This window comes from Osmerus mordax, chromosome 26 (genome assembly GCF_038355195.1).
Source record: "Osmerus mordax isolate fOsmMor3 chromosome 26, fOsmMor3.pri, whole genome shotgun sequence".
In the NCBI taxonomy this organism is placed as follows: Eukaryota; Metazoa; Chordata; class Actinopteri; order Osmeriformes; family Osmeridae; genus Osmerus; species Osmerus mordax.
Genome location: NC_090075.1, coordinates 615,381 through 859,968, shown reverse-complemented (window position 1 = coordinate 859,968; position 244,588 = coordinate 615,381). Strand labels below are relative to the sequence as shown.

Genomic DNA, 244,588 nt, shown 5'->3' with positions numbered 1-244,588 from the left:
GCTGAGAAGAATATTCTGACGCGTGGAACGCGAAACTGTTTGTCAGTGGCCATGTTGAAGCATTCCTCTCTTTAGATAGAAACACAACACCTGACAGCATCAGCATACATGTTTATCTCAGTTTTCAGATGGAAGTAAATATAATTTCTTGCGTAATAACAACCAATAATAGCCAGATCTAATCTGGAGAGCCCAGGAGCTTTGGGGCCTGGTTGGTTGTGAGGCAGGGTTCAGGGGTCACGCTGGGTTCAGGGGTCACGTGCGGTCAGGGTGAAGCAGCAGGCAGGGACATAACTCCTGAAACGACTCGGCTGAAAAGGGCTGGTTTGTACGGCTGAGCGGCGCCCACATCAGTCAGACGTGTCTGGATGAGCTGCCTGTCATGGTCCGGACCGCGGCCGGCGGGGGTCGCAGGGATATCAGGATCCACTGAGGCCAAAACAAGACCACTCCACGAGTGATCTGGCCACAGACCAGCAGAGCTCCAGGGAATCCGATCACTGTTTACCACCGCAGCACAAAGGGACAACGCAAGAGGAAATCTCCCAGAGATGAGCTTCACTGAGACGAATTATAGAGAAAGGCACCGCTGACACATCGGAACCTTCTAGAAAAACACACTGGCTCCTGTACTTCAGGACCCCGACAGACAAATAACTATTCAGATAAAGTATCTTATAGTTGTTTTATTTGTATTTTTATTTTTTTGCCGGTTTTAAACACACATTTGCTTGTTGCTTCCTAGCAACGCAGTCCTACAGTAAACACAGCCCTTGTCTCTGAAGGCAACACGATCCAGGCGATAAGTGTTATTTGTGTGGAGTCAGGAGACACTCTCATGGCAAAGGCCAAGCCGTCACAAGCCATATGTCTGCATGATAACATGACAGGTTAGTTGGCCCTGAGGTGACTTACTGCCCTCTGATCTGTGTTTAAGGCCTCCAGTAACCCTGCACTAGACAGGAATGCCCTCTGGATGAGTGAAGCCGGGGTTACTGACGCTACAACTGGGTCAAGCAGCTCCTTGGGATCCCTGACTCAGGCTGGGAGCGGAGGTCACACGAGGTGCGTCAGGCGAAGATGAGACGATCCAGTTTTCCCTTCGGACGAAAGAGAAAACGGGGCATGCGCAATGCATGCTGGGAAGCACGCAGGCTACATGTTAACACGCTCGCTGTAAACAGGTTATAACTGGCGATACTTTCAGTCTGCAGCGCTCCAGTTCTGCGTGTGTCTGGTTCCCCATGTTGATGTGTGTGTTTGTTGCCCAGAGCAACACTAAGCTTTCAAGGTTCTGTGAAGAAACTGCCTTACTGTGCCAGCGCTGACCCCCTCAGTCTGAAGTCTCAGGCGTTGGAGAAATGCTGTGCAGAGTTTGCCACAACGAGGCCAGGTCTAAAAAGCAACCACGCAAACGGGACTATTTCAGGCGAGTGCTGACACGGACGTATGTATATGTGCTCGCGTCGGTCAAAAAGCAAAATGGCTGCAGCTTCAGGGGGCGTCGAGGGGCCCCAGACATCTGAACTGGAGTGTTTGACAGCTGAAACCATCGCTGACCTTCTCAGGGGCTTTATCTGCCAGCAGGGATTGAGCAGTTCAAAATAATCCCCCCTGTCAAATGTCACTCAAGCTCAGGAATAACAGAAGGCTTCATCCAGCTTAGCCTTCTTCCAATTTCGGGAGAGATGGAAGAGACTCGTGGAAATTGTTACATTAACCGGCAGCCATGAAATCTGTTAATTTTTTTTCTACAATGGAGATCAAACGCGAGCTGGCGGATTTGGGTAATTAAGTGTCCTTGAGCCTTGTTGATGTGAAAAGCAGTACTTATACCTTCGCTCCACATCGCCAAGAACCGGCCAATGGTGGGAGGGTGCTGGGCAGCCCCAACCAATCAGAGAACAGTTTGCATCTTTGGCATTTGGGCCCAAGAGTCGATTTCAGACTTCTAATGACATAACCCTTCGATGAATGCTCTCAATTATGGGAAATTAACTTGTTAATAAAGTATTCAATCCAAATCATAGACCCCCAACTGAGCATTACATAAATTTATGATTAACTGGAGCAACTGGACATCATTTTGGACATGATTATAAGAAAATATCTGAACTGAACTATAAATTGCCCAGTATTTACACAACAGATTAACGAAAGCACCACCCACTTTCATAAGTAGATTTAGCACTGTTTGTGTGTAAGGTTACCAAAATGTCATGACATCAGGTCAACCAGATTGCCGGATTTCCCTTTCACTCTAATCTGGCTTTCATATTGTATTTCTGCCCCATTCTGGCATTATGGCGTGAAAGCATTGCAATATATAGGGTTCAAATAAACAGAAAAACAGATTAGTGCTAAAATATGGAGGGTGTAGAACCATCAGTAGGAGGTCATTCAGGGCACCAAGGCTTGTCGGGTCTCTCTGGTTTCCATCTGGATGCAGAGCATGAGACTACAGTGGAAACCACAGGGGGGGGGGGGGGGCAGCGGATCCCACTTGGCACACATGGATATATTCTTAGGAATGAAACTAAAATACATATATAGCACATAATATAGCATAATGAAAGATTTGCTTTTATCTGAAATCAAAGAGATGTTCACAAATCTATTAAACGCCACCTTTTGTATTCGTAAAAATACACCACACTGGGACTGACGCACTCTTTTCAAGCAATATGTACACTTTTGTTTTGAACAAAATTAATTAGTTTTCTTTAATACATAAAGATGCTTGCCGCAATGTTCAATCTAATTTGTATTTAGTAAAATACAGTCCTTGATGAGCTATTCCCAAAGGCCGAGCAGCACTGTTTGTGTTTTGAGGGAGCATAAAATCCTTGAATTATAACAAACTCAAGGGCTTGGTACTTTCCAGAGATCTTCAGCTGCTGAGTGTGTTGAGAGCACAACAGAGGCCTCAGAGACACTGCCTCAGCGCTCCAGAGACACTGCCTCCTGCTCTCCAGAGACACTGCCTCCTGCGCTCCAGAGACACTGCCTCAGCGCTCCAGAGGCACGGCCTCAGTGCTCCAGAGACACAGCCTCAGCGCTCCAGAGACACGGCCTCAGTGCTCCAGAGACACTGCCTCAGCGCTCCAGAGACACTGCCTCCTGCGCTCCAGAGACACTGCCTCAGTGCTCCAGAGGCACGGCCTCAGCGCTCCAGAGACACGGCTTCAGCGCTCCAGAGACACGGCCTCAGTGCTCCAGAGACACAGCCTCAGTGCTCCAGAGGCACGGCCTCAGTGCTCCAGAGACACGGCCTCAGTGCTCCAGAGACACTGCCTCAGCGCTCCAGAGACACGGCCTCAGCGCTCCAGAGGCACGGCCTCAGTGCTCCAGAGGCACGGCCTCAGCGCTCCTCCCTCATGCTCGACACCCAGGTCCGACCAGGTGAGGTCCTTCCACCATCCTGACCTCAGAGCTGGTTTAAAGCCCACAGGACCAAATAAAACGGACATCAAACATTGTTTTCCAGAACTCGCAGGCTTGTTCCAGACTCTGTGTTCGGTGTCTCCTGCCTGCTGTGTTCAGGCTGTTGCAGAGAGAAGCTTTGATCCGCAGGAAACGTCAGCCGCCGAGGAAACAAAACCTGCCAGACTGTGACTTAGGAGAAAACACTATAAGCAGCCTGTCACTTGAAATCACATCACCTCCGCCATATCAATAGAGTTTTGCCTTCCTGTGATGTGACTCGATGTTTTGCACCCTGAGGGGAATTGCGAAAGACCAGATATTCTTGGAGAGATTAAAAAGGATAACTGTTTTTCTGAAGCCTCAAGGTAAGAGAATGTGTTCCTTTTGTAGAATTCAGAGCGCCAGATGAAGTGACCTAGAAGTTGTGCTGAAGGCAGGAAGTCAGACAGGAGACATCCTGTTCCTGGTTCACCCTCACATCCACAGTTAGCTCCTTCTTCTTCTGTGGTGACACTACATTACGAGAAGGGATGGATCCTTTTCCACAAGACATCTGACGCCCCTCAAACGGGCCTCAGGGAACTCCTGGGGGTTTTCTGCCGTTCTCTGAACCGTTTCATCCTTATTTCATGGACGTCAGACCACAGTCCAATCCCAGACTAACTTCTCTTTTCCCCACTGACAAAGTTATCTGAAGGCTCATAGTAAACGCCTGGAGTGTGGCTCTACTGAGCATCGTGGAACACATTTCAGATACAAACTGCACAGCTCTGATTTGTGGAGCAAAAATAAGAATCTACTCCAACTGAATGATCAGGTATGACGTTTCAGCGTTAGATAACTTAGAAATGAGCACAGATGCCCAGTGCTTGAAGGTGAAGTTAAACTCCGCCTTACATGAGACAGATGTAGTCAGATGGTGTAAACCCCTACAGGAAAGACCTGTTAATAATTCATAAAGGTTAAAACAACTGTTTATTCTAAGCATTTCAACGAAGGACGGTAAGAAGAAGAATCTCCCTGTTGCATTGCCATCGAAAGCAATTAAAGCACAAACAAACTGCATGTACACACACATTAAATTACCCAAACACACACACTCAGACATACAAACAACACACACACACACACACACACAGCCTCAATGCTCTGCAATGTATTCTCCTTCATGCATAAATGCATGAGCAGAGATGGCTATGAACCAAGAAGAAAAATCCTGTTTCATAAAGATGGTCGGGTGCATTTTCATCATCGCTTATAATAAAACATCACTTGTTGTGTCATAATTGGTATTCAACAACAACAACCAGAACACCACCTTATTTATGATTCATAAAAGCTCACAATATGTGAGCTACTGACATCACCTGGGATGTTTATATCAAGCTGTTTATAACCCTTCTGTGATGTTTCTATCAAGCTGTTTATAACCCTTCTGTGATGTTTCTATCAAGCTGTTTATAACCCTTCTGACCTTGTGTGGAGGCAGTGGCCCGGAGCTGTAGGGGGCCAGGCTGGCCGGGGGGTCGGTGATGTAGGTCTTCTTGGGGCCCGATGGTGGGTAGGCCTGGCTGAGGGGGCCCGATGGTGGGTAGGCCTGGCTGGGGGGACCATCAGGCCTCCAGGCGGCCGGGGGTCCTCCATGGGCGGGCTGGTCCTGGTAGATGCTCTGGGGCACGGGGGCAAAGCCTGGCTGGGGGGGCCCGAAGGCGAAGTCAGGGCCCCGGGGCTGGGCCGGACCACGGGCGGGCTGCGGCGCGAAGGGGTGGTTCCCTGGGGCCTGGTGCTGGGGCCCGGGCTGGGAGGAGCGCACCTGGACGTTGAAGGTGGGCTGGCTGGGGGTGGAGGCGGTGGCGTAGGAGGCTGGGACCGGCTGGGGCTGGGGCTTGGGCACGGGGCTGGCAGAGGAGGGGGGGGTGGAGGAGGCTGGGACCGGCTGGGGCTGGGGCTTGGGCACGGGGCTGGCAGAGGAGGGGGGGGTGGAGGAGGCAGGGGCGGGGGTCTTGGGGGTAGACTTCAGGGTGGCTGTCAGGGGGGGCTGGGTGGGGATGACCATGCGCTTGTAACCCGTCACAGCAGCGTTGGGACTGGTGACGGCCGGGACTCCAGAGTTCTGCAAACAAGAGGGCACAGTGGTAACCTTTACGTCCAAACTACCTTCATTCTGAACTTTGTAACCCGTTTATTACTGCAAATAAAATCTGTCTCAAAGTCACAAACCGGCAGATGAAAACAGGAGGGATGACTCAGAGTCTGACTCAGAACAGCATTCTCTAAACAAATTCGGTCCAAAGTCAAGTTTTGGACTACAGGTCACGCAACCTGAAAAGCAGAATTCCACAAGCCTCCTCCCTCCCCTGAGCCCATCCAGGATTCCATGCTGTTTATTGACAGCGTGGCTTACACCCCAGTAATTATCCAGCCTGCCTCTTTGGAATCGATGGCGGGGCTACCTCGACAGCAGAGCTCTGCCACAGCCCGGCCGGACCCAGGCAGAGCGGAGATAATAAAGCAGGCTGCGAGAGGATAAATTGTTTGGCGGAGGCCACCCTGACGTGTAGCTGGCGAGGTGAGGGGCTGCTGTGCTGACTCAGCCCTGGAGACGAGACGCACAGCTAAATCACCCTGATTTGTGGTGCCGGTGTTCCTGGGAAGAGGACCCTGAAGAGACACACACAGAGCTCTCCTCACTCCTCACACACACACACACACACTCTCTGGGACTCTGTCTGGGTGGAGTCCAGCATGTCCTGTAGCAGTATGTAACATCTTCTCTTTGCAGCTGAATACACACACACACTCACACACACACACACACACACACACACACACTCACACACACACACACACACACACACACACTCACACACAGCCTTCTGTAGCTGCAAGCCCAGACTGCGTAACACAAGGGACCTGCCTCAACTGTCTGCCTCTACTCTGCCTCTCTGCTCTGTGATGAACCACATCTGCCTCTACTCTGCCTCTCTGCTCTGTGTTGCTCAACCAGTTCCTATTAGTGTCAGACTCTCAGACGGCCTAAAAAGGGTCTGTCATTAACCTTGCTGGGTCTTATTAGGTTACTGCCTGAAGGAGAAAAAATCAGACTCAAGACTCAATTACTAGTTTTGCTGTACTAGTAGAGCACAGAAAATCCCTTGTTTCTGATTGTTTCTTAAGAGCATTTTACAACTGGGCCTGTTGAGAAGTCTGTTGTATACAGTTATAGCCTGGTTGTCTGTGTCATGGTTGTTTGTTTACCAGGGGCAGGTAAGGGCAGGTAAGGGCAGGTAGGGGCAGGTAAGGGCAGGTAAGGGCAAGTAGGGGCGTGTAAGGGCAGGTAGGGGCGTGTAGGGGCAGGTAGGGGCGTGTAGGAGCAGGTAGGGGCGTGTAGGGGCAGGTAAGGGCAGGTAGGGGCGTGTAGGGGCAGGTAAGGGCAGGTAGGGGCAGGTAGGGGCGTGTAGGGGCAGGTAGGGGCAGGTAAGGGCGTGTAGGAGCAGGTAGGGGCGTGTAGGGGCAGGTAGGGGCGTGTAGGGGCAGGTAGGGGCGTGTAGGGGCAGGTAAGGGCAGGTAGGGGCAGGTAGGGGCAGGTAACACAGGTCTTCCTTGGCACTCGGACCACAAATCATTTCATGAGTTCAATAGATGAACTGATCTGACAACCTCAGAGCACCACAGCCAGGATCTGCCCGGTGGCTCACAGCATGAGTGTGTGTACCATGCAGGCTGAGGTTCAGATCCAGCCTGGGCCATTCCCTGCATGTCCCCTCCCCCTCCCCCCCCTCCCTCTCTCTCTCTCTCTCTCTCTCCCTCTCTCCCTCTCTCCCTCCCTCCCTCTCTCTCTCTCCCTCCCTCTCTCCCTCTCTCTCTCTCTCATCTCCCTGTCCATCTTCAATGATCTGTCCCATGCAGAAATGCTGTAAAATACATGTAAAAAAAAAAAATGTAAAAAAAAGTGAAACCACGCCCCTTGCGTTCTCCATGATCAGACCCAGACAAGGCCCAGAGGAGCGGGAAACAACACACCCCGAAAGATTTCACGCTTTAACCCCAATCCCTGTCTCAGTGATTAGAGCTGATGTTTATTAACAAGTGTGTCTGTCTGCATATGTATGGAAAAAAAATCAAATATGCCCTTCAGGAAGTGAAATTACTCAATTTAAATGTTTCATGGTCTTTAAATACTCTAGATTATTAATTTATCTATAAAGGCCTTAAAACCTAACATTTACTTAGCAAAGCACTGAAAATGCAAATCGGCCCCTCAAAATAATTACATCGTCATGGCGCGTTTTCCACCAATTAGATGAAGAGAACAAATTCAAATCAGTTCTGAGGTGAAGGAGCTTCAGAGTCTCACAAAGTCCAGTTGAAGAGGGAAGATTTTCCTTTTTTCTTCAGGTTATTCAAATGAATACGTTTTCAACAAGATCACAAGTTTCTCATCTTCACAGCTCCAGAACAGCCGTCATTCAGAGGACGAGTGTTTGGCCAGATTAGAACAGAGATTACCTGAAGGGTTTATGAGTCCAGTACAGGTCCCTAATTATGTCACTGGTCTTAATCAAATAACAGGAAAAAACACGACACAGCCACACCATGCACACACCAAGCACACGCCAGGCACACGCCAGACACACGCCAAGCACACGCCAGGCACACGCCAAGCACACGCCAAGCACACACCAAGCACACACCAGGCACACGCCAAGCACACGCCAAGCACACACCAAGCACACGCCAGGCACACGCCAAGCACACGCCAGGCACACACCAAGCACACGCCAAGCACACATCAAACACACGCCGAGCACATGCCAAGCACACGCCAGGCACACACACAGCGGGACAAGACAATGTTTCTCAGTCCTGGGTCGAGGGTTCACGAGGCCTCCACAGAGAGCCTGTTCAGTCTCAGATATGTTCTCACCCTGTTCTATGGGTAAGACAACACCAAGCGAGACCACGAGAAACTCTTAATCACGTCGGAGTGTGTGAGTGTGGTCGTTCAGGGACCAGGGTTGAGCTGGGCCCGGGGTCCAGGGACGGAGCCCTCAGGTCGTCAACAGCTCTGCCAGGATCAAGCACTGATGTTTCCCAGAAGCTCTGCTACTGTGGGTAAACTTGGCAACTGTCACCTTCTCCCAAGGGAGGAGGACAGATGGTTGTTTGTTATTTCTCAATTGTGTTTTAGCTTTTATTTTGTATTCCTTTTTTCTTGAAGCCCTCTGAGACTGGAACATGTTGTGCTGACCGGGCCTGGGGGCATGATGACCCCATGAGCCCTGTTCTAACATTAGAACTCTTCACTGACACACACACACAAACACACTTACAGTGAAAAAGAAGGAATTAACCTTGTACAGTATATTGCATATTTACCCCCTCTCTCTCTCTCTCTCTCTCTCTCTCTCTCTCCTTAGTCTCTCACTTGAACGGTACACACACACACACACACACAGAAATACCCTTTAAAAGTTTTCTCCTCCACTGTAATTCAGACTGACTTTGCAAACAACTTAAGTGTGAAAATTCTCAGAGATTCCCAAGAAAGGCTTTTTGACACATTAAAATAGATTAACAGAGACTATGCAAACCTTGGGGGCCTTTTAAATCTGTTAACTCTGCATTCCAAACCACAGAGTGGAAGAAGTAGCAAGGGAGGGGGAGGGAGGTGTGGGGGGACGAGGGGGGGGAGGGAGGGCAGGGGGGATGGGGGGGAGTGGAGGAGGGGGGGAGTGGAGGAGGGGGGGGGGAGTGGAGGAGGGGGGGGGGGGGAGTGGAGGAGGGGGGGAGTGGAGGAGGGGGGGGGAGTGGAGGAGGGGGGGGGGGAGTGGAGGAGGGGGGGGGGGAGTGGAGGAGGGGGGGCGGAGTGGAGGAGGGGGGGGTGGAGGAGGGTTCACAGCAAGTTTGGGGAAAACCCCTCTGCCAGGAGAAGTTCTGAAGTTGCCTCTTTTCTTAATAGTGCTCGGAGACTGCAAACTCAGAGGGCCAGTCTCCAGGCTCTCAGAGGGCCAGTCTCCAGGCTCTCAGAGGGCCAGTCTCCAGGCTCTCAGAGGGCCAGTCTCCAGGCTCTCAGAGGGCCAGTCTCCAGGCTCTCAGAGGGCCAGTCTCCAGGCTCTCAGAGGGCCAGTCTCCAGGCTCTCAGAGGGCGAGTCTCCACTCTCCACCCGGCCAGGCGCGCTGACTGTAGCCCAATCAGAGAAGCTGTGGTCATGAACAAATGGCCCGATTAACGCTCAGACTCTAATCTGTGAGCGTCTCCTTGGCGGAGAGCACAAGCAGGCCGGCAGCAGAGACGTGACTATCTCCTTCCATCCACATTAAAAACAATCCCTTCTCCTCGGTGCTGTCATGCATTTGAGGGTATCAGCCCTCGACTTAAAATAGCTTCAGATAAAGCCCATTAAATATGATTAAAGATGTCTGCCCGACATGTGCAGAGACCTCCAGCTGTTTTGAACTATCTCACATTTGCAGATAAAGTGCACCCGACATCTCCAGCACACAGGAAGCACAGCTCGGTCTATGGAAGCGAGATCTTGTTCCCTTTCCCTAAATTTAGGCTGCTGGATCGACCCAGTCAGGCTGTGTTGATGGCAAAATAACTAAAAATACAAGTAAGTCAAACAAACGAGGAATGTACAGTATTATTTACTGTTCACAAACACAGAGATATATTCCTAAGAGTGTAGCGTAGACACGCTACAGTACCATGACTTCCCATTTCCCCCACACACACCAACAACATGTTTATAAAAACATTCTTCAATTGCCAGATTGATTATCCTGAGAAGTCAGACTGATGACAAAAACTCTAACACATGAAGCTGCTACAGGATCAGTCACAGGCAGCAGGGATGACCACCTCTGTGTTCAAACCCACATCCACACTGTGTTCAGACCCACCTCCACACTGTGTTCAGATCCACCTCCACCTCTGTGTTCAGACCCACATCCACACTGTGTTCAGACCCACATCCACACTGTGTTCAGACCCACCTCCACCTCTGTGTTCAGACCCACATCCACACTGTGTTCAGACCCACCTCCACACTGTGTTCAGACCCACCTCCACACTGTGTTTAGACCCACCTCCACCTCTGTGTTCAGACCCACATCCACACTGTGTTCAGACCCACATCCACACTGTGTTCAGACCCACCTCCACCTCTGTGTTCAGACCCACCTCCACACTGTGTTCAGACCCACCTCCACACTGTGTTCAGATCCACCTCCACCTCTGTGTTCAGACCCACATCCACACTGTGTTCAGACCCACCTCCACCTCTGTGTTCAGACCCACCTCCACACTGTGTTCAGACCCACCTCCACACTGTGTTCAGACCCACCTCCACCTCTGTGTTCAGACCCACCTCCACACTGTGTTCAGACCCACCTCCACACTGTGTTCAGACCCACCTCCTCAGATTACCTAGATATCCTGAGAAACAGGTGCTTCTGAAGCTGCAATCGTGTCAACTGCAGTTCCTATGGCTACAATCCTGACAACATCCAAATCAAAAGCATGTAGATGTTCTGTCTCTGAGGGAAACGCACCTCACTAAGTTCAGTCTTTCCGTTTTTTCCGCAATCTATATTCAAAGGAGGAAATGCAACAGGTCACGTGACCCTTTTACTCGCAGTTAAACGTGACTCAGTTTGCACGTATACAGTACGCAACCTAAACATGAGTCTGCCTTGGAACAGCTGCTGGGATTTTCTGAAGATAAAATATTCAAAGGACATTTATGTCTTGAAATAATTTTTGTCGAACATCCGGTCTCATTTCACTTTGAACTTATGTAACTCGCACAAAACTTTGCTTCAGAGGACAAATATGTAATGTTGCAAGTATGATGTAACACGGCGGTATGTTTTAAAGCAGCTTCTGAAACAGCCCACTAAAACTCCCATCATCAGATGAGAAAGAAAGGCCTCTCTCTGTCTCTCTCTCTCTCTGTGTCTCTCTCTGTCTCTGTGTCTCTCTGTGTCTCTCTCTGTCTCTCTGTGTCTCTCTGTCTCTCTGTCTCTCTGTGTCTCTGTGTCTCTCTGTCTCTCTGTGTCTCTCTGTGTCTCTGTGTCTCTCTGTGTCTCTCTGTCTCTCTCTGTCTCTCTCTGTGTCTCTCTGTGTCTCTCTGTGTCTCTCTGTCTCTCTCTGTGTCTCTCTGTGTCTCTCTGTCTCTCTGTGTCTCTCTGTGTCTCTGTGTCTCTCTGTGTCTCTCTGTGTCTCTCCTGCCTAGGAGATAGAGGAGGTAACCAGCCCAGGAGTGATACAGCCAGTCTGGCTGTAACACTCCCCTCCTGTGGTAACAGGCCCCCTCACCCGGCCCTCCGCTAGGATACATGTGACCTCCTGACCCTCCTACAACTCAGAGGTCACATCCAGTTGAAACACAACCCTCCCTAACGTCAAAGTCATCAGACACACGGACAGCAAATCACAGTTGGTCTCTCGGTGTGTGTGTGTGTGTGTGTGTGAGGGTACTGAATGTGTGTGTTGCCGGGAGATGAGGGATAATGTGCAATGACAGCAGTTGAGGGTGAGCCTTTTAGCGTTTAGGCTGGGAGGAGGGTAGGGGGGAGGAGGGGGGAGGAGGAGGGCGGAGAGGGGGGGAGGTCTGGGGTGTAAAGAGGCAGGTTCCCATGACAGTCACAGCTCTCCGGCTCCAACACAGTTTGTCATTGGTTCACCCTGTTAGTCCACAACACCGGGGTGATCCAATGCCGTTTATTAGACTAACCAGCGCTGACGGGACACATGGCCAGCCGGCGGGAAGATCCTCTCAGCACAGTTCGCTGCTCCTGTCAGAACTGAGGGCCTGCTGCCAGAGCGACCTTAAGGTCAGCGGGCGCCACGGCCAGAGCGAGCAGCGCGGGGCTAGTGACCGGAGACGCAGGCCGATACGGAGCGAGCAGATACGCAGACACAAGCATCTACTGGAGCAGGACGTCACAGCTGACGTATGATCAGAAACTGTGTACACACACTCATATACACACTCTTACACACACACTCATACACACACACACAGTTCAAGAGCTGGTCTAAAAAAAGAAACAACCAAAAAAAGGTCCAGTGAGAAACATGGCCGCCCGTGGCCCTGACCTTTTAGGAAGAATTAACGAGGCGAGGCTGCCTGGAGGCTGCCTCTCCTGCCGAGGCGAGGCAGCCTCCTGCCTCTCCTGCCGAGGCGAGGCTGCCTGGAGGCTGCCTCTCCTGCCGAGGCGAGGCAGCCTCCTGCCTCTCCTGCCGAGGCGAGGCAGCCTCCTGCCTCTCCTGCCGAGGCGAGACAGCCTCCTGCCTCTCCTGCCGAGGCGAGGCAGCCTCCTGCCTCTCCTGCCGAGGCGAGGCACGGGTCAAGGCTGGCAGTGGTCGGTGCCAACCCCTCTCATGTTGACGTTGGCGGGGGCAGGATATAAACTGACATCTGCCAGGGGAGTTGAAGTGAGGGGAGGGGGGAGGGGGGGGGAGGTAGGGGGAGGGGGGGGGGAGGTAGGGGGAGGGGGGGGGGAGGTAGGGGGCGGAAGGGGGGGGTAGGGGGAGGGGGGGGGGAGGGGTCAGAAGGGGGAGGGGGGGTAGGGGGAGGGGTAGGGGTCAGAAGGAGGAGGAGGGGTAGGGGGGGGGGTAGGGGTCAGAAGGGGGAAGAGGGGGAGGTAGGTGGGTGACTGACAGCAGCAGCACAGTAGTAATCACAGAATCCTAATAAATATTTATCCTGGCCAGATCCCTTCTCTCTGCCAAACGTAGAAATTCTGTCACTCGCAGCCCGCAGCTGTGCCCTGATGGGTGAGATTCATGCGTCTGGACCGGGAAGGAGAGGAGAGGATTAAGCCTCCTGAGGCTCACGAGGCCCTGACAGGCTGGGGGAAGCTGACAGCGCACCCAAACTAGAGAGAGGAGTCGCCGCTTCAAAAACACAACCTGCTCATACAGGACACCTTCAACTCCCACACACACAAACACCACTTGAGCCAGGTCATTTCCATCCCCTGTAGTGGACCTGAGTGAGTACATTTGCAACCATCCTACCCTTTGTGTTTATTTCTTTAATCCCACTGAGAGGACGGCCTGAGCCGTGGGGAACGGCAGTGTGATTCTGCTCAGTTAACTAGGTTATTTTGAAAGGTTTTCTGTGTGTGCATCTCTGCAGGTCAGGTGACCATCTGCAGCTGGTGGAGCTGAGAGGATGGTTGTGTCATGTTGTGGATACTGGTCTGATAACTGGTTTTTAAGCTCTTAATATGTTCATGTGTAACAGCATGTAGGCAACCAGACGTGTGGCTGACTGGAGCGATGTTTATGAGAGGGGGCAACACGCCCAGGTACACACAACCCCTGGGCGACCCCCGGGCGACCCCCGGGCGACCCCCGGGCGACCCCTGGGCGACCCCCGGGGACTGAAGAAGCCACTGACACAGCTGAGGGTGTCTGGGCTGTGGAGGCTGTGTGGAGGCTGTGTGGGGGCTGTGTGGAGGCTGTGTGGATGCTGTGTGGGGGCTGTGTGGGGGCTGTTTGGAGGCTGTGTGGAGGCTGTGTGGGGGCTGTTTGGAGGCTGTGTGGAGGCTGTGTGGGGGCTGTTTGGAGGCTGTGTGGAGGCTATGTGGGGGCTGTTTGGAGGCTGTGTGGAGGCTGTGTGGGGGCTGTTTGGAGGCTGTGTGGGGGCTGTGTGGAGGCTGTGTGGGGGCTGTGTGGAGGCTGTGTGGGGGCTGTGTGGAGGCTGTGTGGGGGCTGTGTGGAGGCTGTGTGGGGGCTGTGTGGAGGCTGTGTGGGGGCCCTCCCTGCCGTCTCTTACAGCTGTGACATGTATGATCACTCAGAAGAGAGCGTGCTACGACTACTAACATGAACAATCGAAAACATATATAAATAAATACAAATCCAACATTTAGTCTTAGCGGTATGTAGGCTTCAGGGAGAAAATGAGGAAGCTTTAAAACAACTGACACTGAAAGCTATTTTATCAAAGTAACAGGTAACTAAACCAATCTGTATCAAAATGATTACGCTAAATTAATGGGTTATTAATAAAAAGTCTTAATGAAAGTGTTAATAAATAGTGTTAATTTCAACCTGCATATTCTCTTAACATGATTCCTGCCGCAGAGTACATAGATTACAGCTCTGTCTCCTAATATAGCCAGCCAGCCAGATAGACAGGTAGACAGGTAGACAGCCAGCCAGATAGACAGGTAGACAGGTAGACAGCCAGCCAGATAGACAGGTAGACAGTTAGACAGCCAGCCAGATAGACAGGTAGACAGGTAGACAGCCAGCCAGATAGACAGGTAGACAGTTAGACAGCCAGCCAGTTAGACATGTAGACAGCCAGCCAGTTAGACAGGTAGACAGTTAGACAGCCAGACAGTTAGACAGTTAAACAGACAGAGTTTGGTAGAGACAAGAAATAGACAGACAGAGACAGACAGAAACAGAGAGAGGCAGAGAGGCAGAGAGGCAGAGAGGAGAGAGAGAGAGAGAGAGAGAGAGAGAGAGAGAGAGAGAGAGAGAGAGAGAGAGAGAGAGAGAGAGAGCGCCTGTTCCCTGGTCTCACCAGTGTCTCTGCCTCTCTGTAGGAGACGTGTCTCACCGCAGAACCTTCTTATTCTGGTTGAGCCAAGAGCTTCATCTGGAGCAATTACCTGAAGACAGACAGTCCTCCCCCTCACACACACACACACACCCACAGACACATACCGCACACACACACCCCACACACACCCACAGACACATACCGCACACACACACCCCACACACACACACCTGTTGCCGTGCTAGCCTCCTGTCAACAGCTTGGAGACAACATGCAGCCTCTGTGAGCTCTCCCCCAGGACCCTGCAGACTCCAGCTTAGGGTGCAGGACCCTGCAGACTCCAGCTTAGGGTGCAGGACCCTGCAGACTCCAGCTTAGGGTGCAGGACCCTGCAGACTCCAGCTTAGGGTGCAGGACCCTGCAGACTCCAGCTTAGGGTGCAGGACCCTGCAGACTCCAGCTTAGGGTGCAGGACCCTGCAGACTCCAGCTTAGGGTGCAGGACTCCCCACGAGGCATCCAACCAGAGGGGGAGACCTCCTGTGTGTGTGTCTGTGAGGATGTGTGTGTGTGTGCGTGTGAGGATGTGTCTGTGTGTGCGTGTGAGGATGTGTCTGTGTGTGCGTGTGAGGATGTGTCTGTGTGTGTCTGTGAGGATGTGTCTGTGTGTGTCTGTGAGGATGTGTCTGTGTGTGCGTGTGAGGATGTGTGTGTGTGTGTCTGTGAGGATGTGTCTGTGCGTGCGTGCCCGTGCGTGTGTGTGTGAGAATGTGTGTGTGTGTGTCTGTGAGGATGTGTCTGTGCGTGCGTGCGTGTGCGTGCGTGTGTGTGTGAGAATGTGTGTGTGTGTGTCTGTGAGGATGTGTCTGTGCGTGCGTGCGTGCGCGTGCGTGTGTGAGAATGTGTGTGTGTGTGTGTGTGTGTGAGAATGTGTGTGTGTGTGTGCGTGTGTGTGTGAGAATGTGTGCGTGTGTGTGTGAGAATGTGTGTGTGTGTGTAGGCCTGGAAAGGTCACCATCTCTATCATTCTTCAAGTCGTCTGTGACTGGAGGTGCTGAAGCTGCATCTCTGCAGGAGCACAGGAAGATCAAGGTGCTGTGTTGTGACAGCAGGTGCCAGCCTCCATGCTCTGCCTGTGGAGGAGGGGGAAGGGGGGATGGGGAGGATGAGGGGGCAGAGGGGGTGGGGGGGATGGGGAGGATGAGGGGGCAGGGGGGGGAGGATGAGGGGGCAGAGGGGGGGGGGGGGATGGGGAGGATGAGGGGGCAGAGGGGGGGGGGGATGAGGGGGCAGAGTGGGGGGGGGGAGGAGGATGAGGGGGCAGAGGGGGGGGGGGAGGAGGATGAGGGGGCAGAGGGGGGGGGGATGGGGAGGATGAGGGGGCAGAGGGGAAGGGGGGATGGGGAGGATGAGGGGGCAGGGGGGGGGGGAGGAGGATGAGGGGGCAGGGGGGGGGGGGATGGAGGGGATGAGGGGGCAGAGGGGGGGGGGGGGGGGGAGGATGAGGGGGCAGGGGATGGGGAGGATGAGGGGCCCCCCAGGCGATCAGAGGAGTGATCCAGACTAGCAGGGTCTCCACAGAAACTGTGATGATCTCATGACGCGCTATAAAGTCATTTGGTATTGATCACGCCACTGACATAAACACCCCTCACACACACACACGCAGACACACCCAGACACACACAGACCCAGACTTAGAGTTTCTGTAAACAGCAGTGACGAGTGACAGCTAACTGCACTGGCAGCATTCTATTCAACGCTGGAATCTAATCCCCATGGTTCCCAGGCGGAAGGTTCCGTACATCATGTACAGTACAGACAGGGAACTGTTCACAGCAGACCTATTAGGAACTGAAAAGAATCCATTAAAATGATTCCTACATCAGAGAAGGTGTTTGAAAGCCAGCCGACACTTCTGCTCTGCGGGCTACCTAACAACCGAGCAACATGGAGCTGGGTCTATAGGCTGGCCTAGCCAGGGGTAGGGCTGGCCTAACCGGTGTGTGTGTGTGTGTGTGTATGTGTTGGTAAACTGCATAGTCTGGGGAGGTGGTCCTATCAATATTTAACCCTCGATGGCATGCTGTTCATTATTAAAAGGGTCTGGCTCGCACTGTAAAAGCTTTTCATATTCAGCCTAATTTTAAACGTTCACATTCGATTAATTCATATTATAACAGCGTTGTTTCTGCAGATGTGTGGATATGAGGTTATTATTATCAGTATGCCTGTGTGAAATGTTAACATCTAACTAAGAACAGAAAAAATCTAACTAAGAAGAGAAAAAATATATAAATTAATACAAATACAACATTTAGCCTTAGCGGTATGTAGGCTACAGGGGGAAAAATAGGAAAAATGAGACACTTAATTAAGGCTGTCACGGGTCAGGAGTTCGTCCTGCTGCACCTCACAGCAGCGCTAATGCAGAGGTCAACTACCCGCTACAGCAACACGCTCAAACGGGCAGGAGAAAAAAAATATACGTAAGTGTTTTGATTAAACAAATCTAGGATGACAGCGCTTGGTTAGAGTTAGAAGAACTACAGCGCATTAGTGTTTTGCAGGGCTGAAGTCTTGAGTTACAGCGCTGTAGTCCAACTCATCTTAAAGTAACCGCTTATAAATATTTAAATATATGTCAGTATATATTTAAACGGTGCACCGGGGACGGTATCTACTTGTTCGATGAGCGGATACGTCTCGACGGGATCTATAGACCTACGTAGGTTAATATGAGGTCGCGGCAGTCGGCTCTCCTTTAGCCGGCGCGAGGAGAGGCGCTAGGAGAGGCGCTCCTCAGCTGTTTGACGCGTGCTCTGTTTTGACAGTCATAGGAGCCCGCTTGTTACCCCCCGCCCTCAACAAGCCTGATGCGCTTGGACAGGCCTGCGCTGCACATTAGCGCTGATCCTAACGCTGCGGATTGATTGCTTTGCAGCACACTCACGGGTCCTTAGCATAAACGTGGGCTGGCTCGTCTCCGACCGTCACCGTGGACTTGATCTGTCGGCCGCGCGTGGTAACAGACCCCGTCATCAGACTCTGCCTGTACCGTAACATGTTGGTCGTAGCTGTTATTAACTCTGGGAGTCGGTACGCACTACGCAAGCAACAAGTTACCGCGTCATGTACTACACTTGATGGCGATAATGTGATTGAAAATGTTCAACCGTTTCTATAAAAGTCTCCTGTGATAATAGCTTTTATATTTTAGTAGCCTAGAAAGTAAGTGGTTCAGGAAGCGGCATGACAACGGTGGAGAAACTGCTTTAACCTAATTACCATGAATTAGGTCTTTTAACACATCTTTCTTACTGTAATCAAAAGAAGAAACATTCATGGAAAATAGTCGTTTCTGCCACAGGGATGGTATATGACAAACAGAAAATCTGAAAACAGGTAGGCCTATGAATGTTATTTGAAGCATAATAAAAAGCCAGAGTCTATCAAGAGTTCCAGGTGGGAATTGTTTTCCTTATAAGTAGCATAACAGTCCTCTTGTGAGTTTCCAGGTTATGGATGTGATTAGTTTGTATCAGGGTTTAAAGGCCAGAGTGCTGAACCAAATTATAAAGCAGAACAGGTGTTGTGAAGGACAGGAGGTCTGTGGATCCAGTCAGCTGGTCTGACTAAAGGTCACCTACTGAAGTCCCACCAAACTACCACTACTGGAGGATAACATTCCTCTGCAACACAAACTATGTCACACCAAATGCGTTTCCTCAAATGGATTTAGGAAGCAGGCGACTGGGACTTATATAACGATCACATTACCCCCCTTTATGCCATGGAGAAAACCAACTAAAGCAAACAAAATTGTTTTGATGTCTCTGAACCGTTTGCGCCGGCTGAAAGTTTGTGCCGCGCTGTTCAGACTTTTATGATGGAGAAACACAACACAAACTCAGGCTGGATTTCATCTGGGAGCCATCCAGCACGTCACCTGGGGAGGGAGTCCTCTCCCCCTTCCCTCCACTCCCCTTCCTCTCCTCCTACTCCCAATCCCTCTGAAGTGAGCGATGAGAGTGTCCTATTGATTTGGAGTGCAGGCTCGGTAATCGAGTGCACACAGAAAGCTGTAAATTGAGGGCGCTTGTTACTCTCTGCTTATACAAGTGGAAGATTACAGTCAGCAGCTGTGGCAGTGCCGTATGAAACCTGGCCAGTTACACAAGCCCAGCGTCACACTGTGGAAGAATGCAACAAAAAACCCAGCACGTCCTGACTGAAGCAGCTGGATGGAAAAAAGGTCAAACAGAGTTAATCAGCTAGAATCAGCATCAGCTGTGGAGAGTACGGTGTCTGTGTGTGTGTGTGTCTGTGTGTGTGTGTGTGTGTGTGTGTATATGGTGCTGGTAACTGTGTAAGATAAACAAACAAATATAAAATCTACAGTAACTCTCTGGCCAGCTGGGACAGAGCAAAGACAGATTTGTCACAACGCATCAGGCTATTTCTGTTCCACATTAGAGTTCCTCCTTCTTCTAGGGAACACATCCCAGTGAGGAAATGTAACTTAGCAGATCAGCTACAAACTCAACTACCAACAAGCCCTGACTGCTACACGATACACATGCTGCAGACCAGAGGGCACATGGTGGGCAGACCTGTGTCACACTCATATCAGACCCAGAGGGATGGTCATTCTAACCCTCATTCTAAAGGCCCTCTTTTTACGGCCTGCACAGGTGCGTATGAATTTTTCAAATCTTACTGACAAAAGCTTTCAGACTCGTTTCTCTGTGGCTTGTTTGGTTCCTCTCACAAGGTTTTTTTTTCTTTTTTTCTACAAAGGTCTGCACTTATGCTATATTTTATTTAGGAAAATTTACCAGGCACTTCCACAGCCTATGGGTGCAGAGCCTCAAACATGTGGTTGTTTTCCTCTGTGTGCATGTCCTGTATGTATCCCTTTGTTAGAGTGTGTGTGTGTGTGTGTGTGTGTGTGACGGGGACAGAGTAAAACAGTGTGACAGACAGAGAGAGAGAGAAAGAGAGATGTCTTTATACAACACAACAAAACTGAGATGTTCAGCATTTCAGACTGTGTACAACATGCTCATGTGGCCGCGCCGCTAAGTACTGTAAGCAACAGCAAAACACTTCAGGTCAGAGAACCTGAAGTGCACCTGACCCCCCCTCTCCTCAGGTGAGGGCAGCTCCTCTCCTCAGGTGAGGGCAGCTCCTCTCCTCAGGTGAGGGCAGCTCCTCTCCTCAGGTGAGGGCAGCTCCTCTCCTCAGGTTACCCCAGGTGAGGGCAGCTCCTCTCCTCAGGTTACCCCAGGTGAGGGTAACCTGAGGAGAGGGTAACCCCAGGTGAGGGTTACCCCAGGGGAGGGTAACCCCAGGTGAGGGTTACCCCAGGTGAGGGTAACCCCAGGTGAGGGCAGCTCCTCTCCTCAGGTTACCCCAGGTGACGCAAGCGAAGAGGAGACGGTCAGCGTTCTACGACCAGCATGTGCAGCGACGGTGACAAGCTGCAACAGCTGTTTTCTAATAAGAACGTGTGTGGCCTGGGTAAGCTGGTTAGCATGGTGACGGGCCCAGGGGGGACTGGGGGCGGGGGTCTGTCATCTCGCCCGCTGGAAGGCCCTCTGCCCTGCATCCACGGCCCACGTAATCAGGCCACCAGGACCCACATCCAGCTCCTACTCTCTGGACTCTTCCTTGTCTACCTTGAGGGTTTAGGTTGGTTTAGGTGCAGTTCTATATGTGAAGCCCTTTGTAGCATTGCTTGTAAAAAGGGCTATACTAATAAAGTTTGATTTAAAGGAGGGATGTGTGTAGTTCAAGTTGTGTAGCTGCACACTCAGTGGTCAGTGCCAGAAGTAGAGTTCAGCATCGTGTGAAATCTGAGCCCTGGTATTGTACTGTAGCACTCTCAGCCTGATTTAAACACAAATGGTTCGCTTTTTTTATATGCCCTGTCCTACATTAATTGTGTGTCAAATTATTTAGTTGAATGCCCAAGGCTTAGATTTTTTTTCTTCTAAATTGCTCTTAATAAATCGTTTCCTATCGATTAATGATATAGGTCGAGACTCATTTTATCATAACTGCCTCACACTTAACAGAATGTGCTTGTGTGTAATATGTGCAATTTGATAGAATTTTCCTTTTTTTATAACAATATTGTCTCCTTTGCAGTGCTGAGAATGTGCCCGGTCTCGGGCACACTACACCACAACACAGAACTCCTGAATCTCTGTCAGCTACTGGAGTTTTCAGTTCATCCCATTTATTTTGTAGTTCCTTTCGTCTCTCGGTGTGATGAAAACTACAGTTCCCACATAGGCACACGTGCTACATGAATGCAGGGGAGGGGTAGTACCTGTATGTTACGGGGTGGAGGAGGTGGAGTTATACCTGTGTGTTGCTGGTGGAGGGGGTGGAGTTATACCTGTGTGTTGCGGGTGGAGGGGGTGGAGTTATACCTGTGTGTTGCGGGTGGAGGGGGTGGAGTTATACCTGTGTGTTGCGGGTGGAGGGGGTGGAGTTATACCTGTGTGTTGCGGGTGGAGGGGGTGGAGTTATACCTGTGTGTTGCGGGTGGAGGAGGTGGAGTTATACCTGTGTGTTGCGGGTGGAGGAGGTGGAGTCATACCTGTGTGTTTCGGGGCTTGTAAGGAGAGCTGCTCTCCAGGTCGGCCAAGATGCTGGTGAGAGAATCAATCTCAGCGTCCAGACTGGAACGTCTCTGCTCCAGGGTCTTCTCCTGACCCTTGATCTGTCACACACACACACACAACCGTGATTACATTCCCTTCGTCGGATTTTCCCAGTAGTCTCCGGTTAGTATTAAGATTCCTGTGAGCACATTTCACCTTGACCTTAAACAACCCTCCTGAGGCTTCACATCACAGGAGAGTCCCTCCAGGCAGAGGGGCTACACACTCAGCCTGGTGAAGCCCACAGCTCAGCCCTCCAGGCAGAGGGGCTACACACTCAGCCTGGTGAAGCCCACAGCTCAGCCCTCCAGGCAGAGGGGCTACACACTCAGCCTGGTGAAGCCCACAGCTCAGCCCTCCAGGCAGAGGGGCTACACACTCAGCCTGGTGAAGCCCACAGCTCAGCCCTCCAGGCAGAGGGGCTACACACTCAGCCTGGTGAAGCCCACAGCTCAGCCCTCCAGGCAGAGGGGCTACACACTCAGCCTGGTGAAGCCCACAGCTCAGCCCTCCAGGCAGAGGGGCTACACACTCAGCCTGGTGAAGCCCACAGCTCAGCCCTCCAGGCAGAGGGGCTACACACTCAGCCTGGTGAAGCCCACAGCTCAGCCCTCCAGGCAGAGGGGCTACACACTCAGCCTGGTGAAGCCCACAGCTCAGCCCTCCAGGCAGAGGGGCTACACACTCAGCCTGGTGAAGCCCACAGCTCAGCCCTCCAGGCAGAGGGGCTACACACTCAGCCTGGTGAAGCCCACAGCTCAGCCCTCCAGGCAGAGGGGCTACACACTCAGCCTGGTGAAGCCCACAGCTCAGCCCTCCAGGCAGAGGGGCTACACACTCAGCCTGGTGAAGCCCACAGCTCAGCCCTCCAGGCAGAGGGGCTACACACTCAGCCTGGTGAAGCCCACAGCTCAGCCCTCCAGGCAGAGGGGCTACACACTCAGCCTGGTGAAGCCCACAGCTCAGCCCTCCAGGCAGAGGGGCTACACACTCAGCCTGGTGAAGCCCACAGCTCAGCCCTCCAGGCAGAGGGGCTACACACTCAGCCTGGTGAAGCCCACAGCTCAGCCCTCCAGGCAGAGGGGCTACACACTCAGCCTGGTGAAGCCCACAGCTCAGCCCTCCAGGCAGAGGGGCTACACACTCAGCCTGGTGAAGCCCACAGCTCAGCCCTCCAGGCAGAGGGGCTACACACTCAGCCTGGTGAAGCCCACAGCTCAGCCCTCCAGGCAGAGGGGCTACACACTCAGCCTGGTGAAGCCCACAGCTCAGCCCTCCAGGCAGACTCCCCCTTAGGACGGCTCTTTCAGACACACTAACAAATGGTTTCTCACATGGTTCCTCACCACCTCTTTCCACCCCTAACCCCATCCAGGTAAATACAGCCCCACCTCTCAAACATGGATGTGTCACTGAACATATAGAGCGATGTAGAGATGTTGAAGGTTCACAAGGTTAAAGGAACACCAAGGCCCTGAACACAAACGCTGTCTGTCCATCAGGACAGGATCTGTCTGTCTGTCCATCAGGACAGGATCTGTCTGTGTGTCTACCAGGTTAGTATCTGTCTGACTGCTCTGAGCTCCTTCGTCTCAATAACTCATCCCCGGTTTGGCAGGAGAGATGGTGCAACAACGTCAGTGCTGCAGTTTATTGTCGTCGTCGTCCCCCCCCCTCGCCCCCCAACAATGTTAACAATGTTAACTCTAGTCTTCACTGAGGGAAGCTGTGCACAATATCTTCATCACTGGACAGTTGAATGAACCAATGAAGCGCAAAGCCATGCAGGAGAAGGTAAGAGGATAAGAGCGTCTGCTAAATGATGTAATGTAAGAGGAGCCTGGTGTGTTTGAGAGGAGAGAGGAAGGCCTGTTTCATCTGGGAGGGTCAGTTAAGCAACGCTTCATCTCCGGGGGGGAAACGCCAATGGGCATTCCAAAATAAAAGGAGACGCCTCACCCCTTCCTCAAACAACATATTTTGTAGTTGGTTTTTTGGTATTTTGAGCGATAGTAATAATGAATTGGCCATTAGTGATAAAGTCTTCCTCTTCCTAAAAGTTCCAGGGAATTTCTCTAAAGCGGTGATGAATACTGTATTATTTCTGCTGTGCTCCCACAGCAAGAGCACCGCCTCTGATTGCCTGTGGGCCCTTTCTGAGCTGGCTGGATCGTTCACTGCCTCCCATTCTAATGTTATGTGTTTGGATTACCTGTCACAACCCATTACAGGCAAGACTACTCCTATCTGGAGCCGTGCTGCTGTTCCAAACATCTAAGGCAGCCATGAAGGCGGTAAACAAAGAACAGCACTAATGGCACGTCTCAAATCAACAAAAGACAACAAGGCAAAGAGTTTTAGCGGCGATAACGAGGGGATGCATGCAGACGTGTCTCAGCCGGAGCCCAGATTATCGCCACGTGGGGAAAGGGTCATGTGGACAGCAACCGTACAGTAACAGGAAGAGTAGAGGGATGAAATCACCTCTGTGCGAACCACTAACTACATCTGCACTGTCCGTGGATGGAGTGTGTGTGGTGTGTGTAGTGAGCTGTGTGTGTGTGTGGTGTGTGTAGTGAGCTGTGTGTGTAGTGAGCTGTGTGTGTGTGGTGTGTAGTGAGCTGTGTGTGTGTGTGGTGTGAGTGAGTCACTGTTGCAGGGTCTTGGATCAGGGTCTCTGGGGTCAAAGAGGCAGGCTGAATGTATACTTAACTTTCCCCCCTTCAATGTTCTGTACTCATAACAAGTTACCCACGTCCACTCTTCCACCACCACATTAAAAGATCTTTAACATGCGCAGAGTTTGCTCTCGCTGTAGGGGACATCATTAAGATCTTAAGGGCATATCATGAAATTAATTTAATCACCAAGGGGTATTTCAAAGCCAGCACAATAGTGGAGAGAAAAAAAAATATATTATTGGAACCGATTCTTTCAAAGGAGGCAGGCGGTTAATGGTATTATGTGTGACGTGTCTGTTTCACCCTTGATCTAAAACTCCTCTGTGGTGTTCCTCTGTAACACCACAGAACACCACAGAACACAGCAGAACACAGCAGAGTACAGCAGAACACAGCAGAACACCACAGAACACAGCAGAATACAGCAGAACACAGCAGAACATGCCACATGGCTCTGGAAGGAAATAGCTGATGATAGCCTAATATAGAATCTTAATATTTGAATTTCCATTTCCATTTCCATATTCAATTACAGTAACCGTACAAATATAGGTTAGGTTTTCTTTGATTATTCATGTTTTCTTGAACACAGAGACCCTTCCTGTTGTTAGTTCTGCTTAAGAGCAGAAATTATTTAACATCCTGTTCATGAAAGATGAAGTGATTTGGAATAGGGACATATTTAACTCAGTGGTCTGAAACTCAATTATTACAATCCCCACAGAAAAAAACACCCAGATCTTTTAGTATCTGGATACAAATAGACATTGTATAATTCAGGGAACAGGATGCCTCTTGAACTCAAAAGTATGAGTTTAACTCCAGCAAGAGATCTCCTTCTGGGCTGTGTGTTTAAACAGTTCAAACAGTTTCACCTCCACTGATAAGACACCCATTAAACAGGTTTACTAGTGAACAGGGACAGTGTTCTTTTTATTTCTCCAAACAACAAGGGTTCCAGAGAGCAACTCTATAAAGCCAAGTCAACAAACATCCAGTCCTGGTGCTCAGGGCACACTGCCCTCCAGCTCTGCTCAGTCCGTGGGAACCGGCAGCAGACTGAGCGGGTTCCTTTAGAGAACATCCAGTCAGCCCTGTTACATAACGAGCACTACTTCACCGTGTAGTGAGGACCTCATAAAACTCTCAGGTTCACCACCCTGCTGACGGGGGAGAGGAAGGGGGAGAGAAGGAGAGGAGAGAGGAGGGGGGAGAGTACAGTACACCCTGCTGAAAGGCGAGAGGAGGCGGGAGGAGAGAGGAGAGAGGAGTGCAGGGGAGAGTAGAGTAGAGTAGAGAGGAACTGCTTCCACGTCACATGTGATAGCTGTGTGAGGATCAGTTTTGAGGTCAGGTTCTGGATGAGTCAGAGAGAGCAGATCTCCCAGCAGGGAGAGGGGCAGAGAGAGCAGATCTCCCAGCAGGGAGAGGGGCAGAGAGAGCAGATCTCCCAGCAGGGAGAGGGGCAGAGAGAGCAGATCTCCCAGCAGGGAGAGGGGCAGAGAGAGCAGATCTCCCAGCAGGGAGAGGGGCAGAAAGAGCAGATATCCCCGCAGGGAGAGGGGCAGAGAGAGCAGATCTCTCAGCAGGGAGAGGGGCAGAGAGAGCAGATCTCTCAGCAGGGAGAGGGACAGAGAGAGCAGATCTCTCAGCAGGGAGAGGGGGAGAAGTGACCAGTCTGCACCAGCAGGGGTCAGTCCTCCCTGTCCCCAGACAGCAGAGGAGGGGAGGGGCCTAGGGGGTTTGGGGAGGCTGGATGGGGGAGGCTGGATGGGGGAGGCTGGATGGGGGAGGCTGGATGGGGGGAGGCTGGATGGGGGGAGGCTGGATGGGGGAGGCTGGATGGGGGCGATGCTTGAGGGATTCAGTGGTACGACAACTCTGGATGTAGCCTGATACTCAGATGGCTCTGACACTCGCTCTCATAGCTGCCTCACCTCCTGCCTCACCTCCTGCCTCACCTCCTGCCTCACCTCCTGCCTCACCTCCTGCCTCACTTCCTGCCTCCCAGAGAGGCAGAATTGAAAGAGGCCAGCCGAAATACCACAGAGAAAAGGTGTATTTGTTTCTGTAAACAAATAAAAGTGTCACAGAATTATCTAACCCTGTTTCCGTGCTAGCTTTCTGATGTAGAGGAGGGATCTGGGAGGGAAGGTTCCTGTGTTCTGTGATGCACAGGGGGGGGGGGGGGGTCTCACCTGGTACCCGTCCAGGACTGGGGGGAGAGGGAAGGAGGTGGGCGATGGGAGATCACTGGGCTCGTCCATCGGAGGAGGCGGCGGGGGATACTCCTCTGTCACATAAAACACACAACATGTTTTAGAATATGTCCAAATACCCCTGCTGCTATCTGACTTCAATAAGTGACTACAATACGGAACATTTCTCAGTTAGGGTGATGGTTACATTCTGTTCCGTGAGTATTATTACATAATACAGACACATAGAATATTCTATACAAGATAAACCTCAATCAGACTACTCCAATAGCCATTAGACATAACAGCAGTTGCATCATCAAAGGTTTTAAGAGAGAGAGAGAGAGAAAGAGAGAGAGACCAGATCGCTCAACACAAACAGATTGACAACCATAATTGCTACAATTGGGTTAACTAAGAGGTTCTAATCTGGAGTTAGCATGGGTATTTTCTTGAGATTGGAATTGTAAACTCTTGAGTTACAAATAGGTTAGAAGTGTTTGTGCTGCCACGGGCACAGAAACAAGCCACGTTAGGAGTTCTAAAGTCCCAGGCTAATCCAGGGATTGTGTCAAACCACATGTTTCAGACAGGATGAAGAGTTATGTGCCAAATTAGATTTTGATTTGGTTTCTCTCAGCACAGGACTTGAGATTGAATCATTTGACCGCATACTTCTAAGTACCAAACCAGACATGAGCTTTGCAAATTAAAAGCTTTTATCAGACGTAATGGGAATTTGTTGCAATGCTAAGACTTTGATGAATCCTGTTCAAATATTCCATTAGCTTTTTGGGGCTTTTATCTGTTTTCACTAGAATCTAATTGATGTCATCAATGTAGTTTATCCAAGTCTGTTGACCAAATTAATTAAGCGTGGTACTCAGTTGGTACACGCGCGCACGCACGCACACACACACACACGCACACGCATGAACGCACGCACACACACACACATCAACAGTTCCTATTAAATGGGACACACGTCAGGGTCTTGCGCAATACATTTCCGGAATTTGTTAGCTTGACATTAAACATTTACCCTCAGGGTAAATGAAGGCTCTATGTGAATTGTTTATATAATAACCTTGTGACCTCCGCTAAAACTCCAGAGTAACAGCTTCACTATCCGTGGTGACAGAATAAACCCTGCCTCTACAAGACACTAACCTCCTCCTCCACCTCCTCTCCTCCTCCTCTCCTCCTCCACCTCCTCTCCTCCACCTCCTCCTCCTCCTCTCCTCCACCTCCTCCTCTCCTCCACCTCCTCTCCTCCACCTCCTCTCCACCCTCTCCAGAGATATTCCCATCACATAATAAGTAACTTGTAAGTTGCATCTTGACACACAATTGATACATTAAGTTCCATGTTCATCTCTCCCCAACATCAGAGTTGTTTTGGATTTATTATTTCAGGAAACATGAAAGCCATGAATGTTTCAGAGAGGCATGTTTTATTGAAAAGGTCTTCTGAGGAGCGGAGAAACGTGAGAGGTGGGGAGAGGGGGCGTGGGGGAGGTCATTAACCATCCATGTTTAACAAATGTAGCTTGTTCCTTAGCTGGAAGTCCATGCTGTGGTGTGTCCAGATTGAGAGAACTTCCTTCTACATAAAGACAGCGTTACTGACTATAGATCCAAGGAGACCTGTTAGGTTTGTACCCATGCCTGTTGTGGATGTGTCTACTCTCAGTCATGTCGACATCGTTAACTCCCTCTGTCTCATCCAAAACATACATTTTTTCTGAGAAAAAAATCCTTATTTTTGGACCTTTCGAAACTTAAAAATAAATATTTTGTCTTGCAGCCTGCTGTGTTGCTCCATGGTAGCCATCTTATGTTTGTTGTGCGTGATCACCAATAAATTAAAATAGGTGCACAATGACAAAAACTAATATTGATCATGCCACCAAATACAGATTAAAAGTAAAGTAACGAGCCTGGCTTTAAAATAGAAGGAGAAAGTAAAGATATTTGTGTAAAACAATTATGTTAAAAAGCACAGAAAAAGTACTGATACCAGATAAATCTATTTAAGTACAGTAACAAAGTATTTGTACTTGGTTACTTCCCACCTCTGGATCTCGAAGAGCTTTCGGTGATCCTTCCTTGCTTTAGGGAATACAGTTCATCTGCAAAATCAGGCAGCCTCCTTTCAAAGGTTGTCTCCACATTCAGGACATCTGTCAGATGCTGTATGTCGAGATCATTCTGTGAGCATGTTTGTAAAATGTGCAACTTGCAATCTCTTTAGCAAATTCTGCAGATGTACAGATTTGTACATACAGTGCACTGTTGTTAATGACACTGTACAAAACCCTCAAACAAATGTTCCTAATGTTCCTTTACAAAATACGTCCAAAAAGCTGCTCTTGTACAACAAAAGTTTGTTGTGTTTGAGCTGGACTGAACCGGTCTGAGCTGTGAGGGCTTCTGTGCCGTGAATGAAGTCACTTCCATTTGTGCCGACAGGGAGACGAAAGCTCCCAGCAAGCACTAATGAGACAAGCAGCAGGAACACCTACTTAATACACCAACTTCCCCTCTCTTTATTGAGCAATTACTCTCAAGTAGCTGCTTTGCGAACAAGGAATCCTAATCAGTAATTAAAGTTATTTGAGAGGCCATAAGAGGTATAATTGGTTATCAGGAACATGAATGTTGTTCAGCAGATGATAAAGGACTGGAGACTGATCCAGCTGTGTAACAGTGGGAACATTAAACATATTTGCAGAGTAACTAAGACACTTATGTACACATTCAAACAACAAAATCTGATGAGATTTTGAGCTGATGGTGACTTATTTGATAACTTAGGAATGACCTCTGAAAAAGTCTTAATAAAACACAGTATTTAACAAAGGCGAGGGCTAGGGGTTGTACAGGAAAGGTAGGCGATTTCTATATTGTTTTCTACAGTTTTTCCCGGGAAATAACTTGATGTCAGAAGGTTGAAACAGGCCTCTCAAAATTCAAGCTGAAATGTGTTCTTTACGAGGTCCGTAACGCAGCGTTACGTATTGAGGTTGGATGGGTACACTCTAAGGGTACAGTGATGGGGAAAGGATAACAAAGGTTCAATATATGTTCACACAGATTCATATCTGCTCAGGACTATCTGCATTTGAACTCACTGAGAGCACAGTCCATCTGGACATCCAAGGCCAGACTGGCCTAACTTGTCCTCTCCACTATCCAGGGGATTTAACAAACAACCTGAACCCGACTCGAGTCACGAATGCGGAAGGTGTTGGCGACGCAGGTCCTGTTTTTATCTCTGAGAACTTGAGTAGCTGGACTTCATAGGCACTGAGGTAAATAAAGAGGTGGGGGGGGGGGGGGTTTAGTATTTCAAGGTCTGTTATAGTGCTGTAAACTGAAAACCTATAAATAAATTGCCTAAAAAAAGAAAGATAACCAGTAGGGTCATGTGACTCTGAGGGTGGAGGTTTGTTTTTAAATGTGGGTGTGAACTCTTTTTTAAATGACTGAGGATGCGGACATTAAATAGGATTTTCTTCGTTAAAACAGTGTGTGTGTGTGGGGGCAGATTGGACATTTTATGACACAAGGCATCTGTGTGACACTGTGGGCATGGTTACAGGCCACCAGGCCTTCTGAAGCACCTGGGTCAGACTTCTCAGAGCTGAGTCACTGGGAGCGTTCATTCCTTCCTCGTCTTTACAGTAAATCTGTAATCTGAAAAGCAAATTCGTAGTAGCAACTAATCCATGGCTTAAAATAAAATTGCTCTATTTGGAAAATAAGAAATGAATATACTATAGTGGCATAAAAAAAAAAACGGGACAAATGATAATCCTTCCCAGACAGGATGGAGTTTTGAGACCAGGGTGTCATTTAGCATGTTTTATCTCTTTGCAGTCCATTCCAAGTACGCTGTGGCAGAGAGGTTGAGAGCACAGCGCTTTGACTTAATTACGGAGCAATTCTGTTCTACCTTCCGCTACAGTTGAGCAACTGAGCTCTGGTCCTAATTAGCAGTGATACATACAAGAGAGATTTATGACTTCATTTGGTGGGGAATGCAGGGGCTGGGGTTTGAGGTCTTTAGGGATGCACTTCTGTAAGTGTAACGGAGCAGACCAAATTGGCTTCCGACGGTTTAAGCAGTTTAGGATTTAACGGCATAAAAGAAGGATTAAACTATTGTCTACAGTGAAAGAAACCCACATCGTGGAGAGGTGATGGCTTTAAACACAATCCCAACAAGCCTTTACATATAAACACGGTATCTGGAACACTGGACTCTACACGCGTGTGCTAGAGACCGTAGTCCAGTCAGGTCAAGAGGTGATTCTTCAAAGCTGCTGGGGAGCTCTCCAAGGAGGAAGAGGCTTGTCAGTCAGAACGGTTTAGGTAGAAGCTAACAGATAGTTTGGTTCTAGTTCCTTTCACATCAAAATTGGCTCTGATGCTGTGTCGACAAGTGGGGAAGTGTGAGGGCTGTCTGTAGATGTAGGAGATCTCTACAGGCAGAACAGGAAGTGTGAGGGATGTTTGTAGATGTAGGAGATCTCTACAGGCAGAACAGGAAGTGTGAGGGATGTTTGTAGATGTAGGAGATCTCTACAGGCAGAACAGGAAGTGTGAGGGATGTTTGTAGATGTAGGAGATCTCTACAGGCAGAACAGGAAGTGTGAGGGATGTTTGTAGATGTAGGAGATCTCTACAGGCAGAACAGGAAGTGTGAGGGATGTTTGTAGATGTAGGACTACACATAATCCTGAAGATTTTCAGCAGCTGGAAATAAAACTTTGGAATCTAGCAGCATGGGCATGAGGGGCCTCTGGACGTATAGTATGAGTGTGTGTGTGTATGAGTGTGTGTGTGTATGAGTGTGTGTGTGTATGAGTGTGTGTGTGCATGAGTTTGTGTGTGTATGAGTGTGTGTGTGCAGTGCTGCTGACTGTAAACCAGAGAAGGCGTGAGCAGGTGAGGGAGGAGGTTTATGTGAGGACACGAGAGGCCACACAAGGAAACTTCTGGCATGAATATCCAACTGAACTTCTCTTACATCTGCAAAGTATGGTAATAAATACCTACCCCATCCCAACCCCCCGTCCCAAACCCCCACCCCCGTCCCAAACCCCCACCCCTGTCTCAAACCCCCACCCCCACTCAACTGAGGGGAAAAAAAGACCAAAAAGACGACCAAAAAAAACCTTAGAATACTAGCTTCAATATTCTGATGAGGATCAAGATGAACAGAGATAATTCAGGCACTGCCACACTTCACCCACATGTATTCCGCACGTTTCAGCAGATAGCTACAGTGGAGGCCTGTGCTCCAGTTAGATTAAGTGATCTTCGTACAGTTCCAGCTAGCAGCTGGAGCCGCAGGTTTCTATAGGGACACACAGACTCTCACTGGTGGGTTTCCTGTCAACTCTCCTGGTAACAGTCGTGAAGGGACTCTGACATAACAACCGGTAGTCAGTTTGCCTCTGGGCAGCCAAGCAGGGAGGGAGAAAACAGCTTATGCAGATGTTTGACACTTTTTCAATCGCTCTGAGCACACAATTAGTGGGTTCATGGGAAGACTGGGAGTACAGAGTTTCTGTCTAGAATCGTTTCTGACACGTCTTCAACTTTAACTGAGATTATCCTGCTTCATAAAACCGCTAAAACACGATAATCTGAGGCCAGACATCGTAAGAAAACACTGCAATAATGGCACGCAGTATATCGTCAGATGGCGGTGTGCTGAACAGTTTATGTCCATCTGTAGTTGTTGCAGAAGTTGTGTTGTTTGTAGGTGTTGGGGAGACCCTGATTGGAGAACTTGGGTGGATCGTGTTCTAGAATTTAACATTCCTCATAATCCCTGATACAGTAGGAGACATTCCACAATGTTATACCATCTTAGCTTAAATTAATGTCTTAAATCTGACCCTGTTTTTGAGATTTACATTTTACCGCGACACATATTGACGACAAGTCATGTCGTCGCAGTGTCTGCCATACCATATGGCCACATTTTGTCATTTTCACATTAAACAGGAGATTTCCCGCAACAAAATCTTTTTGATGATTCTAAAACTTCCTAACGAACATCAAGATTACATGCTTTTCTTAAACCGCTGAAACTCAAACAACATTTAATTATTTCCGGTTTGACATGCTGGAAGACACCGCTTTAATGCTCCCATGAACAGACAAGTATGTCATGTTTACATCCAGGGAACTTGCTGAGATGAAGTGTTTTAGAGTTAATCCTGAACTATTCAGTGAGACGACATGCTCATATATGGGTCTCCTCAAAGCCGTGTTCCAGTGTGACATCACACACCGTGGTGATCAGCAGCTCGATCACCTGACACACATCATCCCTCCCCTGACCAGTGCAGACAGCTGCCTAGAAACAGAATCCTTCAGTAAAGGTCGTAAGTGAGAATCAACTACTTTAATTTCAGATAGTTATAAATAAATATTAATATGGTTGGGATCTCATAGAGGGATCTGGCTTCATGCTACTTAATTTATATTTTTAAAATAATCTGAATGCTTATTTCTGATGCTAAATGAATGGATACAGACTGGAATCGGGCTAGTAATGAGAAGGTTGCTGGTTCGATTCCCGGACGTTCAAAATGAGGTTGTGTCCTTGGGCAAGGCACTTCACCCTACTTGCCTCAGGGAGAATGTCCCTGTACTTACTGTAAGTCGCTCTGGATAAGAGCGTCTGCTAAATGACTTAATGTAAATGTGGATACACTGGCGCTGATGAACATGTGCTTCTCCCCAGGACGTCTCCTCACTTCATCAAGCCTTCTTGTCTGACCTTCTTCCAGGCTGTATCCGATCTCCTTACAAGCTATGTAAACCTGATAGGGTCAAAGAGATGTCTGAGATGTGTGTTTCCTGCTGAGGGCTTAAAACCAGGGCAGGTTAGACCAGTGACGCTGCCAGGAGACCTCAAACCAGCCCCACTGACCCTTCCCTACCCTGGCCCAGTTTATGACCCCCACCACCCCTACAACCCTGCCCTACCCCGGCCCAGCTGCAGGGCCGGTAAACAGGGCCCCCGACCGCCCAGTCGCCCCCCAAGAGATGCCCAGGACAAAGGACCCCCGGGCCCTGCTCTGACAAAATGAATTGTCCCTAATTTGCATTTGTGCTAATCCGCCGTTTTATATCAGATGGCCCGAAAATTTGATATAAAACAAAACAAAAGGCCTCGATAATCTGTTCATAAAGACTCCTTATCCTCTGATGAGCAGCGAGACGTCTGCAGTAGGCTTGGCTTGTTTGGATGTTTAGAGGGCAAAATGATAACAAGAATATAGTATGAATAATTAAAATAATAATAATGATATATCTTAAGAATATTATTGTCATATTCATATTATTATCATTATTATTCTTACAAATAGCATCTTGAAAGGCCCTCACATCTTGTATCTTAAAGACAATCTATTGATTTACTAAGCACACCTTCACCTTGAAAACACTAGTATTTTGCATAACTTTGACCCAATCAATGTTATTCCCTATAATATTTATAAACTAGCAAAAATCTTATTTCAAAAGCTTCTAGAAATATTAATCAAATTACACCTTTGACATATATAAATATAACAACTGTTCTACAGATTAAAAGTAGACATGAATTGTCAACAAAAGTTGCAGACCATAATGAACTACAATTTATTCTATGTACGGCAGTAATCAATTTACTTAACCACAAAGTTTTGAAGTGGCCACCCAAATATTTTGCCATTTAATCCTCTTAATTCACAGACAGTTGAGAGTAAAAAAAATGTTTTTAAAAGCTGCTGTAATCATGAAGTAAACCCTGGAGGACCTGGAAAATACCAAACAAAATCATGCAGCCGGGAACACTTGTAGCGTGTAGCGTGTAGCGTGTAGAGTGTAGCGTGTAGCGTGTAGCGTGTAGAGTGTAGCGTGTAGCGTGTAGAGTGTAGCGTGTAGAGTGTAGCGTGTAGCGTGTAGCGTGTAGAGTGTAGCGTGTAGCGTGTAGCTCGAGGACACAGAGGCAGGCGATGCTTGCTGTCTCTGTCTGAGAGAACTAGCAGGAATGCTGACAGGCTGTTGCTAGGGTTTACTTTCTAGGCACAAATACTCAGATCTAATAAAGACCTACTGGCTCCAGCACCTTTTTGTACTTGTAATAAACAAGCAAGGACTCTACATTGTAAACGCCTTGCTCCCTCGCTTTACACCCCCAAAATAGGCCTGTTAATGATTTTATCATGTAAGAAATTAAACTGCACAAACTTTTGTATTTATTTATATAGCCTACTTTATGGTTCATGTAAGTATATTACATCTTATATAACTCATGACCTACAAACCATGTATGTAAAAAATAACGTTATGTAATTTGATGTGCTCCGTGAATGCTTCTTGACATGGCTGAACTTGACACACACGTTGCATGTAAACCAAAACTATGTCAGGCGTCTCAGTTTCTACCTGTTCCTATCAACAGATGACACAGCAGAATGATGGTCTTTAACATGTAAAAGGCTGCTAATAGAAAACAATCTAGCTTTTAAAGGTGTTTTTTTTCAGGAACAGAAAAACCTACTGGACCCTGAGCACAGCGTATTTGAAGACAGACATGTTTCACAAAGGAAGCTGGCCGAGGGCAGTAAGGCTGCAGTTCAGACCGCAGGTCCCTCAGGAGAAAGGTACCATTTCTCAAAAATAGGCCCCTTACTTTCGCCCAATTTCATAACTGTTTCCTGTGTTTTGCAACTTGACAGAGGGATTCCCTGGGGACGAGTCCCACATCAGATATCATCTGCAGCCTAGGAGAAGTCTGCTTGAGTATCAGACAAATATAAGCAATTAAATACGTTTTGTTTGAATTAAACTAGCTTTGTTTTAGCTTTCCCTTCAGACAGATGTTCTTGTAGGTAACAGAGTCCTCTGTGTCTCAGTGTCGGTCATCCGACCAGCGACGGTCTAACAGCTGTTTTGTGTGGAAACTATGGAAAGCAGGTGCTTTTATGCTTTTCATTATATTTTCTGTCATCAACTAAATGTTGTACTTCCTGTTTTTTTTTTTCCTTTTCAGTTTCAACTGACTTTCCTGACTATTTCAGTTTGTTAGCAACATACTGTAACAAAAGAAAAACCCTTGGTTTGCATATTCATTTGATGATTATGATAGACTGTCAAACCTTTAAAGCAGCACTTTACAGTTACTGGTAACCAACCCTGTGTCCTCTTTATAGAACAAAGACCAGAGTCAGAAACAGGTTTATTGACAATTAAGTTTTCACACAACCTAACAAATAAACCTGTTTTGGATTCTCATCTTGTTCTATAAAAAAAAGATAAATTTGACAATTTCACAGCTCTGACTGATTAATATTAACCAAAATACTGACACTTCCCTCTAAAGTACTGTATCAAGTGATACTTTACAAACCTCATTAGCTTCACGTTAACACAGAACATATTATCCAGAGGCCCTCTGAGAGACTTGTCGTTTAAGTTTTATCTCACATTTTGTGATTCTTCCTCTGGAAATACCCCTGGTCTGGGACTCATTTGTAATCTCTCTGAATGCAAAGTCAATTATCCCGCTGTAGAGCTGTGTGTCTTCACTCTAATGTACGTGTAATTAGCTTGACACTCGAAATAATATTCTACAGTGGACTCGAGAAAAGGTGGCAAACCACAAGTTACCTAAGGTATATTTGTCTCTGTAGCTGTGCCTGGCCTTGAACATAATAGCTGGGGTCAGAAACATTAATATCAAACCTGTCATCCCAGATGAGTGGCTTGCTGTGAGGGGCAGGTTAGTATTCTACAGTGTGAAAAATACATAGAGGAAAAAAAAAGACTATTTTCTTTTCTGTTCAAGTCCAAATGAAGACTGGGCCAACTGGTGAAAGATCAAGTCGGTGGTTGGAACACACAGTAGCGTAAACAGTGCGTCTTTTCAGTGGAAACATCTTGCTCACTCCCGGCCGAGTCTGCAGTGATTAGCTTTACTCCCTTTATGCAAGACTTTATTTAAATCTACCCCCACTTTCATGACTTTACTCCACGAACAAAGCCTTCGTTTCGTCTCCCACTCTCTCCCCATCAAAGAGATCCAAGGGCTGGGCAAAAAAAAAAAACAGACCTTGAATTCATCTTTTAACTTTGTGAAATATACCAAAATAGAGAGCCTTAATTAATACCATTTTAATGCAAAGATAAGTTAAAGTCATATTCCTTATCAGTGGGCTTTTTAGGACGAAAAAAAATTCACACAGTAACTATGGAAACCCGTGTACAATAGAACTGCTATCAGCCAATTAGGCGGGTGAGAGAACACTTATTACTTTAACAAATACCTCCTAATACCCTCTAAAAGAAAATTAGCAAATGACCATACTGCAAACGAGTTGTTGAGGACACCATACACCATTCAGGTATTTCTGAATCTAAAACTGGCGGTGTTTGGATGTATATGGATAATTTAACAACAGCTAAATGAATTAGTTATTATTGCACCATAACAGTAGAGGGTGAATCCCTTCCTTTGAGAGGGAGGGGCCTGTCCTTGTTGGTAGTAAATAAATAATTACCAGTTACATTATTCTTGTGGTTTTTACTATGACTTTCAAGCGTTTTAAAAGAAGTTTCGGGGAATCTTTATCTAGAGAATTCATCGTTGCAAACAACTCACAGACCCTCCCTACCCTGGCTGAGCCGTGGGAACGTGCTACAGGACGAGCACGTGGGCAGTCTCACCTATGTTCAGATGAAATGCATGTATGTGGAGACTGGCATTGTGATGTGGCATGAGACACGAGCTCGTCCTACCTCCAGCATCAGCGTGGGCAGGGTCTCCGGGATGCTTGTACGGGTTGAACTTGGGCTTGGGTGCAACCACAGGGGCGAACTTCTTGGGGGCCTGTTGCTGGGAGACAGAGATGCTGGGGGTCCCCAGGGCGGGCGTGGTCTCCACCCTGGCCGTCACCTGCCCCGGTTGGTCTCCATCACTGCTGGAGGGGGTCCACATGGTTCTGCACAGACAAGAAGACCACTGTTAAGGTTTTCACTGCTCCAACAACGTCCACCAAACACCAAACATGTTATTGTTGGGTTTTATAAGAGCAGCTGTTGGTGTTAGTTTGAGGAGTCTGAACAGGTCTTTTTTTTACTGCTTCTCACAGATACGTCGCTGCAGTTCTGTATATGATACAAGTGAAAGCAGGACTGGTATACTTTAATTACGCATCTAAACAAAAACATGACACAAATTAAAACGATTCTGCAGACTGGAACTGAGCCTTACAACATGGGTATTTCAAAACATCCCAAAGAGACACAATGCTTTATGTTTCATGTCCGATGTTAACAAAGGTTTCTGCAACCCCACCATCTGTCTACTGAACTGCTGGGGTGTCACAGACTTTGAGAGCAGGTATGGAAAATGATTCTGACTGAAATTTTAGATTTTCCTTGAATTGGTGCAATGTTTTGAAATTAAATTTATTTAATCAGAGGAACAGTTCGCCCTACCAAGTTCATTACAGACACAGAATCGTTTGTGCTGTGTGGAAGTCACACTCACTTCAGTAACCACACAAAATAACACTCTTCAGATTTGTACTTCTAGTGTAATGAAGAAGGAAGTTAGGAACCAGCAACACAAAAACACAATCCAACACCTGACATCGTAAAGGTTCACAGGAAAGAGGAGATCTCATCACAATGTGAATGTTTCCTTGAATCTCTTGGCAGCGCCAGAAAATACATAAAGAGGTATTTGTGAACTTGTGATTTGATATCTGAGCCAGTGGGCAGGGTCAGGAGCATGGAGAAGGGCCAAAGGCTGGCACAAGCTGGCGGCACAGCATGTGTTCCTTCAACACTCACACACACACACACTCACACACACACACACACACACACACACACACACTCACACACACACTCACACACACACACTCACACTCACAACAGCATTCAACAGGAACAGCGAACTGTGCCCAATCAGAGGTCTGTTGGGACACATTAAGTTAGCTACTTGGAGCGGTCATTAAAGACTCTAAGTGAGTGTGTGGCCTGCTTGTGAAAGGTGAGATGCTGGGAGATATTCCACTCTGCTGTTTGATGGATGAGAAGGCTGAGGGTTAGCTATGTGGGCTGACACACTAATCCTCGTGACCACAGACACCAGCCTTGTGAGCTGAGAAGCATTCAGGTTGACTCAAGGATAGAATGTCAATATCCAACCCGACAATCAGCCTTCTGTCCGGTCTATCCATAGGTCCATGAGATCCTATTTTTATAATAGTACCTATTAGGTCAACATTTTTGTGTTGTTGATTCTGAATATTACATAAGTGTCACAACTGGAAATTGTCCAATTCTTTATTGAATTTTCTCTTAGTGGATATTTTGGAAGTGGTGTTGCAGATTATTTCTGTGAACGCTGTAGCCTAACAAAAGCCTGTCTTAGTAAATCAATGCATGAAAAGTAAAGGGCGATCTTAGGAAGCTGATGCAACCAAGAGGGACTTGAGACTTGTTCAATAACTCTGAGAGAAGCCAGAAGGAAAACTCACTGCAAAACAAGATATAAAAACAATAAAAGAAATCCTAGGCTCATAAGCCGAGCTTCTCTTGAAGGAACACAAACATGTCCAACGCCGTAACAGATCCTACACATCCCATCTTCATCAAGGTTCAACCTGACGTGCGTTTGATGAATTCTAAACAAGCCTGGAAGTTAACAGCTTATTGTGAGGTCATCTATCTGCAAGCTTGTTATTATGGTGCAAAACTCACTGGCAGCAGTAAGACAAACTTGCACAAGCTGAAGCCACAAACAGCCTGTATTTCACCATCATCTCAAGCTGAAATTGGTTGAAATGTGAACTATTTTTATGTCATTCTTCCTTCCTTCTTTTAGTTGTTTATTTGTTGCTCTGTGTTCTGGTGTTTGGCTGTTTATTATCTTGCCTCTGACGGATCCTGAGTTTACGTTCTCCCTCTGGAGCAGAGCAGAAAAGCCCACGCACAGTCTTTTTAATATCTGCTCAAATCCCTGCTCCTCACGCGTCGCCAGACGCTTCTTTACCTTCTCTCCAGCTCTCATAAACACCGTGTTTCTCACACCCACCTGTACCCTCACTGAAAACACTCTCATTCATCTCCGCTCAAACTCTTCGTCTAACGCATTCAAGAGAAGGGTTTTCATGTGTGAAGAAAACACGCCACTTCTTTGTTGAACACAACCTATCTCAGCTGCAGTTTACACCGTATGGATTCTATTGTCCAGATGTTCAGTGCGAGGCACTTAAGGCTGTCCTAAACAGGGCTTACCCACATCGAGCCTGTTAAGTAGTGGCAACACGCCGCGCCAGGTTTGACAGAGAGATAATCGCTCACCTAGATGAGGCTTACCGTGTCTCTAACTGTAGCACCTCTCAGACTAGCAGACACCTGTGAGCAGGATCACAGGCACCGCTTCTCCCAGGGGATCAATACAATCTGGAGAAAGACAGACTACGTTTATTTTCTATTGATCGTTTGATGATTAGACGAGCAGGACGTGGTCTTTATAGGTGTGGTAACCTAGACAAGGACACTGACCACGAAGAAGGATATATCAAGCGGTAGATTTATATGAAAGAGCCGAGGTGCCATACAGGGTATACTCAGGTACTTTCCTCGTGCATACGAGAATCAGAGGAAGTGCTAAACTGGTGTTAATTTATACTAGAGCTCCCCCCTGGTGGTATAACCAAAAGAACCATTACAACAATATGTGCTTCTTGGAAAAAGACCATCTAAAACTCATTGCTGTATTACCTTTACACCCCTTCTACCCCACCAAGAGAACCATCGAAATCCAGCCCGCCCTGCCCTCTGACCTTCGGGGGCTGTAATTGGAAGACAGGATTAGAGGGGACCAGGATGTTCCGGATCATGTGAGCGCTGTCTGACCACACAGCCAACCACAGCGTTCTGAAGTGTCCACCTTAGGTCATTTACTAAAGAAGGAACTCGAGCTCTAAACATCGACGGTTGTTGCAGGTTGCCTACAAATAGAGCGATGAAGGGTTGCAGGCCATTTCAAATATTTTCCTCAATAGAGGACATTAACACAATACAACACAATTAAAACGATTACTGGTGCGTGCTGGGTAAAGGAGTGACTGGTGCATGCTGGGAAAATGAGTGACTGGTGCATGCTGGGTAAAGGAATGACTGGTGCGTGCTGGGTAAAAGGGTGACCCAGCAGAATCCTGGAAACACAGGGGCACATGCTGAGACCGGGCAGCAGGGCCTTTCGTCTGACTGAAGCAGAATGAAAACGGTCTTACATAACAGCGCTCTTTATTAAAAGCTATATTCTCCTTCTGACACGTGCAATTACTCACAAAACAACTTCCTCAGCCCTGATAGTCTGACATTAACACAGAATAAATCCTATTAACCGATATTCATTTCACTTTAAATGTCATCGCTCTGCTTTCACAGTATGTGCCTTAAACAATTGCGACTTAGAACATTGTGGAGCATAAGATGTAAAGAGCATGTTTGAACAGCTCATCGCACACACATCTTTGATACAACGTTGGGTTTCACATGAGCGCGATCTGTCTGTTAGACTACATCCAGTGTGTTTACTTCACCACATCACGAATGCCAACTGTTCAGGAGTCAGATGTTCTGACACAGAGGTAATCAGAAAAGTGGATTAATTCACGTTGGTGGACTGTTACGCCCATTTGATGGATGGCCGATTATGCTTCTGTAAAAGTTGAAGCATTGAGACTGAACCGAAGAAGGAATCCCTGGATGATCCCAGTCTTGAGATAATGTACTATCAACAGCAGAGAGCACAGAGCAGAATCTAGGCTAAGCAACAACAAAAATATACTTGTGTGTGATTGACACAGGGGTTAATGCCAGAGCGAGATGTCTGAACAGTAAGCACTGACGGACAGCTTGTATTTCTCAGTTTTGATGAAAGTCTCCAAGAACATAGGCTTACGTTATACATCATGCATTCATTTATACTCTCCCCCTCTTCTGCTTTGATCCGAATTCTGCAGAGGACACTTCCCACACACCGCACCCGGAAAACACAGAGACCCCCCACACACACACACACACACACACATACACGAGCAAGCAGGCTGGCAGGAGCGGAGGCCGTGGCAACAACACAGCTGAAAGGGGCGTGTCCCTCCGTACCCTGTGTCTCCCTGTGTGGACGCGCCCCACGTGTTGACGTACCCCGTGTCTCCCTGTGTGGACGCGCCCCACGTGTTGACGTACCCTGTGTCTCCCTGTGTGGACGCGCCCCACGTGTTGACGTACCCCGTGTCTCCCTGTGTGGACGTGCCCCGCGGGTTGACGTACCCTGCGTGTGTACTGCACGGTTCCACTGCACGGTCAGGAGCCGTCACAGTGGAAGTGCTGCAGGTGATGCTGACTCATCCTTCAAAGCAGACGGACTAAATGGGCCGCAGAGAGAATTGGATTGTGGCAGAAAAATGAGAACGTTCAAAGCTTTTTGAAAGCTTTTACGCTTTCGAGAAAATGTTCCTGAAATATAGGGGTTACTTCAGTAGAGGGGTTGAGTGGATTTGCTTGAGAAACAAGCAGACTGGCAAGAACCAAAACAAGGAGATCAGCAATACACAGTTACTGAAATAAAATTTAAAAAACAATTCTATCATTAGCAAAACAACCAGGGATCCGTAAACCGTGAACCATGATTCCGTCCAGGATCAAACACAGAGTTATGGTCACCGTCTTCCTGTCAGCTGGACTGTGTAATCGATCAAAAACATTCCAGTAACCTTAAAGGGGCACGATCTGGAATGGATTTAATCTCACCTATCTGTTCTGTTTAGCTGTAATGTTGTTGAATTTCTTGTTTGCCTGACTGATTGTACTGACAGACGGGGTCCACACCAGCTTAGTCATGGTGCTCTGCTAGTCTACTGCTAGCATATGTGACCTAATCCAAGCGTCTGTGTAAAACCTTGACCTCTGACCCCTCCATGCTGGTGGAACCCAGAGACTAAACATAGCCAAGTCAAAACAAACATGCAAAGTCCTTCGGTTCGTAGCTGTCTGATGGAATCCATGGTTTGCGGAGCGCGGTGAGATGTTTCCCGTCCTGTACGCTACACGTGTTGAAGAACACCTAGAACCAGGGAGAGGGGGGGAAACCTAGGAGGCCATCTAGAGAGAGGTGGGCACTAGAACCAGGGAGAGGGGGGGAAACCTAGGAGGCCATCTAGAGAGAGGTGGGCACTAGAACCAGGGAGAGGGGGGGAAACCTAGGAGGCCATCTAGAGAGAGGTGGGCACTAGAACCAGGGAGAGGGGGGGAAACCTAGGAGGCCATCTAGAGAGAGGTGGGCACTAGAACCAGGGAGAGGGGGGGAAACCTAGGAGGCCATCTAGAGAGAGGTGGGCACTAGAACCAGGGAGAGGGGGGGAAACCTAGGAGGCCATCTAGAGAGAGGTGGGCACTAGAACCAGGGAGAGGGGGGGAAACCTAGGAGGCCATCTAGAGAGAGGTGGGCACTAGAACCAGGGAGAGGGGGGGAAACCTAGGAGGCCATCTAGAGAGAGGTGGGCACTAGAACCAGGGAGAGGGGGGGAAACCTAGGAGGCCATCTAGAGAGAGGTGGGCACTAGAACCCCCCCACACATCCCCGCTTCACCAGGCAGCAATCACAACAACACTTAACAGACACAGAGGGGGAACTGGAAGTTTAGCATTCTGTAGCTGGTAGGGCGGGGGGGGGGGGGGGGGGGGGGTCATGGGGAACTGAGAGAGAGAGAGAGAGAGAGAGAGAGAGAGAGAGAGAGAGAGAGAGAATAGAGAGAGAGAGAAATAGAGAGAGATAGAGAGAGGGGTTGCTAGGTGGTTCTGGGAGGAGAGTTGAATTAGCACTCATATGCTATGTGACGCAACGTGCGGGTGTTCAGCCATGCGAATAAAACAGCTTTAAAAATTAAAGATTCCCATCTGTGAGCCCGGCAGAGCGCCCTCGCCGCCCGGCCGCGCGGCTGCAGACAGCTGGTTGAATGACTGAGCAGGCTAACACGGCATCACACAGACGCCAGGCCTCTCCCGGCCCGGCGCTGTTTGGAAACAGCGCTGAGTGAAGAGTTCAAGTGGTCATTATGGATCCCGAAATGTTTTGTGCGCGGGGGTAAATATTTGAAAGTGCCGGAAGGTTGACACCATGCCACATGTTGACGTATTAGTAAAAGCAAACGGCTGCTTTGGAAGCTTTCCAAGTGCTGAATGTTTAATATTGGAAGTGGAATACCCGTGTCAGAGCATGAGAAGACTAGAGAGAAGTCAGGGTCTGAAATCCAGCAAGGGGGAACATGGCAGCATGGTAGCACTGTTACAGCTAGCTGAGGAGGTTGGGATTAGTTTGAGAGCTTCATCCTGAGGTCTTTATCACCAAGACCAGTGGTTCTTAACCCTCTTCTCAGGGAACCCGAGGAGGGCTGAACGAGCCACTTCCTGAGAGAGCCCAGTTTTTGGAGACGCGAGGAGGGCCGATCTGCCACACAGGAAATAGATTGAATGATTAAAACACCCTTTTGAGAAGTGACATCCTTACTATAGTATTCCAAACCTCATTCCAATCCAACAAGCTTGATTCATCCACACACTGGCCTCTTCACACAGCTTCAAACATCGGGTCAGCACCGGCCAATCACAGCGAAGCAGACTCTAGTTATCCATCTGTACGAGGACGTTATCCACTACCCACCTCCTCACACGGATCTGGACGTGACAACAACAGCAAGGCCCGCCGGGCAGAAGCAGCCTGTTTGTTGTGTCGACGCAGCGGGGATCAGAGCTCAGCGGAGGAGAGGGTGTCAGTCAGTCATAACCGATCGTGTCTGCTGCCCCGGCGCTCTCTACGAGCTGACAAGAGGAGTGGAGTCAGACAGGGCCAGACAGGCAGACAGCTCTCCCAGGAGACCAGACCAGACTTGTTGAGTCAGTTGGAGAGACCAATACCAACGTCTCCTTGCCTGTTTCTCGGTCGGCCTCGTGACGAGGCTCTCAGTGATTTCTATCGAACAATAGACACCTATACAGCGGCATGCCATTTGCCTAATATCCCATTCTGCAATTATCAAGAGACGGGAGATAACCATTTAAACTGTCACTTTGTACAAATTTTACATTGCAAATTACACTGTTGCTCTCAGAGACACGGACAATGTAAATCTTGTTGAAAAGATGTAACTGAGAAATGCAAACATTTGCTTCTACAGCCGTCCACTCTGTGGACTGGTAAGCTCCCTTAATGAGGCTTGATATAATGAGGCTACGAAGATATGAAGGATAATCAAGTGGTGAACGTGAGCTGTTGTGTGGATGTTACAAATGAGATATACCACTGTGACAACCGCAAACGATACCCTCCACCTTCCATCCACACACAGGGGGAAAAATATGGTTAAAAGATTGATAAATAATATGCTATTTCTCCCGATATTTTATTCATGTGGTGTCTTAAATATATGTGTTTTTGTGTACACTCAAAAAAGGTCATATTGTTCCGACCAATTTAATAATTCCTACTTAAAATTAAATTATTTCAAATGCACACAAACCAGAATTGTAGCAATTTTTCTGTGAAGAAATCCATTCATTTGAGGACGAATGTTGTTAAGTGTACAGAATCCAGACCTCTTATGACCTATTTGTTAAAATATCAGATGTCGCGACTGCTGTAAACATTTCAAAACTTATTTTTGCTGTTTTTAATGATTTAATGGATTGAAAGGATTTTAGTTTCGGTTTTAATGCATTTAATACTGTAGCAGTTTACTGGAGATGTTGCCCTTTGCTCCCCAAAGACAGATGCATGTATAAACATACCCTGTGTGACTCTAATGCTGAGCGACAGCTTGTATTGGCATGGGGTGTATCAAACAGAATCGGGTGGCTTGCATAACTGGAGTATTTGCTCCTTGAACTGAAAGAGTTGAGAAGAACGTCTCTTGAGTGTGTTACTGGAGTCTCTGGAGGGCCCTGAGTGACAGGGGGAAACAGGCTGCAGCATAACATAACCCTGTGTTTCTCCCACACAAATGAGAGGTGCCAATCCAGACATACTCAAAGATTTGCATGAAGAATAAAAGAAAGTCTGGTTCCACATTTTGCAATCTTTCAGGAAAGCATTCATGCTTCAAAAGTGTATCTCTCCTTGCTTGTAACTACGGGAGTTTAGAGCCAGTGTTTTGACTGGATTTTTAAAAAGTGGGACATCATTTTGCTCGCTAGGCAGACGGTTCAAACAAACTATCTTTCCAGGAAGCATTGTCCATTTCAGTGAGCAGAAACATTAACAGCACTAATGAAGCTTCTCAGCAGGATATATAAAGTCCCAGCAGCTGAAGAACAGATTCTAGATTAGATTGGAGTTTCCAAAACAAAGCCCAAAAGACTAAAATGCTCCAATTAGTTATTTGGTCAAATAAACATACACACACTTCTTAAGACATGTTGCATTTACATTTACATTTTACATTTAGTCATTTAGCAGACGCTCTTATCCAGAGCGACTTACAGTAAGTACAGGGACATTCCCCTGAGGCAAGTAGGGTGAAGTGCCTTGCCCAAGGACACAACGTCATTTGGCACGGCTGGGAATCGAACTGGCAACCTTCTGATTACCAGCCCGATTCCCTCACCGCTCAGCCACCTGACTCCTGATGTTGCTTCTCTAAACTCTAACAGCAGGTGCTGACCCTCATTCCTGCATCCCTCCCGACACTAACCCCAGCAGGCTGTGCCAGGGAGGGTTCCCCTAAACCTTACAGTACGTGTTACTTTCGGGGGGTGCAATTATAATCACCCCATATCTGGTCACCTGGGCCGTGTTGACAGGAGGACAGAACGGAGTGTGAGGGGCGTGGCAGCTGTGTCGGGATGGTTTAGAGGATGGCCGTGGGCCTGTGTGTTCTGGAGAGCTCTAGCAGAGAGCTAGTCTCATTAGCATCATGTCGGCACCAACCTGGACTGCTTATCTTTCCTGAGGCACTCATTTTTTATTTAATTAACACCGCAAGTCCTCGTGGCGAGAGTAGAAAAAAAACTAAAAAGTAAGATAAAAAAAACTCATAAGAAAACATATAACATGTCTGAGGGAAACCTTGGAGTCCTCAGCTGATGCATCATCAAAGCGATTCATCAGAACATAATTGGCCTTTTCCTAGAGCCTCTTATCACACAAACGAAAGGAAATCCTTATCTTCAAGCAGGGTGGTTTCTACGCTAACCGGCACAGGTTGAAATAAAAAGATCTGAATAGTACCTTCTTCATCCTTGCTTTTATAATCTCCAGTATTCATTTCTGAAATTAATAACAAAACAGTGAAGGTTAAAACCCTGCTTGAGATGTAACTGTGTCTTTCTTCCTGATGTGAGCTCACAACAGGGGCTGCTATGAATGTTGAAACAGATGCTCCTGTCTACTTTCAGTAGTTAGAGAAGGTCTCAGATCCCAACTTTTTGGAGAAGTGAGAAGAGGCGAGATAAGGAAGGTGAGGGTAAATGTGTTTACACTGACAGTCGCACATGCCTGAATACACTGTTTGCCCATCAAAAATTTACTGTCAACAGACAACCATCCTGTTGCTTGTGAAGGAACAATCTCCAAGACTACTACAGCCATCACTGGAAATCATTTATAGATGAACAGCTGGCTACCTGTATCTTTCATACAGCTTGATAATAAGTAGCTCAAGCACTCCTCTTTCCATTGACGAACAGTAGCTAGACAAAAATAACTTCACACAGGGTGGGTTACAGCTTAGTGGTTAGAGGTTTTGGCTGCTGCTGGCCCCGGGTTCAAATCCTGTCTGTTTGCTTTGGATAGAACTGTCTTTATATTTGATGCCTTTATAATTTTGTATTTGAGATGCTGCAATTCAAACGCGCAGACACTGACAAAGGAGTTGTATTGTGCGGTAAAGATTATCCGTTCAGCAGAAAGACTGAAGGTGAACCACACGCTCAAACTGAGACGGATGTGAGGAGGACTGTGGCCCTGAACGCTGCCACACGTCCAGTGTCTCGCCGGCCGGGGTGGTGATCCCTGGCGGCGGTTCTGGTGTTCCCTGGCGGCTGTTGTGAGCAGAGGGGAGGAAAGTCTGGTCATTTCAAGTCCCATCTCTATGACACGGTGCGCTGTAAATCACTTCAGTAAATATGCAGTGTCGGCTTCAAGATAATGTTTGTCTGTGTTGGTTTCATCACATTAAACTGACTGCACCAAACCTTTAGGTGACATTTATGTGTAATTCTATACAATTGTATAGAACAATAATCTCCTCTGATTAGAACCCTGTTTGCCATTTCCTGAAAGGCAGACTCCACTTGCACCATAGTTTATTCTTTATTCCTGAGCGACTGGAACTGTGAAAAACACTTCAATGTTATCACAGAATAAGAATAAGGGTAGTTTCCAAATGTGTAACAACTTCTACTAATTCATCATCTTCATGTATCAATCAAAGGAATTTCAGAAAATGTTTTCCATGCAGTTATTAATAACGTAAATATTGAGTATCTCCATTAAACTGCCTCTTGTGTGCATTTCACCTGACCCATATTGTTTGTTCCTTTATCATTTGGTGGATTTTTGAGGCATTAAAAGAGAAAGCATTGACAATACAATCCAAGCATTTGAAGAGGATCTCACCAAGGTGACGGTCTACGCAACGACGCTCCCGTCTAAGCAGAAGCTCAAAGCACCAACACCTTGGAATCCCAGACGTGTCATTACAGCACAGTTTTCATTGATGTTGTCCAGGCCTACATTCAAGTGGAGGAACTGTCACACATACGGTGGCAATGTCAAGAATATAATGATGTGACACACCATGTTAAGATCAATAGGCCTGCCTAGGCCACATAGCACAGATGGCATGTGTTAAGCACAAACATATTCAGGGGGAAGAGGAGCCTGTATTCTATGTATTAGAAATAACAGAATTTAGATTTGATCCATATCATTACTTAGCGGAATCTTTTCTTTTTTTTTGTTTACTTTATTCGAAATGAGGTCGGATTTTGGAAACACGACGGTGGTTTGTCAACTGTTGACGAAGTCATGGGAGAAACCCCCCAGATCTGTAAACAAGATGTTTACTCTCCTATGTTTAACTCACAGTTTGTTGCTTAAATGAAGGTTTAAGCCGTAAGCAGACTCACTAGTGATGGTGACCAGATTGTGGACATGGCCAGCGTTAAGGAGAAAAACAAACAAAAGTTAGAGAAGGCATTATCCCTCTGGAAGGATTGGCTAAGAGGATTTCTTAGCTCTCACACCCTGTGCTACTTGCTAAACACCTTCCCTGTCTCACAGCCAGAAACAGCAGGCTAACACTCCCTATGTAAATGAAACCTCATTTAAGAACTCTGGGATGTTTCAACTAGACGCCTGTGACAAGTTGTTATCAAACACAAACATCAAGAGAAACTTGTTCAAAAACAGTGAGGGTATCAAGTTCAGGGATTACTGCAAGTCTGGCATCTCTAATCTGCACTGTCAAAATATTTTCGGCAGAAAAGTACTAATCTTTGAGCGAATGAAGAGAGAGATCAATTAACACTGAAGAAGGTATGGTGTTCTGAAGCCTTTTCAGATCCCATCACGGGTATAAGGCACTTCTCTCTCTGCAGCTACACAGCTTATCCCTCCACAATGTACGCGCCACATCCAGCCTCTTCTCCAAACTGCTTCTGCAGGGCTTTGCCTGCACAGTGTAATCCCTCCCCCAGCCCCTCACCTGGCTCTGCCAAAAGGAATCACTCCATCAGTAACACCTTGTTTATTGAATAACACCGACTTTTCTCAAGAATCCCTTCAGTACAGCACAGGATGAAAGAAAAGATTGAATATAAACTAAGCTTGTGACAAATTTGACCAAGCTTTCAAAATGCATGAGCTACAATTTAAGATATTACAGCCAGAAGATTTTGCACTTCAATTGTGTCCAATTTGCATCCTTTTTTGGGGATGGCCCTGTGAATGGAGGCCCTGGCAGCCAGCACTGGGGCCTTGTCTTAACTCCCAGACTGCAGGCCCCTCTGGAGGGTTCCCCGGCCTGGCCAGACTGCAGGCCCCTCTGGAGGGTTCCCCGGCCTGGCCAGACTGCAGGCCCCTCTGGAGGGTTCCCCGGCCTGGCCAGACTGCAGGCCCCTCTGGAGGGTTCCCCGGCCTGGCCAGACTGCAGGCCCCTCTGGAGGGTTCCCCGGCCTGGCCAGACTGCAGGCCCCTCTGGAGGGCGCCCCGGCCTGGCCAGACTGCAGGCCCCTCTGGAGGGTTCCCCGGCCTGGCCAGACTGCAGGCCCCTCTGGAGGGTTCCCCGGCCTGGCCAGACTGCAGGCCCCTCTGGAGGGTTCCCCGGCCTGGCCAGACTGCAGGCCCCTCTGGAGGGTTCCCCGGCCTGGCCAGACTGCAGGCCCCTCTGGAGGGCCCCCCGGCCTGGCCAGACTGCAGGCCCCTCTGGAGGGCCCCCCGGCCTGGCCAGACTGCAGGCCCCTCTGGAGGGCGCCCCGGCCTGGCCAGACTGCAGGCCCCTCTGGAGGGTTCCCCGGCCTGGCCAGACTGCAGGCCCCTCCGGAGGGCGCCCCGGCCTGGCCAGACTGCAGGCCCCTCTGGAGGGCCCCCCGGCCTGGCCAGACTGCAGGCCCCTCTGGAGGGCCCCCCGGCCTGGCCAGACTGCAGGCCCCTCTGGAGGGCGCCCCGGCCTGGCCAGACTGCAGGCCCCTCTGGAGGGTTCCCCGGCCTGGCCAGACTGCAGGCCCCTCCGGAGGGCGCCCCGGCCTGGCCAGACTGCAGGCCCCTCCGGAGGGTTCCCCGGCCTGGCCAGACTGCAGGCCCCTCTGGAGGGCCCCCCGGCCTGGCCAGACTGCAGGCCCCTCTGGAGGGCCCCCCGGCCTGGCCAGACTGCAGGCCCCTCTGGAGGGTTCCCCGGCCTGGCCAGACTGCAGGCCCCTCTGGAGGGTTCCCCGGCCTGGCCAGACTGCAGGCCCCTCCGGAGGGCCCCCCGGCCTGGCCAGACTGCAGGCCCCTCCGGAGGGCGCCCCGGCCTGGCCAGACTGCAGGCCCCTCTGGAGGGTTCCCCGGCCTGGCCAGACTGCAGGCCCCTCTGGAGGGTTCCCCGGCCTGGCCAGACTGCAGGCCCCTCCGGAGGGTTCCCCGGCCTGGCCAGACTGCAGGCCCCTCCGGAGGGTTCCCCGGCCTGGCCAGACTGCAGGCCCCTCCGGAGGGTTCCCCGGCCTGGCCAGACTGCAGGCCCCTCTGGAGGGTTCCCCGGCCTGGCCAGACTGCAGGCCCCTCCGGAGGGTTCCCCGGCCTGGCCAGACTGCAGGCCCCTCTGGAGGGTTCCCCGGCCTGGCCAGCACCTCCTCCGCTGGGCCTGCAATCTTCAGGCCCGGGAGAGCAGGACCATGGACGCATAACAATGACAAGCTATATAACTTCATGTCTCAAAGAAACACAAAAAGGTTGAGCTTTTAAATCAGATCTCCTTGGCACCGGTGGAGGTAGGCGTCGTAATGTATTAGACGTTTGCTAAGAAGAGGATTCCGACTTTCAGATTTTCATTCAGTTCTGTAAGTGTAAAATTAAGTCAGAAGCAGCCGCATCTATTTTCCCTCCAAACGGAAAAGACAGAATTACAACGTAAATCATTGAGAGTTTTCCCCCACAACAAATAAAGTTGTTTTGCTTTAGCTCTGGCATTTCTTACAGATTGTTTTGACAAACATTTTGCAGTGCAGCCATTCTGGGTGCTTTATTAAATGTTTAAAAGCTCCTGAAAGGCCTCCATAGAAGGGATAAATGTAGACGATCGTGTAAATCCGAAAATTGGACACATTTGGGCATCAATGATTCATCCATGGATCACTTATTTAGGATGTATCAAGCTTCTATCTAAGTTATAAAGACAAACAAAGTGCTGAAATCCTGTTGGGTGAAAAGCATCTGTGGCAACAGATTTGGGGTTAAATGCTCCGGGCAGGCCAGTGGAAAGAGGGTAAAGCTGTAATCTTTAACTCCTTCAGTGCTCTCGCCACTGTTCTCCTGCCAATGGAGACTCCCAAAGAGGATTAATAGAAAAAGCAAAGTTCAAAACCCTTAGTTGTTTTTGTTGCGCTGTATTCTTAATTGACTGATGGCTGTTTATCTGTTGCCAAGGGCTGAAGCAAACCCATGCCAACTGAAGGATTGGTAATCCATCCATCTATTAATCTACTCAGAATAACTCGTAATCACTCCAGGTTTGTCTTAAACTAATATCAGTAATTTATTAAACATTAATGTTTATTTCCTTGTTTGTTGTTCTTTGACTTTCTTGGTCAAGGATGATCAGGCTGTCTGTGCCGGCATGATCAGGCTGTCTGGGCCGGCATGATCAGGCTGTCTGGGCCGGCATGATCAGGCTGGCTGGGCCGGCATGATCAGGCTGTCTGGGCCGGCATGATCAGGCTGGCTGGGCCGGCATGATCAGGCTGGCTGGGCCGGCATGATCAGGCTGGCTGGGCCGGCATGATCAGGCTGTCTGGGCCGGCATGATCAGGCTGGCTGGGCCGGCATGATCAGGCTGGCTGGGCCGGCATGATCAGGCTGGCTGGGCCGGCATGATCAGGCTGTCTGGGCCGGCATGATCAGGCTGCCTGGGCCGGCATGATCAGGCTGGCTGGGCCGGCATGATCAGGCTGGCTGGGCCGGCATGATCAGGCTGGCTGGGCCGGCATGATCAGGCTGGCTGGGCCGGCATGATCAGGCTGGCTGGGCCGGCATGATCAGGCTGGCTGGGCCGGCATGATCAGGCTGTCTGGGCCGGCATGATCAGGCTGTCTGGGCCGGCATGATCAGGCTGTCTGGGCCGGCATGATCAGGCTGTCTGGGCCGGCATGATCAGGCTGTCTGGGCCGGCATGATCAGGCTGGCTGGGCCGGCATGATCAGGCTGGCTGGGCCGGCATGATCAGGCTGGCTGGGCCGGCATGATCAGGCAGGCTGGGCTGGCATGATCAGGCTGGGCCTGCAGTTCAGAGAAGCCAACACCAAACAACGCTTGTGATGTGACACAGAAGATTCACTTGATGGGTCGCTTGCCTGTTTTGCATACTGTCTCTAAAGCCACAATTTGTTGTTGGGCGATAGAACTGCCTGCAGAACCAGCTAACCCGCGCCGCTAGCTCTGTAAGCTAACACAGGTCTGAGAATGAGCATTGTTGTCACAGGAACGTGTTCTGGCTGCACGAACAACCGTCTGGCCAGGCACTCCATGAGCAGATGATGTGGTTAAGATTGATATCACACGCAGGACGTGACTGTGAGAGGATGTGGGATGCAGACCTGTGAACCCCAACCATCATGTCATCCACCATTATCTTAAGGAACAACGGGGGGGAACCAGGCTCATTGAACAAAGATTACTTATTCATCTTTATGACACAGAGCAAAGAAAAAAGGGGTCTTTTACTCGGAGAGCATGAATAACTCTTCAGCTTCACTCCTCCAGCAAAGTCAAATGTGATGGTAATGATGAGAGCAACCCCATGGTAACATACGCCACAATACATTAATCACAGCTCCTTGCTAGAGCACTGCTTCCACGTGGAAAACAGCAGACAGCATGTGAGGTTCAACTTGGAAACAGTTCTCTTGTATTCATGCGTTTCATAACTGCATGGCGGAAAGCTTTGCATTGTGGATTTGTCCAAATGGAAGGACAACGCTTGCTTCCTCTACGATAGGAATTCCTCAAAGCTTTTTGTGTTATCAAGTAACTTAAGTAAAGAATCGCTTGTGTGCGATCTGCACATACTACATGGGTTTAAAGTCCCAACAACGGGAACTCCCTTCCTCACTATGCATACATAACCCTTTCTGCATTCTGCAGAAATAAGTCAGTACCAAGGGAAGCGCCAAGATAAAGTTCAGAGCCTGGGTAAGGATTAGGATTTGTTCCTAGAAGTTGCTGAGGTATTACTGGATTGGTCACACAGGCATTAAGATTTAGATGGTTTTCGAATGAATGTGAAAAGGAATACTTTGAGAGATGGTAAAAACTCTCATAAAGAGGACATCCAGTACAATCAGGAATCCCTCGGTACGTTCTCCTCAGAGTCCTCAACATTCAAAGTAGAACATTTCCACCACTGACGCAAAGTAGGGATTAAAAAGACCTCAATCATAAACACATTCCCCGTCCTTCTTCATGTCCCCATGGGGATGAATTACCTCTCCATCTATCTATCTCTTCACAACGCCCCCTTCAGAAGCAGAGTCAGTCGCGATCAAGACCAAGGAACAGTTAGAAGTTCTGGAAGCAGCTGTAAAACCAGGCTGTACTTCACATTCTGTTTGCAGCCAGCACCACTACTCATTCTTCGACTTGATATGTGCTTCAAGAATTTGGCCCAAACACGCTAACTCAGAGCCAGGATTCCACGGGAGCAACAAGAATGAGGCAGAAAGTAAACGACTGCTTAGCTCTAGAAGTTTCCAGTGCTGCCGGGCTCTATCCTTCCCCCTACACGCCTCCGTCAAGACTGTAAATAATGTCTTTTGTTTTTGGCTGCCTTGGATCAGGAGGATGGTTTTATGCAAAGCTACCAATTTAACAAAACACTGTAGTCTTCAAAGCCTAGGTTACATTTCATGACATTTTTTCTGTTTCGTGATCTGAACTGACTCCAGCCTTTATCACCGACAGGCCCTTTGAATGTCTGTGACAAAGCTCGTGCACGTGTGTTTGTGTACGTGCACATTCAGGACAAGATTGCTTTCAAGCTGTGTCAAGGTTTTACTGGTGAATGGGTGGTTCTGCTCTCACCTCAGAGCGGCTCGTGTCTGTGGGTGCCTAATCTAGCGTGGGGCTGCAAAGCCACAGACGTGCCTTAAAAGCTCTGGTTTAACTGAATGAACCAGCGAATGAATGAACCTGAATACATAACAGCTTTTTCTTCATAGGCACTTAAAGGAAGCACTCCTGTGAATTATCTTGAAAAACCCTGAAACATTTCATGGTGGATGATTTCTTTTTTGAAGACGAGGCAGAAAAGAAAGAGAGAAGGGTCATGTTGAGTCAACAGACAGAATTCTCTGTGTTACAGTAGATTGAGTCATCTCTAGTCTTTGTTGACAAAGCTCAGTGACTTCATGAATAAAATATTGCAATTATCTATCTGTATAATATGGTGATGCTGCATGGTGTCTAGGTTGCTACATATCCGAGGTACCATTAACAGTTATACAATATCATACAGCTGTTTTATTTAAGGTTAGGGTTAATTAGTGGTGTAAAGATTAATTTATCCAATTCACAAGGTAACAATTTATCTGAATTAATTATGTGTTAGTCAACTGATTCATATAATTTGTTAAAAAGCTGAGTCAGGTGGTTGAGCGGTTAGGGAATCGGGCTAGTAATCTGAAGGTTGCCAGTTCGATTCCTGGCCGTGTCAAATGATGTTGTGTCCTTGGGCAAGGCACTTCACCCTACTTGCCTCAGGGGAATGTCCCTGTACTTACTCTAAGTTGCCCTGGATAAGAGCGTCTGCTAAAATGACTAAATGTAAAAAAAAAAAAAAGGTTGGTGAAGACTGAGTGAAAGATGGAAGTAGATTCAGCGATTTATCACCCCATTGAGGTAGTGTTTTTTTGTTTTGTTTTTTAATGCTACGACTATAGCTGCAACACAGTGACTGGAGAACTTTTTTTTGTTGCCTTGTAACACAGCAAATAGTGTCATGGCAAAATTTGGGATAAAGTCCAGTGAATCATTGCCACGTGTACATACAATTGATTTTCAGTCCCAGTTGAAGTTTCCACATTTAGCATTTCTGATGCAGACACAGGTGTGTCTGTAGTTAACTATGTAAACTGTGTGGTAAATAACAGCCAGTGGTTTATAATAGAACGGTCACCAAGGTGAAATTACCAGTCCCTTAAGACCATGGCCCCTCACTGCAACACCAATCAAACGGTCAAATTACTGTAGCTTCGAAGGCATTATGGAACATATTGAATCAATGCCAGCTAAAACAAGCATTGAGGAAGGAAAAGGAACTACAGCTGTACAGTGAAGTAGGACAACAACAAGAAGGTCCAGTTCAGTGAACAGCAACAAAATACTTTTCACCATCAAGCTTAGGAGAACAAGAGATGGTAAAATGATTCATTTTTACAATCCGTCTCAGGAGGAGAAAGTGACTAAGGCCTGATGCAGGCAGGTCCACTGCCTCCATAAACAAGGCTATGAGTGCTGATGCACGATTACCAAATATAACACACAGACAAACAACAGAATACCAAGGGAAAAAAGTAAGGGAGGGCAGAAAGGCAGATAGGAGAAAGGGAGAGAGGAGAAAGGGAGAGAGGAGAAAGGGAGAGGGGAGAAAGGGAGAGAGGAGAAAGGGAGAGGAGACAGGGAGATAGGAGAAAGAGAGAGGGGAGAGAGGGAGAGGGGAGAGAGGAGACAGGGAGAGGGGAGAGAGGGAGAGGGGAGATAGGAGAAAGAGAGAGGGGAGAGAGGGAGAGGGGAGAGAGGAGACAGGGAGAGGGGAGAGAGGGAGAGGGGAGAAAGGAGAGAGGGAGAGGGGAGAAAGGGAGAGGGGAGAGGGAGAGGGGAGAAAGGGAGAGGGGAGAAAGGGAGAGAGGAGAAAGGGAGAGGGGAGAAAGGGAGAGAGGAGAAAGGGAGAGGGGAGACAGGGAGATGGGAGAGAGGGAGAGGGGAGAAAGGGAGAAGGGAGAAAGGGAGAGAGGATAAAGGGAGAGGGGAGAAAGGGAGAGATGAGAAAGGGAGAGGAGAGAAAGGGAGAGGGGAGAAAGGGAGAGAGGAGACAGGGAGATAGGAGAAAGAGAGAGGGGAGAGAGGGAGAGGGGAGAAAGGGAGAGAGAGAGAGGGAGAGAGAGAGAGAGAGAGGGAGAGAGGGAGGGGAGAAAGGGAGAGAGAGAGATACAGAGGGAGAGAGGGAGAGCATCACACGTCTTCCAGAGACGACAGAGCCCTTGGGCGTCTGTTACAGATGACCAGTGAGACGGAATTTAACCCGACCGCCTCGCGATGCCCTAAAAAACAAATAGTTTTGGGCATCTGTCAGCTCGTGCGCCGTGCGCTGATCTACTTAGCGGAGAGCTGCCGGAGAAGCCCACACAGGCAGCAACGGTTTGTGACACTAAAAGAGGAAGTGACACCAAAGGTGGGTCTTATCTGAGTGAAATTCACATTCTGAGAGTCTTTCCACAACACTGCTGAACCGAGTTCCTCCATCACAGGGAGCTTCCAGACACATTCAATACTACGCATACAGCAAATAACAACTCATGTTCTCTGAACCATCTGTGTCTGAATAATAAGAACCGCTTCCATCCAGCTACTGCACACACGGTAAGCATCTGTAAATCAGTAAATCCTCTTGGATTCAAACAGGCTAGTAACAAGCTGCACCTGCTCTTAAAGAGATGCTGTGTTTTCTTATAAAGGTGGACCTCAAACAATACTTCAGATTATTTATTCCTTTAAGCAACAGGGATAGGTAAACAAGATACCAGAGGAATTTATTCTCCTTTAATTAGCAGTAATGCCGATCGTTCAAAGAGGCATGCAGAAATTAACTGTTAATGTGAGGGCATGGTCTTGGTTCCAGGGCGTACTTATACAGATTGAAGCTGTCTGTGTTGCTGCTTCATAAACATACGCTGGCCTCAAAGCCAGGCATGACTAAAGCACCCCTCAAACAATCTCTGCAATCAATTAGAGCGGGAGGCGTTTAGCGCTATCAGAACATGCAAACACTGTTTTGATGTGGATGTTTTAAGGATCTATCATCACCTCTTATCAGAGATGCAAATCAAAACCGAAGAGTTAATGCACGTAAAGATAGATAGACTATAGAACATCTGTCTCATTTAAACATCTGCTGTTGTTATTCTACAATGTTGCTTCCTTCTGTAAATACCCAGCCTATTTACTTCACTGTTCATGAGACTAGGTCTCAGAATTTCATCACACGGTAGTGAGCCTATTGAGACACGTGACACCAATAATGGATTATACTTCTGTCTCAAAAGAGTCTTATTCAGTTTTTATTTTCACTTGATTAGACTTGGCATGTCGTCCCCATCACTGGTCATGTCCTCCTGTCTGAGATCCATGACCCCCCCCCCCCCCAAGAGTGCTTGCTTCACCTTACTAGCATCTGAAAAAAACGCATTTTATCAGACGTAGCCTGGTGGAACTGTAGGGTCGTTTTGGAATGTTACATAACCTGAAGCACCAAGCCTTGCATTTCTTGAGGCTAATTGACTGAATTGAAGATGCATTATGGGAAAGGAGGGCAGGGGGGTGGAGGGAGGAGGGGTTGTGTGTGTGTGTGGGGGGGGGGGGGCAGATAACTCCAGAGTCCTTATGTCACAAAGACAAACTCCTGCCCTGCTCCTGGCCTCTGTGACCACAGCGTTTTGACTCAGGTCAACTTACATAATCCCCCTCCGCCCCCCCTCCCCGCTCTCTCAGCGTATGGAATGTGCAGACGGGAGCGTTACGTAAAAGAATTAAACAAACTGGTGATTTCTAGTTCATCTCAGACATGAAATAGGGTGAAGGAGAAAACACATGAGATGAAAATCACCCGGTCAGAGTGGACAGTGTCTTAGAGACCCCAGGGAGAGAGAGCACCCTGGTCCTAGTCTCTCGACCCCAGGGAGAGAGAGCACCCTGGTCCTAGTCTCTCGACCCCAGGGAGAGAGAGCACCCTGGTCCTAGTCTCTCGACCCCAGGGAGAGAGAGCACCCTGGTCCTAGTCTCTCGACCCCAGGGAGAGAGAGCGCTCGGATATCCCAGCGTGGGCCCAGTCGCAGGGCGCTGCTGGCCGCGGGGGAAGGAGGGGTCAGAGGGACTTACCAAAATCTTCCAAACAGACAGTGGGACCAGGCAGTCACTGCAGGATCAGGCTCCTGAAAAGAAAAAGAAAAAAGATGGACTGAGTTGTTTGGATTCAATTGGCGGCAACATATTCGGAGACATCCTCAGTTTATGGGAATTTGTATTAATTCATATTTATTTCACAAATATAGTCATATGTAGAGTATTGTATGAGAATGACAATAAGGAGACACATGCTTGTTAGTTTGTAGTTATTTCATATATATTTATTCATTATCCAAACTAAATCCAAAGTAGAGGATTCAAGGTCATCTCACTCCATGTTTATTAAAAAAGTTTCAACAATTCAAACTGAAGACTTAAGACGTGAAAACTTTAAGCTTCAGGGAGGAAATTCAAATATAATTCAAAGCCTAATTGTGATATATTTTCTATTTTCTGCTGTGGTGTCGTCCCACATCCTGTGTGGATGCAGGTAGGGGTGGGGGAGGACGTCTCCGCGGTCTCACGGGCCCTGGGATGAGGCGCTCCTCATCCACCAAGGCTTTGTTCTGGGATAAATTGACGTTGTCAGTTTCCCACGTAGGGAAGTGGTGGCGTATACATCAGGGAGTGGGAGCGGGAATTCTGCTGCTGGAAGCGATCGGCATCAGTCATCATGACAGTATTTGTTATTTCTTTGTTTTGTTTTTGGTTTCTTATTGTGTGCAGTAGCTCTGACTCCAAAGTCTCCAACCGTACACGCTTTCCAATCCAAAATGAGAACCGTATCTTTGTGTTGAGATTATCAGGACGGGGAGAAAAGCGATTCAAATAATTTGGCGAGAGAGAAATTTGTACTTGATTTAGAATATGTGAAGATATGATCTGGAAATGTCAGACGAGCTGGCGTCCTCATTTGCATACTTTATCTACAGATAAACTGTGTCCATTTGGGAACTATCAGAGGTTGCTAAATAATGTCAATGCCTATAGACAAATGATACTTCCTCCCACAAAAAACGATTAAACTGTAAAAAACGGTAGTAACAAAAATGTAATAATATTGATAGTAAATAATGTTTGAAACCCACTCATTTAATGAACATTTGAGAAACAATGGAACACTGAAATGGAATCCATCCATGTCACCTTTCCTCAAAATGATATTTTCTCATGAACACATCAGACAAAATAAGCAGGTTTTAAAACGCAGTAGTAATTTGGCTGTGGGGTGGATCACAGCTTATACAAATCTAGCCAGAGGAGACAGAAAAGCCACGGCCAAGTTTGCAAATCAGAAATATGACTGGCCTAATAAATTATACTGGCTCAAAAGAAATACTCATGGCCTAAGGCCATGGCTGGAATCCATAGCTAAGGATTAATTCATAGCAATGACTTCAGCTGGTTTCTTATGCAATCGTTCCAATAATCATTACCATTGTAGTAAAATTATTTCAGGGTGGTTTCCTTCCAGTGTGAAGTAGGATCTTACTTCTCTTATCACTGGTATCTACCACAACCCTCCCTGTATAGATCCAGTTCTCATAAGAGGCAAGGTAATCTTACATACGTGAAATTTCAACATTTACACTCACACTGGAGGTTGATATTCATTCTGTTCAAATAAGTGGAAGGAATTCTAATTAAACTGCAAATCCATTAAGATAATTTAGGTTGAACAATTACCAGGCCAGACGCCGATTGAAAATAAGGCAAAAAGACAAAAATCGAAAATTATCTAAACCGTTTAACGTGCATCTCCTAAGCCATTCCAAATCCAAGATAAGTCATTGGCCATTCCGGTCACATCAAGGCCATTAACATGTTTCCAAATACTCGACCTGTCAGAGAAAAGTAATTTAGTCTTTGAAAGGGTCTTTATTTCAAAAACAATGATGCACTAGTCCGTCACTGAGGAATTTGATTTCTCTCCTGTAGACCAGAGAGAGACAACACAGTGCCACAGCAGAACCAGATAACTGAAAAGCCATTCTGAAGACATTTAGTCATTTAGCAGATGCTCTTATCCAGAGCGACTTACAGTAAGTACAGGGACATTCTCCCCGAGGCAAGTAGGGTGAAGTGCCTTGCCCAAAGACACAACGTCATTTGACACGGCCAGGAATCAAACTGGCAACCTTCAGACAGGGCCGGGGTGGGTAATCGGGAGAATCGGGAGAGTTCCCGGTGGGCCGCTTCACTTTTGGGCCGGTCGAGGATTTTTTTGTTGTTGACATTTGTCACGTTAGTCTATCTTCTCTTAAAGTAGGCTACACACGTTACGCATTCTGACACCTCAGCCTCATCATGGGTTGTACCATGTGAGGGAGTTCTCCCCTCCCAAATATAGTTGGTTGGGTCCATAGACCGTCTTTTCCAAAAGGTTTTCCCAGATCGGCTACCGATAGATGGGCGGCACTACCGTAACGATACGCATCAGGGAGGATGGATGGGAGCAGGTCCGGAGTGATGGCATCGCTAGACAAGGTTTTACCAATTGAAAAACGTCGCTGTGCGCTGTGCGGGCTCGCATTAACTGTAGAAGTCCCTATCTTGCATCACATCAAACCCATACTCCCTAGGTTGGGGCAAAGCTCCTAATGTTTACAACGTCTGGCTCCGTGCCTAATTAACACTCTGATCGTTAAGCAGTCTCAAAAATGGTATCGATATAAAAAAAGAATACGATCCCTTTCTGTAATCATGATACCCCCCAGAAATGTTCACTGCACCCCCAGTCAAAGCAGGCTGCATCCGGCCCTGTTTGGTATACAAAAAAAAAACTCCCGGGCTGAAAAGTGGCCCCACTCTGGCCCTGCCTTCAGATTACTAGCCCGATTCCTTAACCGCTCAGCCACCTGACTCCCTCAGGTGACTCAAGTCTCCTGAAGATCCCACCTCACCTCAACCTGAGATGTTCTGCTTTCACCTCAACCTGAGATGTTCTGGTTTTCCCTCAACCTGAGATGTTCTGGTTTTCCCTCAACCTGAGATGTTCTGCTTTCACCTCAACCTGAGATGTTCTGCTTTCACCTCAACCTGAGATGTTCTGCTTTCACCTCAACCTGAGATGTTCTGGTTTCACCTCAACCTGAGATGTTGTGGTTTTCCCTCAACCTGATATGTTCTGCTTTCACCTCAACCTGAGATGTTCTGCTTTCACCTCAACCTGAGATGTTCTGCTTTCACCTCAACCTGAGATGTTCTGCTTTCACCTCAACCTGAGATGTTCTGCTTTCACCTCAACCTGAGATGTTCTGGTTTCACCTCAACCTGAGATGTTGTGGTTTTCCCTCAACCTGAGATGTTCTGCTTTCACCTCAACCTGAGATGTTCTGCTTTCACCTCAATCTGAGATGGTCTGCTTTCACCTCAACCTGAGATGTTCTGGTTTCACCTCCATTAATTTACCACAAAGGTGTATGAAGATTATTTTTGAACCTCTCATGCCTCCATTCTCAATCTTTCCACACTCTCCCACTGTTTATCCTTCTAAGAGGAGTCGCGGGGCCATTTTCGCTATGGACAGGCCTTCCTAAGTGCCCTTCAGCAGACAGGTTGATGGGACCTGAGTGTTTATGGCCTGAAAAGGTAGATCCGAGCCAATGAAAAATACATATCCCTGAGATCACCTTAGCCTTTTCTTTGGGCTTTATGGTGTATTTATAACCACCTTTCTTGAAGCCAGAGGAGGGCAAAGTAAAATGCATGTTTCAGGTTAAATAAATGCATTATGCTTCTCTTCTGTATGGCCGTCCGTCTCAGCTGTGCTGATGGGGCCCTGCCTGAGGGCAGGATCCTGAATGCAAGGATAACCCCAGGTCAGGAGAACTACATCTCACCTGACAGGGAAACGGACAACCGGACCACTGCCGAGAAAGACAAGAAATAGTCGTGTTGGATTTACTTAGGAAGTGGTTAGGGTGCAAGGGAATCTGGGTAATGGTTTAAACAGCCAGCTGAGGCCTACAGCTAGCTCTGGTAAGAGAGCTTCAGTACCTTGCTGTACAATCGCAGCTACTGTAAGTCATGATGCGCGCATTGTTTCCAAGAATGCTTGTAAGTGGGTTAGACAGATGCCGTTGCTGGTTGTGAAAGATTGATGTGCAATTGACTTTTCCTGTCTCTCTTCATGCAGAAGATGCTTAAATCATTCATTGACAATTTTGTGACCTTTTTTTTTCCTGAGAGACGAACATTGAGCAAGACAAGGCAGAGCACTTTCTGAACTGTATTCATAATGCATTGACAAATATTTGGGGTCGTAAGCAAGCAGGAATCGTTCCCATGTTAACACGTTTTTGTGAGACACTATACACTTGGGAATCTTAGGGTTAAGTGGTCAACATAATATTACACCACAGGACCAGTATATTGTATCTTACCATGAACTACAGCATCTACTTTTTAGTTAGATTTTACCCCATAACATGTATTTATTAGACTATGCATGTATCTACTTAGCAGGGAAACTTGACACCAAAAAGAGGGTTGGTGTTGATATGCAATTTGGGTTATTTAGAGTCACTTGGAAAATTCAGGGAGAAAAAACAAGTTAAATCGGAGAGACAATTCAAAATGAGCCGTCACTAATTCCGTACTCGACTTATCGTGTCCCCTTCCAACATTCTCAGTCTGGAATGCTCACCGCATCTATCACAAAACATCAACAGTCCTTGAGGGCATCTCGGAGACAGTGAATCTATTTCATGCCAACAAATAAAAACTTTCTATCAGCAACAGCAATCAGAATAAAAGAACAGCTACACACAAATGAGATTAGAAGTCGCATGTGTTTGTTTTGCGTATGAAAAGGGTGAGACGGAACAGGCCGTTCTTATTCCTCCCCTCCAGAGGATCATGCTCCCCCTTCCCCTCCTCGCTTTAAGGAATGCCCACTATGTGCGGAATTTGAGCTGAAATGGCTTTCCCTCGCCTCCTTCCCGTATAAGGGCAGCAATCACAGCCCCAGGCTTCAGACCCAGTCTCTTCCTGTTTATCAATCCCCTCTCTGCTACCTCCTCCCTCCTCTGATGAAAACAGATGTACAGTATCATGGACGGCAGCGTACGGGAGTCGGCTACCAGATCACACAGAGCACATCGACTCATATCCAAGCAGGCCTGTGTTCATCTTTTTCATATCAGGTTATAACTTGAATTATAACCTATGATGTAATTTACATACATCCAATCAAAATATCAAGTCAAGTCACTTTGTAAAAATGGGACACTCAAATTATTATAAAGACTCCAGGCAATCCTGGAACATGAAAAAAGATGTGATGCTCAGGGCAGACTGTTCGTACAAACAAGCTTCAGACTACATAAAGCCCTGCTTGCCCTCGCTCTGACGGTGGATCAAGCTGGGGTTATGTTTACATGTTTATTAAACTACAGTTCATACTGCATCTCAGATGTGCCAAAAGCAAACCTACAGCACCTGAAAAGAACAACCTTGCTCCACGATTGTCAGCAAAGAGATTTCTAGAAGAGTAAAAAAATAAACAAGGAACAATAAACTCACACTGAGTGAAGCAGACTTTGTTGCTGACTAATAATTGCAGGTGTGACATTTGAACTCGTAGCTGCTTCAAACTCTCTGACTCTCCAGACCGCCCTGAGCCCTCTCTGTGGGAGACAGGACAGATGTACAGCTCTGTCTGGGCTGTCTCTGGTGGCTCTTCATGATTGAAGAACAAATGAAAGTCGGACCAGGGGAGGGACTTAAAGGATTATGCTACGCTCTCACAAATGTGCGCATTTTACATTGATCTGTTTGGTGTCAACATAAATGACCTCTGACCTGCAGCACATGGTCCCTCGATTGACCCCAGATTAACTTGACCTGCAGTCCCACAAGGAAAAGCGGCTCGCAGAGTGTGAACCAGCAGCCCGCTGCAGGTGAGCCGCTGCAGGTGAGCCGCTGCAGGTGAGCCGCTGTGGTTGGTTATATCCTGCTCTGATTCACTCCAACACAAGTAATACCTGTTCCACAGAATACAGGACCTCTACAGCCTCCCCTACAACACACTCAGCTCTCCCCTAGTAACAAGGCACATACATGCACATGTGGAGTGAAAAAGAAGCTTCACTTCTATTAGGCTTTGACAGACTGTCAGAATGACTCTCCTCCACCCCTCCCTCCACTCTCATTTGCTTTTAATAGCATTGACATTGCTTTCTAACCTAAATCTTACTGTATTAATACCCATGACGACCCTGTAAACCTTTACTTTCCCATTTGGCTTAGCTTGGGCTTTTTGTTCTGTCTGTTTGTTTGTTTTGTATAAGTTACGAACCAAATCCAATTCAGTTTAATTCCAAACGGGCAACTGATTGAGAGTGTCCCTGAGTCCCAGCATGCAGTGCTTTCCTATTTGATTTGCATTTTGGTCTTAAAGAGTGCACATATGTTGTCTTTGGTTATACATTCACAAGAACTGAACATTTCCTGTTTGATTCTTAGGGTGCAGCTAAAAAGACTTGTGAAACATTTGAGCTTTTTATCCAGCGATTATTCCAGTATTCCAGCATCCCTGAACTTTGAGGAAGGAAGAAACATGCTTTTCAGGTACATCGTCTGCTGCATTCAAGTGAAAACTCGTAATCTGAATGGCGCTGAGTATTTTAGCAGGCAAACACTAGCTGTGATGGTGATTCCCAAGGTTCGCTCTCGAGAGAAGTGGTGGAACACAGTGTCATGCTGTCAGCATTAAATAACGAGTTATAATTGTCATGCATTCATCGCTGTCATCCAGGAAACAGATGCAGATCCTTCTAGTCCAGTGCTTTCGCTGATAGGCTTGAGACAAAAAAAGATGGATTAACACTGACCACATACTTCCCAACAACACAGCACTCTGAACCAGCGCCTGACAGTCAAGAACAGTTTCTTGTTCACGTTTGGTTGGTGGTTCTGCTGGTGTTCAAGAGTGGCGGTTCTGGCATTGCGAGGCCTTGAGAGCAAGCTGTTCTTCAGGAGGGAGGTGTAGGCAGGGAGTAGCGTCCAGGAGGAGAGAGAGAGCTTTAGCGTAACACTGCCGAAGGGGAGATAAGAGCTGTGAGGCCAGGTGGATGATTTGGGTCAGATGGTAATTGTAATCCTGGATCACAGGTATTTAATGACGGTATTTAATCCCAATAGGAGACCTAGTGACAAATGGGCTATGTGAGCAGGGGCACTGGTGGAACCTTCTCTCTAGACTTCTCAGCGCAATCAAGGAATGAGATGAGCGAGAAAGTCTAGATTAATCGGTTTATCCACCCACAAAGCAACATATTTTTATCACACCTACACTGTAAATGTGGTCCAGATTGTTGCTGTTCAGGCCTTCCCATGGGTTTAGCTGACACTCCTCTAAGACAGCACATTTACTCGATGCTCTGGTAGTAAGCGAACAGCCTGCGGCTATCTGTACTAAAACTGCACCCAGGAGTTTAACATTCTAATGTTTTACATAAAATGAGATACTGACAACTTATTCAACAGGCACATAGCATAATGTGTTCCAAGTACAGTATTCCTATTCTAACCTTTTCTTTCCATAGGCTAATTAAGTTCAGAAAGCAGACCCATGCCAAGTTAAAAGTCAAACTAACAATAGCTGCAGAATTACTCTGCAATGTCAGTGATTCCAGCTATAAAGGGCCATTTACATTCTCTTTTGAACCTGTAACACTTCAGTTATGTATTTAATATCCCATTATAGCTCACCCCAGTCCTTCTCTATCCCCCTTTCCTCTCCATTGTGCTTGGTAATGAGAACCCTTCCTAGTGGTATTGCACTTTTAAGAGGCTTTTAAATCAATTCATAGATGATAGACTTTTGAAAACCACCAGCCAACTTTTAATCTCTTTGAATACCAGTAAGAAAAAAAAACTGAGTTTAAAAGCACATTAGATTGTTCGATTTTGCAATTGTGACAAATGTACCACTAATGCTACCTGTTGCTTGAGTTCTAGGACAGTTTTTGCTTGAATATGTACGGATGTTTTTCCTGCCATTATGCAATCAAATCTATCAAGCATCTAGCAAACTGTGGTGATGCAGAACAGCTTGGGAATACGGTTTAAATATAAAACTAGGAAGAGCCTTTTAGACTAATCTCAGAAACATTGTAAATGCACGTGCAGCTAAATCCACATAATGCTGTTCGTGGAAACAATCAGTCACTGATAATTGTGTTCTAATCGCGTACACACAAACATCTCTAAACTAAAATACTGAGAAATTAACTGTTCCATTTTCCTAGCAGAAATATCTAACATTCTTGCAGCTGTATCGTGGAACATACAGTTCACATAGTCAAGTTGTAACATTCTGTGATAATAGTCCATTAACTATTCCTTTTATGTTAAGTAGGATTGTGCAGACTGACCACATAGCAGTTGTGAAAGGCATTACTGAAGTATACTGGCATGGCGTAGGACGTATTAGAGCGGTAAGCTATATCAAAAGATTTCAGCTTTCTAAAACCTGTTAACCCCCGCTGTGAGTCTTCCACACACATATTTTAGATTTGAGATATTTTACATATTATTGAATTTATGCGTAATCTGTATTTTTTTCCTCATGAAAAAGATTCAAAGCCAACAGTGATCGGATTTGGCTCCCAAATCATGGCTTAAACGCACCAGAATATAGCACATATATCTTTCTCTCTCTAGTGTTGACACAAGGATGAGACTCTGACCTGGTTGAGTGTTATGAAAAATAAAATAAATTTCTTCAGCTTGCACGTAGCATTTCTCAGACTTTTTCTAATTCTAATGAATTAAAAAAAATATATAACTGCAAAGTAACCAATCACACCGATCAATACAAATGTAATCCAGCATTCTTCCCCTCCCTGCTGGTTTTTGCTCCAGGCATGTTTTGGTAGGTCAATATTGGCTTTGTGTTTTGCCAACAACACACATGACTATATGAACAGGCCTTAGTGGACAGGCAGCTGGCAGGCAATGATGGGCATGTGCATGCATCCATTTCTTTTTGCGTTCCATTAGCAGCAAGATGTTGCCTAATCTGAGATTAATCAGTTTGTGAACTCTGATCCCCAACCACTGAGAGGTATGGCATGGTTAATTCTACTTCTTGATATAATGCCATAAAGCTGTCTTGAACGACTAAAATCATCCAGTATTTCAAGAGAACAAAAATATACTTCAAGAGATATAATCATTAATGTGAAAGCTATTAAATCTCTGACATATTTGACGCTTGGCATGTTATGTTCCCTTTAAAAGCCTCAGCACCTGAACTACCCTTCCTACCCTGGGGGGTCAGTCTTGCTGTTCCAGCCTCACCTGAGCTAACCTCGCAGACATATAGGAACGCACGGTGCATTAGGTCAGATTAACTCCTCCAGTTGGAGGGATCCTGAGAGCCTACGATTACTAATGAATATAGGGTCTGGATGTCTAAGAGGGGAATATCTACTGATTCGATACAGAGCATGGACCAATAGAGACGGCTCGTCACGCAGCCTGCCCATGCTTGGCTTCTCCCTGGCCCACTAAAGAGGCAGCTAGAAAAGGTTCTGTCTGCATGTTGGTTATAGGGTTAGGAGTAATCTCTCAATGCTAATGAGTCCACAACAGAGAACATTATTTATAATGAATAAGTCAGAAGAGGACTGCATATCCTCTATGACACTAACATCCCCTCGTAGCACAGTATGGACCAGCCTGTCCTGCCTCAACACAGATACATATATCATCCTTTGGAGCTTTATCTATTTTGGTAACAATTAACCCTGGGTGTTTGTTTCCGAAGACCACAGTGAATGAAACTTGCAGCTGCTTGTGTTTACACTTCAGAGCAGGGAAAGGTTACCCTGTTTCCCATCTCTTTACTCTGAATAACCCTCTGATACTCTGCTCAGAGTGAAGGTGCTTAGACGCTTGGCTGTACACCAATCAACAACCAGACACCAACAGAAACCAATCAAACCTTTAAAGGGATTCTCTTATTAAGGAAGTTAATCGGCGAGTATTACACACTCAGATTTGGCTTCTAATTGCTCCGGTTAATCATGAGTTTAGGTTCCGATGTTGACAAGCAATTCATTTGGAAGTCAGTAAAAACATCTAATGTCACCCAATATGGCACTGCTAAAAACATTTTACAATTACGGACAGTGGAAAGTGAGACCAGATTAAACCTCCCATTTTAAGACACTACAAGAGACCAATCTGGTAACCATGACAGTCGACCATGGGTTGACAGGAATATTCGTATTCTTATAAATTCCATTCTGCGCCATTTTATGATGTTTGTGATGTAAACACAAGAGAGTGCGTCCCCAAAACAGGGATTCAAGTTGATGGTAGAAAAAGGTTTGAAAAAAAGATAGATAGAAGTTTATAAACAATGACCCAGCTGTGGAAAGTGTTAGGGTTTAGAAATAGGTCGTAGTAGAGCCATGTGATAACATTTGCACTGAACTAATTACAATTCTGTTACACATAAAAATGTTGGCAATATTTCAGCAACTGATAAAACCAGCGAAAAAAGGAAGAAGCGAAGGCTGCTGGGGGTGCAAACAGGATGGCTCGCCTCCAGGGACCAAACACTGTCTGTGGGTCTTGTGTAACATCAAGCTAAAGGTAATTAGATTATAACACCATACTATCATTAAAGTCGGCAACATCTTCCCTTGAAGCTGTGTTAAATCCTATTACATTTACCTATCCCCTCTACTTTCTCTGTGGGATGGAAATGTGTGTCAGGAAATGTTTGAAGTGTCAAACTTATAGCAAAGAGAAGGTCAGAGGTGTTGCAGATTAGGCCTTTTCGCTAGGCTGTGTCCACAACACACTCCACACAAACATCCTGCGCTGGGAACAGGGAGACAGAAAGTACATCAGGTGCCAAAGAAACATCACGTAAAACACACTAAAGGAAGCAGATACGGTTAGAGGCCCTGGATGCAATGGAGGATGGCATTGATAGTCTCTTAGAAGGCTCTATCCACTAACTATTAACCAGCCAAAAATAGAGAAGTGTTCCTTCACATGAAGATGGATTATGGACAGACAGTCTCACCACCCACACAGTCACAACAACAGGAGTAAACAGACCAAATGTTTTTAATCTATTCATGTTTTTAACACTATATGGTTGTACTATTATTACAATATGATCTTTCAGCACGTTTTTCTCCTTGATGTGATGTTCAAGAGAGCAGCTAACTTAACCCTCGTGCTGCCTTCGGGTCACATGACTCAAAGGTTCATAACGAACCATCGTTGTGTTTACTCAATTTTACCCAATACAAAAAAAAATACAAAATAAATTCTTTTAACCTTCGCAATGTGGGGGGTCTGAGACAGCCCAACGGTTAAAAGAAAATGCTTCACTTTGTTTTTGTATGCGGTAAAGTTGTCGCAATACGACGGTGGGTCACAATGACTGATGGGTCAGAATGACCCGAAGATAACACAAGGGTTAAAAGTGCTCTGCTTAAGGTATAGAGCAAAAGAAAATGACAAGTGATGCCAAAAACCTTTTCAAGAAGAAACGTATATTAAATGAGACAAGAGTTCAAATCTCCACTCTGAATAGGATGTTGAATACCAGAAAAGACAGATAGTAGGTAAGATATCAACCAACAGCATCTCTAATGCTACGGTTTGAATGTCTAGAAATCTACAGGAACTGACAGGATCATATTGACAGCATAGAATCTTATCAAGCAGTCATTCAAACACTCCGATCATCCGAGAGATCTGTTCTCTGTCCTAAACATATGTTGTGTCCCCAGCTCTTGGGCAGTCCTTTCCCATATCACCACTTCTAAAAGGCATCAAATGAGATATATCCTTAAATATATAACCCCCCATGTCAGCAACCCACAAATTAAGAATCACAAGATTAATACCCTTCTCTTTTTTGTTAAAGACATATTTGAGCCATAACTATCGAGGCCTTAAAGCATAAAAGGGTGTGCTCTTTAACGTCTAACATATCTACAAATGAAATGATAGCACCAAAAAGCACAGAACATGTTCTGCCCAGAGCCAAGCTCCACACCCATCCTCACCGTGCTGAATCGCCACCCCTGCTGAACACTCTAAAGACCTAACCAGACATTACAGTGGCACAGCACGATACTCACAGCATCTTGATTCTCTTTAGAAAACAGGAGCAAGTCTCACTGAATGTCAGTTTACGGTTAGGGTTCCTTTTATTCACAGTCAGCCTTGTGCCGCTAAAATGACTCACATCACCTCCTCCACCCTCGTTCAGTCACCATGAGGAGATAAACATTTCCAAATATGGAGAAGAAATTGAGAAAGATTTCAGGGCTATATCAATTCGGCTTGCTTTTAGGGACTGGAATGCCACATTTTTGAACACAGTCTCATACAACGCTGTGGTGCATGCCTCCTAATAATAACCATGATTGAAGAGAACTTTTAATGATGGAGTTGAGTTCGATCTGACCTAAGATGGATAATACTGTACGCTTGGCTGAAACTCCAAGGATTATAGAGGGAAGGCAGAATGGGCAGGGCATGTTATGGAGGGAAGGCAGAATGGGCAGGGCATGTTATGGAGGGAAGGCAGAATGGGCAGGGCATGTTATGGAGGGAAGGCAGAATGGGCAGGGCATGTTTCAACACCAGACACAGATGCTGTTATTTGTTTCTTCAGATTAAGCAGCGTTGTATAACACAGCCTGTCTCCAGAGACTAGTAAAGTATGGAAGCTGCAAATCATCAGTCATTAATCAAGTCAGAAGCGTCAATTAACAGCTCCTCCTCGACAGGTAGCCATGACACCGAACTCAGTCCTCAGTCTCCGCTGCAGTCAGACACTGTGCGTATGTTATGCTAGTCTGTAACATACAGCTAGGTTATTTTCAACTACAAACTCAGATCCAGTATAGGAAACGTGTGTTATTGGCACTAAGGTGTGGACCGATTCAATCATCCAAGCATTATAGAGTCTCAATTGATCATGGAAATCGATACCAGGGGTCTGGTTCTTACAGTATGAGGCTGTGTTACAAGCCTACCTTCTCTCCCTACGGGTGCACTGGCCTGGCAGCGGATGAGTCCTCAGGTTGCTGCCTACCCCAGGCGGATGAGTCCTCAGGTCGATGAGAAAGCACCTCGCCGTCCACTATCTGAAGAAAGAGGAAAATACAACATATGTTTTGTAATAATGAGTGCTGCTTCCATACCGAGGGTCCTAGTTAACCAGGACTGAAGGCATCCAGGATAGTAATCCTAGTGGTTTATGTGTACGCCTTTCAATTCTGCTACACTACAAACTGAATGATATAATGAGCCTTCACCCGATCCCTGTGTTGGACAGCGGAGAACAGGTGCAGCTCAACATCTTGAACTCCGCGTAGGAGCTAGCGGGAAGAAGAAATTACCTCAGAATACACCTGCGTTGCATCAGCAGTAGTAAAGGCGCACTGTTATTCACATATCAGACCATTAAGTGTGATCATATATTGAATCATAAACATCTCGGCCTTTTCAACATTTACCATGATGTGTTTTTAGTGTTTTTCTGTCTTATATTATATACACTGTCTATACACACATGCCTGTACATACTTATCTAAACAGTACTAGATTATCTGTAGTTCAGTTCACTACAGAGGGAGCTATGAGGGCTGCTGTATCTGAACTGAGTCGAGGTAGCCTGGCAAGGTCCTTTTCCTGCCAGCAACACACTCATTAAAACATCCCATTAAACACTTACAGTAGAACAGCTTGAGTCGACCTACCAGGGGGGCAACCTAGATGCAGCTCTGGGACTCAACTTTAAACTTGAACATCGTCAAGGCTGTCAAATGTGTCCTTTTTTAGCTGGAAATTTTTTAAGACAGTTCCGTTTAATGTTGCCTGAGTCAAAATATGTGTGGATGACACAGATATATTCAGTTTGATGATTGAGCTCCCGGGGGAGTTTGAAGTTATGGATTTGAAATTCATATCAAAGTTGATGTGAATCTTTTCAGCACGAAAGACTCCCTGCATGTTAGCAAACTATATTGACTTTGGAGTTGAACAATAGGCCTCTATACTGTCTAGACTGGTTGCCTTGCCTTTCTAAAGCTTGAATAATGTAGTGTGACATTAGTGAACAATAAAGTACTTTATTTATCAATCTCAGGATATCTACCTGCATACTTTCAAATTCTGTATGTCTAAAATAGATGGTCGAATATGGAGTTATTGTCTAGTTCACTTATTATAAACTATTCAGGCCCACTGTACAGTGAACATACTTTATCTATGCTGGTTAATCATAACCCAAAGCTGAACACGATGGCCGCTTTGATAAGCAGATTGGCTAGAATGTGTTGCGGGTAAGGTCTGACGACATTTGAGTCACTTTTGAAACGCCGTTTACATTAAACGTGTATACATGTGTATGTAGCTCTTGCTAACAAGAAAGCTAGGCGGCTACGTTGCTCCTCAAGCGCTCAGAGCATCTCTTCCGCATACCAAAGTCAGAGAAGCAGTCTCTGCCCCTCCTGGGTGTTGTGGGCTAAAAACACAAACCGCATTTAGGCTTCGTTAGCGAGCAGGCTATGTAACTCAGAGTAGAGAGCTCTCAAGTTCATACAAATCTCGTTAAACAAACACAACTGTCTTTAGTGTAATGTAAGATCTAGGTGTCAGTTAGGCTAATAATGCCGGTTTGTGTAGCTAGCGAACGAGATGACAACCCCCTTTTAGAGAGCCCACGCCCTCCAACTGAACTACGGATAGCTAGGGCTAGCTACAGTACACTCTGAGCTAACTAGCCAGCTAGCTAATCATCTCAAAGAGAACAAGAAGCAACAAACAAGTGTCAAAACAACTCTAACTGTACATACAGACGAAGCTACAAACACTGCCGTCTTTACACTAAGACCATATGGTTCTGCAACAAAGGAATAGTTTCAAAGTCCCTTACCTCGCTCTCTCTAGGAATATAGCTAGCTAGAGTTTCAATTCCCACACAAAAGTCTAGCAAACTTCTTTTTCACAATTCTAGACCAGACTGGGACAGCAGCAGCCGCTGACGTCACAGCTCCAAATTCCAGCCGACTCGCTGAGAACAGATATTTGCCCATGTAAGGCAAGGGTATAGGGCTATTACACTCTCTTCCTCCTCTCCTGTGTGTCTGTTGTCGTGCAAACACTGTTTTGTCTCGAGGTAATCATGAGAATGATTAGGAAAGACATTTACAGCCTGGAACAGGCCAATAATGTATGCAAACTGAAAGTAGCCTATATATTGATAGCCATGGCCATAACTTTGCTGAATGAAATGCCATCATTACTTATTTCAATTTTTTTCAACGTCTCCATAGGATAACACAGTGAAAGAGGAAAGGGGTATTGATACCGGGCTTCTTCAGATAGGCTGCGCTGTCTAGACTGAACAACAATCAGATAAGTGATGTTTGCCCATGATAGGCTCTGTCAGGCCTATTCTAACCCCGCCAACTACCAACAATGATAGTTCCTTCCACATCCACAATGATTTTTACAATGCAAAGCAGACTGTTTGCATGTTCCTGATTGAATGCAAATGATGCTAACTCTATGCCACATTTTCACTGCTTGCTTTTAACAGATCCTTTCTTATCTTCTTGTTTGTGTTTCATCAAATTCGTTTTGATAAAAGACTTTCTGTAGACGTACCCTAACCTCCACGGTTGTGTTTTCATATAAACAGAAAGAGATTTGGATGGAAGCGTGGTGCAAGTTTAACTGGTTTCTGGCCGTGACACAGTGGTGAATTTCTCATCTTTGTCACAAATGTTCTTGTCTGTTTGACGATCAGTGTGGTGAAACAGGAACTGAGGAATGGCTCTTAAACAACCAGCAACTAAAAGCTGTGAAGGAACAGAAAGGATAAGAACGTCAAAAGGTTACACATCCCTGACCTGTATCCCCACACCAGAACTATGCCCTCCAACCAGGTCACTTCAGCAACAGTCACAACGATTCAGGAGCTGAACATTGTACCCCTTTGAATATCGTTCACTAATTCCTTTCCTCGGCCTGATAGGTGACTGAAGCACACCTTGTTCTTCAAGCAATGTTTGTGCATGAAAACCCTTCGGAGACCTGATTATACTTTTGTGCTTCCAGCAGTTTGTAAACTAGGCCTACTTTACCACGCACGAAGAAGTCATGAAAACACACCATTCACAGATCTAACGTGCTGATAGACCAAACGATTGCTGCTATTTATTATATTTTCTTCTGTCTCCAGCCCTGGATCCCTCATATCTGGGTCTCAGGGCAACAGTGAAAAGGTAATCTCATTTGTAATGTGTGACAGCTTATTTGCAGGTCTGCCTGCCTGCAATTTTCTAATGAGCCCGCAAGTGCCTCTTCTCCGTCTCTCAAAGCTGATTTCAAAAAGACACCCCGAAACAATTCACAAAACAATTACCACTGCGCATGCATTAAACCCCTATTCCTGTTATAAATCAAGTTCCAATTATCATGCTCAGATTAGAGGGAATCAGACTGTGATCAGGATGAACTGGGGCTGAAATTGACTGATGTTTAGAACCCTCCTGTATGTTTGGTAAGAAGAATCAGACAAGTCTCTCACCACAGTGCAAACCCCTGAAAAGACTGACAGGTTCCTGTTCTGTCAGGTATATTAGCTACATTTCACAACCCTGAACCACCCTGTCGTCCACTGAATTATGTGGAACTAAAGAACGGTAAAAACTGAAAGGGGTCACAAAAATAAACGTTTTATGACTTTGGTCTGTGTGACAGCGGCTTTTGCCATGAAGCATCTGATTTCCTGTTTTCTACAGTGGGTGTGATGCATGTTGCCCTTCCCGTACCGCTTCCTCTGAAACATCAACCTCATGCAGCATGCCAGAGAGAGAACGAGCAGCTGCAGATTGATAAAAGAATGAAATAACATGTCAGACTTCTAGATGCAAAGCCGTATCCAGCGAGCACGTTATACCTATATATAGCAGAGAGCAGTCAAATCAACCAGATAAATCAGTTTGGCATAGCATTTTTTTTCTCCATCAATTAGAATTCATGTCTAAACAGGAATTTCAGGTTTCTCATGTATATTTTATGATGTCAAAGAGCCGGGATGTTTCAGGTAACCTCAACTGATAGACATGCTTGCCTATAACATATTTAACTTTAAATTATGCAGCCAGTCCAATGATCTTCCACCTTTCTGCAGTCATTCTTTTATATTTGGAATCTGAATGACTAGAACCATGACATTTTGATGAAAATAAGAACTGTCACTGAACGTAGTCTACTTACAGTAGCTACAGTTTAACGTAGCGACCCAGAGTGTGGCAATCACTGGTGCAGTTCCGATTGTTTCTATTCCGGTGACTTAGCGCATCTATGGAAGTGTGTGCCAGTCAGAGAAAGGACAGGTGATCCAGAAACACAAACCACAGAGGAACAACAAAAGTAGAAGACAAGCTGAGGCACACTACAAAAACCATGTCTTGGAGCAACTAATCAAACAACTCCCGATCTAGATCTAGACCTCTGATTAGACTAATGAATTCTAATTCTAATGTTTCACAATGTAAATATTCATTAATATGGCGGAAGGAGACAATCCGCGCCTGCAGCAGTGGTTATGCGTTCTCTACAGGAATCAGAGATGATCTGTACTAATGCGCTTCATCAACCTGTGAGGAGTTGATCTACTTTTGCTTTTGTGTCGCGAAATCAATTTTAGGGGATGATAATGTCCCTTAGTTCTCGTTCAGACGTTGATATGCGGTGGGGGTTTCTGTTTTTTCACTGCACAACAAAATGCAGAAAGCAAACTACAAAATGTCTCAAACACATGTGATTTCCTAGGAACAGGCCGCAGTGTAGGCCTACCGAGAGATAACACAGGCTGGCACGTGCCCCATGCAAACGTGGTGTGTGAGGAATCAAATCCAAGGATCCCTAGAGTGATATTGATTGTGTAGTGGTTTACTTGGCTAATAGTTAAAGGTAGCTGAGCTGTTTTTGGCTCGAAGCATGCTGATGTTAGCAGCACTCAGGGTGAGAAATGGAAATTGACCATTACAAGCTTTCAGAGCTTCCAGTCTTAAGCTATGGTTGCGCCGCACTGTACAGGATTTTCTCTATGGCCCGTTGCCAGTCACAAAGTGTGTTTTTCTATGGTGGAATCCCACCACACGGTGGCATGCAGTGAGAAAACATCCAGTTATTTCGCAATCCAGCATTCCAAGAATTCCGTCCTTAAAAGGGAGGATGATTCAAATTCCGACAACCGTTAAGTAAACCTTCAACCAAGGTCATTGACGTTGCTGACCAGTAAGTGTGAAGAGCGGCGCTCAGAAGGTTACAGGTGACAGGGTGAGAAAGACGGCCAGGGAATAGCATACACAGCTCTGACTACACATCTGGGTCATGCAAGGAAACCCACATAGACTCTGTAAACCTGATCTCTGATACAATGTGTTCACAGTTCCTCTAATCCAGTCACTGTGTTGCTCTTTCTCTTGGAGACACCCGCAGCCCTCCAGGGGAGCGGTCCACCGAGAACAACATGATACACGGCAGCGAAAGTCACAAAGGTTTTGAGTGGCCAAAAGCTTTCTCACAGTGAAATGATTTGGCTCACTCCTACCACGTTTCTGTGGAGCCGTTTGTCTCTCAAAGAAAATCCTTGACAGGTAGTCAATTGCAAAATGTGTCAGCAAATTTCCGAGTTGTAGACAAATAAGGAATTGTGTTTTTAACATAATTCATCCACAGGGGTTTCGGGCATTACGTGGGCAATTATCAATTAATCATACGATTGGCTAAGCCAGTAGCCATGCATTACTTCTTTAAAGTAGCTCACAAAATGAGTAGGCCTATTACAGAAACACTGACCCACATTTAGAGAATATAGGGCCATCTTCATTTGGTAATAATCTACACATGGCCCTTTTAAAAACATGTGTCTGTAGAAAAAAAGGAAGTTCAGATGACTGAATCTATTGTCCTCCTGTTTTGCATATCGACTTTCATTTTATCATCATCAGTGAAGATTTTGCATAAAAAATATTGTCCCGTTCTGAACGTGAGCAGTTCACAGCATTATTTCCCACACCCTCATCAGGCTTCATAAGTAATATGATTCTGTTATTCGGGCACATGCTCACATTATCATTGAGTCGTTATCACTAGGAATATCCATGCCAGGACAGTCGGTGTCGTGATTCTAACACAATACAAAAATACAACGAATCCTTGAATGTGCGCAGACAGAGCTATCACTTGGAATTATCTCTCCCTCGTGCCCTCTTTCTCACAGGACCATTATTTTTCCCTCCACTGTAAATGCCAGCCAATGCAAAACGGCGAGATTAAGCCCCTCCCTGACCTTTATTACTACAGATAGCTGCCTCCACGGTGTCAGCCGGCTCAGAGCTGACACGAAACAAGGTTAGTTCACAGCAGTGAGTTAGATTACAGATCCACGCGATAAACAGGTAAAAAATGACAAAGAAACATTATCATGAACTGACAGAATTACCGGCTACCCCCAAAACGGAAATCGAACTCTCTAAACAATAAATAAATTGTTGTAGCTCCAGAAAAAAAACTGCTTCGCAACAATTTTGATTTCTATTTAAAAGATAAATGTTCCTCTAAAACACCCTTGACCACAGTACTGGACGTATCACTACCCTTTCGCCCAAAGAGATGTCATGGCTGCCAGCTGTTTCAACCCAGTGGAGATGACAGTATGAGCGTATGTTCCAGTTGGGGATAGCCTGAAACCTAAATATCCTTCCGATGATTAAGGTCACTCACTCACTCACTCTCGGCACAAGCCATCCTGACACAGGGAGAGAAGGATTTAATAAACAAACTGAACTACAGATCACATATCACTCTGTGTCTGCATCCTGAATATTTACCTAAAAGAAAAACTGTATATAGTCAGAACTTTCATAAAACCTCACAAACGAATCTTAAAGGTTCACTATGCACGAGGATTACGTGTGTTATGAGTGAGACGATGTACACCTACGGAGCCAGGAAACAGCCAGGCATCCAATAACCAAGATGTCCTCTGATAATACTGGTCATCTCAGCCAGTTAAACATCCACCAGAAGTCAGAGACAGGCTGAACAATTGGTAGCTACTGTGGCAGCAGTGTATATCTTACACAGGAAGTGACCCCATGTTGGCTTTTGATTATGTCAATTCAGAGATTAAGTTGATCCATGTTACGGTTGATCCCTGACCCCGGATGATAGGATCAACAAGCAGCTCACCGGTCATTTGCCATCGGTATATAAAAGCATATATGTTGAATGAGGATTTTTATGTATGATTGGATGTATAACCATTGGGACAACTACTGTCCAGCATAACACTGCTCAGTTAAATGCGCCTTAATGTTAGATGACGTGAGAACTTTGAAAACTCTGGGTGTTTTGAATACTTAAAAATGTACCCTTTCTCGTCTGATTCGTGTTGGTGCACTGTGTGACTTCTCAGAAGTCTATGTTAACCTAGATATTAATTTATAAAAAGTAAAGAAATCACAATATGGTGTAGTGTTCACAGTCTTGCCTACTTTGCCTTATAAGCACCCCCCCATCCCCCAAAATACTAGTTACCAGAAATGTATGAGTTTATAAGATTATAAAATGTGCTTCCACCAAAGGTTAAGGATAAACATGAAAAACTACAAACTTGAATCTTTGTTTATTTTTTTCTCTTCCCCCTTTTCAGGATTTGCTCCCCAAATTCTGCCCAAACTGGCCCCATTGGTTGTACCAGGCTGTGGGGACATCTGGAGTGATGTAGTGCCACCCTCTCCATACCCTCCACCCCCTAACTAGACAAGTTATAAAGAGCAATATCTAGTTCCATGGATTGAGACCAGCTTACGTAGATTAATGCTCTAGGACACTGAAATGTTTGTTGTATAAAAGCTCTGTTTATAAAACAATGTGTCATTGCCGTATATGAAAGGCTGTAATCTGACAGATGGCTCCAGGGTCCCTAGGCTGCGGCATATTAAAGGCGCTGGTAGTCCAAGGTTTAGAGTTTATGTGACTCAATGGGATTTTAGATTCCTCCTTATTCAAACGTATTATAAAAAAAAAAACTGGGATTATTTCACTGGCTGTTTAATCTCCCCTCTTTTTTGTTGCAAAACTGAGCTGCCCCCATGGTTTTAGCATTCATGGAAAGTGGAGCGACCAAACGCTACAATCAATGAACGCTAGAGTGCAGTCGGCCTATCAGCTTAGAGCGCCAGCGATGCCCTGTGGACCGTTTCACTAGCGTGGAGCGCGCTCAGTCGACTTGACTCACTTCAACCCTCTGCTGCCGTTGCCCAGCTTTTCTAGAAGCGTTGCCATCACTGCCAGGAAGAAGGTTCCTCCAAGCCCTCTCCACCAGCGACACGACACACTTCAGCCTCGAGGACAGCTGCCTTTGCCAAGCTTACTCTGAATGCCTCTCCGCAAGGTTTGAGCCCCCAATCTGACATCCAGTTCTGCATGATCCAGCTCTGCCACGTCTCCGTCTCTCTTCGCTGAACCCAGGATATCTTCTCTTCCTCAGGGTGATAACTGATCACTGCTGATAACTGACCCCCCAACAAAGGCATTTTGGACTCGGACCAGACCTCCTCTTCCAGAACTCTGAAGTCCAGATTCTGCTCTGCTACCTGGGGATGACTACAAATCCCATGATGCCCAACTCCTTCCAGCAGAAACAAGGTGAGAATTCTACTGCACACCTCTCAGACTAACTCTAAGTGAAAGAATGGGTTCTCTTCTTGTGAGTTTCAGTCACGCATTTCATGTGAAATAAATATATTCAAAAGAAAATTAAATATAGATCTTTATCCTTCGCTATGTTTGAAGATAAGCTTTGGTGTGTGGAGAATGACCTCTGATAAAGATTGCATCACACATGTAGATGTTGAAGTCTGTGTTTCTATAAGGAGATAATGAGTGACATTATCATGACAGGAACACCAGACATCTGCAGTGATCCGAGGAAAAAAATGGTGTGTGTTAAACTGCTCAAAGATATGTTGTGAAACTACAGAACCACTGGGTAATTCTAACAGATCTACTAAAGATTAAAATATATTTTTATTAAATATAATTTCTCTGCTCATTCAAGTGTGTGAACAGAGGGAATCTTTGTTATTAAAAAGGAATGATTGTTTCTTGCAACGTGTAGCTAGATACATTCTCTTGACATGTGGAGGCTGTGTAAGTGTTACAGCATTATTTGACTAAGAAAAGATTGCTGAATTGTTAAATTAACTTAACATTATCATATCATTAATGTTAATGTAGTAAATTAATTGTGAAAAACATTAAGTGTTGGAGGCTCCTCTGAGACAAGAACAAGAATTTGTCAGGGTCAATTCTTTGATAACGATGTTAAAAGTTGTGGAAGTTGGTGTGAAAATCCATTCAGTCCTAGTTGATACTGCTGTCTGTGACTATAAACATGCCATGTTCTCACAGGGATGTGTTAAAATATATAGTTTTCTCTGCAGAAAAGAAATATAATATATTGTTCTCTTTTCACTTTATATAATTTTTCCACGAGTGTGTTCATGATTTGATGAAATACAATATTGATTTTTCATCGCTTAATCAAAATAAATAAACACCATATCTTTCAGAAATATGCAAGCAGATGGCGATGCATGATGGCCCATATTTTATATGGCCAATCTTTTTGGAATCCTCCCCCAAAATATACAAATGAAAATTCTTCTTAACTCCAACTACTCATGTCAATTGATATTTTATAAAACATGCTTTTTTCTATCTCATAGTTGAGTCCATGGAAACAGAACTGGATTACTTCCAAATGAAATCAGGTTTTTTCTCAGGGAGAGAGAGGGTGAAAGAGAGAGAAAGAGTGAGATAGAAAAAGAAAGAGTGAGAGAGAATGAGAGAGAGTGAGTGAGATAAATTGAGAGCGAGAGTGAGTGAGAGAGAGAGGTTGCTTTCTGGGGCTTTGAGGGAGTGCTTTCATCCTGGCCAAACTCCCTGCATCCATGTCACCCTGGATTATCCTGCATCCACTGCCTGAGATGGAGCACAGCAACACACTAGCTTCAAATCGCACCAACAAATATACTAATGGCTGCTGGAAAGGCATGTGATACAGAATTCCTTCTTTCCCGAAGTTTATTTGGTGTTGCACATGTGGCCTTTTGACATGTTAGAGGATCGATCCCTCAGATGACGGGACCTGGCCACTAAACCAGTGTGTGTTGTGGTGGCATCAGACACTAATGCAGCTCTGTAACAGTGTTGCTGAACAGCTGTTTCAGGTACAACAGGTGGATAAAGCAGGAAAGATGAACTAGCAAGTGGAAGGAGAGACAGAGAGAGAGAGAGAGAGAGAGAGAGAGAGAGAGAGAGAGAAGAAAGAAAGAAAGAAAAGAAAGATTAATCTCAGATTGTGTCCCAATCATGTATAAAATTTGTTATTACTATCAATCCATTCAAAACTTGTGACCTTTTGTACATCCATCGTAACTATCCATTTGATCCCTATTTCACAATGTTTATCTAGTGCAGATTATTGGAAAAGTACAAGACCACAGAGGTATGGGAGAGGGTGTGGAAGGTCATACCTGAAGCTGTTTCATTGTTTGGACAGGAATGTTGGGTTGGAACACAAGTCATAGGGGTCAGTGGTTAGAGCGCGTACGATACGGGCTAAGGCCCTGATGCTGAGGTTCAAGTCCGCCCAATGCCATTGTCTCTCTCTCTCCTGATTCTATGCATCTGTCTCTGGCCAAAAATATACATTTACAAACAAATACAGAGTAGTGGAATATGAAATGCAAACATTTCAGGAAAGTGGTATTACAGAAGAGTGTGTTTGCAATTTCAGATTTATCACTCCGTACTGTATCTATGCCAATACAACAACTAAAAGTTTGTGTATTCTGTGTATATAATATATATATGTGATGATATACATCTATCACATTAGATTATACAGGTTGACCTCCCCTCTGATGAATGAGGTAGAATGAAGTGATTTAAAATAGATTTGAGTATGAAAGCTATGCCGTATGAGTTTTTTTTTAACAACTCATGCGACACGATTAATAAAAGTGAAGTGCATCCAATCTGCTGTTGCCAAGCTAGAGCTTTTTCCTCCCTAAGTCGAAATAAAATCAACGTTACCCTGGAACTGTGATCGTCAAGCGTTCACAGCTCTGAGAGCAGCTCTGAGAGCAACATGATTCTGTTGGCCAGGCAGTACTACAGAAAGGGGGACTAACTATGGAGAGCGCTCTGATTGGTCGAGAGAGAGGATAGCAGGAGGGTAACTGGAGCTGTTTGTTTACACTGTTTCTGACTCACACCTCAGAAGAACATTTAGCCCGAAACCCCGGTCAAGTGTTTGAAAAAAACAAAAACAACATTGAGTACAATGTCTTGTTTGTTTAAAACACTTATCTAGGCATTTGTTCGGGGTATTAATTATGTGCTTATCTGTAGCTGATCCTCTGCCAGTCCAGCTGATTATCTTTGAGCACGTGAGCAGCACAAGAGCAGCTTAGCTCTCGAGACTTTGAACAGCTCGTTTTTTCACCCTGCGTAAAATGCTGTTTCAATGGCCTTTGGCCCGCGAAGGCTTCAGAGAGAGCACAGCATGAACGTTTCACCGTCACGTGCACCTTTTGTAACTGAATAATCATCCACCAGATGGCACACTGACAAGGGAACTCTGGTGAGAAGCGTGGAAAATTCCATGTAGTTTTGACTGTGCTTGCCTGCATTCCACCTCGCAGCGCCTCACCAGTGTGAGTGAATACGCACAGCTCGATTCGACTGAACTGGTTTTCATTCCTTTGCTCTCTTTGCTAAGGTCGCGACGGAGCGCGAACACTGGAATTCGGGAGCGTCAAGCTAGCAGTGTGCCAGGAACATTATGAACAGGCCTCACCAGGGAATTTAAACATCAACGTACTTTTCTGAATCACTTGAAGGCTTATGACAGCACCCGTGTCCCACATAAAAAAAAATCTATAAATACTAATGAAAAAAAAAAAAAAAGATCTGTTAAATCTGATTTTGTGTGTCAAACTTCTTTCTCTGTTTTGAAAAACATTGGCAGTTGTTTCATAACTCACATGCCTCACAAATGCCTCCCCCGGGTCTGTCCCTGTCAGGGGCAAGTCGTCCTCTCCCCCTCGACAACGCCAGGTTCCCCAGAGGCAACAGTAGTACAGGAGGGCTGCTGGAGATCCCCCAGACACCTTCCCTGTGCGTGCTGTACTCTGCCACAGCACTAACAGACAGCCCTGATGGAAAATTCCTCAAGTTAAAAAGTTCACCAGGTCAAAGGGCTCATGTTTCGTCTGTCCATGCTGGAGTACAACACCAGTCAGTTCTGAAAGGAGATACTTGTTGACCCGACAGTCACAGTGATGGGTAAAGTGAGAAAAGAAATGATGAAACTAGATGTTTCTAAATGGAGACCAGCGCTCGGCGTGTCTTCACAGAGGTGAAGAACGTCAGCACTCAGGGCTGCAGGGCTGCAGGGCTGCAGGGCTGCAGGGCTGCAGGGCTGCAGGGCTGCAGGGCTGGCTGCATGCACAGCCTTCTGGCAGTGTGAGGTCTGAGAGTCTGAGACAGAGAGAGGGGGGAGAGAGAGAGGGGGAGACAGGGGGAGAAAGACGGAATGAGAGAGACAGAGAGAAATAGATACAGAAAGAGAGAGACAGAAAGAGAGAGACAGAAAGAGAGATAGACAGAGAGAGGTTGTTTTCTCAAGGAGAGTTGTGATGGTAGAATACACGTCTAATTAATGATGTGTGATCTTAAACAAAACCCGACAAACCACACCAATGATATGCACTAAAGTCCCCCTCGAGCACAGAGACAGTGACTACACATGCTAGGTGACTCCTCTTTTATCCCAGTTAAAACATCATCTTAACATGTTGTTAGATGATATTTGTTCATGGCTGAATCTAACTCTAAACTGTCTCTGTTTTACTCCTAAAAATAACTTAATGACTATGAAATTTCTAAGCAATTACTACTGCTTAGCAACAAAAGTAATGGCATCTGTAGTAAACAGGTTCAAAGATGATCTCAAAACTGCATCCGCTAAGCCTATAGGTGATCAAATTCCCCTTAACCAGAGAGTGTGGTGTGCATGTGACTATTCTGCCGGGACAGAATGAGTTTAGAAGAGAGAGAGAGAGAGAGAGAGAGGTGATAAGAAAAAAAAAACTTGTTAACAACAAAAGCCTTTCTTTTAAAGTAAGGAACTGAGAAGTCCTGGCTGTGTTGTAGCTAACAGCATATCTGTTTGGGTTACAGCCTGGTTGCATCATGCCCAACAGAGCAGAGCTGCTTCGCGTTCACTTCTTTGCTGACAATGAACACTGAAGTTGGCAGAAATTTGCTGTGAAACGGGCAGAAACGAGAGAAAAGTGTACAGATTATGAAAAAGGTGGTGAGGCAACCTCCGGCCCTCAGGCTTTTGTCAGTGGGCATTTCTATCCAGTGACCCACACTGGGTCTGGGATGAGATCCTGTGGTAGTTTTTCACTCTGTCAGATCTTACCACAGTATGTGAAAAATGTATGGTGTTTTTTCCCCTCTCCGTTTTCCCACCTGAATCCGTGTTGCTGATACTTGTCGGTTTTGATCACAACCCCAACTTTGACTGGTGGAGGCTGGTGACTCCAGCACCTTAAAGAGGGAAAAGCTAAACTCTGTCAAACAAAGAGGAGGAATGCTTCATGTTTCTGGTTCTACGTTATACGTTGATAAAACAGCCATGGGCGGCCAGGGTTTTAGGGAGATGTTAATCCCTCCTCGCAGGATGGGAGACTGGGGCTGGGGCTGGAGATGGGGCTGGAGATGGGGCTGGAGATGGGGCTGGAGATGGGGGTGGAGAAGGGGCTGGAGATGGGGCTGGAGATGGGGGTGGAGAAGGGGCTGGAGATGGGGGTGGAGATGGGGCTGGAGATGGGGGTGAAAAAGGGGCTGGAGATGGGGCTGGAGAAGGGGCTGGAGATGGGGGTGAAGATGGGGCTGGAGATGGGGGTAGAGATGGGGGTGAAGATGGGGCTGGAGATGGGGCTGGAGATGGGGCTGGAGATGGAGATGGGGCTGGGGCTGGAGATGGGGCTGGACATGGGACTGGAGAAGGGGCTGGAGATGGGTATTGATCAGCTGGTCTCCATTGGATCCACACTCTCCAGCCTCCATAAGTGGGTCATTTATTTTTGTTGGGAATTGGTTGAGTAAAAGTTTGCCAAGGTTTTGCAGTAATTATCTCATCCTTGTGTACCCGGGCACAGCATGGGGCCTGAGTAAACTACACATCTCTCTCCAAACTCCTGGATGGGTTTATGGCTGTGCATTATGCATAACAGTTCTGGAGCGCCTTAAACATCCCCCAAGTGGATTGAAATAAAGTTGACGTTGCTCTTTGTTTGGAGCCCAACATAGTCTTTCTTTGGCTGAATTGAAGATTGTTGTAAAAGCCTGCGCCTTAATTATTTCAGAGACGTTCTTCCCCCTTGGTTTGTGAACACCTGGGGTGCGGTGTTGGGACATTGTTGCAGATAAGAGGAAGCGCACAGCTTCCGGAGGGAGAAATCGTTTACATTATATTATAACATAATCACATGCCTCCTCAACAGAGGTGGGGAAGGTAAACAGTAACTCCTTCTGAAAGGATGGCTAACATTGATTAAAGCAAACTATTCAAACTTTGAAACTTTACAAACTTACTTCGCAAACAACCTTCTTTCTTTCAACATAACGTATTTAAATATCATCCTGCATCAGTTGGGGTTGCAAGTTAAAGGGTCAAAGGTGAATAATTATCCTAAATGAATAAGATTAGGAATATGTCCACAGTTCAAAATGGTAATCTAAGTCAAGGCCCAGGTTAAATTCTGACCATAAAATGTGCATAAATTGTAATTGAATCAATAATTGAAGCCAATGATTTTCCACAAGAAACATCTATCAAAACTGATTGACCTTACGTGAAAGTATTTCAAAAGTTAAAATGTTTCTACAAAACAAATTTTAACCAAAGTTACTCTCTTACACACATCTGAGTTAATGCTTCTCAGATGTGTGTACCTAAAATATTCCTTTCCTGGTGTCTATTGTTAACCCACATTCACTTTCTATGATAATTTAAATAATGGGAACAGTAAAAACTTGTCAGTCAGAGCAGGGGTTGATACGATCTTCCCCAAAGGCTTTCAAAGTATGTAGGTCATTCACTTGTGAGCGCAGTAGAATCAGACCTCTACTGCCTCAATGCTCTGGTAATGAAACACACTTGACAGGAGACTAAAGACAATGCAAAGCGATATTCCCACAGGTACTGGTAGATCTTGCCTGTACACGTTTTTCAGAGATGGAAAAAAGCAGACACTCTTAATCACCTGACATCCTGTGTAACCTCTGCTCTCAAAGATGAGCCCACACATTGTGAGTGAGGCAGAGCACGGGCGGACTATTTATAGAACAGGCCTTCCTGTCTTCACTGGTGTTCACCTCTGTGTTCACCTCAGAATTGGGTATAGCTGTTTCAAACAGCAAGAACACAAAAGAATCTTTGTTTTGGGTACAGAAGTTCACAAAGACTTGAGTGACATCAGTACCTTTGGGAGTTGTGCTTGTGTGTCTGACAGGAGAAGGTACAAACTTGTTATTCACCTGTAGTGTTTCAGAACAAGCCTGTTACACAGTTTAATGCACACCACTGTAATTAACACACAACACGTTACTGAGTTTGCTAGATTACCCTTTATGTCCCAAAAAATACATACTGTAAAGAAAATTAACAACAACTTATTTAAATTCTGAGGTCCGTTTTATTGATATTTTGAAACACTTGAATCCAGAATAAATTTAATCAATAGATAGTGCAGTCTTAAATAAAAAATTAGTTCATGCATACTGCAGACATCAAAACTAATTAAGGACTAATAAGTGTCACACCAGATCAATGTTAATCAATAGGCATGCACTTTGCTTTGGGTGAACTCTCAACCAATATTCATGTCTCCACATTTGTCTCCTCAGCCCAGCACATGCTCCTCCTGTACCAGGGAGCGAACAGGATGCGTGAGGACAGCCAGGCCCTGGTCTGGAACCAGCACAAACAACCCCTGGGTTAGTATGACGGGCCTCGTGGCAGCATAACTGTTAGGAGGAACACCAACATTACATTCATCTCCTCCTGCTCTTAATCTCTTAATTCAATGAGAACTGTGCCAAGCAGCCAGTGAAGAAAAGAAAAAAAAGAAGAAAAAAAACATTGTGAAATTTCAATTTACAACTGACATCAAGAAACTCTGAGGTGAAGTTATAATTAAAAGAGCTCAGTTTTTTTTTACTACTCAAGCCAGTTAGTCTGGAAAGGCAACATTTAAACTGTTGGCATCAACAAGTAGCACAATGTACTCCTTCACCTCTACAGCTTCAAGTCATGATCAGAATAATTGAACACTCACTTAAAGAAGCTTGTGTTTATTACTGAAGTATCCAAAATAAACCATCGACCATTTAAAACCGTATTAATCTATTGTTGGAATTTGCAAACTGGAAATGTGAGCAATGAGTTAGTGTCAATGTAAATATTTATACAAATATTCAGTCATGTGTAGTAGGCCTACACATATTTAAGTAAGCCTTTATCTTTCACTTTTAATAAGTGTTCGTTCAGAAATAACACCTCCGTTTCAAAGACTGAGAAGCACAGGCTACCCCAAACACAATTTGTCTAAAGGAGGATGTTTATAACTAAATAAACTGACCAAAGTAGCCCAACTTGCAAGGGTATTGTGTTTGTGGAAAGATCGTGCGCTTAGCATTGCTCAGAAATTAGGACGGTGGCGTGTGTGCTTTAAACCTTTTTAAGATCGACTGTTTATTGCCCGTGTAGGGTTTGTTTATAACGCAAAAAAGTAATTAGCCACAAAGACAAGCCCTTTACAATGTAATAGGCCAAACCGCACTGTATCTTAAATACGCTGGCTGTTTAAAGTCAGTTAATTGGCTCAAATTGTTAAAAGAAATTAAGATAATAGCCTACTGGAAATTACGTTCATGTTGAGTAGCCTACCCATCTGGTTAGACAGAGTGTAGCCTAGGCTACCGATGTTGAGGAGCGGTTATAATATAATCGTAATCAGTGCCGGAAATGAAAATAGACATGTTAACTTTCATTTCTCGTTCTCTCATAGGGACAGTCCGATTATGTGCGACGTTGTGCGAGGGCCTCGGGTCGGACCAGTGACAAACAGCTGCTCTGGGACTTGGCCTTGACACCTGACATATGAAACAGCTACATAAAACATGTCAGAATTCCAAACAGTACTTTGGGCTATAGAACGGCACAGGCCTCTGCTTGTTGTCCCAAAACTGAACTAACCTATAGAACGGGAAATACAAGACGAAGTTAGCCTAAAGGTTAAGTTCACATTTATTTAGTTAAGCAGCCTTGTCTAGGCAGTACGTTTTGGCCCACGACAATTCGCTTTAAATCGGTTACTTTATAGGTTACTTTATAGCCTACTACAATAACTGTATTTTGTAACCTCATAGGTTGCAATATTCCGATTTTGATCAAGATTGAACACCAAAAACACAGAGGTTTAAGACGAGTTAATTAGTTTAGTAAAGTTGCCTCGAGGAATGCAATACTGCGAATGGCATCATGTTCTTGAACTGCATTCAAATAGATGCTACACGCGGCGGGCGTCCAGCCTGCCAAAAGCATATTTTATCACATAAAACTGACAACTTTTCAAAAGGCACTATAGCCGAATTACTGCGTTTCCAATCGAGTCTCAGATGAGAGAGCCTTTCCAAAAACAAACCCATGACGGTTTACCAGCATCCACAGAAATGAAGATAGAAAACTGGAATAGCATATTTGAGCCCTTCTCTGCAGGAGAAATAAAAATCATAATTTCACATAGGTCTAGGATAACCGTGTCCGAGTCTGCTCCGTTAATGTGTTGCGAGCAGGCTTTGCCAGTGAGTTTATTACAGGGGAAACACAACGAATGGATACTTTGCTTGTCATTGAATAGTAAATTAGTTCTGAGAATCTCGGATCCTCGGCTCAGGGTATTGGTTGTTAAACCAGCTCGTCTGCCCACGTGATTGTCTAGAATGGACGGTTCCAAAGAGAGGGTGAATCTATTCCCACCACAGTATATTTCTCCCATAATCTTGGAAAATAACGTACTTTTTAAGAATTATTAAACATTTTACTTTCTCCACAAGGGTTTATAAACGTGTAATGTATACTATCGATTGAAAAATAAATTCGAGAGAGATGGAATGTTAACTTTTTTTAAAACCCTGCTCAACCCAGCCCTCGGAAAATGGTATGGTCGCAGGCTCAAATTCCGAGAATTGAGCTCGTCTGATTCTTAGAACTGGGGTTCTTAGAAGTGGTGACGCAAGAAGTTTCTAGGAAAGCGCTACCAGGTGATTTTTTAAATTCCTTTTTTCCCTCTGTAAATATGGCGCGAAGCTGTAGTCTCCGCTGCTATCCCGGTGCTGGTGTGGTTGGAGTGACAGTCTGTGAATTTATTTAAAAATGTTTATCTAGGTGTTTGGTGGAAAGTGAGATCCGTTAATACTGAGTGTCTCTGGGTTTGTGACAGTGCTCTTGACAGATCCTCTACCTAATGTTAGGCTTTCTCAGCGGCGGTTCGCTGTTACAGGTCTGGGTGAGCGCGCTTGAAACCGGGTGTTTTAAGCGGTGTTCCGCTCGCAGTTGGGAGAGAAATTAGATTACGTTGAGCAGAGCTAGCAATAGCGGAGGGGTGAGCTGGACTACTAATAATAAACAAGACGCTCCGGGTTTCACTGCGGCGCTTTCTATGCTCCAAAAATTACTTGTTCTGAAGTTGAACATTGATATGGGCAGATTATTTCTCCGCATCCACAAGTGTCATTGCCATGTGAAGGAGTAAAATGTGGCAGTTCTGTTAATCAGTGGGTAGTCTTGTTTTGATAACAGGTTGTCGTTTTATTGGCAGCTATAAGAATGTTAGCATAGTCTGTTGAGATAGTTATGGTTTTGGCATACAATGACGAGCAGGTTAGGTTATCATGCAACGCGCTGTCTATATAATATTTGTATTGTGTTATCACGCACTTGTAAGGAAAGTGACGAAAACATTGTTGCCTGCCCTGGTTGTGAAGCGTTTAAGTGCTCACATTTGTATCCGCACACAGACCGCTGTTGGGAAAGGGAAGATCTTGGGACACAAACTTGATGAATTAAACTTGGCGACCGCATCTCCGGTTGTCCTTGCCAATAGTTTATTGATCGAATTAAAGGTTAGGCAACTTTAAGTGTAGTTTGAGATCGTGTTTTTAGTTAGGCTAAAGGGTTGTTGTTATTTTCACAGACAAGTTTGGCTGATAAGAAGTAGACTAAAATGGCAACATTTGGGAACATGACAAAAAGTAATAAATTGCCTAATTAAAGGTGGAACAATATGGTAAGATCGCGTAGGAAAATTTAGCACAGTTGTAAAACATTGGTCTACCTTATATAGTCTATCAATACATGTTCTTTTCTTAGAAATTAGTACGGACGTTTCCAGTTGCAACTTCAGAAGTCTGAATCCTAAGTTAAGGATACAATCATAAATCATTGTCCTGTAATGCAATACTACTGTTCTTTCTGGACTACAGACAATTTCGTATCCTAAATGTAATAACATATGTATAAGGTTTAATTAGCCTAGTTAATAATTGTGGTAAAAGGCTGCAGCCATGTAAAATATTTCAAAAGGTATTAAACCTGTATGCCCTGGTTGTGCCACGGCGAAGATGGTGCTGGTGGTGAAGTTATATTCATAAGCTTCAACATGTGCCGAACACGCGTGGCAAAGTAAACCATGACATCTCGCGGTTGGAGAAGAGTGGGCTTTATTGTCATGGCAGACCTTGCGGTATTAAGGAAAAAATACCTTCGCTTTAAGTTTATTAGGCCTGTTTAAATCATGGCAAGAAAGAATGTCAGTTATTGCTTTGGAACTGTCGTTATAGGCTATAGGCACTAAGTCATAATTGAAAACAAAAAAGGGCTATAGCCTACCTCAACTTCTGACTAACTTGTAACAGTATGAACAATTAAGATGCATGTATACATGCAAGATACATATGTTCGAGCATATGTTTGGATCTAAAATTAATCAAATTTGGGTTGGTTCAATATCACACTAATGTAATGAACAAACGATGTGATGACGCTGGGAAACACTTGATCTTGGCCGGAATGCTCGTCATACAATATGTTGCAGGTAAAAAGGGATTATGCGCTAATTAAGGCATATTTAGGCACAGATTAGTATTTTTCAATTCCTTGATATGTTTAATTTACTCTTGCAAAGTTAGGCTATCTTCGGGGGGAAATCTGTTAATTATGTTTCTTCTTGGCAATTTCATGTTTTACAACTTTGTTAACCCAGGAGTGCATGTTGCCATTAGAATGGAAAGCGCCAAGTTTCATATTTCTTAATAAACAGCGCCGCCCGTTGGAGAGCTTTGATAAATAATAGGTTACTGGGCTACACTGAAATCTAGTCTTAATGTTATGAGATATTCACGCCAATACTGTACTTTTAAACAACTTGTCATTCCTCTGAAGTGTTTTGACACTGGACTTTTGCCACGTGTTTTACAAAAAAAAAAAAAAAAAAAAACATTATATTTTTGCCCGCCTTGCAGACCTTGACAAAATGGCTAGCGCGGCAGACAGCTGCATACAGTTCACGCGCCATGCCAGTGACGTTCTGCTCAATCTGAACCGGCTGCGCAGCAGAGACATCCTGACGGACGTCACCATCCTGGTCAGCAGGCAGCAGTTCAGGGCACACAAGACTGTCCTCATGGCTTGCAGGTTTGTGCCTGTGGTCCCAGAAGTCTGTGGTCTCAAATGTAGAATTCCTCAATGTCCTTTCTAGTGAAAGTGATTCATATTCCTTCCTTCCAACCCCCCCCCCCCCCTCTCTTTCAACTCCCTCTTTTAGTGGGCTGTTTTACACAATCTTCACCGATTCCCTAAAATGCAACCTAAACGCCATTAGCTTGGACCCCAAGGTGGACCCAGAGGGCTTTGCCATCCTGTTGGAGTTCATGTACACGTCTCGGCTGACCCTTAAGGAGAGCCTGATCATGGCCATCATGAACACCGCCATCTACCTGCAGATGGACCATGTTGTGGACACATGTCACAGATTCATGAAGTCAAGGTAGGCAAGATCAGGACTTCAGTTTAAAAGCTGTGTTAAAACAGCGTGTTGGGGGGGGGGGGTTGGCAGCTGGTTACTAACCCTTTCACCATTTCCACAGCGATCCGACCACTAAACTACCCAGAGATGAGTTCCTGGTCAGCCCCTTGCTGTTGCCCCAGGACGTGCATGCATACCGTCCCCACGACATGGTTGACAGCCTGCCTGGCCGCATGGCCCCCTTCCGGGATGGAAGATCTTACGGCTCCAGCATGTTCAACAGTGTCAACACTCCCAGTAACTACCATCTCTACGGCCAGTTCCCTATGCAAGGGTTCCCCTTCCCACTCTGCAAGCTGACCGATGCCAAAAACGCTTTCACCGATCTCTCCAAAAGCAGCATCCACCACAAGCACTGTTCCCCCCCGGACGCCGGGGGAAGCATGAGGGTGGAGTACAGCCGACCCTGCCACGCCTCCGCCTACTCCTCCTCCTCCTCCAGGGAGCCGGCCAGGGAGGAGGAGGTGCGGAGGGAAAGCCACGAGGCAGTCGGCCAGCTGGCGGCGTCCAGGAAGCGAGGCTTCCCGGGTCTGGCCCACGAGGCGCTGAAGGAGGCAGGGAAGGAGCACCAGACGGAGGAGGACATGACCCACCAGCACTACCCCCTGGGGATCTCCTCCGTGGGACGCAAGGGCCTGATGAGCAGCCCACAGAGCCCGCTCAAGTCCGACTGCCAGCCCAACTCCCCCACGGAGTCCAGTAGCAGCAAGAACGCAGGCCTCTCCCAGGCCACCCGCACCCAGGCCCCGCCCAGCACGCAGGACCCCAAGGCCCGCAACTGGAAGAAGTACAAGTTCATTGTGCTCAACCAGAGCGCCAAGGAGAAGGAGGAGGAGGGGGGGCCTGGGCTCCAAGAGCAAGGCCTGCTCTCACCCCAGCGCCTCGGCCTGTCTCCCTACCTCCACCCCAGGGACGCTGAGCACCTGGACCCCCAGACTTCCTCCAAGATCAGCGAGCACGGAGAGGACCTGCCTGCTCCTCAGGCCAGCCGGCTCAACAATATCATCAACAGGTGAGCTTCTGGGGAACACCTGTTCATCCTGTGGTTGTCTTTGAAACCGTGCCAAACATTCTTTTTATTACACAACTTGCAGAACTGTTCAAACTTTGATTTTCGGTATTACAAAACGGAATATTGAATGTGTGTGTGTGTGTGCGCAATGACCTGTTTCACTAGAAACCTCTCCACTGTTTTAATTGTTTTTCCATAGTAGCATCCTTTTTTAGTGTTAAAACTAACCTAGGGGCTATGTTTTATTCAAATCCGCTGGCCTACATATGTTGTCTGTCCCTGCTGCATTTAAGACCGTCCTGTGGAACGGCGTCTGACACAAAGCGCTTGTTGTGTCTCTCTATAGAGCACTTGAGGGATCGCAGCGCAATGCCGACAGCCACTCCTCTCTCTACATCAGCCACTTAAAGTGCTCCTCCTGCGGCTCCCAGTCCCCCCAGCACTCAGAAGAGTGCCCCAACACCGCTGCGTCCCGATTGGCCGAGGAGATGGCAGAGCTTCATTCAGAATACTCCGACTCCAGCTGTGGTTGGTTGATTTAAATTTACGGGGGGGGGGGGAGGGGGGGGGGCGTCGTCTCCTGTGGCGAGCACATACCACAGACCCCTCTGACTTATTTGACTTATTCTTTTCCCTCTTCCTTCCCCTCCTCACCTTCATACAGAAAACGGGACTTTCTTCTGTAACGAATGCGACTCGAAGTACGCAGAGGAGGAAGCTCTGAAGCGCCACATGCTGCAGATGCACAGTGACAAGCCATACAAGTGTGACCGCTGCCAGGCTGCCTTCCGCTACAAGGGAAACCTCGCCAGCCACAAGACCGTTCACACAGGTACTGGAGGAACATCCAGGCAACGGCTAGCTCATTTGCCTTTAAAGACTCTCTCTCTCTCTCTCTCTCTCTCGTTTCACTACTTGAAGTTTGTGTATATTTCTTGTGTTCCAGGAGAAAAGCCGTATCGTTGTAACATCTGTGGTGCTCAGTTCAACAGACCAGCCAACCTCAAGACCCATACACGTATTCACTCAGGAGAAAAGCCATACAAATGCGAAACATGCGGAGCGCGTTTTGTACAGGTGAGTTTCCTTAAAGCAAACAGGAAGAGAGGGAGGAACTGTCTTGAACTTACTAGACCTACTGTTGGTGTGCTGTAGCACCTTGATTAGGTTGCAGGGTTCAAATCCCCCTTTTACTGTACGAAGCTTAGATAGTTGCCTACTAAATGAAAACATTGTGGTCATCAGGTCGCTCACCTCCGGGCTCATGTGTTGATCCACACGGGGGAGAAGCCGTACCCCTGTGAGATCTGTGGGACGCGCTTCCGTCACCTGCAGACGCTGAAGAGCCACCTGCGCATCCACACGGGAGAGAAGCCCTACCATGTGAGCACTCACCTCCACACCTTAACCTGACCTTCCTCGTTACACACACACAAACCTTTTTTACTTCCAATCAAAGATTCAACTCCAATATACTTATAGATACAAATTAATGTTGTGATTTTATCTTTTTCAGTGTGAGAAATGCAATTTGCACTTTCGCCACAAGAGTCAGCTACGATTGCATCTTCGACAGAAGCACGGCGCGATAACCAACACAAAGATCCAGTACCGCATGTCCACCTCGGACCTGCCCACAGACCTGACTAAGGCCTGCTGAGTGGCACAGGAGGGCGGCCATATTGACCACGGCATTCAAAGACCCCACTGTGTACAATCATCCAAAACTGTAGTGCCACACTGTGTTGATTTGATGGGAAGGATATATGGGCAGTATGTGCCAAGTACACGGGTTTCCTCAACATGTGAACATAGAACCACATCTGGTATCTTAGTCACTTTATTGTTTCTATATAGATATAAATATATAATTATGCCGGCAGTGTTTTGAAGCTTTGAAGGTACGTAATATAAAGCTTTATTTTGTTGACTAAAGGATGGAATGTAAAGAGTAAAAATCCAGTTTTTGAGGATGAAGTATTTTATATAAAAGAACTTACTTTTTCTGAAAGTATTTGAAATTTTGATTGAAGGGTGGTACTATATTTTAAGGTAACGGAAGATTTGGCTGTATATAGAATTTAAGACATTTTCTGTCTACATATGATACCATGTCAAGTTGCACAAATTTGACATCTTAATTGGTAAATTAAGCGGCTGAAATGAAGAGAATGACTGCTGCTCTTTGAAGTGGAAGAAATGCATGATTCATTACTACTGTTGCCAACAGTTAACGTTCATGAACCGGGCAACTGCATAAATATCGTGACAATGTGTAATATCTATTAGGTTGCTCTCTGCTGGCAGAGCCAATCTATGATTAAATGTTGAAATATGCATTTCTGCTTTGGTATGACCAAGAAGATATTTGACTTCAAACGTGTTTGTATAGATGTGGTTTTGTTTTAGTTTCCTTTTTTGGTAAGTGAAGGTTTACAGTTTGTCGTTCTAGAAGCTAAAGTGAAGTTGTATAAATGTCCAAAATTGTGTTTGTACATACACGGTGTACTTAATGTGCCTTTCTATCAGGTGGCTGGATACCTTTATGTTCAGGCGTCCTGTTAAGGTACAGCTTCATGACGTCACGTGTCCAAGGTTTCTTTGGGGTGTGTGTGTGTGTGTTTGGGTGTATATTTTCTAAAATGCTCGTCACCAACCTTAAACCGTGCAAATCATAATCGCTCAATCTCTTGAGTCTTCTGGACTTAGTTTGAGTTTTTTTTTTTTACAGCATTAAACTGTACAATCTTAGATGTATGAATGTAAAATAAAAGGTAATGGATTTCTATGTATTCATTTGAGTGTTTCTTGGGTAAAGAAGTTCAGATCCAGGAAATGCAACTGTAGTACAACTCTCTGGACAAACTGAAGAGGTTAGGATTAATAAACACAACATGGATTTAACTGGCACGGTACTATCAGTCAAGCTAAAGCTGTACCTCTTTCTTGTAAAAAGGGATATTTTCAACGTGGACATGTTGGTTTAACTTAGCTTAAGCCTACCTCTTCTGCTCACCTCTGTAATGTCACCCCGTTTTGTTTTTTTACTCGTGAAAATAAAGTAATTCATGAAAAACAAGGCCGCTTGTCATTTCTATGAAACATTTATTTGCAACCCATCCATGTTTTCTGACAGTTTTAATCTCCCAAAACTGAGAAAATAATTTCTCTTCTCTATCGTGGATATTGGCTCAGGCTAGTAACTTGCATCCTTATTGCCTTTTGTAAATATATTTCACCAATATGAACGCCCTCAGGAAGAGACTAATCCTAGTTAAAGTATAACTTTAACCCCCAAAACTTGTTTTCTCAAGGTGTCATGATGTTACCGCAAGGTCCAGAGGAAATAATAAAATTTTATTCATAAAAATTCTTTAAACATTCTTAAAAACATCTTATTAACCGACAGACGGTCTGTCAACATCAAAATACTTGAGCACGAGAGATTCTGGGTGAAAGACCTCGAGAGAGTCCTCTACCTCCCGCTGGGTGCGGTGTGAGTCTAGGGGGTCGAATGGCAACGTGTCATCGAGGTTTGCTGGTCCTAGTCTCAAATGCTGCTCTCTCTTGGTCGATATCTGCAGAAAAGCAACGATGTCAAAGACTTAACCTCTATCATTATATGATATAGAGACGACCTAATACCTCTTCATCTGAAAACTCTCCTGATGTGGATCTAGGTGGAGAATCCCCACGAGTCTCACCCATCTAAGAAACGGCGGTAGTTTATTAGTTGTAGTAATGTATAGGTTTAATTTAAAACTTATGAAACTCAAATTGAGAATTTCTCAATAAACGGGACAATTCGTGTCCAGTTAAAGAATAAAAAACCGGGACAGTCGTTCGAAAAAAAGAGAACAATCACGGGAAAACGGGGACGGGTGGCAACACTAGTTCACAGCTTGCTCGAGTAGAAGGTCCTCACCTCATCACCTACAGCTGCCGTGTCGGTGCCGTGTCTACGCTTCTCTCTCCGTTCACCTCCGGTGGCGCGAGGCTCCTGTGGACCACAACACACAACCAATTAAGCTTAACCCTTACAGTGTGGCCGCATCAATAATATAGACATTTGTTATGTCACTGATGGGTCAATATCTTCCTCTATATGCTAATTACTCAATATCGGACAAACATATTTGCAGGTAGTCTTACCATGGTGTCAGTGCTGGACTTGTCTTTTCTGAGAAAACAGGCGGGAAGCGGGAGCATAGCGCCGAAAGATGGTTGTTGCATGCAAGCAATTACCATCCACTTAAATAACGTACACGTGTGCACTAGTGACCTCATATCCTGTGAGTTTCACTAGCCTATCTGATAGCTTCTCAGATACTCCATAAGTAAGGTGTAAAAAGACAAGTACCCGTAAATTAGCCCCCACAACACGCATCATACTACATCAACTGTCAAACACAGGTAGCAAGGATCAAACCAAGGTTTATTTTCACACAATAACAAAATTAATCACAAATGTTTTTCCTTGGAGGTTAGAAACAGAAAATCATTAAACTGAAGAACAAAAACATAATTCATGACTGGCAGATTCAGAAGAGCGTGTATAAACCTTGGCGTAGAACAGAAGTTATTCTATCAAAAAAAACACAAAACATCAACATATTTAATTTGTACAATGTAAAGAAAGACAATTCTTTTCTTCAATTACCTTCGTTGGTCACATCTAAACATAAACGTACGTTATTTAAAACCAAGGCTATCGCCTCACTTTGGAGTGTGTAACCTAGACAGTGACCTCAGTCAAAGAACAAATTCAAAGTTAAGCGGAACCCAAAAAGGTTCCAATAGAGAGAAGAGAAATAATTTCCCAGAGGAATTAATATCTCTACTAACCTAAAAGACCTTCACTAAGGGACCAACGGCAATAACATGATTCTAAATAACAGACATTAGATGTGTCAAAAGACCTCCACCCCCCCCCCGCCCCAGTCAAGCCAGTTGTGATGACATCACTGATGACATCACTGCTTCTGCTGCATGGCCTCCTTGCGGGCGGCGTCCTGAAGCAGCTGTGTGTCCACCTCATCCGCCGGCAGCTGCACGTAGCGCACCACGGAGCCCCGGATGAAACAGTTCTTCACAGACAGCTGGAGGACACAAGGGTTCGATTATCTACTGCAGGTTTGGACAGGCGTCTAGGAGACTGTCAGGAGGAGCAGGACCAAAGAGTTCTGCCTGCACCTTGTTACAAATGGAGATAAACCTGACAACGTGACACTTGAACCTGAGGTTCCACCAAAAAGCTTCAGCTGCTTTGATGCATCAAGAAACAGGTGACGCCATCTTGTTCTGAGGAGTCCTGTCTCCCCCAACCCCTCCTCCCTATGATGTACTCTAATACGGCATCAGACAGGCAAATGCTGTTCCTTGTCTGACATGTGACATATGCTGTGTGCAGCAATGCATGAACACTCACCATGTGTGGGTATTTCTCTGGATCTGTCACGCTGATGTCTGTGAGTTTGATGTTCAAATACTGAAAAAACAAAATTACACAAAACAGTGAGCGTGGAAATTGGTTAGATAAAGCGTCACTGAAGGTGTGGTGTTTGTAAGGTTGTTAAATTGAAAGAGCCAGAAGCTGCCTGGTTACCTGATCAACTGAGTGAAGAGTTCCGCAGATGCTGAAAAGGAACGCAGAAGTCATACAAACGTACGTTGTTGTATCGTTTACTAGTAATTCCATCAATGAAAATTTCGTATAACAGGTGTTTACGACGTATCAGTAACTATTTATGGGAATACTAATACTACCACGGCGGTAGTGATGCGCAAACAGTCTAATTGAAAAGTAGCAGGAACAGTGGCGAGTAGTAGGACTGTAGTACAGTACACTTGATATAACACCCTGTTTGGGTTGTGATGGCCTTAAAAAGGATCTGATTTGAGACTTTTCACAAATCCTAGGTCATCGCAAACAAGGTAGTTTTTTGTTATTCGTATTAGGCTACTCGTTGACAGCTCTGCAATATAGCAATAAATCAACACTTACCTCAAGTCATTTTTGAGCTCCACTACCACGTCCTTACCCACCAAAGATTTGAAAAACGAGTAGAAAAGCTGTAATGCAAAATATATGATTCCATAAGAAGCAAGCAGTGAATGTATCCATGATGATAAATGTTTCTACGTATAATAAACGTCTGATAGATTGCGCCAGGAAATGCAGGTGATGCTCATCAGGCTAGCCAGCTAGCTAACGATGCGAGCTAATTGTATGGGCATTTGGCAATAAAATGATTGATTCATTGATCAACTAATGTATTAGCTTAATTGTTATCCCATTGCGCGATGCTTACAAAATTGCGTCGGTTAAATACATGTACGGTACACAAAAATTTGTAAACTTTTTAAAGGAACGAAATATTCTCACCATTGTCGGCGCTGTATTTTCTGTCTCGGGTTGATGACGTATACAATTATCGTTGTAGAAAACCCATTGGGGGAAAGTTTGATACGTCATATAACAGCGACAATTATGTCCAGATTCGTGAACGTTGAAAGAAACACCCGCAGTACTGCAGAGTTACAGCAGATGTCAGCATTTACTAAGGACAATCGTGCGTCAAGTCAGATATCAACTTATTATGCAAATATTTTGTATTCCCTTTAGTTTATTGTAACCAAAGTCACATAACACACATAAGCAAGGCAGACAAATTCGGATGTAACAATTTAAATGATTCGTAGTAGACGATATTTGTGAAGTGTGTGCAAAATAGCATCCACCAAGGCCGGAAGACAAAAAAGATCAATTCTGAACACACATATGGCTTCTGTGTTACCAATACCATAGGTGGAATTCTGTAATGACTATCAAAAGTAAAGATCTGTTTGATTTAAACAACATGGAGGATCAGGAAGACCAACAGTGGCACGCTTTGAGTTCATTTTGGGCAATTCTCTCCACTGTAGCCCCTATTCATTAGCCAATCACAGTTATAACTCGCAGAGCAGGAAGTGATACCCAGGGGCCCAAACAGGAAATCATCTCACAGAACGACCCATTTTCGGGGGCTGAGCTGCGTCAGGATGCACTGGGGAGGAAAAATAAGAAAGATATGTCTCACATTAAGAAGAAGGGGGGGGAAAATGTAGCAAAGTTTATGAAGCAAAGAAAATGTAAGAGGGACAGTTTGGTGTTACCATCTTTGGGCAGCGGCTGCCCCGACCGGGGTGCGTGGCGCTGCTTGGTGTGGATCTCCGAGCTCTCTCTGTAGTCTCTGGGCCGGGACGGCTGCAGCTCTGGAGCCGGGCCTTGCCGAGACTTCAGCGGCAGGGGGGGCCGGCTGGCTGCCGTTCCCCCGTCAGAACGAGACGACATCACCGGTTTCTTGGTCAGGTGGAGCTGCGAGACGCCGGGGGCCGCGGCCGAGGGCTTGGTCTCTGAGCAGGTGAAGGAGCGGTTCCGAGGGGTGGGCACCGGGGGTCGGTCAGGCTCCACGGAGTCGGGGGGCTTGGGGAAGGAGAAGATGGCGTCTGGTGGCGCCAGCTGGTCCTTGCGTTGAGGCTCCGGGTCTTTGCTTCGTGTCCCTGCCTTCCCCATGGAGCCGTAGAGGGGGTTGTCGAACATCTCAGCCGGGTACTCATCCTCAGCTCTGAGGGAACACAGGTGGGGCGTGCAGAGTTTGATTTCACACAACACCACAACACCAAACTCAGCAGTGAGAACATGGCCGTAGCATTGGACAGTGTCCTTTTTGTTGTTGAATACACAAAGAAACAAGTCTACAACATACCGTTGTGAAAAAAAAAGAGTTCTCAGCTAAGGCGGACTCACGCTGGCTTTCCTGGGGGGCTTCGTGTGGAGTCGTACGATTTTTTGGGAGAGAGGTTGCCATGGTTCCCATCCTTGCCCATGGGCCCGCCTCCTGGACTTGCTTTGTGAGGTTTGCTGTAGCTCCAGCCCTTCCCTGCAGAACCACACTTCAGACCCACTCCCATGTAGTTGGGGTTTGTGATGTCAATTGGAGCGGGAAAGGCTGATGACGATCTGATGAAGATTAAGAGAGAGAAAGTGACATCATTATCTAGATCACCTGCAGGATGATGCTTGGTTCAGGAGAGACTTCTCACTTGCTGGTGTGATCGCCTCCTCTGCCTTTGTTGCCGCTAGAATCATCTCCCACCTTGATGAAATCTAAAACAAAAAAAAAGGTCAAAACAAGTTTAGTGAAATCCCAGTTGAATCATTCAGCATTCATGTACGGATTTGAACCTGTGTCCTCTTGGTCGGCAGCCAGGTACTTTAACCACTAAGCTGTCTCTTAGGACGGCCGTGATGCGGACTCACCGTACAGCTTTTCGGTCTGTTTGCCCTCGGAGGTTCGCAGCTGGATCCCCCCCGTCAGGTATCCCGTCTTCTCTCCGTGGTGAGTCAGTGTTATCTGGAACTCCGTGTAGGAGGACTCTGCAGCCCGCAGCGCCACGCAGCCCTCGCCTGTAGTCACGACGACACAGAGACGTCAGGCTCTGTGAGGCTGTGCATAGCTGTACCACTTTAAAATCCTGTTTAAAAAAATCCTGTTTACCGTAGGATTCGTCACAGTCTGTGGACTTGATGCAGATGAGGATGTGTTGGTCTAGAAGATACTCCGGGTCGGAGATGATGGGGGTGAGCTTCAAACACAACAGATCGTCGGATTTGAAAAACCATACTGCTTCAACACAACATCATCAACCTACTCAAAGAACAAACCGAGACTCTCTCAGATTACATTTGCATTTAGTCATTTAGCAGACACTCTTATCCAGAGCGACTTACAGTAAGTACAGGGACATTCCCCCGAGGCAAGTAGGGTGAAGTGCCTTGCCCAAGGACACATCATTTTTCTAACGGCCAGGAATCAAACCGGCAACCTTCTGATTAATAGCCCGATTCCCTAACTGCTAAACCATCTGACCCCTTAAATTAGATTAGATTACCTCAACTTGGTTTCCAAAACGAACTTTGATGGATCCATTTGAGCATTCTTGGTTCTCTCCCTCTGGGCTCTTGACAAACTCTGTGGATGTTTAAGGTGTTAGACTGATATTCTGGGTTTGGTACATGAAATCCATTAGGCCCCTTTCGTGATGAAATACGATTTTAAATAAATGTAAATATTATAGAAATGTAACAGAATGAGGCCTTACTCTCCAGGCAGCTGGAGTGGTACTCGATGAAGAACTTGGTCTTGGACTTTGTTGTGAGTTTGGCAACGCAGTTCATGAACTTTATAGCACCCTCAGATGTGGTATTAGGATCTAAAAATTTAAAATAAAATGTCGACCACAATACTGGATCATCCTGGAAAATGTTTCTCACAAAGTCTTAAGTTTAGTTTGATACATCTCATAAGGTAGTGCAACACATCCTTGTCCATTGTAAAATATAAATTAATTGTGTCATTATAATAATTACCATTTTTAGACACAAACTGTGACGCCACTCCAACCTCAAACGTTGCAAACACAGGCGAGTGGTCGCTTGTCATGATGTCATTGGTGCACCCTGAAAAAAATATTTTTCATAATTTGAATTAAATTGAAAAATCCCAGTTTCCTACGGGTGTTGGCATGGCTTCACGTGCTCCCAGTCTCACCGTATGTCTGGCAGACCACGTGTACCAGGGGGTAAGATTTGCGCAGGACACGATCACACCACGAAGGTAGGTTGTACTTTGTCTGCAAAGGGAGAACAGCAAAGACGCTTCGACTGTTTCACAGGAGATTCCATGTTCACAAGTGGAAGGATTCAGGCCTTGCCCAAAGATCGCTTACAACTCATCCTGTGGCAGTGAACCCAGCCTACATTTTTCCCGTGAACCAGAGTTCACCAAAGAGCAGGTTCTCCTGCCTGGACGACCCCCAGATCAATAAACAGTGTTGCTGACTTCCTCACCCTGGTGTTTGTGTGTTGCTATGTCGTGGAAGGGTTCGGTTTTTCCAGAAGAGGAAAACACATCTGAATAAACAGTGTCCTACCCCCGTGGCTTTGGCCTTAGTGTAGGCATACTTCTCCCTTGTGTCTCTCTCGAAGCGATAGGTGGGCGCGAACGTGAGCTCCTCCTCGTCTGTGAAGGAATGAGAAGAAGAACAACGTTCCAGAACGTCTCACAGGAGCTGTTTCACGTCTCTCGTCCTTCGCGTTAGAACACGTGAAGAACAAGAGTTTTTGTGTTGTATCTCTGTTACTCATTGCGCCCTGCTAATGTCCCCGTGGGAGGTCGTTGAGCTTGTGCTGCACTCTGAGTCTTACAAAACGTCCCAGTCTCTTCACATTTTGCTCAGAAGGTGACTACTGTTTTACTTCAGTAATACCTCATTCGTATGTTAGTTTTTGTAATTGTCATTTGCATTTGTGGTGTACAGTGAGATACCATGGAGGAAATACCATAGTGTAGGAAGACTTTCCCCTCAGTCCTCTCCATGCTGAGCTGGTCTTTGGCGAGCAGTTCTTGATACTGTTGCTGTTTGATCTTTGTCACAATGCTCTCTGCTTCCTGTGAACGCAGACAATGCAAAGTAGTGGTTCTTCCTGTTAGATGATGTCAGCAGTGGCAGTACAGCAGCGCTAGCATACAGGACTGCTGCTGTTTAGAGGCTCACCCAAACCCTGTCCTCCACACTGCCCACGCTTCTCACAAGAAACTCTCGAGAAGAAACAAGACGTGCAGGGAACAAACAAAACAGCAATCTCTCCATAATGTAGAAGAAAAAAAAGTTTTGGACTATTTTAAACACAAAGTTCCCCTTAGCCTTATTATAAACACTGTTTTCATGGAGAGATAAGACTGTATCAATGTGATTTATACTTGGGCTTGATATTGTTACCTTCTACAGATTTGTAGAAGTTAGATTTTGCAGTTTTTTGTAATATTTGTATTTTTGTATTTTTATATTGTAATTTACGGCAACTTATATTTATCCCACTTAGTACTGCTAGTTTATGTACCCTTAGTATAGTTAGTCCACATATTTAAATTTTAGGTATATGTTTATTGTATGCACCTTCCTGCCAAAGCAAATTCCTTGTCTGTGCAAACTTTCATGGCGAATAAATCCCTTTCTGATTCTGATTCTGATTCTGATTGCTGATACTTACCGAGGACTGCATCTCAAGTCTGTAATTCAGATCCCCCAGCCAGAACAGGTGGGTGAAGCGATGGGTGATGTCAAACGGGTTCAGCTTCTTGTCTCCGAGGTTCAAGAACCGTAGGATGCTGACGTAATTCTGGTTGCGTCTGACAACAACCCCCACCACCAAAACACATACCTTTACTAACTTTATAAGCCGAACTGTGTTATTGAAAGCGTTAAAACTGACCACGCAGTTCTCCTTTCGCTTCATATCTCACTGTCGTTGCATCATTCAGTTTAATCATGTTTCAGAAGGAACAAGAATAGACACTCAGGAAACCAACCAGACAGTCTACAAAACCAGTTTTTAACGCTAGCACGGGAGAGAGTGGCCTCGGGAGGGTTAGCGTTAGCCTGAGTTAGCTAACCCTCAATCAGATGTTAGACTTGATTTATCTCATATTAGACCAGTAAACTTTTCATACTGTCACCTGTCTGTTGATAAGATAATATAGTATGATGTCAGTGAGGGCGCTTGGTCATTACATTGATCCTGACACTATTAATTAATGTTAATTATAATGAGATATTATTTCAGTTGAATAATGTTAGCCTACATATGTTGTTGACGAGAAGGTTAGGCTAGCTCACAGGATCAGGACTTATTTATCCTAGACCGGTTGCTAAGAAACTGTCAAGAGGAGCAGGACTAAATAATTCCTATGACTGAAAACCTGAACTTCTTAAAAGGGAATATTCTTTCTTACTTATAACAAATGCCCTGATGACAAAATAGTATGTTATGTAAAACCTAATAGACAAAGTTTGTAAGAACTGTCCCTCACCGATGCTTCTTCTCGCTGCCTGACGTCAGGTGACTGTTGACGAACCCGAGCGCCGTCCCGTTAAACATGAACGACACACCCACCGCTCCTTTATTTCCTGCGTAAGAAAAACACAAACGTGGTGTGATGTGTGTTAACCCTAACGACCTTACCTTAACCCTATCCACCAACCCCACCCCCTAAATCTCACCCTACAGTAATCCACCGAACCCGGGAGGAGAGGATTGGACTCACCCAGCGTGTTGGCGATGCCTGTCTTGACACTGTCACAGGAGATGTGGGAGATCCTGTTCTCATGCTCAGGCTTGGCCAGCACTACAATCCTGATGTTCCACAGGGTCTGGCTGGCCATCTGAGAAACACACAAAATCACATTATGGGGGGGGGGGGGGTAAACCTTGCCCCTTGCCCGGGGCGCCAAACGTGCTAGGACCGCCACTGGCTGCGACTGACTTGTTTGAAGCTGATGTTGGTGATGCTTCTCAAGGTGTTCTTCACAGTGTCGACCCAGTCTTTCTCCCCAAGCGTGTCTTCCTGGGTGCCGATCACGTAGATGTCATGGGGGATGTGGTCAGCCGTGTCGTCGCGCGTCTTGCCCTGACCCTTACACTGGAACCACGACGAGATGTCCTGGGGAGGGCCGGCGTTGCCTGGGACCAGAGGTTAGAGGTCATAGGTCGCATCCTTGAGAGAGAAATTCTGACCCCGCCTGCTAATACAGCTCAGCTAGATCTGATTTATTAAGATGATAGATTTAAAAAGAAAAAACGTAGTTTACAAATGTATCGTTTGTTTACAAAACAATTAGTTGGTTTTGAAAGAAAAGCCAAATGTGTATTTTGATGAGAAGATTGAGGAGAGTATTACTATTTGTTTACCCATGTTCCAGGTGCCAACGAAAACAGTGATCATGTCAGGTTCAGGTTTGTCAGAATGTTTGTTCTTCATCTGCTGCAGCAGCTGACAGAAACCTTCCCTCTTCTGACGGAAACACAAACAGACCAGCAGGTCAACACGCAGGTGACATCACAACGAGGTCATCACTCAGTATCTAAGCGGGCTAGTAATCCGAAGGTTGCCAGTTCAATTCCCGGTCATGCCAACTGACGTTGTGTCCTTGGGCAAGGCACTTCACCCTACTTGCCTCGGGGGAATGTCCCTGTACTTACTGTAAGTCGCTCTGGATAAGAGCGTCTGCTAAATGACTAAATGTAAATGTAAGCACGATGATGTTTATGTCGTCACCTTGGAGTCGTCAAACACAAACTCTTTGCGTTGCACTTTCTCCTTCTCTGTCTCCACGACGATAACCAGTTTCGGATGCACGTTCTGGGATTTCACCAACTGCAGGACTAAACAACATCACCTACAATCACACACTGCGCACACCTGCACACACTGCACACCTGCACACCTGCACACACTGCACACCTGCACACCTGCACACCTGCACACCTGCACACACTGCACACCTGCACACCTGCACACCTGCACACACTGCACACCTGCACACACTGCACACCTGCACACCTGCACACACTGCACACCTGCACATCTGCACACCTGCACACACTGCACACCTGCACACACTGCACACACTGCACACCTGCACACCTGCACACCTGAACCAACAAACACGTCTTGGTGTCAACCAACAACACTCACTTTTGTTGTGAACAAAGAATTTGTCTTCGGGGCCGTCTTTTGACTTCTTGAAGTAGACTTTTCCACTCTCGATGTCCACCTTGAGGAACATCTTGGTTGAAATGCCAAGAGACTCCGACTTCACCTGTGGAAACCAAGAGGTCACAGGAACCTACCCCTTCCACACCAAAACATCCCAGAATTCAACATGTTTAGCTAATTGCTCCCCGCTACATGTGAACATCACTGGGTATGGCTCAATGACAGAGCGTTTAATTTCAGATTTCGAGGTAACAGGTCAGAGGTCACAGGTTCAAATCCGTGGATAAAAGCTTCATGGATAAAAGCTTCTTCTAAGGAAATGTTGAGATTTTTACCTCAAACGTCACAGGTGGTATGAGAGACTTCCTGTGACCTCCTTCGTAACCGACAGATTCAAACACAGCATTTTTGGCCTGAAATTGTAACAAGCACACAGGCATGTCAGTGACCATGCACAGCACTGCTCCTTATCAATGCGTGTTTGGTGAAAATGTAAGAGGATATCCACAGAGATTTCCTTCACTGATGACAATTATTAATAGCTGGGTGAAAAACGCTCCTCAATTTCAGGTGAATAAGTCAGTGATAAAGGTAAACTCTGAGTACAAGATGATTCAATATTACCTTGTCTTCTATGGAGTACAGCAGTTGTGTCAATTGTTCAAGTCTGAAGGATACTGATTGACTTGAGTCAGCAGAAAGCTAGCAGAAAGCAGAAGATAATAACAAAAACTTTCAGTCACACGTCTCAAAAACGCATGATTGTGAAGAACACCCTTTCACTCTCTCGTTGGGTAACGTTTTAAAAGCTTCTTAGATCACCAAGCTTGCACTTTGTTATTAAGCAGAGTTCATCAAAAATGTAATCCTTCAAAGGTTACAGGGTTATACTATGCCGAACATCTACACACCAGCTAAAAACTAGCATTGAGGCTCTGGACAGGAGCTTGGCAAAATAGCCACCTACCTGACTCCTGAGACGAGCAGGTCCTGGGGAGAGCTGCTGGTCCCAGACCTGCTGAAAGGTCTCCAGGGTTGGCAGGGTGCGAGAGATCTCGCTGTCACCAGGGGGGAAGGTTTCATTATACATATGAGGGACATGTCACACCCACCACCACTTTTACAAAAACGGCAGCTACCCCTCCCCCCCTTCCCAACCCGACACTTTGAACACAACCCTCCCTGGCTGTCACACACACGCTGCTGTGGCAGCTGTGTCTCCCAGCCTCTCTTGGACAGCTCCAGGAACAGTTAGTGAGAACACGGGGAGAGCGTACCTGTTCAGCTGAGAGCGTACCTGTTCAGCTGAGAGCGTACCTGTTCAGGTGCTTACAGATGTTCATGGTGAGATTCTTCAGGTGGGGGAGGCTGGGGTTCCCCCCGTGCACTAGCTCCGCGTCGAGGCTCAGGGAGCTCCTGAAGTAGTCCTGGATGGCCTTCTGGTGGTCGTCTGGAATGCTGCAACACAGGAACACTACTGGGGCTCTGCACTTCTCTACAAAGATGGTGCCACACATTCCCTAAATACCTTAATAAAATGTGTGTGTTTCATGAAGAAGGTGACCTTACTGGCTCATGTCCATGTGCTGCAGTTTCTGCAGGTAGGTGTCTGTCAGGGACAGGGAGGTCACATCTGCCCCCCTGGCATCCCCAGCCGAGCCTCCCTCTTTCCCCTCGATGGCCGACAGACCAAAGTTTCTCCTCGGCAGCTGAGGAGGCAAGCTGACTTGCTCTGAAACCACAAACCACAGTGGGGATCACCTCTGGGCTGTTCAGCTCACGTGTGCAACCTACTGTTGCTGACGGATATGCAAACGACTTCCTGTGTGACGCAGAGTGCTGGCAGCAGTGAGGAAGGGGGTGGGGCGGCGTCTAACCTGGCTCCTCCTCCGGCTCCTCCTCCTTGGGGACAGGGTACTGCAGGTGTGTCACCAGGCCCATGTTGGGGCTGTAGTAAGCCTCAACAAGCTCCGGGAGCATGGAGAAGAACCGGATGGGGACTCCTTCAGAAGCCTGGAGGGACCAACGACACACGGCTGCAGGTTAGGCTCCCTGGTGCTCTGGGAGAGACCGTCTGGGTGTGTTACTCTTCCTCACCCATAACACCACCCATAACACCACCCATAACACCACCCATAACACAACCCATAAGCTGTTCTCAGACATTCCACCGGGGTTAAGCTCCTTCAAGAACATGTCAGCTGGTTTCCTTATCCCACCCAGCTGAAATGTTTCATTTTTTGTGGGGATTTTTTGTGGGGGATTAACTGAAGAAAATGATTGTTTAAACTTAAAACATTTTCTATCCAAATAACCTAAATGAATGGCAACAATTCCAACAAGGAAGTATCACTATGATAATGAGTTCACTACCAACACACAGAAACAGATTGTTTACAGTCTAACAATGAAGGACTTGTTACCGGACACATTAGTGCTCCCACTGTCCCCTTAAAAACAGAATAAACAGTTGGTGTCACACTTTACCAGTAATATGCCTCAATCCCCCATGTACCTTCACAGCTGACAGTATGGGCTGTGCTATAGCCTTCTTATTTTTGATGAAATGAAAAATAAAAGCAGAAGTTTGGTGCTTGAGGCATAACATGCAGCTTTAAGCAGCTTCCTGAACGCCTGCTGATAGATTCCTTCCCAGAGTGGAGATGGTTGAGACCAGAGCTGCAGGGCTAGGGCTAGGGCTAGGGTTAGGGCTAGGGCCAATACCTGACTGACCAGAGCTGCAGTATTCTCAAACCCACCTGAACAGAGAGCTTCTTCTCCTCATTGGGTAAGATCCTGTACGTGTACACACAGTTCTGGTACCTGGGAACAGAAGAGACATCAGCCGTGCTGGATCAGTGTTCAGCGCTGGAGTGAGGTGACGAGAACAATAGCAACATATCTGTCAGGCTATAGAGGTGATCAAGATTAAAACAAACCCCTTAATTCCCTCCAGTTTACCCAAACGCAAACAGCCTCAATACAAAAGCGAGGCTCACACAGCTGAAACGTGTTTTGGTGTGTGTGGGTTATTCAAATGAAGCTATCTAGCTACACAGTCATGGGTTTAGCTGTGTAGGAAGCAGCTCTGACAAATTGAAACTCAGAGTCGTGAAACTCACAGTTTGCAATTTGGTTACAGAACACTTTCCAAAATGTTTACAATCTCTTTTCAGAGTAAACCATAAGCTTGAATCGTTTGCAAACTCAAAAAACTACTAATCTCATTTGGTCTAAAAGAGATCAGACTAAACAACCCCCTTGTCTTCTACAAACCCTTAATTGGACTTAACTGGAGATAACTGGAGCTGCATGTAAATGTAAAAAGAAAAGCCATCCTTCCTGGATGTGAAGGATCAGAGGTGGGCCGAGGCGTCCACACCGCTATGAGCTCCGAACACGGAACGAGGATCCTAACCAAACTGGACTCTTCCTGCTCAGCGTACACCGGGGTGGTCCCTGACCCCCTGTGGTGCTCAGAGGCGTGTGTCCCCCCCCCCCCAGAAGAGGACAGCCTGTAGGGTTACTCACAGCACACAGAGAGCGTAGGCCCCCACTATGGATTCACTGTCTCTAAGGAGGAAGCTGCCGTCCCTCGCTGCCTTGGAGAGGAGGTCCTCGGCATTGGAGCGAGTGATGTTGCTGTGGTGCCACGGCTGATAAGAACACATCCTGTTTCTCTCAGGAGAAGCCGTGAGGTCCACGCTGGTGCATCTGCCCTCGAAAACGGACTCCTCTCTCCTTGGTGGAACACTGTGTCTTCAGCTGACCGTTGTCATCTTTCTGTGCGGCCGTGTGCTTTTCCTTCTCTCTCTCTCCCTCTCTCTTCCTGTTTGCAGGGCAAGAGCTGTAAAAAGGAAGCTACTACTAAAGTGACAGAACTTCCTCATTTGAGCGAGAGGAGGGCCTAACAGCTGCACTTTGAATTCAGCAGCACTCAGAAGCTCACAGCTACCTCTCCCCTTTTCTTCTCTCTTTCAATAATTAACTAAAACAGACTAAACAGAATAATCTTTCAGCCATTGTCAGTCTGAGAAGCCCGGTTGAGAAAAAACACTTGAGGACCTCTGTGATAGTTTTGATAGTTTGAAGGTGTGGAGAATGGCAAGGACGAGAAAAGAGGAAGTTAGATGCAGAGTAAGATTTATGTCACTGCATCAGCTCTGTTGAATGACCAGGGAGACACTCGACTCCTGAAACAACATCCTGAGATCTTCTCTTAGTGGAACATTCATGTGAATGTTATCATAAACACAATATTTGAGTTGTGTGTGATGCTGCTAAAGTTTGTTTTAATAGTTAGCCTGAACAATTCAAGGACATATCTACAGTATATTACGAGATTTTGTGATATACTGTGTATGAGTCCTTGAATCTATCAGGCCAAATATGTATATATACATACAGATAACCACATTTTTGGTATAGATGTCCACAGATGATTAGAGAAGCCTGGTATAGTGAGAAAATGCATAGACACTGTTAACATATGCACTCATAAGAGGGGGTGGGGAAAGAAGTCTTGCAATGCTGATACAGTGGTCAGGAAATGTTGCAAAGAAATGTGAGCAGAAAAAGTTCTTCTGGCACACCACAGTCAGAAGTCACATGACGAGAAAAGAGAAGTGTTGTAGCGGTGAGGACAGCACTGAGGCAACCCAGGTTAGCAGAACCTGCTGCTATATCCGAGAGCTCTGAGGGCTGCTATATGGGCCTTGTACAGAGAGCTCTGAGGGCTGCTATATGGGCCTTGTACAGAGAGCTCTGAGGGGAAAAGAAAGGTGTTCAGTAAACCGTAACAGAGCTGGTGTTTTTGCATCCACGTTTATTTACAGCACAGCCGCCCATAAATATACATCATTTCAATAAACACAGAAGGTTTCACAGCTACACCACAAACCAGTCCAGCCAGCCTGTCTGTGCAGCAGGTGGGATGTTCGTGGATGGAGCTGTTTAGTGACTCCCAGTCAGACACCAAACAATACAGTAGGATAAATGAGGGTTTAACACAGTATAAAAAATCTGATTAGAAGGCAATGCTTCTGGCTATACCATAGCCTTCTCAAACAGTATGAGACGTGTCTAAAGCATGAAAAGGGTGTTTATTCTACAAGCTGGTTCAGGGCTGTAGCAGTGGTGGAATAACCCTCAGGCAGGTTGAGGAACACACCAAATACAAACTCATTCTGAAAGTGAGACAGACTGACAAATGTACAGTACAACACTGAAACACTGGACTCCTGAACATCAGCTTGTTCTAGTAAGAAATGGTCTCCACATTATTATTTGGAATCTGTGGCAAATATGTTAGTTACTTTGATAATTCATATGAAAGATAAACATATACATGACATTTCTGAAAATGATTATTTTCATTATAAAATCCTGTAAATATTCCTAGAGGATATTAAGAGCTACTATTTGTTGGTTTGGAAATTAAATTTGCATAGAAAACATGACCACATTGTGCACCATTATCGTTACACCAGCAACATGTCTGGTTTTCACAATATAAGAAATACAGCATTAGAGATAGACACAGCAATATAATAAAAAACCTCTCTGTAATTCTGCTCAAAACCTCAGAAGATCAGAATCTCAGACCATCAGAACCTAATGCTGTGTTAACACTAAACGCAAAGAAAATTTTTCGTGCAAATGAATCGAATTTTCGCTTTGCGTTAATTTGTGTTTATTTGCGCAAATTGCTAGGAGCCAACCGTTTTTTTGAAGTCGTCAACCATGTCTGAAATGATTACCGGTACTATAAACAAACACTATGTAGTGTCCTATAGCAGAGGACGCCCACAGACAGCTGCAATACTCTTGCCCTCCATTTCTTCTAAGACGTCAGTGACATCTCAACATTGATAAACCTTCGCAAATACAGCGTCACGCGAATATTTCTCTTGAGTTGAAAATGTGTCAATGCGTTTGCATTGACTTGACATGTAATCTCGCCGTGCGAAAAATGTACTTTGAGTTCGGTGTGAACACAGCATAAGAACCTCAGAACCTGAGAACCTCAGAACTCTGACTTGGCGCTGAGAGAGCTCTCATGCGTTCCCTTCAGGTCTCCGCTGGTCGCTCCGGATGCCGCCGCTGCCTCTCTACACAGCAGCCGTGTCAGCGTGCCGCGGAACTTCTCTGCCCCAAACAGGTAGACCAGGGGGTCCAGCGCCCCGTTCAGGCAGGTGAGGGAGGAGGTCAGGCGGTTGGCCAGCGCCAGACCTCGCCGGGCGCTGCAGGAGACGTCGGGGTGTGCGTAGCCCAGGATGAAGGTGGCCCTGCTAGCGTGGTAGGGCAGGAAACAGACCACATAGATGAGCATGACCAGGCCGATGGTGCGCAGGGCACGGGAGCGCAGGGCCGGCTCCAGGCGGGACCCCCGGCGGAGGCTGTGGACCAGCATCAGGTAGCAGGACAGCGTGGCGAGGAAGGGCGGGGTGAACGCCACGGCCAGGGACACCAGGGCGCGGCGCGACGCCTTCTCCCGGTACAGCTGCAGACACACCGTGACCCCGGCAACCTCCACCGTCTGCCGGGTGACCAGCAGGGGCGCCATGGAGACGGTCACCAGAACCCAGAGGGAGAAGCTGATGATGTGGGCGGTGCGGGCGCGGCGCATCTTGAGAGAGCGCACGGCGTGCACCACGGCGAGGTAGCGGTCTCCCGCCACGCACGCCAGGAAGAAAAGGCTGGCGTACATGTTGACGTAGAACAGGAAGCCAGCCAGGCGACAGGGAACCTCTCCGAAGGGCCAGTGTCCCCCGGCCAGGTGGTACGTGGCCCTCAGGGGAAGCACAATGACATAGGACAGGTCAGCTACCGCCAGGTGCAGCAGGAACACGTTGGCCGGAGAGGAAGTAGCCCTCTGCCGGGAGAAGACCCAGAGAGCCAGGCTGTTCCCGCTCAGGGCCAGGAGGAACACCAGGATGTAATAGCCTCCGAACAGCAAGTCCTCCACAGAGCTCTCCGTGGGGGGGCAGTCTGGGGACGACAGGTTGGAGGGCAGGAGGGGGGAGGTGGGGACCCCCAGAGTGCTGGACTCCACGGTCATCACTGGGAAGAGAAGAAATTTACATTTAGTCATTTAGCAGAGGCTCTTATCCAGAGCGACTTACACTAAGTACAGGGACATTCCCCCCGAGGCAAGTAGGGTGAAGTGCCTTGCCCAAAGACACAACGTCATTTTGCACGACCGGGAATCGAACCAACAACTTTCTTATTAATGGCCCAACTCCCTAACCGCTCAGCCATCTGACCCCCCAGACGAGAAGATGAGAGGCATTTAGAGGAGAGTACAGGACAGTAGAGAAGTGAAGCTGAGTAGTCGAGAGAGCACAGTAGAGGAGGAGATGGAGTAAAGATTCTATTGATTGGAATTCTCTGGGTGCTTCTAAAGGAAATAGAGAATGTGACATCTGACAGATGTTACACTTACACCACGACCTCACACTCTTTAAGCTGAAGTACTTCTTTAAATAATATAAGACTTCCTGTGTATGAAAGGTCACATTTGAAGATGATTCACCAAACTTAACACTAAACACTAACACCTAAAACCCCAGTAGACCTGGAGCAGAGGAACGTTCACAGCAGTCGTATCAGATGCGGAACCCTGGAAGGAAGTACATGTGTTGTCTGAAGATCCATCAGATTCTGACTGAGTAGCAGAGTTCTGAGGCCAGTGCAGCCTGTCACAAGACAGGGAGGAGGAGGAGGGGGGGGGGGAGGAGGAGTTGTGTTTTGGCGTTCTGTCAGGCACAGTAGGTGACGGAGATGACAGCATCTCTGGGGAATGTTGAGATGCCCTTAAGAGTAGTTGATTGTTCTCCACCCCCCCCAAAACACTTCCATCATCTCCTCACCCGCCCCCCTCTGTTCATACAAGCCCCGCCCCCCTCTGTTCATACAAGCCCCGCCCCCCTCTGTTCATACAAGCCCCGCCCCACTGACCCACGCCATCTGCAACACTCCAGCAGCATCACACTCAACCTTGCTGTTAGCAGCAAGCTCTCCATTTCATTAGGATGTTTACTATGTTGGTTTGCTCTCAAAGTATAACTACAAACGCCCAAGCCCTGCTGCATTCGTGACTAGCAGCGTTAAATCAAAGCAGACTTCTGGACCCACAGGACAGATGAGGAAGGCTAGCTCAACTTTGAGACCAAACATCTTCATGTGCAGAGTGTCCAAGATAAACACAGGGAAGGGCGTGGCAGAGGAGGGCGTGTCACAGCACAGATGTCTGAGCGGAGGAGTGTTTCTCTGAGGAGTTTAATAAAGAAAAGCTAAATCATACACAGGAACAACATCACGTGTGATCAGGCAATGTGGTCAGGAGACACTTTCCCAACGAGAACATGGGCTCGTCAGCAACCTCTGACCTCTGGGAGAATTCCTGACGAGAGCACGCTCAGAACTCTCTTTGTCCTTCTGAGAAGCAGCTTCCTGGTCAGTCAGATAGAGGGGCAGATAGAGGGGCAGATAGAGCAGCTAGCCCAGAGAGGCAGATGAGCAGGGTATTTTTTGGTAATTTACACAAAGGTGATGCAGACTGATAAGATTGATACGGTTTCTCCATGGTGACACAGCAGGTTCACCCATATTTCAGCTGAGATGTTGGGCAACAGGCTGGAAGGAACATGTTTCTGTGTCCTGAGCACGGAGCTTCCAGGGCTCCTGATCACAGCTGCCATCCCTCCTGGAGGACACAGAAGCTGCACGCCGGGCAGACCGCTAATCCCCCCCCCCCCCCCCCCCCCCCCGAGGTTTAATCCTCAAAAGAATCAAATGCCCTCTTCTTGCCCCCCCCCACAACCCACAAACAGCCTCCCTTCTGAAAATCTGCAGGTGCAAATCTGTCAAGAGCTCCGTCCAACACAAAGAGCAGAAAGTTGTTATTTTCTTGGGGGGTGAGGCAGTGTTTTCAGAGATCAGATCTACCACCCAGAGCCAGAGCAGATCTACCCCCCCAGAGCAGATCTACCCCCCCAGAGCAGATCTACCCCCCCAGAGCAGATCTACCCCCCCAGAGCAGATCTACCCCCCCAGAGCAGACCTACCCCTCAACCACCCGGTCCTGCCCAGACCAACCCTGCTCTTACACACATTGGGTCAGAGGTGAACATGAGGAAATGTGTGCATGCACACATTATAAAAAGTATAAAAGTATATTAATCCACTCAACTCCAAAGACACAGACACCCGTCCTGACAATCTTTATAGACTAAGAATATTTCAGATGAGCTATGGGTGAACCCAGGGGGACTCCCGTGAGAAATCTTATCAACAAGTTTTCAGTTCTACAGCCCGCATCACCCAGATGAACAGCAGAAACGACCCCACCATGAGAACACCTACCTGCTGCTCTGCAGAGACGTCTACCCCTCCACACCAGACACACTCACCTGCTGGTCCAGATCTCTTCACAGAGTGCTTGTCCAAGGTTTGTCCAGAGGAAGAGAGAGAGTAGTCTGACTGTCTGGCTGGTTTTCTAGTTGGCTGTGTGTCTGACTCTTACAACAGCTGGTGTTGCAGTGGAAAGAGAGTGGAGAGCGCAGGAGAGAGGGTGAGGACAGCAGAGAGAGGGTGAGGATAGCTTCTCGCCACGTCTGTTCCTGGAGCAGAGTAGAGACGGGAGGCTGGGAGGAGCTGCAAGAATGCTGCGACTCTCCTCCCTCCTTCCCCCCCGTCTCCCCCCTCACACCCCTCTCTCACCCCCCTCTTCTCAACCTCTCTCACCCCCCTCTCTCACACCCCTCTTCTCAACCTCTCTCACCCCCCTCTCTCACACCCCTCTTCCCAACCTCTCTCACCCCCCTCTCTCCTCAACCCCCCATGTTCTTGAGAAGGAGACTGTGGCTCCTTTTGTGTCTCAACAAATTTGATAACAGAAACCGCGTCCCATCAGGGAGGCTCTGGTCTGACCCCTGACCTCTCTCTCTCTCCCGCTCTGAGGGCCACTTGTTGCTTAACAACAGCCTGAATGACGAGCAGCGGCAGGGAGAAGACATGGCGTGCCTCAGTAGCAACGAGTCGTCAGGCACGGCGCCATGGAAACCAGACCTAGTGGTTCACCACATGACTTTTTTTGTGTGTAGCCTTCCATCCCTCCATCCCCCGTCCACTCCTCCATCCATCCATGTATCCCTCCACCCCTCCGTCCCTCCACCCCACCCTCCACCCCTCCCTCCCTCCCTCCCTGTGATCACTAGATAGAAGATGAACTGTGTGGTTGATAGAGGGCTTTATGACTGTCTGAAAGTCTGAGAGATGAGCCTTTGTGGATGGTCTGAAGTTTCTAGACAGGGCCCCCCATCACCCCTTTCCCCCCTATCCCCCTATCCCCCTATCCCCCCCCCCCCCGCCAGGGAGAGCCAGTGGAAAACAAGCGAGGGTGACAGGGAGGGGGGAGAGAGGGGAGACAAGGGGGAGAGAGGGGCCCTTGTCGGTTTTCATCCCACAGTGGCGCATCACAGACTGAGCCACCCAACATAATGATCCCCGTGTCCCCAGATGTGGAGGAGGCGCCTGCTGGTGTGTGTGTGTGTGTGTGTGTGTGTGTGTGTGTGTGTGTGTGTGTGTGTGTGTGTGTGTGTGTGGAGGGGTAATATATCTTTCATACATGCAGATCCCAGCTGTGTGTCAGACACACAGCAGTCTCTCTCCTCCCTGGAGCAGTGCATGCTAATGAGCCCGTCAGCCTGAATCAGAGCCTTATCTGGAGGACTGTGGGGAACTCTCCACGTCCCTCCCCGGGTCCTCTGCTGCCGGGAAGAGCTTTATTTTTCGACTCTTTATCCCATGTTTGTGTTCTGTGTCGCTCTGCTCAGTGAAAACACAGGGTGGTGAAGCCTAACTGTGGAGGAAGGCCTCTCTTGTGTGAACCCAGACAGAGACTGTTTATGAGGGATGGTGAGGGTGAGGGCTGTGTTGAGGGAGGGTGAGGGCTGTGTTGAGGGAGGGTGAGGGCTGTGTTGAGGGAGGGTGAGGGCTGTGTTGAGGGAGGGTGAGGGCTGTGTTGAGGGAGGGTGAGGGCTGTGTTGAGGGAGGGTGAGGGCTGTGTTGAGGGAGGGTGAGGGCTGTGTTGAGGGAGGGTGAGGGCTGTGTTGAGGGAGGGTGAGGGCTGTGTTGAGGGAGGGTGAGGGCTGTGTTGAGGGAGGGTGAGGGCTGTGTTGATGGAGGGTGAGGGCTGTGTTGAGGGAGGGTGAGGGCTGTGTTGAGGGAGGGTGAGGGCTGTGTTGATGGAGGGTGAGGGCTGTGTTGAGGGAGGGTGAGGGCTGTGTTGAGGGAGGGTGAGGGCTGTGTTGAGGGAGGGTGAGGGCTGTGTTGGGGGGGGTGAGGGCTGTGTTGGGGGCGGGGGTGACGGGCTGTGTTGGGGGGGGTGATGGCTGTGTTGGGGGGGGTGACGGGCTGTGTTGAGGGAGGGTGAGAGTGAGGGCTGTGTTGAGGGGTTGATGTAGAGATGACAGCAGGCCCTCTGGTCTGGTTATGGCTGTCTTGAGCAGAGGTCTGCACATCAACTATGCTTTTAAACAATGGAAAGGTTTCAGGTGGGAAAACGTTTTTAATGGTCTATCTGGCTTGCAAATCGTAGCGTTACTCAAACATAGATCACCTCTTCAACGAAGGCCTTAGACCATAAATAACTCTCGTTTGATAAGACACGTCAGTAGTATAGTACATACAACTAGTTATTTCAGATTGATTTTATGCCAAATATGTTTGATTACAATCACCTAACATTTTTGTGGATTTAACATTTAACATTCTTCATTGGATTAAGTTAGAAATGGTATGGATCCAGGTTCATCATAAACTTGAGAATAATTTTGTTCCCATCTTTTTGTATCTGTTTCTATGTGTGTGTGTGTGTGTGTGTGTGTGTGTGTGTATGTATGTGAGTGCATGTGTGTGTGTGTGAGTGTGTGTATGAGTGTGTGTATGAGTGTGTGTGTATGAGTGTGTGTGTGTATGAGTGTGTGTGTGAGTGTGTGTATGAGTGTGTGTGTGAGTGTGTGTGTGAGTGTGTGTATGAGTGTGTGTGTGAGGGTGTGTGTGAGTGTGTGTGTGAGGGTGTGTGTGAGTGTGTGTGTGAGTGTGTGTGTGAGTGTGTGTATGAGTGTGTGTATGAGTGTGTGTATGAGTGTGTGTGTTCAGTTGTAGCGCCGGTTCCTAGTCTTCATCGCCCTGGTCTCATTCACATACATGTTGACGTAGGACGTCAGCAGGTCATCAATCTTATAACCCTGGAGACAATCCAAACAAGACGAGGACTAAGAACTTTTAGGGTATAAATCATGAATACTGGTGCATGAATGAATACATACACAGATATATCATGATAAAAAATTACATAAATACCATACGTGAATAATCTGTATGATTCTATTAATAATATCTGAACAATAAAGAGCAGGTGGTTCATGCAGTCAGGTGTTGAAGTGAAACCAGTGGCTGGTTCCTTACCAGAGACGTTTCACACAGGATCTTGTTCCCCTGGACCAGGTTCCCCACGGTCATGTGGAAGTAGGTGCTTCCACTGCACCAGTTAGCAATGCGGTTGAAGGGGTAAGAAGCCAGAACGTCCTAGGACAGGATGAGAGTGTTGGCGACCAGCAGCGCTCCACACCTGACCCACATCTCTGGAGCATCGACACCTCACAGGCTGATACTGTCAGTCTTCACATTCACAAGTTTCACTTGTTTGTTGGAGGTTTGTTTACCTTGGTTTTGGGGTGGATGAGAGTGACTCCTTGCTTGCTGATGGCGATTCTCACGATGTCGGGGAAGTTAGGATCTGATGTTTGCTGGACCGTGAAAAGGAGAGTCAGGATGTTGAATGTTTGGATGGAGAAGCAGTTTCCCTCCTTTGCTGGTTTTCCTCAAGACTGGCGGAACTCTCATATAAAGCTCTCTGTTTAGTAAAACGTAACATCTGGATATGACGGTACCTTGACTTCGAAGAAGGCACATCCAAACGTTGGCCAGCGACACACTGCCTTCAGGAAGGCCACCATGGTCTCCTCCTCTGTCATGCCTGCCTGCTTGTTGAAGGCAGCTACAATGTTCTAGAAGTGGAGATGAAAAACATTGATTCTCCTTTATTAATAAAACTTTCCTGTGAGTCAGACCCTGTCCCCTACCCTAACATCTTGTCCCCTACCCTAACACCTTGTCTCCTACCCTAACACCCTGTCCCCTACCCTAACACCTTGTCTCCTACCCTAGCACCTTGTCTCCTACCCTAACACCTCATCCCCTACCCTAACACATTGTCCCCTACCCTAACACCTTGTCTCCTACCCTAACACCTCATCCCCTACCCTAACACATTGTCCCCTACCCTAACACCTTGTCTCCTACCCTAACACCTTGTCTCCTACCCTAGCACCTTGTCTCCTACCCTAGCACCTCATCTCCTACCCCAACACCTCATCTCCTACCCTGGCACCTTGTCCCCTACTCTACCACCTCGTCTCCTACCCTAACACCTTGTCTCCTACCCTAGCACCTCGTCTCCTACCCTAACACCTTGTCTCCTACACTAAAACTTTGTCTCCTACCCTAGCACCTTGTCTCCTACCCTAGCACCTCGTCTCCTACCTTCTTCCACTCGTCTGCAGACATGGTCTTCAGCTGGTCGTTGGGCACCAGCTCCTTCAGCATCTTGGGAATCATGAGGAGCTGGGAAGTGTCGTTGTTGGCCTTCACCCTGAAGAGCAGGGCACCGATGCTCACCATGTCTGCCCTGGACACCTGGTGGTAGCCCCGCAGGTACTTAGGAAGCTCCTGGAGGAGAGAGGGCAGGGAGGCAGGAGAGAGGGCAGGGAGGCAGGAGAGAGGGCAGGGAGGCAGGAGAGAGGGCAGGGAGGCAGGAGAGAGGGCAGGGAGGCAGGAGAGGGGGCAGGGAGGCAGGAGAGAGGGCAGGGAGGCAGGAGAGAGGGCAGGGAGGCAGGAGAGAGGGCAGGGAGGCAGGAGAGGGGGCAGGGAGGCAGGAGAGAAGTCATATCTGATTTAAATGACCCTTTTTCTGTTCTCTTTTTGCAGATCGTGGAGAGAAGAGAAGTTCTACTCATGTCAGATCTTAGTCCCCCTAAACAGCCATTCGGATGAATGACGGACTGCTAACAGATGTGTGACTTGGAGCCAAGTTATGCTTGGAGAAACAAACCCTGCATGACACGTCTCAACTGTTGGAGCAGCGCATGGGGAACCACACATCTACCGCTAGACCAAAGAGCTTGTTCCCCAACAACCTGCGTGCATGAGGGAGGCAGCTGGGCTGCAGGGCTGCAGGGCTGCAGGGCTGCAGGGCAGTACCTGAGGGTAGTGGAAGATCAGGTCAGCCTGTAGATCTCTCCCTGGGATCACATTGAACCACAGCTTCCTCATGAAGAACACCAAGTAGGAGATGTTGGTGGGCCCTCCTGCAGAACACACACACACATTAGCACACACACACACTAGTACACACACACATTAGCACACACACACACAGAGAGGATTGTCTGCAGGTCAGTTCCCAGGGTCGTTAGCATCAGTGGCGTTCCATAGGCATGAGGCACACTGACCTTCCCTGGTGGTCTTGACCTTCTTGGACCAGTCAGTGATCTGCCTCAGGCTGTCAAAGAAGTAGTCTGCTTCGTTCAGACTGAGAACCTGGATGAGCAAGACGCCAAAAGAAACTATGACAGGATGTTGTCACACAACAGACGATGTTCAAAGCCATTCAAATTAAGAACCTGACAGGAATTGATAAAAGGCAAGAAACCAGGACGTTTTGTCCTATGGCAGTCCAACCTTGTCGGGTGTTTTTACGAAGATGCTGAAGCCGTCTGCGGAGGCCAGCATGAGTTTGGAGGAGATGGTCTCAACCAGGTCTCTGATCCTGGTGCTGGTTGCCACTTCGAAGACCTGCCCAGCACAGCAGAGACACATCGTTACTGAGGAGCTGCTGAATACTGCCTCGCTCCTGTGTGATGAGGAGTGTGGTTCAAGGCTGGTGTAGGTGTAGCTGTATGTGCATCTGCTAAGCCCTTTGTGGAGGGCTATACAAAGGTAGCAAGTGTCAAAAGGGATATGCAAATAACGCTAGATTTGCTGAGCTCCTGAACGTTGAGCTGTTCCTCCAGGTGTGCAGCTCACCTCCTCGGTGTCGTTGGGGAAGTGGACCTTGTGGAAGATCTGGGCGCTGTTCTGCTCGATGGCATCCACCTCCACCTGGTGGGGGGGCAGCTTTCTGGGGTCCGTCCTGAAGCGCCACGGCAACGCGACACCACGGCAACGCGACACAATACAACATGACAACACCCCGTTAGTCAACACACCACTAGACACATCAGAACAAGGCTGAGAGTGTGAGCGATTCCGTCTTTTCTAATGACAAACCCCCTCTATCAGAGCTGGGAAGGATTCACCTTCCACTGGGAACAGATCCTCACTATTCAGCACCGCTTCATCAGACTAGAACAACAAGGCCTTGATGCGGGGCAGCCTCTCCAGAGAGCAGGGCCCACAAGGCCCTCTTACAGACAAGGTCTTACACCCGCAGAGGGGATGTTTTCCCAAACCGTTAATGATGTGTGTGTGTACCAGCTGTCTCACTGTTTAACTGATTTCAGAGAAGATCACAGAGCTGTTATTGTCCCCCAGAGTAATGGTTCATTATCTGTTCCTCTGCATGCCACTACACTCTCTCTCTCTCTCTCTCTCTCTCACATACACGCGCACACATTCTCTCTCTCACACACATTCTCTCTCACACACACACACCTGAGCGAGCCCTGAAGTCTCTTCAGACAGTCGGAGGCCAAGGGCTCGCGGCGGCGTGACTCCAGGAAGCGCTGGGCGTGTTTGAGCAGTGATTGGCTGGGAGGGAACAGGCCGCAGCACAGCCACAACAGCTGCCATCCTTGATCCAGACTGAACCTAGAGAGACGGGAGAGAGACGGGAGAGACGGGAGAGAGACAGGAGAGAGACGGGAAAGAGACAGGAGAGAGACAGGGGAGAGACAGGAGAGAGAGACAGGAGAGAGAGACAGTGGAGAGACAGGGGAGAGACAGGAGAGAGACAGGGGAGAGAGACAGGAGAGAGACAGGAGAGACAGGGGAGAGACAGGGGAGAGATGGGAGAGAGACGGGAGAGAGACGGGAGAGAGACGGGAGAGAGACAGGGGAGAGACAGGGGAGAGACAGGAGAGAGACAGGAGAGAGACAGGGGGGTATGAGTACAGGAGAGAGAGGAGAGAGACAGGAGAGAGACAGGGGGGTATGAGTACAGGAGAGAGACAGGGTTAAGACAGGACACAGTCATAGCTTTAGGCTGCTCATCACTCTCTGATTCACAGCTGCTCAGCAGCTTGCCACGCTGTCTCTGCTCTCCTCTCACAGCATCACCAACGCTCTTATTACCACATGGACACCTTGTGTAGTCAATGATTGTCATTAGACGCTGATATGATGAAGGGGTTTGATTTAGTGTCAAGTCGTATTTAGGGTATTTAGTTTGTGTTCCAGTTTTGGGGCTGAGTGTCTTAGCTGTTGAGTGTTATAATTAAAAAAAGTGAACTCTTTGAAAAATAAAATGTGCTCAAGCAATGGAGACAAACTGACCCGGGTCGTCAGTTTCCTGTGCTGACGGTACCTGTTGTTGTTGCTGGTCATCTGCTTCATGATCTGGCAGTAGATCTCATCTCTCAGGGCCTCGTTCTTGGTGGCAGGGCCGAAGATCTGGTCGGTCAGGTCCAGGCGGCTCTGCATCTGCTTGGTGGGGTAGTCCCCCATGTACTTCAGGATAGGTGAGGTCAAAGGTCAAAGGAAACAACTGGCATGCTGTCTGTGTCGGGCCACCGTCACATCAACACAAACACGTCAAAATACACCGTGGACAAGTGAACACAGATTACAAAAGGTCTAGCAGACAAACAGCTTTCAGACATAAGGAGAAATGCTGGCTGAGGCCTGAGTGTGTGTGTGTGTGTGTGTGTGTGTGAGTGTGTGTGTGAGTGTGTGTGTGAGTGTGTGTGTGTGTGAGTGTGTGTGTGAGTGTGTGAGTGTGTGTGAGTGTGTGTGAGTGTGTGTGAGTGTGTGAGTGTGTGTGTGTGAGTGTGTGAGTGTGTGAGTGTGTGTGAGTGTGGAGGATATCGGTGAAGGCCAGGCAGGCCTGGTGGCTGAGCTCTGTGTTCCCCAGCAGCTTCCTGAGTAGCGGCTGGCGGAGGGGCTCTTTGGCGCACGCCCACAGCCTCTCTGGAGCCTGGCCCTTCAACATCACCTGGCTGTTCACATCCCTGGTGGGCTGCCTGGATACACACACACCAGACACACACACACACACACACACAGTACAACACATCTAGTGTTGACACAGCTTCACTCTCTTGATTGTCTAGAAGTTCGAACCCCCCCCCCCCCCCCCCCCCCCCCCCCCGGTATGCCTCAGGTGTACCTGAAGTACTCGAGGGAGAAGTCCTTGAGGCTGGCGGGGGCCATCCTCTCCATGGTGCCTGTCCCTCTCAGCGTGGCCTGCGTGGCGCTGCGCCTCTGGTCAGGAGACAGGCTGAACAGGTTCTGGAGACACACACACATCGTTGTATTAAAGGGAGTCAGATGGCTGAGCGGTGAGAGAGTCGGGCTAGTAATCTGAAGGTTGCCAGTTCGATTCCGCGCCGTGCCGTCCTTGGGCAAGGCACTTCACCCTACTTGCTTCGGGGGGAATGTCCCTGTACTTACTGTAAGTCGCTCTGGATAAGAGCGTCTGCTAAATGACTAAATGTAAATGTAATGTAAATAAAAACACATGCTAAGTGAGTGAAAATATACTTAATATGAATATTCGTAAGTGTATTACTGTACCATGACTTCATTGGAGGGTTTGGTGAGGGTGGGCAGGATCAGGACAGAGTCAGCAGGCACCGCCCCTGACTTGGAGGTGCGCTCATTTCGACCCTTCATCCAGCCCCGCGCGAGAGGGAACTCCTCGTCCTGGATGATGACAATCAACTCACCCTTCTTGAAGTTCAGGAACGTAGGGTCATCTGCACGGGACAAAACATCACAGAAAAACGAAAATTTAAAAAATAAAATAATAAATTCATGTCCAGATCTCCCTCATATGCCGGGTTCCCAATCCTCTGGAATTGTCCCGATCCCGGATGTGGAGATGAGTGTTAGCTGGATGTCTGACCTTGGCTGCTGGCGTCCTGCAGGGCGACGGCGTAGCAGGAGCGATCTCTCAGGCCCTCCAGGAACATTTGCACCAGCTCAGCGATGCCCCCCGCCAGTGGGCTGCTCAGGGTGAAGTCTCCCTTCAGGGTTAGCAGGGACACGGACTGACCGAAGACCTTGGCTTCCCTGAGGAGGAACACAGAGCACAACCACACAATCACAAACACAACAGCTAGCATCGAAGCTAACTCAAAAGCACATTAACTATACTGCAGTGTCCCATCTCATAATGCTAAATGCTAACTAACAGCCATCTTGTCATGACTCATCAGGCACCAGGCGGCCGTTACCTCACGGTGACCCCGGTGACCTCTGGGTAGGACAGCTGCAGCAGTCTCCTCTCCTTCTCGTCCAGGAAGGTGATGCCCGTCCAGTTAACGGCCACGATGAACTTGTTCTTGGGCAGAGGAGGGCCTGTGGGGAACCCCGGGGAGAGCAGAGCGTGAGGGTGGAGCGCGAGGGCAGAGCGCGAGGGCGGAGCGCGAGGGCGGAGCGCGAGGGCGGGAGTCATGGGGATGTGTGCAAGAACATTCTAATTCAGAGATAAGCGTCATTCACACTTCCTGTGTGAGTCTTGTTAAGGTTGCTAACAAGAGCTCTCTCTCTCTCTCTCTCTCTCTCTCTCTCTCTCTCTCTCTCTCGACACACAACTGAGAACTCTTAACGGCACCTCAAACATGAAATCCAATAAATATGACTCATGTTTCTATGTAATTAGTAGAGTTTGGTGTGTGTGTGGTAGGGGAGGGCGTGCAGGTCACACAAACACAGTCCAGGTCTGACCCTGCAGAACTTCCTGTGTGAGGCTGAACTTCCTGTGTGAGAGATGATGGTGCGCCCCCTGCAGTGCGAGACCAGTTACTGCAGGAACACAAAGCCCAACAGGAGGGTTACCTGAGGTCTTGGCAACCTCGAAGAACCTGGAGAAGAACATGGGCCACTTCTGGCGGGCGTGGTCCACCACCTCGGCCTTCACGCTGGCTGCAGTCTTTTTGGAGCTGATGTACGGACCCTGGAGACACAAGCAGCTGGAGCTCACTGGAACAGAACTCCTCAAAAAAAACCCCGTTACCACTTTTATATTTATATATTTTATATAAATCTAGTTTATAGTACGTAAATACTGTACATTGTTTGCATGCTATAGGTTAAACACATGACGGCACTGTGACTGACCTGGGCGTGGGCGGTGGTGACCATCTGAACCCACTTGGCCTCAGACTTGGCCTCCAGCACAGAGCTGTTGACACAGTCCTGGATTACGGCCTTGGCATTCTCTGGGCTGGTGTCTGAGCCGTACGAGACATAGAAGTGCTTAGAAGCCAGCTGGATGAAGTCATCCTCCTGGGGGGTGGGGAGAGAGAGGAGAGAGAGATAGGGAGAGATAAGAAGAAAGAGAGATGAAGAGAGACAGTCAGACAGGAAGCTATTATTGAGCCACTGTGTTGATCAATAACAAGTCATTCGAATAATTTATGCAGTCATGGGTAGTCAACAGAACTTCCCAAATCCTGCCTGCCAGAAGCCTGGTGGTGCGCAGAGACGACCCTCACCTTCTCACAGCGGTACTCCCCGAAGCGCAGACCCCTGATCACCTGCCGGTAGACCAGGTTGGTGCTCACGGCGTCCTGGCTGCAGTCATGCCACGGCGTGAAGATCTCCTTCCTGAAGTAGAGTCTCCACGGTGCATGCTGCTCCTGCCCACCCTTCCTCTTCACTTCCTGCTCACACTGAGAGATGGCATCCATCACATGCTCACGCCCACGGCCCAGCGACCACACCTGCAGACGGGACACACACAAGTTTTTATTTTATTTAGTCATTTCACCTTACATGGAACAATACAGATATCACATACAGATATACACAACCCTGAAAATCAAGCGTTTAACAACAAACATCTAACCTGACAATGAAGGTGACAGAGTGACCTACTTTCTCGTACAGGGCCACGTAGAGAGAGAAGCCGAAGCCGTCCTTGAGCTTGACCTTCTGGGAGAGGACCTGGCACATCTCCTGGGAGCTGGAGGCGGAGTCTACAGGGAGGCTGAGGGTCTGGCCGTCCATCAGGGTCACCGACACGGCCATGGGCTTCTTAGACTTGGTCGCCTGGAGTCACACAGCAGGACGAGACAGTCAAGGGATTCGATACGGTCATATTATTGTTTATTTAAGTCCAGTTTGGTGGATGGAGAAACTGCAAACTTCTTCTGTTGGGTGGTTCTACTAGGATGTTCTACTTGAAGGTTGTACTGTGGGTGTGGAGAGTGTACCTGTAGTTCCAGCCAGCTGGGTGGTTCTGCTCGTACTCCGTTCAGCACGGTGCGCTTCAGCCTGTCAGCACAGTAGGGGGCGTAGCCCGCAGGCCCCAAACGGATGAAGCTCTGGAGGAACTGAGGAAGCAAGTTTTTCAACATTTCAAAACTTTATTTGAGAAACTTTTTTGGGGGAAAAACAAAAACAAAAAACCTTTAGAACCTTTTTATTTATACTTTTTCAACCTCTCAAAACTTTTTTTCCTAACCTGTTTTTTTCAACCTTTTGAAACAGACCCACCTTGATGAACCGCTCTGTGGGTGGGAAGATCCCCAGACACAGCGACAGCAGGATCCAGCCCCTGAAGAAGCTGTTACGGTTCGAGTTCTCCTGCAGCTGCTTGCAGATCTGGCAGTAAATCTCATCTCTGCAACACAAGCACAAGCTCTCACTACGATGTAACACGTCGTAGAAAACAATGCATCTTGGGCTGGACGTAGGATTGTGTGTTGTTGTCTTGGTAACAGATGGTCACCTGAGGTCACGCCTCACGATAGCGTAACCAACAATGATGTGCAGTTTTTCGAGAGACGTCATTGGACGATCCAGGGTGGGTCCCTCGCCAATCAGGATCTCGTCTTCCTCACTCAGCGTCTGCATGGTGGGGGGTCTGGGAGCTTCAGCCTGGTCCTCCGCCTGAGACAGGGAGAGAGGAGAGGGAAACATTAAGGACTGATGTGTGGTTAGAGGGCACTTTCTGCTCCTTGAGGAAGAGAATGAGGGTTTTGATCAATGACGTCGAATCGATAAAGTTCGAAGAACCTCCAATGGGTCTTTCCCTAAACCAGAAATGACCTCACCTCTTCCTGTATCACAGAGGGTTTCCTCTTTCCAGAAGGGGGTTCTGGAATAGCGGAGGCCTTCTTGTTCCGGGTCAGAAGGTCTGTGAAGGTGGAAGACTTCCTGGTTCTGGGGGCCTCTGGTGTTGAGGAGGACTTCCTGTTGAGGATGACCTCGTCGGGCATGGCTGAGGCCTTCCTGTTCCGGGTCAGGAGGTCTGTGAAGGTGGAAGACTTCCTGGTTTGAGGAGTCGTCTCCTCTGGGACAGTGGAAACTTTTCTGTTTTTCTGGCCCCTCAGAACTCTCTACAGAGAAGACAGACCGCATTTACTCATTGATTAGTGTTCATTCAACTGTAAAACTGATGCCCGACAACATTATGTTGAACATTCAACACAGGGTAGATTCCAGAACCTTCCAGAGGAATCCCAGCATGCAGAGCAACCCACCTGGTCGAGGCCCACCATGTGACTGAGCCTGCGGTCCTGCCTGGAGACCAGGTCCTGCGGCAGGGAGCGGTCGACCTGGCTCAGGCCCCGGGATGGGCCCTGCTTCTGGGGCTTGGGTTCCGGGAGGTCTCCCATGAACCTTAGGATGATCCACCACACCGTTACAGAGGCCTGGAGGGAGGGGGGAGGGAGGATGGGAGGAGGGAGAGAGAGTCAGAGAAACAAAACTGAGAGACACAGAAAGATAGACAGAGAGACACAGAGAGAGACACAGAGAGAGAGAGCGACAGAGAGAGACGCAAAAAGAGAGAGAGACGCAGAGAGAGAGAGACGCAAAGAGAGAGACATACAGAAAGAGAGAGAGAGAGAGACAGAGTGACACAGAGAGAGAGAGACACAGAGAGAGAGAGAGAGAGAGAGAGAGACAGAGAGGAGAGACACAGAGAGAGACACAGAGAGAGAGAGACGCAGAGAGAGGCACACAGAAATAGAGCGAGAGAGACAGAGTGACACAGAGAGAGAGAGAGACACAGAGACTGAGGGTGCAGCTACCAGGACGTCCCCCTCGTCCTCGTGGTACAGCAGGGGCTGCCGCAGCCTCTGGCGGATGTGTGCGGGCGTGGCCGCGCCCTGGAAGTACATGGAGGCAAACTTGGAGAAGGAGTACTCGTCCAGGTCATCATAGTCCTCCTCTGGAAGCTCCTCCACCAGGGGCAGGTCGTCCAGATCCACCTCCTCCACCACCACCTTCTTCTTCTGACTCTCCAGATCCTGAGGGGTTTACACACGCTCTGTTAACCACGCCTATTACTGTTACAAACAAAACAGTTTTATGTTGTAAGTTGTGGTTTGTGAAAAGCCTCAAAAGAGAGGAAGTGAAGCAGAGGTTTGTGATGTATGCTGTCTGAAGTACAGCTACAGTGCAGTAACACCTCACCTCACCTCACCTCACCTCACCTCACCTCACCTCACCTCACCTCACCTCACCTCACCTCACCTCACCTCACCTCACCTCACCTCACCTCACCTCACCTCACCTCACCTCACCTCACCTCACCTCACCTCACCTCACCTCACCTCACCTCACCTCACCTCACCTCACCTCACCTCTACTCTACTCTACTCTACTCTACTCTACTCTACTCTATTCTACTCTCCCCTCCCCTCCCCTCCCCTCCCCTCCCCTCCCCTCCCCTCCCCTCCCCTCCCCTCCCCTCCCTCCTCCCCTCTCTCCTCCCCTCCCCTCCCTCCTGTCCTCCCTCCTGTCCTCCCTCCTCTCCTCCTCTCCTCCCTCCTCTCCTCCTCTCCTCCCTCCTCTCCTCCCTCCTCTCCTCCTCTCCTCCCTCCTCTCCTCCCTCCTCTCCACCTCCCTGATCACGTCAGGACACCTTGTCTGCTCTCTGACCTCAAAGCCCACGGGCGCCTGGCCCTCCTGCCCTCCGACCATTTCGGGCAGGAAGCCAAAGACGTCGTCCACCATTTCCTGGTCCGTGATGGATTCTGATTGGCTGGAGGCTTTGTCTTTCTGCCTCAGTACTTCCTCCAGGCGTCTCTGCCGCTCCATCTTGGCCAGCTCCTCGTCTCTCCGCTCCTTGGCAGACAGGAAGGCCTGGCGGGAGGAGGGGGGGGAGGAGGAGGAGGAGGAGGAGGAGGGGGGAGGGGGGGGGGAGGGAGAGTCACACAGCAGGATATCAGGAGAGGAACTGTTAAACAAACCTGAGGAACAGGGTTTGACAGAGGATTTATACATAATTGTATACTGAATATAGCATGTACACCTACACACACTGACATATACACACAGACACACACAGTCATTAAGCTATCACAAAGAGCAGCCCGTACGTCTCTCTTCATCCTCTCTGCGGTCTTGCGGGCCAGCATGCCTCTGGTGTGAGCCTGCAGCAGCACCACCGCCTGCCTCTGCCGCCTCCACGCCCTCCTGGCCAGGCAGCCCCGCGCCCGCGCCTGCAGCACCACCACCGCAACCCTCTGCTGCTCGTACCTGTGCCGCAGCTGCCGTGCTCGCACCCGCGCCTGCAGGCGGGAGAAGCCCAGCTGCACCTGCACAGCAACACAGACAGGACATCAACACAGCAGAGAGACCAAGAGATGAGGTGATGAAATTATTGCACTGTTTAAGCATGGAAACCAGTGACACAAACTCATATACATTGTCTGTAGTGTAGATATAGAGTTAGATAGAGTGGGTATGTGTGTCACGGCCGGCGTGCTGTATGTCTGTTTGCAGACTCAGTCAGGGTTTGTGGACGCACCACTCTGTACAGCTTCCTGCCCTGGTGTCCTCTCCAGTGTTTCTGAATAACCAGAGCAGACGCCTTCTTCCTCAGGAAGTTCTTCCTGATGGAGTCAAGCAGTTAAATAAAAACATATACTATACAGTGAGAAATGGGCTATATAGTAAAGTAAAAAAGCAGTTCAAAGCTATACAGAACAGACGATATAGTAATGAATCATCCACAGCTGGGACAACCAGACCAGACCTGAACTTGTATCCACGAAGAACCTTCTGGATCAGGAGAGCTTTCTTGTTCAACTCCTTCATTCTCTCCACCTCCAGCATGGTGTCATGGAAGTCCTGGGAGGACACGAGTCATGACATGAGTCACACACACACACACACATGGTGTGTGTGTGCGTGTTCAGGGGTGCGTGTGTGTTCAGGGGTGTGTGTGTGTTCAGGGTTGTGAACAGAGAACCCCACCTTGAGGAAGATCTTGGTCTTGCCAGTCTTCCAGTCTCCCTGCATCAGGATATTCTCACAGATACTCTCACAGCACCTCTGTGTGGTTTGCTGTGTGGGAAACAGAACTCTCTCTCAACAGGGGAACACACAGAGCACATGGTGTTCAGACAGAGACGTGTTCAGACAGGTGTGTGAGGTGTGGAGGGTTCTCCAGGGGGACGGGAGAGGGTCAGAACCCGCTCACCGTTCTGGGCTCGCAGACGGAGGTTTGGAGCAGGACGCGGTAGCGCTCCATGAACTCGTCGAAGGTGTAGCGGATGGGGTAACCCGCCTTCCTGATCCTGATGGTCTCCATCATACCAGAGTAGCGGAGCTGCCGGATACACAGCTCCCGGTCGAACAGCTGACACACACACACACACACACAAAAGCACTGTTTGACAAAATGTGTGGGCCCAAAGAGTAACAATACAGTAAAGAAGTTTCTCAACATTTGCGGTCAATCCCCACTGGTGTGTGAGTATGTGCTGACTGACCATGGGTTTCTTGAAGTCGTTGGGTTTGATGCAGCGGACGAAGTACGGCTGGCAGGATGTCAGGGTCTTCATCAGAGCGTCCAGAGACTGACGGAACTGACCACTCAACGTAAGAACACGCTTCTTATCTGCTGCTTGCTGGAGGGAGAGAAGAGAGAGAGAGGGAAGGGGAGAGGGAGAAGGAGAGAGAGATAGAAAAGAGGGAATCAGAGAGAAAGAGATGGTGAGGGAGGAAGAGAGAGAGTAGAGGAAGAGAGAGAGACGGTTTGGAATGAGATGCAGAGAAAACCAAGAGGGAAGTAAGTTAGATGAATATTCCTGTTACTAATTCCCCCGAACACCCCAAGACAGGAGCGAGGATGATGTTCTGTCTGACCCTGAGAGAGTTCTTGGGTGTGATCATCATCTTGGGATTGGTGGTGTTGATGGTGCTGGAGGTCAGCTCGTTCTTGAAGGCCTGTTTCAGGAGCTTGTTAGAGGACGTATCCACCAGTTGGATGAGGTCGGCGCTGAGGGCATCCCTGTTCTTCTCCAGGAACCCTGGAGACAGGAAGCAGGAACAGGAAGCAGCAAGCAGGAACAGACGTCCACAGACAGGGAGGTGGGGAGAAGAAATGTTGGTGGGAGGTGAGAGTTAAAATAGTATTGGTATTGTGGAAAAACTAAGTATATTTAACACCATTTTAATAAAAAATCTATACATGAATCCAGCTGTTTGATGTTCTGAAATGCACATAACATTTGATCAATTGAAAAAAAAAGAGTGAAAAACCTCCCGCCATGTTAGTCATCTTCATAACATACCTTTGGATTCGTAATGCACCACGCCGGCAAAATGCTGGATCCCAAACGTCGTGTCGTGGTCGTTCTTCGGAGGTAAGTACACGTCCCCCTTGTCGTGGTTGCTGCCGATCTTAACCAACATGGTGGCATCTGTACCCTAATGAACCGAAGAAGAAGAAGATTAAAACACACAACTTTCAACTCAGTTAATCAGTCAGATGGACGCATGAGAAGGGGCAGGATGGAGGTTGCCTGGCGACCTTGGGGAAGTGGCTCTCCTCGTCGATGAGACACAGGATGTTGAGGGGCTTGTTGGCCAGCACGTCCAGGGTGTGCTGGTTGTCCTTGAACTGGATGAGCTCCCAGACGATGTTCTCTCGAGCGTACTCCTCCTGCTCCAGCTTGAAGATGTGCTTCACAAAGAACTGCTGCAGCTGCTCGTTAGCGAAGTTGATGCAGAGCTGCTCGAAGCTGGGCAGGGAGAGAGAGAAGGGGAGAGGTCAGCGCTTTGAGAAACTCCGGGATATATAACCGTGGTATACAAAAAGTGGGTATAAAGAAACCTATGACCCCGACAGCAACGCTGACCTGTTGTGTTTGAAGTTCTCAAAGCCAAAGATGTCGAGCAGGCCGATGGACTGACGGATGTAGTTGGCGTCATCGGGTTGGGGCTTGTAAATTGCGCTGTTGATCTTGTCAACAACCCAGATGAACAGCCTCCCGTAGATGGCCTGGACGAGGAGGAACGTGTAAAAGAATAACAATGATATATAATCCCTTTTATTTTTTATTTCAACACAACATTACTACTAGTCCTTCCAGTGTAACATCGTGCTGTGTGTTACTTTGACGAAGGCGTCCCTGCCGTCGAGGGCCTGGGCGGAGGTGAGGGGCTTGGTGACACTCTCCTTGGTGGTCATGAAGGAGCGCTTGATGAGGCTCGTCTCCAGGGCCCTGGGGTCCACCTGCACACACACACACCACACACACACACCACACACACCACACACCACACACACGACCACCTGTCAGGCCAGTGGCTGTTTATATGATGCAGCTCTATAACACCCCACTGTCTGTACGCACAAGTCTGAGGGAAGGCTTAAAGGCCGAAATATACTACTCCGACTCCGTTACGGACAGACAGACAAACGGAGTCGGACGGATTCGTTGAATTTATAGTACTCCGAAGGCTGTGGTGCTGAAAACAATTCACCGCCAGAAAAGTAGGTGGAGCAATGTTTTTGAAGCCTCATGACGTCTTTGTGTGTGGAACCCATTGCGGACCAATCACAGCCAAGGGGTATCCGTAAAATGACGGACTAGCGGACGGATAGTCAGGAAAATCAGGAGGTGCACATAGAGCTCTCCGAGGGGCTCGGAGAGGGCAACATTGGAGAGGGTGTTCCCTGTGTCCGTCTCTGTGAAAACGGAGTAGTATAATTCAGACTTTAGTGTTCTGACAGGACCGAGTCAGGTGCGTTTACCTCCAGTAGACTGCTGGCCACAGTGAAATGAGAAGAGGAGAGGATTTCACAGCTTTCCATGTTATTGGAGATGGTGGCTGGAAGGATGAAAGAAAGGTTGGAGGTTAGCTGAGTAGAGTAGAGTGCAAAAGAGTGCAGTAGAGTGCAGTAGAGTTCAGCAGAGACAAGCTGCTGTTTTCCCACAGTAACGGGTAAGGATCTCCAGACCTTCGAAGGCCACGTTGCCGAGGTGAAGGATGGCGGCCAGCAGCTTGGAGATCTCCCACCAGTCGTTCTCAGAGAACATGAGGATCTTCATGGCAGAGCGGAAGTGGGCGTACTCCTTTACGTCATCCCGCCCCTCACAGCTGGTGCAGTTACCCTGGCAACACATTCACAACTGTTTAACAGAAGTTTTGTCGAAGCTGACGCAAAATCACAATGATCGGTAAATTGACTTTTTTTGGGGGGGGGGGGGGGGTGAGTCAGTCGAATACATCTTATCAGTATTGTGATGGTACCATGTTCAGGTAAAGATATAACAGGTGTGTTGTGATGGTACCATGGTCAGGTAAAGATATAACAGGTGTGTTGTGATGGTACCATGGTCAGGTAAAGATATAACAGGTGTGTTGTGATGGTACCATGGTCAGGTAAAGATATAACAGGTGTGTTGTGATGGTACCATGGTCAGGTAAAGATATAACAGGTGTGTTGTGATGGTACCATGGTCAGGTAAATACATAACAGGTGTGTTGTGATGGTACCATGGTCAGGTAAAGATATTGAGAAGCGTTCCCTAGTGACAGGATCTTCTTCTGCTCGGCTGTCATCCCCATCAGCATGCAGTAGAAGATGTGGTAGTTCCTCTCCTCTGCAGCCTGCCCAGAGACACACAACAAGAGAAACTTACTTCTCATCTCCACACTCCTGTTTGTATCCAGTACATTAAGTCAAACACGTTCACATACATGTGCTCATTTAGCAGATGATTTAGTCCCACGTAACGTACGGGGGGATTTGAATCTGGGACTGGTCGCTGGTGGTTACTTTACCACTGAGCTAGCCCTATCCTCATCCCCCAGATAGATCCTGTTGTTACTCCCTCGCTCTAACAGCCTCCACATCAACACACACAACACTCCTACTCTTCATCTCCTGTAGTTCTGGAACAGGAAGTTAAACTCCTACTCTTCATCTCCTGTAGTTCTGGAACAGGAAGTTAAACTCCTACTCTTCATCTCCTGTAGTTCTGGAACAGGAAGTTAAACTCCTACTCTTCATCTCCAGTAGTTCTGGAACAGGAAGTTAAACTCCTACTCTTCATCTCCTGTAGTTCTGGAACAGGAAGTTAAACGTCTCCCTCTGAAGGTGTTTCCGCTCACCTGACGACAGACGCGAGACTTCTCCAGCAGGTACTGCTCGAAGCGAGCGCCCTCGATGGCTCCCGATTTGGTGAAGCTGATGTCGATGTACTTGCCGAATCGGCTGGAGTTGTCGTTGCGGACGGTCTTGGCGTTACCAAAGGCTGTTGGATTAAATCCAGTTTAGCCACCAGGGAAAGGGGTTGTACTTAAACAAGGCGGGAGATGTCAACCTCGATCGAAAGGGAACCAATGAAGTACCCCACTGATGTGTGTCCGTGTGTGCGGGTCGACAACCACAGTCTAAGTCTTACTGGGATCCAGACACAGACATGAATTACAACTCTGGGACATATTAATCTGTAGAGCGGCAGTATCTAAGTATGTAAATAAGTGATTGGCTGCTCACCCTCCAGGATGGGGTTGGCCTCCAGGATCTGCTGCTCAATCCAGGAGTGCTGTCCACTCACGGCCGCCAGGAACTGCAGCAGCAGCTTGGTGCTCTCAGTCTTCCCAGCCCCCGACTCACCGCTGGGGGAGAGGACACACACACCTGCTGAGCCCCACCTCCACCTGCACCACAGAACCACCTGCACCACTCCTCCTCAAACACATCTCAACCCTAACACACGTACAGTAGAGCTTTTTGTGGCCAGAAAGGGTATCAGGAACAGAGAATGTGTGTGTGTCTGACCTGATGACGCAGCACTGGTCCTTGCGGTTGCGGCGCATGTTGAAGAAGCAGCTGTCTGCGATGGCGAACACGTGAGGGGGCAGCTCTCCCATGCGCCGGTCGGTGTACAGTTGCACCTGCTCCATGGTGTAGATGGGGAGCACCTGGTAAGGGTTCACTGCCACCAGGATGGAGCCTGTGAAGGTCTGAGCACACAGCAGCCATCAGGTGTGTGTGTGTGTGTGAGGGTGTGTGTGTGTGTGTGAGGAAGGAGTGTGTGACTGGAGTGTGTGTGGGTGTATGTTAGATCAAGAGATCACGTTCTCTAGCAGAGCATGAACCCTGTGACCTACCCCAACACACTGTGGTAACACTTCTGCTTTGGAGGTGTCAAATCTTCCGACTCTCTAAACTATTTCTTTATTATTTTACTTTATATAAAATAAAATACAAGTAAAATCTGTAATAGAGCATGGTTATGGTGTTAATGTATGAGACATATTAGTTGCGTTCTTGAATGTTTGTGTTGTAGAACCTTGGCATGACAGAGTATGACCTCCTACCCTCAGGGAGGCGATATAGAGTCTCTTACTGCAAACTCAACCGTTTTAAGAACTCATTTGTTCCAACTTCCATAAAATTTCTCAATGCTGCTTGAGGATGAAATCTATGTAATAATTTTTATAGTGCCTTTATTACGGTGATCTTTTAGCATGTATTATTATGAGGTGTATGTATGTGTTATGTTATGGGATATGTGCAATACTGTTATGTAACTATTGATAATGTTTGGCTGAGGATGTATTGTTTGTTGTTATTGTGACTGTCAAGGCATTTATGATGCACCACAGAGACCCAGACAAATTTCCCTGAGCGGGACAATAAAGTTCATTGTATGGAAACAGTGGGATGTTATTTCCAAACAGCGGCTCATTCGTCTCCATGGAGACAAACCACACTGATCAAACCACAGGGCAAAGTCTGACAGTGAACTCATTTACTGAATCGAAAGGAATATAGTTTTCGAACCACCAAGCCCACACTAAGAATGCCTGAAAACTAGTAGTATAAACATTTAGCTGTTTTACCCACATATCATGTTTAAAAACAGATGGTCCATTTTCCAGACTAGTTTGCTACACCTCAACTAAACCCCCCCAGCCCTCCCTTTGGATCACCAGACTTCAAATCTCTCCCCCGCAGCAGGGACCTACGTAGATGATTCCGTCCTTATGGCGGATGAACAGGTTTCGGAGCAACCCCTCCTCGTTGAGGTCCCCCAGCCGGATCATGTCATCCACACCTTTCACCGAGGTGGGGTGCATCAGTCGCAGGCTGGCCTCCTTCTTCTTGTTGATCTTGTGCTCCTGGTGGGAGAGAAGATAACCGTCACTGAGTACAGCACAGGACTGCAGGCTTCCGTCTGGTCAAACCCATGCTGACCCCTGGCCTATTGTTGTACAGAATCCACATGAAGTGTAACTGAGGACCATGGGGAACAGCAGGAATGTTTCGACAAGCAGAACCAGACAGAATCCTATGGTTCCACACAGAACTCTTTTCAGCTCTGTGAGGTCCCTCTCGGAACCTCACAAGGGTTCTTAATGGAACTCCATAGAGGGTTCTATTCCGAAATCCTTTCAGATTGTACCTTTCCTTCATCATCAATCAGCTGCAACTGTCCCTTGTCTGTGAGCTTGACCTCAGCCCCTATAGGCACTCCTATTCCAGAGTCCACCCACACAAAGTCCCCCTGGAGAAGGGAAGCAGAGGTGGACAGTAAGACACCAACACTCAGGTCTGTACGTTACACTTTCACCTTTCTACATTACCGACGGATCACAACTCACAAGGCACGATAATAATCTCTGATTATCTTACCTCCCTCAAAACCACCATGGCTGAAGTCTTCTTGCGTCCAGCCTGCGGGTCAGGGACAAGGGCGTCAGCGTATGCTGGGTGAGGAATGGCTACCATGCCACTCCCTGTTATGATAAACCTGATTCTGACACCTGACTGCCAGGGCCACATTATAATCACTAAGGATAAGACACAGCAGTACTCCGGTGTCATAACCACCCCTGTTACAGTAAGATCATTCATCAGATCATTAACCCCATTAAACATGTTCGCCTTGGAATTTTCCTTGGAGATGAATTAATGCATAAAAGCACATAGACTTCAAAACGTATAAATACAACTTCAAACGCATATCTAAGCTCTCACAGGATAGGGAGCACAAACAAATAATGAATGACGTTTCATAACAGTTTTAAGATAATCTCATCTGCTTCACTGAAAGTTCAGGCTACCCACATGGTATTGAAGCATCATACAAAACCACAGGCACCTTCTGGTGTTTAGTCGAATCAGAATCTGGTTCATTCGCCATGTAGGTTTACACAAACACTGAATTTACTGTGGCAGGAAAGTGCAAACAATAAACATATACGGATCTTAAGATAAAAATTTCCTGTGGTGTTTCTTGCTGTGGTGTTTACCTGTTGTGTTTACCTGTGGTGTTTCTTGCTGTGGAGATCCTGTGGTGTTTCTTGCTGTGGTGTTTCTTGCTGTGGCGATCCTGTGCTCCTGTCCCAGCGAGCGCCTGGCCTCGTAATCCACCAAAGCTGCTCTGAAAAAGGAAGCAGATGGCCAGTCCAACATGCCACACGTTTATGGCTGTTTGACTTTGCTCTCGTTCTGTCGAGAGCAGAATCACCCAGGTGTACCCTTCAGGGGTCACGCCCAGGTGGAGGGGGGGAGGAGGGACAGGGACCGAGCAGGCTGGGAGGGTTGGGTCGACCTGTTGAACAAAACATAACATCGAAATAGAAAAAAATCTAGTTTCTAATTTATTTTATTTGATCATTCCTTTCCCCCCAATTTTTTACATTTCCGTTACGTGAACAATGTTTTAGTAAACTATCGGCCTAAACTTTGGACTCTGACATCACTGGGAGGTATAAACTCAGGCTTGACACACTGACAGGAAGGGCAATTATGCTGTAAATATCTGAGGCTAGAAGAGGATAAGAATGTCCTGGTTGTACCATGAGACCATGCTAACTCAGGTAGCAGATAGATGTTTACAGAAACACTACAGTGATACAACAGCCACCACCCAGCTCCAGAGTCCAGCAGGAGCCAGGGTGGAACCTGGTGGTCCTGGGAGTCAGGGTGCAGAGCTGTGGTCCTGGGAGTCAGGGTGCAGAGCTGTGGTCCTGGGAGTCAGGGTGCAGAGCTGTGGTCCTGGGAGTCAGGGTGCGGTCCTGTTCTGGTGTTATCAGATGTTTGTTTACCTCCAGGTTTCCCTGGCGCTGAGGTAACATCCATCTCTCACCTGTGCTCACCTTCAGATGAGTCTTCCTGGCCAGAGCAGTCACTGATGCAGCTAAAACGGTCGAGTTATCACAGTGCTATAGCATCTCCATCTACCTGTTACCGCTCGCACACACAGGGAAGAGAATCATTTCAGTAATTACATTGACCGCAAGGTATTTTCAAGGTGTTGTAGTCATGAATTGGCTTTATTGAATATACACAGACAAACAATGCACAACAGCTAGATGTCTCCCAGCACATTCATCTTGTGCAACATCTTCTCTTAACAGTCCTGGAGATGAAGTGCCACATCACACACAAAGTACAAAACTTTAAAAAGGCCTGTACTGTTGCCTATGGCAACAACAAAAACAAGAAACACATGTACAGCCTTTTACATTGAAACACAGTCTTGCGTTCTAATTACACTCGCTCCCACACCGTCAGCCTTCTTTAAACCAAATCAAATATGTTTTGTGATCAATCACTCCATGATACCCATTTACAAAGGCTGGACAATTCAAAGCAGGTTTTCTTTATGTTGCAAGTGAACCCCTGCTCACCATTCTGCACACATCCACACACCCTGTCACTGTCCACACACCCTGTCACTGTCCAGACACCCTGTCACTGTCCAGACACCCTGTCACTGTCCACACACCCTGTCACTGTCCAGACACCCTGTCACTGTCCAGACACCCTGTCACTGTCCAGACACAACACTACCAGACCCTCCAGATGATCACGTCACCTCAGGCCCTTTCAGAGTCCTGCGGAGGCTGTCGAGACCTCTCCCAGCAGGCTGAGAGAGGCTGTCCCCCCAGCAGGCTGAGAGGCTGTCCCCCCAGCAGACAGAGAGGCTGTCCCCCCAGCAGACAGAGAGGCTGTCCCCCCAGCAGGCTGAGAGAGGCTGTCCCCCCAGCAGACAGAGAGGCTGTCCCCCCAGCAGGCTGAGAGGCTGTCCCCCCAGCAGACAGAGAGGCTGTCCCTCCAGCAGACAGGGAGGCTGTCCCCCCAGCAGACAGAGAGGCTGTCCCCCCAGCAGACAGAGAGGCTGTCCCCCCAGCAGGCTGAGAGGCTGTCCCCCCAGCAGACAGAGAGGCTGTCCCCCCAGCAGACAGAGAGGCTGTCCCCCCAGCAGGCTGAGAGGCTGTCCCCCCAGCAGACAGAGAGGCTGTCCCCCCAGCAGACAGAGAGGCTGTCCCCCCAGCAGGCTGAGAGGCTGTCCCCCCAGCAGACAGAGAGGCTGTCCCCCCAGCAGACAGAGAGGCTGTCCCCCCAGCAGACAGAGAGGCTGTCCCCCCAGCAGACAGAGAGGCTGTCCCCCCAGCAGACAGAGAGGCTGTCCCCCCAGCAGGCTGAGAGGCTGTCCCCCCAGCAGACAGAGAGGCTGTCCCCCCAGCAGACAGAGAGGCTGTCCCTCCAGCAGACAGGGAGGCTGTCCCCCCCAGCAGACAGAGAGGCTGTCCCCCCAGCAGACAGAGAGGCTGTCCCCCCAGCAGACAGAGAGGCTGTCCCCCCAGCAGACAGAGAGGCTGTCCCCCCAGCAGACAGAGAGAGGCTGTCCCCCCAGCAGACAGAGAGAGGCTGTCCCCCCAGCAGACAGAGAGAGGCTGTCCCCCCAGCAGACAGAGAGGCTGTCCCCCCAGCAGACAGAGAGGCTGTCCCCCCAGCAGACAGAGAGGCTGTCCCCCCAGCAGACAGAGAGGCTGTCCCCCCAGCAGACAGAGAGAGGCTGTCCCCCCAGCAGACAGAGAGAGGCTGTCCCCCCAGCAGACAGAGAGGCTGTCCCCCCAGCAGACAGAGAGAGGCTGTCCCCCCAGCAGACAGAGAGGCTGTCCCCCCAGCAGACAGAGAGGCTGTCCCCCCAGCAGACAGAGAGGCTGTCCCCCCAGCAGACAGAGAGAGGCTGTCCCCCCAGCAGACAGAGAGGCTGTCCCCCCAGCAGACAGAGAGAGGCTGTCCCCCCAGCAGACAGAGAGGCTGTCCCCCCAGCAGACAGAGAGGCTGTCCCCCCAGCAGACAGAGAGAGGCTGTCCCCCCAGCAGACAGAGAGAGGCTGTCCCCCCAGCAGACAGAGAGGCTGTCCCCCCAGCAGACAGAGAGAGGCTGTCCCCCCAGCAGACAGAGAGGCTGTCCCCCCAGCAGACAGAGAGGCTGTCCCCCCAGCAGACAGAGAGGCTGTCCCCCCAGCAGACAGAGAGGCTGTCCCCCCAGCAGACAGAGAGGCTGTCCCCCCAGCAGACAGAGAGAGGCTGTCCCCCCAGCAGACAGAGAGGCTGTCCCCCCAGCAGACAGAGAGGCTGTCCCCCCAGCAGACAGAGAGGCCGTCCCCCCAGCAGACAGAGAGGCTGTCCCCCCAGCAGACAGAGAGGCCGTCCCCCCAGCAGACAGAGAGGCTGTACCCCCAGCAGACAGAGAGGCTGTACCCCCAGCAGGCTGAGAGAGGCTGTCCCCCCAGCAGGCTGAGAGAGGCTGTCCCCCCAGCAGGCTGAGAGAGGCTGTCCCCCCAGCAGGCTGAGAGAGGCTGTCCCCCCAGCAGGCTGAGAGAGGCCGTCACCCCAGCCTTCCCTGACAAGAACACCGTGCACTGCTTACTGGTGCATCATTTTGTCTACGATGGGCATGTCAATTGAAAAGAATAACAAGGTTTAAAATAAATACCAGGTAAATAAGCAGAGGTTGCGTGTTTGACATGTGTATGAGTGTGTGGCATGTGTGTGTCCGTTTGTGTGTGTGTGTGTGAGTGTGTGCGGTGAGTGTGAGGGTCAGATCTTGTGTCTAGGATGGTCAGGTCGTTGTGTCACCGAGGCAACAGAGCAGCCAAACCTTTACATGTTGAACGGTAGCCATGGTAGCCATGGTTGAACGGGGATGTCCTACACCACTACCAAAGCATGCCTGGGTCTTTTCACTGACACACAAACATCCCTCTCACAGAAGCTTGATCAGAGACACACAGCCCACTGCCACTAACCCTCCCCTCCCCATCCCCCGTCCCTCCACAGAAAGAAAAAAAGGCAACATTAACAAACTTATTTTCAAAACTACAAAACAAGTGTCTTTATGGAACATACCCCACCCCCCAAAAAAACTACAAAATAAACAAAACTGTCGGGGTTCATCAGCCAATCAGCCAGTCCGGACTCAGCGGAGGCTCTCTGCTGGTCGCCGTCTCCCCAGCGAGGCCCTCCCTTCCTGGGGAGACGCCGGCCAGCGAGCCCCTGCCTCCCCTCCTCCCAGCCTCAGCCAGGGACATGCGGAAGGCGATTGTGCGCAGCAAATCTTAGCACCAAGTTCAGAGCAGCTCTCTCCTTCCTCCCAAGGTGGGGTGGGGGGGGTGTGGGGTGGAGGGGGGGGTGAGGAGGGCCTCGCAGACATCCTTGTCTATGCCCGCTCCTTGCGCTTCAGCTTGGAGGACTTCTTGACGGCCGTGGTCTTATTCAGCAGCTTCAGAACCTTCTCCTTGTGGTCTAGCACCTTCATCATGGTGTCTCTGGCCTCCGTCACCTGATCCATCACCAGCTTGCAGCGCTGCATGTTACCCTGGCCACACACACACACAACCACTTCAGAAGCACATCTTACAGTGTACAGATGATGGTGAGGCCGGCAGGACATTTAGAGGAAGTGATACAGGAGAAGTAATGCAGGAAGTGATAAAGGAAGTGATGCAGGAAGTAATGCAGGAAGTGACACAGGAAGTGACACAGGAAGTGATACAGAAAGTGATACAGGAAGTGATCTGATGAACAGGAAGGAGTCACCTGTATGAGCTCATTGATGCGGTGCAGGTCGTCGTCCGCCCCGGCCCTCTTCTTTGGGATGAGGCCCTCCTGCAGGGTGGTCAGTCTGGTGTACACGTCATGCTCCAGACTGGACTGGGGGGGGTCACAGAGGGCAGGGGTCACAGCTCAGAGACACTACAGGTCGAACCAAGTCTTTCACCTGGGAATACTAGGCTGCACCTCTGACCCTAACCTGTGAAACATGCCCCCACAAATCCCTCCCCGATCCCTCCCAGAACTCACCAGCTGTCTGAGCTGAGCGGCACACAGGTGGATCTTCCAGCCCTGCGCCCGACACACCACGCCCCTCTGGTTCGCCATGTCCTGCAGGGAGCCCTTCTTCTCCTCTGAAACAGCACATCATCATCATCATCATCAGCATCAGGACACAGCTCGCTCTCCACCCTCTGCCCTCTCCCCTCCGCCCTCTCCCCTCCGCCCTCTCCCCTCAAGTTCACTGTGCTGAGGGAGAGGACAGCAGAAGCATTAAAAGATGATGGTAGTCGCATTAGATAAAAGGATCTGCAGAATGAATAAAATGCTCCAACTTTAAGACAGGTGCAGATGCGCTGACCTTTGACCCGGATGTCGCTGTATCTCTGGAAGTGGTGATAGGCTGCCTTCCAGGGGTTGCGGTAGTGGCGGAGCAGGGTGATGGGGGGGCGCGGGCGTACCGGCACGTAACGCACCCCCTCCTCATCTGGGAGGGGCACAGACAACATTACGCCATGTCAGCAACACGGCCACTTCAACACGCCCGCTGACCTCTGGCTACCTCCGCGAGACACGTACCCACATACTCCCTGGGGGGAGACACGGGGGGAGACACGTACCCACATACTCCCTGGGGGGAGACTCCCTGCGGTCCGGCCGGCCCAGCACCCTCCCCGAGGCGCGGTCCTCGTCCGTGCTGGTGGCCTCCACCATCTCCGTCTCCTCCGTGGAGATAACGTGCTGCTGCTTGCGGGGCTTCTTCCTGGGCGACGCCCCGGGGATCAGCTCCCCCGAGAGAGGGCCGCCCAGGGAGGAGGGCGGGCCGCCCAGGCCGGGGGGCGACAACAAGGACCCGCTGGACACTGGGGAGAGGGGAAAAAACTACAATCATGACTTCTGTCTCGCTAACAAACTACAATCGTGGCTTCTGTTTCGCATCTGTACATCTACAACGGCTGTGATATATGACCAAGGTATTCTGGGAGGTGTAGTCCGTACCTGGTTGAGCCGTGTCCATGGGCTCCATCTCCTGCTTGATCTTGATGTCCGCCAGGACGGCACTGGAGGCGCAGGCGGCCGTGCTGCTGGCCGCGGGCTGGGTGGGGGAGGCCACCGTGTTGGCCATGGAGGCGGGGGCGGGGGGGGTGACGGCCAGGGAGGCGGGCAGGGCAGAGAGCACGGAGCTGGGCTGGGAGGGCGGTGCGGGGCCCTGGGGGGCCAGCAGGGTGGGGATGGCCTGGGACAGGTGCTGGGCGGGGGAGGAGGCTGCTTGCTGCTCCACACCCTGGGAGGGCAGGGCCTCCACCGTCGCCATGACGGGAGGGGCCATGGTCATGTGGACCTCCGCTTTGGGTTTGACACTGAGGGAGGAGGAAGGGTGAGGGGGTTAGACAGGACAGTTTACTATGCTCTCTGTAAAAGGTTCCCTCCAAACTGTATAAATCTTGTTTCACTTTGTGATTTGTTAACGTGTTATAATAGCTGTCTAAAATCGTTAAAAAAATATCCCCAGGACAGTAAAGTGGTCAGTGCTGGAGCCTCACCCTGAAGGCCGAGGGGACCCGGCCCCTCTGAGGCCAGCCTCCACCCTGCCCCCGCCGACCTCGCCCGGCTGCACTGCTATCAGGCTCTTACGCACACAGCTGCAACACAACCAGCAGCAGAACCAGCATCAGAACCACACAACATCCAAACCAGGAACCACACAACATCAGAACATATAGAATGTCACATTTCACCCAGGAGATCTCCACAATGCTCTCATGACCTCACCTCTCATTGGCTGGTTTCTTGCGGAGGATGCTAGGCCGAGGGGAGGAGACTAGTGTGGGGGCCCCACCCACCCCGGCCTGGGGGTGTGTCTGCACCATGGTTGCCACGGCCTGCGAGCTGCTGAACGTGTTGCCGATGGTGCCCGCCACGAAGGTGGAGCCGTCTGCCAGCACCACGCCTGCAGGAGAGGACACACAGCGTTTAGTAGCTTTTATCCAAAGTAGTACAGTAATGTCTGGGGGGATTCGAACCTGTGACCTCTTGATCAATGCTCAACCACTGAGATATACCCAATGACGGGGTAGCTGTTAAACCAATAATACAGTCGTGGCCATAAGTTTTGGCAATGACAAATGTTATGTTTTGCAAAGTTTGCTGGTTCAGTATTTGAGGAAAATGTTTTCACGTTTCTATAGAATACTTGAATCACAATAAGGCACATTTCATATTTTTTTAAGCTTTTTTGGAGCTAACATTTTCAATATATGCAAATAGTCCCCTCTTTTACAGCAGTCAATCTGCTCTTAAAATCCAATCAGAATGACAGTGATTTCAGGTGGCTAGAACTAGTTCACACTTTCCCCTGTGCTGATGATATGACTTACTGAAATTATGTTAGCAGTCATTTTATGCCAAGGCCCAGCAAGCTTTGCAAACACAAAATGTATGTTGCTCCCAAAACTTTTGGCCACGGCTCTACATGTATATTTTTCTGAATGATTACCTGGAGGTTTGGCATCAGACTGAGGCTGCTGCTGCTGTGCTGTGATTGGTGCCTGCTGAATCCCCTGCGTGCTGATAGGTGCAGAGGTGTGCAGGCCCTGCACTCCGATTGATGCAGGCTGAATGCCCTGGGCTGCCATTGGTGCAGGCTGAATGCCCTGGGCTGCCATTGGTGCAGGCTGAATGCCCTGGGTGCTGATCTGGGCAGACTGCAGACCCATCAGCTGCATGGGGTTGAGGTGGACTGTGGTCGCCATGCCAACCCCCCCGGAGGTGGGGAGGGCAGAGCTGGGAGCCTGGGGGGTCACTGGGGGGAGGGGGAGGGGGGGTTATTAGACAGGAGCAAACACAAACTGTGTGTGTGTGTGTGTGTGTATCTTGGTACTGGGTGTGTGTGCGCATCTGGGTACCGTGTGTGTGTGTGTGTACCTGGGTACTGGGTGTGTGTACCTGGGTATTGGCGGATGGTGGACACAGAGCTGGTGATGGGGGTGTAGGTGTGGGTCAGAGGGTACGGGGACGGGGAGTAGGTTGGCAGGAAGTACTGGAACTGGACTGGAACCGACGGCCTGGAGGAGGGAAGCACCATCTCTCGGATCAAACGCACCCTCAACATCTCATGTCATCAACACAGTATGACAGTGTCCTCAGAATAGATCAAGCCCTGATATCTTCCCAAAAACATGAGGCTTGAAAATGGTCCATCTGACAGGAAGTGAGGTGGCCACATCAGAGGTCCATCTGACAGGAAGTGAGGTGGCCACATCAGAGGCTCCTAGGGACGTACCTGTTGTCGCTCCTGGCCTCCATGGTAACGGGGTTGGGGGAGGAGTGATGTCCAGAGATGGAGATGAGGTTGGTTCGCTCCCCAGGATAGTCCGGCTGGATGCGAGGGGAGGTGTGGGCTATGGGCTGGGGCACCACCTTGGCTGTGGGTGCAAACACACAGGACGTCAGCTACATGCTAATACTGCTGTCCAAAATGTGTCCTGTTGCGTTTGTGTGTGTGTGTGTGTGTCCTGGACGTGCTTACCAACGGGGATGGCAGACGTGGTCACTGCGGTGGCGTGGGAGGAGTGAGAGGGCATCGTCATGGTGACGATGGTGCTACTGTTCATTTGGGTGTGTGGCACAGATCCTGAGAGAGACGACACGGGGGTTAGTTAGAGGGAGGAGGCTGGCTGTACTCCTCTGCCCTGCCTCCAGGCCTCTGCCCTGCCTCCAGGCCTCTGCCCTGCCTCCAGGCCTCTGCCCTGCCTCCAGGCCTCTGCCCTGCCTCCAGGCCTCTGCCCTGCCTCCAGGCCTCTGCCCTGCCTCCAGGCCTCTGCCCTGCCTCCAGGCCTCTGCCCTGCCTCCAGGCCTCTGCCCTGCCTCCAGGCCTCTGCCCTGCCTCACCTGTGGTGGTTGTGGCGGGGACGGTGTTTGTGGCGACGATGGGAGCCACAGTGGCTGCAGCGACGGGCGTCACAGAACTGAAGATGGACTTCTGAGGACGGAAGCAGAACGGAGGGAGGAGGGTCAGCATCCACACACACGGACGCCTGTGACGTCAAACATTTCAGAAATGTGTGGAGGGCGTCTAACCTGGGTCATGGCATGGGGCGGTTGGGGCTTCTGGGCCACGATGGGGGGGTGGGAGGGTAGGGTGATGCGTGTGGCCGTGTCCCTGCTGGCCTGGGGCCGCTGGATGCTGATGGTGGCCGGGGGAGGGTGGATGGTCAGCCCTGGACGGCTGCAACACAGCATAGGACACATGACCAGCTGGCAGCCTCACGGCCTCCGATCAGACATGGAGGAAAAGCAGCTGGTGCCCCTCTCAGACCAGACAGGACGTCTGAGTCAGAAGTGTTGATGCTGCTGGACGATCCACTAACACAGTGTCCTTCAGTCAGGCTTTGTAAAAAAAAGGTCAGGCCCCACCTTTCTCATTCTGAGCCAAAATCACCCCCATATCCACTTGAGTCCCCCCTCCAAGATAACCCTGATATCCACCCTGGAGCCTCCCCTCCCACCCTGGAGGCCCCCCTCCCACCCTGGAGCCTCCCCTCCCACCCTGGAGCCCCCCCTCCCAGTCCGGGCCCCTGTACTCACGCGTGCACCATCTCAGTGGAGTGTGTGACGGCAGGACTGCTGATGGGGCCCTGCGTCCTGCTGACAGAGATGGGGGTCACCACGGTGGGCAGCACCGCTGAGGAGGTGGTGACAGGGGGACGGGTCTGGGGGGCACAGCAAGGGAGGAGAGGGTTAGGAGCCATGGGTCACATGTAGAGTCAAATTATAGAAACTGTCAAGTAGACATTCCCTGAATAAGAAGACAAAATATGTTTATAGGTGGGGGGGGGGGGGGGGGGGGGGTTGAACCTGGGACCTCTAGATCTGCAGATATGCTGTAACTACTGAGCTCCACCCCTCCCCCTGCGCTCCACCCCTCCCCCTGCGCTCCACCCCTCCCCCTGCGCTCCACTCCTCCCCCTGCGCTCCACCCCTCCACCTGCGCTCCACCCCTCCCCCTGCGCTCCACCCCTCCCTGCATGACCAGGAGCAGAGCTGAGGCACCTGGGTGGGCTGGTGGAGGATGTGCTGAACGGTGGGCTGGCCCGGCCCCGCCCCGGCTCCAGATGCTGGACGCAGAACCGTGGCACCTTTAGAGCTGGACATGACGGCTGCAGCAGCCGCCCCTGGACACACACACACACAACTTTACTGATCAGTCAACAGAAAAGACTGCATAAAAGGCAGTGATGGTTAAAAAATCAAGCCAGACTTTCCTGACACCCTTCCTCCTAATGCTGTCATACCTCTGGGTAGATGGGAGGTGAATGTCTGTGAAGGGCCGGCGGTGGCCCCAATCTGCAGGGCCGGGGCACTACTCCTGATAATCTGGATGTTAGCAGGCATCAGATGGTGCAGGTTACTTGAGTGACCCTGGAACACAAAAAAAAAAGCCTAGATCGTTAGCGACCAATAGAACTCTGGAACTCTTCACGTACAGAGCCAATGAGCAGGGCAGTCACCTGCTGGCTACTGATGGTTGCCACGGGGATGGAAGGAGTCGGAGCGATGCTGCTCTCCAAAGTGACCGTGATGTGTCCGGGCACCTTGGAGGGGACGGGGAGGTGGCCCTGGTTCAAAGCCGGCGCCGGGGCAATGAGACGACTGGGGATCGGTGACTTCAGGACAGCCTTGAACCCCCCCAAAAAATTCACTTTATTTTCTCCCCCCTTCACTTTGGTTACATACATGTGCTGCAGAAGAGGGGCTCTGTTTACCTTCATCTGGCCCTCTGTGAGGGCAGTGGGCTGACCTGTCACCTGGGGCAGGTGGATGGGACCTGCTGACACTGTGACTGGAGGGCCGGGCTGAATGGGGAGCTGCTGGGGAAGACCTTGGGGGGGGCCGTGGGCTTGGACCTGCGGGTAGGGCCGCACCATCACCGTCTCCTGCTTGTCCTCCCTGAACGAGAGCGCTGCTCCTCCGCCGCCGCCGCTGGGCGGCCGATCTTGCGGCCCATGATCAGCATCACGGCTGCCCTCCGCATCTCCTCCTGCTGAGAACCAGAAAAACCCGTTGGACTACAGACGCACGGATACGGTTCTGACAAGCTAGCTAAGAAGCTAATGTTGTTATTGCTGAGTAGCTTGACAGCAGGCGGGTTATTCAGCACCTGGCTGGTTTGGTGACGGGTTTAAAGGCACCAAGTTTCCGCCCGGGATCTGGGGAGGCCCTCCTCCAGAAGCGGGCATTCCGTGTCTCGGGAACTGCTGAGAACTCATCTTCCGTTATTCCACAACCTAAACGTAAAAGAGGAGAGTGCGGATTAGCCGACTAGCAAGATGCCAGCCTATTATACAAGTATAGAATGAACGAGTACACTGATTCGATTCAATGCAACCAAGACGTGCAACTTAAACGTTTCAGCGAAATTATCATTCCAATTCGCCTGTTTGCATTTGGAACCGGTCCGAATGTACCTCACATGTAACATTACATTATGTGATAACCTTGTGTTAAATATCGATGTGTGGGTGTTGGTAGCTAAATTGCTAACAGTACACATTGACTAGCTGAAAAGCTGCTACCATTAAAAAGAGCGAGCCACCTAGCCAATTAATTTTATTCGAGTCAAATGAACTTGCTATGTAACTACGTAGAAAACCTTTTGAGCGTTTTGACGCTATTATCAGAATATCGACAGCGAGCTGTACACGCTGTGACCAGTAACGGAGATTTCTAGATATCTAGCTAATGTGTTAGCTACCAGATAGCTAAGCTAGCTGGTGAGATAAACAGTTATAGCCTAGGTATCTAGGCTACTAGCTAACAAAATGCCTTGCAATTTTTCTAAAACACAGCACAACACTATTTGAACCCTGGCCACCAATTTGCTAAGGGCGAGAAATTGATTATACATTCAAACCAAAACTTTGTCAAAATAGACTACCGTATTTGCAGAGTTACAATTTTTCCATTCGTCTTTTCTTTTCAACAACACACAGCTAAGCCGGAAGAATGCAGACCTCACAAACGGACCTCCCTGTTTTTCGGCCAATGACAAGAAGGAATCGAAAACCTTCGTCCAACCACTGACGGGGGTTGAACAATTGCTAAAACGGCGACGTGATTGGACTTCAGACTCTTTTTTTCGGCGCGGGGAGGATCCGCAAGGCCGTGGCGGGCTTGTCCGAAATAGATTCAGAAACTGCAGTTCGTTCATGTGGCCAGCAGGGAGCAGTAGTTCCCTGCTGCTGTTGGTCCACCACAACCATAATAGGCGTGAACACAGCGTTCCTTATGCATCTTAATTTAGGCCTACTGTTTGCTATACTTAACATGATAGGAAAGGTGAAAGTATGTATTGAAAACAATCACATGCCTTGTTAACGATCCCGTGCGTTTATAGCGTTTCTGTTTTTAGGTTTAGCAAGTAGGGAGGAGGAAAGGTTTGCATATTCTGAGAATTCCCAATCCCATATTCTGCACCGCTATATACCTACTTCAACTGGATAGTTGAAATTCCACAAATGTTCATATCAACCGTGTAAATACTTTCCAAGAAACGATTGATACGCGTTTCTTTTCACTCCCACGAGAACATTCACAACGTGACCCCTCAATTGAGATCTCACTAAAAGCACTCTTTCTGTGGCAAGGTTAGAAATCATTCAGACATATTATTCCATCCCGGGAGTAGACTAGAATAATCAACAACAACAAGAACAGTTTGCGGGGCCTGACAACAGGGGTCATATCAAATATGAACATATAAAGGGAACCATTGGGCCTCCGGGAAAGTAGAACCGACAGTTTTGGACTTGAAAAGCCTGCTAACAGAGAGACAATCCCAGGCGTTTGGCATCGAGTTACTGCCACATTCTCCAGCCCATGACATCACCCAGATACCTACGATGCTTGGCCCGGCTCCCTGTGAGATCCTGCGGGCCTAGGCTATTTTTCCAAGGTGGTAAGTGTTATTTCTGTCACTCACCCGTACGGAAGGCCTCTGTTGCACACGTGATGGGATTGCTAGGAGCTACGGGCGAAGAAGCTGTTTGGCGACGGTGCCCTTCATCGCCATGCAGGCCTTCTACCTATCGGGGACAGACAACGCGTCGTGTTTTCCTCAAGTAGGCCTACAAACAACACACTTAACCTCTCTAACATTGTTTCCCCTCCTGTGGTAACATTTCAACAAGCCAGCAACTGTATCACAGTATTAAAAATAGTTCAATTTACGTGTTAGGGCAATATACAGCTTACTGATGGCAGAATAGACATACAGTCTCATCGACACAATAGTTGGTCCTCAGAAACAGTAAAACACATTCCCAGAGAGCCATGCCTTTTGAGGGAATTTAACCTTTAAACCTTGCCTGCTCCATCCTCCAAAATAGTACAAATTCTATGGAAGGCTTAGCGGCCCAAGCTTGCGTGGCCAGTACGATGAAAAACACACGGCGCTAACAGTCTCAGTGCTGTCTGCAACCGAACACAAATAACAGTCACCCTTCAGAGTGAACCGGAGCGCTGCATGCCGCCCTTCTGAGCACATGCCGGTCATTCCTGACTCCCACAGAGGCACGGCCGTGACGACCAGAGATGTGTTCACCGTGATACAAACAAGGAGGGATTGCAGCAGTTTATATTAAAAGGTTTTTCAGGTTCTTGCATGCTGAGGTGTGAACATTCAATTCTCCAACTGATTCCTCCCACCTATTTAACTCTTACTGTAGGTGTGTTTCTCATCTACGAGCTTGTCTGACCAACATAGCGAGCATTCTTTGATACCACAAACTGGCAGGGTTGAGAAATGAATCTGTGTATCATCAGGGAGTGGAGTTTGAAAATAATTGTAATTCACGCATGGGCAGAGATGTGGCACTTAAATAAGCCAGACACAGTCTGTAAATATAAACAGCTTCGGACGACGCCTGTGTCAGATTTAGTTAACGACATCACAGTCGCGCATATAGTAAGTATTTTAAGTGACAGTTATACTAAACGACATCACTGTAGCACATTTAGCATACTACATCAGAGTTCCAGCCACGGGGAAGCTTAATGCAGCTGTAAATGGTAACTGTAAATCAGGACATGTCAGATATAACATTACAGAGGAGTGTGCTGTATGTGGCCTATGCACTGATTTCCCTGACGTCTTGTGTCTAACCTGACATTACTTAGTTTAGTAAGCTACACATACTTTACATTAAAAAACTAGGTACTGTAATTGAAATGTAATTTTTTAAGTGTAATAAATGTAGATGTTATTGTTGCTGTGTAATTAATTACCTCCTAGACATTAATGCTCCAGAGGTAGGACTCCCAACGTCATTCCAGACACCTTGCATGGTTTGACTAATCACCTCGCCACTTCCTGTCATCATCTCACCACTTCCTGTCATCATCTCACCACTTCCTGTGTCTACTGCCCCAGTGGGGGATGGGATTATAGTCTTGGAAAGAGAGGCTGCCTCAGTCAGAGGTTCCTCCTCTGAAAGAGAGGCTGCCTCAGTCAGAGGTTCCTCCTCTGAAAGAGAGGCTGCCTCAGTCAGAGGTTCCTCCTCTGAAAGAGAGGCTGCCTCAGTCAGAGGTTCCTCCTCTGAAAGAGAGGCTGCCTCAGTCAGAGGTTCCTCCTCTGAAAGAGAGGCTGCCTCAGTCAGAGGTTCCTCCTCTGAAAGAGAGGCTGCCTCAGTCAGAGGTTCCTCCTCTGAATCACACAGAGCCCAGTCCACCACGATGAGTCCATGTCTACCTCTTAGACATCCCACACTGACATGACACTAAAAGCTTTCCTGGACTGATGTTAACTGAGCGAGGTATCGTCTTGGTTTTTACTGGGGTAAAGGTAAGAACCCCCCCCCCGGCCCCCCGGCCCCCTGGGCCCCCGGCCTTACCCCCTGGCCCCCCCTTCACTGTCAAAACTGAGAGGAAGAGGAGAGTCGTTCCACCACAATGGCAGACCTAAATTTAGAGGACATTGACCTGATTTATGTGGAAAAGTGAAGAGGAGGGAGAATGCATTCCGACACAGACCCAAGCAGAAAGTTTCGGAATCTCCATGGATATTAAGGCAAAACACAGCGCAGTGCCCAGTTATTTGTCCAAGTTTTTCTCACAGAGTTTCAGGAGGGAAAACGCAGCTAAAAGGCAGCAGGGAGAGGCTTTACTTGTGTTGCTCAGACGTTGTCTCAAGAACTGACATACAGTAAATAAATACAACAGAAACAGATGTTAGTCCAGCAGGGGGTGAAATGATTGTGTGTAACCAGAAACGGACATTTTTCATGTGTTTTTACATGTCAAAAGCACAATGAGCCTTCAGTTACCCTTTAACTCCACAGTTAGAAATGGAATGTAGAAAAAAAAGTTGTTGATCTACTTCTCGGGCTGTGGGCCAGTTGCAGATCAGTACCGGGTGGTTTGAACTCACTCTGATGGGATCAGAGATGTCTGATGCAGGCACCTCGCGACAGCCGTGCTTCCATGACGGTTCAAGGAGAAACTGGATGGCTCCTCTGGAATGCTCCCCCGGCCCCCCCAGCCCCCCCAGCCCTCCCCCGGCCCCCCAGCCCTCCCCCGGCCCCCCAGCCCTCCCCCGGCCCCCCCAGCCCTCCCCCGGCCCCCCCAGCCCTCCCCCGGCCCCCCAGCCCTCCCCGGGCAGGAGGGGCTCTGCTGTCTGGAGCAAGGCCAGGAAGGAACCTCCCTTAGACGGCCACACAGCTCAGCGAATACAGCTGTTTGTGTCGGCCATCGTCCACAAGACCTCGACCCTTCACCCAGACAGCCCCCGGGATCACCCCCGGGATCCCCCCCCGATCATGTCGCTTCACCTCACAGGCGAGTGTTCAGGGAGGGGGAGATAAACAGCCCTCAACTCACACAACGTATGATTTCAATAAATCAATTCACATAACTGTAGCCTGACAGGAGAGAGATCCGTGACCCCTGAGGCAGTCATGCGATAAACCTCCTCATATCAGTACCTGAATCAAACCACAAACATTCTGACAAGGTGAGACGAGTTTTCCCTGGAACTGAGTGTACAACATCTGTCAACGTTGTGGAATCTTTCAGATTCCGTGAATTATTCAGGTGAGGAAGGCGACCGTGAAGCATTCTGGGTAACACTTGTTACCGTGTGACAGGGACAAGGTGAGATATTTGGCAGATGGCACTCTTACACACTGAGAAAAGTTGCACTGATCTGTCACAAGTAAACCCAGGAGGAGGGAGACTGGCTCGACATCCCTGGAATGCTCTTTCACTTCTACTAAGGGACGCAAACAAGGCCAAATATTTATGCTGAGAGCCAAAGCGCACTGAAAAAGATTAATTGCAACAATCGCAGGCATATTTCTCAAGAGAGTCCACTTGGTTGTGGAGGACATCCAACAGATATAACTGTCTATTTCTTTCAGCTAATGGTAAATGATTGACTGGATGGAATGGTAGAAATCCAGTCAATCATTTCGATATATCTTCTTGCATTTTGAAGATACTGAGTTTGTTTTAACAAAGAAACAGGAAGCCAGTGTTCCAGTGACTCTGCGGTCAGTGGGAGGAAATGACCCGGAGGATTCATTCCAAGAATGTGGTCTTCAAATTGAAGACTTTACATAAACAAAAATATGTTTACACACTTTTATAGCATTCACACAATGTTGTAGCATTTTCATTTAGCCATGCTTGTCCTGAACAATCGTCGAGATACTTCCACATTTAAAGCCAAATTCACCACCACCAGGATATATTTTGTTAAAAAAAGTTTGGGATCTTTAGGGTTAAATGCCCCCCAAACAGATGCTACCATAGCAGGGGGTGGTGTTATATAACGTAACTTGAAGCTGACAGTTATATACAGAATATGTTATATACCCCCCAAACAGATGCTACCATAGCAGGGGGTGGTGTTATATAACGTAACTTGAAGCTGACAGTTATATACAGAATATGTTATATACAGAATATGTTATATACGTTTAAGTGTGTGAACAGCGGTGGGGGGCAGAATGGTTTCTGTCGTGTTGAGAAACAACACGGAGTTACGCCTGAATGGGTTAACTAAAGTTCGGAAGGAAGGTGGCACACCAAGACTCCTCCTTCTCCAATCAAACTAATACGCATCAGCCCAGTAAAGCACGGAAGAATGCGACCAAACTCCCTTTGGTCAATTAAGAGTTCTGTATAAAGTATCTTCCATTCCTCTGGTCCCTGTGCTAGCATGTTGTTGTCACCCCTCCCACCCTTCCCTTTCTTCTCTGCTTCTCCCTGTCATCTATCCAGGCTTCCCAGGGGATCTGCTTGAGCTGCTGCTCGGCCGTGACCCATTAGGACTCTCCGCCACACCCCGAGTCCATGCCCGGACACCAGGCCCAGCTCTGCTACCGGCCTCCACCAACCGCTCCAGGCCCGGCTCTGCTACCGGCCTCCACCAACCGCTCCAGGCCCGGCTCTGCTACCGGCCTCCTCCACCATCGGGCTTGGCTCTGCTACCAGCTCTGCTTCAATAAAAGCTATCTATTCAATCTATGGTGTGATTACTGAACTCGTGAAATTCCAGATATTCTTCCATATCTGGTCCGCTCTCCCGTGAGAAACGTCAGCTGTGCAGACCGATTCCCTCGTTCCACAGCGGTGAAAGGTGTGTTACGAGAACTGAAGAAAGCAAAACAATAAGAAATGTCACACAAGATTGATTGTAGAAACCTGTGTGTAAGTGGAATGAGAAACACGAGGGCTCGTCCAGATTCTGGATCACACCGAGGGACACGACGGTCCTCCATGATCCTGGAGGAAGGAGCAGCCTGAGCCTGAGCCGTCCTCTGAGGGACCGCAGCCTGAGCCGTCCTCTGAGGGACCGCAGCCTGAGCCGTCCTCTGAGGGACCGCAGCCTGAGCCGTCCTCTGAGGGACCGCAGCCTGAGCCGTCCTCTGAGGGACTGCAGCCTGAGCCGTCCTCTGAGGGGGAGCAGCCTGAGCCGTCCTCTGAGGGACCGCAGCCTGAGCCGTCCTCTGAGGGACCGCAGCCTGAGCCGTCCTGTGAGGGACCACAGCCTGAGCCGTCCTGTGAGGGACTACAGCCTGAGCCGTCCTCTGAGGGACTACAGCCTGAGCCGTCCTCTGAGGGACTGCAGCCTGAGGCGTCCTCTGAGGGACTGCAGCCTGAGCCGTCCTCTGAGGGACTGCAGCCTGAGCCGTCCTCTGAGGGGGAGCAGCCTGAGCCGTCCTCTGAGGGACCACAGCCTGAGCCGTCCTCTGAGGGACCGCAGCCTGAGCCGTCCTCTGAGGGACCGCAGCCTGAGCCGTCCTCTGAGGGACCGCAGCCTGAGCCGTCCTCTGAGGGGGAGCAGCCTGAGCCGTCCTCTGAGGGACTGCAGCCTGAGGCGTCCTCTGAGGGACTGCAGCCTGAGCCGTCCTCTGAGGGACCGCAGCCTGAGCCGTCCTCTGAGGGACCGCAGCCTGAGCCGTCCTGTGAGGGACCGCAGCCTGAGCCGTCCTCTGAGGGGGAGCAGCCTGAGCCGTCCTCTGAGGGGGAGCAGCCTGAGCCGTCCTCTGAGGGACCGCAGCCTGAGCCGTCCTCTGAGGGACCGCAGCCTGAGCCGTCCTCTGAGGGACCGCAGCCTGAGCCGTCCTCTGAGGGACTGCAGCCTGAGCCGTCCTCTGAGGGAGAGCAGCCTGAGCCGTCCTGTGAGGGACCGCAGCCTGAGCCGTCCTCTGAGGGACCGCAGCCTGAGCCGTCCTCTGAGGGACCGCAGCCTGAGCCGTCCTGTGAGGGACCGCAGCCTGAGCCGTCCTCTGAGGGACCGCAGCCTGAGCCGTCCTCTGAGGGACCGCAGCCTGAGCCGTCCTGTGAGGGACCGCAGCCTGAGCCGTCCTCTGAGGGACCGCAGCCTGAGCCGTCCTCTGAGGGACCGCAGGCTGAGCCGTCCTCTGAGGGGGAGCAGCCTGAGCCGTCCTCTGAGGGGGAGCAGCCTGAGCCGTCCTCTGAGGGGGAGCAGCCTGAGCCGTCCTCTGAGGGGGAGCAGCCTGAGCCGTCCTCTGAGGGGGAGCAGCCTGAGCCGTCCTCTGAGGGGGAGCAGCCTGAGCCGTCCTCTGAGGGACTTGTGTCTGAAGTGCGTCCATGGAGAATGCAACAACACTGCTCGTCTTTAAAAGCAGAATAATTCAAGCGCGCCCCTCACTCGCAGCCGTGTCTTTAGAAAGCCCAACGTGTCGAGAGAGACGACCCAGCTGAAAGAACATAAAGCATCTTTGTTTCACCGTTTGTGGTGAAGAACATACTTAGCATTCAGGCCAGGCTGGTGGATAAACAGGGGCTCTGGGAGGAATGTGCCGCTGCGGTTTTGTGATGCAGGTTGCTTGCCAACAGTCAAGCAGGTGGTAGATCTGTGTTTCTACGCTTAATAAAGTACCTTTCTGTCCTAGTGAATGGGAACTGTGAGTCGAGCCTGTCTATGGGCTCTGATGAGGGCTGTTAGTACAAGCGTGTACTTGTACGTCAGTAGAATGCCTCCCCCTCCTCCCACCCCAGTCCTTAGACAGTCCCTTGGGGATGTGAATTGTTGATACGTCACAAACGACTGGTGGCTCGTCTATCTGTCTGCTCGGCAGATTTCCTTGATAAAAAAATGACAACAATCAGCATTTCAAGATATATATTAAAGTCTTTATTCTATTAATGAAATGTTAATGGAATTAAAAAATCCCCATTTTAGAAGTTCACAGCAACTTTACAATGGGTCACCCACATAAAGCAAGGCCTTCTTCACATGAAACCTTGCGTACATATATAGTTATATTTCAGTTATAACTTAAAAGTAATGCAAATCTTTGGCGTTATGTTCACACCACTGAATACTAAAAAGAAAAAATATATACAAAATATATTAACCTCTCTTAGTTCGATACAACCCTTTTATGTAAACAAAGTACAAAAAGTGAAAAGGCATTTTAAAATAGCAAACAGTTTTCAAACACAGATCATTGACCAGCAACCACACTGTGAGAGGAAAACATTTAAAACAACATTTAAAAAGCAGTTGAAAAAGGTGACAGACTGAAGAGTTTGTACAGAACCACACTAACTCACCCCCACCCACACATTCCAGTTTCCACATCGCAGTCATACATACTTCTGCATTTAACACACAAAAAGGAACTAAATCAAAGCGTTTCCTGTTACTGCCTCATGCGGGTCGTTCCGAGTCAAGAATGTCTGAACTCAGACATGCTTGATACTCGAGCAGAGAAGAAAATAGCACTCCATCCCAACACTTGTTTAGCGTCAACAAATAGAAGATGGAAAACGAGGGCTAAATACTGTCCTGTCTCCTCAGTAGTGCATATAACCTCCTGGATATTTAGACCCCAGCAGAACCTGCTACCGAGGCATAGACAAGTGACAAGATGAGCGCTCAGAGAAGACAGACGGTTTAACGGGGGTGTGAGGTCAGCCTGAAGATAGGCTCTTCCTCCGGGCCGAGGCATGGCGCTGGGGAGGAATGCGTAGAGATTATGAGACGGGGGAGAGCCGTCCTGGGTGAGGCCGTCTGGGGGTCCAGAGCACCAGAACCAGGCCTCTTCAAAACGAGGCTTCTGTGAACCCCAGCCTCTCTCCCCTCCGCAGCTCTCTCAGACGGGTCTAGGAGAGCCTGTGATCTCCGCACCCCGGGCCTGAAAAGGGGGATTTCAGACCCCCCGGTTAAGCTGTGAGCAGGGCCCCCACAGCCCCCCAGAGAGCACCAACTGCATAGTTCCCTAAGGAGGGGGGGTGCAGGGGCAGGGAGGCATAGTCTGTCTTCACAGAGGAACACAGAGGAAAGGAGGAATGCAAGGGTACAATGTGTAAACACATTCTACAACTGACTTCCATAAGCCAAGCATTTAGCTTCACATAGACCTTGTAGGAAGCCTGACTGTAACATGGACTGAGTATGTATTGTATATCCAGGAACGTGAGTTGTCTTGATGCACGACATTGGCAGACACAGAACACAGAGAAGTACTGCAGAGGTGAGAGGAGACAGGAACAAGACAAACCTTCATCAGGGTCACTTCCTTTTCCTCTTAAAAATAACAAAAGTCCATGCAAAAATGTCACAGCACATTACCAGCAGCACTTATAAATATAAACACAGAGCTAAATAACAAAGAAAATATATAAAATAACACCAAATCACATAAACAATGTGTGCAAGTACCTTGCAGGATTCGGACTTGCGTCTGACAACACCACAGACAAAAGTTCAGTTCAATTTTTTTTTTAGATGAGCAGAATCAGTAAAGGAAAGCACAGCTCTCCTCTCCTTCTCCTCCTCCTCTCTCTCCTCCCTCTCCCCTCCTCTCTCCTCCAGACACGTGCATGGGTCTGTCTCTCTCTCTCTCTGGAGACTTTGGAGGGGTCTGGGTCAGGAGAGAGAGAGAGGCAGTCTCCTGGCAGAGGGCTCCTGTCGTCCTGAAGGACTGACATCATCAAGGACATCGCTCCTGTTCAGCTTCATCAGCTGTGGTCGGGGTTCTTCCTTCTTAAATAAGGATTTCTACCACATCTGCATCGGAGGTGGTCCGGTTCTTGTACGTGTTGAGGGCTGCGTTCACGTGCTCAGAAGCATCTGTGGTGAATGAAGGAGAAAAAGTACTTAGTCCTATTCCAGAGAAGTTTCAGTTTAACAGTACTGACCTTAAGACAAGTTAAGTAAGCTGCCAGGTAGAGGCTGAAGGGACGATGTCATGTTGAAATGTTTACTACGTGGGAAGGTACTGACAACCTTGGGTCCCTCCACACACACACACACACAGGTTGTCGGAATGGCTCCACAACCACTTGATGCCGTGACCCTGAGTGTGGTTACTGTTTAACTAGCTGAGGTCAAAAGAACAGCCAGGCTGCTGCATTGATCCACCGCCACATAAATGAGCAGGTCTGATCTCTGTCCTCATGTCCGATGACAGGGTATGATAGCAGTCCAGATAGGCAGAGGGGAGGGAGACCGGGGTAACACACACCTGAGTCTGGTGCCAAGGGAGGCTGGAGGTCATCCTCCATGGGCGGGGCGTCACACTGTGTGCTGGAGTCCCGGCTGAGGGGCCTGAGGGGGGCAGGGGGATGGGGGGGCAGCGAGGACGTCTGGTCATCCGAGAGACTCTTCCCTACGAGCGCAGAAACAAAAGGAAGCTGGTTAATGACCGGATCACTCACACACACACACTCACACCCCACACACTCATCTGTGAGAAAGCTATTCAGTAGTTATTCTGGAGCGGGGAGACGACACACATTCCATGTTGGAAAAAGACGTCGTCTATTTGAGGCCCGCCAGCCGCCCCCCTCCTGCCCCCCCACCCCCCCTCCTGGGCTCCCCTGCCTGGAGACCAGAGGAGCTCAGCTGTCTCAAGCAGGACGCCTCTCTGAACCACACATTCCTCCAGCTCACCTTTCCCCCTGGGGCTGTCTCCGGGGCTGGTGCTGTCTCTGGGGCTGGTGCTGTCCCCGGGGCCTGGGATGGAGGGGGCAGAGAGGGCCTGCCTCAGGCCCTGCTGTTCTCTCCTGGATCTCTGCTGCAGAACTCTGATCACAGCATCCTTCTCCAAGAGCTCACCATGCAGGGCCCGGATCCTACACACACACACACACACACAGTTAGCACATGCTGACTCCCAGGTGAGAGAAGGTGGACTACAGATGTCTCTCTCAGGATGTGGTTAAGGAGAGTGTGTACCTGTTCTCCATCTCCTGGTGTCTGTGATTGGTCAGAGGCATGTCGTCATTGAAGCTGTCGTTGGGGGAGTGTCGGGGGGAGTGGTTGATGATGGTTGTATCTCTGGACGGGGGAAGAAGAAGATAAGTTTATTCAGACAGTGTGCTTTGACGACAACCACGGAAAACGACCTAAGTTTAAGTGTTGTCTGGTGCCTCTGAGGTGACAAACCAGGTGACAAATCAGGGAACCAGCCAGGTTACCCATCATGTGATCAGTCAGGTGACCCACCTCTGCGCGGCGGCGGTGGCAGCAGCGTCCAGGGCAAACTGCATGATGGTGCTCTGCTCCAGGTACTTCTGCTCCCACCTGGTGATGTCAGCCTCCAGAGCCAGCACCCGCTCCTCCCGCTCCCTGAGCTGCAACCGCAGGGCCCAGGGGCTCTGTGGTGACTCCTGGGGGCCCTGAGCCTGGCGCTGGGGGCAGAGGGGACAGGTTAGCTGGGGCAGGACAGAGGACAGGACCGGGGGGGGTCAGACTGTAGGGGGACAGGGTGTGGTGGAGGGCTGGTGTGAGGGGGACAGGGTGTGAGGGGGACAGGGTGTTGGGCTTCACCTGCTGGGCTCTCAGGGTCTTCAGTTCGTGCTCCAGCCTGTTGCGTAGCCTGAGCTCCAGAGCCTCTCTCTTCTGGCAGGCGACCTGCAGCTGGGCGAGCGAGCCCTGCAGCCCTTCCACCTTCTCCACGTACGCCCTCTTCCTGCTCAGCTCCTCCTCCAGCCGTCGCACACGCACACGCTCACTGCACAGCGCCGCCTCCAGGGCCTCACGCCTCCGCGCCCACTCCTCCCCTGAGGAGCGCTGGGCTCGCAGCTCCCTCTCCCTCTGAAGCTCCTCGTCTGGGGGGGGAGGAAGGAGGGGAGGAGGAGGGCAGGGGAGGAGGAGGGCAGGGGAGGAGGAGGGGAGGAGGAGGAGAGAAGAGAGTGGAACGTTAAAAAGGGCCACCCTCTAATAGATGCTACGGCCAGCCTGTTCAGACGCTGTCCCACGAGGGTCAAGCTGCCAGCAACACACACCACCCTGGAGATCACCAGCGGAACTTCCTGTCTGGTGACCTCACAGGGGTCACCGCGGAGGTCACCAAAACAACGGTTCGTGATCGAATGTGACAAGAACGCAGACTCATTTACAAACGTCATTAAGTGTGTGGAAACAGAGCAGAGGTGGTGCTGGGTAGACCCACAGCAGAGCAGTGGAGGGGAGGAACGCGTGCATGGAACAGCCCAGGAATCCAGGCCACATTCCTGCAGCTGTGAGTACAGACGGGCGCCCCCCCCCTCTAGTAACACAACACACCCCTTCAAGCTGGCTCCAAGACCGGGTCAGGAAGGGGGGCGTGTGTTCTGTACAGAAGTCACAACCAGGACCGAAACTTCTCCCTGCCAGCCTCCTCCATCTCTGATCTGAACAGGGAACTGACAGCCGACAACCACAACACTGTTGTCTGCTTAACTCTGGTGGTACAAGCCTGGAGGGAACATGTCTGTGGTGTTGTGATCAAACCAGAGAATACTTACTTTGCTCAAGGAGTTTGGCGAAGATGTGATGCTTGTGGTCTGCTGATTCAACTTCCTTAGCAACATGCTGTCTGGTAACCGTGTCTAGACGATCTGGATTCAATCAAAACAGAAATAAATCGTTTCCGACTTGCAACATCACCACATTTTTACCACCATATACCACTTTACAATTCTACAGCGTTTCAAGGCAAAACAGTTGAATAAATATATATACACAGCATATATAAAAGTTCTATAAACGAGAGTGTCCAAGAAGTTCTGAAAGCCAGCCTCACCCCTCAGGTCCCGGTTGAAGTCGTGCAGCCTCTTGATCTCCTCCTCCAGCTTGGTCCTCATGGCCTTCTCCAGGGCTTCCCTCTTGACCGAGCTGCTCATCAGCATCTCGTACGCCTCCGAAAGCCTCTGGCTTTCCTGCTCCAGCTGCAGGAACACAAGCAGGCCGTCAGAACATGACTCAGCCTTCCTCACACCCCAGGACGCCTCCAGCAGAGACGCCTCAGGAACTGTGAAGGCCTGTGTCTGGCTGCAGTGTGACGTCTGAGAGGACAGGCAGATCTAAAATGCCTGGCTAGCCTGTTTACTGCGTAAGCTCCCGCGGGTTGATGACTACCCTGGGAACCAGGGATACACATTCCTGGAGGCTGATTAGACCCAGGTGTCTTCACACCTCCTGGCTGTCTGCCAGGGCTGAGAGCGGAACACACACTGCAGACATGTCCATCCCTACTTCCTCCAAACAACACCTTCACGCGTGTATAGACACAAACTGTGTGTCTGAGAAGTTGCCCGTGTTACAAGGCTCTCTGTGGGGCTTTATCTGCATGTGAATGTTGCTCAGTATGATGGGCTGAAACCCCTCCGCTGAGCTAACAACAAAGTATCTGAAACTGTCAGCACTAGTCGGCCAGACCCCCTCTTCCTCCCTCACCCCTCCCTGCCTCACCTTCTGCAGCCTCGCAGCCTTCTCCCCGCTGCCCTCCAGCTCCCTCTTCAGCCTCTCGTTCTCCCTCAGCAGCACCTCCATCTGGACAGAGCTGTTGCTAGGCATGCTGGGAGTTGTAGTGAACTGCTCTGGGCCTGCAGAGCTCACGGTGGGGTAGATGTTGTTCCGGACCACCTGGGCCTCGACGGGTACGAACCTGGAGGAGAGAAGAGAGACAGAGGGAGAGGAGGAGAGGAAGAGGAGAGAGAGACAGGGAGAGGAGAGAGAGAGACAAGGAAAGTCATTCATCATGCATGAGCATTTCATGAGACAGATTTACAACCCTATAAACCAACATGTTGATACTGTAAAGAACGACAAAGGTCAACGAGGTACATTCCACTCGCGAGTGTCAGCTGCGACCTCTGACCCCTGTCGCCCTGGCAACCCTGCAGGTGGTTACCTGTGGTGCTGGGAATGGAAGGGGGGCGGAGGCTCGCTGTAGTAGTGTCCATGTCGGTGCTCCTGGGAGTGACTGACCATGTACCCCGGGGCCCTGACTAGGAAGGGGTAGTCTGGAGGGGGGCCTCTCTGGTCCGGGTGCTGCAGGGGCCCGGTGCCCTGGGGGGCGTGGGGGCCAGGGTGGAGGCCGGACAGCTGGGGGTAGCTGTGTGAGGCGCTGAGGGCCAGGGGGTCGGAGGAGCTGGTCCTCTCCAGAGACAGCAGCAGCAGGCGCTCACTGAGGGAGCGGGCGTGCTCTCTCCTCACGTCCCACTGGCCCTCGCTCTGGGGTGCCCCGCTCTGGGGGCCCCCGCCCCTCTGGGAGGCCAGGTACTGGGAGTGGGCCTTGGCCTCTTCGTAGGAGGGCAGCTCCTCCCCGTGGAGCTGGTAGAGGCGGCAGTCTGTGCTCTCTAAGTGCTTGTAGTCCCCCTGGTGTTCCTGGCCCTGGGGCTCCTGCCGGGTGCACATGTGGGTGCCGTGGGAATCATCCTGCGTCAGGCTCTCCAGGGAGGACCGGGGAGTCCCAGCCCCCCCGCCCCCGCTGCCCCCCCGCAGGGCCTGCTGCTGGATGGCCAGGAGGGTGGGGGTGTGGTTGGGGTTCCCGTAGCGAAGCTGCTCCTGGATGAGCCGGTGGAGCACTGTGCTGGATGAGTCCTCCGCGGTCCGCATCTCTGTGGACTTCGGGAGAAGGCTGGGGTGCGGGTGATGACTGGGTGAAGTACAGGGGTCTGGAGAAGAATGAGCAGGTGGAAAGGTTAGAATCATAATAACAACATCAGGCTGTTTCAGAATCTTGTGTTACTAACTCAGTAAATGTGTTTGTTTTTTCATTTAAAGTTAGGAACCTGCTGCTCCGTGGGAATTCTGTTAACTATACAGAGAATTCGTGGGAAGATATTTATATGGAGAGAAAAGATTTAAATACCACGGATGTGCTTTCCATTTCTGCTATTAGAGCACACTCCCATAGCAACGGAGCAATGGCTTGTAAATTCCTCTCAAAGCGCCTCTATAACTCTCTCCCAGCCAAAAATATACAATAAACATCAACTCTACTGCCTCCCACAAAACATTACTGGTCATTTAATACATATTTTCAAACACTAGTGGGTTCCAAGTGCTCCATAAAAATGTTTTAAGGGGAAGGCATTCCAGACATCCGATATCAATTGCATCTGCAGTTTCCTTTAGGCTGCTTTCCATTGGTTAATCGTGGTATAAAGATTGTCCGTTGGTCATCATGGCCGAGGTATTTCATAAGAAATATATATATTAAGCTCTAAGCAATAGAAATACTTCAGCCGAGTCAAATGAAAGCATTTCTGAATAAATTTGAAAATCAAAATGTATCCCATACGAACAAAATAATATTAGTATTGGTAAATAATAACAAATAATTAGAGCTGGCCATATCATTTTCAAATAAAACGAAAAAAAGTTCAAACGTCCTAAACGCTGATTAACAACCATGGTCCAACGACCATGTGTAAACCAAGCACAAACACACAGACAATGTACCCTCTTCTAAAAACACTCACCGATTATAATTTCATCACTGTACAAAACTCAGGTCGTATTTAGTTGATGTTGACCGACTAGACCGAGGTAATCCGTAAAAATTTTAATCAGTAAAGTGTATCAGCTGTCCTCGTTCCTTCCTCTTCACGCGCTGTGTACTTGTGCGCTTGTGAAGCTCTTTCAGCAGACTGAGGAGCGCGAGCGAGCCCCGCTCTAATAAATAACTGAGGACCGATTGTTCGCGAGCGGCTGGAATGTGAGGAATGCTCGAGCTGCGAGTCCCCGGGGATGAAGAGCAGCACCGCGAGCGCCCAGAGAAGGGGGCAGGGCGCGAGAGACGAGGTCGGAACTGCACCACTACTGTGCTAAACCAGCAGGTTGTCTCTTATTGTCTGAGGAATATCAGATTGTCATTGTTAAGAGTTAGATTATTCTGTAGTGCCGCATACTAGGTTTGGGAGAGATAAACAGCTATGTAGAATAGTGAGCGGTGGATTTTCTTCAATCCTAACGTTAGAGAACTTAATTTAAAAAAAGCATCTTAAACATTCATGCTGTTTGTAGCGCTTCTCAGCCTGATTCAAACACTTGACACAAAGATTCACACAGTCAGACACTGACTGAGGTTTGCCACAGGCTGTCCAGAATAGACAAGTCTCGTCACATTAAAGCATTGCTCACCATTATGTTCTCCAAGGGTTCCTTTGTTTGCAGGAGCCTGGTAAATATTTAAGCCGTAGCCCGTGCCAGTTAATTGTAGAGTGTGTGCGTGTGAGCGTGTGTGTGTGTGTGTGTGTGGAGGCAGAGGGCGGGTGCGAGGCACACTGCCTGCCAGCTGTCCTCTGGCTGCAGTCTCCTCCCCTCCTTAATCACGGCTGTGAGAGAGCTGTATTGTTCTCGACACAGCAGACACGCCAGGCCAGCCATCTGCTCCTCTCCTCCTCCTCTATCCTCCTCCTCTATCCTCCTCCTCTCCTCTATCCTCCTCTTCTCCTCCACCTCTATCATCCTCCTCTCCTCCACCTCTATCCTCCTCCTCTCCTCTATCCTCCTCCTCTCCTCCACCTCTATCATCCTCCTCCTCCTCTCCTCCACCTCTATCCTCCTCCTCTCCTCCACCTCTATCCTCCTCCTCTCCTCTATCCTCCTCCTCTCCTCCACCTCTATCATCCTCCTCCTCCTCTCCTCCACCTCTATTCTCCCCCTCCTCTTACCCACCTCTATCCTCCTCCTCTCCTCCACCTCTATCAACCTCCTCTCCTCCACCTCTATCCTCCCTCCTCTCCTCCACCTCTATCCTCCTTCTCTCCTCCACCACCTCCTCTCCTCCACCTCCTCGGGCCTCTAGTTTGTAAAGTCACTCAAAATCAGGTTGTGTGTGCACCAGGTGTCAGTGAGGATTAGCAGGTCTCCAAAACACAAAACTGATGTGCAGTAGACCTTGTCGCCAAGGACAACCATACCTCAGATGTCCTGCTTATTTGCATGGCAGTTGATGTCTAACCGTCACCCAACCCTTTTTTGTTCCTGCGGCAACTGCCACTGATTGTGAGGTAGATTGGAAATACCACAACCAGATAAGCAGACCAGCACTGATACAGCACTAGTATTGAGCATTTTGTGTGGGCCTTTTTTCCACAGTGATGTGGCATAAAATGTACCTCAGGATTGGGGGCCAGGATTGGGGGCCAGGATTGGGGGCCAGGATTGAGGGCCAGGATTGAGGGCCAGGATTGAGGGCCAGGATTGAGGGCCAGGATTGAGGGCCAGGATTGAGGGCCAGGATTGAGGGCCAGGTGGGGACTGGGAGCTGGGCCCGACCCTCCAGCCAGCACGCCTTCTGTTTCCCTGCTAAGGAGGAAATGGCCGCATTCCTGGCATTACCATGTCCATGGGGGCTGATTGAGCATGGGGTCTGCTGGGAGAGGGGTGGGGGTGAGGGGCAGGGTGGAGGGGTGAGGGGCAGGGTGGAGGGGGATTGAAGAGGGGGGGCCGGGGTGAGGGGCAGGGTGGAGGGGTGAGGGGCAGGGGTGAGGAAGGGTTGGGATGGGTGAGGTAGTCTGCAGTCACCACCAACATTTTCTCTGTAATGGGACGTCTGACTGATGAACAATGCATGCTCGCTCTAATCCACTCACACAACCCCCTCTCTACGCACACAATAGCTGTAATGTATGCATGTTTAAACAGATACAGCGTCTGATCAAGAGCTTGTGTAAGAGCTCTTCTTTAGGTACTGTCTGTGTTCAGACATCCCCGATCCAGGATGTGGGTCTTGCTGCACTGTGCTGTGTAATGTAGCAGTTGATGGATGGTTACTGTTGCAGCATGCCTGGTAGCTGAGATGTGGTTACTTCACTGTTCCTGGTAAATACAGACCGTTCCTCGACTCTGACCACAGACACACTGTTAGAACTCCTCACTTGTTATCCATGATCTCCCGCTGAAATGTCTGTGTGCTCTATTTGTGTGTTGCTTTGGATAAAAGTGTCTAAATGAATAAAATGTGAAATGTAAATGATCCAACATGCTGGTTTAGGGTTCTTAGTCCCTCACTCTGGTGTCTCTAAAGAACCTGAGGACTCATACCTTCATACCTCAGAAGCACTTTTCACTTGAATACAAACCTACTCAATCAAATCCAAAAACACAGAATGAGTCGTCATTCCATGGCCCTCAGATCAGAGTCTGACAGCGTTTTTGTTCTTGTGACGTCAGAAAGGCCCGTCTGTTTGTCAAGCACCCTGCAGAAGCTCAGAACAAACACCGACCTGCTCTGAGAACAGCGTCAAACCCTTAAGAGCCTAACAACATTTACACAAGTCATCACAACCGACGAGAAGTCGACACTTTTCAGCTCAAGGAATGTGACACTCAGTTATAAAGTGCAAACGACGAGAGAGCAAACCGTCTTTCTCTCCAGCAGGGCTCCACTGCAGGCTTGAGTGTTTACAAACAGGGCAGGGATACCTATGTACACTGTAGACCGTTCAGCTCACAGCTCCTCCAACTAACCGTTCAACCCCCCCTCCCCCTCCCCCTGCCCCTCCCCCTGCCCAGCTTCCTTTACTGTTTCACCATAATCAAGGAGCTGGATTTGCATAACGCCACACTGTCCAGCTCTGTCAATCACCCAGAGGCTAGGTGTGCGCTGGGCTGACCAGAGGTCAGAGGTCAGCTGCTTGGCCTTGATAGCCATCTCTCTGTGGAGGTTTCCGACCAGCCCCTGGGCTAACCCGACCAGCCTGGTCCTGGTCAGAGGCTGGACGGAGGGCCAGGATGCTGGGTGAAGCCAGGGCCCACAGATGTCCTGGCCGAGCAGCTGCAGCCTCTAGGGTTACCACTGAACACACAGCTTTGTCTGAACATGTCCTCACACCATCTGTCACCTCTCCAACCTGCTCCTCTCTCCTCCTGTTCCCCTCTATCACCTCTCTCCTCCTCTCCAACCTGCTCCTCTCTCCTCCTGCTCCCCTCTATCACCTCTCTCCTCCTCTCCTCTCCTGCTCCTCTACCTTTACACACAACCAACTGACCCACCCAGCAAACAAGGTTTCTTTGACAGAAAAGGATTGTAAGAGTAAAAACTTTCCTTGACGTCAGTGTTGGAAAAAGGAATCCAACGAGGTACCAAGCCCAATTTCAGAAAAATAAACAACTTTCATTCGGCCTTTTGACTCCTAAATAAACCGTGATGTTGACAGATCTTATTTTCTGAGGGTGAAAATTAGTCATGTTGTTCTAGTCCTGGAGAGACAACCACAGCCTGAAGCAGCTAAAAATAGTCTCTGTTCACCCAGGTGTTCAGGGGTCTCAGAGGGCCCAACACTCGCCCCTTACCAGCTCTCTAACGCTCTCTCTGACAGCAGCCTTCAGAGGCGGACTGCTGTCCTTTCTCCTGGGCTTGAGACACCAGGAGGGGCAGCCAGGGGCAGGGTCCTGGAACAGACACCAGGAGGGGCAGCCAGGGGCAGGGTCCTGGAACAGACACCAGGAGGGGCAGCCAGGGGCAGGGTCCTGGAACAGACACCAGGAGGGGCAGCCAGGGGCAGGGTCCTGGAACAGACACCAGGAGGGGCAGCCAGGGGAAGGGTCCTGGAACAGACACCAGGAGGGGCAGCCAGGGGAAGGGTCCTGGAACAGACACCAGGAGGGGCAGCCAGGGGCAGGGTCCTGGAACAGACACCAGGAGGGGCAGCCAGGGGCAGGGTCCTGGAACAGACACCAGGAGGGGCAGCCAGGGGCAGGGTCCTGGAACAGACACCAGGAGGGGCAGCCAGGGGCAGGGTCCTGGAACAAAGACCAGCTCTGTGGGGAGAGTTGAGGAAGACACTGGAGCCTTCTGAAGCTCCACAACTGGCACTTTACTGGAGGGGTGTGTGTGTGTGTGATAATCTCAAATACAATCAAAAGCTTGTCTGGCAGCGATATAGACGAACAACATTTGGTTATCTCTGATCCTTTGTCAGGTGAACAACTCCAGCTACAGAAGGAGAGGCTGTGCAGCTGAAGGGAAGTTTCCTGTTCTCTGCTCTTATCAGGCCCAGCAGAGAACCCTCTCTGTGGGGCGAGGGCTGCTGTGCTGAGGCGTCCTCTCACTGGCAGCTGGGGGTCGGACATTCCTGTACGGCAGCGTTGCACTAAAGTACCGAGCCCAATTTCACAATTACGGAAAAATAAACAAAGATTGTTTGACCCAAAACATAATTCCTGAGTGATTGCGGCTATTTAGTTTAGCATTTTTGTTTGTTTAACCTAACCCTTATCTCAAACAATGTTGTGGAAACACAAATGTCCCAAACAAGTTTTGCGATGGTGTTTTCCAAGAATTCTAAACAACTGTGAGGATGTTGGTGCAGAAATGCAAAACCTTCCTGAACCTCAGAGCTGGTTAAGGCCTGCGTGTTGATTCAGGAACACGGACGTTACTGACAACACAGGCCACCGTCACCAGCCCTCTAAAACTCCCTCTGTGGATATGGGTTCAAGGGCTTAGTTTAAAGATAGTATATACATTACATTTTGTTCCTCTGTAATCGGTGTGTAATTATCTTATTCTATACTGGTTGATTGTATGTTGGAGGACAGATGGACTGTGGGCATTGTGAGCAGAATCATCCAGGATGCTCTGGAGGTTGTGTTTGGGGTAAACAAACTATCTCCAGGTCCCAGCTCCTCAGGTGCACCTGTGAGGACCCGGCCATATGGGCTGTCTGTAGACACACAACAAACACCAAACCAGCCCACAGTCCCGCACCCCCAACACACCCTGAACAACCCACAGCCCAGCGTGCACTGTACACTGACAAGAACACAGACCAAGGCGCACACACACACACATCATCTTAGCACGTGCACACACACACTCAGACACACGGCCCGTGTGAGTGTGATAAACGGGTTAGGGAGCGTGTAACTGTAATCCCTGACTGCTGGAGATGTGTTCAGTGTATCCCACCAGCTGCTCCCCAGCAGAGAAGGGAGAACTGTTCTCTCACTTTCACCATTCCAGAAGCTATTATCACCACAGCAGGTGTGTGTGTGTGTGTGTGTAGGGGGGAGTTTTAGTGATGCATCAGCTGTAGTCACTCCAGAGAACAAATGGTTTTTAAGACAGAGGAGGACTTGAAACAGTCTGACTGTGCAGCTGTACTGAGAGAGCAGTCTGAACCTCAGTCAGGCCATGTACACACAGTGACTTTCCTCTCAGAACAACAGACAATAACAGCCATGAACAAAGAGGCTCAAGTTACATCCATGTGCAGTGTGCACACACACACACACACACTCACTCCCCTCCCCTCACACAGGGACACTCACCACCCCCAGCGATCCTGAGCCATGGAGCCAGATGGCAGGGCGAGGCCTCACTTCCAGGCCCAGATAAAGACATCTCCCTGGGCCTCGCCGGCCCCCGCTCCCTGCTCCCTTCAGATGACATGGATGCTTCCCTGTCTGCAGCCTGGCGACCACACCAGCCCAGCAAGGGGGGGGGGGGTCAGGAACAGGGAAGTAAGGGTCAAATGGGGGGGTGAGGGAGGGGAGAGGCTATGAGGAAGGGAGGGTTATGCTGAGGGGGGAGGAGTTCATAAGGTAAAGGGAACCTGGTCTGGTTACATCTCTTATTACCTGTGACTATATCAGAATATGGTAACTATAGCTATAGCATGTGGTAGATACTGAATAGTTTCTAATCTGAAAACATACATTACAACTAATTATTCATTTGTTTCATCAGAACCCAAAACAGACATTGTCCCCTCATCCAAAAATCATGTATCGGTTATGTTGTTAAAAATGTAACTGTGTGTCTGTCTCTCAGTGTGTGTGTGTCTGTCTCTCAGTGTGTGTGTGTATGTGTGTGTGTGTGAAAGGAGAGAGGCTCTGCTGGGACTAGCAGGTCTGGGGATATTCCTGGAACAACTGTGGGCTGAGTTCTGTTGGGCCCCTGGTCGCTCTACAACAACACAGGGGGTCACACTGGAACAACAGAGCGCTGGCTGGCTGGTCTCAGGGTGCTTTCTAGCAAGGCAGCCATGTTGAAATCATTCCTGGAACATGGGAACTGTTTCTCATGAAGGACAGCTCATTCACATGCCCTCACACGTGGCAAACCAAGTGATTTTGTGACATCTTCTGTGACGAGCAAGTCACCTAACCCTAACCCTACTAACTCTTACCCTAGTAACCATAACTCCGGACACCCTAACCCTAGAAACCCTAACCCTAATCTGACACAACGCTAACCCCACCTAACCCTAGTCCATCAGTCAGTAAAATCCAGGACTGACATAGCCCCTTCCCTCCCCCTCCACCCTGACTGTCTGACAGTGTGTTTCTGGCAATTTGCTCCTATTGTCCAGAACTTCCTGCTCCTATTGTCCAGTACTTCCTGGTAGTAGGTGCCTGAAGGGCTGGGCTCAGCCAACTGCAAAGGAATGCGGACAGGCCTCTAAATGACGGATATGTCTTTGGTTTTCTCAGGGTCCATTCCTGTCATTTCCACCCTGGTGTGTCTGGATCGTTTGTCCGTCCAGACAGACATGAAGACCAGAGAGCATAAAGAACTCAACTCCTGGTTGGTGGAAGTGAATCACAGTGAAAGATTCTCTCTGAGGAGAGGAGAAGAGAAGAGAGAAGGGAGGAGGAGAAGAGGAAGGTGTTCCCTCCAGCTTCCTACTTCTAGAAATGACCCCAGACCCAGATTTAGGTCATATTGCCCAAACCAGAACATCCTCATTCCTTTCCCCCGAACATCTCTCTCCCCAAAACAAGCGAATATGCTTGAGTCAGCTACACAGGCTGCAGCTGGACAGTGGCAGTGAGTCAACAAGGCCAAAAGTGATCTAAATCATGAGTAAGTAAAACAAACAGTATTATCTATGGGGCACGGTATGTTAGTTATGTTCCCCTACGGCCTGACCCAGATAATAAGGGCTGGACATGCAGACAGGCCGGCAGGCAGACAGGCAGGCAGGCAGGCAGGCAGGCAGGCAGGCAGGCAGGCAGACAGATAGAAGGCACAGTTAAGACTTCTGCTGTTGGTCTTATAAAAGCTCTCCAAGGGGGACTCTGTGAGAATTCTCTTCTGACGGTTCGGGTTAGAGGGAGAAGGCTCTCTCTCCCGCAGCTCTAAAACAGCTTTCTGTGTTTCCCCACTAAGATCTGCTCACACCCAGAAAACAGAGCCACTTCAGCAAGCGTGGAATGGCTGAACACACACACGCACACATACGCACACACACACGCACGCACGCACACACACACACACACACACACACACACACACACACACACACACACACACACACACACACACACACACACACACACACACACACACACACACACACACACACACACGCACACACACACACACACGCTGTCCAGTCCAGGGGGAGCAGGACCAGGAGCAGGGCCAGGAGGAAGCCCCACCCCAGCAGACAGAGGTCAGGAAACACTAACGTTTAGACGCAAGAACAGCAGGGGGGGGGGTCAGAGGTCGTGAGAGGGAACCAGCGACCAGCTGATAGCGTGTCGTCAAGCAGCTGATGGGGTTCACAGACAGACGGACAGGGTCCAGAGACAGAGTAAGAATTGGAGTAAGAATTTTACCATTTACCAACAGTATATATAAATATTTTGATATTTATTCATACTTTATTTTTGCCGGCCCATCTGTAGTAACCTAGCGGACCACTAGTGGGCCGCGGCCCACAGGTCAAGAAACACTGCTCTACTCAATGAAAAACCGGTTTGTACTGAATAATATTCATATGAATGCTACTAACTGCCTTGTGGGTTCCGTAACTGTTATTCAGCCTCCTCTGCAAACTGGCTTTACCATGAGCTACATCAGCACATTTTAAAGTATAGCTGTACTGAACAAGTTCCTCTAAACCCCATTTAATGTATGTGTGTTCTCAGTGAGCACAGGCGAGGCAGGCATGTGACAGGCTTCAGGGAAAGTGACTGTTCTGAACTGGAAATGAGGAAGGGCTTCTTCAGATATGAAGGGAACTTACTAATCACAACACACTCAGCTGTTTACGTCAGCACCGCGCCAGGAATGTAAACTGACAGTCCTCCAGTTAATCCTTGACTCAATCCCAGGATGCTTTGGGGGCGTAGATCAAACAGACATGTTTACAGTCCTTGGCACATTTACTCTGTCAAACTCCCAGTTCCTTGTCTTTTTTCTTTTTTTAATCAAAGCAGCTTTAGCAAGATTGAAACACTGTAGCAGAACTGCTATGACAATTGAATTTCCCCCTGGGGAAATCAACTAATTTATGAACTGACTACATATACACCACACAATCTCTCAATCAAAACATCAGCCCTGAATACCTGGAGCAGTCTCTGATGAGCTGTTAAATCCATACTCATTCCACAAAATACTTTTCCTTGTATGAGCAATATCAGAAGAGAACTATTTGGGATTGGTTATCTAGTGAAGCCAAAGCCACTGACCAGAGGTCAGTGTGACCTTCCAAAACACAGTGTTACATAACATGTGATAGAGAGAGATGGGGGGAGTAGAGAGATGGGGGGAGTAGAGAGAGATGGGGGAGTAGGGAGAGATGGGGGGAGTAGAGAGATGGGGGGAGTGGAGAGAGATGGGGGAGTAGGGAGAGATGGGGGGAGTAGGGAGAGATGGGAGAACTACTAACAGTACTAAACCTAACCAAAACCCTACCTCCCACACCCCTCTGCCCCATACTTACCCACCTTCCCTCCCCCTCCCTCACAGACCAGAGGTATTCCCATCTGAAGGGTCGAGCTGGAAGTGGGGCAGGGAGCGAGGGGGCGAGGGAGGCGCTGGGCATGTTCTCTGAAGCCCTGCGAAGGAATGCACTGTGAGGAATGCATGCGGGCAACAACAATGGTGGGAAAATATCTGCCATTTCTTATCTCGTTAAGGAATTTCAACAGTTTGACAAAATAAATTATTAAATAGGTGTATTTATTTATGTTCAAGGTGGAAGATGTCTGGGTCCAGCTGCTTATCTTTCAGGGATATTATGAAAACGTACTGCTAAGTTATCTACCGTGCAAGAATACAGTAGATTCGACTGTGTTAGACAGGACTGTGTTAGACAGGACTGTGTTAGACAGGACTACACCAAAACACGATATGGGCTGAAGGCCGGAAAGGAACATCAGTCCTGGTGAACACATGACATAAGTCAAGTCCACAAAAAGGCAAGAAAACGATTAGGAAAATAATAGATATATTTCCAGATGGGGGGGGGGGGGGGGGGGGGGGGGGGCACCTGGGGCATCGCTCATGAAGCCTCATGGTTCAGCTCCTTCATGCCACATCCCTGGAGGGGCACAGTCTACTTTGGGGAAGTTCTCTGGCCAGACCTAGGCCTAGCCTCTGACCTAGCTCCCAGCCTCTAACCCGTGCCTGTCTTGTCCCCACGGCCTAGTCCCACCCTCCAGTCCCTAATCCCATCCTCCAGTCCCTAGTCCCACCCTCCAGTCCCTAATCCCATCCTCCAGTCCCTAGTCCCACCCTCCAGTCCCTAATCCCATCCTCCAGTCCCTAGTCCCACCCTCCAGTCCCTAATCCCATCCTTCAGCCTCCACTTCTCCACATAACTTCCTTTCTTTGGAATACCACTGGGGAGGTATGTTCCTTCATGATATTATCTTTGCTCCACATGACAAGAATATCTTGAAGACATAATCTTGAAGATGAGAAGGGTGATTCTGCTATTGAATACCAGATCCTGCTTCTTCCTCCAGACATGACTGTATGAGTCATCACTTAGGAATGTTTGGTTCTTCAGAAAAGTCACAAAATACACAACATAAGATCCCAAAAGACTAGGCTATTTAAGTGTGTTTTGATTTAGCCAAGTGCTTTGTGAACGTGTCTCCAAACGACTCAATGACGTTGATCTGTAAAAAACAAACAAACAAAAAAACAACCCACAACAATAGCCTACGATACAATAAAAAATAAAAAAAAGTCACGAACGTTTTTCGCGGCACAGTCACCTGAGCTGCCGAGCAGAAACAGGCTCGCGTGCTATCACTTGATTGTTTTTGGCTGGCGCTGTTCTGTCCCTGTTAGCATTCACGTACGCTAAAGGAAGGAAGGCGACACGCTAGCCTAGCTAGCAGGCTGGGGACTGGAACCACTCACCATGCGAACAGCTTCTTCCAGGAAGATAGTTTTACTTTAGTTCATACCGTGCTGGGTCTACAGGTATGAAGGCCCACTTAACAGAATGTTAAAAATCTCGCCAACTTCCACAGACGTCAGGAATCTAGCCTCGCAAATGCCATCTATGAGGCAGGCACTTTAAAAGTTGCTTTTGGATGGTGCTGTAGGCACTGTGCAAGACTGGCTGGCACACTATGAAGAATACACGTGGACAAGCCTCTGCATCTGACAGGAAACAGAAATAATCTTATCTTTTGGCAGGTTTCTCCCAAGAGAGCAATAAGTTACAAACTAGTTGCATTTACTGATTAGAATTTATCATCCAGAGACAAAGTATCTATGCTCTGTACATATTCAGTACTAGTAACATGCAGGTATGTTGCACTAAGGTACCTGTAACAGGTAGGTACTTTGTGGAAATGGTACTGAAGATGGTTGTGCTTTAGCAGTGAATGAGGATGTAACAGCGCCACCTGCTGGTCCTCTTATGAATCAAACTATCCAGCTGGTTCTTTCCCTCCAAAACAGGATCTGTTCAAAAGGGCTATTAAAGCAGCCCCTTGCTGATTGTTGATCAAACGTTCAAGCCCCTTGAATAACCCTGACAGGACTCAGTTACAGATTGTCTGCTTCTTTACATTTACATTACATTTAGCAGACACTCTTATCCAGAGCGACTTACAGTAAGTACAGGGACATTCCCCCCCGAGGCAAGTAGGGTGAAGTGCCTTGCCCAAGGACACGTCCTTTGGGTCTAATTAATATCCCGACTCCCTAACCTCTCAGCCATCTGACCCCATTTAGTTTACGGGACAGTCGGCGCTCCAAACCAGGCCTTCCCTGGTCCTGCCTTGCTGCCTCGCTGAAGGCCCCTCGGAAGAATCTACACAAATCAAAACCTTCTCCTTCTCTGAGGAGAGTTCATGTCTCTGCTGCCAAATTCCTGACTCCTGTTACTGGCCTCACAGTGACGGTAACCACGGTTACAAAATACAGATCTTAAAAAAATATATAAAAAAATACGAGGGGCCGAGAGGTTGGCCTGACATCTCTCCAGAAGTCTCCAATCACACACCAGGATGGAATCAGGAAACGCAACAACACATTCTTTAAGAAATTGGATTTCTGAATATATTTATATATAAAATATTCTTTATTTCGCATTCCAACACCCAGTCCCTCATGTCCCATATCTGGACATCAGTAAAACACACACACGCACACAGGCAATCAGCATGCCTACAGTTTAGCATTCCACATGGATGATATTAACATTCCACCAGCTTTCTCATGATGAACCACTGAGGGGTGAGGGAGGGGAGAAAGAAGGAGGAGGGTTGAAGGAAGGAGGACAGGGATGAGAGAGGGAGGAGGAGGGGAGGGAGGAGGAGGGGAGGGAGGAGAAGGAGGGGAGGGAGGAGAGGGAGGAGGAGGGAGGAGAGGGAGGAGAGGGAGGAGGAGGGAGGGGAGGGAGGGAGGAGGGGTGAGGGAAGGAGGACAGGGAGGAGGGGAGGGAGGAGAGGGGGGAGGGAGGGGAGGGGAGGGAGGAGGAGGGGAGGGAGGAGAAGGAGCAGGGGTGAGGGAAGGAGGACAGGGATGAGAGAGGGAGGAGGTCATGACAGACTGGTACAGTGCTCACCTTCCTCCATCAGGACTTGGTTACACCAGGAGGAGAGGAGGGGCTGGACAGACACACACACACTCCTCAGACAGGCCTCCATGCTCCACTACCAGTCACAGGCCTCCATGCTCCACTACCAGTCATCCATCCTGGCAGGACCCAGCCCCCGCTGCAGAAGAGCTGGGTGGAGGAGAGGCTGCCGAGGACGTGCCCATAACCTCCTCAGGTCCAGTCCTTCACTTCATGTTCACTTCCTGTTCACTTCCTGCTTCCTGTCGGGCTGGGCGTAGCGGAGGAGGGTGCGGGCGCTGTCGTCCTTCAGACCCTGGATGTGTGCGTCGAGCTGCAGCAGGAGCTGCTGGGAGCGCTCCTCCTCATCCTCCAGGAAGCGGGACGCCACTGCCTCCACCGGGGAGGCGGCACAGCGCCCCTACAGGACGGGAGGGAAACCGTCAACACACAAACACACTACTTACTATGTTTAGTCATTATTATTGTGTGGCATGTAGACATTGTTAGGCCAGACTACATGACCAGGGTTAGGTTAGCCACGTGTGAGGGCAGGTGAGGACTGAGGTGTGAGGGCAGGTGAGGACTGAGGTGTGAGGACAGGTGAGGACTGAGGTGTGAGGACAGGTGAGGACTGAGGTGTGAGGACAGGTGAGGACTGAGGTGTGAGGACAGGTGAGGACTGAGGTGTGAGGGCAGGTGAGGACTGAGGTGTGAGGGCAGGTGAGGACTGAGGTGTGAGGACAGGTGAGGACTGAGGTGTGAGGACAGGTGAGGACTGAGGTGTGAGGACAGGTGAGGACTGAGGTGTGAGGACAGGTGAGGACTGAGGTGTGAGGACAGGTGAGGACTGAGGTGTGAGGGAAGGTGAGGACTGAGGTGTGAGGGCAGGTGATGACTGAGGTGTGAGGGCAGGTGAGGACTGAGGTGTGAGGGCAGGTGAGGACTGAGGTGTTGGCATGGGTAGGACCCAGTCTCACCATGGGGAACACCTCCTCACTGGCCAGCAGGTGAAGGGCTTCCTCTGAGCTGGAACACTGAGCCTCTCGAGCAGCACCAAGACCAGCACCAGCACCAGGAGAGGATCCACTAGGAGCAGTTTGGAGCTTTGATCCATCCCGTTTGTGTTGCCTCACCTCTGAGGAGCTGGAGGAGGAGGCAGAGGAGGAGTTCTGCTGCTGGGAGGAGTGGGAGAGGTTCTCCAGCTGTCTGTACAGCCTGTGGATGTCCTCCTGCCTGGACGAGACAACACCACTAGGCTGACCACACCTCTCTGTATGTGTGTGTGACTCTGTATGTATGTGTGTGGGTGTACCTGTCCAGAGTGGGGGCAGCGTGGCCGGGCCTGGCAGGGCCGTGAAGCAGGGCTCTCTGGTACTTGTCCTGCCAGGTCTGAGCGCTGGCCTCCAGCCTCGCCCCGGCCGCCGCCAGCCCCTCTCTCAGCTGCTGGTTCTCCTGCTCCAGACTGGCCAGAGACGACACATAGCTCTCCCTCAGAGAGCCCAGAGAACACTCGTCCTTCTGAGGGGGGAGGAGGAGGGGGGAGGAGGGGGTGGAGGGTAGGAGGAGTCAGGGAGAGTCCTCCTACCCTGACATCAAGGCGAGGGACAAACCAATTCAAGACGATCCAGACTAAGTGAAATCATGTTCTGTTCTGTCAAGACTTAAACAGGAAGCAGAGACCTGGGGCGAGCGCTTCTCCACCCTCTCCAGGAGGTCGTTCAGATGCTGGTTCTCAATCTTTAACGTCTCCAGCTGCACCCGAGTCACCTGGCCAGCCCAGAGGGAACACACACACAAGTTTGTTTTTCTATCCTAGTGGGGCCCGAGCATTCACTTCCATTCAAAATTGTATCTCTAACAAGTTTTTCCTGTGTCACTATACTTGTGAGGACATTTGGTCACCACAAGGGTAGTTCATCAATACCAGACACACACACCCCCCTCAGGAGAGCGTCCCCCTACCTTCAGCTCTGCAGCGCGCCTCTCCGCCCGCTCCACCTCTCCTCTCAGCTGCCGCTCCATGCTGGAGGCGGAGCCACTGAGCGTGGCGATGGTGATGTCACGCAGGTGCAGCTCATTGGTCAGCTGGGACACCTCCTTCCTCATGCCCTCCACCTGGCCGCTCCGAGTTTGCTCCGCCCGCAGGAGGTCCTCCCTCAGCTGCACACAGGAAGTCAGGGACAGGAAGTCAGGGACAGGAAGTCAGGGACAGGAAGTCAGCTTCTAGTGTTTCAGAGCTGCTTTTCCTCCACTTCTTTCTCTCCCATCCTCTCTCTCTGCATGTCTTCCCCTCTCTCTCCCCCTCTCCCCCTCCCTCCCTCTCTCCCCCTCTCTCCCCCTCCCTCCCTCCCTCTCTCCTTCTCTCCCTCCCTCCCTCCCTCCCTCCCTCTCACCTTCCTGACCTCCTGCGCTGAGTGGAGGACATCTTCTCCAGCCAGCCTGTGGTCCTGCTCCCTCCTGGTCATCTCTCCTCTCTGCTTGCTCAGGGTCTCCACTCTGACAGGAACACTCATAATATATTTTACAATTTCATAACATCCAGTACACTACTACTCTAACTGTCCGAGTCAGTACAGAGCTGACTCTACCTGTCTGAGTCAGTACAGAGGTGACTCTACCTGTCTCGCAGGCGGCCCAGCTCAGCGCGGAGGTGACCCTCACAGGCGCGGGCGGCGAGCAGCTGGGTGGACGTCAGCTCCAGGTCCTGACGGAGCGTCCCTACCCCCGGACACGTCCCCTGGGCCCCGAGGCAGTCCTCCAGGGCCCTGCACACACACACACACACACACACACAGGAAACCCACACAGGGGACGCCAATGATGGAAACACTCTCCACACGTCATTCTGAATGCAATACAACTCCTGCCAGCTCTGATGAGATGGTAACAGGCCCAGCCCCTGGACCTGCACCCACCTGATGGTGAGTTCTTTGGCATGCAGGTCGTGGGTGAGCCTCGACACCTCACTGCGTAGCTGCTGGAGCTGCAGGCTGGGGCCCTGGGGGACCAGGGGGCCACGCTGACCCTCCTTCTCCTCCGAACACACCTGGATGTAGAGCACGGTTACCACACGACCAACATATCAACCAATCAACATATCCATCATGCACAGAAATGAACCCTCCAACAAGACACACATCCAACCTGCTCACATGCCAGCTGCCCTGCTTGGTCTGTTTCCATCACACCTCGTTCCAAAACTCCTCCCACCATTCTAATCCTGTCTAACCTTGAGTCTAACATACCGGCAGCCAATAATAACATCCCATAATAAACAATGACATCATCCTGAGAGCTGTATCTGGCAGCGGCTGTCCCAGCCCTCCCACCAGCTCTGCCCTCCCACCAGCTCTGCAAGCCCTACACTGGGCCCCCACCTCTCTCCCCTGCCTGCCCACCAGCCCCCAAGCTGGGTCCTACCCTGCTGCCCTCCCTCCGGCCGGGTCCTACCCTGCTGCCCTCCCTCCGGCCGGGTCCTACCCTGCTGCCCTCCCTCCGACTGGGTCTTACCCTGCTGCCCTCCCTCCGACTGGGTCTTACCCTGCTGCCCTCCCTCCGGCTGGGTCCTACCCTGCTGCCCTCCCTCCAGCTGGGTCCTACCCTGCTGCCCTCCCCCCAGGGCTCTCCTTCCTGCAGGAGGCGCAGGCGCTCCAGCTCCAGCTCCTGGCCGTGCAGCGTGTCCTGGGCTCTCTGCAGCTGGCCCCGCAGACGCTCCACCTCCACCCTGCTGGCCGCCTCCTGCAGCCAAGGGGTCTGGGCCTGGCAGGATGCACACACACAAATACTCTTTGTTTAAGATGTGTTGTTGTGATATTATATAAAATAAGTTGGACATCCTACATGCATGTTTTCCCCGTCACCTTGCTGTTGGAGCTCTGCTCAGTCTTCCTCTGGGCCTCCAGCCTGGAGACTAGCTTCTGGAGCTGAGCTCTCTCCAGCACCCACTGGGCCGAGCGCCCACGGAACTCCTGCACAACACATCAGGAGCAGCCCTCAGTCAGCCACCAGGGGGAGCTACCAGCCAGCTCCATGACTGCAGCACATCAACACTGGTTAAACACATCAGTAGAAGTGTGGAGGTTCGTAGAGATGTGCTGCACCTCCAGCTTGCCGTTGAGGCGGGCGACCTCAGAGCCGTTGTCCCTGGCTCCCTGGAGAGACGCCTTCTGCTGTTTGCTCTGGAGCTTCTGGTAGCTGCGCTTTAGTTTAGACAACTGTGGTGAGAGAAGAGAGGCACAGCAGGGTGGAGGGGTGAAACGTGGAGAAGTAAGTCTGGACATGAGATGAATTTGGCTACAATATGGATTTTTGTACTACAACTGAGTAGAGAGGCTGCAGTAGTGAAAGTATAAGTTTCACGTTTTTACAAAACTTTTTTTTTTTTTTTTTCAACCTTTCAAAAAATAAAATTGTAATTGGTCAACCTTTTTTCAACCCCCCTCTCTCACTCTCTCACCCCCTCTCTCTCTCCCCCTCTCTTTCTCTCCCTCTCTCTCATGGGTCTTGACTGGGCACCTCATCTTGGAAGTGCAGAAGTTGCTCCTCGTACTTGGCGACTGTCTCCTGTCTCCCAGCCTGGACCTCCAGCAGATCCCTGCGGAGCGAGACCACCTGTGGACACGCAGGGACGATTCAGACACACGGACATTCATCTGTTCTGTTTTGGATATTTTGGGGGCATTTTTCATACAGACAGTTTTAAGTGAAGTGTGACAGTAAGGAGAGAGAGACAGACAGAGAAACAGAGAGAGAGAGAGAGAGAGACAGAGAGCGAGTGAGAGAGTGAGAGAGAGACAGAGAGAGGGTGAGAGAGAGGGTGAGAGAGAGACAGAGAGAGAGGGTGAGAGAGAGAGAGGGTGAGAGAGAGAGAGGGTGAGAGAGAGGGTGAGCGAGAAGGTGAGAGAGAGAGACAGAGAGAGGGTGAGAGAGAGACAGAGAGAGGGTGAGAGAGAGACAGAGAGAGGGTGAGAGAGAGACAGAGAGACCGAGGAAGACATGCAGCAAAGGGCCCAGGCCGGTTCACTTAGAGACCACACTCTACAGGAACATGAACAGTCATGCAGGGTTGTCCCCCCGTCACCCCGTTTCTGTCAGGCTTCAATCATGAAGGGACCCGATGTTCTCAAAATACAAACCAAGTGCAAATTCACAAAGTACTCCAAAATAACTTCTATAAATTCATTCATCCAGTAAGTCTCTAAACAACAGTGTGCTGCGTTATCAGTTTGTTTAAGCATTTGCATTAAATGCATACTATTAGTGTGCTTCCATGAAAATATTTCATCCATCCATGTTCAAGAGCGCCACACACATTTAGTTGATGGATATGGGCCAGATCCCATGCAGGAAGCCGCTTGCTTCACAGCGTGTTCACCTGCTGTCGTCTCTTCTCCACTACCTCTCGCAACATCCGAAACCCTGTTCCCTGGAGGTCTAACAGGGACACCACCGCCTGCCTCACTCTCAACATCTCACAGGACCATGGAGAGATACGGACAAGACAACATCACTGTTGACATTGTAAATCAAAGTGAAACGTAGAGCCTACATTTTACGAATGCACCAGAGATCATTGTACCTCTGAGTTCCGCTGGTCTAGAAGAGTTTTGGACGACAGCAGTTCCTGCTCGCCTCTCTGCAGACGCAACTCCATGGCCTGAATCTCAGCCTCCCACTCATTCTTCTTGTTGTTGACCATGATGTCTATCTGTTTCATCAACTCTTGCAGCTCCGGCTCGCACGACGACAGCACTGAGCTATCACAGGGAGCAAGACAAAACAAGACGAGATTTCACCTAGACACGACCTGTGTTATTTAGCTAACGCGGCCAATGATACTAGCTAGCTACTTTACCTGCAATCAATTAGTTAGACTAGCTAGTAACTACAATTCTGTCATTAACTCATTTACTTACCCAACTTCATGGTCTTGCAGTGACCCCAAAAAGGCCCGTTCCATCTCAGAACCTTAGAAAATGTGTCCTCAACGACTTTCTAATTGTTATTGTGAGCTAGCTCTCTAACGTTAGCTAACTTGTAAGACACAGGTTTTAAGCTATCCACCTGGGACCATTGGAAAGTACTGATATTGTACGTAACTTACATGTCTAGCCAGAAGATATCTAACGTAACATTTCACACACAGTATTGCTTGTTAGTTATGTAGTTACCACAGCTACCTGACGGCTTGGTTAGCATCTGTGAGACTTGACTGGTGTTTACAGTTCTACCGCTCAACAGCAGTGCGCACAGCATTATGGGACTTATCATACAGAACTTTGTAGACTCTGTTTCAAGAGAACAGACGTCTAAAATATAAATGAACGCTCAGAACAGTGTAGAGATAAGTGATCAAATATCTAACTAATTATGGATGTTACATTACAATTACTGTTACATAGTGGAATAAATCGTTAGTAATCAAATAACGTTTCCCTTTTAAGATTTATAAACCCGTAAAATACCACTATGTGCACGTGGCTCGTTGGTCTAGGGGTATGATTCTCGCTTCGGGTGCGAGAGGTCCCGGGTTCAAATCCCGGACGAGCCCAAATTTTCATTTTGAACCATCTTAAACGGAGATGGAGGACAAAACGTATTATTACCCGACAAAAAAAACAATATTTGTGGCCCAACGTAATGTGGATTTGATATTACTACGCCTCGTGTTTGCCTGTAGTAATTTGGGTTTCCTGAGGATGGCAGTATGTAAGCTGTCCTTTATATTGTCTTATCAAGCCAATATTATCAAGTTGACTTAGTTAGCTGAACGCTTGGTATGAAATACACACAAATCGTTTATCACTATCATTACAAGTTTATTCAGAAGGACTGGAACAACAGGCACAAAACATTAAATAGCCAAAATGCTATCTTTAATTGTTGTCGCTTCTGTTTATTTTGCACACACATCAGTGCCCACTCTCCATCGCACCCCCTTCCTTTTCCCTTTCTCCACCTGTCCCCTGTCAAACAAACAAAAGCCCTCAGCTACCAGCCAGTGAGCCAGCGAAGCCGAGCCCTCGACCCCCCTCCGTGCCTGGGGGGGTCAGAGGACTGTCTCTGGCCGTCTCCTGCGACGGCACAGCTGTTGTGCCGGTTGGGCTCGCCCTGGGAGGAGAGGAGCGGAGCGACAGCGCTGTCCCGCCCCCACAACACAGACGCTTTAAACAGGAGGGAGGCAGAACAGCGGGCCACTTCCCTGTCTCTGTGTTCCCTGTGTGTAAACCGGCTGATAACTCGCGTCTTTGGAGTAGATCTGCATTGGCACCAACCGTAGCCCAGGAATCGCTTTTTATTGTAAGTACTGGATATCAGCTTTGTTTGATTATCAGTTATATTTCTGTTAGACTGTTAATTTTGTTAGACTGTAATTGAGATTGAAATGATTAAAGTGATTGTATATTACTGGAAGTCAAGTGCTAGTTCTCAAATAATTGATTTTCAAACACTCTAGTCCTACATAGTATTGGCTTAAATACATTTTAAACTTAGGCTTTAAAAATAGCTTGAACTTAAGACTAACATCAAATAATAGCCATAGAAGGCATCTAAGATTTATTTAAAAACATTCATTAAGGATTCTTTATAGAGTTGACTGGAGAGAACTTCAGTCACTTCTCTTTTCATAATATAACGCTTCTCTTTTTTACCATGTATTATTGTCATTGTTCTCAAACACTGATTCTCACTGTCAGATGTCTTTTGTTCTGATTGTCTCTATAGAGAAGTTACCTTCCAACCTGTCAACCGCCTGGTTCCTGTTTAAAGACCCAATCACACGATCCCCTTCCAGGTCAGCTGACAGGAAGAGTCTCCGTTCTGCCAGGTCATCTTCGTCCTCCCCACTCCAGCAACCCTAGCCAGGGGTCCAGTGCTGCAGCCCAGGTTCTCCCCCGAGGGTTCTCCCCTTCAACGTTCTCTGCAGGGTTCTCCAGGTTCCCCCCAGCTCTCCCCAGCCATGGTTCTGTGCGAGGACGGGGATTGCGGCGTGTGCCTGCAGCGCTTCTCCCGTCAGGAGCGCATCCCCAGGGTGCTCCACTGCAGACACACCTTCTGCGCAGCGTGCCTGGAGACCATGTCTCAGGTCAAGAGCGGCATGGTGACGGTGGTCTGCCCGATGTGCCGACAGATGACCTGCGTGGGCCGAGGACGCACCCTCAGCGAGGCTCTCTGGGTCGACAGCAGACTGTGGGAGCAGATACCAGAGAAGCCAGAGGGAGAGGAGGAGGGAGAAGCGGAGGGGGCGGGGGGCAAAGAAGAGAAGGCGGAGGCCAGTGGACAGACACAGCGCTCCTCACAGGCAGAATGGTGAGTGCTGTTTTGTTGTTGTGTGTAGGTGGTGTGCATGCAGGGATGTTTTTATTGTGAAACTTCAGACAGCCCAGCCTCTCTTCAGCGCGTGCACTGTGTGGACATCGCATGACACCGTAGCACATCATAACACATGAACACATCTCTTTGCCTCCTCTCACAGCCCCTCCTCGAAGCACTCGAGGACCAAGCTGAAGTTTCCAGGCTTCCTGAGGAGCTTCAGTCTGAATAAGCCTCAGGAGAGGATCGTGCCCGGGGGCAGCGTGTACGTGCCAATCACTCACATCTTCCTCTATCTCTGTCACATTGTACAGCTCGTTATGTGAGGCTGCAGCTCATATGTTGCAAAACCGAGAGAGATGTTTCATCATGAGAATGTAAACCATACTGTATCTGCTGAGTGACATGGAAAACACCTTGAGAAATCACACAAGTGACTAAGACGGAGTTTAGCTGCAATCTCTCTTTGTTTCTTCACTCACCTACTGTTTATCATCTTCTGTTTACCACCTCACCCTCATCATCACTGTACAACAGTTAGGTCACAAGACATTCACATTTATTTTACCTTCATTTATTGATAAATGTACTGCATTGAACTGGGTAGTCACTTGCCAGTTGCTGTGTTTGGTACAATAACATTGTGTTTGTTTGGTTTCACAGGGAGATGAAATCTTGGAGAAGGCTTTCAACGGAAGACACTTTCTAGAAAGGAAACCGACACCAGCGGAGTTCCTCGTTATGCTTACACCCCCGCATGCACATGCCCTTCCGGAAGAGAACCCTTGTCTGGTGTTGTCTTCCTGGTGAAACTCAGTCAGCCCTGACCCTCCAGGACAGCTCTGGGGACCAGGAAAACAGGGCCCTCTCTGGGAGTCTGGGCCAGCCGGCAGCCCTGTCAGGAGGCAGTGAAACCAGCCCAGTAACCTTGTTTCTCCAGTAGATATTTCAACCTTAATTCCTTGCAGCTGGTACTCTGGGATTTGGTTCAGCTGTCCCAACAGAGCAGTGCCTCAGAAGACTGGGCCTTCCCACCCAACAGATGGCCTTCTAAAGATGTCTCCCTCCCCATCCTCCATCCCTCCCCACAACCTCAATCGTTTGCAAGACGGCTATTTAATTTATTGTCAGCTTTGTATTTATGCCCACTGTATTTAAGCCCACGTTTATTATTGATTAAAAAAATAATTTGAAAGAATTCAACTTCTCTTTGTGTTGTCGTTTACCCTCCTCAGTTAACGTATTTGATTGTGACTTCATCACGCATTGCACAGTTCACCTGTCCCTTCACGAAACCATTAGAATCGGCATCCATCTGGCATCGGAAGCTATAGTCTATGTCCTGATAGTTATAAGAACCTAAAACACCGAACACACACACAAAACAATTAGATTAATTTCTCTATTCAAATGCGGAGCTAATTGTGTCACATGTGAGGAAAGAGCCGAGCATATTTTAATGTGTTTTGTTTTCAGAAGCAGCGAACCCAGAAAAGCTAATCGACTTCTTGCCTCACCAGCCAGGCGTCGTTTCCAAATCCCTCACGACACATTTCACATTAAAGCGGCAGAGAAAATACAAGTGAGACAAGTGGGGGATTTCTCAACGCTGTAACACGGTCAAGATTACTTAGGTGGGTTTGAATCAGAACAATAACCAGCCACAAAGGACTCGTTCACCCATGTTAAGTGGATTATGAGCTCTTTTCACTGAGCATCTGCCCAGTGCTACACGTTTGGAGATATTAGACCAGTGAGCAGGATCATCCGTCCATGCAAATGGGATAGCTCCAATTGTGTTAATGACGACTATTCCTACATGTAAACAAACACCCTTCAGGACTAGCGCTGGTCACGACAGGGCAAAGAGGTTTGAATACTTACGTTGATGTGCGAAAAACGACAAACAAATAAATATAAATATTGTGTCAGTGCGCTACATTTACTAAAAAGTTACCAAGTAAATTTTGAGCCATTTAACCTAATGGAGCAAAATAAAATAAAACCACTAACGATGCCGGGCCTGCTGAGTCAGAGGATCGTTTGTCGCCAGGCAGGTTTGAGGCAGGTTTGGATGGTGTGCAGGCCGGGGCAGGCGCAGTATCACCTGCGTGGGTGGGAGAAACAACAGGCCTTATGTAGACAGGTGTTTAAAACGACTAACTGCCACGGTGTTAGGCATGTTGGCATCAACACACTGTCTTTGGCCCAGTTTCCCAGACTTGGATTAAGCTTAGTCCTGAAGTAAGAGAAGAATTCAATGAAGATCTCCATTGAAAATGTTTTAGTCTAGGACTAAGCTTAATCCATGTCTGGGAAACTGGGCCATAGAGTTTGGTCGATTAATCAATTTTAACATAAAAATCATCTTTGTATGCATCTCTTTGTTTGGTCGAGGTCTTTAAGCGCTGCTACATGTGCTGTGTGGTGTCTGACCTGAGCGATCTGATTCGCCAGTCTCAAGCCATGGTGGAGTGTATGTGTGTGCATGTGAGTTTGTGTGCTCATTGACCTGCCACCAGCTGATCTGTGCTCAGCCAAAGGGGGGTCCTGCATTTATGCAAATGAGCACCCTGGGGCAATATTATGGTTGAATATGCAGAGAACAAGTTGGTAGCATTCCCTCCAAAACAACCGTCACACTCAGAGCTTTCTATGACAGAGCTGTTCAGGAGGATGTTCTCATACAACCTGATCCACACCTCCAGGTCTGTGTGTACGCTTGGCAAGCAAAATGGAAACTCCAGTTTAGCTGTTACTGTACCTTTATTGACCCAGAAACTTGTTAACTTATTCTTATTGTCAGGGCGTGTTGCAACACGTACCATCAGACCCTTTCAGCCACATGATGTGGATGTACATTAGCAGTAATCTTTGAACACATATTTAAAATAAGATGAGTACTTTGTACATAAACACATTGTTGCACATTGAACTCAATGTACCCGGAAAAAAAAGGTCAAAACAAGAGTCACATGTTTTGGTAATAAGACATCTTTATTGATCATTTGGACAGACATGCTCGATCTCTACGCTGTGTGAAGGAAGAGCCAGCGCTGAGAGACCCTGGCCTGCTCGACTGAGCGCTGACAGGACACACACACACACACCTGGGACACACACACACCTGGCCTGCTCGTCTGAGCGCTGACAGGACACACACACACACACACACCTGGGACACACCTCGAACATTGCGGCCACCTAGGGCCCTCAGTGCCACTTGCTCCTCTTGGCCTTGATGTGGCTGTGTCACTCACACATCCTTCTGTTTCAGGGTTTCAGGAATGTTCTTCTACAGAATGATCAGGACAGGACAGGGGAGTGGGCTCTGCTGTGCTCTGATGGGGTTGGGGTGGGGGGTAACAGAAAAAAAAGAAGGGCAGTAGGCCTCTATGGCAAATTCTCTATCACCACATCCTCTATCATCACGTACCATTAAATACCCCATAACATCCTCATTAAATACCCCCCACCCAGCCGCCCCATCTTGAAAACTTCTTGAAGAGTTTCTGAGCTAGAGGAGAAACACATTCCTAGACATCAGATGTACTCCAGATAACCTTCATTTTTTTTAATCTTGAATGAATTCACCTAATATAAAATACGATTCTTATATAGGGCAGCTACGGCTGTAAGCGTCAATGTGAGTCGGACATCGACCTCAATCATCTCTATTCAGAGAATAACTAGTGTCAGACAGCGATTTACACATGTAAAGACTGGACAGCACAACACGCTCCCAATGTCTCTCCTAGAGATCTCAGCTACATAATGGATCCCCTCTTTACTGTACCGCTACATGACCATCCTTTACAGACCCACGCATGGGTCCAACCCCCGGCCCAGATCAGATGCTCCCAGCCCAGACCAGACAAGCTGCCCCTCTACAAGCTGAGCTCTACTGACCTTCACCACGAGGCACCCCAAATGTTATAAAGATAACAAACAGTTTTTACAGCGTCTGTACAACCGCAGGACTACATTTCCACTAAGTCTAGAAGAAGTTCTTAAAAAGTGCATTAACGGCTGACTTCAAAGACATTTAAAACTCAAAGTCGTATTTTGATCACGGGTCGACCGTAATGCCGACCCTCTAGGCTCCACCCCGACTCTAAAAACAGGATCAGAGTGACCAGCATGTTAACCTGGCTATAGAATGGCAACGTAGCATTGCATAACGCTAACATCAGTAGTGCTAACTGGAACTGCAAAGTAAAAGAGCAGCACTGTGTGGACAGTCCACCTGGGATTACACGGCTGAATATTTACAAGTGAAGCGCCTAACTACTTAGCTAACCTGAAAGGTCTACGTGTGCATATGAGTGTAAATGTTCACTGCTCATCGACCCCGAGGATGACGGATTCTCGGTTCTTCGAACTCCTCTAAGAAACGATGTCAAAAACAATCGTCAGATCCACAGAATGAAAATGACTACGTGATAAATGACTGAAGAAACAGCGCTTGGGTGGTGTGTGTGTGTGTTGTGTGTGTATGTGTGTGTGTGTGGTGGAGAGGGGGGGGTCAACCTATGTATAACTACACAGCCAGTTAGTACACAACACAGACTCAGCAGGGAGTGTGTGTGGACCACTTCACACACAAGGGTAAACAAAGAACTAAATCAGATCCGTTAGTGATGTGGGCAACAACCTGGGAGTCCAGAATGAACCAGCTTGGCCCACTGTAGTTCCATTCTCAAGCTGCCTATAGAAAGCTTACATTTACACACACACCCTCGACAGTGGAAGGTAAACTCAAAGAGTACAAGTCCAGTGGCACAAAACTGTCGAAGCAAAACAGAACGTATGACAAGACGTTTTCTCCGTAAGTGCAGTAAGTCACAGGTAAGGTAAACATGGTCAAGCTTGTGTACATTAGACAGACCGGGACAGCTTAACAGAAACCATGTTCATGCGTTACATACTCAGCAGTTACTGCTGGATTTGCGTCGCTTTGTCCCACAGCAACTTCAAGCACAAGTTGTAAACTTGTGTGTTGTCTGTGTCACCTCAGAGCAGTTATTTCGATATACAAAATTACAAAAGAAAAATGTAAACCTAACATTCAAACTTTTTACCCCTCAAAAAAGTATACACACATTTTGGGATTTTTTGGGCACATTCTCTGTTTGTTTTGTTTGCTTTTCCTATTTTTGAGACTTTTGTGGCAATTTCGTTAACAAAGCACACTATTTTACTACTCATATGTAGACTGTGACTCCAAGTAATGACCAATGTTCAGGTGAAGAGGTCAGATTCAAATCTGGGAATTCAACTGGCTAACCAATAGGAAGCAAAACAAAAAGCATGTGGTGAAGACGGTGCCCAATCAGGTGCTGAGTATTAACAAGAACACCCGCCCTCGGTCGTCTGCGGCTCCTGTGGTTTGTCCAGCTTGATGTCAATCACTGGAGACAACGGTTAAGGAAAAAAGCTCAACATTTATAAACAGACATTTCTGATACAAACATATATTCTAAGAAATTTAAAAAAGGGAAAATTGCACATATTATGATCTGTAAAAATGTTATTATCACCGGTCAAGAAAGCAGGATAGGTGAAAACCAACTGTGGAAACATGTGTTCACATCCCATTCATGGAGGAGGGAGATGAGATTTTTGGGGTGTTTCTGAGGGCCATCGTTACCTGCAGTGCACACTAGATGGCATCGTTACCTGCAGTGCACACTAGATGGCATCGTTACCTGCAGTGCACACTAGATGGCACTCTTGTTCACAGCTTCACTGCTGCGCTCCTCTGAAGACAATGAAGAAGGGCGTCAACACAAGAACATTCTCCTGAGTGTTTTATCCACAAGTCTAATATGAGCTCACATAAACCAGGAAGTAGACAAGACACACAGACAAGAGACACATCGACTACAAAAAAGGGAAAAGATTACAGGGACATTCTACAAAAGATTACCGGGAAATTCTGGGAGAGACAGTGTCTGGATGTTTTCCTTCTGGTATTCCCTACGGTGATGTCACCCGGCCGAGATACAGAGAGTCGTTTACACACAGAGTCCCCTGAGGGCAGGGAGGAGAGGTTTCCAAGGACATGACACCTGTCAAGGAACGTGCGTGCGTGTGTGTGTGTGTGTGTACGTGAGTGCTGTCTGTTTATGTGTGTGTAAATGTGTGTGCACGTGTTGTGCATCACACCAGCCTCACTTTCCCTAATGAGGGCTTCTGTCCTGTAGCTTCCACACCAACCCTGTTCTACACCTCAGTTTAATAATGCTGACCTGCTTGATAGGATAAATCAGGTTCATCCTAACGAGGGCTGGAGCCACGACTGCAGGAGTGAGGCTCTGCAGGAGTGAGGCTCGGCAGGAGTGAGGCTCTGCAGGAGTGAGGCTCGGCAGGAGTGAGGCTCTGCAGGAGTGAGGCTCTGCAGGAGTGAGGCTCGGCAGGACTGAGGCTCTGCAGGAGTGAGGCTCGGCAGGACTGAGGCTCTGCAGGAGTGAGGCTCTGCAGGAGTGAGGCTCTGCAGGACTGAGGCTCTGCAGGAGTGAGGCTCTGCAGGAGTGAGGCTCTGCAGGAGTGAGGCTCTGCAGGAGTGAGGCTCTGCAGAAGCAGACTTTGCATCTCTGCAGCTGTGTGGAAAACATGAGAATCTATTAGATGTGGAGGTTATCTTCAGGGGGCTGTGTGTTCAGATTGTGTTGGGTTAGGTATGACTGTATGAGGGAGAATAGTTTTTTAACCAGGCCAGATAAGTAACCCCAGACTGAAGCCTTTAGCAAGGACGAGCCCTCTCTCCTACTGGCAGCTCGACCCCTCTCCTACAGGTAGCCATCTACTAGACCTCCCGCTCTCCTCCTCCCCCTTCTCCCATCTCCTCCTCCCCCTCTCCTCCTCCTGCAGCTGGTCTCTCTGTATCTCTGCAGAGGCGGATCGAGGAGCAGGAGGATCTCTGACACCCTCTAATAAATCAGCCTCACCCTCCTCTCCCTCCCCCCAATCAGCCTCACCCTCCTCTCCCTCCCCCCCATCAGCCTCACCCTCCTCTCCCGCCATCTCTGCCTCCACTCCACCTAAGACATGATGTCTTAGGTGGAGTCAGGTGGAGTCAGGTCATCCTCCATTCAGAGGTGAACCTTCTCCAGAAAACCCAGACAGCTCTCTGCATCCCGATGCTCTGAGCATCGCTAAACCCACCTCATAAAAGTTGCTTCACAGGGAAAAATAAACGAGAGAGAGCTTTTAACCCGCACATTAAAACAAAATGACGTTTTCATAAATCATCCACTGTTACCATAGCGATGGCACCTTGCCTTCCGGGGGCTGAGGAGGAGGTGAGAGTCTGCAGCTGTCGCCGTGGGAAACAAGCTACTACACTAACATCAGGTCAGACGAAGCCTTTCGGCCGGCGCATGTGTGTGGGTGACTGAGTATGCTTGTGTGTGTGAGCATGTGAGTGTGTGTGTGTGACTGACGTGATAAGGCTAAGACTGTCCTCTTCAGAGTGTGTGTGAGGAGCAGCTAGCTAACCCTGCAGCCAGTGGGCTCCTCAGGGTTCTGGCACCTCTGATCAGGGCCGTTTAACACGGCCCTGGAGCCAAGATGGCCGCCACTAGAATAAAGCTAGTGTTTAACATAGCCCTGGAGCCAAGATGGCCACCACTAGAATAAAGCTAGTATTTAAAACAGCCCTGGAGCCAAGATGGCCGCCACCAGAACAAAGCTAGTGTTTAATACGGCCCTGGAACCAAGAAGGCCGTCACCAGAACAAAGCTAGTGTTTAACATGGCCCTGGAGCCAAGATGGCCGTCACTAGAATAAAGCTGTTTCCAAGTATAGATTTACACTAAATGATGGTGCGCTGTGATCACCCTACCTGCTTGTGTGAGGGAATGATTTCTCCCATCCTGAGTATAAAGAGCTCAACAGGCCCTGTGGTTCAGGGAAACAGTGAACGTGTAAGAAACCTCCTCTGGGGAAGGATATGTTCCATTCTGCCGTTCACACAATGTGACCATGTGTTTTGCTTGCCTAGCTTGTGTAAAGACCTGCTTTTCAGTTTTTATTCGACCTGTTTTGCAGCAGCCCTTTGTGGGCTTTAAAAAGAGCTAAATACTCACAGTAGAATCCAGAATGATTCTGAATACGCAGAGTGAATGAGTTCCTAATGAGTTTTTAATAAAGGAGTTCTAAAGAGCGTGGACGTTTGTGGCGTCGAGATGCTGTTTATCATCCTCTGTTGTGTTTTCTGCCTCATCTAGACTGTGACAGACGAGTAGACTACTCTCTACTCAGACTCAGGGAGGATCAGAGAGACAGGGAGGGAGGGAGGGAAGGAAGGAGAGAGAGGGAGAAAGAGAGGGAGAGAAAGAGAGAGATGGAGAGAGAGAGAAAGAGAGGTAAAGAAAGAGAGAGAGAGAGAAAGAGAGGTAGAGAGAGAGAGAGAGAGAGAGAGAGAGAGAGAGAGAGAGAGAGAGACCCAGCCACCCCTAGCCCAGCTTCTGTACAGCATCAGAGCTCGTAACGTCTGCCCCTCCGGAGGACGGAGGACGAACGACTCACTGACGCCGCTTGACTGATGACTGGGAGGAAGGGGGAGGATAGGTGGAGGGGAGGGGGGGAGAGGAGGAGGAAGAGGGGAGGAGGAGGGGAGGAAGAGGATAGGTGGAGGGGAGGGAAGGAGGGGAGGCGGAGGGGAGGAAGAGGATAGGTGGAGGGGAGGAAGAGGATAGGTGGAGGGGAGGGGAGGAGGGGAGGAGGAGGGGAGGAAGAGGATAGGTGGAGGGGAGGAGGAAGGGAGGAAGAGGATAGGTGGAGGGAAGGGGAGGGGAGGAGGGGAGAGGAGGAGTAGAGGTATAGAGGTGTGAAAGGATACTTCCCTCTTTGCTCGTCTCCTGCATGCTCTCCATTCCTGGCAGAGCAGCAGCCACGCGACGAAACAGCTGGAGAGAGAGAGAGAGAGAGACACATCAGTCACCAGTCAGCTGGAGGGAGAGAGAGAGAGAGAGACATCAGTCACCAGTCAGCTGGAGAGAGAGAGAGAGAGAGAGAGAGAGAGAGAGAGAGAGCGAGAGAGAGAGAGAAAGAGAAAACACAGTCACCAGGGAGAGTCTCAGATAACATTTTGAGTAAGTTCCTCCCTCCCTCTCTCCTTCCTTCCATCTTCTCTGTCCAATCAGCTCACCCCCTGTACAGACAGTTCCCAGCATGCATCGGGCAGCTCTTCTGGAGCGGCGTGGTCACCATGGATGGGTTGGCTGTCAGCCCGCTTGACACAGCCCTTCAGTCACACCACTTAGCCCTGCCGTCCTGCTTTACTGCCATCCCATAACACACAGGTCAATTACAGCACGTCTCCACGGTGATACCCACAGATGGATGGGTCTTTATTGGGGGGGGGAGACCCCCCCAGCTCCCCCCTCCCTCTGGATAGTACACACACACTTGTTACTTAAAGACGCATCATCCCTTCTCTCTTCACTCACTCACACACACACACACACACCAATCGTACACAATCCATGTGTGGAGTGTGACAGATGAGAAAGGTTACAACTCAGATCGGGCACCAGAACAGATGTCACCAGGGTGGTTTCATGTTGTGGGTGGACATTATCTGTGGGTGTTAGCTGTCCCCAAACACGACATTCATCAACTCTTCCAGAAGTGACCTTCCCTGCTCCTGTAGACAACATCAGCGGTTCTCAACTGGACTGGAAATAAACAAAGAACTGTGTTTGGCTTCATCGTCCGGGCGACCGTTACTGTCACTCAAACCCCCCAAAACAGAACAGACATTAGAAAGGAGCAGGTTACTGTGGTGACTCGGAGACGCATCATGTCTTTGAAGAAAAATGTCAGATGTCTGACTTGAGGACGGACGTGAGAGGAAAGACCAGACGACTCCCCTCATCACCACTCCCTGGATCTCTTAAAGCTGTCTAACAGCCTAGACCTGTCCCTATAGACCTGCCCCCCCCTCTCCTCTGTGTCCGGACTGTAAACCACAGCAGCAGGTTATGAATACATGGCACACAGAGCCAGCAGAGCAGAGGAGATGAAAATAGGACAATTTTGTTAAATGCCTCACGGTTGTTGTTCTTGACAGGTGAAGACAAACAGGTCCATAAAGCCTGCTTAAAGAGGCCAGGGAGGGGGGGGGGGGACGACACACCTCAGGATTGTCAAAGAGCCTGGTCTCTGCTCGGAGGTAGTAATCAAGCCACACGACATGCGGGTCTGGAAATGCAGGATAATCTGTCTAACTTCTCCCTGATTCTGAGGGTTGACAGCTGAATGCCAAGTGGCTGGCCTGGTGTGAACTAGACGAGGATGCTCCTCAAGGCCGGCTGAGCCAGGCAGAGCCGGCTGAGCCAGGCAGAGCCGGCACTGGGCTCTAGAGGAAGGACCGCAGGCTGGTCGTTCATTTTATCGTGTCGGTCGGTTCCTCTCCCTGTTCTGCCCCGTTTGTCTCCACAGTCTTGAAACGGAGGAATAATGAGCCTGCTGTTAGCATAAGCGCTAGTTGAGAATGCAGCTGCTGTTAGCGTCAGAGCTAGTTGAGAATGCAGCTGCTGTTAACGTCAGAGCTAGTTAAGAGTCTGTGTCTGCCCACAGCTCTCTTCATCAACACAGACACATTATACACTGGGCCTGCACTGCCTCAGTAGCTGACACTACAGACTACTGTTGTTTTAGGAGGGGAAGGAGAGAGAGAGAGCGGGGGAGGGAGAGAGGGAGAGAGAGAGAGAGAGCAGGGGAGGGATAGAGGGAGAGGAAGAAAGGGCGAGAGAGACAGAGAGGGAGAGGGAGAGAGGGAGAGAGACAGAGACAAAGAGGGAGAGAGAGAGAGAGGGAGAGAGACAGAGACAAAGAGGGAGAGAGGGAGAGAGGGAGAGAGACAGAGACAAAGAGGGAGAGAGGGAGAGAGGGAGAGAGACAGAGACAAAGAGGGAGAGAGAGAGAGAGGGAGAGAGACAGAGACAAAGAGGGAGAGAGGGAGAGAGGGAGAGAGACAGAGACAAAGAGGGAGAGAGAGAGAGGGACAGAGGGAGAGAGGGAGAGAGGGAGAGAGACAGAGACAAAGAGGGAGAGAGGGAGAGAGACAGAGACAAAGAGGGAGAGAGGGAGAGAGACAGAGACAAAGAGGGAGAGAGGGAGAGAGGGAGAGAGACAGAGGGAGAGAGGGAGAGAGGGAGAGAGGGAGAGAGACAGAGACAGAGAGGGAGAGAGGGAGAGAGACAGAGACAAAGAGGGAGAGAGGGAGAGAGGGAGAGAGACAGAGACAGAGAGGGAGAGAGGGAGAGAGACAGAGACAAAGAGGGAGAGAGAGAGAGAGGGAGAGAGACAGAGACAAAGAGGGAGAGAGGGAGAGAGACAGAGACAAAGAGGGAGAGGGAGAGAGGGAGAGAGACAGAGACTAGACAGCAGGGACAAACCTTCGTCTGCCCACTCAGTCAGTCAGAACCGTTCAGCTTGTTTCCTGATCAACTCCACATGGGAGGTTCAGATCCCACAGGCTTTCCTGGGTCTGGTGATCTGTGCTCTCTCTCACACACACACACACACACACACACACACACACACACACACACACACACACACACACACACACACACACACACACACACACACACACACACACACACACACACACACACACACACACACACACACGCATGCACAGGCAGCGTGCACACACACACACACACCAAACAACGCTCTCCAAAAGCAGTCACTAGGTATAGCTCAGTGGTAGAGCATCTGACAGCAGAGGAATAGCTTTGTGTAAAGGTGTCTGCTAACCTGACTCATTACTGTCATAAACAAGATCCACCTCACCTGTTTGACGTTGTATCCGGTCTTGGCGCTGGTCTCAATGAACATGACACTCAGCTCCTTGGCCCTCTGCTCTCCTTCCTCGATGGTGATCTGCCTGCGAAGACAAGAATCATGGATTCCCATCAGCCTCCTGATGGCTAGCATGACGTAGCTCTGGTTCTGCTGCACCACACCCTTCATCCATACTGTAAGAGTCTCTACAGAGAATTACCATCATCCATCAGCATTAGCACAGTACAGGTAAGACAACCAGATCATTTAGTGCTGCTGTCTGAGTGTCCCAGACAGACACTATCAGCCGGGAATTAATAGATGGTGAAGTTGATTCATTACGTTGTGGCGCAATAAATTAATTACTGCCCATTTGTAAGACGCTCCTGTGAATCAGTTCAGGTTTCTGGGAGAGGGAGGAAGTGAGGGAGGAGGAGAGTGCCAGGTGTCTAATGATCCAAAGAGAGAGAGAGAGAGAGAGAGAGAGAGAGAGAGAGAGAGAGAGGAGAGAGGAGAGAGAGATGAAGATACAGACAGATAGAGATACCAAGCCCAGCCCAGCCCAGAAGAGGAGGCTCTTAGAGGGACAGATGCGTAGACGAGTGTGTGTGTGTGGTGTGTGTGTTCCTCCTAGCTCAGGGAGCGTCAGACCAGCAGGGCAGATCTCAGAGCAGACTCTACAGACTCTATGACTTTTCTACATGACTTATTTTCTGTTCCTCTAATATTTCTCCACTCTCCCGTTCATCCTCCCTCAGCTCTTGATCTGCTGCTGACCTCCGCAACCTCCGCCCTCCACACCTCCGCACCCCATGACCTCCGCACCCCATGACCTCCGCACCCCTGCCCTCCGCACCCCATGACCTCCGCACCCCTGCCCTCCCCACCCATGACCCCTCTTCTCTGATTGTTATTCGGATTTTTTCATTCTTCTAGAATATTTGTTTTGTCTTCTTCTTGATTCATTCAGCCGTGGTCCTCAGATCAGTGACTCCATCTTGGTTCTCTGTGTCCAGGAGTGTTGAGACAGGCAGGCAGACAGGGCGTGGCAGGCAGACAGGGCGTGGCAGGCAGACAGGGCGTGGCAGGCAGACAGGGCGTGGCAGGCTGACAGGGCGTGGCAGGCTGACAGGGCGTGGCAGGCAGACAGGGCGTGGCAGGCTGACAGGGTGTGTCTGTGTGTGTTAGTGTGCGTGTGAACGTGTTTGGGCCAGAACTCAACACATACCTCTTATCTCCCAGGTCTGTTTTATTGCCTACGAGCATGATGATGACATCACTTCCTCTCTCTGTTCTGACATCATCAATCCATTTGGAAGTCTGCTGGAAGGAGTTGACATCTGTAGTGACAAAGCAGTCACGGTCACCATGAATAACTGCTCAAATATCAAATATTCAAACATGAATAATATTTTTATAGCAATTCAAGAATGTGTTGTCTGTGTGTGATTTGACAAACATGACAAGACGTGACGTTTCAGCCTTTTCTGATGAAATAACTTGTGATGAAACCTTGTGGACCTCACCACACCCTCTGAGCATCACTGCTGGTCTGTTTTAAGTTGGCAGACCAGCCCTGGATTATGGTGTGGTGGTAGTGTGTGTGTGTGTGTGTGTTGGGGGGTTTCATCAGCTTCAAGGTGAACACCAGGGCTCTCCAGGGAGGGTGTGTGTGTGTGTGGGGGGGCTCTCCAGGGAGGGTGTGTGTGTGTGGGGGGGGGCTCTCCAGGGAGGGTGTGTGTGTGGGGGGGGGGGGCTCTCCAGGGAGGGTGTGTGTGTGTGTGTGTGTGGGGGGGGCTCTCCAGGGAGGGTGTGTGTGTGTGTGGGGGGGCTCTCCAGGGAGGGTGTGTGTGTGTGTGTGTGTGGGGGGGGGGGGGGGGGCTCTCCAGGGAGGGTGTGTGTGTGTGTGTGTGGGGGGGGGGGGCTCTCCAGGGAGGGTGTGTGTGTGTGTGTGTGTGGGGGGGCTCTCCAGGGAGGGTGTGTGTGTGTGTGTGTGTGGGGGGGGGGGCTCTCCAGGGAGGGTGTGTGTGTGTGTGTGGGGGCTCTCCAGGGAGGGTGTGTGTGTGTGTGGGGGGGCTCTCCAGGGAGGGTGTGTGTGTGTGTGGGGGGGCTCTCCAGGGAGGGTGTGTGTGTGTGTGGGGGGGCTCTCCAGGGAGGGTGTGTGTGTGTGTGGGGGGGCTCTCCAGGGAGGGTGTGTGTGTGTGTGTGTGTGTGGGGGCTCTCCAGGGAGGGTGTGTGTGTGTGTGTGTGTGGGGGGGGGGGCTCTCCAGGGAGGGTGTGTGTGTGTGTGGGGGGGCTCTCCAGGGAGGGTGTGTGTGTGTGTGTGGGGGCTCTCCAGGGAGGGTGGGTGTGTGTGTGGGGGGGCTCTCCAGGGAGGGTGTGTGTGTGTGTGTGGGGGGGCTCTCCAGGGAGGGTGTGTGTGTGTGTGTGGGGGCTCTCCAGGGAGGGTGTGTGTGTGTGTGTGGGGGGGGGGGCTCTCCAGGGAGGGTGTGTGTGTATGTGGGGGGGCTCTCCAGGGAGGGTGTGTGTGTGTGTGGGGGGGCTCTCCAGGGAGGGTGTGTGTGTGTGGGGGCTCTCCAGGGAGGGTGGGTGTGTGTGTGGGGGGGCTCTCCAGGGAGGGTGTGTGTGTGTGTGTGGGGGCTCTCCAGGGAGGGTGTGTGTGTGTGTGTGGGGGCTCTCCAGGGAGGGTGTGTGTGTGTGTGTGTGTGGGGGGGCTCTCCAGGGAGGGTGTGTGTGTGTGTGTGTGTGGGGGGGCTCTCCAGGGAGGGTGTGTGTGTGTGTGTGGGGGCTCTCCAGGGAGGGTGTGTGTGTGTGTGTGTGTGGGGGGGCTCTCCAGGGAGGGTGTGTGTGTGTGTGTGGGGGCTCTCCAGGGAGGGTGGGTGTTTGCCTGTAGAATGAGGTTTACTGTTCTCCTCCCTGGGGTTCTGAAAGCAAGAGAGAGGAAAACCTTTTTCCTCTCTCCCACAAACGTATTAAATTCCAGCTGCTGATGGCCACAATGGGATTTGAGACAAATAAAAACGTCACTTTTCATCTAGAGAAGGAAGCTTTGAGCTGTGTGTGTGCTCTCCACTCACTGGTGATGTGTGTGTGTGTGTGTGTGCTCTCCACTCACTGGTGATGTGTGTGTGTGTGTGTGCTCTCCACTCACTGGTGATGTGTGTGTGTGTGTGCTCCCCACTCACTGGTGATGTGTGTATGTGTGCTCCCCTGTCACTGGTGATGTGTATGTGTGTGTGTGCTCCCCACTCACTGGTGATATCGTAGACCACCACGGCCACGGTGGAGTCTCGGATATAGCTGGGGATCAGGCTCCTGAAGCGCTCCTGGCCCGCCGTGTCCCACAGCTGCAGCCGCACCTGCACACAGCAGGGGGCGCCACACTGTGACCAGCCCTCAGCAGGGGGCGCCACACTGTGACCAGCCCTCAGCAGGGAGCGCTACACTGTGACCAGCCCTCAGCAGGGGGCGCCACACTGTGACCAGCCCTCAGCAGGGAGCGCTACACTGTGACCAGCCCTCAGCAGGGGGCGCCATACTGTGACCAGCCCTCAGCAGGGGGCGCCACACTGTGACCAGCCCTCAGCAGGGCCTGGACACATTGGCTCCCTCACACACACACTCTCACACACTCACATGTAGCCCATGCATATGTAATCACACACACATGAACGCCCAGAGGGAAATAAAACACCCTGAAAAACCTGGCTGTGGGCCTGTCAAGGTTACAACAGGACGCACCAAGGTCGCTGCACAGACAGACATCTGTGATTCTACATTTACATTTCCGACACCATGGAAGCGTCACGCTGTCCTGTAGATACACAACTGCAGCTGAGCCAGGAGATCTACACACGACCAGGAAATAACACCCAGGAACACGAAGCACACAATATGACAGAGGGTGTCTCATTCACACGTGTTCTAGACCTTACGAACAAACCAACAGACAAACGGATTAATTAGTTTCAGATCAAGATGCTCACCGTTCGATCCTCCAGATACATGGTTTTAGACAGGAAGTCGATTCCAATTGTGGCCTGTAATGAGAGAAGCAGAGGTGTGTATCAGCATGGTTACAGGAAGTACAGGAGGAGATGTGTGTATCAGCATGGTTAAAGGAAGTACAGGAGGAGAGGTGTGTATCAGCATGGTTACAGGAAGTACAGGAGGAGAGGTGTGTATCAGCATGGTTAAAGGAAGTACAGGAGGAGAGGTGTGTATCAGCATGGTTAAAGGAAGTACAGGAGGAGAGGTGTGTATCACCATGGTTATATAAACCTCAGACTTCAGGAGTGTCGTTGTGACACAGCAGGGAGGGGTAGAAAACGGTGATCTAGGAAGCTTCCGATAGACACCATCAGTCTGTCTAATGGATCTAAGTCTATTTCATTTAACCAGACTCAGCAGGTAAGAGGAGGTTGTTACCAGTGAGAATCATCATGTGCTACCTGGGATCACACAATAACATCAGGGCTCCTGTAAGTACTTCAGTCAAGCTCCTCTTGAAAATGGAAAAACACTGGAACCAATTATTATGATCTGCGCTTGGTTCTACAGCGATGCAAGTCTTTTCTAATCTCCGTGATCAGAAAGTTGTTTATGTATATAAGGTAGGGATTCAATCAGTGTTCCACACTACTGGCCTGTGTGTCCTAATTAGCAGTGTGACCATCATTTAGTGCCAGAAGTGATATTGATCTCCTACAGGGCTCAGTGTGTGTGTCAGGGCTCAGTGTGTGTGTGTGTATGTTCATGTGTGTGCTCTGTGGCCCAGCAGGGAGCTCCACTCTGAAAGAGCCAGCCATCAGCGGCTTGATCACGCACTTGTTTATATATATAAATACAATATCCGAGATCTGCTGGAGACATTCATCTGTAATTTCATAGCTCCAGAAGGCTTCCTGTGTCCTCTGGGTTAAATATAGAAGAGGGAGGGATGGAGAGAGAGGAGATGGAGAGGGGAGAGGGGGAGAGAGAGAAAGAGGAGAGAGAGAGGTGTGCATGAACAAATCAAATTTGTAGGAGTTATTCATGAGCTGTTTAATTATTAAGCGTCTCACATCATGGTTAAAGAAGCCAGGCAGTGGAAGCATGTCTTCCCAGCTCCACCAGTGACTGCAGGGAGACAGGCTCCCTAAGAGGAGAGACAGGCTCCCTAAGAGGAGAGACAGGCTCCCTAAGAGGAGAGACAGGCTCCCTAAGAGGAGAGACAGGCTCCCTAAGAGGAGAGACAGGCTCCCTAAGATGAGAGACAGGCTCCCTAAGAGGAGAGACAGGCTCCCTAAGAGGAGAGACAGGCTCCCTAAGAGGAGAGACAGGCTCCCTAAGAGGAGAGACAGGCTCCCTCCCAGGAGAGACGCTCCCTGAGTCAGGACCAGCGTCACCCATCCTCCTGCACAGGTCTGGCTGTGGCCTCTGATAAAGACCATCTCACCTCTTCAGGGCTGCCAGGGGTGAACTTCAGACAGGCAGAAGAGCCCTGGGATCATCCTGAATCTGTATGTGTTCAACAAAGTATCGAACTGAACATAGTCCTCTACGGAAATGTTTTACAAGCTAAGTTTCAGGAGAACAGAATTTTTCTACCGTCCCCCGATTCTTAAATATTCTTTTTTTTTTTTAAAGCATATTTTTGCCTTTTTCTTGACATGCAGGAATGGCCCAGGCTGGAATCAAACCCGGTTGCTGTGGGGACTCTGTATGGTACACGCTGCAGCTGGGTAGAACACCAACCAGCTGGGGCTGTAAACAAACAACAACTATTCAATCAGACGCATTGATTCAATTCTAAAGGCCCGACAGCTGGAGAGAGAGAGAGAGAGAGAGACAGAGAGAGACAGAGCGAGAGAGAGAGAGAGAGAGGTCGTCAGGACAGGTGATTGATGTGACCACATGTTGATACATTAACGTTTAGTTAAACGTCTGGTCAATGCCAGATTGACTTGGTAACGATCGTTTGAGGATCAAGTTGTGAAAAACATGAGAACCTGGGAGCATAGTTTATATCCGTAACCCCCAGACACCAACGAGGCTGGTAGTCAAGATATACACTCGCAGTCTCAATCAATAGACCAATCAGGGAGCAGGATCAATGGACCAATCAGGGAGCAGGGCCCTGACCACTCACCAGCATGTTAACCAATGGGAATTTCTTTGGCCAGCATCTACAGGACACATGCTTTCTTGAGAGACCAGACACCTCCCCCTTCCCTTCCCTCCCCTCTCCTCCCTCCCTCCCTGTCTCAGCGGCCAGGCCTGACTGACAGCTCAGTGTGGCGGATTCCCTCAGTCTCCAGAGCCCTCAGCCTTCAGGCTTCCCTGCCTGACAGAAACAACACCCTGTCTGCAGGGTTGTAAATTAACAATTAATTGTTAATAAAAACTCACTAGCCAGTTTGGCCAGTGACACATGAGGCATTACATGAACGATACATAAGGCTCTGTTCTCAGCATGGTTCTCGGCCATTTATCCCCCTGGCAGTACTTCCTAAGTTTCCCATGAACACTGTGCTGTAATGCTACGTGATTACGTTTTATACGCCCATTGGCTGCGCGCAGTTGAAGTGAAACCGGCGCGAGAAACCGTGGAAACGAACGGAGCGTCCACCAGAAAACACAAGGAAGAAGTCAAACGAAGCATAGCGGATCATAGGAGGTAATAAGAGCTAGCTAGAGTAGAAAAGTAAAGTAAAAAGTTAACTTAATGCGGCGGTGGTTAGGACAAACTTCTGGGGGCGAGAAGAGGAACGAGGCAGGGGATGAGGATATTGATAGCACTAAAAAAGAAAAGAAAATGTAATGCAAAATGGCTGACGGGTCGGGAATGGCTTGTGTTTGACAATGAAAAGGTTGTCATGTTTTGTAAGGGTTGCCACATGTAGTCTACGCATAAGAAACATTATGTTGCTTACTGACACAGTCTTCTGTAATGCAAATACACTGTTCTTAATAAAGAGTATATTAGGTCAGTTTAATTAATGCCTGCTTAAGACAAAACGTTACTGTAAATGCATGGGCAGGAGTCAATCTCATGACGCGAATGGACGTTTTAGCCATTTACAATAAATCGTTTCCTTAGTCACGTGTTGGTGATTTCACATACCCTTGCATCATACTTCTGTGCTTCATTTTACTTCATTTTCTGTGTTTTTCATGCCAACAATGTTAATAAAATGATAAAATGCATTCAGTGAAACTCATAATTGTTCTTATTTTCACCGGAAAGAATTTGGCTAGTGGAAATTCTGAACCATGCCTGTCTGCCTGTCTGCCTGTCTGCCTGTCTGCCTGTCTGCCTGTCTGCCTGTCTGCCTCTCTGCCTCTCTGCCTCTCTGCCTCTCTGCCTCTCTGCCTCTCTGCCTCTCTGCCTGTGCTGTATTAGGGTTCCTGCAATCAGAATCAGAATACGGTTTATTCGCCATGTATGTTATACAAACACGGAATTTACTGTGGCAGGGAGGTGCAAACACTAAACATATACGAATCTTAAATTAAGTAAAGTTACAGAAGTTTCACTATTCCTAAGAACAATGCAATCTACCAGCCATGCAAAAACAATATAATTTAGATCAGGTTGTGGATACAGAACCTTAATTACTGCTTAAAGGTCCTGAGGGGTTTTGGAAAAGGCCTCCTTCAGTTACTGAGCTAGCTGTCACACAGCCAGCCAGGGTTAGGGCTGACATTCAGCTGGGCCACCGGAGATGGTGCACACACACACACACACACCAAGGCACATACAGAGCTGCTTTGAGCGTCTTTGATCCATGGCTACAAAGCCTAGACTGCGGCAGCAGTTCCAGCATCACTGAGCAGAGGGCAGGCTGGGAGGAGAGTTCCTGCACAGGCTGACTGAGGGGACGTGAACACAAAACACACATCTCACATTCCTCACAGGAGTTATTACAGTAAAGCCCTGTGGGACAGTGGGATTAAAGGGGGTGTCTCTCATAGTTACAGGATATAGAGGCTCTTGTACAGAGGGATTTTCATGGGTGGTGGGGAGTGTGTGTGACTGCGTGTGTGAGTAAAGTGTTCAAAGAGAGCGAGAGCCTGTGTTTCTAAAAGCGTCCTAACCACAATGCAGATTCTGCGCCGGGTTCACCAGAAAGAGAACCACAGAGTTGAACAGTGGTGCGAATCCGTCCTCATTCATCTCAGCTGAACGCGGGGAGGGACGAGGATATTCACCTCATTGTGAAAGCACAGCGACACTGAGCTACGAGAAAGCGTTTAATCCGCTCACAATACGCCATCCAAATCTCATGACAGCGTGCAGCAGTCTTCAGACTCTGAGGCTCAGAGACCCTCCTTCCTCAAGGAGAGCAGAAGAAGAAAGAGAACCAGCTGCTTCTCTCCAGACAGTCGCCAGGGAGATGGGGTTCTCCTGACAGGAGGACCAGGAGCAAGCGAACACACAAACATTCCACATCTCCAAATACTTCCTCCAAATACTTCCTCCAAATACTTCCTGCAAATACTTCCTGCAAATACTTCCTGCAAATACTTCCCCCAGTCAGGAGGTCTGAAGAGGTAGTTCTCGACAGAAAGGCTGGCCGGCTTGTGGCAGAGAGGATGTCTAGACTGAGAAAGAATCCCTTACTCCTTTACTCAGATTAATTAATTTGTAAAGCAGAGGGATGATTTGGACTGAAGCTCTCTGAGTGTGTGGGTGAGGAGGAGTTAGTGTAATCCCTGTAATGTAATTTAGTAGTACAGGGTATTGTTATACTGATGAAATTAAATATGAACCAACATTTACTGTAGGTCCCCTAAGACTTACAATGTACAAACTGTATAAACAAGCCATTAAGAAGTTTCTGGAAGTCTGATATATACACACACACAGTGGCAAGCAGAGTGCTATGCAAGCAGACTGCTATACAGACTTCATATTCTCCCCTCACCCAGATGTGTCAGAAACTCACATCTTCATTTGAGTCAAGGACAAACCAAAAGCTGTTTGTTTCACACTGGAGTGTGTGTACGTCTGTGTGTGTGTGAATGTGTCCGTGTGTGTGTGAATGTGTCTTTGTGTGTGTGTGTGTGTTTTGGGGAGGGTCGGAGTCTGCAGTGCTGTTAGATTTGTGATAGTTGATATATGTGTGACAGACACAAAACATAGATCGTCAAAAAGACAGAAAAGCCACCCACCTGATACGTGTTGTCGAAGCTGTCATACATGAACCGTGTGATCAGAGAGGTCTTCCCAACTGCAAGAGAACACAAACAGCAGACAGGTTAGATACTGAGAGAGATAGAGAGAGAGACAGAGATAGAGAGAGAGATAGAGATAGAGATAGAGATAGAGATAGAGATAGAGATAGAGATAGAGATAGAGATAGAGATAGAGATAGAGATAGAGATAGAGATAGAGATAGAGATAGAGATAGAGATAGAGATAGAGATAGAGATAGAGATAGAGATAGAGATAGAGATAGAGATAGAGATAGAGATAGAGATAGAGAGAGAGAGAGAGAGAGAGAGAGAGAGAGAGAGAGAGAGAGAGAGAGAGAGAGAGAGAGAGAGAGAGAGAGAGAGAGAGAGAGAGAGAGAGAGAGAGAGAGAGAGGGGTAGAGCAGGTGTGTTAGACAGGCAGGAGAGACAGATGGGTGAATCTGCTGAGAGACATCGAGAGAGAAAGAGTGAGGTACAGTAGGTATTTGGAGGGGGGGTGCATGTGTGTATGTGTGAATGTGTCCTTGTGTGTGTGTGTGGTGTTGTGTGCGTGTGTGGTGTTGTGTGTGTGTGTGGTGTTGTGTGTGTGCGTGGTGTCGCCGCATCTTGTCAGAGCCTGCCAGCGAGGGAGCTCATTAGCGGGCGCCAGGATGACCCTGGGGTCGGCAGCGACACAGGTGTCATCACACTAATATGGTTGCAGGCTTTGGGCCGTTTCCGGGCCCATCCAAACACCACACAATCACAGAACGCCTGCAGAGCCCAGGTGTCCACACGCTGGATCACGTCACGGGAAACCCTGAGTGGGTGACTAACCTTAAGTACATGAACATGTTCATCTGTCACATACTGCACACACACACAGACACACACACACACACACACACACCTACACAGTGGAGCTTGAGGCACAACTCAGAAAACAAGTATAACAAGTAAATTATTAAATAATAAATAGGGCTTTTCTCAGCTCTCCTTCTCAATTCATTTAAATGCTAATTTCCCCAAAGACACAAGAGCATCAGATTTCATAGCAAAAGAGGTTTAAATTAATCGTTCTCATGAAGCCAGGCGTAAAGCTTTTCTAGTAAACGGAGGTTTGTGTTCTCTAGCCTGGTCCCCCTCCTCATCATCAGGTGGTGCTGACTGTGAGCCGTCAGGTCCATGACTGTGAGCTGTGCTGCTAAGTGTTGCTCGTCCCTGTGCCAGAGAGAGAGGAGTGAGATCCCACCATGCACCCCGGTCAGGCAGCAGTGAAGACAGTACTCTCGACCTCCCAGACGTCTCTGTGGATACCGCCGTCGCCCAGGAGAGCAGTTTGAGCCAGGTCGCTGATCGATGGTTTCAACATTGACCAGCTAATTTTAGACCCTTTAAATATTTCAAACATCGTTTACGGGGCGGGTGCATGACGTTCCTCGTTAATCCCCATCTGGGGGGGGGGGGGGGGGGGGGAGAGAGAGAGAGAGGCAGAGGGGGATAAGTGAGTCTGGACACTGACCTCCTCTATAGCAGGCCTCGAAAGGGAGGTCAGGGGGTCATGAGGGAAGGTCAGGGGGTCATGAGGGGAGGTCAGGGGGTCATGAGGGGAGGTCAGGGGGTCATGAGGGGAGGTCAGGGGGTCATGAGGGGAGGTCAGGGGGTCATGAGGGGAGGTCAGGGGGACATGAGGGGAAGGTCAGGGGGTCATGAGGGGAGGTCAGGGGGTCATGAGGGGAGGTCAGGGGGTCATGAGGGAAGGTCAGGGGGTCATGAGGGGAGGTCAGGGGGTCATGAGGGAAGGTCAGGGGGTCATGAGGGAAGGTCAGGGGGTCATGAGGGAAGGTCAGGGGGTCATGAGGGGAGACTAGACCTGGTCAGACAGACAGGCCTGGTCCACAGACAGACAGGAGGCCAGCAGGAAAGTGTATAGGAAAGAACCCTTATCAAGCTAAATAATTATGTGCATTTGGGCCTTCAATATGCTCCTATCTGCAAGCCAGTGTTTCATGTAGAGCACGAATAAATCATTATGCAAATAGTTTTATGTAAAATTGTTTTGAATATCTCCGTCTGGGAGCTGCCCTAGTTTATCTCCAAGTTATTCAGACAGTGAGCTGCTGTCCGTTTATTCTGGGATGGTGAGAAAAGCCGCAGGACCGTTCAGAGGGGAAGAAACGGAACAGGAATTTGGAAGAAACGGAACAGGAAGTAGGAAGAAACGGAACAGGAAGTAGATACTCCAGGGGAAGAAGTGTGTGACTCTCACGGCGGGAGTTGGCACGACGGCAGTCGCCAATGACAACAAGGACAGATAAAAAGCTAAATGGAAACCGCGGAGACAGTATCGGATGAAAGTAACCATGGCAACCGCAGTTCATATACTGTCTGTCTCTCCCAGAAGTCTGTTGCTACTGTAGCGGTGTTGTCCTGTGATCTGTCTGGTTTCATACCTCCATTGTGAAGAGTCTCTGGAAAGGAAGAGGGGAGAGAGAGAAGGGGGGAAGGAGAGGAAGGATGGGGTGGGGGAGAGAGAGAAGGGGGGAAGGAGAGGAAGGATGGGGTGGGGGAGAGAGAGAAGGGGGGAAGGAGAGGAGGGATGGGGTGGGGGAGAGAGAGAAGGGGGGAAGGAGAGGAAGGATGGGGTGGGGGAGAGAGAGAAGGAGGGAAGGAGAGGAAGGATGGGGTGGGGGAGAGAGAGAAGGGGGGAAGGAGAGGAAGGATGGGGTGGGGGAGAGAGAGAAGGGGGGAAGGAGAGGAAGGATGGGGTGGGGGAGAGAGAGAAGGGGGGAAGGATGGGGTGGAGTAGGAGGAGGAAGAAGAGAGGACAGGAGGAGAGAGAGAGGAGGAGAGAGAGGAGGAGAGAGTCTGGAGCACTATTAGAGGAGCATTAGACCTGAGAGGCTCTTCAGAGGAGTGGTTAAGAGAGAGAAAGAGAAATGGGGGGAGATGGAGAGAGAGTCTGAGAGGACTTTAGAAAGGAGAGGCGTTCGTTACTCTGCTGACTGGCTGAGTCAAGCGTAGGGGCAGATAAAGCAGGCGTCCCTTTAGCTCAAATGACTGGTAAAAGTTGAAGTACTGATTACTTTAACTCGAATGGAAAAAGTGGAATGAAGCACGGGCTTATTCTTTTACTTGTTTTTGAAAAGATTTTTCAACCTTGTGAAACTTTTTTCCCAAACCTTTTTTCTACACACACTGAAAAGAGGGGAGAGGGAAGAGGGGAGGGGGGAGAGGGGAAAACAGAGAAGCCTAAAACAGGGTAGATTAAAACAGAGCAGAGCACAATAGAGTAAAGTAGAGTCCTCATCATTGAGAAACTTTTGGGGGAAATGAAAAAACAACCAAATATTTAAAAAAAACTTTAGAACCTCCTGCAAAGTTGAGTGGAGTTGCAGACAGACTAAAACAATCAGATTCTGATATGCAAATTAGCCTGAGCACAAATCTGCATATATGCTAATATATGCTCCCCCCTCCTGATATCTTAAAGAGAGTGTGTCTGTGTTGTGTGTCACAGCCTGTTTGTTGTGATTTGTTGTTCTTCAGACCAGGGCTTTATCACGCCCACATATTAACCTGCCACTTGATACCAGCTAACAGGATCTGTTCATTGTTGCTTAATTCACTTTTAATGACTGCATTAAAATGATGTGGCCGGACTAATCTGTTGCACGGTGAAAGGTGTTGGTGTGTCTATTGATGGATCTGTGATGTGAGGAAAATGCCTTGTGATTGTGCTGCAAACCAATTTCCCCATAGGGACAAATCAAGGACCTCTCTCTCTCTGATGATACTGGTTCTAGTTCTGCGACTCCTGTTCTTCTGATGTTTGCAGCTTGGTTGCCGAGGCACCAGAGCTGTGTGATGACGGCCATGTTGTAGAAGGTCAGGGTAGTCACACTGCAGGGATAACAACCAGTGTACGTAACCGTGGTGATGACCTTTGGCGCGCTCAGGTTGCAAAGAACGAATCAATTATATTTCTGAGGGATGACACACCCTCACCTCCACCTGAACACACACACCTCCACCTTAACACACACACACCTGAACACACACACCTCCACCTGGACACACCTCCACCTGAACACACACACCTCCACCTGAACACACCTCCACCTGAACACACACACCTCCACCTGAACACACACACCTCCACCTGAACACACACACCTCCACCTGAACACACCTCCACCTGAACACACCTCCACCTGAACACACCTCCACCTGAACACACTCTGATCTCCACCTCTACAGTAGACTACACACACTCCAGTAGAGCATGGTGGAACAGAGCGAGAGAGAGAGAGAGAGGTGACTGGGTTCTTCTGCACACCCAGGAGAGCAGCACGTCTGAGAGCCACACATGAAAGTTTAATGGATGTGCTTGACTGTGGATGGAGCTTCCAGAGGCTTCCAGCTGACATCATCCTGTCCAGTCAGATACTGTACATAGCTCTCTCTCCTTCCCCTCCCTCTCCTCCCATCTCTCTCTCCTCATCTCTTTCCTGATACTGTAATATTAATCTTTGGGTCTTTTTCCCTTTCCTCTATTTGTATTCTCTGTCTGTTCAGTATATATTCAGCATTCTCTCTCTACCTCAGACTTAAATTTCCCTCTCACTCCAACGACTTGTGCCATTTCCTTGGTAATACATCCACGATTCTTCTAGACTTTCCTCTTTCAACTGTGCCGGCTAAATGGAGTGAGTTCACTCGGGTGTCATGGCGATGAGTTTCCTCCTGGCCAGCTGTGATTAAAGGGTCAGTCTGCAGACCACAGCAGCTCTTTGTGCAGACGGCTGATTAATGAACCAGGAAGTGGGAGTCCGTTTTGTCCCTGTGAGGGTGGCGAAGCACCTTCAGACGCCCTCTCGTCACAGGGGACTTCCTGTGAACAGTGACGTTTGCTGCTGGAAGGTGATTGGTCGGAGAACAGAGTGTATAAAATGAAAGTTTTTTCAGTGGATGGAGGTTTGTCCACATTTTAGCCTTACAGATGCCAAGAGCCAGGTCAGTAATAGAGTGTGGAGGCAGGAGGGGAAGGGATGGAGGGGGGGTGGGGGGGGTTCATACAATACCCTGATGGCACGGCAGCCAATCAGAGACAGCTGACGCTACCTGGGCCTGGCTCCCACTCAGGAGGAGAGGGATATAAATAACCTGCAGCTCCTCACCCCCACCTTCGCACCACACCGGGAAACAGGCCCGCCACACCGGCACAGCAAACACACAACATCAAAAATGTATCATCCAAGACACACACAGGAAGATGAAGAAGGGAATGTTTGTGTAGGAGGAGGGGGGAGAGGAGGAGGAGGGGGGAGAGGAGGAGGAGGAGGGGGGAGAGGAGGGGGAGGAGAGAGACTTAGACAAGGAGAGCCCCTACAGCTGAAGAGACAGTGACTGGTCTGGAGGAACACATTAAGAAGGCAGCTGAGTCTCTGGACAGATCAGAGCAGGAAAATGTCACACGCCAGATGGGCGCTTAATTAATGACCTGCGATGTAAATGACATGATGAATTAATTAGTCCAACAGGAGGATTCCACAACACTAGTAACGATAAGAGCTGGCTTCATCTGGAGTCACTCGAAGGCTTCTGGGTAATGGCTACAACGTGTGACAGAACCTGTCTCACTCTGATCTATAATTCAGCACACAAGCCCTCGAGGCTTTCAAACACTGGCTCCAGTTAAGAGATCTGTACCTGTGCTGAGCTCACTTAGTGAGATGGAGGAGGGGGAGGGTAGGCAACGAGAGAAGCTCAATGTTTCTCTGCTCTCAGTACGGACGGTTCCTCAACCATGACCACTGAAGCACTGTTAGAACTAGAACTGATGCTTGATCTTCGGATGAACTTCCTAGATGCACCATACTATTTGTGTGTTGTTTGGGATTCAAATGTGCACTTATAAATAAAGGGCTGAATGCAGGCTGCAGACCTGAAGCTCTAATAAACCTCTCTAACATCTCCAACCACACCAGGCTGCAGACCTGCAGCTCTGATAAACCTCTCTAACATCTCCAACCACACCAGGCTGCAGACCTGCAGCTCTGATAAACCTCTCTAACATCTCCAACCACACCAGGCTGCAGACCTGCAGCTCTGATAAACCTCTCTAACATCTCCAACCACACCAGGCTGCAGACCTGCAGCTCTGATAAACCTCTCTAACATCTCCAACCACACCAGGCTGCAGACCTGCAGCTCTGATAAACCTCTCAAACATCTCCACACCAGCTCCTGGGCCGGCTAACGACACCTGTTTCTTCCTGAGCATAAAAGTGATAGAAACAAACACACACACACACACACACACACGGGAAAGCAGGTCTGCATGGCCTGGGCTGCCAAAGCTGGTAAAATATAGGCCGCCTGTGGAGGGTGAAGGAGATTGCCTTGGGAGAGGAGGTAGCAGTCGTATGTCTAGTATCTGAGCAGGGCTGAGAGAAGCAGGCGTGACGTTTCAATGTATAAATTAGACTCTTCCTCATGGCGGGAAGAGGGGGATGCTGGAGGACTAGAAACATCGTCTCCCCTGGAGGAGCAGGCGTCCAATAGGAGACGAGCGTGGCTGAAGAGGAGCAGGCGTCCAATAGGAGACGAGCGTGGCTGAAGAGGAGGAACAGCTGGAGTCTCATCCTGGGTCCACTTGGACTGCTACGTTGGGTTCATTTGGTTTGTTTAAAACGAGTTGCCGTTTCCCCGCTGCGCCGGGCAGGGTTAACCCAGGAGAGAGGAGTCAACCAGCTGCCTGGCATCACAGTGACATGTGAGGCGTGCAGGAACATGATTAGTCACGGTTGTGGTCCTGCCTCACCCAGCAGACCCCATCAGGACCAGGCTGACTGATAATGACACACTGTAATTGGTGTCAGAGGTCTGTCGATATCTGTACACAACCAGAGACACACACATTAGTCAGTCGCAATTTCTACCGACTGAATGGCTGATTGACTGACAGACTGATTGACTGATTGTTGGGCTCCCTGACTGATTGACTGACTGGCTGGCTGCTTGGTTTTTTAAACCTACAAATAGATGAGATGCAGTTTTTCTGAACAGATAGAGGACCCGATTAAGTCATGTACGTGTGTCATATACCAGTCCACTCAAACACCGGAGGGCTGCGTATGCCCCCGAACTGCTAGGATCCGTCGACAGGATACGGAAGATGAATAAAACAAAAATAACAAACGAGAATTAAACCGTGAACAAAACAAGACCCTCTAAAACGAGCAAGATCTTCACTCTCCCCAGAAACAAAGCACCGTGACAGAGCAGTGTTTACAACAGACACAAGAGGCTACCGGGACACAATACCAAAGCTACCTGTGTTAGTCCTTGATGTCCTAGATGACTGAAGGAAACAGGCTAATTACCATCCCACAGCTCTGCTGTCGCCTGGCAGCAGACGAGGAAACACACTCATCTTTGGGAGAAAACACAGGATGTCCTTTTCTTCATTTAAGGGGGGAACCCCTTAAACGTCCAGACACAGCATCCTGTTAGTGAGCAGGTCCAGGTCAGGCAGCGGGTGCTGCGAGGCGACCCTCCTCTCTGACAGGAGAGGACCCTGCTGTTAGCGTGGGGCTTCTGGCTGCTTCTCTGTGATTCATGCAGCAGAGCTGCTTTTAAACTGAGGCAAGGCCGGGCTGCTCCTCTAAGAGGGTCTGTGATGGATGGTGAGAGAGGCAGAGCTCCACAAATCTCTCCCGGCTCCTTCGTGGCTGATTCTGCGGTCCACTGCATAGTACACCTAGCCAACCAACCACCGAGCCATCCAACCACCTAGCCACACAACCAACCACCTAGCCATCCAACCATTTAGCCATCCAACCATTTAGCCATCCAACCACCTAGCCATCCAACCATCTAGCCATCCAACCACCCAGCCATCCAACCATTTAGCCATTCAACCACCTAGCCATCCAACCACCCATCTACCCAGCCAGACAACCAGCCTGTCACAAGTCCTCTGCCGCCCCACTCTCCTCCACCCCAAGAGGGCTCCCCCCCAGGCTGAACCCCCCCTCTGAGATTAATGGGGGTCCTGGGAAGACAAAGTGCCCCTCAGCCTGCGGCCCTACATGGGCGACCTCCACAGTGTGTGTGTGTGTGTGTGTGTGTGTGTGGAGGAGGGGGGTGGTGTTGGTGTGTGTGGCGTTAGCTGAGAGGGTAGTGTGTGTGTGTGTGCGTGTGGTGCGGGGGGGAGGTATGGGGGGGTAATAGGGGCCGCTTATCCGAGGCAGACTTCCTGCTAAATCTCATTTTCATTCATTTACCTCACCGTGACTGCACAGAAAAAAACACCCAATGAACTAACCCTGTTACCAGACCATGTCCACACACCGAGAGAGCCGAGCTCCTCCCCTCTCCCCTCCCCTCTTCTGCTCTCCTCTCCTCTCCCCTCTTCTCCCCTCCCCTCCCCTCCTCCCCTCTTCTCCTCAGACAGTGAGGTTGGGTTCTTAGAGCTAAGCTCTGTTGTGACTGAACAGTGACAGAGTGTTGATGGAGCCAGGGAGCTGTGACCACCAGCCTTATTCAGACAGCCGTCAGTCTTCTGACATGCCTGGTGCCCCCAGCCTTCCCCCTCACTCTGCAGTCAGACTAGTCATCCAGGCTGGCCTGCCTGGTGCCCCCAGCCTTCCCCCTCACTCTGCAGTCAGACTAGTCATCCAGGCTGGCCTGACAGCATCCGGGACAGAAACTGTATGTGACGTGATCTGTGACAGTGTAGGAGTGAAAAAGAGAGTTCTTCTTCCACACACTGTTCCCTTCCAAACTCACCCCTCTTCTCCTCCCTCTTCTCTCCTCCCTCTTCTCTCCCCCTCTTCTCTCCCCCTCTTCTCTCCCCCTCTCTTTTCTCTCCCCTTTCCTTGCCCCTCTGCCCCGCTGGAACGCCCTCACAGGGGAGTTAAAACCTTCTGCCCATAAATGCAAATTTATGGTTGTTATTAATCCTAGGAATACTATCACAGCTGCTCGTTTTGTCTCTAAATATTCAATAAATCCCACTTTCACTCTCTCTCTCTCTCTCATCCCCCCCTATCCCCATCTGAGGATCTCAAGTTCCTGTACTTCTGTTTAATGCTTTTGGGGTTTGATAGGAGACAGCGCACCTTCCTAATAAAGGACTGTATATGGGAGCATGATGATGAATGGAAGGGAGGAGGGAGGGAAGGAGGGATGGAGGAGGGAAAGAGAGGAGGGCTGGATGGAATGGGGGGAGGAGGGTAGAGGAGGGAGGAGGAGTGGAGGGAATGGGTGGTGGGGCAGGGCTGGCTGCTTGGAGGGACTTATGTCTTATGATCAATTACCCTCCATTACTGGACAGCCGAGTGGATCAATAGCAGATCCAAGCTGCTTCCCTGATCAATCAGAGAGCAAGCAGGAAGGAGGGGAGGGCCAGACAGGAGGGGAGGACCAGACAGGAAGGAGGGGATGGCCAGACAGGAAGGAGGGGATAGCCAGACAGGAAGGAGGGGATGGCCAGACAAGAAGGAGGGGAGGGCCAGACAGGAAGCAGAGAAGAGAGTTATCTTTAGAAGCAGCTCCACCACTCAGTATTACAGCTGCAAGCACCCCAACACACTCAGAGAAGCTAACTCAGATGCTCACAGTGTAACATACACCCCCCCCCCCCACACACTGTATAAAGACATACACACACACACACACACCCACACACACCCCCAAACAAACACACACACACCCAAACAAACACACACACTACATGAACTAATTGTGCGTAGCTTTGGATGAAAGCATCTGCTAAATGAATCAAATGTAGTATAAGAGTCATGAGCAGAATCTCAGACTCAACTGAGCGCCCATATCAAGGCAGTCTGTGGTTGGGTACTAACTCCCTGGGTGTCTCACCAGCACACAAACAGAAACACAACTCCCAATACCTTGATTAGCATTCAGATCAGATATACTTTTCACCAAGAAGATGAAAAGGTTTTTCAAGCCCACTGACTAATGTTAAAATCGACCAATTTAGCCAATGTTACACTTGATAAACCGCACTGATACGACACATTCTCTCAATCTAGGTGGATGATTAGGACAGGCGTGGGTCTGAGATTAGATGTTTTTCTGTTCCTCTGTGAAAACAGCGTGCTATGAGAGATCTGTGTCTCGCCGTCGAAGAAATCTAAATAGATAATTGCTTCGCAAGCAACCTAATGAAAGGAATATTGATTGTAAGCAGAACAAACAAGACAATACAGTAAAATATATTTCAATAAGCCCCTGGTCTGAGCTGCACAGAGCTGGAACAGACCACACAGAAGCAGCAAGACAGCATATCTCATTTAAATGCAAAGAAGCAAAAGCAGAAAGAACAAAAAACGGAAAAGGGCTCAAACCAGACGCTCCCATCTTAACCCCCCCAACCGTCTCACTGGCATGTTACCTCATTCCGGGATTGTTACCTCACACTGCCTTGTTTCATCTCAACATCAACAGCTCAGACAGACAGTTGTTGCCAACATCTCATAACAGTACTGTGACAAAGTTTCATCATCCTGTATCTAGAGAGGGAACTGTACCCTGCAGCTCATCATCCTGTATCTAGAGAGGGGACTGTACCCTGCAGCTCATCATCCTGTATCTAGAGAGGGGACTGTACCCTGCAGCTCATCATACTGTATCTAGAGAGGGGACTGTACCCTGCAGCTCATCAGACGTGGATCCAAATGTGAACAACTGTGATGTCTGGCGTTCTTTCTTCCTACGAGGACCTTGTCTGTGGGGGCGGAGCCTGAGGCCTCCCCTAGCCCCTGTGGGGGCGGAGCCTGAGGCCTCCCCTAGCCCCTATGGGGGCGGAGCCTGAGGCCTCCCCCAGCCCCTGTGGAGGCGGAGGCTGAGGCCTCCCCTAGCCCCTGTGGGGCGGAGCCTGAGGCCTCCCCTAGCCCCTGTGGGACTCCGTGTCTGCCTGGTCCCTGTCCGCCCAGAGCCCAGTCCTCCACAGCTCAGAGAGCCGTTGCCTGGAGACACGGTGATTGATGCATTCAGCCGAGCCCCAGGACTCCGCTCTGGCATCAGGACTCAGTGATTCAGCAATATCTTCCAGACTGCAGGAAAACTGCAGTTCAGAGAGAAAAGTTCTTAAGAGTGGAAGGAAGGTGGTGAGCTGAGCGTGGGCAGTCAGACTTAGGGGAAGCAGCTGATCTGCCAGAGTTGGACCCTTGTGGCTGGAGGAGCTGGGGAGGGCAGCCAGACCTCCAGCAGGACCACAGCTTCCTGCCCGCTCAACGTTCCACCTGCACGACAGGTGCTGCTGACGCCCACAGTTTGGACCAATCACTTGGATTCCCCACTTCTTCTCTTTGTCCTCAACAGAGTGAACTCTGGATTCTACAACAATTGCATCTGAGTCGGCCCCATCTCCAGCCCCATCTCCAGCCCCATCTCCATCTCCATCTCCAGCCCCATCTCCATCTCCAGCCCCATCCCCATCCCCATCTCCAGCCCCATCCCCATCTCCAGCCCCATCCCCATCTCCAGCCCCATCCCCAGCCCCATCCCCATCCCCATCTCCAGCCCCATCTCCAGCCCCATCCCCAGCCCCATCCCCATCTCCAGCCCCATCTCCATCTCCAGCCCCATCCCCATCTTCAGCCCCATCTCCAGCCCCATCCCCATCTCCAGCCCCATCTCCATCTCCATCTCCAGCCCCATCTTCAGCCCCATCTCCAGCCCCATCTCCAGCCCCATCTTCAGCCCCATCTCCAGCCCCATCTCCAGCCCCATCTCCAGCCCCATCTCCATCTCCAGCCCCATCTCCAGCCCCATCTCCAGCCCCATCTCCAGCCCCATCTCCAGCCCCATCTCCAGCCTTATCTCCAGCCCCAGCCCCATCTCCAGCCCCATCCCCAGCCCCATCCCCATCTCCAGACCCAGACGTGTGGAGTGACTTGGTCAAAGGTCTCACAGTGGCCCCCCTCTTTCCTGCTACACATCCACACACACACCTCCTCCCCCCTGCTACACACACACCTCCTCCCCCCTGCTACACACACACCTCCTCCACCCTGCTACATACACACCTCCGCCCCGCTACACATCCACACACACACACCTCCTTCCCCCTGCTACACACACCTCCTCCCCCCTGCTACACACACACCTCCTCCACCCTGCTACATACACACCTCCTCCGCCCTGCTACACATCCACACACACACCTCCTTCCCCCTGCTACACACACACCTCCTCCCCCCTGCTACACACACACCTCCTCCCCCCTGCTACACACCCACACACACACCAAAACCACTGGTTCTTCTGGATGAGAGAACTCTCTAAGCTCATTCTGTTGTGGCGTTCATTTTGCTGACTTATACACCAGCTGACTGTTGTTATCGCGCTATCATCGCTAATGATTCAATGTGCTGATGCTGGGGGACCTGGGCGCTTTAGTATGAAGTATGAACAGAGGGATATTTGTTGATATTATGTTTGTGAAAATATAGTAGATTTCATCGCACTTAGAAGATGAAAACAAACATCAGGAATGTGTAGAAGTGTTTCGTGAAACGTCACGGTATGTCTCAGTGTGTCACTGAGGCTTGACAACATGAAAAATACCTGTACATTTTCAGGACATTTAAACCCCAGCAGTGAGTGAACAGAATAAAAATGATCCGCAGGCAAAGTAATGCCATGAGTCGGTATTCATATTTAATAAGCTAATAGATTCATTCATTATTCATGCCAACTGTCTCTATCGAGTTATTTTCGTCCGTGCACGACACACAGCGCGTATCTCTCCAGATCCCGCTCAATAAAGTCGAGGTTCAGTTTCAACATGTACAGATGGAGTATAACCCAGCCAACAGGACGTTGCTGCCCCATCACGATCCCAACCCCTGACCAGAATTGTGGAGTGCGACCATTACATGGGCATTCGTCAAATTAAAGTAAAGCAAATTACCAAAGTGTAAACCGTCTGTCGGTGGAGAATAAATATTGGATTGGATGCGGCCGCTCTCTGCTACGTTAGGTGATTTCCTGGATCATGGACGTGTTTTCCCTGCAACGCCTCGCTCTCACAGGGTGTGGAGGTCAGAATATGTCAACAGTTATCTTCTTTAGGGAGGGACGCTAACATCCTATCTCTTAATCTTCTGTACGTGTACCAACGTAGGCCTAATTACAAAATAATCATTCTGACACCAGAAACATCCGTAGGCTAACTGTTGAGAGACTCCTTCAGTCTTGCACAGGGTGAGAGAGAGAGAGAGAGAGAGAGAGAGAGAGAGAGAGAGAGAGAGAGAGAGAGAGAGAGAGAGAGAGAGAGTGACAGCGAGGACACAGTTGGCCACAACACCTCCCTTCCGTCCTTCGCTCTTTCGTTCAGATTACAAAGTGTAACATACTTCGAGTCAGCAGCATGTAAATGGACGAATTACTTCGTCACTTTCATCATCCTCATCATCCGGCGGACGGAGACGAGACGGGCGTCAGAGACTGCAGCTACACAAGTTATCCCACCGACACTGAGAACAGGGTGTGCCTCATCACACAGGGATTTCTGTTTTCTTTCCTCATCTGTTCCACACCAACAGCCACATCCCAGACTACACCCCAGCCTTGAAACTATACAAACGTCACACAGTGCTTTATATCTGATACTTTTGATTACAATTTTACTGAAGGTAATTTAACATATTGTCACAGGACTGCGCAAAGATAACTGTAGTCAGGACATGCACATTTGAAGCATGAGTCATGTCAGAGAGAGAAAGAGATACTGAATGGATAAAAGACAGCTTGTGTTAGGATCTTCTTGTGCTTAGTAAAGTTGGAAATAGTCGCAACGTTGTGTGTCCATTTTGGTTGGATTGTAAGTAGACTACACGCACCAGTTCTTTCGGATAAATAGCTATAAAGTATAAAAAAATGTTTAAATATTTTGTATAAGAAACGTGCGCTTCGAACAAGAACCATTCACTTAAAAGCCGGGTATATTCAGTTAATCTTTAAAACAATCCTTAAATGTAAGACTAAGTTCGAAATTATCTACTTAGTTATCAACAGCGGCTAACACCAGCAGGTGCACCTCGCGCAGCCTAATCAAATGGAGAATAACTTCTCCTGAGAATTCAGCTGTGACTTACCGCTTTGCTCCCCGAGAAAGACGAGTTTAAATTTTCTTAACGGGTTGCCAAAGTCACTGCCGACAGACATGGTTTTGGGTTGATTGCGGATAAGAGACGGCAAATTAATTTGCGATCCCTGTGGCTCAGGTTGAGATGTGAAAGCGACGCCCGTTCAAGCCGCTCCTGATCAGAATGCTGCACCGAGTCTGGCCGTGGCTGTCAGCACTGCGCCTGCGCGGCCTCTCCTCGCTCAGCGCTACTCAAGCCTGAACATGACGTCATGCGAAAGCGGAATGAAAAAATACAATACTTGTGGAAATGCTAAATACTTTAACTCAGACCGCACCAATCTCCATCTCTCTCTATCTCGTTCTCTCTCTCTCACACACACACACACACAGGCCTACCAAAAAAAGAGACACACGAAACCACAATTCACAGAGGGCAGGATTTAGCGGTTATTTAGTAGTCTATGTGGCACTTTGTTACAAACATTTTATTTACAAAAGTTACACATTCATTGCCGGATATGTGTCTTGAACTTGGCATTTCATAAAATACTAGAGATCAAACAGTGTAGTTAATAGTTTAACTTATATAGTACATGTATACAGTCTGATTAAGTCATATCGATTATGTGATTACATAGTTACCACAGTGTAAGTCAATTATATCAAACAAGGATTCAGCACATTTCATGGTCACTTAATGCCTCTGTGTTTGAGACAAACACTAACAATATACTTAAATATTAAGCTACGTTTCACAACAGCATGTTGCTTCATGCAACTAACCCTGAATGGCCCATCCCCCAACTGGAGGGAGGCTGAACTAAACACCTCCCTCCTCCAGACAGCAGGGGGTCCACCACCCCCTCTCACCAGGGGGTCCAGGTCCTCCAGACAGCAGGGGGTCCACCACCCCCTCTCACCAGGAGGTCCAGGAGCTGAACTAGAAGGTTTCAAGACCTCACTACTCAACATGTGACATGGACATTTTTTCATGGAAAATAAGTGTTTTTCTGTTGCAGGAGAACTGTCTTTACTCCTCCCTGTGGTGGGAGAGATCCAGGGGTCTAATGGAGGGGGATGGAGGCGTCGTGGAGGAGGTCTGTCCACCCAAGGCCCCCCGGGCCCAGACAGGGTCCAGACATTTCTCCTCATCAAACGACTCAAACAGGGGATCTGACATGTCAATCTCTGTCCAGGGAGGTGTGTGTGTGTGTCTGTATGTATATATATATAGTGTATGTGTAATGTGTGTGTGTATAGTGTGTGTGTGTGTGTATAGTGTGTGTGTGTGTGTATAGTGTGTGTGTGTGTGTGTATAGTGTGTGTGTGTGTGTATAATGTGTGTGTGTGTGTGTGTATAGTGTGTGTGTGTGTGTGTGTGTATAGTGTGTGTGTGTGTGTATAGTGTGTGTGTGTGTATATAGTGTGTGTGTGTGTGTGTATAATGTGTGTGTGTGTGTATAGTGTGTGTGTGTGTGTGTGTGTATAGTGTGTGTGTGTGTGTATAGTGTGTGCGTTCCTGGTCACAGCAGGCCCTCAGGTCTCTTCTCCAGGCTGTACTCGTTGCTCCGAGGCACCTTCCAGCCCACCAGGCACAGCAGCAGGATCCCTATCAGCTTGAAGCCCACCTGCAGTCCCAGATACCTGCAGGAACAGCAGCCAAGTCAGGAGCACACACCCACACATCATCACCTGTCCACATCATCAGGGTGATGACATCATCACCTGCCCACAGCATCAGGGTGATGACATCATCACCTGCCCACAGCATCAGGGTGATGACATCATCACCTGCCCACAGCATCAGGGTGATGACATCATCACCTGTCCACATCATCAGGGTGATGACATCATCACCTGTCCACATCATCAGGGTGATGACATCATCACCTGCCCACAGCATCAGGGTGATGACATCATCACCTGCCCACAGCATCAGGGTGATGACATCATCACCCTGTCCACATCATCAGGGTGATGACATCATCACCTGCCCACAGCATCAGGGTGATGACATCATCACCCTGTCCACATCATCAGGGTGATGACATCATCACCCTGTCCACATCATCAGGGTGATGACATCATCACCCTGTCCACATCATCAGGGTGATGACATCATCACCCTGTCCACATCATCAGGGTGATGACATCATCACCCTGTCCACATCATCAGGGTGATGACATCATCACCCTGCCCACAGCATCAGGGTGATGACATCATCACCCTGTCCACATCATCAGGGTGATGACGTCACTGACACGTCACAGTTCCGGGGGCAGCATCCTCCACACACCTGTTTCTCAAGAGGTTGTTGTCGTAGTAACCGCATCCAAGCTTGTTGCCGCAGACACGTTTCCACCAGATGCAGGAGGAGTCGATGGTCATGCCGAACAGGGCTGGGGCTGGCAACCAGGCTGGTGGGGGGAGAGAGAGAGATAAAAGAGTGAGAGAGATCTACAGTGAGAATAAAAGAGATCAGTTCAGTTGACGCCACTAGGGGGCGCTCCTACACTTATTTACATCAGAGCGACGGAGTCAGCTCAGTGATGCTGCTCAACAAACGCCCGAGGCAGCACACTCCACCACCTCTACCTTTCATTGCCTCCACCACTACTGAGAAACATGCTAGTCACAGCTCGGTTAGAGCGTTTGACCACAGATCAAGAGCTCACAGGTTCAAATCCCCCGTGTCACTTTGGTTGAGACCTTCTGCTAGATGAACATGTTCTTCTCCTGCATGCTATCACACTCCATCTCGTGTTATGATGCAGTCTCTAACCCTAACCCTCTTACCCAGCATCCTCATCAGCAGGAACTGGACCCCGATGGCGAAGGATTTGTCTTCCTGGGGAACGGTCCTGAAACAACAACAAACTTCCATGAGCACCATCATGTAGATGGGGTTGTGAGACAGGCTGGTGTCTACTGAGCACCATCATGTAGATGGGGTTGTGAGACAGGCTGGTGTCTACCTGAGCACCATCATGTAGATGGGGTTGTGAGACAGGCTGGCCACCAGCGCTGCCAGAGAGATGATCACCATGACAGGAATCAGGAAGTGAGGACACTGGTTGTGGCAGGGTCCTGGCCGGGCCCCCCCTGGGCCTCCAGGTATACACCTGCAGTTGGAGTACACCTGTGCACACAGACAAGATTACAGGTCAGCATCACTCGTACCATGTTAATCTCTTAATTATGACGTACTCGTATGCACAGTTACAAATAATGGTTGAGAACTGCTTGTCTCTCCAGCTAACTCTGGAGCCGTCAGAACATTGAGCAGGTTTATTAAGTAACGATGACAACCAAGGTGTCACATCTGATGATCCAGAACCCACTCCTCTCTTGGCTGTCTGCTAGTGGTTCCCCACACCTCTCTAGAACCTTTCAATGATTATCCTCGCCCACTATCGTCCAAAGCTAATTAGACATTGATTAGACTCCATTGATTAAACTCCCGCTGTCTCCTGGTAAACAGGCGTGTCGAGCAGTTCCCTGGCCCTGCACCGTGTCAGAGGCTGTAACCTGACCAATCAAGTTCACACGCAAGGAGATCTCTGAAGAGATCTGACCAATCAAGTTCACATGCTGGGAGATCTCTGAAAAGATCTGACCAATCAAGTTCACATGCTGGGAGATCTCTGAAGAGATTTGCTCCTGGGATGTACTCGTGACGAGTGTTTCTTCTGGTCCACAGACTTTAGAATACTTTTTTAATTGGTTCAAAATAATGTTTTCAACCTTTCAAAACTTCTTTTCGAAAATATCTTTCAAAACTATTTTTTTTATTTTTTTGCCAAGAAATTAAAAAAGTCACGCAATGTCAAGAAATAATATTGATCATGCCACCAAATACAGATGAAAACTAAACTATTTGACAGATAGTAAACAATATGTTTTACTGTTTTTAGGTCCTTCTAATAGCGAGGAGGTCATGTCCTCCCTGCACTCTCCTCCATGTATGTGTATACTGTGTGTACTCAGGGGGAACCTGTGTGTAGGAGGACAGGTCAGAGCCTCACCTGAACCCTGTAGGGGTTTTTGGGATCCATGGTGAAGTTGCTGCAGCCGGCCTGGCAGGGGGAGATGTACTCGACGCCATCAGTACCACACACCGGGTTGAACACGCTCATATGGCAGGAGCAGTTTGAGCTACACCCAGCCAGCCACCTGGGACAGGGACAGAACTCTGTCAGAGAGTGATCTCTCTCGATGGAATTCAGAATATCTAGAAAGAGAGATAGCAGAGAGATAGAGAGCAGAGAGATAAAGAGAGAGCAGAGAGAGAGAGAGCAGAGAGAGAGAGCAGAGATAGAGAGCAGAGAGAGAGCAGAGAGAGAGAGAGCAGAGAGAGAGAGAGAGAACAGAGAGATAGAGAGCAGAGAGATAGAGAGCAGAGAGAGAGAGAGAACAGAGAGATAGAGAGCAGAGAGATAGAGAGCAGCGAGAAAGAGAGAGAGCAGAGAGAGAGAAAACAAACAGACCAGAAGAAGGACAGGCTGAAGTCCAAGCCTCGTGTTTGTGCAGTCTGTGTTTACGCACGTAGTAACTACATCCTAGAACGTGGTGTTTGCCAAAGGCACCAGGCCAAACTAAAGCCCTGTGGTATCTACTATGAAATACTGACCCCCCACTTTCTCCATTCTAACGACCATAAGAAGGGCTGGGATATCCAGACAGGGGTCAAAGTCAGCTTATCTACGATTGAAATTTTTTTTTTTGAGAAAATATGATGTAACGTAGATCCATTTAAAACATATCCTGTTGCTGGGCATGAGGGACAGTCACTGAGAAAATGACAGTTTGCTTTTCTAGACAAGATCGTTTTTTAGTTGTCTTTGTATCAGCGCCCGCTCCCCAGACTGACCCAGGATGTCCTGGCTGGTAGTTGACAGAGGCCACTCTCTGCGTCTGGCAGCCCATGAAGAAGAGAGGGATGCAGAGGAGCACAGAGAGAAAGAGCATCACCACGGAGAACCGAGGGATGACCTTCAGGGACAGCTCCGCCCTCTTCATGATCACCCCGCCCAAAAGCATCCCCACGGCAACAGACGGTAGATTGACGGCACCTGGAGAGGGAGGGAGGGAGGGAGGGAGGGAGGGGGAGGGAAGATGGAGAATTTAGAAAAACAGAAGTGAACTTGTCGAGTACAAAGGGGAGTCACAGTAAACTAACCCTATCTATTCTGGGGAGGGTATAGCTAAGTGGTCAGAACACTTGACTCCAGTTTGAGAGGTTCAAATCCCCCTGTACTGGTTCTGTTTGGATGAAAGGGTCTGCTAAATACATTATTATTCTCTCTGTCTCTCTCTCCACAGTTTAGGAACTTCAGTCCAAACCGACAGAGTTCTCTCTCTCGCCGTCTGTCAGCATAGAGCGTCTATGAGATCACCATAGAAACACTGTTACCACCACTACACTCTCCTGATCCTGGACCCCGCTGTACTTCCTATCTGTCTGCTTAAAGAGTGAAGGAGGGAGTGTTCCTGACCGATGAGCAGGCTGCTGTACGCGGCCGAGGCGCTGTACTGACGCTCCAGGAACTTGTTGAGGAAGGTGGCGAGGCCGGCCACCACGGAGGAGAAGCAGCACTGAGCCAGAACCAGCAGCAGGAACAGAGGGCTCAGCAGCAGGCGCACAAACAGCCGGGGGAACACTGGACACACACACACACACACACACAGATACACACACACACACACACACACAGATACACACACACACACACACACACAGATACACATGCACACACACACACACACACACAGAAACACACACAGATACACACACACGCACACACACACACACACACACACAGATACACACAAACACACACACACACAAACACACACACACACACACACACACAGATACACACACACACACACACAAACACACACACAGATACACACACACACACACACACACACAGATACACACACACACACACACAGATACACACACACACAGACACACACACACACAGATCTTTTAATAGCTCCAGTGTTTTACAAAGAATATGTTTGCAGGTCTGTTATAAAAACTCTATTCAACAATACAGTGTAAACCTCTAGAACTTGAAAGTCCTCTCAAAACAATATCCAGATGTTACAACGAGGACAACTCAACAGAGTCATGGAAATTCTCACGAAGGCTGATCACAGTTCTCCAGATTATTTCTAAATGTGTTTGAGTGTGTTAGAGTTGCGGGCCAGCCAGCCTGGAGGAAGAGAACTTACTCTTGAGGAAATCAAGCAAGGAGATGTCATGCTCTTTGGAGTCTTCATTCAGTGTGTTGGTTTCTGCTGCGGGCTCCTAGAGGGAAACATCACAGGTGAAGCATCATCTAACCTCTGATGTTTGGAAGAACGCGCATAGACGGGCAAATAGCAAGAAGATCTGTTTATATTTCATCTAATTTTATCTCATTTTATTCCTGTGATCTTTTGCCAGGTTTAATCTTCTGGGAGCAGCCAGATTACCCAGAATCCCCACACAAGTCCTCCAAAGAGAGACCGGGTTAATCTTCCTGAGCTGTATGTTTTATCTGATCTCTGCCTGGAACACTTCCACTATACAAACAAGTTTAACAATGTTAAACAAGCAGAGGTGATGGCAGGTAGGATGGGAGTGTTCCCCTATGCCAGGGCTGTACCAGCCTGGAGGGAGCCCAGCTAGTCCTCCTGCCCCTACAGGTACACTCTCCTGGGGGTCCGAACAGGCTCCAGACCCTGGAGGAACAGGAGGGAGTACTGCTGGTATAAACAGCTGCTCTGCTGTCACCCAGCCAGGGAAGGGCGGTACAGACAAGCAGAGAATGCTGATTCATCAGTTGTCATGACTACAAACCCGTGTCTGCTAGGGGCTGGGTGGGGGTGAGGGGGGAGGGGGGAGGATGTGAGGGGGGGGGCGTACCTGGGACTCCACAGGCAGGCTGCGGGGGAAGAAGAAGTATGGCAGTGAGGCCAGGGCCAGGCAGGCAGAGGACACCAGCAGCCCCATCCACCAGGCCCCCACCCAGCGGGGATCGGAGGGGCTCAGCTCCTGGGAGGCCGCTGGGGGGAGATCATTCAGTTATCATTCAGCATTAGAGGACAGTTCCACACCACGCTTTTCCATCCTCAAACCATTGTTAACCCCCCACACACACACACACACACGCACACACACACACATACACACACACACACACGCACACACATACACACACACGCACACACACACGCACGCACACACACACACACACACACACCTGAGCCGGCTCTGTCCACGTCCACGTAGATGCGCAGCATGACGGAGCCCAGGAGGAACCCAAACGCTGGACCAAACACTGATATAGAAAACAGGATGGCTGGAGAGAGGACAGGAACAGATAGTCACCGAGCTATTACTGCAACCACAATACATGACAGGCTGCAGGGTTACAGTAAGATGTTACTGCAGGGTGTACCTATGTAGAGAGGGGAGTTACAGTAAGATGTTACTGCAGGGTGTACCTATGTAGAGAGGGGAGTTACAGTAAGATGTTACTGCAGGGTGTACCTATGTAGAGAGGGGAGTTACAGTAAGATGTTACTGCAGGGTGTACCTATGTAGAGAGGGGAGTTTCCAGCGCCGGCGAAGTCGTCAACGTAGGAGATGCCGTAGGGCTGGATGGGGACGGAGCCCACCCCAAACAGGAGCTGGGCGCTGGCCATGAGCAGCCAGAGCCTGTCCCCCCCCAGATGCTGGCCCTCCTCCCGCCCACACGCCTCCGCACGGCTGGAGTTCAGCTGGACACGACACATGTCAGGACGACCGCTGGAGTTCCCCTTCACTGAGACACACACGCAGGTATACACACACACACAGGTACACACACACAGGCACGCACACACACACGGAGGCACACACACAGGCACACACAAACGCACGCAGGCACACACACACACAGGCACGCACACACACACGCAGGCACACACACAGGCACACACACACGCAGGCACACACACAGGCACACACACAGGCAGGCACACACACAGGCACACACACACACAGGCACACACACATCATTTGTTTAAAACAAACAGCATGTCTTCCAGCGAAGAAGTTATTAGCTGGATTCCATGAAAATCTCCATTGAAAAAAAGTAGTATGAGTCTAGGACTTAATCTATGTCTGGGACACTGAGAGGCGGAGCCAGAAGAGAGGGGCGGAGCCAGAAGAGGAGGGCGGAGCCAGAAGAGATCTTACTGTGGAAGACAGAGTCGTACTGGTAGGGCTGGGACAGGAAGTGAGGTAGGGCGAGGAGGAGGGCGCTGATGGACATCAGCAGCCCACCCAGTCCGATGAGGCGGGGCCGGTGCAGACGGCTGCCCAGGTAACTGACGAACACAATCAGGACCGTGTTCCCCACCTGGACACACACACACACATACACACACGTAAGTATTTAGTGTTGTACATGTATATTTGCTGTATTTGATATATTTTACTCTATTTGGTATTGATTATGTATATTTTGTATTGATTATGTATATTTTGTATTGTGCTTTGTTAGTGCAGCTGTAAGAATGTATTCACTACTCTACTGTACCCTACTGTACTCTACTGTACCCTACTGTACTCTACTGTACTGTACTCTACTGTACTCTACTGTACTGTACTCTCTACTCTACTGTACTCTACTGTACTCTACTGTACTCTACTGTACTCTACTCTCTGCTCTACTCTACTCTACTGTGCTGTACTCTACTCTACTGTACTCTACTGTACTCGACTGTACTTTATTGTACTTTACTGTACTTTACTGTACTGTACTCTACTGTACTCTTTGCTCTACTGTACTGTACTGAACTCTACTGTACTGTACTCTGCTCCCCTCTCTTAACAGGCTACAGTGCACCCAGTGTCTCTCCATGATCTGTGCACAATAAACCCATCTGTCATGTGTGACAGGCTGAGAGCTCCCCCGCCCCAGAACAGCCAGGCTGGAGGGAGGGAGGGAGGGCTGGAGGGAGGGAGGGCTGGAGGGAGGGCTGGAGGGAGGGCTGGAGGGAGGGAGGGCTGTAGGGAGGGAGGGAGGGCTGGAGGGAGGGAGGGAGCTCGCCAGGGCTTCTCCTTCCTCTCTGGAACACACTGCTGAGAGGATCTGGCAGCTGAGCTGTGCTGTACTTGTGCAGTGGAGTGTTGTATGAAGGAGTGGTGTTGTGAGATGGTGTAGTGTAGTGTTGTGTAGTGTAGTGTAGTGTTGTGTGGTGTTGTGTTGTGTTGTGTAGTGTTGTGTAGTGTTGTGTTGTGGTGTGTTGTGTAGTGTAGTGTAGTGGTGTGGTGTGTGGTGTAGTGTAGTGTAGTGGTGTGTTACCTCGTGCAGGGAGGAGATGGTGTAGTGGTGTGGTGTGTGGTGTAGTGTAGTGTAGTGGTGTGTTACCTCGTGCAGGGAGGAGATGGTGTAGTGGTGTGGTGTGTGGTGTAGTGTAGTGGTGTGTTACCTCGTGCAGGGAGGAGATGGTGTAGTGGTGTGGTGTGTGGTGTAGTGTAGTGGTGTGTTACCTCGTGCAGGGAGGAGATGGTGTAGTGGTGTGGTGTGTGGTGTAGTGTAGTGTTGTGGTGTGTTACCTCGTGCAGGGAGGAGATGGTGTAGTGGTGTGGTGTGTTACCTCGTGCAGGGAGGAGATGGTGTAGTGGTGTGGTGTGTGGTGTAGTGTAGTGGTGTGTTACCTCGTGCAGGAAGGAGATGGTGTAGTGGTGTGGTGTGTAGTGTAGTGTAGTGGTGTGTTACCTCGTGCAGGGAGGAGATGGTGTAGTGGTGTGGTGTGTGGTGTAGTGTAGTGTTGTGGTGTGTTACCTCGTGCAGGGAGGAGATGGTGTAGTGGTGTGGTGTGTGGTGTAGTGTAGTGTTGTGGTGTGTTACCTCGTGCAGGGAGGAGATGGTGTAGTGGTGTGGTGTGTGGTGTAGTGTAGTGTAGTGGTGTGTTACCTCGTGCAGGGAGGAGATGGTGTAGTGGTGTGGTGTGTGGTGTAGTGTAGTGTTGTGGTGTGTTACCTCGTGCAGGGAGGAGATGGTGTAGTGGTGTGGTGTGTGGTGTAGTGTAGTGTTGTGGTGTGTTACCTCGTGCAGGGAGGAGATGGTGTAGTGGTGTGGTGTGTGGTCTAGTGTAGTGTTGTGGTGTGTTACCTCGTGCAGGGAGGAGATGGTGTAGTGGTGTGGTGTGTGGTGTAGTGTTGTGGTGTGGTGTGTTACCTCGTGCAGGGAGGAGATGGTGTAGTGGTGTGGTGTGTGGTGTAGTGTAGTGTTGTGGTGTGTTACCTCGTGCAGGGAGGAGATGGTGTAGTGGTGTGGTGTGTGGTGTAGTGTAGTGTTGTGGTGTGTTACCTCGTGCAGGGAGGAGATGGTGTAGTGGTGTGGTGTGTGGTGTAGTGTAGTGTTGTGGTGTGTTACCTCGTGCAGGGAGGAGATGGTGTAGTGGTGTGGTGTGTGGTGTAGTGTAGTGTTGTGGTGTGTTACCTCGTGCAGGGAGGAGATGGTGTAGTGGTGTGGTGGTGTGTGGTGTAGTGTAGTGTTGTGGTGTGTTACCTCGTGCAGGGAGGAGATGGTGTAGTGTTGTGGTGTGTGGTGTAGTGTAGTGTTGTGGTGTGTTACCTCGTGCAGGGAGGAGATGGTGCCGGAGGAATAGCTACTGAGGCCGAAGCGTCTCTCGATGGTGGTGATGGTGCTCTTGAAGTAGGAGCTGTACAGTAGCTGGGTCAGCTGGAGCAGCCCATGGCACAGCACAAACACCTGTAGCAGGGCAAGGGAGGAGGAGGGGGAGAGGGAGGGGGAGGGGGGGAGGGAGGAGGAGGGGGAGGGGAGGGGGAGGGGGGGGGGGGGGGGGAGATGAAATTAGTGGTAGGAAAAGAGAGAAAGAGACTGAGAGAGGGGAGAATGAAAGGGACGAGGGAAGAGAGAGAATTAGAAGGAAGGAGAGAGAGAGGAAGAGGGTGTTTCAGGTCTCAAGAGGCCAGGCCCAGCTGGTCTGGAAGGGAGCTGGGAGAAGACCAGGGTCCCAGACATCATCCTCTCCTGCTGCTGGGGCCATAGCAGCAAGGGAGGGGATCCCAACCAACATGTTGAAATGTGGATTTGTTAAGAAAACAGCAGAGATAAAAACCTCCGTTCCTGGCCAGCATCCAGTCCGACTCGGAACAGCTAAGTCTGCTGTTGTAGCTGGGCTTCTTGCTTTATGAACTCACACAAAGACACTTCTACACTGAGACTGAAACATCTCTGTTTTGCATCAAAGTGGGTTTTAATTGTGGCAAAGTTTCAACAAGACATGCTTGTTCAGGCAAACCAAATCAGTTCCTTTGTTTGGGACTCTGGTTGAAACAGCATGTTATCAGTTTGACTGGCAGAGTCTGATAGCACTGCCTTAGGTCACGATTCTCTACAATGTTGTCTTTTGTAGACATATGATACTAAACAAAGTTGAATTTCCTCACACCATGAGAACAGAGCTATATCAAGTTTCAGAGAAGAGAGACATCATTCACTATCATCTGGGCTTCAAAACAGTTTTGAAACACGGAAACTGTGACCAATCAATCATGAAACTAAGACCGCAGGGCTGTCAGCTGGCTCTGACTGACAGACGCGGACGAGACGTCTAAGAGAGAAATACTTTCTCTTATAAGAAGAAACTAAAACACAGAGAAATACACACACACCACACACACACACACAGACCCAGCCAGGGAGAGACACACACACACACCAACCCCAAAAATCTAGGACACAGTGCATAAGGTCAATTAATCTTGAAAAGAGAAAAAAGAAAACAAATTGCGTAACGCTGGCACTCAAAAGAGAGATTACAGTGTGTCATGAAGAAGACATTAATAAAAGAATAATAGAAAAACCAACCCAGGGACCTGAGAACGCGTCTCACTGTACATGAGTCATCCAAGACACACCACCTCCTGCCCACAAACACTACCTTCCCAAACCCTGCCGCGTGTCTGATGAGTCACCAACCAGACCTGTTGCCGTGAAGGAGCACGACTGGAGATCCCTTCAGAGACACCGTGAACCCCCAGCACTGTAGACGTCAGAATCCACCCCCCTTGTGTCGTTAACCCTCGTCTGCAGATAAAGAGGTGTCTATTTCCTGAGTTTATAAGTTGTACTCTCAGAGTCTGGCCTGGTGAAACCTTGTTATTCAGACACCCTCTGACGTGTAGGAACACCTCCAGGTCTGCTGGTGTTGTCTCTGCCTGGGGCCGGGGGGGGCCTAGAGGTGCCAGGGGGCTGGGGGGGCGGGGGGCCTCGGGGGGCTGGGGGGCCTGGGGGGGCCTGGGGGGGCCGGGGGGCCTGGAGGTGCCAGGGGGCCTAGGGGGGCCATGGGGCCTCGGGGGGCTGGGGGGCCGGGGGGCTTAGGGGAGGGTACAGACCGAACACTCTACCTGGCCAGGACACAGGATAGAGAGGAAGAGAGAAAGACAGGGAAGAGAGAGGGTGAGAAGTGGGAGGAGAGAGAGAGAGAGAGAGAGAGAGAGAGAGAGAGAGAGAGAGAGAGAGAGAGAGAGAGAGAACAACAGGAGAGGAGTGGCTGGTCTCTCCTGGAGAGAAGTCAACACAGGCAGAGCTCGTCAGCCACATGAAAGCTGTGATCACAGCGCTCAAGCCTTCCATTGAAGTTGAAACGCCTCACCAAACAATAGCAGCGCGATCAGAGACCCCCCTTCACCCCTCCTCGAAAAACACCGTCTGGTTTGACCTTTAACCTCCTGTAAGTCACACGGGTGATTGTGAACACCAAGTCAAACAAGCGCTCCATCTCCGGGGGAAACACATTGTCGGCAGCTCTTCAGAACCGCTATTCTTACACAGGAATACCGGCGAAAGGCCACAAATAAAACACAAGCAGAACCACCTGATGTGGTGGAGTGTGTGGTCTACACTGTAGACTACGTGGGGCCTGGGACTTTGAAGCCCAGCTTGTAGGGAGTCGGGGAGAGAATCTCCACAGGAGCGCTGGGGAGAGGCTGGTCTGGTCAGGGTACATGCGACACACCCTCGCTGTACCTGGAACGACCAACCGACACAAGATAAGCCCTGAGAACATTCTGTTTCAACACACGAAAACAAACCAGTTTTGAACAGCGTGTCTTTGTCAGCGAAGAATAATGGATGGATAGATGATTAAATGGATACGCTCTCAACCCTGGAACTGTTGTTGACCTGCCTGTCTGTGTTTGAGGCCGACTATGATTTATCACCTCACGGAGCAGTTGAGGCCAAACTCAACTCTCCCGCAGTTTATCATCCAAACTGTCAGCGAGGGAAACCGAGCAAGAGCAATGTATTTTTTTTTTTATTATTCAACTTTAATCCATCTGAAAAATATATATAAATAAGTAAATACTTAATGTGTCCTATTTTGTTTTGTTTTAAATTACCCATCAATAGGTCTATTTTTTCACAACATTTTCCATCAACATTTCCTGTGTGGTGAAACGGCTTGGCGAGATGAATCACTTAATTGTCAAGAATTGACCAATTTTGATTTATGTTTTAATTTAATCTATGATAGAGCACGTAGCTATTCATCTTTGAACACACATATTTCTTTGAAAATCGGTTTTTCTCTTTATGAGATTCAATTTCAGAACATGAGCGAATTCAATCGTCTCATCACTCCGATGAGCCACCGTCAGCTGACTGTTATGACGGTAAACATGCGCCAGCGCATCGTAAGAACTCACAGTGAATCTGTGTGAAACAAGTGTGAAACATCAGGCCTACCGCTAAGATTGTGAAACTGTGACTCAGGCTTGGACATACCTATTACGTGCATCTGATCTGACATGCCCACACGCTCCCGGAGTGCTACAATCTCAAACACGTTACACACACGTGCACACCAGGGGGGATTCTAGGATCAGACCTTTAGGGGGGCTCAGCCCGCAATGAGAATGTCACATGGATACAGACCCTTGCAAAAGTGTTAAACCCCCTTGCTGATAAATCACTAATTTCACTGGATAACAATTAATACATTTATGTATTATTATACAAAATATTGAATGCATGGAACTGAGAAAAAACTAAGAAAGTCCCTTTCTTCATGAACTACTAGCATCAAATGAAATAATAATGTGTAACTAAACATTAACAATAACTAAACATTGTTTTAACACGTCAGAGGACTAAAACGTATTTAAGATAATAAAAATTAATGATAATATAATTTATTTTTATTATTATTATTTTTAGGGGTGGTGAGATCAAATTTAGGAGTGCTTGAGCACCCCTAAAGAGTCTAAAATCGCCACTGGTGCACACGCACGCACGCACACTCACGCACGGTCTCACAGCATGGCGTCCGGATGTTTCAGGAAGACCACCGGGTTTGGAGCAAATTATGTACGTGTGTGTGTGGTGTATTAGTAAGGGTAAACATCTGTGGTATAAAACGGGGGCGGAAGGTTTCGTACAGGAAATAACTACCAATCAGAAGATGCCGATGTAAATGTCCCCACCGCAGCCTGAGATGCCTGGAGCAACGCGCCGTTCCAGAAGTGAAGCCTGTATTGGTTTTGGACGCTCGCAGGCCAAGACCCAGGCAGCGTGTCTGTACCCGATCCAGAACATGACAAGTGGAGTCAATTACGCGAATGAGTAAGTTACATCTTCACACTTAATGTTGTGCACGGGATACAATAAATGAGTCATTTATGTGTGAATGTGTGACGTCTTGTATTTACGGTGTGATGATGCAACATTTACCAATTTCTACAGGTAATTAACTGCTTTATAATGCGCAGTACTCAGTACGCTCAGTACTAATTCCAGCCCTTACCCATGTTTGTTATATCATGAGAGAATACAGTTTGGTTAAAATAATAAATCACATAATCACCTATTATTGGTTTCTTATAGTGACAACCTAGGCCCGCATAGCGATACAAAGGTTAGGCTACGTTGACCGTGACACCGCTGCATGACGGCCAGATCTCCGGTTGCAGTCTGGTGTGTTTGGCGGGAGATGATCTACAATGACAGCACGAGAGGAACGAAGCGCTCGTGATCCATGACATGACTGATATGATCATGATTGTACGGCGTGCACAACCTTGTGCAGCAAATTAAATGTTATTGTGTGAAGAAAAAACACCAATTGTGGTGAGCTATAATCTGTGAAATATAATCTCTTTAAAATCTCTCAACACTGGTAAGAGCAAAAAAGAGAATATTCCAAATACAATCTATCCACAAAGACACTGAAACATCACAATGACGTTCAGCAGAGATGTAGGACCACACGTGTTGGCAGGCACATTCCAGGCATAGTTTTAAGAACAAATATGCCACATTCTCTACAACACAGTTTAGAATACCTAACAACCTGGGGCGTGATGTGCACATTCATGCTTTAAAATGTCAAAGGACATCGATTAGATGATAAAACAAACTGTCTTTTCTGCAGTGAAGCGCAGAAGTTGGAATGGTGCATAATATTTACGCAGAGATAGCAGTTTATGTAATCAAATATCAAGTTTACAAAAAGTGTCATCTGAGTTCAAGATCCAAAGGTTATCCCTGTTTTATATGAAGGCTCTCACAAATTAATGAAATCTACTTTATATTCACACCTTCGTTTCAAACATGATCTCGCTTTAGCTGACTGTTGAAAGTGTAATATTAAAAAGGATCACTTATCAGATATCCTTGCTACTTTGTCCAAGTTATGAACAGCAGTTCTACTCATAACAACATATTCATAGCCTATTACATTTTTGCGAAACCTTTACAAATCTATTAATATTAACAGACCTTTATGTTGCAAAACGGTGACCTTGGTTTCTTCATGTCTTTGGCATACATCTTTATTTGCTGAGAAGGTATCCACAGGGCAGAGCGGAGCGGCGTGTGATCTGCTGAGGTCTCCGTCAGATGGGTAATTCGTCCGTGTTTCCAGTCCGGTGAGTCTGAATGAGCTTTATGGCTGCCAGTGATGTAATTGGACTCAGCCCACAACTACACGTTCAAATGTTTTGAACGCAATGAAAGACCATAGTTGGCACACATGACTTGTTTTACGTGGGCACTGGTTCCCTTTATTTCAAAAGGCCCTTCTAGGAGACTGAACTGTGACGTTTTTATTCGCAAGACTATTATTTTCTTTTTACATGTGAGATTACCTGACCATCAGTTGCAAAGGTTTTTCTTTTATTTACCAGATTACTTGTAATTTAACGAGTCCTGCTTCGATCCCTGTAATGGTGTTAAATGTGAAGTACATTAGAGTTGAGCCATCGTGCCTGGGGATATGGTTCCATCACAACGTTGCGTTCAAATTCACCTCAGGCGCCGTCTTCGTTTCCGCACAAATGCGATTTGAGACTTTCCATTACAACACTAAGTTTCCCTCCGACTTCATGCAAAAAGTGGTCAAACAAAAACTGTTTCCAGTGTGACAGTCAATGACAATACCCAAGTATACAGTATAAACCATAACTCAAAACAATGCTATTGTTCTGCATGTCAGTGTTGGTATAAATATGAACACACAATATTTAATGTTGATAGAAATATGAACACAAATGCGGACAAAACAAGTTCAATCCATTGACTGTGATGTTCTCGCCAAGACAAAAAAAAATAATGTCCAAACTGTTGTGTCTTTATTATTCAATCATATGAGTGTTTCTGTACAAATAACATAAATAAAAAAAACTTCAGGAAGCTCATATCGACTGTACCTTATCAAGCACCGCACACTTCCCTCCTCATGTCAAATATTAAGCCCTTAAATTATAAAAACAAAAGGCACACAGCAGGAATGAAAAGAGAAAACATGTTTTATATCTCAAGGGCCCCGTTTAATTTGAGGGTTTGAATTCAGGAAGCGGAATACACAATATCCTTTCATCCATCACGTAGTGATCTGGAACGCCACCAAGATGCTAAAAGGCGTCAGAAATCAAACCGGGCCATCAATCAGGCAAGTCGCTTCGATATTTCAAACAGTGATTATTAGAGTGCTATTATCCATAAACTTGAATGATCCAAAAACCTGTTACTGCTAGGTTGTGTTCTGACACAGAACAGTCTAAATTTAACATTATGGGATAGTGACGACAACACCGTTTAGGCAGACTGATTCTGGGCCAGGCCTCAGGCAGCCATGTTACCAGCGAGGCCTCCGATGCCGCTTCCTCAGGAAAGAGGAACTGGAATCAGAGGCTCAGATCCAGTAGTCGTGAGTGGCCAGCAGGAACACGTCTCCAGACCTCAGAAACCATTTCCCCCAGCATGTCATCTCTTCCCGGAGAATTCCCTCTCCAGGGAAACTGCATGAAGGCTGAAGTTCCAGGAGAAGATCTGTGGTCCCAGTCCTGTGGGTCCGTCTCAGGCTGGTGCTGTGTTCTGTCTTCACACACTCATACCTGTGTGGTTTACTTTGGTACCCTGCATCAAGCATCACTGGGACCAGGAGTTCCTCTCTCCCTGACATCACAACAGAGAAATGTACACCTCTCTAACATACAAAACTAAATGGTAGAAAACATTAGCATGGTGTGTCATTAAAGACAGGTTTGTAAAAAGCTTAGTTCTGAAGAAACGGTCTTGTAGATCGTGTCTTCATGTGAGGGGTTGAGGAGCAGGATGGACGCTCTCCAAAGTGAAGATGTAGTATTTCCTGGTTGCTGGTAAAGCCCAATGATCTCCACAGAATCCTTCCTTCCCTCCTTTGTGAGGCATCATAAAGGGTGACTAACTTCAAGCGGTGCCATGAAAATGTGCTTCCTCCTCTTTCCTCTACTTGTTAAAAGATCAACAGTTTATACAAAACAGAAACGCTGAGAAGGAAAGTCTTGTCTTTCGTTTGATAAGACACAGTTTCTGTGATTGGGTTTTTCATGATTAGTGCTGGTCACAAACGTCTGGTCTTGCAGGTTAAAATTTTTTTATAAAGAGTGAAAGACTAGGAAGGCCCAGGGTGGGGTCAGCTGTAGGCCCCAGGGGTCACCTGTAGGCCCCAGGGGTCAGACGTAAGCGCCCAGGGCAGCGTGGAACTCTGTGAGACACTGAACCAGCTGCTGGAACTTGGGCCTCTCCTCAGGATCCAGGGCCCAGCAGCAAGCCATCACTGCAAACCTGCAGAGGGAGAAGGGGGGGAGGAGGAGAGAGGGGGGAGGAGGAGAGAGGGGGGGAGGAAGAGAGAGGGGGGAGGAGAAGAGAGGGGGGAGGAGGAAGGGGGGGAGGAGGAAGGGGGGGAGGAGGAGAGAGGGGGGAGGAGGAGAGAGGGGGGGAGGAAGAGAGAGGGGGGAGGAGAAGAGAGGGGGGAGGAGGAAGGGGGGGAGGAGGAAGGGGGGGAGGAGGAGAGAGGGGGGAGGAGGAGAGAGGGGGGAGGAGGAGAGAGGGGGGGAGGAGAGAGGGGGGGAGGAGGAGAGAGGGGGGGAGGAGGAGGCGGAGGAGGAGAGTGGGAGGGAGGAGGAGAGAGAAACAGAAAGAAACAAAAGGACTTCATCAACAGAATTTCGACTCAAAAGCAAACTGGACTAATTGCACCCCATCGGGTCTAACTAAATCCACAAGAACAAAAAAGGCCTGAATCTATAAATAAAGAGAGGCGCAGGCCCTGAAGCACTCGCTCACTAAACAAACCAAGACAGCATTCCTCTATGTGTCAGTTCAAGGCACCCGACTGCCTGCAAAGCAATTACTAATCAGGGTGATTAAGTTTTATATGTTCCTAGCCCACACCTCAGCGCACCCTGCTCTCAGGAAGAACTCAACTCAACACCTATTCTTCAGGACAGGAAACCAGTTCCTGCCCCACATGTGATTAGCTCTTCCTATTCCTGGTTTTATGAAGCCACACCAAACGCTTTAGACAAAGTAGCGTACTGAGAGTCTGACCCTGTGACCTCTTGATCACCAGTCAAACTCTCTAACCGCCAAGCAGTGTGTGTGTGAATGAGTGTGTGTGTGTGTGTGAATGTGTGTGTGTGCGCGTGTTTAGTCCGGCGATTGTGATCAGCAACAGCTTACAGCTCATCGGGACAGTTGATTGGCTGGGCTATTCGGTAGCCATCTTTCAGGTAGGCCGCCATCTCGAAGGGGTCGATGTCCACGTAGGGGGTCTGGCCCAGGGTCATCAGCTCCCACAGGCTCACGCCAAACGCCCACTGAGGACCCAGGACAGGGTCAGAGGTCAGACATGTCCCCAGACACACACAGACAGCCTCTGAAGGGTTAATGTGTAACAAGAGAAGGTACAATCTCTGGGGAAATTGTAGGGTGTGCTTGCTTGCGTCGGTTGCAGGTGGGTCCATCGCATTAAGTTTTTCCCTTCTAGTGATATTTTCAAGCATTTAGCCTAGCTAGGCTACTCATATTGCATAATTCATTAAGAACCCCCTTTGAAACAATCTATTGTAACAACATTGTCACCGGAAGTATTTCACATGGAATTGCGATTCAAACAGTACCATCTGTTAACTGAAAATATGCCCCCAAAAACTTAAATAAGCTTGACATTTATTTACGGGAAATGGCTAATTCAAAAGAAGTTTCCTATGAACAAGCTAGCTGCTAAGCTAGCTGCTAAGCTAGCTGCTATTGCTAGCCTAACGTCAGTGAGGGGCTTGTTTGAAAGTGCCAGAAATTAGAATGTTTCTTTTGACATAAAATTTAGGCTGTGGCATTGAAGACAGCGACGCACCACACAAGCTTGAGTTTAAATACATTATTTAACCCTTGTGCTGCCTTCGGGTCACATGACCCAAAGGTTCATAACGAACCATCGTTGTTTTTACCCAATTTACCCAATACAAAAACAAATAGAAATAATTTTCTTTTAACCTTTGCAATGTGGGGGGTCTGAGACAGCCCAACGGTTAAAAGAAAATGCTTCACTTTGTTTTTGTATGCGGTAAAGTTGTCGCAATACGACGGTGGGTCACAATGACTGATGGGTCAGAATGAGCCGAAGATAACACAAGGGATAATGTGACATTACTTACTGTACATGCAAGTCTTGATTTGCTTAAATGTACATGTGCTGCTAGTACACCACTGCACGATACTAGCTGTGCAACAGCACATCTATGCACGTTGTATCCATGCGTCGTTGCTAACGTGTGCTGACATTGTGACGAAGGCTAGCACTGAGTTCCCTTTGTTGACAAAAGGCACTTTTTGCCACAAAAACTTAATTTCCGTCTAAACCGTGCAACGGAACGTAAATAAAAATACAAGCAACTCAATCTCTACCAAGACGAAACTTTTGACATCAACGTTGTCTATGTAGTCCAATTATTGACGGATCCTTAGGGGGGCAAAAAAATAAAAAAAAATAAGAAGAAGATATATGTGAGAGAACAATGGTTGTGCTCGCCGAAGGCGTGAGCACACCCAATAATACAAATAAAGTTGTTTGGTTTAATGAACCAGCCTGCTGATGTGTTAATGTGTGGGTGATGCTTCATTAGAACAGTGGCATCTGTAAATGGTTATTTATTGGATAGTTGGCGCAACAGGAGATAAATACACCAGGAACAGAATGTTACCTGAATAATTGCTACTTTGTGAACACTGCTCTTAAAACTTCTCGTAAATATCTGCTTAGTGAACATGGTCGCCCCCCCTTCTCTCCAGAAACAACACAAGAGTGAAGGTTAGGAGGGAACGTCCTGCATGCAGACGGCCAGCAGGCTCACAGGACACAGCTAGGAAACGTACACAGATCCCTGTCCCCCAGGGTGTGGTGAGAGTTTGGAAGCAAAGCCTCATCCAGGCGACGCTCGAGGACATGAAGCCACATACTGCTCCAGCGTAGCTCTTGGTGACATCTGACCATAACGCAACAAGCCCTCAGCTGAAACACCAGGAGTTCTGAGGACGATTCATGTGAGGTGATGGTGGTCAGTCCACTAGATGGACAACCGTGAGCAAACTGAGTGTTCAGATTATGGATGTGGTGGTCATCGGAACTTTCTTTCTTTGGAGGCTTTTCACACAAACCACAACTCACCACAATAAACGTTGCTTTTGGTGTTTATTGAATATCCCACTAGTCTTGTCCCTGTGCTGGCTGACAGGGCACCCAGGACCAGAGCACACCACAGGGGGGTCTGTCAGGGGCCTCCAGCGAGGGGCTCCCTACCTCCCTCAGCTAGCTGGCTCCTTTAGAGGACACAGCAGAGTCCTTGGGGTAGTGTGTGTGCGTGCAGAGAAGTGGGAGAGAGAGAGAGAGAGCGAGAAAGGGAGACAGGGAATGGAGAGGGAGGTATGATGGATTACACTGTCCCAGGGGAAGAACAGGGCGTCTCCAACCTCAAACCTGAAGGCTGCCAACATCTCACCCGCCTCCCTTCCCCCTCCTCAGGTACTGTATACAGAGAGGAGAGGAAGGGAACACCCTTATTTGATTATTATTAACACCAGGACAGGAATGCATCAGGATGTTGAAGGTGTCGTCTCGTTGCCTTGGTGACCCGCATCCTTCCTCTGCAGCCCAGTAAACTGACAGCCCCGCCCTCTCTCCTCCTCCCATCGCCACGACAGGGGTCAGGGGTCAGAGAAGCAAGCGTGTGTGTGTGTGTGTGTGGGGAAGGGGCAGTCAGGGCGTCTCAGAGCTTCCTGACTGTGCAGTTGATGAATGCAGCGCTGGGGGAACACAGTGTTTGGGGCAGAAGTTGACACACTGTGCTTCCCCCCCACCAAGTCCAGGAGGCCCTGTGGGTGTGTAACGATGACTCAGCTGAACATGGTACTTCCTTTATTCATTTCCTCCTCCCCCCCACCTCCTCACTTGCACGACCTCTTCTCCGACTAATAATAACCTAATAAAGCTTTAATAATGGGAGGATTAACTCTGCTGGGTCTGTGTGGACAGGGTGACAGAGCAGAGACATGTCTACTGGTCATCTGAACACCAGGGACATGTCTACTGGTCAGCTGAACACCAGGGACATGTCTACTGGTCAGCTAAACACCAGGGACATGTCTACTGGTCAGCTGAACACCAGGGACATGTCTACTGGTCAGCTGAACACCAGGGACATGTCTACTGGTCAACTGGTCCTATCACACGAGCATCATCTGCTTTTAGTTGAGTTGATCACCTGACCTCCTGCACTTGATACTAGAACCTGCTGCCGGCTACTAGGAACTATTTGGGCTGAAGTGTGTGTGAGGGCAGAGGTGTGTGTGATCTCACCACGTCACTGGCGCTGGAGAAGTCGTTGTTAAGCAGACTCTCCAGGGCCATCCAGCGGACCGGCCGGTTCTCGTTGTCCCCCAGGCAGTGGTAGTCTGAGGGGAACAGGTCCCGTGCCAGGGCGTTGTCTGTGATCTTCACCTGCATGCTGTCGTCGATGCTGCAGGGGACAACAGCAGCACGTCATCAGTATGCTGTACTGCTGTCTGACAGCAGCTGCTTCAGGATGGAGATCATTAGATGGAACCAGATCTGTCTGGTTTATCAACAACACACACCCCCAGTGTGGAGCAGAGTACTCACACTCACACACACGCCCCCAGTGTGGAGCAGAGTACTCACACACACACACACACCCAGTGTGGAGCAGAGTACTCACACACACACACACACACAGTACTCACACACAGTTCCGTGCGGCCAGGTCCTTGTGGATGACCTCTCTACGGGCGAGGTAGCTCATCCCACAGGAGATCTGGATGGCCATGTGGACCAGGTCCTGCTG

General features: G+C 48.8%; 13 protein-coding genes, 2 long non-coding RNA genes and 1 other non-coding gene across 29 annotated transcripts in view; 3 read left to right on the top strand and 13 right to left on the bottom strand.

Annotated features, from left to right (window-relative positions):
* Nucleotides 1-4,899: 4,899 nt before the first annotated feature.
* On the bottom strand, nucleotides 4,900-73,419 carry lpp (LIM domain containing preferred translocation partner in lipoma; the record flags this gene model as incomplete). The annotated part of the gene is given in 7 exon segments (XM_067229797.1): nucleotides 4,900-5,539; nucleotides 21,567-21,689; nucleotides 26,510-26,604; nucleotides 37,319-37,521; nucleotides 58,446-58,498; nucleotides 71,438-71,548; nucleotides 73,342-73,419. Coding segments are annotated over 4 exon segments (1,057 nt in total), but the record flags the coding sequence as incomplete, so codon positions are not given.
* Nucleotides 73,420-79,328: 5,909 nt separating this feature from the next.
* On the top strand, nucleotides 79,329-96,526 carry bcl6aa (BCL6A transcription repressor a). Of its 4 annotated transcripts, XM_067229498.1 has the most exons (11): nucleotides 79,329-79,884; nucleotides 79,981-80,138; nucleotides 87,483-87,572; nucleotides 92,160-92,331; nucleotides 92,462-92,683; nucleotides 92,784-93,734; nucleotides 94,081-94,262; nucleotides 94,399-94,566; nucleotides 94,681-94,811; nucleotides 94,980-95,117; nucleotides 95,251-96,526. In XM_067229498.1, exons 2-11 carry the CDS (start codon nucleotides 80,093-80,095, stop codon nucleotides 95,392-95,394), a joined length of 2,244 nt encoding a protein of 747 aa, XP_067085599.1. In that variant the 5' UTR covers nucleotides 79,329-79,884; nucleotides 79,981-80,092; the 3' UTR covers nucleotides 95,395-96,526. The 4 variants fall into 4 exon arrangements, with proteins under 4 accessions (XP_067085599.1, XP_067085598.1, XP_067085600.1 ...); XM_067229497.1 differs by having other exon boundaries at nucleotides 79,329-80,138; XM_067229499.1 differs by lacking the exons at nucleotides 79,329-79,884; nucleotides 79,981-80,138; nucleotides 87,483-87,572 and adding an exon at nucleotides 89,867-89,900.
* Nucleotides 81,561-83,683, bottom strand: LOC136935844 (uncharacterized). Of its 2 annotated transcripts, none has more exons than XR_010875002.1 (3): nucleotides 83,546-83,683; nucleotides 82,031-82,190; nucleotides 81,561-81,756 (listed from the first exon to the last, which is right to left on the bottom strand). It is a non-coding gene; the product is annotated as an uncharacterized lncRNA (long non-coding RNA). The 2 variants fall into 2 exon arrangements; XR_010875001.1 differs by having other exon boundaries at nucleotides 82,031-82,184.
* Nucleotides 96,527-96,849: 323 nt separating the features above from the next.
* On the bottom strand, nucleotides 96,850-97,943 carry LOC136936273 (uncharacterized). Its single transcript, XR_010875046.1, has 4 exons — nucleotides 97,887-97,943; nucleotides 97,660-97,734; nucleotides 97,380-97,442; nucleotides 96,850-97,312 (listed from the first exon to the last, which is right to left on the bottom strand). It is a non-coding gene; the product is annotated as an uncharacterized lncRNA (long non-coding RNA).
* A 207-nt stretch (nucleotides 97,944-98,150) lies between these two features.
* Nucleotides 98,151-100,335, bottom strand: smx5. The gene is made up of 5 exons (XM_067229675.1): nucleotides 100,120-100,335; nucleotides 99,739-99,806; nucleotides 99,340-99,370; nucleotides 99,163-99,222; nucleotides 98,151-98,833 (listed from the first exon to the last, which is right to left on the bottom strand). Exons 1-5 carry the CDS (start codon nucleotides 100,207-100,209, stop codon nucleotides 98,708-98,710), a joined length of 375 nt encoding a protein of 124 aa, XP_067085776.1. The 5' UTR covers nucleotides 100,210-100,335; the 3' UTR covers nucleotides 98,151-98,707.
* Nucleotides 100,336-100,340: 5 nt separating this feature from the next.
* Nucleotides 100,341-111,194, bottom strand: inpp5d (inositol polyphosphate-5-phosphatase D). Its single transcript, XM_067229674.1, has 27 exons — nucleotides 110,870-111,194; nucleotides 110,098-110,161; nucleotides 109,216-109,351; nucleotides 108,908-109,070; nucleotides 108,656-108,796; nucleotides 108,306-108,396; nucleotides 107,963-108,040; nucleotides 107,674-107,751; nucleotides 107,318-107,441; nucleotides 106,898-107,004; nucleotides 106,531-106,633; nucleotides 106,106-106,302; nucleotides 105,887-106,004; nucleotides 105,653-105,749; nucleotides 104,833-104,971; nucleotides 104,122-104,230; nucleotides 103,713-103,801; nucleotides 103,331-103,412; nucleotides 103,150-103,239; nucleotides 102,882-102,992; nucleotides 102,672-102,751; nucleotides 102,278-102,365; nucleotides 102,040-102,186; nucleotides 101,823-101,886; nucleotides 101,527-101,739; nucleotides 100,893-101,344; nucleotides 100,341-100,783 (listed from the first exon to the last, which is right to left on the bottom strand). The coding sequence occupies exons 1-27, from the start codon at nucleotides 111,007-111,009 to the stop codon at nucleotides 100,734-100,736; spliced, it is 3,351 nt and encodes a 1,116-aa protein (XP_067085775.1). The 5' UTR covers nucleotides 111,010-111,194; the 3' UTR covers nucleotides 100,341-100,733.
* A 1,501-nt stretch (nucleotides 111,195-112,695) lies between these two features.
* On the bottom strand, nucleotides 112,696-114,398 carry gpr17 (G protein-coupled receptor 17). Its single transcript, XM_067229991.1, has one exon. The coding sequence runs from the start codon at nucleotides 114,396-114,398 to the stop codon at nucleotides 113,364-113,366; it is 1,035 nt and encodes a 344-aa protein (XP_067086092.1). The 3' UTR covers nucleotides 112,696-113,363.
* Nucleotides 114,399-118,899: 4,501 nt separating this feature from the next.
* Nucleotides 118,900-139,163, bottom strand: LOC136935825 (unconventional myosin-VIIb). Its single transcript, XM_067229477.1, has 48 exons — nucleotides 139,145-139,163; nucleotides 138,525-138,566; nucleotides 138,295-138,396; nucleotides 137,858-138,010; nucleotides 136,665-136,849; nucleotides 136,380-136,501; nucleotides 135,992-136,134; nucleotides 135,374-135,487; nucleotides 134,835-134,988; nucleotides 134,628-134,704; nucleotides 133,986-134,105; nucleotides 133,729-133,871; nucleotides 133,401-133,611; nucleotides 133,162-133,297; nucleotides 132,734-132,897; nucleotides 132,358-132,495; nucleotides 132,066-132,224; nucleotides 131,840-131,929; nucleotides 131,619-131,713; nucleotides 131,391-131,475; nucleotides 130,960-131,178; nucleotides 130,520-130,723; nucleotides 129,667-129,885; nucleotides 129,115-129,285; nucleotides 128,686-128,970; nucleotides 128,361-128,521; nucleotides 128,126-128,252; nucleotides 127,843-127,962; nucleotides 127,505-127,678; nucleotides 127,123-127,350; nucleotides 126,746-126,913; nucleotides 126,464-126,581; nucleotides 125,860-125,983; nucleotides 125,529-125,695; nucleotides 125,198-125,379; nucleotides 124,791-124,912; nucleotides 124,490-124,644; nucleotides 123,990-124,143; nucleotides 123,119-123,274; nucleotides 122,492-122,597; nucleotides 122,147-122,260; nucleotides 121,918-122,005; nucleotides 121,667-121,773; nucleotides 120,950-121,135; nucleotides 120,298-120,414; nucleotides 120,070-120,153; nucleotides 119,813-119,932; nucleotides 118,900-119,592 (listed from the first exon to the last, which is right to left on the bottom strand). The coding sequence occupies exons 2-48, from the start codon at nucleotides 138,540-138,542 to the stop codon at nucleotides 119,500-119,502; spliced, it is 6,678 nt and encodes a 2,225-aa protein (XP_067085578.1). The 5' UTR covers nucleotides 138,543-138,566; nucleotides 139,145-139,163; the 3' UTR covers nucleotides 118,900-119,499.
* Nucleotides 139,164-142,989: 3,826 nt separating this feature from the next.
* On the bottom strand, nucleotides 142,990-152,007 carry sap130a (Sin3A-associated protein a). Of its 4 annotated transcripts, none has more exons than XM_067230009.1 (21): nucleotides 151,947-152,007; nucleotides 150,126-150,252; nucleotides 149,731-150,008; nucleotides 149,476-149,643; nucleotides 149,260-149,386; nucleotides 149,018-149,139; nucleotides 148,553-148,677; nucleotides 148,046-148,193; nucleotides 147,857-147,947; nucleotides 147,495-147,599; nucleotides 147,249-147,390; nucleotides 146,912-147,030; nucleotides 146,463-146,768; nucleotides 145,739-145,916; nucleotides 145,510-145,608; nucleotides 144,965-145,326; nucleotides 144,586-144,828; nucleotides 144,327-144,452; nucleotides 143,996-144,099; nucleotides 143,732-143,845; nucleotides 142,990-143,510 (listed from the first exon to the last, which is right to left on the bottom strand). In XM_067230009.1, exons 2-21 carry the CDS (start codon nucleotides 150,232-150,234, stop codon nucleotides 143,352-143,354), a joined length of 3,225 nt encoding a protein of 1,074 aa, XP_067086110.1. In that variant the 5' UTR covers nucleotides 150,235-150,252; nucleotides 151,947-152,007; the 3' UTR covers nucleotides 142,990-143,351. The 4 variants fall into 4 exon arrangements, with proteins under 4 accessions (XP_067086110.1, XP_067086109.1, XP_067086111.1 ...); XM_067230008.1 differs by lacking the exon at nucleotides 151,947-152,007 and adding an exon at nucleotides 150,903-150,948; XM_067230010.1 differs by lacking the exon at nucleotides 151,947-152,007 and adding an exon at nucleotides 150,903-150,948 and having other exon boundaries at nucleotides 149,731-150,005.
* Nucleotides 152,008-158,610: 6,603 nt separating this feature from the next.
* On the bottom strand, nucleotides 158,611-166,341 carry amotl2a (angiomotin like 2a). Its single transcript, XM_067230079.1, has 11 exons — nucleotides 166,196-166,341; nucleotides 164,620-165,385; nucleotides 164,178-164,373; nucleotides 163,510-163,654; nucleotides 163,232-163,324; nucleotides 162,273-162,553; nucleotides 161,949-162,133; nucleotides 161,679-161,780; nucleotides 161,394-161,575; nucleotides 160,966-161,109; nucleotides 158,611-160,571 (listed from the first exon to the last, which is right to left on the bottom strand). The coding sequence occupies exons 2-11, from the start codon at nucleotides 165,324-165,326 to the stop codon at nucleotides 160,486-160,488; spliced, it is 2,121 nt and encodes a 706-aa protein (XP_067086180.1). The 5' UTR covers nucleotides 165,327-165,385; nucleotides 166,196-166,341; the 3' UTR covers nucleotides 158,611-160,485.
* A 12,056-nt stretch (nucleotides 166,342-178,397) lies between these two features.
* Nucleotides 178,398-184,648, bottom strand: cep63 (centrosomal protein 63). 5 transcript variants are annotated; one of them, XM_067229916.1, is made up of 15 exons: nucleotides 184,402-184,648; nucleotides 184,065-184,242; nucleotides 183,861-183,956; nucleotides 183,002-183,097; nucleotides 182,587-182,700; nucleotides 182,347-182,454; nucleotides 182,087-182,245; nucleotides 181,402-181,532; nucleotides 181,105-181,251; nucleotides 180,880-180,982; nucleotides 180,449-180,646; nucleotides 180,167-180,253; nucleotides 179,799-180,004; nucleotides 179,464-179,719; nucleotides 178,398-178,904 (listed from the first exon to the last, which is right to left on the bottom strand). In XM_067229916.1, exons 1-15 carry the CDS (start codon nucleotides 184,443-184,445, stop codon nucleotides 178,722-178,724), a joined length of 2,106 nt encoding a protein of 701 aa, XP_067086017.1. In that variant the 5' UTR covers nucleotides 184,446-184,648; the 3' UTR covers nucleotides 178,398-178,721. The 5 variants fall into 5 exon arrangements, with proteins under 5 accessions (XP_067086017.1, XP_067086019.1, XP_067086018.1 ...); XM_067229918.1 differs by having other exon boundaries at nucleotides 179,464-179,629; XM_067229917.1 differs by having other exon boundaries at nucleotides 180,889-180,982.
* Nucleotides 184,649-184,964: 316 nt separating this feature from the next.
* On the top strand, nucleotides 184,965-185,036 carry trnap-cgg (transfer RNA proline (anticodon CGG)). Its single transcript has one exon. It is a non-coding gene; the product is annotated as a tRNA-Pro (tRNA).
* A 667-nt stretch (nucleotides 185,037-185,703) lies between these two features.
* On the top strand, nucleotides 185,704-187,997 carry im:7152348 (uncharacterized protein LOC559250 homolog). Its single transcript, XM_067230042.1, has 4 exons — nucleotides 185,704-185,785; nucleotides 186,212-186,796; nucleotides 186,963-187,064; nucleotides 187,463-187,997. Exons 2-4 carry the CDS (start codon nucleotides 186,447-186,449, stop codon nucleotides 187,506-187,508), a joined length of 498 nt encoding a protein of 165 aa, XP_067086143.1. The 5' UTR covers nucleotides 185,704-185,785; nucleotides 186,212-186,446; the 3' UTR covers nucleotides 187,509-187,997.
* A 1,803-nt stretch (nucleotides 187,998-189,800) lies between these two features.
* On the bottom strand, nucleotides 189,801-222,066 carry rab6ba (RAB6B, member RAS oncogene family a). Of its 3 annotated transcripts, none has more exons than XR_010875043.1 (9): nucleotides 221,896-222,066; nucleotides 207,758-207,816; nucleotides 202,588-202,641; nucleotides 201,855-201,960; nucleotides 199,830-199,941; nucleotides 198,611-198,704; nucleotides 195,645-195,711; nucleotides 189,963-192,210; nucleotides 189,801-189,931 (listed from the first exon to the last, which is right to left on the bottom strand). XR_010875043.1 is itself a non-coding variant. In XM_067229990.1 (8 exons), exons 1-8 carry the CDS (start codon nucleotides 221,963-221,965, stop codon nucleotides 192,146-192,148), a joined length of 627 nt encoding a protein of 208 aa, XP_067086091.1. In that variant the 5' UTR covers nucleotides 221,966-222,066; the 3' UTR covers nucleotides 189,801-192,145. The 3 variants fall into 3 exon arrangements, 1 of the variants encoding a protein (XP_067086091.1); XR_010875044.1 differs by having other exon boundaries at nucleotides 189,801-189,926; nucleotides 189,975-192,210; XM_067229990.1 differs by having other exon boundaries at nucleotides 189,801-192,210.
* A 273-nt stretch (nucleotides 222,067-222,339) lies between these two features.
* Nucleotides 222,340-237,817, bottom strand: slco2a1 (solute carrier organic anion transporter family, member 2A1). Its single transcript, XM_067229770.1, is given in 15 exon segments — nucleotides 222,340-223,532; nucleotides 224,186-224,306; nucleotides 224,686-224,750; nucleotides 224,865-225,028; nucleotides 225,915-226,079; nucleotides 226,756-226,961; nucleotides 227,385-227,549; nucleotides 228,133-228,208; nucleotides 228,809-228,937; nucleotides 229,138-229,244; nucleotides 229,482-229,704; nucleotides 230,126-230,140; nucleotides 230,142-230,288; nucleotides 232,515-232,652; nucleotides 237,687-237,817. Coding segments are annotated over 15 exon segments (1,893 nt in total). The 5' UTR covers nucleotides 237,738-237,817; the 3' UTR covers nucleotides 222,340-223,411.
* Nucleotides 237,818-238,520: 703 nt separating this feature from the next.
* Nucleotides 238,521-244,588, bottom strand: part of ryk (receptor like tyrosine kinase) — a 120,742-nt gene continuing 114,674 nt past the window's right edge. Inside the window, exons 12-15 of the mRNA XM_067229501.1 lie at nucleotides 244,488-244,588; nucleotides 244,084-244,243; nucleotides 240,912-241,048; nucleotides 238,521-240,014 (exon numbers count right to left, since the gene is read on the bottom strand). The exon at nucleotides 244,488-244,588 is cut by the window's right edge and continues 9 nt beyond it. Of these exons, the coding sequence (XP_067085602.1) occupies nucleotides 239,903-240,014; nucleotides 240,912-241,048; nucleotides 244,084-244,243; nucleotides 244,488-244,588 (510 nt within the window). The 3' untranslated portion in view covers nucleotides 238,521-239,902. The remainder of the gene's footprint in view (nucleotides 240,015-240,911; nucleotides 241,049-244,083; nucleotides 244,244-244,487) is intronic.

Excerpts from the sequence above, each read along its gene's own strand:
- sap130a (XM_067230009.1), bottom strand. The coding sequence starts at position 150,234 with ATGAGTTCTCAGCAGTTCCCGAGACACGGAATGCCCGCTTCTGGAGGA. Across the intron at positions 150,009-150,125 it reads CCCGTCACCAAACCAGCCAG|CAGGAGGAGATGCGGAGGGC; the intron begins GTGCTGAATAAC and ends TCTGGTTCTCAG. Across the intron at positions 148,678-149,017 it reads TCCTCCACCAGCCCACCCAG|ACCCGTCCCCCTGTCACCAC; the intron begins GTGCCTCAGCTC and ends TGTGCCCCCCAG.
- cep63 (XM_067229916.1), bottom strand. The coding sequence starts at position 184,445 with ATGGAACGGGCCTTTTTGGGGTCACTGCAAGACCATGAAGTTGG. Across the intron at positions 181,252-181,401 it reads GCCAAAGAACTCACCATCAG|GGCCCTGGAGGACTGCCTCG; the intron begins GTGGGTGCAGGT and ends GTGTGTGTGCAG. Across the intron at positions 180,647-180,879 it reads CAGCGCAGGAGGTCAGGAAG|CTGAGGGAGGACCTCCTGCG; the intron begins GTGAGAGGGAGG and ends TCCTGTGTGCAG.
- LOC136935825 (XM_067229477.1), bottom strand. Across the intron at positions 125,984-126,463 it reads CGAGGTTGCCAAGACCTCAG|GCCCTCCTCTGCCCAAGAAC; the intron begins GTAACCCTCCTG and ends GGTTCCCCACAG. Across the intron at positions 122,598-123,118 it reads AGACTTCAGGGCTCGCTCAG|GACGGACCCCAGAAAGCTGC; the intron begins GTGTGTGTGTGT and ends GTGGCGCTTCAG.
- smx5 (XM_067229675.1), bottom strand. The coding sequence starts at position 100,209 with ATGACGTATCAAACTTTCCCCCAATGGGTTTTCTACAACGATAATTGT. Across the intron at positions 99,371-99,738 it reads GAGCTCAAAAATGACTTGAG|CATCTGCGGAACTCTTCACT; the intron begins GTAAGTGTTGAT and ends GTTCCTTTTCAG. Across the intron at positions 99,223-99,339 it reads CTCTTCACTCAGTTGATCAG|TATTTGAACATCAAACTCAC; the intron begins GTAACCAGGCAG and ends TTGTTTTTTCAG.
- gpr17 (XM_067229991.1), bottom strand. The coding sequence starts at position 114,398 with ATGACCGTGGAGTCCAGCACTCTGGGGGTCCCCACCTCCCCCCTCCTG.
- inpp5d (XM_067229674.1), bottom strand. The coding sequence starts at position 111,009 with ATGTGTTCTTATCAGCCGTGGCACCACAGCAACATCACTCGCTCCAAT. Across the intron at positions 107,442-107,673 it reads TACCACCTGTGACGTTTGAG|GTGAAGTCGGAGTCTCTTGG; the intron begins GTAAAAATCTCA and ends TGGTTTCCACAG. Across the intron at positions 102,366-102,671 it reads GTTTTGGAAACCAAGTTGAG|CTCACCCCCATCATCTCCGA; the intron begins GTAATCTAATCT and ends TTGTGTTTGAAG.
- rab6ba (XM_067229990.1), bottom strand. The coding sequence starts at position 221,965 with ATGTCTGTCGGCAGTGACTTTGGCAACCCGTTAAGAAAATTTAAACTC. Across the intron at positions 201,961-202,587 it reads TGTATCTGGAGGATCGAACG|GTGCGGCTGCAGCTGTGGGA; the intron begins GTGAGCATCTTG and ends TGCTGTGTGCAG. Across the intron at positions 199,942-201,854 it reads GGTGGTCTACGATATCACCA|ATGTCAACTCCTTCCAGCAG; the intron begins GTGAGTGGGGAG and ends TTGTCACTACAG.
- bcl6aa (XM_067229498.1), top strand. The coding sequence starts at position 80,093 with ATGACTACAAATCCCATGATGCCCAACTCCTTCCAGCAGAAACAAG. Across the intron at positions 92,684-92,783 it reads CACAGATTCATGAAGTCAAG|CGATCCGACCACTAAACTAC; the intron begins GTAGGCAAGATC and ends CCATTTCCACAG. Across the intron at positions 93,735-94,080 it reads CTCAACAATATCATCAACAG|AGCACTTGAGGGATCGCAGC; the intron begins GTGAGCTTCTGG and ends GTCTCTCTATAG.
- amotl2a (XM_067230079.1), bottom strand. The coding sequence starts at position 165,326 with ATGCGGACCGCGGAGGACTCATCCAGCACAGTGCTCCACCGGCTCATC. Across the intron at positions 163,655-164,177 it reads AGGCTGCGAGGCTGCAGAAG|CTGGAGCAGGAAAGCCAGAG; the intron begins GTGAGGCAGGGA and ends GTGTTCCTGCAG. Across the intron at positions 162,134-162,272 it reads AGACCCTGAGAGCCCAGCAG|CGCCAGGCTCAGGGCCCCCA; the intron begins GTGAAGCCCAAC and ends CTCTGCCCCCAG.
- im:7152348 (XM_067230042.1), top strand. The coding sequence starts at position 186,447 with ATGGTTCTGTGCGAGGACGGGGATTGCGGCGTGTGCCTGCAGCGCTTC. Across the intron at positions 186,797-186,962 it reads CGCTCCTCACAGGCAGAATG|CCCCTCCTCGAAGCACTCGA; the intron begins GTGAGTGCTGTT and ends CTCCTCTCACAG. Across the intron at positions 187,065-187,462 it reads ATCGTGCCCGGGGGCAGCGT|GGAGATGAAATCTTGGAGAA; the intron begins GTACGTGCCAAT and ends TTGGTTTCACAG.